The 288,358-nt window shown below is 41.8% G+C and overlaps 5 protein-coding genes and 1 long non-coding RNA gene across 19 annotated transcripts; 3 read left to right on the top strand and 3 right to left on the bottom strand.

Annotated features, from left to right (window-relative positions):
* Window positions 1-78,743: 78,743 nt before the first annotated feature.
* Window positions 78,744-135,643, top strand: LOC125620712 (uncharacterized). Its single transcript, XR_007352295.2, has 4 exons — window positions 78,744-78,910; window positions 98,247-98,402; window positions 125,638-125,753; window positions 135,407-135,643. It is a non-coding gene; the product is annotated as an uncharacterized LOC125620712 (long non-coding RNA).
* Window positions 98,946-187,738, bottom strand: IMPG2 (interphotoreceptor matrix proteoglycan 2). 5 transcript variants are annotated; one of them, XM_048816737.2, is made up of 21 exons: window positions 187,654-187,738; window positions 185,050-185,310; window positions 166,948-167,114; window positions 147,609-147,640; window positions 147,483-147,506; window positions 134,366-134,415; window positions 133,752-133,843; window positions 129,872-130,033; window positions 125,808-125,866; window positions 123,286-123,303; window positions 120,722-120,966; window positions 119,640-119,725; window positions 116,484-116,504; window positions 114,133-114,451; window positions 111,994-113,693; window positions 110,782-111,001; window positions 108,906-109,116; window positions 107,481-107,669; window positions 106,299-106,497; window positions 104,505-104,584; window positions 98,946-101,572 (listed from the first exon to the last, which is right to left on the bottom strand). In XM_048816737.2, the coding sequence occupies exons 1-21, from the start codon at window positions 187,730-187,732 to the stop codon at window positions 101,560-101,562; spliced, it is 4,227 nt and encodes a 1,408-aa protein (XP_048672694.1). In that variant the 5' UTR covers window positions 187,733-187,738; the 3' UTR covers window positions 98,946-101,559. The 5 variants fall into 5 exon arrangements, with proteins under 5 accessions (XP_048672694.1, XP_048672702.1, XP_074974559.1 ...); XM_048816745.2 differs by lacking the exon at window positions 116,484-116,504; XM_075118458.1 differs by lacking the exon at window positions 123,286-123,303.
* Window positions 187,739-193,067: 5,329 nt separating this feature from the next.
* SENP7 (SUMO specific peptidase 7) lies at window positions 193,068-267,908 on the bottom strand. 5 transcript variants are annotated; one of them, XM_075118426.1, is made up of 24 exons: window positions 267,890-267,908; window positions 261,533-261,585; window positions 258,570-258,677; window positions 254,225-254,322; window positions 242,721-242,918; window positions 241,008-241,205; window positions 230,096-230,214; window positions 227,631-227,794; window positions 222,410-222,731; window positions 220,034-220,206; window positions 219,219-219,365; window positions 217,589-217,622; window positions 216,527-216,709; window positions 212,749-213,011; window positions 211,553-211,689; window positions 209,423-209,539; window positions 207,779-207,898; window positions 205,427-205,519; window positions 203,179-203,396; window positions 202,616-202,665; window positions 199,962-200,002; window positions 199,629-199,697; window positions 196,847-196,997; window positions 193,068-195,404 (listed from the first exon to the last, which is right to left on the bottom strand). In XM_075118426.1, the coding sequence occupies exons 2-24, from the start codon at window positions 261,572-261,574 to the stop codon at window positions 195,267-195,269; spliced, it is 3,183 nt and encodes a 1,060-aa protein (XP_074974527.1). In that variant the 5' UTR covers window positions 261,575-261,585; window positions 267,890-267,908; the 3' UTR covers window positions 193,068-195,266. The 5 variants fall into 5 exon arrangements, with proteins under 5 accessions (XP_074974527.1, XP_048672345.2, XP_048672363.2 ...); XM_048816388.2 differs by lacking the exon at window positions 267,890-267,908 and adding an exon at window positions 267,282-267,366; XM_048816406.2 differs by lacking the exon at window positions 267,890-267,908 and adding an exon at window positions 267,282-267,366 and having other exon boundaries at window positions 211,553-211,686.
* On the top strand, window positions 267,660-275,012 carry LOC125620631 (putative protein ARB2BP). 2 transcript variants are annotated; one of them, XM_048816595.2, is made up of 4 exons: window positions 267,660-268,171; window positions 269,041-269,139; window positions 269,754-269,819; window positions 273,753-275,012. In XM_048816595.2, exons 2-4 carry the CDS (start codon window positions 269,134-269,136, stop codon window positions 274,809-274,811), a joined length of 1,131 nt encoding a protein of 376 aa, XP_048672552.2. In that variant the 5' UTR covers window positions 267,660-268,171; window positions 269,041-269,133; the 3' UTR covers window positions 274,812-275,012. The 2 variants fall into 2 exon arrangements, with proteins under 2 accessions (XP_048672552.2, XP_074974544.1); XM_075118443.1 differs by lacking the exon at window positions 267,660-268,171 and having other exon boundaries at window positions 268,838-269,139.
* A 1,359-nt stretch (window positions 275,013-276,371) lies between these two features.
* Window positions 276,372-280,951, bottom strand: TXNL4B (thioredoxin like 4B). 3 transcript variants are annotated; one of them, XM_048816689.2, is made up of 4 exons: window positions 280,851-280,951; window positions 278,934-279,102; window positions 277,163-277,314; window positions 276,372-276,653 (listed from the first exon to the last, which is right to left on the bottom strand). In XM_048816689.2, exons 2-4 carry the CDS (start codon window positions 279,063-279,065, stop codon window positions 276,488-276,490), a joined length of 450 nt encoding a protein of 149 aa, XP_048672646.1. In that variant the 5' UTR covers window positions 279,066-279,102; window positions 280,851-280,951; the 3' UTR covers window positions 276,372-276,487. The 3 variants fall into 3 exon arrangements, with proteins under 3 accessions (XP_048672646.1, XP_048672655.1, XP_048672663.1); XM_048816698.2 differs by lacking the exon at window positions 280,851-280,951 and adding an exon at window positions 280,798-280,817; XM_048816706.2 differs by lacking the exon at window positions 280,851-280,951 and adding an exon at window positions 280,573-280,595.
* Window positions 280,952-281,027: 76 nt separating this feature from the next.
* Window positions 281,028-285,562, top strand: TRMT10C (tRNA methyltransferase 10C, mitochondrial RNase P subunit). 3 transcript variants are annotated; one of them, XM_048816562.2, is made up of 2 exons: window positions 281,028-281,162; window positions 283,338-285,562. In XM_048816562.2, exon 2 carries the CDS (start codon window positions 283,369-283,371, stop codon window positions 284,668-284,670), a length of 1,302 nt encoding a protein of 433 aa, XP_048672519.2. In that variant the 5' UTR covers window positions 281,028-281,162; window positions 283,338-283,368; the 3' UTR covers window positions 284,671-285,562. The 3 variants fall into 3 exon arrangements, with proteins under 3 accessions (XP_048672519.2, XP_048672539.2, XP_048672529.2); XM_048816582.2 differs by lacking the exon at window positions 281,028-281,162 and adding an exon at window positions 281,169-281,520; XM_048816572.2 differs by lacking the exon at window positions 281,028-281,162 and adding an exon at window positions 281,169-281,633.
* Window positions 285,563-288,358: the final 2,796 nt, after the last annotated feature.

Below are 288,358 nucleotides of genomic sequence, written 5' to 3'. Positions count from 1 at the left end.
TTCATGAAAACTCAGTTACACAAACATCAGAGCCCTGCACTGCCAATTCCAACAGCTTCAGCTAGCTCTCACAAGAGTGTGCCAGTGGAATGGTTTATGCATACATTCAGACAAACACTAACCAGACACTGTATGGATTCAAGTTGATGACAAAGATTAATTACACCAACCTGCTTGCTGCTTAGAATCATACCCAGCAAGATATCCACTTAAATTTCACTTGAAAAAAAAAATTAAATGGGCCATCAGTGTATTGTATTATATTAACAGTTGGGGTAGAACCTAAAGCCAACTTGGAAGAGCACAATCATTACTAGCTATGTGGGAAGTAAAATATAATAGGGGCATATGAAGTATTGCCCAAACAATACCAAGCAGCAGAACCATACGGTGTTTCTGGTTTTCCACAAAGCTAGTGACCCTCATACAGAAAATTAAATTATAAAAATGATTTTCATTCTTTAAGTGTCCTATTTGTGGGAAAATTCATAGCTGAGTAAGGAGGGACTTTTTTTAATTACTATTGTTGTACAGCCTCAATGATGTGCTCAGTGTTTTAGACAAGCAAGAAGAAAATAATCTCTGTCCCAAAGACTTTACAATCTAAGTAGACAATATGCAAATGAAGAAAGGAAAATGAGATGGAAAAAATAGTAGTGAGATTGATCTGTGAAGTTTAGTGCAAGTCTTGTTAATTCCACAACCGTATATGCACACAGCGTATACAATTCATGAATTACAGGTCCTAGAATTAATATTTTGGGAGCAAAGCACAATCAGTTCTGATTTTAGAGTACTGTACTGGCTCGTACAGCATGTTGCATCGCTACACTTTCCTGGATGGAACATTCAAGTGTGTGCACCCATAGTAAAGTGCCACCCTCTGTTGGCAGCAGGCTACAATACATTAAGCTATATTGTTAGTACATAGGGCGGTTTAGGTTGGACATTAGAAAAAAAAAATCCTAACTGTCAGGGTGGTTAAGCACTGGAATAAATTGCTTAGGGAGGTTGTGGAATCGCCATGATTAGAGATTTTTAAAAGCAGTTTAGACAAACTCTTGTCAGGGATGGTCTAGATCAGTAGTTCTCAACCAGGGGTACATAGAGGTCTTCCAAGGGGTACATCAAATAATCTAGATATTTGTCTAGTTTTACAACAGGCTGCATAAAATCACTAGTGAAGTCAGTACAAACTACAGTTTCATACAATGATTTTTTTATCCTGCTCTATATACTGTACACTGAAATGTAAGTACAATATTTATATTCCAATTGATTTATTTTACCATAATTATATGGTAAAAATGAGAAAAAAAATTAGTGATAGTGTGCTGTGACACACTGGTATTTTTATGTCTGATTTTGTAAGTAATAAATTTTAAGTGAGGTGAAAGTTGGGGGTATGTAAGAGAAATCAGACTCCTGAAAGGAGTACGGTAGTCTAGAAAGGTTGAGAGCCACTGGTCTAGATAATACTTAATCCTGCCATGAGTGCAGGGCACTGGACTAGAAGACCTCTGGAGGTCTTTCCAGTCCTATGATTCTGTAATTGTCTGTTTTTCTTCCTGTGATGTGTTGATTAATATCAATAATATGGCATCAGTTTTTGTTTTACGATCACTGTAGTTAACTGGACTACTTAATATTATAAGTAGCCTTGAAAACTAGAGTAGTCAAACAATATTAAAGTTCTTAATATGGTTCTACAGATGCACCTTTCTAAGGTACCTTGTGTCTTCTTTTTTTCTATAAAGCACAGGTTAAAATTATGCTGCTAGGCAGACAAGCAATTTTAATTTTAACTTTAAAAAAGATTGAGTGATATCTTATTTTGAAAGGCTGTAGATAACAGTAACACACTTGGAAAGTAACTACAATTTTGGAACAGTTCATAATGCATATGTTGTGGATTTTAGGCAATTATAAACAACTAAATCAATACAGCATAGGTTTGAGCCAATTTGGTTTAACACAACAGAAAATAAATACAGATACTTGATCAAAGTAGCTAAGCTGCCAATGCACAAAAAAGGAGCGTGAAAGACAGCCACTAGAGTGGAGAAAGGGAAAACAGAAGAGACTCAAAAATAGATTAAATACAGAATACAGTTAACTAGGAGAGACAACATTTCACCTTCTATGGAAGATTGATCAAAATGCTAAACATCTGGCTATTGTACGTAAAAATGAAGTCTCTGTCTCCTTTTACACAATAGGGAAATGCCAATTCCACAATTCCAGCATTAGTCTATGTCCTGGCCATTAGCACAGCTATTAATTATGATGAAATCATGCTGCACAATCTCTCTGGTTCCTGTCTCGTCCCATTTAATACTAAGACTTGCCTGGCAGACCATGAAAACTATCTTCACATAAAATTGTTTTCTTGGAAGAGCCACCAACTGTTCAGATAAACTCTCTCAAGCTTACAGATGTTAAGTGATACATAACTGTGTAATTTTATGAACAATAAACCTCCCTTTCCATTATAGAGAGACACACACAGAAACACATCCACCTCCATCCTATTATGCTGTAAATGACAACTCCCTTCCTCTACTGACAGTGTCATGGGTGCACCTCAGATCAGATGAGTTTTGCTTGGCTTCAGACTAAGGGCACACATTCAATATCCCCAAATTTTAAACTAGGCACCAACTGGGAACAATCATATTCTAACTGGTTCCCCGACTCTGCTGCTTCATAGTATAGACAGGGACCTTAATTTTGCTTTAATGACCTTAAAGATTATAAGGAGGCAGACCTGTTGAAAGTCTCTAGGAAAGGATAAAAGAAAAAAACAACAAGGGTGATGTCATGGTAGGTGTCCACTATAGAGAACCTAACCAGGAAGAAGAGGTGGATAAGCCTTTTTTTAAACAACTAACACAATCATCCAAAACACATGACTTGGTAGTGGTGGGGGATTTCAACTACTCAGACATCTGTTGGGAAAATAATGCAGCAGGGAACAGGTTATCCAAAAAGTTCTTGGAATGCACTAGAGACCAATTTTCTATTACAGAAGGTGGGGAAAGCAATTAGGGGAGAGGCAATTCTAGAGTGGATTCTGATAAATAGGGAGTAACTAGCTGAGAATTTAAAGGAAGGAGGCAGTTTGGGGTGAAAGTGATCATGAAAGGACAGAGTTCATGATTCTAAGGAACGGGAAGAGAGAAAAGAGCAGAATAAAATGGACTTCAAGTAGGCAGACTTTAGTGAACTCAGAGATTTGGCAGGTAAGATCCCATGGGAAGCAAGTCTAAGGGAAAAAAGAGTTTAGGAGAGTTGACCATTAAAAAAAAAAATTAAGAGCACAAGAGCAAACTATCCCAATGAGAGAGAGAGAAAGGCCTAACCAGGAGATTGCTTGAAGCTCAAAAGAGAAGTGGAAACAAAGTCAAATTATGAAGGATGAATATTAAAAAACACACCAGGAACATGAAGGGACAAAATTAGGAAGCTCCAGGCAAAAAATTATATTTAACTAGCTAGGTACATAAAACATAACAAGAAAACATTTTACAAATACACGAGAAGCCAGAGGAAGACCAAGAACAGGGAAGACCCACTACTCAATGAGGCAGGAAAGACAATAACCGAAAATGCAGCAATGGCTAAAGTATTAAATGCCTTTTTTGTTTCAGTTTTCACCAAAAAGTTAGCAGTGATTGGACAACTAACACAGAGAACAGCAGCGTAAATGGGATAGGATCTGAGGCTAAGCAGCACGATACGGACCCTGGACTTCAGGAAAGCAGACTTCGACTCCCTCAGGGAACGGATGGCCAGGATCCCCTGGGGGACTAACTTGAAGGGGAAAGGAGTCCAGGAGAGCTGGCTGTATTTCAAGGAATCCCTGTTGAGGTTACAGGGACAAACCATCCCGATGAGTCGAAAGAATAGTAAATATGGCAGGCGACCAGCTTGGCTTAATGGTGAAATCTTAGCGGATCTTAAACATAAAAAAGAAGCTTACAAGAAGTGGAAGGTTGGACATATGACCAGGGAAGAGTATAAAAATATTGCTAGGGCATGTAGGAATGTTATCAGGAGGGCCAAATCGCACCTGGAGCTGCAGCTAGCCAGAGATGTCAAGAGTAACAAGAAGGGTTTCTTCAGGTATGTTGGCAACAAGAAGAAAGCCAAGGAATGTGTGGGCCCCTTACTGAATGAGGGAGGCAAACTAGTGACAGAGGATGTGGAAAAAGCTAATGTACTCAATGCTTTTTTTGCCTCTGTCTTCACTAATAAGGTCAGCTCCCAGACTGCTACGCTGGGCATCACAAAATGGGGAAGAGATGGCCAGCCCTCTGTGGAGATAGAGGTGGTTAGGGACTTTTTAGAAAAGCTGGACGTGCACAAGTCCATGGGGCCGGACGAGTTGCATCCGAGAGTGCTGAAGGAACTGGCGGCTGTGATTGCAGAGCCATTGGCCATTATCTTTGAAAACTCGTGGCGAACCGGGGAAGTCCCGGATGACTGGAAAAAGGCTAATGTAGTGCCAATCTTTAAAAAAGGGAAGAAGGAGGATCCTGGGAACTACAGGCCAGTCAGCCTCACTTCAGTCCCTGGAAAAATCATGGAGCAGGTCCTCAAAGAATCAATCCTGAAGCACTTGCATGAGAGGAAAGTGATCAGGAACAGCCAGCATGGATTCACCAAGGGAAGGTCATGCCTGACTAATCTAATCGCCTTCTATGATGAGATTACTGGTTCTGTGGATGAAGGGAAAGCAGTGGATGTATTGTTTCTTGACTTTAGCAAAGCTTTTGACACGGTTTCCCACAGTATTCTTGTCAGGAAGTTAAGGAAGTATGGGCTGGATGAATGCACTACAAGGTGGGTAGAAAGCTGGCTAGATTGTCGGGCTCAACGGGTAGTGATCAATGGCTCCATGTCTAGTTGGCAGCCGGTATCAAGTGAAGTGCCCCAAGGGTCGGTCCTGGGGCCGGTTTTGTTCAATATCTTCATAAATGATCTGGAGGATGGTGTGGATTGCACTCTCAGCAAATTTGCGGATGATACTAAACTGGGAGGAGTGGTAGATACGCTGGAGGGGAGGGATAGGATACAGAAGGACCTAGACAAATTGGAGGATTGGGCCAAAAGAAATCTGATGAGGTTCAATAAGGATAAGTGCAGGGTCCTGCACTTAGGACGGAAGAACCCAATGCACAGCTACAGACTAGGGACCGAATGGCTAGGCAGCAGTTCTGCGGAAAAGGACCTAGGGGTGACAGTGGACGAGAAGCTGGATATGAGTCAGCAGTGTGCCCTTGTTGCCAAGAAGGCCAATGGCATTTTGGGATGTATAAGTAGGGGCATAGCGAGCAGATCGAGGGACGTGATCGTTCCCCTCTATTCAACATTGGTGAGGCCTCATCTGGAGTACTGTGTCCAGTTTTGGGCCCCACACTTCAAGAAGGATGTGGATAAATTGGAGAGAGTCCAGCGAAGGGCAACAAAAATGATTAGGGGTCTGGAACACATGAGTTATGAGGAGAGGTTGAGGGAGCTGGGATTGTTTAGCCTGCAGAAGAGAAGAATGAGGGGGGATTTGATAGCTGTTTTCAACTACCTGAAAGGGGGTTCCAAAGAGGATGGCTCTAGACTGTTCTCAATGGTATCAGATGACAGAACGAGGAGTAATGGTCTCAAGCTGCAGTGGGGGAGGTTTAGATTGGATATTAGGAAAAACTTTTTCACTATGAGGGTGGTGAAACACTGGAATGCATTACCTAGGGAGGTGGTAGAATCTCCTTCCTTAGAGGTTTTTAAGGTCAGGCTTGACAAAGCCCTGGCTGGGATGATTTAACTGGGAATTGGTCCTGCTTTGAGCAGGGGGTTGGACTAGATGACCTTCTGGGGTCCCTTCCAACCCTTATATTCTATGATTCTATGATTCTAAAATAGGGAAAGAACAAGTTAACATCTAAGTTGCCTAAGTAATTCTTACAAGTTGGCAGGGCCCGATGAAATACATCCTAGAATACTTAAGGAACTGACTGAAGAGATCTCTGAGCCATTTTGAGAACTCTTAGAGGACAGGAGAAATACCCAAAGACTGGAAAAGAGCAAATACCGTAATTATCTATGAAAAGGGAAATAAGGATAACCCATGGAATTATAGGTTAGCCAGCTCAACTTCAGTGCTCAGAAAGATAACAGAGAAAGTAATCAAACAATTTGTAAGCACCTAGAAGAAAGAAAGGTCATAAGTAACAGTCAACGTGGATTTGTCAAGAACAAATCATGTCAAACCAACCTAATATTCTTCTTTGACAGGGTAACAAGCCTTGTGAATAGGAGAGAAAGTGGTAAATGTGGTATCTTGACTTTAATAAGACTTTTGATACAGTCTCACATGATCATCTCATAAGCAAACTAGAGAAATATAGCCAGGAAGAACCTACTATAAGGTAGGTACGTAACTGGTCGGAAAACCATATCCAGAGAGTAGTTATCAGAGGTTCACAATTGAGCTGGAAAGGCATAACAAGTGGGGTTCCACAAGGACAGGTTCTGTTTTATTCAATATCTTCATAAGTGATTTGGATAATGGTATAGAGAGTACACATATAAACTTTGTGGATGATACCAAGTTGGGAGGGATTGCAAGTGGTTTGGAGGACAGGATTAGAATTCAAAGTGGTTGTTCTCTCTAACCACTGGGGACAGGACAAGAAGCAATGGGCTTAAATTGCAGCAAAGGAGATTTAGATTAGACGTGGGGAATAAACTAATTATAAGGGTAATTAAACACTGGAACAAATTATCTAGGGAGGTCGTGGCATCTCTGTCATTGGAGGTTTTTAAAAACAGGTTAGTCAAACACCTGTTAGGGATAGTCTAGATAATTTAGCCCTGCCTCAGTGCAGGGGACCGGAATAGATGATCTTACATTTCTATAAAGGCCTCATCCCACAAGATGCTGAGGGTCCATATCTTTCAGGATTGGGTCCTTAATGTATTAATTTTAAGTACTGCTTAGCAAACACAACATGCAGCAATTGTATATTTTTGTAAATAATTTTTAAGAAATGAGTAATTTTGTAATGTGAAAGTTGAAGCAAACGGAGGAATAATGACAAGGTTCTAAATACTCCATCGAAGAAAGAGGATTTCTCCCTCCATCCTTCTCCAGTAGGGAAGGAAATTAACTTGGGAAATGTTTGGGGTCCTTCATCTTTCCCCTTATAAGACTATGTAATTTAAAATTAATTATAGAAATGAACTAAGGTCCTCAGAGTCAGTAAGTCAGTCATTCAGCATGTTGTGTTCACTAAGAATCACCATGTCCCTAATATATCATGGCAATGCAAAAGCTGAATATCTTGGTGTGAATGGAACCTCCTATATACTATACAACCCCCTATATTCTGCCAATATATGCACAACAAAATCACCCAAAAACTGCCTTGATATTACTGGATATTATTTATTTCAGTTTAAATTTTTTTTAATGGATTTGGTTTCTTCTTAGCAATGAATAAATCATAAAACTGTTCTGTAAAAGAAATTAAGACAACAGGAAAACATCATTGATATTGGACCTAACTTTGTTTTTTAGTGCTGTCTGCTGGTGTTTGAAACAGACATATTCTCCACTTCAAATCACAGTACGTAAATTCAAAAAATTTTCCCTCTTGCAGGGTCATTATTGGTTAGAGTTTAGGTAGTACATTAAAGCTGCTCCAGTAATATTTCCTGGGCCTGGCTTCTATATTTAACCCTCTGGTATTATAACCTGTGTTGTGGGGACTTTTCCCACTCAGTAGTTTTTCCTTCAACCAAATCTAGCCAGAAAGATGATTAGCTGGAACCTAGCGGAGTGGGCAGTCCTCGGTTCACTTACCAATCTCCTGAGAGACTTAAGAACAGACAGAGGTTTTCAGACTGCCTGGGAACCATAAATTGATTGACAGCCCCACCACACTGAGAAAACTCAGGTGCAACACTCCTCATGGCTAGAGGGGGCCCCATTTCACCAACACACCAGCCCACAAGGCCCTCAGTTTAAAAACGAAGAATAATATTCGTAATAAATACACTGCTAAAGTATGAGCCAGGCTACTGCGGAGGCACAGCCATCAATATTTCAAACATATATTCATATTTAATGACAAAAGTTTCCACTGACTATAGTACAAAAGCCCCAAAATATCTACATATAAAAACACCTTAAGAAAACCTTAAGAGAAAAATGTTTCCTACATACTGAGGGAAAAAATACCATACACCATATAATAATCAGGAGCAGGGGGAAAAATAGCTATTTAATTATTTTATTACTTGTGCTGAGATAGATTCCAAGGGCTACAATTACAAGACCATTGAAAGGCTCTGTGCAAACATACAGGAAGACAGTCCCAACCTCAAAGAACTTTTAATCTAAACAGACATATGAAGGACAGGAAAAAGGCAAAACATCAGAGCACAATGGTCAGGATGGAAAAAAGCACACACCTTTCTAGCGCACACTATAGGAGGTCAATGATTATTTCCATTATCTCAAATTCCATATTAGAATAATTTATCCTACTACTTCTCTCCCATCTTCCTGTTTTTCATGTTCCTTTTCAAATAAATTCCCTCTAAAAGGGAATTTACTCAGCATATGCCAGTATTAATCTTCTAATAAATATTTAACTTAGTCATCAATTTCCATCTAACAAAGAGCTTTGTATCTTAAACAATTTGGACTTGAAACTATTCTACTTCAATTTCACTTCCTTGGACCAGTTATGGTAGCCCTCTCTTCCCTCAAGCACCAAAAGATTAGTACCCAAAAGTCACAAAAAGCCCATATAGCTACAGAAGCCCACCTTGTTTTAGTAGTCAGTGAGGTCAGAAAACTTCTCCACATGCTGGAGTCACTCTGCATTTTCAAGCTGTCTTTTGTACCCATGAAGACTAGAAACTTTTTTTTTTTAAGAAAGCTGAGTATCATTTGAGCCTGGGGAGCAGAAACATGAACACAGTGTCCATGCCTTCAACCTGGCCTTGCACTTTTCTGCTCTTCAAACTGTGCTGTATTGTGGGATTGTGAGGTCTGCATCTGCTATTGGGTAAACTGGGAGCAGCGGAGTCTGGATAATTGGTTCAAGAGTATGGAGTGAGGGAAAAGGAAAAGGCAGCCCACTGATTTAGTCGTGAGTGTTAGGACAATTGTTAGACAGATATTAGGACAATTCTCAGCAAGAGACTGGGGAAAGGAAAATCAACCCTGATTTTCATGCTTTCTATTGGGGAGGTAAGGTTGGAGCAGGAAAAGGAGCCTTTCAAAATCTCCTTAACCAATACATGGATTTCATCCACTCTACTGTGGAATCAAACTGAGCCAATGTGTACATAGCCCTCAGGGCCTGTTTCAGTAGTGTCCTAAGCCTGGTTCTCACAGCTTACAAGGCATCATGAGCAAAAGCAGCCCCTGGGCATAAATATAACAGCCCAGGCTGGATGGGAACCAATTACGGAGGAGGGTCATGGAGTGATCACATAGGTGTCATAAAAATCAGAAAGAAAGGAGACTGACCATAAAATGGTGGACCAGACCCTGGGATGGTTGCTGGGACAGACAGTGGGATGGGATGTGGCAGAAGCTGGGACAGGACCTACATGCCAGCACCTCCCTCACCAAAAATGGGAAAGAAAAAAAAAAGCTGCACAAAATCCAAATTCAGTGATAGCAAAGGGAAAGAAAACAGGAGACACAAAGCATAGGAAAAACCAGAAATGAACAACTGTGCAGCTAACATGAGAGAGGGAAACTCAGACTTTTTCTGCTCCACTGTTCCAGCCAACCAGGAGTGAAGAAAGAGACTGTGCAGTGTCAGTTACCAAAATACTTTCCATCCAAACATGAGGAAGTGAGACTCCTGCCCAAATCTGGGACAATGAAAGAGACGGCAGAGACAGCATCACAACTCTCCATGGCAATATCACCCTACCAGCACAAAGCCCAATCCTGTGAGGTCAGCACAACACCTGAGTGAAAGATGAAGGTTGGCCTCCCTTCTCAGAAGGGACTGGAGACTTCAGCACAGCAGGAGCAGAGTGTCTGGGTGCACCACCTCATGGCTTATGAACAAATAAATTCTTTTAGTGCAGAATGAGGTGGTGATACGTATAAAGGTCTGTGTGTAAAGAAGACTGGGTGAAAAGAGAGGAACAAATTCAGAGAAATCCCTACGTCAGTGTAGCTATGAAGATGTATTCCATTTCTCAGAGCTCAAAACATGGTGCCAGGTTACAGTTATACCCTGGGGCTCGGATTGTGTATTTTCCAATTAAATTGGAAGATCAGAAAAAGTGATTCCAGAAGCGATGGGAATTTGCTTCCTGAAGCTTGGGTCATGGGTCAGCTTTCGCTCTTTCCCACTGAGGAAAGGCTTTCAACCTTATTAATAATTTCCTTGACTTGGCCAAGTCTGATATTTTTCTGCCAGCCCTTTGCATCTCACAGAGGACTGGACAGTTCTCCTTATCCCTTGGAAACAGACATGAAAGGAGATCATCTTCCATCTGAAGAAACCTGAATTCTGTCCTTCCTAAGCCCTCAGATGGAGAGACTTGGGGATGGAGGGATTGACCCTGTAAAGTCCAAGCCCACAGGTGCATTTAACAGAACAATCCTTATTCTCTCAAACCTAAAACAAGAGATTGCATATTAGATCAGTGGGGTAAGGGCTGATCTCTGTGGGATAAAACCCTCCTCGTCCCCAGGTATAACAAGTGGGGACTTCTCTCTGGGATTAGTTGCTGACATTTGACCCTCTGGTGGCTGTCCAATCTGTACCAACAGGTCAACTGTAAGCGGGAAACAAGACATACCCCGTTAGAGAGCATAAACACTCAGAGCAAGCAGCCATGGAGTGGCCATGCTGTGCCCTACAAAGGATCTTTTCCTGTGATGTCCAGGTCACAGTAGGGGGACAAATCCTAGCTCTTTGTCTCAAAGGGCACCTTGACTTAATGCACTGAGTTGAAGAGGAGCGAAAGGGGAAGAGAGTCAGGGAAGCAAATCCACATTCAAGGTGGAAGTCAGTGTGTGATCTCAAATGTTTCCAGGCTCAATCCTCCTCTGGGGACCTTTGTCCAACTGCTCTGTGACGACAAAAAAATACAGCTCCCACTCAGTTTGCCAACCATCTCAATTAATCCCCTCATTTGGAGAGACATAGCTGCAAGATGCAGAGAGTCACACGCTGAAGCTGTGAAAATCTTCCCCCTTGCTGAGTATGTGTGGGATGCTGGAACCCATGAGGTGAAAGGTCCTCATCCAGTTGGTAAAGCATTAGAACTTAATTATTGAGAAATAATGTAAGATCTTTCTATATAGGAATCATTCTAATTTGAAAGCACAACCATGAGAGGGCAGAGACAAAGTTGATTTTTCAACCTTATCTTGGCATTCACTGACTCCCGACTTCTTTTTGTTAACTGACAGACAATTCTCCAAATGATGGCATTCGAATGTTTCAAAGTCCCAGGAGGGACTATTTCAAATTCTACACTGACCTCATAGTCCATGGGTAGGAACAGCCACTGGAATCAGGTAAGGAGGAGAAGGAAGGGGTTTCCCAGGTGAGTGCTGACCATTCCATCTTTGGAGTGCTTCAGGGCAAGTGCAGGTGGGAACTGTTTTCTGTCATTTTCTGGGCATCCCAGATATCTAGGCACCATTACATCATCTCCAGAGCACCATGGTGTGTAGATAGGCCAGGACTCCTATCTGCTATTCTTGGGCTGAGGATGCATGAAGGGCATATGCCCTCATAGTGCTGGCATATGTGTAATGGATCCATTACATCACCACAAAGGGCTCCACAGGGCATGTTGTGACCAGGACTGGAGAACCCAGTTTTAAGTGCATAAACATCAAGGCAACTGTGCACATCCAGGAGGTCATTACATTTCCCAGTCCCAACAAGGCAATTTTAAGTTTAATGTCAACCTCCTGGTGTCTTAGGTTGAGTTTGGTAAACCCTCCTGGTAACATTTCCTCTGTTGCTGCTGGGCTAGGGAAGGTTGGCTTGCGAAAGCTATCTCATTCCCCAAGATTTGTTACTTGTCTCTCTCTTTTGACAGCGGCCGAAGAACAGCCAATTAGAAAGAGAAGCTTCTGACATCTGCACAGCGCCTCACATATCTGACGTCAAGAAAAAGGAAGACCAAGGAGGTTCTGTTTAACTCACTGATGGGGGAGAGTCAGAGGGGCACAAAGAGACCCTGTAATATGTGGCAGGAGCAGCATTGGCCACAAAGATGGCAAGTGAGGAGGCACAGTAGGAGAGAGTGGGATAGAAAGGGAGATGCATGTTCTTTACAGCCTAATCAAAAAACAGAGTAGAACAAGTAAATGCCAAAGAATCTGCTCTCTTAATACAGAGGCAGCTCTGGCAAACCATGCCCACCTCCTGTCTAGTGTCCTATACTAGAAAACACATCCCTCCCTGTGCAAGACAATGGACTCCTACTCCCCAGGACAAGGAGAGCTTTGCCAAGCAGGACTCAAACCTCAAATGTGTGTTTAAGGCTTTCAGGATTAAATTATACCCTGTTATTTGTTGCCTTTGATGCATGCTTGTTGAAGTTCATTTTAACTGGCTATGTTTGGTACAGTATGGTGAGGGGGATTCTTGGTTTTAAAACAAGGTTTTTTGAACAGCAATAAGCAAATCAAAGTAAAACCTGGCTCATAAGACAGTCTGCGATTCTCAACTCTACTCATACAGGTAAAGCACCAAATGGAAGAGCCCAAAGCACAAAAACATCACTCCAACTGTACAAGAAAAACATCCAACAACAGTACAATCAGTGAACAGATGAGGTAGCATTCATTTCCAAAAAAGCACGTATCTTCCTAAAATACCAGAAAGTACTTTGCACTCAGGAACAGACAAAAGCACAGTATCTCTCTGGGTCTGGTTCATTCTGATTGACATTAGTTCTTAGTTAAGGTTAACATTAAGTAAGTTATGGGTTGGAGCATAGTGAATTATGGGAGTTTGACCCCTCTTCCCACAAGTCCCTTGTTCTTCAGGAGGTATCCCACAATCCATTGTGGAAATTGTCCAGAATGCAGCAGGTCTGGATCACTAACAGGAATTCTGTTCATCTTCCAGTGACATCTGTGGGAAATCCCTATGTATTGTGGAGAGTGTGGAGTCTTAAATTTATACCCCAGGCCACAGCTTGTAATTTAACATGGAATTTGTCTGTCTGCACCAGATGAGTTTGGCAACCCTGATAAAGACTATTGTAGTGTACAAGACTGATTGGATAACACAACTCTATCACCACGTAAAACTCGGGTTTGCTTAAAAAAAATGATTTGAGAATCTGAACTTATGCAGTTAAAATAAATTTTCCTTGCTGTCCTTCTGCCCTGTGTACAGAGATGCAGCATTCTTATTCAGTGCTTTCCTAGCCATCCAAAGACCAAGCAACTGCAAATTAAAGTATGTGGGAGGATATGAAGAAACCAGCTCCCTAATAAAATGGCTCCCTTTATATTCCATTGCTTTCAAACAAGACTTATACCAGGCTGTTAATGTCCAGAGAAGTCACGCTAGACATAAATGTTAATCTGTTTATAACATGGTAATGCTTGCATAAATAGGTTAATTAAAACATTTAAGTTTCTGTTCTAAGATATTTTAAGAGAATAATAAATTATAGTAACATAAATCTGGTTCTCTGTGGAAATTTGGGGACTACAGCAAGTGAAGTGAAAACACATCTATGAAACACCAGGGTTTTCAATAGAAAAAGATCTGAACAATGACAATAACGTCACAAATAAGTTTGTAATTAAAAATATTGTTTAATTCTGAGCCAAACCTTCCACTTACCCATTGGATTAGAGTTAGAGGCTGGCAGAGGTCTTGGATGAAAAAGAAAATATGGAAGTGGTTTGTTTTTAGCTTTGCTGCTGAGATTGACAAACAATATCAGTTGTGCTGGTTTTAGGTACAAGTCTGAGTACACCAACTAGTTTAATACATTCTATTTAATAGCCATTAGAAGCTGTGTAGCATTAACCAAACAGAGCATTTGTTTTTGTTTAAACCTCAAATTTGAACTGATTTAAATTTTGGTGTGTGTGAAAAAAAGTTGAGGGATGTTCAGGGAATCCCAAAGTGATTTGACTTCAATTGAACTGGCAAAAAATATTATTTTTATATTTGCCAGCCATGAGAAACAGTCACGCTGCTCTGCAAGACAGACGGGAGGCATCTGATACAGATTTAACTTGAGTTTACTTGAACAGCTGATCTTGTATTAACAGTAATGCTGCCACTTTCATTTTAACACATGGGATTGTACCACTTTCTAGTTTAGAATCACTGCTGCCCCAAACCCTTCAGCCTACAATGATACAAAGTGGACAAGCTGCCAAACAGCTGCTTCTTCAATGCCACAGGAATATTCTGAAATGTTGCCAATGGCAGTTTCGAGATAATCCTGGAGCTATGGTAGTAAGGGGCAAAGAAAGTAGTTTCTTTAGAAGGGCTCATTTGAATATCTTTCCACATTTTACATTTCCTTAAATTTGAAGTTTTTTTGTTTAAATCTTTGTTTAATGTATGTGTATGTGTGAGTGGGAGAGAGAGAGAGAAGGCAGATTGCGAGCCCTGGAGACTCAAGTGCTTTATACTCAGGCCAGCATTTCCAGCGAAGGAACAGTCTAGGCCCCAGACCACTGCCCAGCATTAGTCTTCTATTATTTTGACATTTTTATGGGAATAATTCGATAGTCCCATTTAGTGGCTGATGACACGTGGCACACAAGCATAAGGATCATAAGGAAAAGAGAGGAATGGGGCTGTATGCCGACATAAGCACTAGAAGCACATGCTCAGGTACCTGCTCTTGGAGTCACATGGTGATATCAGAATATCAAGTTTTTTAAAAAACAAGAAAAAGTTTAATGGTTGCAAGGAGAAGCTTGAAAATGTGGCCCCCGAATATCATCAATGTTGATGTCTACCTGGGTTGGTAAACTGCCTCCAGGGGAGGGAGAAAGCTGCCCACCCCTGCTGCACCCTCACTACAGCAAACTAACACCCCACTGTCCTAAGGGGCTCCAGCCCCTACCAGGCCTCTGGAAGGGCACCCTACAGTTGCTTGGGTGTGAGTGCTAGCTATTGCCACTAATTAAGGTAACAGGGTAAGGACTTCCTGGTTCTGCCAGGGCAGGAGGTCCCCTCCCCGAGCAGCTTGGGGGTTATGCTGCTTTTCACTTTCAGCATTGAGTTTAGGAAGTTAAGCATTTTCCAGTAAGGTGGGGAGCCCTAGCCTCTGCAGTGTCTGGTTTGCTATGGGAAGTTGTGGGGAGAGGCTCCTCTTTCTCAAGCTGATCTGAGGTAGCAGGGTCATAGCAGCCTGCTATGATGACTAAGGCACCACCATTTCCAGGGGGGCAGCCTGACTTCAGCCCCATTACAAATAATAAGACACAGCAGTTATCTTTGCTGGGGGCTCCCTCACGGTTACCTCCAATGTCTGCAGGGATGCAGCAGACATGTTGCTTAAGGCTGTGTGGTGCTTCAGTCCCATTGACAGCAATGGGAGACCACAGCCATTTTGGACAAGGGCAAGACAGAAGGCAGAAAGTTACTAAAAACTATCAGACAAAATAACTAAACAAAAGCAAAAGCCTCAACACTCACAAGTGGGTGCGACTAGAAAGGACAGCCAAGGAAGAAAGCATCATTTCTCCACAAGAACATCAACAGAAGCAGGCTCCCTCAAGGGGAAGCAGCTGTGTCGCTACAGATGGCCTTTCCACAGCAGAGGGTTCGTACCCTCCCTCAGCTTTTACCCCCAGCCCCAACCTCTCTTCATGCTCTTCTCCCCTCCCTTACTTAAATGAGAGCTCTCCCTGCTTTATAGCAAGGAGCCACTGCTGGAGTCCACACTAGGAAGCCTCCTCTCCCAACTGCAGCCAACTCCCTACCCCTATCACTTCCCCGCATGAAACAGGGGCCAGGGCTTTACAGCAACACTTCAGGACTGCCTCTGCTTGGAGCCCCAAATCAGTCCCTCTTCCCAATGTCCGGAGTCTCCCTCCCTGGTGCCCCTCATTCTCTAGAAGCTTCCTCTTTAGTCCTTAGGTCTCTACCAAATCCCCAAAATGTTGCACCACTTTAGAAACTTTTTTTTTAAAGTGACACACATATCTGACACAGAGGAGCTGTGGCAAAGTGGAGAAACTACTGCTGTATTTCCAGAAACTAAACTTACTGAAATAAAATACATAGCCCTGCATCCTCTGGGCACCACTTCAGCAGCACCTCCTTTGCCAAACAGTGGGTTACATTAGCACCCTGGCAATTCCCAGCTACCAGAATAAACCCTTGTGCATCTTTATTACTGAGCATTCAGCTGAAAAACTGCTTTGGGCTTAACAACAACCCCCCAAATTAGAAACGCATCTTTGAAATAAACTACAGTAATCAGCATTTGCACCCCTTGCTTTGTGAGCTACTCAATACACACACATTAAAGGTGAAAATATGTCATTCCCTTCAAGAACAAGAAAAGAAGAACTAGTAGCAAACCCCAGAGTGTGGACTACTCACCAGCTGGAACAGAGCAAGCTGCACTAAGTACTTACAACATGGCTGCTGTATGATGGAAGCTGCCGGTTGGCTCTACCAGAGTTAAGGGGCCAGCTGCTGAAGGGCATGCTGGGGGAACAAAATTATCTGAAGAAACAGTAGCACCCATACAGTAGACAGAGTTGGTAGCTTTCAAGGGGAAGGTGTTGCTGTTGTTTGTGATAACTCAGTAAGTAACTTTTATTGTTCTATTTGTCCTGAAAGATGCCAAAGTATTTTGGAATCTGCATGTGCCTTATGTAATCGTGGACTGAAGTGAAATTCACTTATTGGGGGAAGCTAGGGGTGGTAATCTACTTTTGTACCTTATCTGGCAAAATAGGGGTATAAGGAAAGTAATTTTTTTCCCCCTCCATGAATACAGGGGATGGGGAAACTGTTAAGGGAAATGGCACAGAGTATTTTAAGTCTATGTAGGAAAAATAAGGAAGATTTTAGCTATGTTGCCAACTCTTGTGGTGTTTTGCTTCTTATGGTTTCTTGATTCATGTATTCAAATTTTTGAATTTTCTCTTATGCTAAATGGCTGCCATTTCCCAGGGTATGGAAGCTAAATGGTTGCTATTTTCTGGGGTCTTTGCCTACCTCTACTAAAGATAACCACAAACTCCCATTATTTTCATTGTGATTGAAGCCAGGTGGTGGTTGAGATGGTGTTTATTGCTTGGTGTCTAAGGGGCTGGACAGGAGCCTGTGGAGTGTGGGGGAAACTGAAGAATGTGGAAAGGAAGTGGTAGAAGGAGGTGAGTGCATGGAGCAAATGGAAGCTATAGGGTACTGGAAAAGGAATAGATTGTGAATATTTTTAGGGAATGGGTTGTAGGAAGAGTATAGAGGGAGAATGTGAGTGTAATAGGAGACTAGGCAAAGTAGTGGGGGATAGCGATAAATAGATGGGGAGCTCTCGGACCCCAGACGATAAAAGTTGTGTCTTTCTGAGTATCTAGTGGGGAAGCCTATGTTTTTGCATGTGCATTTCAGGTTGCATTTTGAGCAATACACTTCAGGGTTTTTCAGCTTCTAACCCTAAAAAGCTAATACACCCAGCTCAAACATGTTTTTATGATATTAAAATGGAAATGCAGTAAATAATTCCTAGGGGACTCACTGAAAATAACTATCTCTATGTAAATAGTACCGGCTATTTATTCAATAGATTGTAACAGCTCCTATTAGAAAGGAAACAAGTCCCTTAAACACATAAAAGTGGACTCTTTAAAAAAAAAATTAAATGTACAACACAAAGATTTTTATTTTATGCCCTGTAATAAGTTAATAGAATGACCACAAGTTCAGTATTTTTACATATTGATTTATTGTTGATGTAAGGAGTTCTAGGATGCTTAAGACTTTTTGAATCAATATTTTGTTTGAAAATTCTCTAAAGGTAGAGACCATTTTAAATCTGGACAGTATCACAGAATTTGGTTTTTATTCTGATTAGTGGGGATAATACATATACTGTGGCAAAGGTAAATGCCACAACACAGTAAATTCTTTCAGTTGTTATGCATTGTATATTTAATGATATTATAGAAATTATTTTGATATCATTTCCTTTGAGGGGAAACATATCATCTTCTTTTCAACTGAATTATTGTTACTAGACAAAAGATCAAAAATCAGAAGGAAACTAAAATATTGCTGTAACCAGTCTTATGGTCCTGTCAAGGTTTTACTTGGCTGCTCGGGAGGGAAGATAGAAATCTTATATTACTCTGTAGTGGTTGTTGTTTGCAATTTATAAACACCACTGACAGCCTGTGAAGATAATCCAATCCTGTTGTTAAGTTAAAGTTGCAAGCTACAGTACAAAGCAAGGGCCTCTTAAGTTAAAGCTATAAATAGTTGTGATGGTGAAGGTTGGCAGGCCCACTGGTGATCCTCCTCAGAACCTCATCGGGAATTATTTTTGTCAGAATACATGCAGACGCAAATCGGGGACCCTCTTCTCTGATGCCAGGTTATTTCAAAGGCCTCGGATCAGTGGGTTCGGTTTTTGTACAGAAAGTTTTGTAATAGCCAGTATAAAATTGAAGCTCTGAATTTCCTGACTTTCCTCACAACCTTATTGTACTGTAATCTTCAAAAAGGAATGTGAAAGTTGCCATGCTGAAGAGATTAATGCTGGAGTTGGGAAGAATTCCAACCAGAATTCTTGAAAACTGTCCATTCTCTTCAAGAAGTTTAAATAAAAGATAACTCTCTTTCTCCCTTAAAAGTTGTGGTTCGAATTTTAAGCATAGTGCTTGTATTTTCTCAACTGTATCTCAGTTAATTCTTAAAACATTTTAATTCTTCTGTGTCTGCTCCTCTTTCACTCTCCCTAGATGTGGTCTATTTTTCAAGCACAGCACCACCATTACATTTGGCTTTATACAAACCAAAATGTGAACTACATGAATAAGTTACCTTCTTCCCATTTGGAAGAGTGGAACTCAGTTTCATAGACTGTCTTCAGGGTAGCATAAAGCTATTTATTTGAGCAGGACTCTGTTTGGTTTGCCTACCAAGCATTTTAATTTTGGACATGGTTACACATAGCAGCAGTAAAGTGCTGCTTTTTCTAAAACTGTTTTTATCATGTTGTCATAGCAAAGAGGCTGTTGCTATCTGAGGAGATCTGTACAGCGTAGCCTTTTTTTAAACCAATCCTGATGGTGATACCTTGAAAAAGTTTTAGTGGAGGCTTCAAAGTTGTCTTCAGTCTGCCATTTCTCATTACAGAATTTAAGAAGTGGCAATGCTAAAAACACATATAAATCTACAGACTGCAAACAGTTTATTCATCATTCATGAGTGGAATGACTTATCGAATGCTACAGCTAGTAAAATCAATATTGTGGTTTTGTGCATAAATGAACTAGCATCAGTTGCAGAGTTGGACATACTGGGTCTGTTACATTTTTGATTCACAGTTTTAAAAAAAGCTATGTGCAATTATGTCCTTTACTTGCAAACACACACACAGCAAATTCATATGCAAACAGATAAATTATATGCACAAATGGCCAGCTTTGCATCTGTCCATTTGGATCTACTACTACCTGCACAGAGCAAACTGAATGCCCAAATGTGTGCACATTGTTCTAAAAACCATGCCAAAATATAATAAGGTAGATTTAAGACTTCTAGGAACACAGCAAGACACCAAATGAACTCTGCTAAAACCTCATTTTTGATCAAGCTAGCAGATTCAGAACAGTTTTTGTGTGGCTGAATGGTAGACAGATGGCACACCTACCTTGCATAAATGGCATAGGCTTTCAGACACAAGATATATCTAAATACAATTCAGGTAATGGAATTTGGTCAATTATTTTTTCATCTTCTGGACAAAGCACCCGAGAGGGCAGTGGGAGACCTGGATTCTTGTCTCTCCTTGCTGTGGCTTCTGGCATGTCACTTAACCTTGCTGTTCCTCCGTTCTTCCATCTGTGTGTAAAATGGGAATATTAATACTATATACTTTGTAAAAGTGATTTCACAGTTTACTGCTAAATAAATGTTACGCTTCTTCCCCGGTTTCATTATGGAAGCTACGGTATTTGACTTCATCTCAGTTTCTGAAACGTTTGTTTCATGAAATGTTTAAAGTTTTACATGGAATAAAGCTTATACCTCCCAAAACAATACATTTTAAGGTGGCCCCAAAAGCTCAGGTGATTGCTTAAATCTGCGCGATTTAGTTTTCATTCAGGGCTGTACTAATAAACAGTAAAATATTGCAGTTGATTTGAAAGATCCTGAAATGTTGGATTCTTCTTTGGGTAGTGAAGTAATTATAGGATTTGGCCAACCTTTCCATATACTGAAGCCATCAAGGATTCCCTTCAAAATGTCTTAGGAAAGATCTGCAGCTCTCATAACATTTTACAACTATTTTTCTATAATCCCGTGGGGCTGAAGTAAAAAACACATGCATAGATAAGTTTGATTTATATTTCGAGATGTTCTATTGTATTACAAGAAGGGATCTAAGAGACAGGCTCAGACGTACTAACCAGAGATGGGAATTCCTGTTACTCAGCTCGTTGCTCTAGGACAGCGGTTCTCAAACTGTGGGTTGGGACCCATTTTAATGGGGTCACTGAGGCTGGTTTAGACTTGCTGGGGCCCAGGGCCGAAGCCCAAGGACTTCAGCCCTGGGCAGCGAGGCTCAGGCTGGGCTTCGGCTTTGGTCCCCCCGCCTGAGGCAGCAGGACTTGGGCAGGTTCAGGCTTCGGTCCCAACTTCCAGGGGTCTTGGTGCAATGAAGTTTGAGAGCCCCTGCTCTAGGATATTTGTTGACTGTAAACATACCATATGTCATGTGAAATCACGTTTACTTTTAAAAAGGAAGATGTGTTGGTGGTCTCAATCCATTTACTGGTGGATAGGTGTCTTTGGTGCTTTCTTGGGGCGTACAGAACTGTATGTCACCTTGTTACCGCTCTGCTTTGGAAAAGAGATTTGTCTGTGTTAAACTGAATGACAGATCCCTGTCATCCCAGTTTGTTAGCTATCCAAACAAACTCTTCAGAACTCTGCCAGCCCTTTGCCTTGCAGTTAACACTCGGTGCCCCCAGTTCCCAACCCCCACCTACAACAGCGTTCCTCTGTGTCCAGCCCATCATTGGATGCTCACAAAAATAACCAAGTCAGCTGTCTCCAAAGAGACACTATACATACCAGCCTACTGTCTCAGTTGAGGATACACACTTTAATATTATATCACTTAGATGAATTTATAGTAAAAACCAAGAATAAGTTTTTATTAACAAAGAACAGACATGTAGTTTGTGACGTTATTGACATAAGTTGGGACCGTATAGATCATTGTTGCAACAAAAGTCCTGTAGTGGCACCAAATCGGGAGTCAAATAGGGTGTCTAAGACAAGGTCATGGTTTGATGGTTATGATTATGCTGTCTATATGTGTTTGTCACTTTTGTAGTTAAAGTTATGAATATTGGTTCTATACGGTCTGTATTTCAAACTTATGCTATGCTTCTCAGTGACACTCCAGACAAGTTGGTGTCAGCTCTGCCTAGCCTGCTGGATGGCCCATTAAGGACCATCAGCTATACAACTGACCCATTGAGAGAAGGCAGACATGCCTTGTGACTCAGCAAGGTATGCAGGGACCTGCCTATGGACAGAACTCTGAGGTTTTTCCAGGCCATGTGATGGACAGCTTGTCTTTGGGACAAAGAAAGAAAGACCACATGGCAAGAGACTATAAAAAGCTGCTGCAGCTCCTCCATCTTGTCTTCAGTCCTGCTTCTTATCTTTGGAGGAACTTTGCTACACTGAAGCTTTGAACGAAGGACTGAATGACCCATCCCAGCTGTGGATGTACTCCAGAGACTTGATTTGAACCTGCAGTTTATTCTATCACTGCTGCAAGCCTGAACCAAGAGCTTTGCCATTACTGTATGTAATTGATTCCATTTAACCAGTTCTAGCTCTCATCTATATCTTTTTCCTTTTATGAATAAACCTTTAGATTTTAGATTCTAAAGGATTGGAAGCAGCATGATTTGTGGGTAAGATCTGATTTGTATATTGACCTGGGTCTGGGGCTTGGTCCTTTTGGGATCGAGAGATCCTTTTTTCTTTTACTGTGGTCTTGGTTTTCATAACCATTTGTCCCCATAACGAGTGGCACAGGTGGGGATACTGGGAAACTGGAGTGTCTAAGGGAATTGCTTGTGTGACTTGTGGTTAGCCAGTGGGGTAAAACCAAAGTCTTCTCTGTTTGGCTGGTTTGGTTTGCCTTGGTGTGCATAGAAATCCCAGCCTTGGGCTGTAAATGCCCTGCTTTAAGCAATTTGTCCTGAATTGGCACTCTCATTTGGGTCCTGCCAGAACCAGCCTCGTTACAAAGTGATACTAAGCAAGGATATTAGAAATAGAATGGTTACAAATTAAAACAAAACAGAAGTAGAACACCTTCCTAAGAGACTAAACTTAACTTTAGCAAGCTACAATCCTTTGGCTAAAGCAATTTTCTCACCCTCAAGCCCTTTTGCAGGGCTTGCTTATTTTCAGTTATTTCATTTTTCATTAATCACTCACCTCCATCAGGAGTGTTCCTCAATGAAATAGATAACTCAGGGATTCTCTTACCCCTTCTTCTTTGAAATGTATTCTTGTAAAGTGTACCTCCAAAGTTCTTCTCTACCAGGTTGTCCGTGCTGTTCTTTCCCATCATTTTGCTAACTTGCTTTTCCTGTTGACTTAAAATGCAAATTGCATTCCCATTGTGCTTTGTCTTCATCGTGCTCAATTTACAGTAGAGACAGGGAGATAACCTGTTTTTCCCTTTGTTTGGTCACAGACTTTAAAGCTTAATATCAGAAAGTATCCACAATTCCTCATACGGTGTTAATACATAACTTTAACAATGGTGTTAATGACTAATGCATTACCAACTTTAATTTGATACCTTACAAGACACTCTTTATAGATAAATACTATGACAGCAATATGTTAGGTGCAATGAGTTTGTTGGGTCTGATAGGAGTTGCTGTTACATGACAGTGAACCCTTTGCCAGTAGGCTCTTAGGGTCACAATGTCCGCAGGACAAAACTACTCACTGCCACAACTGGCATCTTTGTTGGCAATGTCAGCAAAGAGGTCAAAGAATAAGTGGCCATGGAGACTGAACTACTGTCTGATTCTAGAAGAAGTACCTCTGCATCATGGTTAAGGCATGTGTGCAAGGTGGATAAATATCAATTTAAAAATGGGATTTTTTAATTTACATTATATACATGGTGTTTTTAAAAATAAAGCTATGTTAAGGCCTAAACTTTAATCTACTAAAATCATTTAATTAAATTAAAAATTAATGATGATTTTTGTACCAACATGGGATTCTTAAAATATAGACTTTTTCATTTCCAATTAAGTTTGTATCCCAATGGAATTATGGGACTACCTGTGGCAGTTGAACCAGGCAATTCTAAATTTTAGAATCTAGACATGTTACTTATCAGAGATTGTCAGTTCAGTTCAAAATTACCTTGCCCAGGTGATACTCAGAGCCAAGCATTGCCACTTATACGGTCTCAAGACTATCACAAATTAAGCTCCAGATAGAATATGCTCGTAATGATTTTGAAATATCTATAATTTCTCTTTTCACCACCACTATAGGTTCTTATGCCATTTTAACCAAAGGTTCAAATAGTGGTAGCTTACAAGCCAATTCAAAGCTACTTCCTCTTTTTGTCTGAGAAACTGTTGGTTTTCTTGACCACATAATCTGTGTGATTTCTAGGCTGAACTCTTGTTGAAATACTGTGGATTACTATTAGTCAACTTATGCTGTTGGTAAGAACCATTTTTCCTTTTACCAACAGTACTAGGCTTACCGTCAATAGTTTTTACAGCCTCAGTGCTCTCAACTCCTTGCTGACTTAACAATAATTTCTGGACAACAAAGATGAAACTTGTTCGTGAAATTCAAGTATGCATTTCTCTTCTTGGTGAAACTGATGTCAATGAGTCAGAAAGTAGCCCATTCCTCTGGCAAAGATTTGAAATATCAATCAGAACACAAGTTATCCCTTCTCATCACACAGTTGGGGGAAACAGGGTGTTTACTTTGTGACTTCTTTCACCTTTGTCATTGGAAAATTCTAGTTCCTTTGTGCAAAATACCTTGTGCCTTACCAGTTTATACAAAACAACTTAGGACATACATAAACACTTGCTGATTTAGCTCCGGTCAACAATCTACTTCTGAAAATTACTTTTTATGGTGCCCATCTGCAGTGTGGTCCTTTGGACAAGTTTTGTACAATTCCGTGCTCTTTCTGTCATCACTTTTAGCTGTCTACAGAAACATCCATTATGAAGTTAGAACAGTTTTTTATAAAGTCTCTTCATGTTCCTTGGTGGCTCTATGTGGCTACAAGATGTACTATTAAACAAATACAAAGTCTTTTGACTCATTTACTTGGTCCTTCACCAATCATATAAAAAAAATGGTTTTATACAGCTCTGTATCACTAGTAGTTGATTATTCCCTATTTTCAGTGAAAAAGCGAGTATGATTGCTTCATACCTTAAACTTACCTTAAACTCTGTGCAACAGATGTAGTCCATCTGGCCGAGACAGGGCCAAGTATACCTAGACCACCCCTGACAGGTGTTTGTCTAACCTATTCTTAACAACCTCCAATATTGGGGATTTCAAGCTTTATCATGCCTACTGCTGCCCCATACCCCCATCCACTACACCAGTAACTCTATCAATTTTTTTCCACGGCACGCATGCATCCGATGAAGCGAGCTGTAGCTCATGAAAGCTTATGCTCAGATAAATTTGTTAGTCTCTAAGGTGCCACAAGTACTCCTTTTCTTCTATCAAAGAAGGGAATTAGGTTGATTTGGCATGATTTGTTCTTGACAGATCCATGTTGGCTCTTACTTATCACCCTGTTACCTCTTGATGCTCACAAATTGATTGTTTAATAATAGGTTCCAGTATCTTCCTAGGTATTGAAGTTAGGGTGACTGGTTTACAATTTTCCATGTCCTCTTTGTTCCCTTTTTTAAAAATAGGTACTATTTTTGTTCTCTTCTCTGGGACCTCGCTCACCTTCCATGAGTTCTCAAAGTTAATTGCTAATGGTTCTGACATTGCTTCAGCTTGTTCCTTAAGTACCCTCGGGTGAATGCTATTGGATGCATTCAAGTAGGTGCAGCCTAACTTACCTAAATATTCTTTAACCTTGTTCTTTCCCTATTTTGGCTTGCATTCCTTCCCCCTTGTTGTTAACATTTAATTGTGTTAAGCATCTGATCACAATTAACCTGTTTACCAATGACTGAAGCACAATAGGCTGCTCCAAGCTAGGCAGATGTTGTGATTCCAAAAAGAGGCTGGTCTCCAGTTTCTGAGCTATCTGAAAGCTGGTAGTATTGGATCTCTCAGAAAAATCTGTTATCTACCTTCCAGCCCAGCCTTAGAGACTCAGGAGACTTGACTAATTCAGATAAGGTTCAAGAAAGCATCTCTACTCTTGGATGTTTATCCAAAATTGGACTTTTCATTTGACCTTAGAGTGAGACCTTAATACAAGGAAAAAAGAACAACACTGACTCCAGTCTTCATTAGACATATTATGTTTTCCTTAGCTGCTCTCAGAGAGTCATTTGGAGTGTTGCTGGGTGTATCAAGAGTGTATTGTTTTTGACTTCCAGAATACCAAGGTGAAACAAAAGCAGTGGTTATGAGAAAAACATGTCATGAAAATTGTATTTCATTAATTTTTTAATGAAATAGGGTGCCAGGACTGTACACATGAGCCAATATGTTATATTGCTTTGTATGTCACTAGAATTGTAAATGCTTAGATGGTAACAAAAAAACAAATCAGACAGTTTTTAAAAACATTCTTAACGCTTGTCAGAGCCCCAGTAGATTTCAGTCAGAAACTCAAGTGAGTTGAAAGCATGTAATCTTCAAAACAGCTCGCTGCAAATTCAAGCAAACAAGCTAGTGCATCTTGAAACATTTATGTAAAAATCATGCCAGTGCATTAATTAATCTCTTGATTTAACCATTGTTCCACAGTACCTATTGCATTCAACATATGCCTTTTCTAAGGAGGTCAGGCACCGAAATTGGAAACGGCAGAACAGCCTGTGAAGACCACTTAATCCTGCCCACAAGCAGCCTTCTTTGTAGTTGCCAAATACTACTGGAAAATTCTGATATACCCCACTCAAATCAAGTGTTGTCATCTTTATATATGGAATGTATATTTATGGACTAGGAATTGTCTTCTAGGAAGGAGACTAATGGCAGGTAGGTGGGAAGGGAAAGAACTGGCAGGAAAAGGATTCACAGCTGGGAAGTAGAGAACAGGGAACTCTGTAGCACGTAAAGTTTTATTAAGAGACTGTCCAACGTGTGGCTTCCACACAAAGCAGTGGGCTCTTGGTGGTTGTAGTAGTGTAAATAATTTAAACATAATATTTTGAGGGCCTGGTTATGACAGCTTCAGCTGGGGTGTGGAGGTGACACACTCAGGTAGCAGTGCCTAGATGCATTGCCCCTGCATAGGGGAGCGATGGACAGAATGCCTCCTGGGGACACCGTGTGTCGCTCTGGTAACATTGAAAGGTGCATTATGTGTTCTCCCAAATACAGGCCTCAAGGTAAGAGCAGGTGCACAAGAGTGACAGGTTCCAGCCTCTGAAGTATCAGGTCCAGTCCTTCAGTGAAGTAAACAAAAATGGTAGGAAATGTAATCCGCAGACACAGAGCTGTGAGGCAGAAGAATACAAGGAAGGCTGTTGCAGATGGCAGGCACTATTAAGGAATGGAAAGATTGTAGAGGGTTGCAAACAAGGTCTGAGGTAGACAAGAATAAAGCCACGAAGGGTTTTAACAAGGCAATTTGGAATGGGATCTGAAAGGATTGGGGAGCCGGTGCAGTTACCAGAGTTCATGTGGTGTGGTTCAACTCTCTTACCTGTGAGCAGTAAGGTAGCAGATGCATTCTGCACCTCAAAGTCTGGAATGTGGAGGATAAAGAATTGCAGTTACCTAGATGAAAGGAAATTAAGGCATGAATTACAGCAAACATTGAGTCAAGGAAGTGGCATGTACAGGCCCTGTTGCAGAAATGATAATGCAAAAGGTAAATGTGAGGAGGAGAGACTGCATTAATGATACTAGGAATAGAGTGGAGACAAATGGTCAGCACAAGTCGAGAAGGGAGATGGAGAGGATCATGTCTGAGGATGGTCTAATTGCCCAAGGAGGATGGTTGTTCCCTATAGAACTGGTCACATTATTAACAATAGTAATAACTGATTGCCACTGAAACTTGTTGAAGCACTTCTAAGTCGCTCAAGATATTTGATTGTATGCAGTTAGTGGTTTCTCAGTTTGTATGTTTCCAACCAAAAAGGAAATATCGAAGTTATCTAGTGATCTGAGCTGAAAGTTCAAGAAAAAGAGTGTTTTAATTGTCTACTCTGTTTATAATTAAAATTTTTATTTTGCGTGAGTTGTGATTCTGTTGGATTCTATTGTAGCGGCTCTGATGTTCACTGTTGTCTTTTTTTTAATCCTTGTGTTTATACATACCACAGCCCTCTACAAGACTGAATTAGATTTGCTCAAAAGTTTAGCTCTCCCACTAGTGGCTGACACACAGATTTATAACTAATAAATATTGTACTTTAGCTCCAGTAGCAGAAGTCTGGTCATGGAGCTGAAGGATTTTAGTACTATTCTGCTTATGTGAAACTTAACAGACACTATTGGTATGTGCATGTATGGAGGTCACAGATCAATTACGGGATGCCAATCTGATGCCCTCTGACTAAACCCCCAAACGTTCTTTCGGTAAATACTAGACTTAAGTACAAAAATGAACCAAAGCTATTATGAGACGAGTGCACCGAACCCTGGCAAAGGATTGCATGTATTTTGCAAATAGTTGAGGAAAAGACATGAGAAATATTTTGGGTCTACCAAGCATGGAATCCTCACCCTAAATAAATGTTTAACAGAATAATTGTAATATGTCTCATGGATAATTGCACATTGGTCGTGTGGTGAACTCTATAGTACCTAGGTTTGTAATTCTCCACAATGACACATAATTAGTTTATAAGGAAACGAAAGCTGAACTAAATGCCTTGCAGTCAGTTGACAAATTCCCCATGTCTGTATCCCAAAATTGTTTAGCAATCAACAGCTTATATAAAATTGGACTAAAAGACTTTTAGAAAGAAGAAGAGAGGAAAAAATTGGCCATCACAATACTATTTGGAAAACTGTCTTACAGTAAATGTCATTATCATGGACAAAATCAGTAAATGAGCATCCCAGCTGGTATCATACTAAACAAAAGCAGTGCGCTGTGGTGGGATTTTTTCCCCCCTGCTTAGTTGTATTACTTAATATTAAATGTCAGGCAAAACAAAAACAAGTGCAAGCTAGTGAAGGTTTGCAGTTATGGCAATATTTTTGGGGTACAAAATATGTTGGATTTATTTTAACTATCGGGGATATCTTCGTAGATTCTGGAATTTATACAGCTATGTTGCTGTTCCTCCATTTTTCTCCTCCCATTAAATTATGTTCTGTATCAGAGACTTCTGTACCTGGGTATTATGCAAATAGGAACATGGTAATTCCAACTCTTTTTCCTCTGTGGCTGTGAATGACTAAACCAGTAAAGCGTACACAATGGTAAAACTTTACAGCTTTCTTTGAAAGCCATTCTGGTGGTGATGATGATAATAGCAGATAAGATCATTCTTGAAGACTAAACATTCACTGCATATAATGCCTGTATAATATTCTCAACAATTTGTAGAGGCCAAATCCTGCATACGCAAACATTCAAGTCTTTATTTGAAACCTGTGACAGTTTTGAGTATGTATGGAATGCAGTATCAAGTGCAGGTGTAATTTTCTAAATGAATAATACGTCCCTGTTTGGGCTTAAGAGCCTATGCTTGCCTGTGCTGTTAAAAGGTGACCTTATATGGTAATGGAAAAAAGTCAGCAAATGATTAAGTTGAATTACACACAAACGTACATCTGCAAGGGAGTAGACTTATTACAACGGCCTTCAATTACATGGTCAAATATTTCTCAAATAATATTGTCGTCTTGTAACTTTTGTATGCATGGGAGTACAGTCTGCTTTATCAGCCATCATGTTTTGAGCTTGAAGTACAGTTTTTTTTTCTAGAGTGCAGTTGAGGGGATGAGGCAGTTAACTATATGCCTAATTTACGGTAGCTGCAAATACATGCCACAAGCGTTCACCATTACTTTTGTATGCAGTGGTGGTATAGCTGTGTCGGTCCTAGGATATTAGAGAGAGAAGGTGGGTGAGGTAATATCTTTCTGTTGGACCAAATTCTGTTAGTAAGAAAATTGCTAGACACTAAAAATCATCTGTAGGCCTCTAACAACCCCCCACAGATGCTTTTTCCTCTCCTTCCTTTCCTCCCTATGACTGGAGAAGTGTTAACGGGCCACTTCACCTGGAATGGTCCTTTGAAATATGTTAACTACTTATGCTAAACAATCTGTTCAAATCTTGTATTTAGCAGTGATACTTTGAGTTAGTTTCCCAGATCTGAAGAAAAGCTCTGACGCTTGTCTCTTTCACCAACAGAAGTTGGTCCAAGAAAAGGTATTATCTCCTCATTATTTTTGTCATGGTTGCAGAGCTAGCTGCACCTCTGACCCCTTCTCTCTGAGTGCACCCCCTCACGTGTTTGACCTCATGCTTTCACCTTTCTCAGAGTGGAATCTTATGATTCCCCCACTCTTAGCCAGTCCCAGGATACTGTGGATCAACCATGCTTACCCCCAACAGTCCAACTGGGTTCAGGTACCTGCCATTCGTCCTTTTGGGATCTAGCAACCAGAAATTAATATAGTGACCCAGGAGCACCAGAACCTGTGTAGAAGTGGGGATACTGGCGCCGGGACTTTGGGCCTGCCCCCTGCTCCTACTCTTCCCCTCCACCCCCCTGGCCAGGCCGGAAGACTGAGCCAGGCAGTGGTAAGATCCACCCAGGGAGCCCGGGCTGCTGTGGGGAGACCTGAAGCCTCCACCTGTCCTGGGTGGGGGGCCAGGGTGCCCAAGAACAGCCCCCGGCCCATGTCCCCGCCCCCTGGAGGTGCACCACCAAGAGCAGGGGGCGGGTCCAGGGCTCCCCACAAAGGCCTGTGCTCCCTGCGTGGCTCTTACCACAGCCCGGCTCTGGCTTCTGTCCTGGACAGGGGGAAAGAGAGGGGAGGAGGGCGGGGCAGGGTCCCATGGTGAGCAGGGGCTAAGGCCCACCTCAGCCACCCACCGGGAAGAAGCTGGCACTACTACAGGGGCTGTGCTTCACAGCAGAAAAGCTGATTTTTAAAATTGTCTGCACTCTTCTTTAACCTAAAGCCTTCTACAGGGTGAGGGCGCGGGGGTGGGAAGGACTCCTAGCTTCTTCAGACACTCCAGAGGGTGTCTGTAAATGTCAAAACCCTCCTTCCCCTGAATAGTTCCCCAACATCTGCCCACCTCTGCGGGAGAGTGCATTTTAAATCTAATCAAACATGATTACTCTACAACTTCTTATACATACACAGTTCTGCTTATGCTGTTAAACATTATCAGACCACACTCTTAAAATTCACAGCAGGCTTCTGTCAGGTCTAAATATGCCTTTGCTCCCAACAATATCCAAGACAGAATTCCTTACTTACACATTACAATCTTTATGAGAAAACTAATAAAAATAAAGCCCTATTACTTATGCATTGCATGGTGCTCAAAAGGATTACTCAGTCCTATTGAGACTTAAGTGTTCTGGGAAAGGACTCTATCGTCTTTGATTATTTCCCTGCCACAATTCAAATATTTACCCCAGAAGTGGAACTGTTTGATGAAAGAAAGTTGTCAGTAGACGACCCCCTCACACATTCTCTAAAATGTGGCTCTACTTTGCAGTTTGAACAAATGCAGAAACTCAAAGTAGATCTTATTCAAAACTCACATTTCAACTGATTTTTACATAAAAACCAAACAATACAAATTTGGCAAGATTTCAATTCGAAACTGTAAAAGTAGTATAAGGGCCCTACCATCAATCAAACCCTAACCCCGCCCCTTGGCCTCTTAGTCCCGCCCCTTGACCCCTTAGCCCCGCCCACCAGAAGTCCCGCCCCCATGAGTTATTGCTTCCAGGGTCAAGGCTGCCACATGACCGGAAGCAAGGTGTGTCATGTGACACCCACCCCACCCCTTGACCCCACCCCTTGACCTCTGCCCCCCACCGGAAGTCCCGCCCCATGGGGTATTACTTCCAGGGTCAAGGCTGCCACGTGGCCGGAAGCAAGGTATGTCATGTGACCCCCTCTAACAACTCCTCCCACTGCCCTCTACCAATCAGGATGGGTTTCGCCCCTGTAGGACTTCCCCCAAGAGGAGCTTTGACCAATCAGGGCGAGTTCTGGGGCGGGGTGTCCTCTCCGGAAGTGGGTCTTGTGACCCCTCTAACAACTTCTCCCCCCCACCACCCTCTACCAATCAGGATGGGTTTCGCCCCTGTAGGACCACCCAGAGAGGAGCTTTGACCAATCAGGGCGAGTTCTGGGGTGGGGGTGTCCTCTCTGGAAGTGGGTCTTGTGACCCCTCTAACAACTCCTCCCCCCACCCCACTACCAATCAGGAGGGGGTTTGTTCCAATAGGACCAAGAGGAGATTTAACCAATTAGGATGAGTTCCGGGGGCGGGGTGACCCGTCCGGAAATGATTCGTGTGACCCCTCTAACAACTCAGGCCGGCCAAAATAGGGCAGGTTCTGGGATGGGGTGAACCGCCCAGAAGAGGGGCGTATGACCCCTCTGCCAATCAGAGCACAGCACCATCACCCCATAAGGCCCAGCGTCGGGCAGAAGAGGCTCTCTTTTACCAAGAGCGCGTGTTTTAGAAATCGTGGAAACATGGACTCCTTCACCACCCCCGTGAGAACTTCAGACTTTGTTTTAGCCCCGAGGGCCTTCGACAAACCGCGGAGAAAGCGCTACATCAGCGACAGTTCCGAGTAGGACCCTTTGGCCCAGCTGTTGATGGACACACCGGAAATCGACTCCGAAACCCGGCTGCTTGTGAGGCACCGCGATGAGCGTGATGGCCTCTTGTTGTCCACCCCCCCGAGAGGTGGAAGGTGATCATGGCTTGGGGGAGTTACGGGTAGACAAGATGAATGAAAAAGACGTGGCTCAGGTAAATGAATGTTTAAGAAGTGATGGTCGGGGTGGGGGTGTGTAATGGGGGGAGGGGAGGGCTAGGAACCAGGGATTGTGTAAATCAAAAACCAGGCATTGGGGTGCTTACGCTGTTTCTTTTTTGAAAAAAATCTCTCAACAGCTCGATGATGCCTTTCTGAAGGCCTTTGAGAACGTACACATCGGTAGCCCTGTGGGAGTAAATGTATCATGCATCAGCTGTTTTTGCTCATGTCTGAGACCCAGATCTCAAGAGGAAAAGGACAAAATGGAAGAATGAACCAGCACAGACACCCTCATATTAGGAGTCATGGTGTCCATTTTTACAGGCGGTTGTAAAACGTTGTGTTAAACCAGGCGATTAATAAAACTTATTTAAAAGTGTTAATATGAATGTTGTCCCCCATCCACACTTGTGTTAGTAAAAGATGGTACCAGTAACAGTCATGTCTCCACAGGCGGCTCTGTTAAAGAAAATATATTACACCCCCGGGGAAGTTGGGATCTTTGGCGGGGTGAACCCTCTTTTTCAAGTGGCTAAAAAGCATAGTAAAACTTTAAATAGAAGACAAGTAACAGCTTGGCTTTCAGACCAGGATGCTTATACTTTACACAAACCGGCTTGAATATGTTTTAAAAGAAACAAGACCATTGTTTCAGATGTGGATGCGCAATTGCAGGTGGATATGCACCAGTTCTCCAAACAGAACAGCAATTTTAAGTACATCTTGACAGTGGTAGACATTCTATCCAAATATGCCTGGGCTTTAGGCCTAAGAGACAAGACGAGTGGTGAGGTATCCAAGGCCTTTAAAGCTATTTTTAGCGAAGGGCGTGTGCCTCAAAAATTACAAGCCAATCGAGGGAAAGAATTTTTAAACAAACCCTTAAGCAGATTGTTAAAACGGCATGGCATTCACCATTTTGTTACTAATAATGAAGTCAAAGCAGGGGTTGTGGAGCGGTTTAACAGAACTTTAAAAACTAGGATGTGGAGATATTTTACAGCCCATAACACCTTTCGCTACATCGATGTGTTATCTGACTTTATAAAGAGTTACAACCAGAGCTTTCACAGAACTATACATACCAGACCCGCTGATGTTAACCCTTCAAATTCTCTGAAGGTATGGAAAATGGTTTATGGAGATGATTTTAAAATAAAACCGGTTGTTGCCCCTTTTCGAAAAGGCGACCACGTGAGACTATCTAAAACCAAAGGAGCTTTTGAAAAAGGTTATGAACATACATTTACCGATGAGATATTCATAGTGGATGAAGCCTTAACCAGGGGTCAGAGACCTGTATACCGATTAAAAGACTACAAGGGTGAGACAGTTAGTGGATCTTTTTACCCTGAAGAATTACAAAAAGTAAACCCCAAACGAGACAGGATTTACAGGGTTGAAAAAGTTCTAGCGGAGAAAGGAAAAGGGAGAAAAAAGCAACTACTGGTAAAATGGTTGGGGTGGCCGGATAAGTTTAACAGCTGGGTGAAAGCTTCTCAACTCTGTGACATTTCTTTGACGCAAACAACAAACAAACAAAAGTTATTCCTCCCTGCAAAGTCGGAGAAGATGAGCGATGGCGGGTTTTACATTACTTTGCCCAGCAACGCCAGCTCTGCAGTTTTTTCCCAAAACACCAGCTCGAACTTTACAATACGGCTAATTAAGCCCTTGGATCTCCAGGGTGCCTGGGAGGTGGGGTTAGTGGAAATACAATACCCGCACAGCTGGAACAGTATCAACAAAGACACCCCTTTTGAAGTCACCTTTGGAGATATGGCATGGAGTTTCATCCTACGACGAGGTTATTACGCGTCCATACCCGAATTACTGGATCATATGAACAGTATCATAGCTCGTCATCCCGGACCGTCTGAGATGGTCATGAACTACGACCCTGTGGGTAGAAAAATTAGACTTAAATCCGCCGCTTTTACTTTTATGTTTTCTACCAGCGGGGAGCTAGCTAACATTCTGGGCTTGGGCCCCGAACACAGCGTCCAAAATTTCCCTTTCTCAGCAGACATTACAGGGGGTTTTAATTCCTTGTATCTGTACACGGATATCGTAGAACATCAGTTTGTGGGGGACTTTTCTGTTCCCCTGTTACGTTGTGTCCCTGTCCAAGGAAGGAACAATGAGTTTGTCACCATCACCTACGATAAACCTCATTACGTCCCTATCAGTAAACACCACATCGATACTATTACCATTGAAATAAAGACAGATCAGAACAAAAGCGTCTCATTTCGCTTTGGCAAGGTGATCATCAAGCTACACCTGCACCCCCGGAGAGAGCGAGTTTTCTAAAAAAGCAAAACAGTATTATGGCGACCCCAACGTCTACAGAAACTATTACAAAGCCCAGGCGGGATACGCCCTACCCGGATATCATGGGGCCCCCGTAATGTATGGGGCAGGCGTGGGTGGAATATTCCATAGCCTCTTTCGAAAAGCCGTACCGCTTTTGAGGAGGGGGCTAGAGATTATTAAACCCCACGTAAAAACCGCCGCTCAAAACATAGCTAAAGATGTGGTAGGTCACGTCTCCCACGCTGTTCTGGAGAAGGTGGGGAACACAGCTTCACAGGAAGGATCGGGGCTGATGTACATTAAAAGGAGGAAGAAGAGAAAGAGAAATGCGTCATACCCACGACGCGCAGGTCCCCCGAAACCCTTTAAAAGAAGGGCTTTGACCCGCAGGGTCGGCCATAAGCGAAAGTCCAAGAGGAAGCCTGGGCGAAAGAGGAAACACTCGCCGGCTGATACGAGAGATATATTTTAATCAACATGGCTTTCGTTCACTGCGGGTCTGAAGAATGCACCAAATCCGAACTAGACTTGTTCCAAATAGCCCCTACGCAGACCAGCATTGAGAAAAGCATCTACATCGAGGTGCCACCTCCGTCGGCCGTTACGGAGTCTGCCCCCATTGACTTTTTTATAGCAGGGAATGGCATAGATTATATGGATTTAAACAACACACTGCTGTACCTGTGTTGCAAGATTGTAAAAGGAGATGGAACTGAACTCGAAGCGGACACCGAGGTGGGCCTGGTGAATTACCCAGTGGCCTCTATTTTTAGTCAGCTGGATGTCACGCTCGGAGACCGTCTTGTAAGCCAAAGCAACAACTGTTACCCTTACAGAGTCTTTATAGAATCGGTGCTCAATTACAGCAACGACACCCTCGCCACACAATTTTCCGCTGGCCTCTTTTACAAAGACACTGCCGGACAACAGGAAGACAGAGACTTGGATGGCGAGAATCTAGGGTTTGTGAGGCGTGCAAAGCTGACCGCTCAAAGCAGAACAGTAGAGCTTCTGGGTCATCTACACAGCAACCTGTTTTTTCAAGAAAAACTATTGTTGAACGGAGTGGATGTGAAAATTAAACTGACGCGCAGTAAAGATCCTTTCTGTTTAATGGGCAGCGGAACCGAAGGCTTTAAACTGCGCATTCTATCAGCATCCCTTTTTGTGAAGAAAGTACGGGTGGCCCCGAGCGTTCGTCTGGGGCACGCCGAGGCCCTGCTTACCGCTAATGCCAAATACCCCGTGGACCATGTGGGAATGAAAGTGTTTAGCATCCCTGCGGGCAGCAGGGTCAGTAACCAGGAGAACCTGTTCTTGGGACAGTTGCCCAAAATGCTTGTCCTGGGGTTCGTGGATGCTTTTAGCGGAAGTTACGCTAAAAATCCCTTTCATTTTAAGCATTACGATATTAATTTTGTGACCTTGTGTGTGGATGGTGAGCAGATACCGACCAAGCCTCTGCAACCAGACTTCGAGGCAGGACGCTGCGTGAGAGAATACATGAATCCGGTACAGACAGCCGGTAAACACATGAAAGATCATTTTCTGTTAATCGACCCATGAGGAGTTTGCACAGGGTTACACCATGTTTGCCTTTGACCTGTCCCCCGACCAGGAATGCGCCGATCACTATTCCCTGATTAAAACTGGGAACCTGAGAGCAGAAATTCGTTTTGGGAAGGCTTTAACCATTACCGTCAATATGATCGTGTATGGGGTTTTTGACAACGTCATAGAGATAAATCAGAGGAGAAATGTTCTGTTTGACTACATGTGAACATGGACACCGTGCAGCTCTCACGTGTCTTATCAACGGACCCTTACACGAAAAAGAATTTCTTAGACGTGTTTCCCTGCGATTGGCTCCCTGGCGGCAAGCTGTCTCAGAGACCCCTAGGTTTGGTGGTCAACACGCATCCACACAGCCAACCGGGTGAACACTGGCTTGCCGTGTATCTGGTGGAGCGTAACCTTGGAGAGTTTTTTGACTCATACGGGCATCCCCCGAACAGTGTGTTCTTTCCTAAAAGCATTATGAAATTTTTAAACAAAAATGCCACAGACATTGTGTTTCACAACAGACAATTACAAGACCCCAGCTCCGTTGCCTGCGGCTATCACTTCGTGTTTTTCTTACACCATCGTAGCAAGAGTTTATCTTTTGACCGGATTTTAAAATTGTATTCTAATGACTTAGTGCAAAACGACCGGATGGTGATGAATTTTGTAAAAAATAAATTTAAATACTTGGCCATGCCTAGCCTTGCTCAAAGCATGTTTCAACAAGCCCAGACATGCGTATCTTGCAACAATTTTCATAGTCATGTTACCCAATAAAGCACCCCAGGTGAGGGGTTTAAAGACAATCGATGTTTGGCATGGTTTTTTAAAAAAAAAAATAAAACACAATGACCCAATTCAGAAATGTTTTATTTAAAGCAAAACATTACCAGTTTTAAAAAAAATAGAACGTGAAAAAGATCACAAACTGAGCCATTCGGCTCTTTTAGCCAATTTTCGTTTTTTAGATGGCAAAAAAGGGGTCACTGTTTCTTGGTCCACACCGGTGTCGGCAATCGAGGCCTTGAGGCGTTCTAAAAGATCTCTTTTTGATCTGACCACCCCAGTTTCTCGTGCAACTGTCTCGACTCTGCTAACAATTCTGCATCCGTAGGTTTATGACCGGCCGCAAAACATAGATTGGTACCGGTGTAAGTCAGGTCTACTAAACATTGTCTCTTTTTATGAATAATCTGACTACTAAGGATAGAATTTAAAACTCTTCGAGCACCCCCACCCCTATTTTTTACAACTGTCACAACGAGGTGCAACGTCCCATCGAGATGCAATTCTCTATTGCTCTGAAGCAGCTTTGAGGCCTGGTTTAAGAAATCCTCAGCGGACAGCTCATCCCTAGTTATTCTGACTGAAAACAAAGGGTTAGTTAAACGACGGCTCTCTAAACGTAACTGTACGTAATGATCAGGGCCTACCCTACCATTAACGTCATCAAGAACTAGCTATATCCCTCTGTGTATGGCTTCAACAGCCTGTTGAGCTGAATTTATTTGCTCAAGATGGACAAAACGAAACTCCTCACAATACACCGACCCCCCCAAATCTGGGTAATTCACGTTGCCAACTTCTCACTCTCTCTATATACACCTCTGCATTTTCAGGGTTACTTGGGGGTTCCTCTACGGAACCATCAGTGGCAAGAACTTTTTAAAGTTCTGTTAAACCGCTCCACAACCCCTGCTTTGACTTCAGAGTGCTTTGTCCACTCTGGACCCACTTCCAGAGAGGACACCCCCACCCCAGAACTCGCCCTGATTGGTCAAAGCTCCTCTCTGGGCGGTCCTACAGGGGCGAAACCCATCCTGATTGGTAGAGGGTTGGGGGGGGAGGAGTTGTTAGAGGGGTCACAAGACCCACTTCCGGAGAGGACACCCCGCCCCGGAACTCACCCTGATTGGTCAAAGCTCCTCTTGGGGGAAGTCCTACAGGGGCAAAACCCATCCTGATTGGTAGAGGGCAGTGGGAGGAGTTGTTAGAGGGGGTCACATGACATACCTTGCTTCCGGCCACGTGGCAGCCTTGACCCTGGAAGTAATACCCCATGGGGCGGGACTTCCGGTGGGGGGCAGAGGTCAAGGGGTGGGGTCAAGGGGTGGGGTGGGTGTCACATGACACACCTTGCTTCCGGTCATGTGGCAGCCTTGACCCTGGAAGCAATAACTCATGGGGGCGGGACTTCTGGTGGGCGGGGCTAAGGGGTCAAGGGGCGGGGTTAGGGTTTGATTGATGGTAGGGCCTTTATACTACTTGTAAATCTTCCCAGTTCCACTTGAGAGGTTGCACCTGACAGACCTTTTATTTAATTTGGGAGTTAATTTACCAATATCTAACATATGATAACTACTATGTATATGGGTTGGGGGTTCAATGGAAGCTTTCAAGTTTGGAGTAGCCTGTAAGTTATACAGTCTTGAAGCTTTCCAAACAAGTTCTTGGTAGCTGTTGGATTAGAAATGAGCAGACATGAGCAGGCTTAGGCTTTGCAAGAGCAAGATGGATATATATGCAGGTTGCATTTTGTCCAACCTACCAGAATTCATAGGATCAAAAGCTTTTGGTAGATAAGAGTTCTAGGTTTTGTCACATTTCTAATGGGAAGGTGATGCACGATAAAGGGATCAGCTGCTGCTCAGGTTGAGAAAACACAACCTTTTAAATGGGTATTATAAAGTGCTACTAGCATGGGTGTGATTCATGAAGTTGTGTGTGTTTTAAAGCCAAAAATGGTGGAGAAGTTCAAAAGACTATGAATCCCAGAGATTTATTCAACCTGGTGATATTCTAAACAAAAAGAGCCCTCAACCATGCTTGCAGCTGTTTCTATTGCTTTATGTTGATCCAACAGACATTCTAGGCTTCAGAGTGAAAGAGAGTGAAAGTCCTGGAATCTGATTATATAGATGAAAAATATTGAGGCTTGTTATCAATAAACTTGTTGGAATCTTTATTTTACATGTGCACAGATGTACATTGTAGAAAGTAAAATTGTAATAACTGTCTTATGGCTAAAATTTTGGATCTTTGCTTTTTTCAGATGCAGACTTCTAATGACCAATGTTACCAAGTTCAAACAAAAAAGAATAAGTGGTCCCTGACAAGCTATCTGGAAAGGTAACTCTTGCATGTTTGTTATCAATGTTCTTTATGAGCTGATAAGGACTAGACCTTTAAAAAACTACAAAGTGTGTAGGAAATATTCTATTACTAAATGTAAAAAGCAAGTAGTGAGTTTCTGAGTCTCAGACCTCTTCAGGAATGACCTGTTTGTCTGTCTCACACACACTCTCAACACTCTCTGTCTCGCACACACTCTCACACACCCCTTTCTCTTTATAGCAGGAGGGGCACCATTTGCTTCGGCACTTCAAAGGATCCTGTCTCCCTCTAACTCGGAAGGAGAGCTGGGGTCTCAGGCATACTTTCTTTGTAAGTGCTGTTCTGTATAAATGTATTGAAGAACATGAACATTTGAAATTTTGGGAGGCTCTTCATTTTGCTGGTTTAACGTGTTCTTGGAATCACTCTGTTTAAGTGGCTTTGGTCTGACCTTTGTATTTGCACCTACCCTTTGGGATGCACAAGTCCTTGTTTGTGCAAACTGCGTAGATATTAAACCAGGCTGTGTGTATAAATGCTATCAACATATACAATGCTGAGCTTTTTTTTTTTTTTAGATGCCAAAGAAACTTTATGGAAACTTACTGATATAAAAGAATAACTCTTCCAACCATGTTGATAGCTTAGAATTGAACCTTGATGGACCAGTTCACTTTCTAAATACCAAGTTTTTATTGTAGTTCATATATTAGCAGTTTTAAAACTATCTCTCGTAGCAGAGGAAATCTTGATATCCGTGTCATCTTGTGCTCCCAATATGGTTTCAGTAAGATTCTTTAGGAAGCAAGCAGGCAGTCAAACTGAGAGAGGAAATTTATTTTTAATTTCCTGAGACATAATCTTACTCTTCTGGATAACTATACAATTAATTCAACTCCGATATTACTTTTCAATGGAATTAGATAAAGCCTGAAGGCACATAAGCAAGTTACAAGTACATGACACTGGACCTGAATGTACTAAGCTAATACCGTTGTCAGAACAATAGAATACTTCAGATTCTCTTCCCATGTTGGTTCATCATCTTGGCCTGATTTTTGAGGACAACAGCTCCATTACTGATTGAATCCTTATTAAAATTTTCAGATCAAGTACTGGCAAAAATGTTGGAGTGACAGCTCTGAAAACTGAATTCCATTAGCTACAAAATAGAGCAATGTCAATGCAAACGTACTTACGTTGCCCAGCTAATGACTACAGTCTTAACAACTATTTTTTCACTTCTAAAACTACCACCTCTGTTTCCATGACCATACTTTCCTTAGCCACTCTGAAAGAGTTTCAGAACGTGCAATTAGTGTTGGCAGTTTCTTAAGTGGATCACTTTCTGCTTTGGTCCGAATTACGTGGTCTCAGTCCAGGGACTAAACAGCCAGTCTGGTAACCTGGTTGCTATTAATCTGGGTTGGTGGTGCTCCATATTGCAACCCCAAGCCCCTGTACTCTGCAGTTTCTGCTTCTGAAAGTTTATAGAGTAGTGTATTTCCTGACTGATTATGGTCTCAGGAGTAAATGGATACAGTGAAATGGCAACAGAATGAAACAGTCCATTTCTTGTGGTGGTGATCCTGTGCGTGAGGGAAATACAAGTGCCTGACTTGTTAGTCAGAGCTGGCACGTTCTGTGAATCTTTGGAAAACATTCTGCTATTTCTCTCTTCTTTTATCATTAAGTTGTTTTATGAAATGTGAGGGATTTTTGTTAAAATACTTAGCGACGCCCTGGAATTGATTGCATTCCCCTTCCTAATGGCTTTTATTATAAACTAGATCAGTTTACAAGGGTTTTTTTTAAAAGCCAACCTCTAAATACTACAGCCTAGAACCTTAAAAATCAAGCTGTGTTCTTTCTGACTCATGTGCAGTGACTTGTTAACAATTCAGCAACTGAAACTTATTTGACAGGGTTTTAATATTAATCAAATGCTAGAATAAAATCAATCTCCAGTAACTGTATTCTGATTCTGAATCCATCCTGTGCTGACAGATGTCACATAGGAAACGAACAAGGCTTTGCCATGCTGGCCTATCATGCTGTTTGCCAGAATGGCTACCTTATTGTGTTTATGTAACTCTGTTACAAGGGTCAGAGTAGCAGCCGTGTTAGTCTGTATCTTCAAAAAGAAAAGGAGTACTTGTGGCACCTTAGAGACTAACAAATTTATTTGAGCATAAGCTTTCATGAGCTTATGCTCAAATAAATTTGTTAGTCTCTAAGGTGCCACAACTACTCCTTTTCTTTCTGTTACAAGGATAGGTTGTTGGCCTAGCACTCAACCTCCAACCTGGAGAATCAGTAGACTGCTTTTTGTCTGGTCCCTTTCATTTAATCTGTTCAGCTTGGGTGGCCCTACCAGAAGTTTAGTCTCCCACTGACATAACTCACAGGGTCACTGGAGCACACAAGCCTTTCTATCGAATCAAGGAGCAGTCTCCAGGGAAGGAGTAACTGTATTGGCAAAGAGTAATAGGAAATTTTATTTTTTGTCAGCTTAGTAAACATAAGACCTCGGCACACAGGTTTTTGAAGGTAATGTACATAGCTTTGTGGAAACTTGTACATAATGGATTATGTTAGCTGAGTATGGGCATGTAGCCAGTTCAGTCACAATTAGCATTAATTAATAAGTTTTTTGCACATGCAAATTTGTGCAGTTATGTAACTCACTGTCAAGTATGTTTATAAATCTCCTTCTGTGCCTAGTTAAGTGAAGAATACGAGTCTGTTATAGCCCCAGCTATGCAGCCTTGGCTCTAGCTTAGGTTATAGCAAATCACATTAGTAGCTCTGGAGGTTTCCAGTTCATTCCACAACTATGTAGGCCAAGATGGTGGCCATCACAGTTACATGCACTCACTTGCTTTTGTGAACTAGACTTTTGGTTACATGGATTGTTTAAGGTGCCTTTGTAATCCATAAAAATATGGATACCGGTGGCTTGATTTTTTGGACTACAGCTGCACTTAAGGGGCAGTCCTGCTCTTGCATATATACATGCAGTTCCCCTTCATATCCGCCAAAAGCAAAATATCAAAACTGCTAGGGCATCCAGTATCAGAACAGAATTTCGTCCTTGAGCTACTATTCCTGAATCCTCACTTTGTGTTTTTCAGGAAATCCTAATAATTTCTAGAAAGCCAAGTTGCGAGATCACAGACAGATGGGGGTGAAGTAGCAAGAGCAGCTCAGATCTTAAATAATAAAGATGCTTTTTCCATGCAAATGTTATGAGCAGTAAAAAAAGGAAAGGGATCTACAGGAGTTGTAGAATAAATAGTGTTTAACTTTCATTGCTATAAAATGAGACAAACTGTCATGAATAAAATTAACAACAATTGTTTCTTTTAAATCCCTTCAAACTGTCAGTGTGCTAACACATCCCTTAGGTAGGAAAGGAAGTGACCATGTGGGTGGGAAATAAAACCCTCTCTATGCATAAGACTTCCAAAGAAGCAATTCCCCAGGTTCCAGGGTGTGAGGGGGTAAAAATAAGAAGCCAAAAACTAAACCTCTTTGCAAAATCCATGCATCATTAATTTGTTAGCTGCCTTTGCAGTTGAACCTGAAATATCTGAAGGTAGATAAATAGTTGTATCCACTTACCCAGCAATAGGGGGGGAAGTGTCATTCCCTGCCCTCCATGGATTCAAGTTTTGTTCCTATGCCAGCTGAAAACAGTTTGGGTTCAAAACTGACACAGAACAGAACCTTTCTACCAGTCCTAAGAGGGTGTGTGCAAGCAGTACAGTGAATGGCCAATAGCAACTGATCCAATTAAACTTGCATATTTCTCTGCAGGCACTCACTATAGAAGCCAGACATTTTGTTTAAATCCTGCCTTCAATCTAAAAATCGCTAACCTTCTAATATTATTGTCACAGCCCTTGTGGAGCTCCCCTTCTGGACACTCACAAGGCTGTTGTGTTTGGTTCTCGCTATGCTGGAGTTGTGTATTCTTAAGCTTCCCTTACTATGGATAGGCTCCACCACTGGGTGTCTTGGGCACACTTTTTGGGGATAGATTCTGTTTGTCACCACTTCATGGAACTGGGACACCCCACCCTACCCTAGCTCCTTAAGCACATCCCTTCCCAAAGCTCGAACCTTGTGGGGACTCTGGGTTATCATTTACCTCTCCAGGGACATGTGGAAGATGAAGCAATCGGACACCAGCTTTGGAAGTTTCCTAACAAAACATCTCTTTATCTTCAGCAGCACAAGGGATATACAAATTTAGACAGAAACAATAAAACACCTATACACCATTCCCTGCAATCAGCTTCCTCTCCTCACTTGAGTGTTCTTTGGGATCTGTCCAGAGAACTCTAGGGAGTCCAGGATTCCCCTCCCATCTCATTGCTTCTCCTCCTAATCATAGCATAGTGTGTGTGTCCTGCAGCCAGTTTCTTTCTGTCATGGTCATTGTCCTCATACCTCCCCACCCCACAAATGGCCAGTGAGAGACCTTTTCTTTTGTATCTTCAAGCCTCCTTTGCCCCCACTCACCCTATAATCAACCTTGTCAGATAACTAAAGTCCCCCACCAGGTGGTCTCTTGCTTAGTTACCAGCCCACATAAGCAGAACCAGTTTTCTTGGCTTGACCACCTTCTTTAGCGTATGCAGACAGATGTATTCAAATGTCAGTGAGTCTTGATAGAATCTTTACACAACCCAGACATGCAGATCTGTCCTTAACACAAGGGATACAAAGCAAGAACACAGTACAGATAGTCACACTGGGTTAAGCATACAAACAGTTATCATAGAAGATTAGGGTTGGAAGAGACCTCAGGAGGTCGTCTAGTCCAATCCCCTGCTCAAACAGGACCAACACCAACTAAATCATCCCAGCCAGGGCTTTGTCAAGCCAGGCCTTAAAAATCTCTAAGGATGGAGATTCCATCACCTCCCTAGGTAACCGATTCCAGTGCTTCACCACCTTCCTAGTGAAACAGTGTTTCCTAATATCCAACCTAGACCTCCCCCACTTCAACTTGAGACCATAGCTCCTTGTTCTGTCATCTGCCACCACTGAGAACAGCCGAGCTCCAACCTCTTTGGACGCCCCCTTCAGGTAGTTGAAGGCTGCTATCATATCCCCCCTGACTCTTCTTTTCTGCAGACTAAACAAGCCGAGTTTCCTCAGCCTCTCCTCGTAAGTCATGTGCTTCAGCTCCCTGATCATTTTCGTTGCTGGACTCTCTCCAATTTGTCCACATCCTTTCTGTAGTGGGGGGCCCAAAACTGGACACAATGCTCCAGATGTCGCCTCACCAATGCCGAATAGAGGGGAATAATCACTTCTCTCGATCTGCTGGCAATGCTTCTACTAATGCAGCCCAATATATCGTTAGCCTTCTTGCAACAAGGGCACACTGCTGACTCATATCCAGCTTCTCATCCACTGTAATCCCGAGGTCCTTTTCTGCAGAAATGCTGCTTAGCTATATGAGTTCATAATCTCAAACAGAATTCATAAATTGTGACAATTTTGTGGAATCTCTCTGTGCACACTTGTAGAAAAGGAAGAGAAGCTTGGTGGCCTACCTTCAGTCACTTGTCTAATATATATTTTAAATATGCTACTATACCCAGCTTCCCATCTCCAATACAATTTGAATCTCTTCCTGTTTTAGGAGTTTGTAGGTCACCTATAATCTTGAAGGTGCAGGTTTGATAAACAAACACAAATATTTAGAGAAGATGTGATACCAAATCATAGTGGATCCACTTCCACATCCTTGAGCTTCAGGGTAAATTCACTGACCTTTGCACTTTGGGGGCATTTCTGCATGTCGAAAGTAAAATGAGTATGGTTGGTTTAAGACCTAGGCACGTCTAGGTACAGGCCTTGGGCCCTGGCTTTCGGAGTCTCCCATGATGGCATCAGAATCTAGGATTGATTTTTTTTTTAAAGTTTTTACGTGCCATAGCTACAAAGTAAAGATTGAAAACATGATGCAAGCATAACTAATTCAAATTTGTGCATCTGAGTCTGCAGATTGTTTTAGGCTATCACCCTGAGAGGGGTGAATTGTCTCATGTTAGTGGGTTAATGCTGAAATGAGATGCTCAGGAGGGTGTTGCTAACACGGTCCAAAGAGTGAGAGGGAGGCCATCAGCTCAGCAGGTGACTATTTTGTAGGTGGCTCCTGTCACTGCCTCCTCAGGAGCGTTAGGACCTTGATGTGAGAGGGTTATGGAGAGGGCCAAGAAGGGATTCTCATGTGGAGGTATGTCTACGAAGCTGGGTTTCTGAAATCCTTTGAGTATAAAGACACCAATGAATTAAAATATGTCTATTTCCAAGGGTTAATAACTGTACTGCAGGAAGGCAAGTGTGGAATCCACTCTGGTTACAGAATCCAACCTTTTATCCTTGTTTCAGTACGTCAGTACATATACACACAAGATTGCTCGAGACTTTTCCTTCCTAATCTCATGTCTCCCTTAATTTAATTTATGTGACTGAATTAAAAATGGCGTCATTCCTGAAGCTGCTCCTCTAGAACATACATATTGAGGTTACATGGGAGTGGTGGTCTATTGAGTTGCTGTTGACGCTTGTTTGGAATTGTCTTCATAATTCATTTCATTCACTGCCACTTGTTCAAAAACAGAACAAAACTTGTTTACATTTTGTACCAGCATGTATTTTTCTCATGGTATCAAACCTAACATGAGAATACAAAAAATAAAAATAAAAAATTACAATATAGGGCTGGTAAATTCATGAGTAATGATATTATCGATAATCAATGTCTGCATCTTTCAGTAAACTTAGTATAATATCATTAAATCCATATTTGTATTTCTATATAGGCCAATGTTGATATTGTCCCTTTTTTATATATATATAAAAAGGGCACTAAGTAGAATATAGAATTGCATATCACTCAGTCACGTCCCTCAAGTATTGGCCTTTCTTTGCCGTTCCCATGCTCTTATTAACCCGTTCTCACGACTTGCTGCCCATTCGTTGTCATGATGTCTCTGCATTTGTTACATCTTTTCCCCCACCCTCTATCCATCTGTTCTAGTTACACTCTGCTCTGAAGTGTTTATGGTCTTCCCCCTTACTATTTTTGTACAGTGCCTACTGCAGTGGGACCTGGGACCTCATTTGGAACTTTAGGCAATATAAGTATAATTTTATTTAAAGAATACAGAACAATGCAGCTATAAAATTTTATTGTCCATAGGTATGTATATGGCTTAAAGCAGAGGTTCTCAAACTGGGGTCCACGAGCTCCATTCAGGTGGTCCGCGGATAGTTCCCTCTAATGTGCGCGCCTAGGTGGTCACACACGAGAGACTGAAGGGCCACCCACCTGATTAGTGGAGCCATGCAGGCGTGGCTCCACTAATTAGGTGCTTGGACCCTGGTGAAGGCACACATGTAAGGTGAGGTGGTGGCCTTGGGGGGTGGAAATAGGAAGTAGGTGGGAGGGGGCAGTGGGGTAAGAAGAGGGGATGGGGAGAATTTGGGACATGCAGGACCTCAGTGGCCAGAGAAAGAGGTGACTTTCCCAAGCTCCAGGGCTGCGGATGCTGGGGAGAGATGGCCCTCCTTCCCAGCCCCAGCTCGGGGGCTGCTGTGGCAGGGGAGAGAGGGAGAGACTCCCTTCCTTCCCAGCCCCAGCTTAGGGGCTGCTGCAGCGGGGGAGAGAGGGCATATCCATCGCATTAGAAAGATAAGACTACTGATATTAAAATATGAGATGTGTGCTTTTATTTGTAGAACAAAAAAACATTTTTTTTTAAATATAGCATTTTTATCCAATGCACTTTACAATAGTTAGTTAACGGTACAAACAACATTTGGAAAGATCATTAAGTGGTCTGCTGAGACCCTCAGCAATTTTTAAGTGGTCCGCGAAACAAAAAGTTTGAGAACCACTGGCTTAAAGGACATATTCTGAATCTGATTATCAAAGTGGCATTTAATGCATTAAGCAGCTAAGAGTACTTTAAATCCTATTCAGGGAGATTTGGGACTAGCTTAAATTTTTCTTCACAATACTTATTCAGCAGTTTCAATTTTTTTCTTTTCTGTTTTTTTCCTGAAGATTTTCTTTGTTCCAATGGAAGCCCAATATTCCCTTAAATCTTACCACAAAGGCATTAACATCTTCTGTTATCTGCCGTTGTTACCTTGTGTGTTTAATTTTTAGATTCCCAATTGGTTTGTGCACCATAATGCCTTAACCTTATAAGTGACACTTGGGAATCATTACAGAAAGTTATAACATTTTCCTTGTGCACTTCTTGGCCCATTACAGTGTGAACAGAATATGGAAGTACACCAATTTTTTGATGCAGAAATTTCCTATCATCTCATTCCTCTCCTAAACATCTCTGTCCTGAATTATTACATAGGAACAGACCGATTTCTGTCTTCCATACTTTTTCCTTCCTTACCACCATTTGTTTTCCTGAGCTCACCTTCTAGTACTTCAATTCTTTGGTTTAAATGCCTGTGCTGAAACCACATAGTTAACCAGATTTGGCTGAATTAAGGAAAAACCTAAAGATGTTAGGGAGCTTTATGCTGCTTTTTTTGCTTAAGAATAAGTGGCCTATCTAGGTTCCTGTTAGCATCGGTGCCAACTACTGGAGCACCCGCGAGGGGAAAAAAATAGTGGGTGCTCAGCACCCACTGGCAGGCCCCTCCTAGTGTGTAGACCAGGCTTATACCAGCAAAACCCTCTCGCATGGATGCACTTATACTGGTATAAACGTTCTTATGTTGGTACAAGCAACCGGCATAAGCCATATCCGAACAAGCATAGTTCTACTGCTATACCTTCTATATGCTAGCGCTTTTAATGGCATAGCTACATCAGTAAAAATCACGCCCCTTACTGAGATAGCTATGCTAGTAAAACTTTTCAATGTAGATCAGGCTCAGGACAGGAGACAACATGCAGGTCTGGGCTGACAGGGAGCACAAGGAAACCATTAGACAATATTGGTCAGCATGATAGGCGGTGATCTCAGCATGCTAGCTGCCTGCCTTACGGTGTGTAGTATGGGTTTAGGTTTTTTGTTGGCATCATAGCAAAGAACTTCAGAAGGCATTTGGATTTGTTAGCAACCTTGAATACCTGTCACATCAAAAGTGTTTGTTTAGGCGTTGTTAGGTACTGATGCACAGGTGATACCTCTTTTTTAAAAGAAACCTTCCTAGATGTTAGCTTTATTTTCACAGTATTGAAAACTGGCTTGATAACTCCAGCAAGCTTATATAAAAGACATGAGCTGGATCTGAAATTGCTTTTATACATCTAAACTGGATTGGACAAGTCTCTTCTTGGAACAGCAACACTAGCAGATGTTTTGCCTTGTGCAGTTTCCAAAGACAACCACATTGGTTGACACTTGCAAATAACGTAAACAAAACCAATGATGCGGAGACACTGGCCATGTGATAATCTTAAACAAGCATGTTCCTGGCGTCCTTTTTAAAAAACTGCAACACTTGTAGTAATTTTACTGATTTACCATTCGTGATAAGCCACTTTGGTACAACAATGTTTATTTTTCAGACATACTGTCTGACCTAAGTAGAAGTTTTTTCTGGTTAGTCATTTCTACTTTATTTTCCTGAGAAATAAAGGGGTAGAGTTTTATTGTACTGAGCAGCTTACCTCACTCTTACAGAGCTGTGAATTGAATGAAAAACCTTTTTCTTATCATTTATTCTCAGAATGGTGATGGTGCCCCAGAGGCAGAGTTACTAGTGATCTAAATGTTTTTCCTCCTTACTTTGTTTGTTTGTTTTTTTGTTTTAAACCAAGAGCCAAATTCTTTTTACATGTGCTGTGAGTAGATGACCCCACATCTGCCTAATCGGGGTTTCTTGCATCTTTCTCTGAAGCATCTGGTGCTGGTTGCTGTCAAACAAGATAGATGGACCATGGGTCTGAGGGTTTGATCATTCCTGTCTTTCTTTGACTTCAGTGGTAGTGTGTGTGGATCAGAGGGCGGTTTGGCTTCGGTAGCATTGTTCTGGTTTAGAAGAGAAGTTGCTCCAATTGAGAGCAGACAGCATTTTTTAAATAACACCCAGACAAAATTTGATCCAATTTTTCTCTTTTTGTTGGCAACATTATTCTTTAAGATACAGCAGCTCTCTACCAAAGTCACCACCTCAAGAACTTTCACGTGAATTAAATTCCAGATTGTGCCATTCTACATTTACAAAAGTGACTTCATACCTAGAGGGGGGAAAAAAACTAGGCCATTAAATATTGATGCCAGAGATTTCAATCTTATCTCAGTTCTCGGCAGGGCTGCTGGACCAGTTTGTATAGTGGGGGTCCAGAGAGCCACTGAACCAAATTGTAAATCCTGTATATGATGGAAACCGCTTCAAGCCAGAGGGGGCTGCTGCACCCCCAGCGTCCCAAGTTCCAGCACCTATGGTTCTTGGGACAGACGCTTGCAGTTATTTGTATATCAGGGGTCTCCTCACTATGACCATGACCACTTAATTTGGGGCCCAGGACAGAGAATGAGATTTTGCAGGGAACCTGGTATGTACCTCACAAGGCATCAGAATTACCCTGGATTTTGGCATGTTCAGAGTGAGATTAAGAAAATCTCGCTGCAATAGCTTTCTGTGTCTGTGGGGGTGGATGGGTAAGGAAGCAGTGTATCCAAACGGCACATGCAAGGGAGGAATGTAGATCAGCCTTTCTGCTTCTTTGCTTTTAAAGCTTGTCTCCTAAATAGCATTCAGATACCACTGTGATGTGTGCAATATAAATAACCAGACTATTCTTTTTAATAAGTTTAGATAAAATATACAATGTCCTGATTTGCCCTTTCCAAATATATACAAACACTACTATTGCACAAGAGCAACAATCAAACTCACTAAATAGGGACTTGGCAAATTCATGAGTGTCGCAAATTCTAATCATAATAGAAAAGGGTGGCCTAAAATATTTACAGAGGTTTCATGACAGTGGGGGATGTGTGGGAAGACAAAAAAAACTAATTCAAATTAAGGACCTGGCTGCTGCCATATGGCGGACAGTGAATTTCAGTTTTGTACTGTGTACCTGCTGTCTCAATTTTTCCAGGCTAAGAAGGATGGATGGATGGATGAAAAAAAGCTTCTCATGGTGGCCAATATCAGAACACTTTATCCACAACAGTATTGATGCAGGCATTGTGAACTCTTCCTAGTTTGTGTAGCTAGGTGAGGCTTATCATTTTGAGTTGCTAATGATACTTCTGAGATGACCAAGAAACAGTTGCTGTTTGACCTTTGCTAAATCACTTCACCTTTATTCCCATTTGCCTATGTGTAAAATGGAGATCTTAGAGCACTTTCAAAAATGGTAAGTAATAAATATTATGGTAACAAAGGTCTGTTGTCCAGGATATGCCACTGAGAGAAATGTATAAATAGGCAACCTCATGCCCAGTCACTCTGGCTCTCAAGCAGAAATGAGAAGGATTGAAGATTACTTGGTGGTCCTTCTGTGTGTCATTTGGGGTATGCAAGAAAACTCTTACTACCGCCTTCTGTTCACTTTCACATGAATTGGTATTGTTTCATGCATGTGGTTTTTAGTGTTCTGGATGGTATACAGTATATTCCTGCAGTGAAGGCATTTAGTACTTGATATTGAGTATTTATTCCTCCCCTGACTGACCTAGGCCTTGTCTAAACACAAAAGTTGTGCCACTTTAATTATATTGGTATAATTTAAATTGGTACACCCACCAGCCCTACCAAACCCACGTGTGGATGCAATTATACTGTTATAAGGGTACCTTATACCAGGAGTTCGCAACCTTTTTTCTTTCTGAGGCCCCTCCCAACATGCTATGAAAACTCCATGGCCCCATGCTGCCGCAGCTGTTTTTCTGCATATAAAAACAAGGGCCAGCATTAAGGGGTAGCAAGCTGGGCAATTGCCCTGGACCCCACACCTAAGTTGCTCAGGCTTTGGCTTCAGCCCCGCGTGGTAAGGCTCGGGGCCCCTGGCTGAAGTTCTGCGCAGCGGGGCTTTGGCTTTCTGTCCTGGGTACTAGCAAGTCTAACACCAGCCATGCTTGGCAGAACCCCGGAAACCTGTCCGCAGCCCCCTGCCCCAGTTGAGAACCACTGCCTTATACCACTATAGCTTATTTCTGTACAGGAAGGGGAATAAGCTATAACAGTAGAAGGCACCTGTCGGACAGTGACTGGCCCAGCCCCACCTGTGACTGATCAGTTGCCTCTCAGCTGAGGGTATGAGGTGAAGGGTCAGGCGATAGTCTGAAGAGCACTTGATCTGAATAGAGGCCAACAAGAGTTCAGTTTAAACTGGAGAAGTGCAGGATGGCCCCTGCAGGAGTCCCTGGGTTAGGGCAAGGCCCAGGAGAGGCTGAGAGGAGAGAGGCTTCGGGGACTGCAACCCACTTTGATCAGGAGAATAACTTAGTTTTTAATTATTTCATGAGTTTTTGCAGTAAATTGTGCCCTGAAACAGTCTCTGGTGTGGCATTGCTCTCTCCTGGGCCTGTGAGACAACTCAGCAGCTTTGCAGCACCCTCCTGCTGGTATAAATGTGTCCATGCTCGGGATAGTACCAATATATTTATATTAGGGGTGTGGGTTTTTTGTTTTTAAACTAATATAGCTAAGCCAGAACAAAACCTCTGTGTTGGCCAAGTCTTAGGGCTCATAGGGAGAAGAAAGAGTTGAGGGATAAGGAAGAGAGAACCATCTGAGAAAAGGACAATATAGAAGATTCAGCCTGAACCTTCACTGGTTCCTCAAATCAACCCAAAAATGCTGTCCAGTCTGGATAAAACTGCTTCCCTCTCCTACCTTTTGTTATTGCTTTCATCCTCTATAAAAAGAATTTGAAGACCTGCATTCAATTTCCAGTTCTGTTACAGGCTTGCTGTGTAACATTAAGGAAATGGAGACACTGAGGTTAAATGAGTTGCCTGACTTAAATGGGGTGCTCTTGCCAAGTATTGCAAGGCCTTAGCTGAAAGGAGTTATGAAGTGTATATAATCTGTCTTCAGTGCAGTTCAGGTTAACATCGTGTGCACCAATTAGAAACTTTAGGGGTTAGTAATATATAGATTAGTTAAATGCAGTATGTTAAACTGAATTCTACAGCAATTGAGTTTTATCTCCTACTCTTAGATGGTATGCAACCAATGAAATGAGTGTTTACATCTGAAGCTTAGCTAGATGCACAGTGGTGAAATTGAGATGTTCCATAGTGTATAATATGCCAGCCAAATTCCAGACATCTGCCAGGTTGTTACACAAATACATTGCTTTAATTAGCTCTCAAACACCATTATTCATTGCTTAAACATCCAAACTTGTAAAAGTTGGTCAGCCACCGCTGCCCCTGGGTAGTTTGTGTAAAGGTTATGCATCACTTTAATAGGTGCTGAGTTTTTATAAATCTTTCTTAAAATCACCCAAGATCTAGTAATAAACCATGTACTCTTATCTGTGATCCCTTCAAGTCTGTCAGCATTTGAGTCCAATTCAACTTAAGTGTCGTGTCTGGCAATCTTTTGTAAGCTTAATATATGTTCGTAATAAAAAAAATCGGTATGGTTTGTTACATAACTATTCTGTCATAGTGTGCAGTGCTTTTTGTACTGTGCAGTGCTTTTCATCCCAGGATTGCAATGTATAGCATGCGGGTTAGTGCGTGCATACAGTTGCCTTCTGCTGGATTTACTAGCAAACATTCAAGTGGTGCTGCCTTCTAAGGTCAGGTTTCAGAGTAGCAGCCGTGTTAGTCTGTATTCGCAAAAAGAAAAGGAGGACTTGTGGCACCTTAGAGACTAACCAATTTATTTGAGCATAAGCTTTCGTGAGATGAAGTGAGCTGTAGCTCACGAAAGCTCATGCTCAAATAAATTGGTTAGTCTCTAAGGTGCCACAAGTCCTCCTTTTCTTTCTTCTAAGGTCAGAATTTTCAAAAATGCTCAGCACTCGCAGCTGGCACAAGACCTTCAAAACAGCTCAGCCCCTTGGGTGTGGAGAGCACTTGCAAATCTAACCCCACAGTGTTGTATGCTCCACTACCCTACTGGAGAATCTGCCTGTTCAAGTGGCAGAAACCTCTGGCTTGGAAGCTGAAGATCTTGAAGTTTTTCTGCAACGCCAGGGAGGCATGAGTTCAGTGGCCAGCATGAAACTCTGTATTTTTTTTTACCTGGATTAATGTGTTTCCACCTGCTCCTCCTTAAATTTACAAAAGGCCTATAAATCCTCCCTTTAACCTTAGCTAATAAATGAATGATCATCTTAAACATTAAACTCAGATTGGAGAGAACTAACTATGGCAATTAACCAAATGCAACCTTCACTTCATTCCTATTGCTGCCCATACCTTGTTTTGGATGGCAAGCTGTTTCAAACATCTGTCTGAAATGCTTCACTACTGGTGCTGTACAAAACATTTTACTAACTGCACAATATCATATGAGGCAGACAAGTATTATCTCCATATTACAGAGAAGAAAACTGAAGACACGGGAGTTGTAAATTGTTGAGTGCCACATCACAGCTCAGTGGTGGAGAATAGAACTCAGATGTTCCAATTCTAAGTTACCTTAAAAGATTTTCTCTTCCCATAGCTTGGAGACAGAAGAGAGGTTAGTTTCTTTGTTATCCTATTTCTATGTAGTGGGATTTAGCGCTGCAAAGCAGTTATTTCCCTAAATTTGCCCCAGCTTGAAATTTCATCTGGTTAAATGGCTTGACATTAAATATGTTTTTCTCAACTTCATTATCACAAAGGGAAAAATAAGCCTCAGCATGCACAAGACTGCAGTACACTTGCTTTGCTACTGCAGAAGCAACATCTGTTGCCTGATCTATTGGTTATGAATTAATTAGATTTCCCAGTTAACATTTTATGATCCGGCAGGGTTCTACCTCAAGATCAGACCCAGACTTTATTAGAGTTTTCACTGGTGTGCGAGGGACAGAGACGCACTTAGGAAAGGCCTTCTGACCTTGTAATATTTTTATTAGCACAATTAGCAAAATCACAAACATTCCAACCTAGCAAAGTAGAAAGAGATTAAATAGAATGGTCAAAATGTCCAGACAAGTGGTCCACAAGTAGATTGGCATGCCAAAAAGATCCCAATGGCTTAAACTGTGATCAACCTTTTTATAGGGTTAGAGGGCCACCACAAATATTCATAAGGATGTTTGGCTTCTTCTGTCCTAAACTTCCTCCAGTGCTTCTCCTCTTATAGGTTATTAAGCCATTTACCACAAACTTATTAGCGTGTGTGTATGTATATATATTATAAAATCAAGAATGCTATGCTAACCAATTGTACATACATAATTAGATATATTTATATCTTAAAATATCCAAAGCTAGCGTCGACTGGTATTCTGTATGACTAAACAGCTGATAGGTAAACCACTTATTACAATATTCTGTCTTCTCTGATCTAAGGTTACTTGTGTTTACCTAGTAATATTAAGGCTGGCTAGGCCTTATGCTTTAATTTTGCTAAACAGTTGTCTTACAAGCTAGAGGCCTGTAGGCTCACTGTGTTACTACCTTCAGTTATACCTATGCTTCCCTAGCAAATACCTATAGTGACAGGCTACACATCTGACGTAAAGTGACCTAAAACGCTACTGCAAAGCTCTGACTGGGATGGTATGATAAAGACTCAAAGTGCTTTTGCTGGCCTTTCTCAAATCTTGGGAGCTACAATGTGTGACTAGAACTTGCAGTGGGCTAGCTCAATAGGAGCCTACCAACTCTGCTGCAGATATGGGCTGGATTGGATTAACAGCCTGTTTGGCTCTCTGGTGGCAAATGTAAGCGGATTTGGTGGTATGTCGATTTTCCCAGCAAACATGTCATGTGACAATAATAAATCATTAACTCTTTGTTCAATGTTATAAGCGAGTTGAGTAAGGAAAATAGCATCCTTAAGTCATTCTATCTCTTCTGGACTACAGTGACTCTGCCTATAGCTTTCCTTGGCCACCTCCTGCTTTTTCTGCTATAGTTTGAAACAGGCAGTATACATTCTTGTCAAGTATCCGTGTGGCAAATACAGTCACAACTGCCACTCTTCTTGATTACCCTCTTGAAGGATTGATTTTTCTCCTTACTCCTAGAACCATTGCCTCAGCCCTAAGGAGAAGAGCCAGAGTGGCAAGACAGAAGGAGAGTAAGGAAGGGGGAATGCCAATCAATGCATATAGTGGACTACTCAAGAAAAACCTCTATTCATCGTACAGCGGTGGGCACAACCAGAGTTAGGATGTCTAGAGCAGAGTTTGCCAAACTTCTGAAAGCTGAGTACCCTCCGCCTCCCCTTCAGGAAAATTAGAACTGGTTGCAAGCTTACCATGTGTTTTAAAGGCTTACCTATTTTAATTTATCTCCCTTCTGTGCTCTGCCCCTACCTTACCTCTTTGCATTTCTGCAGTGTTTAAGAGGAATGAAAAATGATTGGAAGCATGAAAAATTTCCATATGAAGAATGAGACAAATTAAGCCTGTTTTGAGAGGAGACAAATAAGAAGGGATAGGATAGATGGACACACCATTAATGAAGAGTAAGGAGTGGGCTTGCCTGCCCCTGTATGTGCAAACAAAAGCCCTTTCAATCCAACAAAGGTAGCAATTTTTATACTGTTTGTGTTTTTGCCCACCCCAGCTAACCTGTGGAACTCACTGCTAACATTTAAGGCCAAAAGCTTTATGGAATTCCTAGAAGAACTGAACGCTTGAATGCATGGGAACTTCCAATTAACTGGAAAGAAAAGATCAAAACCCAGCCTCTAACTGGGGTTAGGACGAAATAGTATTGTTCGCTTTAGGGTTTCTTGAATCCTCCTCTCAAAGAGATGGCACTGGCCACTGTCATATGGGATACAGAACTCGATGGATCACTGGTCTGATATGGACAGTGGCAGCACAAACTTTGATAGGAATTGCCATACCTACCCTGGTCTGTGGATAGATAAGTGTTTCTGACTCTTCAACTGTCAAGGCATGATGCACAAATCCACTTTAAAATTCTTTAAAATGCAAAGAGGTATTAATGCTAAGCACGTAGATAATAGCCTAAGTGTGCAGGTGGGGGATTCAGAGTAAAACTGTGGTGTTAGTTGCTGGGCAAGTGCTCCAGTTGATCTATTTCATTCCTTCACTTTAAATTGATGATCACAGTATTTAATCCTTTTACTGACTGTCTGTTAATTTGAGGAGGTTCTACAACATGCCTAGCAGTTGTGAACCTCTGCTGCTCTCTGGTGGTATGAAGCAAAGTAGATTATACAAAGTGAGGATTCTCAGAAGGGAGTACCTTTACTGAATAGGTGCTCAGGACAAAGTTTGGATCTGTGTTTCAAACATGCCAGTATTCAATTGTCTTTCTGAGTATATGATGTTTCTGTTGGAGGGTCAGTGAGATTAGGTGTATTTATAATCTCTCCAGCACACAATATATTTATTCATACTACAAATCAAATATTTTTCTCCCTTTTATAGCAGTGTCAGAATGAGCAATATAACAAACCTAACTAGAGCAAAACTGAATTAGTGTCAGTTTTGGATAAATATTCAGCATGATATATAAATGGATGTACAGAATGTTACAGTCAAATTACAAAGCAGACCGTTTCACACAGGTGTACATGTAATCTAACCAACAAAAGCCTTTGTCCATTAGCCCTAGGCATGCATGTATGTCCATCAATATAGGACATCATATGAAGTGTACAATTCTACAAATTAAAAGCTAGTCCAGCTGTGCTGACCCAATAGAAAATAATCAAGCCACCAGAGCAATGGGGCAAACTAATCCTAGTTTTCCCCAAAGTTCCATTCTCCACAAATGCTATGGGGGATAAGCAGAACTTTGAGGCAAGCAGCAATTCCAGGCTATTTTACCTCAAGATATGGAAGACTATCCAAAATCTTGGGATCCTCACAGAAGACATCAAGCCAGCAGGAGCTTCCCATTTAACTCAAGGGGTTCCTGCTCTAGTTTCTATGGTGCTCTCAACTGTGGTAGTATTTGTCGTCAGATGTTTGGCCGCGTGCCGCACTGGCTCAGCCAGATAGCCCACACAGCAGGCTTCGATTGAACGGCCCAATGACCACAAGACTTGGTTTAGTAGCGAAGGCGCCCAGCCAGGTTTATTGCTGATGAATCATGGTCCTCGCTCCCCAGATCAATGTCTATAGTTACACTAGCACATGTATGCCCCTGACAATAGACGCAGCTCAGTCAGTGGAGGGACTTTCTGCTGCCCCCTAGGCTGGGCGAAGGGTTAAGGTGAGGTATTCCAACATTTATAGACTGAGACAAACAATCTAGGATAAACAGCTTATGTATCACCTTACACATTTCATAATATGTTTGTTACATTTCTTTGTACTTTCACTCAAGGTTTCAGACAAAATATCACTATTTATCACTTGTGTCAAACCATTTTATTGTGTGCTAGGTTGGGGTGTTCTTGTGCTGGCCTGCTGGAATGTGTTTACATATTCAGTGTGTTTTAGCAATGCTAGCAGTACTGATGCTGAGTTCATGTACCGAACAGTGAACTTGCAGGCGAGCATCTGCTTTTGCCAGGGCCTGACTGTGGCTCATAGCATAACTTTTGCTGACTTTGATTCAGGCCTTGCACCAGGCCCATGCTTCAGGCTCTTTTGTTCTACTACAGTATCGCAGAGTGAGAGGTGGTCTCTCAGGTAGTCACAGACTATATAAGACTTATTCTTCTTCTAGTGCTTTCTCATGTTGATTTCATTTTGGGTGTGTGCGCACCCACATGCAGTTGTTGGAGATTTCTGCCTTAGTGGTGTCTGTAGGGCCGGCTGTGGTGCCCTCTGGAATGGTGCTCCAATACGGCAGTGTATCAGGTGCCGCCAGCCCTTAGCTCTCTCAGTTCCTTCTTGCTGCCCGTGACGGTTGGTTGGAGCGCCTTGTTTTGCATCACAAGAGCAGTAGTGGTTTTCCTCATAGACTTTGTTCTGTTGCTTGATGTATATAGTTCATAGCAGTTAGTTATAGTGTTTAGTTAGAGTCCCAGGGCTTCAAGTATATGTATGCTCATCCCCCTGCAGTTTCACTGGTCGTGTCCACAGTGAACGAGAGGGACAGACATGGCTACCCCAGGGAAAAATAAAGAGGCCAAAAGACTAGACTTGTTTGGCTGGAAAGTTTATTCCATGGCCAGCTTACAGTTTAAAGTCTCTAACCGCCAGGCCCTGCTGGGATGTTATAACTTTAACCCGTGGGGCTCCTTAATAAGTTCATGGAGGATCCCTCCCATGGGACCATGCCCAAGAGTTCGCTGCATTGGTGAGTGAAGGCATGGTGGTGTCCCGGGGAGCCCTCCAGATAGCCTGGGATGCAACAGACTCGGCTGTGAGGGTGGTTGCATCAGCAGTAGCCATGAGACGCAGCTCCTGGTTGCAGGCTTCTGGGCCATCCCAGGAGGTGCAGGCCTGATACAGGACCTCCCATTTGAGTGTTCGGGGCTCTTTTCTGAGCTGACTGACTCTAGGCTCCATGGGCTCAAGGATTCCCGAGCCAGCCTCCACTCCCTGGGTTTGCACATCCCTCAGCAGTCGAGGAAGGCATTCTGGCCTTTGCCATCATCACCTCTTCCATCACAGTCTAGGTCCTGGGGGGCTCCCAGGTCTGGTTCCTACAAGAGGAAGGTAAAGGGGCCTAAGAGATGTTACCCCTCCTCTTCCTGCTTGACTGCCCAACCTGACCCTCCTATAGGTCAAGGAGACCAGAAGCAGTCGTTTGGAGGGTGCACTCAAGGATGGCGTACCAATCAAAATATTGGATCCAACCCGCCCTTTCCTCAGCCACTTCCGGTCAGCTTGGTCCCGTGTCACCTCGAACTGCTGGGTGCTCAGTTCAGTTTTGTTGGGCTACACTCTGCATTTTATAGACGACCATCCCTCTTCCCCGTCGCTCTTCAGGGACCCTTCTCACGAGCAACTCCTCGTTCAGGAGGTCAAAAACCGCCTACACATGGGGGCAGTGGAAAAGGTTCCTCGGAACATGGAAGTAAGAGGATTTTACTCCTGCTAATTCCTAATCCCAAAGGCAAAGGGGGGGGTCTCAGACCCATCCTAAACCTGCGTCGCCTCAACAGTTCCCTCCAAAAGTTGAAGTTGCGCGTAGTCTCCCTGGCCTCCATCATCCCCTTCCTGCATCTGGGAGACTGGTACACCGCCCTCGATTTTGAAGAATGCATACTTCCATATTTCCATTTTCCCAGGGCACCGGCACTTCCTCTGCTTCATGTTGGGCCAGTGCCATGTCCAGTTCACGGCAATGCCGTTTGGTTTCTCATCAGCCCTGAGAAGGTTCACAAAGTGTAGCACCAGTGGCTGCTTACCTGCAACATCGGGGAGTCCAAATATACCTGTACCTCAACAACTGGTTGATAAGGGACCATTCCACGGATCAGGTGTGGAGGCATATTGACCTGGAATGTTCCATCTGTCGAGACCTGTGGTTGATGATAATTGAGAAAAAGTTAACCTTAATCCAGTACAATGCATAGAATTCATTGGAGTGATCCTCGACTCAGCTCAGGCCAGGGCCTTCCTTCCCAAGACTCAGTTCCCAGCCATGGCAGACCTCATCACGGGCCCACTTGCTCACCATCGCCCACAGATGCCTGAGGCTGCTGAGCCACATGGCAGCATGTATTTCGTGGTCCAGCACACGCAACTCTGCCTCAAACCCCTTCAGGTGTGGCTGGTGTTGTTCTATGTCCCCAACCATCACAGCATGGACTGGGTGGTCAGGATCCCAGACCGCGTACTGTCATCCCTCCTCTGGTGGCAGGATCCCACATTTGTGGTGGAAGGAGTTCCCTTCGTCGCCCTGGTCTTGTTCGTGACCCTTGTCTCTGATGCCTCTGACCTGGGATGGGGAGCCCACCTGGGTGCTCTTAGCACTCAAGGTTGTTGGTCCAGCAGCATCCACTCCCTGCATATCAATGTCGGGGAACTCAGGGCAATTTGACTAGCCTGCCAAGCCTTTCTACTTCAGATTCAAGACAGGGTGGTTCAGGTCCTGACAGACAACACAGCTACAGTCTTCTGTATCAATAGGCAGAGCGGAGCCAGGTCGTTTGCCCTCTCCCAGGAAGCCCTCTGGCTCTGGGACTTCTGTCTGCAGCACAATATCCATCTCATAGCCGCTCACCTTCCAGGGACCAAGAACGCTTTAGCAGATCACATCAGCAGGGTGTCTCACCACAAATGGTCCCTTCATCCGGAGGTGGTCAGTTCCATCTTCCGCAACTGGAGATCTACCTAGGTGGACCTGTTCACATCCCGGCAGAACAGGAAATGCCATGTCTTCTGCTTGATTGGAGACATGGACAGAGGATCCCTGTCAGATGCCTTTCTGCTCCCGTGGTCGGGAGCTTTGATGTACACCTTCCCTCCGGTGCCGTTGCTACCCAGGGTCCTCACGAAAATCAAACAGAACAGGGCGAGAGTCATCCTCGTAGTGCTGGCGTGGCCGCACCAACACTGGTTCAGCACTCTGCTGGACATTTCTCAGTGGCAACCCCATTCCAGCTACCACTCAGGTCGGACCCATTGTCTCAGTATCACAGCAGTCTTTTGCATCTCAACCTGTCAGTATTACATCTGACGGCCTGGCTGCTGCATGGCTAAACGCGCAGGAGCAGCAGTGTTCGGCTGAGGTTCAGTGCATCCTGTTGAGAATTAGGAAGCCCTCCACCAGAGTGACCTACCTGGACAAGTAGAAATGGTTCACCTGCTGGATTGCGGACAAAGGTGTTCGTCCCAAGTGGACTTTGCTGCAGCTTATTCTGGACTATCTCTTGCATCTTAAGATCCAGGGCTTTTCCCTCTCATCGATCAAGATATATCTAGTGACTATCTCAGTTCGAGGGCAGGTCAGTGTTTGCTCAGGATATAATGGCCAGATTCCTTAAGGGCCTAGAGCGCTTCTACATGCAAGTCAGGGACCGACCCCATCCCACCATGGGATTTGAATCTGGTGCTGTCGCAACTCATGGGTTCTCTCTTCGAGCCTTTTGGCTTCCTGCTCTCTCCTTCTCCTTTCCTCTAAGGTCACGTTCCTGGTTGCAGTGATGTTGGCCATCTGAGTATCCAAGATTTGGATGCTCACCTCGGAGCCGCTGTACATGGTCTTCTACAAGGTCAAGGTCCAACTAAGACTGCATCTGGCTTTTCTTCCCAAGGTAGTCTCTTGGTTTCATTCAAGCCAGGACATTTACGTACCGGTCTTCTTTCTGAAGCCACGTAAGTCGGAGGAGCACAGGCTACGTACTCTGGACGAGACATCAGGCGGGCTCTGGCCTTCTACATTGACAGGACCAAACCATTCTAGAAGTCGATGCAATTATTCGTCGCTGTGGCTGACAGGATGAAAGGTTGTCCTGTATCGACTCCAAGAATTTCTTCTTGGATCACTGCCTGCATTCACTTCTCCTATGACCAAGCAAAGGTGCCATGCCCAGTGATCATCGCCGCACACTCTACCAGGGCACAGGCCTCTTTGGAAGCCTTTCTGTCCCATGTGCCTATCCAGGACATCTGTAAAGCGGCCACCTGGTTGCCTGTCCATACCTTTACGTCCCACTGTGCACTGAGCCAGCAGGCCCGGGACGATGCTGGCTTCGGTAGAGCAGTACTGCAAGCCGCTAAGCTGTGAACTCTGAGCCCATCTCTGTGGATACTGCTTGTGAGTCACCTAAAATGGAATCAACATGAGCAAGCTCTCGAAGAAAAAACGGTTACCTATCTTTTTGTAACTGTTGTTCTTTGAGATGTGTTGCTCATGTCCATTCCATTAGCCACCTTCCTGCCCCTCTGTCAGAGTTGCTGGCAAGAAGGAACCAAGAGGGCGCAGGGCCAGTGGTGCCTGATATACCAATGCATGATATACTGACGCAGGGCCAGGGGGCGCCACAGGCAGCCCTATGGATACCTCTAAGGCAGAAATCTCCAACAACTGTGCATAAAATGGAATGGACATGAGCAACACATCTCAAAGAACAACAGTTACGAAAAGGTAGGTAACCGTTTTTTCAGTCAAAAGCAATAGGCAGCAAGTGCAGATCATAACTCACTCGTGTGATATGCCCCTGTCAAGATGTATTGCATTAAAGCAGGCAGCTGCAGAAAGCTTCAGCAAACTGCAACTCTGCTCTGTGTGTGTGTGTGTGCGCGCGCACACGCTCGTGTGTGACCTGACCCCAAGGAATATTTCTGCACTCCACGTAGAGTAGCTCATATTCCTTTTTCTCAGATGTGTAGCTCAAGTTTTAATGAAATATTTGTAGTAAAACACACAAGATATGCAGAGTTTGGGGGAAGAGAGGAGTGAGTAAGTAAACTTTTGGGGGGGACGTTTTATGGTATGTCTGGTGGCAAAATGTTGCATAGCCTGTCAAAAAGGTTAAGGCAGGCCAGCAGTGAATGTATTGCTAAAAGCTAAGGGAGCACACGAGATCATGCTAGAGGGCATGAGAAAAATTGTCTAAAACAGTGGAGAGATCAAGGAGAATGAGGATTGAGTGAAGACTATGAGATAGATGCAGAAAGATGATGATAGACTAGGGTGATAGCGGGTTGAGTGGAGAGGGCAGAAGGTTTGACCTGCTCACCCAGTGAACTCGCAAGTTAAGAGAAGAAAAGTGGGGTCAAGGATGGCTTTTGAGGATGTGAAGACATGGTTGTGTTGTAATGTGAGGAGAGCGATATTGTGGGTGGGGCTGCAGAGGGCAACGGAGAAAATAAGATCACTGGAGCAGGTGGAAGGATTGAGAATGAGTTTCCTTACCTGTTGTGCATGCCTTCTCCATACAAAAGCATAGATCTTTCAAAAGCATTTGCTCTTAATTCCTTATGTTACCTAGTAAAATAGCTGGAAATACATCAATGTTTAATTGGGCTCCATCTTTAAAGAGAGCGAATGCAGAGATTACCAGACTGGATTAGCTCTGTGGTTCATCTAGTCCAGTGTCCTGTCTCTGATACCAGTACCAGATGCTTCAGAGGAAGATGCAAGAAATCCACAGTGAGCAGAAGTGGGGGGGTAATCTGCCCTTCCTCCAAAGGCTGCATTCTAATCCCTAATAGTTGGGGGTTGGGTTAAAACCTGAAACATGAGGCTTTTATCCTATCCAGTGCTTCCACCCCGCCCCCAATGAATATGAATGAAGACATTCAGAGTTAACTCCAGACCCTCTTTGAATCTTACCAAATTTCTGGCCTTAGTGATAATTGTATGGCATGGAGTTCCACAGTCTAATTACTCATTTATCAATTTTTTAATTTGCTGCCTTTTAAATTTCATCAAATGTCCCGTTTTGTGTTGCAAGATGAGAACAAAAGCGGTTGCTGTACCTTCTCTAAACCATTCATTATTTTATATGCTTTTATCATGTCTTCTCTTAATCATTTCTTTTCTAAAATAAACAATCCCGTTCTTCATGTGAGGTTTTTCCATACCCTAATCATTCTCTGAATCCTCTCTAAGTCTGCAATGTCCTTTTTGAAATGGGGTGACCAATACTGCACGCACTATTCTAGATGAGGGTATATTATTGATTTATATAACATCCTTTATAACTTGCAGTTTAGATACAATAAATGTACAAGTTCTGGTATAGTTATATAGCTGTTCTACAATCCTGAAAACTGGATAGTAAGCTTAAAATATTAACCTAACTTAACTCCATCCACTGTTGCTACTGTGAGGCTATGATATGTTTAAAGTGGGTTATACTTCAAACAGACTAACGATGGTATTTTGGTATCCTGTATTTGTTGCTGTCAGTTTTGCTGACCAATAGGTTTTAAATCGAACTGAAAACCCTCCCTTCTGATTCTCGCATCAATAAGTGCAGGAATCTGGTCTGCAGAATGTTTAGTGAGGTAGCATAGGTGTAACTGAGCTCAGAATCTGGTGTTGCAGTTGGAGCTTTGTTATCAATACCTGTTGCATGAGAGAGGGTGAACTAGATTCTAATCCTATCACTGTGTTGGTTCTGCACTCACATATAATAAAAACTTCTTTGCAACTAAAACAAACTGGTAAGCTTGCAGATACTGTCAGAGAGCAGATCTGTGGATGTAATAGGGTATCATCTTTACAGTGTAGGTTTTTAGACTAGGACTGCACCAAGTCACCTCCTGGGTAGTTTCTGGTAACCAATTATGTTTAATGTCAGAATGAGTTAGAGAGCCTTCTCCCCAAAGACAGACTGACACACACTTTAAGATTAATGAAGGTGGGTTGTAACGCCAACATGGCCAGTTGGCTAGAATCTAGCAAACATGTTTGAGGTTTATATAGTGCCTCTAAACTCTCACATTAAAGAAATATAGTAAACTAAAGTGACAGCCACAACCCCACGAAAGAACTCCCTCCACAGAGGACATCCCTCCCCACATTCAACCCACGTGTGTGTGTGTGTGTGTGTGTGTGTGTGTGTAGAGAAGGAAAAAATAGAACAGCTCCTTCCCCTTACATAAACTGATCATACTTGAAACACACCCTGAAACTCAACACACTGACCTAGGTCTTTAGGTATGGCTGAGCTCTGCAGGACCCAAGGTGATCCTGGGGATAGCTGGGACTCTGTTTGGCTCCTGGTGCTACTTCTAGTATCCTGAGACTGCTCTAATTAGTACCCACATGCAACAGCCCTGGGGGCGATTTGGCATCTGAGCACTGATGGAGAACAGTATACTCCAGCCATGTCCCAACTGACCCTTGAGCTGGGGATTATAAAGAGGGTGTAGGGCTGGCTATGCAGGCTCTATATATCCCTGGAGAATTACCTTAGGCAAGGGGAATCTTCAGCTGGCCACTTAGGCCAGTTAAGACTGCTTTACATTGCTGACGCAGCAAAGACTTGACCAGTTGTCCGATAATCAGCTCTGCTATGTTGGACCAAGGAGGTGAGAGTTAGAGGTGTGGTGAGAAAATGCCACAGTAGAGGCATTCAATTAAAATGCCCTGCCCTAGACTACTCTAGAGACTCATCTCAAGTGCCCATCTAAGCTCAGTTGCTTCTTTAGAACACTGCAAGATGGCCTACCCCATGTACCTATGAGGCAGAGTTACTACCAGTAGAATGACTTCAAGACCATCAGTGGTAGGTGAGCATTTAGCTAAATAAGCCAGTCATGAACTGGTTTAGAAGTGAACGTGTTCACTAGCATTGATGCTTTGCTTGTCTTAGGGTATGTCTACACTACGGAATTAGGTCGAATTTATAGAAGTCGGTTTTTTAGAAATCGGTTTTATATATTCGAGTGTGTGTGTCCCCACAGAAAATGTTCTAAGAGCATTAAGTGCATTAACTCGGCGGAGTGCTTCCACAGTACCGAGGCAAGCATCGACTTCCAGAGTGTTGCACTGTGGGTAGCTATCCCACAGTTCCCGCAGTCTCTGCTGCCCATCGGAATTCTGGGTTGAGATCCCAATGCCTGATGGGGCTAAAACATTGTCGCGGGTGGTTCTAGGTACATATCGTCAGGCCCCTGTTCCCTCCCTCCCTCCGTGAAAGCAAGGGCAGACAATTGTTTCGCGCCTTTTTTCCTGAGTTACCTGTGCAGACGCCATACCACGGCAAGCATGGAGCCCGCTCAGGTAACCGTCACCCTATGTCTCCTGGGTGCTGGCAGATGCGGTACTGCATTGCTACACAGTACAGCAACCCATTGCCTTCTGGCAGCAGACGGTGCAATACGACTGGTAGCCGTCATCGTCATGTCTGAGGTGCTCCTGGCCACGTCAGCCAGGAGCTCCTGGGCAGACATGGGCGCAGGGACTAAATTTGGAGTGACTTGACCAGGTCATTCTCTTTAGTCCTGTAGTCAGTCCTATTGAACCGTCTTATGGTGAGCAGGCAGGCGATACGGATTGCTAGCAGTCGTACTGTACCATCTTCTGCCGGGCAGGCAAGAGATGAGGATGGCTAGCAGTCGTATTGCACCGTCTGCTGCCAGCCAAAGATGTAAAAGATAGATGGAGTGGATCAAAACAAGAAATAGACCAGATTTGTTTTGTACTCATTTGCTTCCCCCCGTCCCCTGTCTAGGGGACTCATTCCTCTAGGTCACACTGCAGTCACTCACAGAGAAGGTGCAACGAGGTAAATCTAGCCATGTATCAATCAGAGGCCAGACTAACCTCCTTGTTCCAATAAGAACAGTAACTTAGGTGCACCATTTCTTATTGGAACCCTCTGTGAAGTCCTGCCTGAAATACTCCTTGATGTAAAGCCACCCCGTTTGTTGATTTTAGCTCCCTGAAGCCAACCCTGTAAGCCACGTCGTCAGTCGCCCCTCCCTCCGTCAGAGCAACAGCAGACAATCGTTCCGCGCCTTTTTTCTGTGCGGACGCCATACCAAGGCAAGCATGGAGGCCGCTCAGCTCACTTTGGCAATTAGGAGCACATTAAACACCACACACATTATCCAGGAGTATATGCAGCACCAGAACCTGGCAGAGCGATACCGGGCGAGGAGGCGACGTCAGCGCGGTCACGTGAGTGATCAGGACATGGACACAGATTTCTCTGAAAGCATGGGCCCTGCCAATGCATGCATCATGGTGCTAATGGGGCAGGTTCATGCTGTGGAACGCCGATTCTGGGCTCAGGAAACAAGCACAGACTTGTGGGACCGCATAGTGTTGCAGGTCTGGGACAATTCCCAGTGGCTGCGAAACTTTCACATGCGTAAGGGCACTTTCATGGAACTTTGTGACTTGCTTTCCCCTGCCCTGAAGCACATGAATACCAAGATGAGAGCAGCCCTCACAGTTGAGAAGCGAGTGGCAATAGCCCTGTGGAAGCTTGCAACGCCAGACAGCTACCGGTCAGTTGAGAATCAATTTGGAGTGGGCAAATCTACTGTTGGGGCTGCTGTGATGCAAGTAGCCCATGCAATCAAAGATCTGCTGATATCAAGGGTAGTGACCCTGGGAAATGTGCAGGTCATAGTGGATGGCTTTGCTGCAATGGGATTCCCTAACTGTGGTGGGGCCATAGACGGAACCCATATCCCTATCTTGGCACCGGAGCACCAAGCCACCGAGTACATAAACCGCAAGGGGTACTTTTCAATAGTGCTGCAAGCTCTGGTGGATCACAAGGGACGTTTCACCAACATCAACGTGGGATGGCCGGGAAAGGTACATGACGCTCGCATCTTCAGGAACTCTGGTCTGTTTCAAAAGCTGCAGGAAGGGACTTTATTCCCAGACCAGAAAATAACTGTTGGGGATGTTGAAATGCCTATATGTATCCTTGGGGACCCAGCCTACCCCTCAATGCCATCTCTCATGAAGCCGTACACAGGCAGCCTGGACAGTAGTCAGGAGCTGTTCAACTACAGGCTGAGCAAGTGCAGAATGGTGGTAGAATGTGCATTTGGACGTTTAAAGGCACGCTGGCGCAGTTTACTGACTCGCTTAGACCTCAGCGAAACCAATATTCCCACTGTTATTACTGCTTGCTGTGTGCTCCACAATATCTGTGAGAGTAAGGGGGAGATATTTATGGCGGGGTGGGAGGTTGAGGCAAATCGCCTGGCTGCTGGTTACGCACAGCCGGACACCAGGGCGGTTAGAAGAGCACAGGAGGGTGCGGTACGCATCAGAGAAGCTTTGAAAACCAGTTTCATGACTGGCCAGGCTACAGTGTGAAAGTTCTGTTTGTTTCTCCTTGATGAAACCCCCCGCCCCTTGGTTCACTCTACTTCCCTGCAAGCTAACTACCCTCCCCTCCTCCCTTTAATCATTGCTTGCAGAGGCAATAAAGTCATTGTTGCTTCACATTCATGCATTCTTTATTCATTCATCACACAAATAGGGGGACGACTACCAAGGTAGCCCAGGAGGGGTGGTGGAGAAGGGAAGGAAAATGCCACACAGCACTTTAAAATTTTACAACTTTAAAATTTATTTATCTTTTTTTTGGGCAATCCTCTGTGGCGGAGTGGCTGGTGGCCCCCCCCCCACCGCGTTCTTGGACGTCTGGGTGTGGAGGCTATGGGACTTGGGGAGGAGGGCGGTTGGTTACACAGGGGCTGTAGTGGCAGTCTGTGCTCCAGCTGCCTTTGCTGCAGCTCAACCACACACTGGAGCATACTGGTTTGGTCCTCCAGCAGCCTCAGCATTGAATCCTGCCTCCTCTCATCACGCTGCTGCCACATTTGAGCTTCAGCCCTGTCTTCAGCCCGCCACTTACTCTCTTCAGCCCGCCACCTCTCCTCCCGGTCATTTTGTGCTTTCCTGCACTCTGACATTATTTGCCTCCACGCATTCGTCTGTGCTCTGTCAGTGTGGGAGGACAGCATGAGCTCGGAGAACATTTCATCGCGAGTGCGTTTTTTTTTCTTTCTAAGCTTCACTAGCCTCTGGGAAGGAGAAGATCCTGTGATCATTGAAACACATGCAGCTGGTGGAGAGAAAAAAAAGGGACAGCGGTATTTTAAAAGACACATTTTATAAAACAGTGGCTACAGTCTTTCAGGGTAAACCTTGCTGTTAACATTACATACATAGCACATGTGCTTTCGTTACAAGGTCGCATTTTGCCTCCCCCCACCACATGGCTAGCCCCTCAACCCTCCCCGTGGCTAACAGCGGGGACCATTTCTGTTCAGCCGCAGGCAAACAGCTCCGCAGGAATGGGCTCCTCTGAATGTCCCCTGAAGAAAAGCACCCTATTTCAACCAGGAGACCATGAATGATATCTCACTCTCCTGAGGATAACACAGAGAGATAAAGAACGGATGTTGTTTGAACGCCAGCAAACATACACTGCAATGCTTTGTTGTACAATGATTCCCGAGTACGTGTTACTGGCCTGGAGTGGTAAAGTGTCCTACCATGAAGGACACAATAAGTCTGCCCTCCCCAGAAACCTTTTGCAAAGGCTTTGGGAGTACATCCAGGAGAGTCGCGAATGCCAGAGCAAATTAATCCTTTCACATGCTTGCTTTTAAACCATGTATAGTATTTTAAAAGGTACACTCACCGGAGGTCCCTTCTCCGCCTGCTGGGTCCAGGAGGCAGCCTTGGGTGGGTTCGGGGGGTACTGGCTCCAGGTCCAGGGTGAGAAACAGTTCCTGGCTGTCAGGAAAACCGGTTTCTCCGCTTGCTTGCTGTGAGTTATCTACAACCTCCTCCTCCTCATCACCTTCTTTGTCCCCAAAACCTGTTTCCGTGTTGCCTCCATCTCCATTGAAGGAGTCAAACAACACGGCTGGGGTAGTGGTGGCTGAACCCCCTAAAATGGCATGCAGCTCATCATAGAAGTGGCATGTTTGGGGCTCTGACCCGGAGCGGCCGTTCGCCCCTCTGGTTTTCTGTTACGCTTGCCTCAGCTCCTTAAGTTTGACGCGGCACTGCTTTGGATCCCTGTTATGGTCTCTGTCCTTCATGCCCTGGGAGATTTTGACAAAGGTTTTGGCATTTTGAAAACTGGAACGGAGTTCTGATAGCACGGATTCCTCTCCCCATACAGCGATCAGATCCCGTACCTCCCGTTCAGTCCATGCTGGAGCTCTTTTGCGATTCTGGGACTCCATCATGGTCACCTCTGCTGATGAGCTCTGCATGGTCACCTGCAGCTTGCCACGCTGGCCAAACAGGAAATGAGATTCAAAAGTTCGCAGTTCTTTTCCTGTCTACCTGGCCAGTGCATCTGAGTTGAGAGTGCTGTCCAGAGCGGTCACAATGGAGCACTCTGGGATAGCTCCCGGAGGCCAATACCGTCAAATTGTGTCCACAGTACCCCAAATTCGAGACGGGAAGGCCGATTTAAGCGCTAATCCACTTGTCAGGGGTGGAGTAAGGAAATTGATTTTAAGAGCCCTTTAAGTCGAAATAAAGGGCTTCATCGTGTGGACGGGTGCAGGTTTACATAGATTTAACACTGCTAAATTCGACCTAAAGTCCTAGTGTAGACCAGGGCTTAAACAATTACCCTTGGATGATGGTTAAAATTCTTAGCTTTGTCCCAAATAATAGAGACAAGATAGGTGAGGTAATATCTTTTATTGGGTCAACTTATATTGGTGGAAGTGACAAGATTCTGTGAAGCTCGAAAACTTGTCCCTTTCACCAGCATAAGTTGATCCAATAAATGACATTACCTCACCTCCCTTGTGTGTCTCATATCCTGGGACCAACAGGGCTACAACAATGTTCCAAATAATTAGGACAAGTCTTTTTGCAAAAACTGTTATCTTGTCCCCATCATTGAGATGGAAGCATTGGAAACTGATTTTAGAGCAAAATGGAAAAAATGAAAATCTCAACCCATAATTGTAATACAATCATAAGGGTGCTGGGGATTTAGGCACACCTTCAGTTAATTTTAACGAACCACACTGCCCTGCCAGCAAAACACTTGAAGTAATAGTAAGTTTTGGGATTTTTTTTAACCTAGCCACATCATTTAAATGAAAAGTTGTGTTTCATATAGTGTTTGTATAGTGCCTAGAATAATGGGGCCATTATCTCATCATTGTTGGGCATTTTTATCCAAATTAATGATCTAGATGACTTCAGTTCCTTGCCCAGAACCTCCACTGTCAAAACTACTATCGTCCATCACTAATCACAAAATGAATATGGAAGTTGGGATACAAAAGTCTCGTTGTCAATCAGAGGCCTTCCCTACATTAGGAATTGTCGGAAAATCTCCAAGTAGTGTTCTAGCATTAGTGCGGCTACACTGGTTCTAAGAACAATGGTTTAAATAGCATGATGGCAACAATGTCAGTGGTCAGTCTAGACTAGGGGTCTACCTTTGCTAGAACCATTGGGAGGCTTCTCCAAAGTGTTCAGTGTAGGCAAGGTCAGATAAAACGCTCTCATTTGTCACCACTTGGTAGTGTAGACTGATTAAGTGCTCCCCACACACACACACACACACACACACACGCACACTGCACTCACACGGGTCTGAATGTGATTGCCCCAAAGCCCAGTAATGCCGCTCCAATAGTTGGTCAGAAGATAGAGTAAGGTTACTCAAAAACAATGTGAGATGCTCTTCCCCTTGCTGCTTGGGACAGGGCAGTGTCTTAGCAGCTGATCCGCCCCTCTCCTAGCCCAGGATGATAGGACTTCTGATCCCAGCATTACATTGCCACATTGGGCTATCCCTGTGGAGCTCATATGTGGAGCTCATATAACCAGCAGCAATATCAGTGGCATTTGAGATGCGTAGCAGGGTCTGTATGTCAGCTTTACTTTTTCTCCTCTACCTTAAAGGCTCTTGTGTTCTACAATTGTCTGGCCATGATTAGGCTACATGTTCATTTGAGCCTCATCAGCACAGATATAGTAATCTAGTTTGATTGCACGCAGCTCCGCAAATAGGATCAGCAGATCCTCATTGCACTTAATAGAAGGAACAGCATATGGACAAACAGCAGGTCTCAGACTAGCGGAAAGTATGTACTACCCATGCCCTAAACTGTTCTTGTTCCTAATGCGTGTGAATTATATCATCAGACCAGGAAGCAGGCAGCTCCTGTTTTCACTTGATCATCTTTCAGCTACAGATCTGTTTTTTACTTGTTCACATTTGTCATTAAAAATCTCCCAGAAGCAGTAAAATTTATATTTTAGGAGGAAAATGATTTTAAAAAAAAGAGACCCCTAAATATTGTTGAAGATCCCAGTTAGCAAAATACATGTTTGGACAATGCACTGCTTAGCAATTTTAAAAGTAAAGTATGTTTCTCCTTCACCTAGCTGCCAAAACCTGGGTTTCGGGTTTTATATTTCTCTGTTGCATAAAGCAGGACAGGGAATGCACTGTCATAAATTGTGCATCTGCAGCTTTCTGCAAGGGGGTCATTGCCACATCAGGAATTTAATCAATTCCATAGGCCAACAGACAACTGGGAGGATATTCTGGTTAATTAACAAAACAAGTACCTTTCTACATGGTAGCAAAGAGGAAATATAAAGCAGTGCAGCTCCTCTCCGGGGCATAATGGAAGAACATCCAGTTTCCCCTCCATAAGCAGCTGAAAACTCACCTGGTGTGTCTCAGTTCTCCACTCCTAGGTCCTCTTACCTGGTATTTTGGTGAAAAAGCAACTTGCAAAAACTCGCAGCAGTTATTCCTTTCAGCAGCCATTGTCACCTGTAGTCTACCATCCCTTCAGAGACTGTAGTAAAGGATTGAGGCAGACACCTGGGGACTTTCCTTTGCCTCTGAAGAGGGTGGGGTCTAGAGACTTTGTTGCACTCTCGCAGACTGGCTGCATAGTCTATACTTTGACAGCAGAGAATACTCTGTTCAGAGTACTATGGCCAGATTCTCCTCCCATGTGTCTTCTGCCTGTGAAATGCCATTAGCTTCCGTGGAGTTACTCCCAATTTACACTCATATGAGATGAAAATCTGGCCCTTAATGTATCCGAGTTGGTAAATTACTGATGGGAGAGAGAGAGAGAGAGAGAGAGAGAGAATAAATTCCAAGTAATTTTGAATTGTTCAGGACATCCAGAGGACCCAAGGATGTAACTTGCTTTGATGATTCTGCTTTATATCTCAGCATGCACTGGACTTAGTGTAAAACTAGGGTGGATTCTCTGGGGCCAGTTGTTTCCCTGATAGCTCCAAAATTCTGATGACCTCAAAAGGTTCCTGAACAGGATAGTATAATAGTAAGCGGGTGCTATGATGTCTTTGGTAAAGGCTGGGACCTTAACTATCCACAGGAATACTTTCTCAAAGCCATTGGGGCATTAAGTGGTGTAAATGAACTAAACAGGCACCGTTTCTCAGGCTCACTCTGGGAAGGCTGGCTTTTTCCTCTGGGAAGTTATAACGCGCATTCAAATCCCTCTTGAAAATTCTTTCCTTGATGAAGTTTTTCCATGATAATCTGGACACCGCAATCCAGACAGTTAATGGGGTGGAGAAACAGAGATACCTACAGCTCCCTGAACTTATACCCTCAGCTTGTGCAAGATGTGTCCAAACCATACTGTCCATATTTAATTAAATTACAGGTTCTTTGAAGGCACTGCATTCCCGTTTGGGAGGCGATTCTGTCACACTTTCAGCACTTAGCAGTGAAAGCAACACTAATAAAACCTTGTGTCCATTAAAAAGGTAGAGTGAACTTCTTTGAGAATCATGGGCATTAGATAATTGAGAAGTGTAACATAGATGCTCAAAGCATAAGTTATAGTAGACACTTCCATATACTGTAGGTTACCTGCCTATGTAAATATGACCAAGGGTTGAGGTCTGTTTCTATGGGCCAAATCCTGGGGTCCTTAAACAGATCCTACTCAGGGTATGTGAACACTGCAATTGAAAACCTATGGCTGGTTTGTGACCGCTGGGACTCTCCAACCTTGTAGAGTCCTACAACCTGGGCTGCTGTCCAAGCCCAAACATCTACACTCCAATTACACAGTCCCTTAGACCAAGCCCTGCAAGCAGATTCAGCTGGCACAGGCTAGCCGCAGGTTTTTAATGGCAGGGTAGACATACCTGCAGACAAAACTGTAGGAGTAGGCCCGGTTCCTGTCTGTATATACACTAAAACTTTCACAGAGATTATGCTTTAAAAACACCGAAACAGGTCTGTGAACACTCATGTTTTATATAAAACTGTTTCAGAAAGGTTGAATGCAGCCTAGAGTGAGCAGACTGGATTCCAACTTCTGAGACTGTGGAATTGCAGCCATTTAAACTACTTCTCACAAATCTGGCCAATTCAAAGATGACAAAAGGGTAATACCTGTACGTTGGTCAGAGAACTTGGACCTACTCAGTTAATAGCTATCCTTACTAAATCTTCCCTTCTGCCCCTTTGGCATAAAGTCGCTCATTTGGCACATCCACTGAATGCTAGATAAGTGCAAACTAAGCTATGTTGCTTCCATTTTATGACTGCTGTTTACGCTGCTGTTCTCCATGCTCAGTCTGTTCCTCAGAATTGGGTCCATAAACTGGCCTAGTTGCACTCATGCATTACAGTAGAGCATATGTTTTAACTTAACTTACTTTATAGATGCACTACGTGACCTGCATTATGATTGGTGCGGCAATTCTGAATTTGCTGACTTCGAGTCTATATATTCATGCAACCATAATGTGACACCTTTATAACTTTCTGTTCTGAATTTCCTTTTGCTCCTTCAGTGAACAGACCTAATCTAACTTTTATCTCTGGTCCCCCACATATGCCTGACTGAAGAGTTATCTACCCTTCTTACAATGGAGGGAAGTGCGGAGCTGTGCTGAACCTAATATTGACTTGAACCCCTAAATCAGGGGTCTCAAACTCAATTTACCTTAGGGTCAGTGCCAGTCCTCAAATCTTTCCAGTGGGCCATAATGTCACTGAAGATGGTGTTCAGAAAAGAAAATGTTTATATTGTATTTTTTATTTTGAATTTCATAGACCTGGTCTACACTGGGGGGCAACGGGGAGAAAGCGATCTAAGTTATACAACTTCAGCTATGTACTTAGATCTACTCACTGTGGTGTCTTCGCTACGGTGAGTTGACCGCTGCCGCTCCCTCATCGACTCTGCCTGCGCCTCTCATGGTAGTGGAGTACAGGAGTCGACGGGAGAGCGCTCGGGGATCGATTTATCGCGTCTAGAATAGATGCGATAAATTGACCCCCGCTGGATCGATCGCTGCCCACCGATCCGGCGGGTAGTGTAGACATACTGTTAGAAATAATAAAACTGTCATTCAACTTTATACAATTCTTTGCCTGCCAGAGAGTTTAGTGTTTGCCAGACACCTGGCAACACTTCAGTTCTGTTAGTTTGTTGATGTTTGGCCTCAGTGTCTGAGCAGTTGAAACCTTCAGGATTGAAGCAAGGTGCGCAACAGATAGTTGTGTTCCATATTTTGACTTGTTTATATTAATTGTGGGGAAAAGTGATGCTGCCTCCATGGCTGACTCTGCCCGGCGACTAGTGATGGTATCTCTAGCCCTCTCCCCCAGCCAATGGGAGCTGCGGGGGGCAGCGCCTGCAGCAGACAGAGCCGGCAGTGTGGCTGCGTGCATCTCTCCTCCGCGGACCACAGTGGGGATGTTCTCGGGCCGCAGATGGCCCGCGGGCGTGTGACTTTGAGACCCCTGCCCTAAATTGTCCAAAGTGGGGATAAGGTGGTAGAAAGGTCACCCTGACCCATAAGTATATTATGTAAAATAGCTGAAAGAAAACACAGGGCAAAGCCAAAGGAATGATGTAAACTGAGCTCTTTCTGAACTAAAAACTGTTTACTAGGGGTTTTCAAGGGTCTTGCTGAGACTACAGAATTGTGAGTATCAGACCAAAAGGCCCCCTAGCTGTGGAATTGACTTTGCTCAGATGAGTAAGAATATGTGTACGGTTCACCAGATGCTTCCTTTGATGGGAGAAGGTGTCTACCCTTTTTGGACACTGCAATGATAGTTATATGGCTAGGCACTTTGCCAAGCATAAGCAGTTGCCAAGTGCCACCTATTTATTTTTATATTTAAAAAAAAAAGTCAACTGCCCATGTTAGAACTCGGGGATTTGCATTTGTGCCATTGGGCCTTCCCTTTTCTCATCCTCAAAGATCACCAGACAAAGGGAAACCAAATGACAAGAATGAGATGTGAAGCTCTTGCTACATCTCCACCACTTGTCATTCCCATTCACTTTCTTCTTCATGCCTTACTTCTTCTCTTTGCCTAACAAGAGCCCAGCTTAACCAGCCAGGAGAGGAAATAAAGAAAACTAATATTACAAACATTTTACACTTTTTTTTTTTTTAGTTTTTTAACCAGGTTTGTATGTTTAATAAATGTTCTCGTGCTAAGGCAAGGAGTTGTTTTAAACAAGCAAACCAAGACCTGGCAACAAATCCCCAAACCAAAAATATTATCCATTTTCTGCTGTGGCAAAAAAACTTCTCCAGTCCTTGTAACAGTGCCTGTGTGACACTCCCTGAGTACCTGACTACAAGCTTTTTACCTGTCCCTCAGGTCAGTTACCAAGTTACACAAGGTGCCTAGTGCCCACTCAGTCTGAGTTGTATCTGCTGATTTGCCAGCTTCCCTCTGCTATGAGTAACGTGTTCCTGATGTTAAACTGGTGACCATCTCTAGGAAAGGAACTTGCCTTCAGTGATAAAAAATATCTGCTTTGGTACCTTTGTGATAACTGGCGAAGACCCATCTGTCAAATATAGGGTGGCAGGGTGGGTGTTGCTTATGTCAATGTCTTGGTGGTCAAAAAAGAGAGAGAAATTCTAAATTTTTCGGAAAGTCAGAAGCATGTGAAAAGGGGGTGGGGGGTTAAAATATTTCCTTGACAGAAGGGATGCTTGTAATATAAGTGGGATGGGTTGTTTGTTTTTTCTTTTTAAAGAAGCTGGGGGTAAAGACAAATCTCCAATTTATTTTCTATGCTGTTTGAAAGTATACTCCTGTCTCTTCCTAGAAGCAGTGATGTCCTGCTGAAAAGTCATCCGCTGATTAACTAGAATTGAGATCAGTTCTTTCTGACACATCTTTCAGTCTCACACTTGCTTTGTCAGATGGCAGTCTGAAGGGAGGCAGCCTATATTTAACGAAGGCTTGTACGCCAAATGGGATAAAGAGGCTCATCTTATGGGAAAGCTTAAACTTTTCCAGCGCTCTTGGGGAAGTGTTCCTGTAAGAAGGGGAAACCTTGCAATAGACTGTTTGCCAATCACAAGGCAGAGACGAGGAGGAGAAATAAGGCTCTTAGATTAATGGATTATTTTGTTTACTCAGCAGTTATATGGGAATGTCACATCATACCATCTGTTCTCCTGTCTACCTTTAAAAGTACATAAAAATTGAAGTGAAGTTTTGCCAATTTTCTCCTGTATTCCATCTAGTCCCACTCATGTGCCTACTCTCCAGTGCTAGCAGATGTGTAAGTGGAGCTTCAGGTTGCAGGTTTAAACCAAAGATCTTTATTCACCCCACTCTCCAGGACACTAGGTGCTGAGAGCACAGTTAAAAAGGTAGAATTACAAGGTTCAATGTCTGGGCAGAAAGGAGAACAGCAAAGGTGAAAAGCAGGAACTGTAGTATTTTTTTAGGTAATGTTACATAAGAGTAAAGATCATGCATGTTCTAGGACTGACAAGATCTTTCATATATTCCCTGCCTCTCCACGTTTTAAGCCTTTTATGACTAAATGTATTTTATTTTATAGGCATTTTAAAGCACTTGTATAAGCATTTCTCAAATGTTAATTGTTTTTCAACAATCATTATTACCCCCATATTATAGATGGAGAAACTGAAGGACACACATGGTAAGTCTGATTTTTTTTTTTTTTTTTTTTTAGGAATGGTGGGTTCCCAGTGATTTCATTTGGAGTCACTGACTAACTTGTCCAAGACAACACAAGGAACCTGTGGCAGAACTGGGAATAGGCCCAGATCTTTTGATCTTAACAGCAAAAATGCCCTGTATTCCCTTTTTGAAATACAAGGATTTACACTGGGTTGCAAAACAAATTGTTGAACACCAAGAACAACTTCAGAATATGCTAAAAATTAGGAATAGTTGTATTTCTCAGTACTTTCACGGGAAACTTTTTAAATTGATTTCCATTTTCCCTCTTGTATTTTTCAGGAGCTAGCAATGCTCAATCAAAAATCAGAATGTTTCAGGAAAGCTGGATTCTTGAGTGAATAGCCACAAATTTTCTCCGTTCTTATTTGTGGAAAGTTCCCATGTTGCCCACCATAACGCCTTAGCCATTATCAGTTGGCCTTGTAGAAGAAATGCATCTTGACAACTGATTTGAAGGAGTACACGGTAGCCTCTTCACAGATTGCCTCAACTAAGGGCATTCTTTGCATGGGAGTGGTACAAAGGTGAATCAGACAACTGAGCAGTGGAGACTGGCATTTCTAATGGACTACAGGGGGCTGGGGTGATGAAGTAAGATGCAGAAGCAGATAAGCGTATTCTCAGGGGAGTGGGGTGTGCTAACTTTAGCCTTGATGGAACTCTGAGTGATGTGGTCAAAGCTACAGGCCAGAAAAATTGTCTTAGTAGAACTTAGTAGAACTTACCTGAGGGGGTAAGATGAGTGTCAGGAGGCCAATGAGGAGCAGCTTGGAGCGGTCAAGATGAGCATTAAGGGCCTCTATGAGTTTTTGGCTAGGAGGATAGGGAAGGCTGGGTCCTGGAAATATTGTGGAATAAGTAAATGCAAGATTTATGCAAGGTCTAGTAAAGAGAGTCCGATGTCACCATGGTTACAAGCCTGAGCGTCTGGGAGGATGGTGTTAGTACTAATGGAGAAGAGGAGAGAAAAGAATAAGAGCTGAATTTTGGCCATATTGAATTTACTCCATGGCAGGACATAAATGAGGAGATGGCAAAGCAAGGCCAGGTTACAGGATTGGATGGAGGGAGACGGAGCAGAAGTACATAAGTAAATTTGTGAGTCAAGGGCATAAAGGTATTTAAAACTATGGAAGTGGACAAAGGTGGTGGGGAGGATGGAGGAGAGGAGGGAGCTCTGTAAGACTCCTACTAAGGCCACGTCTACACTACCCGCCGGATCGGTGGGTAGTGATAGATCTATCGGGGATCGATTTATCGCGTCTAGTGTAGACGCGATAAATCAATCTCCGATCACTCTGCCGTCGACTCCGGAACTCCACCTTGGCTAGAGGTGGAAGTGGAGTCGACAGGGGAGCGGCAGCCGTCGATCCCACACCGCGAAGACGCAAAGTAAGTGATTCTAAGTTGATCTAAGATACGTCGACTTCAGCTACGTCGCATTCAGCTTCAGCTACCTTCAGCTACGAAGTTGCGTATCTTAAATCGATTTCACACACACACACTCCCTCCCAGTGTAGACCAGGCCTAAAAGGGAGAGAGGACGACTTTTGAGCTGCTGAAGGAACTTGCAGTATATGTATGGGCTAATATTCCTTTTTTAGTTGTTTGTGAGCCCTCTGGAGACCCTGACTTCCTTCTGTGTTTAAGAAGTCACCAGAACTCCATCAGAGCAGCTGTGTGTATGTGTGGGTAAGCCGTGCATGTTGTCTACAGTTTGTAAACATGGTTATTTGAATACCTCTGTGCCTGTGGTTCAGTTGCTGTGTAAAGAGCAAAGTTACAATAAAACTGTCTGAGGTTGGAGAGGACAAATTTGTGAAAGCCAAGGGAGGACCAGAAGCTGGTCAGCTGCATCAAAAGTAGCCAAGAAGCTTGAGGATGGAGAACAGGCCCTGGAATTTAGCCAAGAAAAGGTCATTAGACTTTAGTGAGAGCAAGTTGTGTTGAGGAGAGGGTCTAGGGTGGTGGTAGAGGAGAGGAACTCAAGACAGCAGGTGTGCATGTGGCCTCCAATTAACTTCAAAGCAGAAGGGAGACTGGGCTGTATTGGCAGGTGACATCAAGTTCCATTTTTATGAAGGGAAAATGAGAGCATGCTTGCCCCTGTGAGGGAGAGAAACCCTGAGGAGAGTGGTAGTTTGAGAAAGGTAAAGGAGGGGTGGTTGGGGGGAAGGGCAAAGGAGATCAAAAGGTGGGGTGGGGTCACTGGGGCAGGCAAAGTGAGTGCTGTGGAAAAAGAGGTCCCATTGTCCTTCTGTCAAACTTTATTTGAAAAAGTCATTAAGATCCTGTATGAAAAGGAATGGAGAGAATAGGAAGCAGTGAGGGTTATAGGAAAGAGTTAAATGTAGTGGATAATCAGGCGAGGACGGAGGGTGTGGGATTCAGTTTGGATGTAGAAGAAGTGCAGATTGGTTTGGAAGACAGCAAAACTGAGAGGATAGTGCAAACTTGCAGTGAAGGAAGCGTGTGTAGTCACTGACTTTTTTTTTTCTCCTTGGGCACTCCAACAGTGTGAGAGCATAAACAGAGGAAGTGAGTGCTGAGGTGAGGGAGGATTGGAGGTTGGCTGAACCTTGAGGTAGAAGAGGGGCAGAAGTTTTAGAGAGCACAGAGTGAAGAGTCATCAGCTGAGTGGGCAGAAGAGTTGAGGGGTTTGTGGGCCTGCATGGCTGAAGAGCGTTGACTATTAATGAATTGGCAGTCATTGGAGGACTTTGTGGTGGGGTGAGAATGTGGGCAACACTGAAAAAGAAGATAGTGGTCAGAGAGGGGGAGATCTGAAATTGAGGTACCAGAGGGGAGTTCAGCGTAGATGAGGATGAGTGAGTGACCATCATGGTAAGTGGGAAATGTGCAATCTGGAGCTTAATAAGGTCAAACAAAGATACCAGGGAAAGGACAGAAAGTGTGTGAAGGTCACTGACATGGAAGGTGATGTCTCTAAAGAAGAGGATGAGGGATTGTGATGAGGGGAGGGAGTCAGAAGAAGATGGAAAAGGAGGAATCAAACCCATACATTTTCTGTAGTCCTCACTCAATTAGTCCCATTGACTTCACTGGGAAATATATGTGTGTGTTTCCTAATATAATTCCTAATATAAACTGTACAGCTGTAAAGCCACCAAATTTTCTTCCTCTAAACAAAGTTTCCAGCCAATTAAGCAATGTTTGTCTTTAGATAAAGATTTGTTTCTGTGTCTTATTTACCATCCCAATCACTGCCAAACTAGACTCTTGCTTATTTAAGGACTGACTTTTTGGTGCTCTTTATCATATATGAATTGTTCTTTTGCACACATAAGATAATAAGGAAAACTTGAAATATAAAACTTAGTTTGTCTCCAATGTGTTTTTATCGTGATATGTCAGCAAAGCGGATGGAGGAAAGGCTATGACCTCTTTAATTTTATAACTGAGGGAACAGTTACTTAAACTGATGATCCAAAATGATGTTAAAGTTGGCTTGACTTACTTGATCGTCCTCTATCACCATAAACAAAGAATGCTAGACGTATTTTTTTTTAAACAACCTGAATTCCCAACACCTGGTATCCAGCTGCTTTTAGTCTTGGAAATCAGCTTTTGAGTATAACCCAAACATCTTTCCAGTAAGGCTCAGATCCTTGTTAGTGTTAATTATCTTACCGATTTATGTTCAACCGTCTGTTTAAGAACGGATTAACAATTGCAACCAGAAGTAATTAGTAGCAAGTTTTCAGAAATTCTCACTCCAAGCAGTGTGCGAAGAAGGTTTTTTTCTAATGAGTAATTTCTTGGCACAGGATAGAGATGAAGTGGGATGGGAGGGGGGGTGCTGTCTGGAATGCTTTTTCGTGAGCATAACTATTCCAACACAGGGCATGGATGCTCTGAGGTCACACAAAATTGTCAAGCCAAAATAGCTCCCAAGTGTTTTGTAAGACTGCCTTCGTAAATTCAGCAGCTCAGAAACTCAAGCATAGTAATTGCTAGCTAGTGCATACAGTAATGCACTTCACAACTGTGCATGTTTATATGAAACTAGCTCAAGTTACCTGCCGCCACTCTTTCCCTGACTGCAGTGTTGGAGCAATTAATGCCTGATCTTGTAATTCTTATTCATGCAAGTAGTCAATCTATTCCAGTGGGGAAGGGGAGAAGGTGGAATACAGTGGGGGAAAACCTCATGTTGTACGTTGGGGGGGGGGGAGGGGGGACTAAGCATCAGCCTTGCGCAGTCCACCCTATCCCTTTTGATCGGTCACAATGAGTGGTGTGGTAAACTACTACATAAATGTTCATAAGTGCAGGTCAGAGGCCAGCACTGTGGCCTTTTCAACTGCTAGGCCCTCTTTGTGTATGCACCTTGTGGGGGCTCAATAAGCTCTTGGCCCTACAGGGGGTGTCCAGTAGGCTGGCAGAAGGAGTTTAAACACCTGATGTACAAAGTCTTAGTTATCTGTATAAGTTAATTTGTCTTTTCATACTTGGCATTCTCTTTTTTGGGGAGGATTGGGATAGCTATTTATGTCAAATCTGGAAGTTCTTATTCAGCTACTCTGGAGTCACTAGTGAGCAAAACTATTAGTGAGCAAAACTATATATTCTTTTGACTTAAAATTACTTTCATTATCCCGTAACTAAATAACTGAGTGCATTGTCCTCAGAACTGTGTGAGTACTTCCAAGTCTGAGACACAGCATAGCAGACAGATTGCTCCTTCTCCCCTCCCCCTAAAAAGTGAGGAGTGGAGCTGGGAGACTGCTTTCCTTGAAGATTCTAGCAAATGTATTTGCTGTCAGGAATCTTTACCAAAGCCAGATGGTTTTAAGTGACTGTGACAAAATATGACTGCAAACCTGTAAAGTTAAGTGTTCATACCAGAAACCTGATTCTTAGTTTATCTTTGAGGAACAAAGATACCATAATATGTAATGTCCACAACACTTGGGATTACAAACATTGGACACTTGCAGTGAACTGCTTGCGGAAGGCCAGACTCTGCCACCCTTACTCGTGCTGAGGTGTATTTTAGTCCATTATTAGTCCCATAAAAATCAATATAACTGGGGAGTACCTCAGTCCAAAAATAATGTGAATCAGGGTGGCAAAATTTCTTATAGGGAAGCCACAGACTAAGAACTTTTTACAGAAATTATTTTACACACACACACCCCACCTTCAACACCTGAACACTTTGAACAGGAAGCAAGTATGATGACAACAAAAAGTGAAATTAAATAACAGATTATTCACCCAGCTTTTATATACATAACTTTTTATTTGCCTCCTAATTATGAGTATTTTATAAGGGGGTTCTAATGGAAGTCTGAGTGTAACCTTAATTAAAGCTTTCACTAAAGGAAAAGCTATTGTCATGCTTTTATAAAATACAATTTGTTTTTCTGTTTGTTCTATGTTATGAAGTACATAGGGCCAATTTCTCTTAGGGGATATCTACACTCCAGAGGTAACTTGGGTGACTGGAGCCTGGGTGTGAGCAGCCACACAACTCTGGTAGAATTTTGCCATGTGTCCTCACTGGGTATGTCTACAGAGCAGCTGGGAGCGAGCCTCCCTGCCTGGGTGGGTAGATTCACACTAGCTGGGCTCAGGCTAGCGCTCTAAAAATAGCAGTGGGGATGTTGCCGCTTGGGTGACCCCATGGGCTCTTGAGGGGCCAACGGGTCTGAGCTCAGAAGGTTAGCCCAAGTCTCCACCAGAGCCGCAATGTCCACACTGTTATTTTTAGGGTGTTAGCTGGAGCCCAGCCAATGTGAATCTGCCAGTGCAGGCTGGGAGGCGTGCTTCCGGCTGCAGTGTAGACAGAGTTGCACTCCCCCATGTGTTATGGCTTTATGAGACGTATCCCATTGTTCTTTGTGCTGCAGTAAACGGAGCCACTCTGATTCGTTCCCAGTGACTTTTGAGAGAATTTCTGTCCTCCTTGGCACACATGGGAGTTGTGGGAAGACTTTGAACTGCTATCAGCAGTTGAGTTGTTTAGCTGTGCCCTCATTGCACAGTGGGTCACCAACCCAATAGAGGCCTCATTTGGGCTTTAGTCTACAGTTCTAGACAAATCAACTAGTCTGTATTGAAAGTGCCGATGAATTGTACGTGCATTGGAGAGGGGTTAAGAGTACTCGAATAAGAGCCCAGATTAGCTCTGCAGTGAAGACATACTCTTAGTTACACCAGTGCAACCCCATAGTGTAACCATGAAAGGAGAATCTGACCCTTAGTAGCTGGTTTCAGGAGTTCATTATTGCTTCAGCCAGCTCAGCTTTTTTATTTTATTTTATTTTTAATCCTCTCTGATGATTAAGAACTTGTTTTTCCTTTTCACTAGGAATGTGATAAAAGTAGAGCCGTGTAATAAGCAAACCAATGAATGGAGAGGAGCCATTCCTTTCAACAGGAGGCTGGACATGCATTACAAATTGGGAATCTCAAAGTGAAGGAGGGGTCTTGCTGTTTGTAAAGCAAATGCACAGTAGCCTCTCAAGGACGAAGATTGGAGATTAAGACCTTAAAGATGGATAAGTGCCAAGCAAACCTTAAAATGTGTTAATCGTTTCTAACAGACAGACATGATGGCATCTGAACCTTTGTGCTGCTGTCCATTAGGAAACACTTGAGTGGTATTGGTTCTGCATTGTACTTTCTATGGTGCATAACTCCTTTTGAAATGATAGATGAGAAATCACTGAATACTTGCTTTGTAGTTCAAATGCTGTAATATCAGGAGCGTACTGGAATTAGAAACAAGCGGAGGAATTGGTGTTCAGATCTGGATGCATATTAAGTTTAGTCCAAATTTTGGGGTTCAAGGTTGAGGCCAAATCAAAGCAATGGTTAAAAGTCAGTTTTGATCATGCTGAAATTTCACGAGCTGTTCTTTGCTGAAATTAATGGAATTACACCAGGGATGAAAATGACCCAGGGTGTTTAACGACTGTTAACTGCAGGAATGCTGCACCTGATGTATGTTTGGTGCTGGATGACTTTTCAGCAGGAGCTGCAAAAGTCCAGGACATGAACGCAAAGGAACATGAAAGATATCTACTGGGATTACATTAGACACTGTTTGTAGGAAACCAAAGTGGTTAGTCTGGGGAACTAGTGTGGCTGGTCTATGACAACAAGAAATGGGATCCATAACATATTATTTCTGGAAAGTTTTTACTTTAACAAAATCTATCTTGGTGTTATCTAGCATCTCCTTATTCATACCCATGTTAGTGATACTGACCAAGAAGCCAATGGAAGTGCAAATGGACAGTGAGACTTTTTAGACTCTGGATTACATTGTCAAACTTTTATAAGTCTCTCTCCGAAGTGTGGGTGGGTGTGGTGAAACAAGAACACCTACAGCTTGCACCTACACCTACACCAATAGGCTTGCAAAAGACACACATATAATTTTAAAGAGACCAAACAAGTTATCTAGCAAGGGAGTGGTCCGGAATCTCTTCTTACTCAATATGCCAACCTAACCGAGGGGAAGACACAAGTACCCACACCATGGTACATATAAGCTGGAATTCTATAGTCAGGCCAGCTAGATTTGAAGAGAAAATGAAGGGAGAGAACCTAGGATATTTATACATCAGCCACAAATTTTTCTTCAACAGTTTGTTTTTTTTTAAACTAGCGATTAGCGGGCAGCTGTAGCAACTTGTGAGATGAGCTGCACACATTTTTTGGCTGAAACTTTGTTGGGCAAGAAATGCACATTTGGCAATATCAAAATGTTTTGCCTATTCATGTTAGTTTCACCAACCAGTTAGTGTCCAAAAAACCCCAAAACTCTGAAAAGTCTAAACATTTTGTTCAAACATTTAAAAAACATTTTGATTTGAAATGACTTTTCATTTTAAAATTTTCTTCAATTTTATTTTTAACAGAAGTTTAAAAGAGCTCAGACTCTAAATGAGACTTTTCATTTTGGGTTGAATGAAACTTTGATCAAAAACAATTTTTTAAAAAAATTTTGACCTACCAGTAAACCCAGAAAATCAGTTATTCACACAGCTGTACTTAAACTAAAACCTAAAAATATTACATTTTTTTGTAATAAATTAGTTTGTTATGCCCCTGGAAGAGTAAGTTTTAAAATGAACCACTGAAACCAAACTTGAACAGTACTGTTGCATAAAGAAAAGGAGTACTTGTGGCACCTTAGAGACTAACCAATTTATTTGAGCATGAGCTTTCGTGAGCTACAGCTCACTTCATCGGATGCATACCGTGGAAACTGCAGCAGACTTTATATATACACAGAGAATATGAAACAATACCTCCTCCCACCCCACTGTCCTGCTGGTAATAGCTTATCTAAAGTGATCATCAGGTGAAACATTTAACTGATACGTGAAGTGAAATTCGGTGGCATTTGGGCACTTAACCACTCTAGGGTTTCTTGACAACCACAGTCTAAAGGATGACAATTGTGAAATCTTCTAGGTTAGAAGAACTTTAAGGTAAAATCTTGTCATTAATGAAAAGAGACTGAGGCTATATAAAGGTCTTCCTGTAGTTTTCAGTGTTCAGGGGTTACAGCATGGTTAGTACTATGCTAAGTTCAATTTTTCTCATTTCTGACTGAGAGAATTTGGGGGTGGGAGGAGTCAGCAGGATTTCAGCCTCTGGGGCCCATTTGGTCCTTGAACTCTCTGCTGAGAGTACCAGCAAGATTTCCAATTATGATGATTTTGGGTGTTTTTTGTGATGTGAACAGGTGTTCACAGTAAACTGGGCTTGGACCACTGGTTCATTTCGTATAAACTAGTAAATCACCAGATGGCAAAGACTTTCAGTCATGCTGCTCTAGCTGGATTTGAGCCAGTAATCAGGAGGTGAAAGGCACCATATGCTATTGTTAATCCCCTGAAACATTCAGTACCCCTAAAATAATTATTTTTCAAAAAGCCTTTAATGCCACCATCTTTCTATTACTAATACCTATGTTTCTTTATTCATGTAGACAATGTTCAAATCAAGCGAGGCTCTATGAGAACACTGCTTTTCATCTCTGGGGCACCTGTTTAAAACCTGGTCACCACTGCCTAATATTAGAAGTCCTTACCATCTAATGGTGGATTGGCAGCCTATGGAAATGAACTGGTGGCCTCAGGCCAGTTTCCAGTGGATAGGTGTCCACCGCCACAACTGGTACCCTGAGTGGCAATCTCAACACAGAGAAAAATGTTTGGGTAGGCATACCAGTCCAGAAGTGGTGCTTCCAAGACCAATCTATTTTACATAGGCCATAAATAGGACTGAATCATGTTAGTGTGACAGTGTGAGGGAATGTTACATTGAAGCTGCCTGTACTGTATTTGTTCTTGCATGACTCTTAGTACTGAATTCAGTGCTGCTGGCTGAAGTCTTCCATTGATCTGTAGAAATAATTTTTTTAAAGAAACACATCAGTCAACAAAAGACTGTTTTGAAAGAAAAGCAAAATAGATGTATTTGTATCTCCAAAAACATTTTTGTGACTATCCTTCTCATGGAAAGACGCCAGTATTCTAATTAGCAGCATGGTCCTTTAAATTGGTAGGCTCAGAAATCTAAGTTTAAGATTTTCAAATTAGCAGTCAAAGAAAAGAATTTAGAGTAAAAGCAAGAAAAATGTAAGCGATGGAAAAACCTCCCAAGCCTTACTGATGAACAGGAGGCATTTATAATCATGACCATAGGTGGTGATGGTTTTTGTTTTAAATCTCTCTTTTATGAGGAAAAGATTATACGAGCGGTTAACATCTTGTGAAGCTGGCTCAGGCCCTGAAACTGTTGTCTATAGAAAACATTTAAGGAAAGCTATCTTCAGACTTCTAAAATGAAAGAGACATTTAACAGAGCATTCGTTTGTCTTTATCACTGAGTTTGTGTTTTATGGTGCTGTCCGCATAAGGGACACTCTGGGTACATTTCACAGCATTCCAAGCACTGGTTCAGCTCCACTAGTACTGTCAACCTTGGGAGCCCTACAGCATGCAGCACACCGGTGGCAGCCACCACTGTTCTAAGCAGCAGCATCACCGCTTTGCTCCGAGCAGGTGTTCAAAACAGCAGCCCATCTACACTAGGGCACCTAAGCCAAACACTGGTGGAGCTAAACCAAGGTTAACAAAGGTGGGAAATAAGCACAGAGCCCCTTTGAACTCCAGTCTTAGCAGTCACTTACCTATTTAACAGGCACCTTTATCAGGAGTTTGTCATTTATTGCAATGTGGAAGCTAAAACACCTTACAACAGAAGGAACATAAGGCAGATGCTCACCCATGCATTAGAAAATTCTGCATGAGCTAGATAAGGAATTGTAATAGTTCTTCATATTTAGACTTAGATGCATTGCCCCTAACCTAAAGTCCCTGCACAGTTCTTACCAGACAAAACTCCAAGGGAGTTATACCAGAATAAGGACTCAATCTCTTGGGTCATGTTCAGAATTCCAGTGTGTGGAGCCTGGGAAGAGCTTCAGATATGTTTGTATTGGTGATAATTGGATGGGTCAGGGGATTTTTATAATACCTCTAGACCAAATGGCATGAATTCAGCCTACGTTGATAGCGACTGGCGTTTATTTTTGCCTTTTTATGGCCTATGTGAAATAGATTGGTCTTGCTCCACTCTAAACTGGAATATCTACTCCACAGGCTGCCATCATAGTTGGCTCCTTGTTGGTGCTCAGGAGAACCAATGAGTGACTCAGCCTAGAAATTGAGCTATTCTTTCACCCACAGAGAGGGGTCCCTTCAAAAAATAGTTGAACCTAGGGTTGCCACCTACCTGGATTTTACCCAGACAGTCCAGTTTTTGGTGTCTGTGTCCATGTGCCATTTAGAGTTGCCAGGTGCCCAGTTTTCAACTGAAAAGTCTGGTCGAAAAGGGGACCTAGCATCCCCAAATGGCACCTGACCCAAACGTCCAGTCACCATGGATGAGAGGAGGCACCAGGTCGTTATCCTGCACCAATCCCTGCTCAGCCAGGGCTGCCTCCTACCTGCAGGCAGGCTCCTTGAGACAATCCAGTGAGCTACGGGGGCAGGGCCTTGGGGGAAGAAGGGGAGCAGGGGCGGGACCTCAGGTCCAGTTACCAGCAATTAGGAATGTGGCAACCCTAATTGAACTATGTAAGGGAGAGAAACTTGAAGTATCACTGTCCTGTGCTGCATCTGGAGATAAACATCAATAAACTCTAAGACTGTCAGCCTAGAAGAACAGAAGTTAGTTCTGTTTAGTTAGAAATATATTCATTGCTCCCCCTCCCCCAAAAGCCTTCCCCCAGTGCACGTCCATTTGTCTTAGATTGCCATAAAAATCATCAAGAAAGCAATCTTGTATTGTAGAGGTCCTTAACTGTGTTTCTGATACAGTGCAACTTTGAACAAAACTCTCAAGCAAGCTCTCATGACATTTTATGAAAGGAAAAATAGATAAGATGTGATTGGACAGATGACAGAGAGACACCCACACAAAGAGCTGTTTTCTCAGTCTTCGAGTAAAGGAAGCATAGAAACAGCAGTATTTGGAAAGTTTCTCATGACCAAGGATTTGTCAGAGTGACTTGATTTTGTGTTTATATTTCAAGAGGCAGGATTTTACATGTTAATGCAATGCTCTGTATAGTCTTGTTCGTCAGTGGTGCGATTATATATAGAAATGCTTAATTATTAGAGGGGGTTAAGAAGGTAGACACCTAAGATTATTAAAACTGAAGGAATTTATGCTCTTTCTTTATTTTTTGATAGCAGTGAGCCCAAGTGGTGAAAAAACAGATTTTCCGAAGTTTTGAATTTTGAAACCAATCTGAACCTGATCTCCTCCTTTTCTCTTTCCCACACATCCCCAAGATCTGACTCTACTCTGGTTCAGCTCTTTACAGAGATGTTTGGTTTTAACTTCTATTTTCCTCCATGCATAATTCATTGTAACAGAATAGATGTTTTTAAAGCACAGGTTTGCTAATCTAGATCTGAAACTGCTCTTCCTCAGAACCAGATTGGCACATTCTAGAGAGCAGCTCCAGTCATGCAATTTAGATATGGATCTGAACTTCCCCCAGAGTTCAGAGGCATTTTGGGTCTGGTATTTCTGTTTTAGGAATACATTTCCTTTTTGCCCTTCACACAGCAAGGACTGGGAAAGTAGGGTTGAATTTAGGTCAGCAAACTAATCTAGGCTCCATCTGTTCTGAAATGGGCAACTCAATTTCTGAGAACAGTGACTTCCTGCCAATCTAACGCAATACTAAGTTTCTGGTTGCTATCACTGACCAAAACTCCAGCCAAGTTTCTGGCTGTTGTCAGTTTCCCTCTCTAACAAAGTTCCCCCACCTCCATATAGAGATTTTTATCAAAGTGGGACAGATCCTAGCAGACAAGTTAGCCCCGTCCTCTCTCTCCTTGTATGACTGCCAGCAGAGAGGGATGAGCCTTTTTTAAATTGAATTGTTCTACATTAGGAGCTTTAAAGTTAAACCCCTCTTAATGTGGTTTCCCTAATAAGAAGGAAGAAAGTTCAAAGTGGTGGGGTTATGAGATAAGAACTGATGCTATGTGTCTCCTAAGTGACCCTAGTAAGGTGGGAAAGTCTAAGAACTGAAGCAATCCTTTAGAAAAGTAAAAGTAAGCATTGCTTGCACACTAACTGTATTTCTTTAGAAGGAGTTACATATTTTCCATGGAGGCAACAGTACGGTCTAGTATTGAAAATTGGACAGGTAAGCAGGACTCCTGAATTCTATCCCTGCCTGTGTCGCTTACTTGCTGTGTGACTTTGGACAAGTCTTCTGTGCCTTTGTTTACCCATCTGCACCATGGGTAGTCTACATGCATACCTGACCAGTGTAGTGAGGCTTAGTTAATTGGTTAATTTATCATTTATCAGAAGCTCTGAAAACTCAATGTGAAAGAGGATGTGTAAATGCAAATTATTTTATTATGGGAATTTTCTTTGACTTAGCATTCATCTGGCTGGTGAATCTTGCCCATATGCTCAGGGTCTAGCTGATCGCCATATTTGGGGTCGGGAAGGAATTTTCCTCCAGGGCAGATTGGAAGAGGCCCTGGAGGTTTTTCGCCTTCTTCTGTAGCATGGGGCACGGGTCACTTGCTGGAGGAGTCTCTGCTCCTTGAAGTCTTTAAACCACGATTTGAGGACTTCAGTAGCTCAGACATAGGTGAGAGATTTTTCGCAGGAGTGGTGGGTGAAATTCTGTGGCCTGCGTTGTGCAGGAGGTCAGACTAGATGATCATAATGGTCCCTTCTGACCTAAATATCTATGAATTACAGTGTTAAATATTGCTTTAGTTTTTCACATTGAGTGTCATTGAACTCTAGCTTTTCGCGTTATTAAATTATCCATGTTGGGAGTTCAGTCAGCCCAGAGAGGGATTTTGCTGCCCATTCCTGGACCATGTCATCCAGCACAGCTGAGCAGTTTGTGTTTCATGGCAAAAGCTGCATGGAACATTGCTTTCCTCGATTAGGGAACTTTTTGTGTAATTCAGTGCTGTTCCTAGAGTGGGCTATGTAATTACAAATTGGTCCCTAGTATTTCAAGACCCAGTCAGACTGATTGCTTAATAATACAGGAAATAAGATAAAGGACGTTAGTTGACCACATGTTGGTTGTAGCCTCAGTGGAGACATCTGGAACAATTTAGTAGGTCATCAGATTCTTGTATCCAGTTCTCGGCCTGAGGCATTGGACTTAAGTGGTCAGACACCTCTAAGCAGGTCCTCCTCAGATGCCAAGAATGGCCCATTAAACATTGCGTTCAGGAGGAGGAGCTGCAGGAATATTTGCAGTGGGCATAGACATAAGTTATTCCTGTGAGGTTTTGAGGATTAATTGGGAGTGGTTAATGGTCAACATGTGAAATAAATTGAGAACCCTTGACATAGGCTATTCATCAATTTACTGAGCAACAAGTGCTAACTGGAGAAGCTGCAAAACCCAGGCAGGATTCAGGTCTAGCACGTTCCTTATCACTAATATCAAAGGAATCAGAATTTGACCTAACCACCTTCTTAATATTCACCTGAACTAGACCCTCAAGTCATGCCTTCCCTTTTGCAATATGCAGGTGTGCAATGTGGTCGCTAAGGGCCTGCCTTGAGAGGTACTTTGAATTGAGCAGGGTATTGGGCTTAAATACACATAGAACTAGCAGACTTGTAAAGAATTGTCTGGAGTGCTCCCTTTCTCATCCTGTGAGGCAGAGTAAAGGGGAATGACTAACCAGTGAATACTGTGCACTTCATAAATCTTGTCTTCCTTCATTTAAGTTTACTCTTCCCCTTTCCAAGCTAAATAATCCCTCTTTAGAAAGTGGATTATTCTGCCTTCAAACTGTGGACTGATTCTCTACTCTGACAGCCATATCAGCAGCTACTGTTTCTGTTCTTTGGAAGCATGCAAAGATGTTACGCAGTTCACCCTTCAAAGTCAGTAGGATCCTGAGGAAGATCTGGGAGTAGGCCTGAACACTTAGACTCCTCCTGGTGGAACTGAAATTATCTGTTGAGTCTGCTCTCATTTAGTTGTGTGTATCGAATATTAAACCTAGTGTCTGTCCATTAACTACCTCTATCCATGATGTAAGGACATGAGGCCAGACTCTCCAAAGACCAAATTCTGCCCTTGGATGTACAGATGAGGTTCGCTGATGTCATTGCGAACATGATGAGCATGTTATGGGGGCAGAAAATGTGGATGGTAAGCAGGAGATTGTACTTCCCAGCAATATTCATAAGGTGAAGAGAAAATCATAGGAACCCTGTAGGAACACCATAATCCACTGTTCTGCAGCAGGTGCTTATGGCAAATTACTTAAAGGAACACATGGAAGATGAAGCCAAAAACAAGTAATCTGCAGCTAAGTTTTACTGGGAGTTTTATGGAACCTTAACCAACCCCCAAACAGGCCTTTGGTTTTTAAAGCTGCTGTAGAGAGACAGAGGGCTGAATTTTTTTTTAAACTATAGAAAACATTCCCGTTAATAATAAACCTCTTATATTTATATCCATCTTCCCTTCTGACAGGAATAGAAGGGAATAATGGAGCTGCTCACTTATTGAACAAACTATTAGAAATGTAAAAAATACATCACAGCAAATGGTTACCTGCCAGTCACACTAGGGAACTCATCCATTAGCCCTTTATAGGGCTCAAGCCCCCTCCTTCTCTGTGAGAGGCCATTAATCATCTGCAATATGCTTTTCTGTAATCCTCTTTAAGCAAAGTCGAGTGAGTTTCCTTGTAGCTGTTTCTCTAAGACTGCACTGAGAGATGTATGTCCCTTTTACTGGATGGGATGTATGATCATTCCTGGATGACTCCCTCTTCCCTTATCCTCTTTCACCAATCCTTGTCCTCACTTTTCTACTTGATCTTTTCATCACTGTTTAAAATGTTGGACCTGATTCTAAATCCATTTAATACTCCTGCTGCTGCTGCCTCAGTTCAGAACTGACAAGCTTGCCAGAGGGACGGTGTTTCCCCTTCTGTGCTTGGTGTGACTAGTTGCTGATGATTAAAGATCGAATTTAAAGTCAGTTCATTTAATTGAAGCAGAGGTGACCCTGTTTTAAATATCAACTGTCTATTGTGTCCTGCAGGCATCAAAAGCATAACCTGCTGGTGAAAGATTCACCTATCCTAATTACTAGCACTGTGTGGATCATTGCCGTTATTCCAGAGATGGGCTGGCCCTAGACCATACAGAAAGCGTACTAGCCTGTGTGGTTAACAGCCTGAGCTCCAAAGGGACTTCGCAAAACTGGGTGACCGGACAACAAAATGGCAGATGAAATTCAGTGTTGATAAATGCAAAGTAATGCACATTGGAAAACATAATCCCAACTATACATATAACATGATGGGGTTCTAAATTAGCTGTTACCACTCGGGAAAGAGATCTTGGAGTAACTATGGATACTTCTCTGAAAACATCCACTCTACGTGCAGCAGCAGTCAAAAAAGCTAACAATGTTGAGAATCATTAAGAAAGGGATAGATAATAAGACATACAGAGGCGATCTGACATTTTCTAAATCCATGGTACGCCCATATCGTGCAATTGTTGTTGCCCTATCTCAAAAAAGATATATTGGAATTAGAAAAGTTTCAGAAAAGGGCAACAAAAATTATTAGGGGTATGGAACAGCTTCTGTATGAGGAGATATTAATAAGACTGAGAAAAGAGGCCACTAAAGGGGGGTATGATAGAGGTCTACAAAATCATAACTGGTGTGGAGAAAGTAAATAGGGAAGTTTATTTACTCTTTTTCATAATACAAGAAGGTAGGGGTCACCAAATGAAATTTATAGGCAGCAGGTTTAAAACAAACACAAGGAAGTAGTTCTTCACACAACACACAGTCAGTCTTTGAAACTCGGCCAGAGGATGTTGTGAAGGCCAAGATTATAACAGGTTTAAAAAAATAACTAGATAAATTCAGGCAGGATAGGGCCATCAATGGCTATTAGCCAGGATGGACAGAGATGGTGTCCCTAGCCTCTGTTTGCCAGAAGCTGGGAATGGGCGACAGGAAGTGGATCACTTGATGATGACCTGTTCTGTTCATTCCCTCTGGGGCACCTGGCATTGGCCACTGTCAGAAGACAGGATACTGGGCTAGGTGGACGTTTGGTCTGACCCAGTGTGGCCATTCTTATGCACTGTTGTGGTTGGGCATGGTTTGGGTTCCGCAAAAGGCAGCTGTTTTTTTTTTTAGAATATTCATTTTCCCCTTGACCTTAGCAGAAGGTGAGGTCTCTCTGCCTTAGAGGCTGAGAGCATGTTGGGGGAGGTATCTCTTAACTAGGAAGGGCAGGTGGTTGAAGAAGAATCCTGGAGTGAGTGTGGGAGGTCAATTTTTGACTGAGGGTGGGAAGCAGGGGAATCTGGTTTGGATTCTTTGGGGTTGAGGAGAATGAACTAGTGCAGAGGACATACATACTTTGTGGCTTGGCTGAGAAGTGCTTTTTCAGGTGGCCACCTTTGGTGGCCATCATAGCAATGTAGCTATGTTAGGGTTGCCAAGAGTGTAAAAAAATGGAGGCTTGTGCTGGAGCTGTGAAAGCTGAGGTGGGTGTCAGTTATGAGAGATTGAGGTCCTTGACTCCTGTGGCTATGGGCAATGGAAAACAGGTAGGAAAACCAATGTCAAATGGAAACCTAGTGAAAGATGTCACCTTGGCTTGTATCTAATATCTCAGGAGGATTGTATTCACTGAGAGCAACAGTCTTTGGTTCATGTTTAATGCAAGGTATCTGGATAAAAAACTTCATCGTCCATCCATTCATGATCTGATAAAACCTCTGACTTCGCTTGTATAAATAAGACCCAGATAAATACCACAGCAGGACAGGTTTTCCTGCAGATTGCCCTGTGAATCCAGTGCAGGATGAGACATAGGAGCATTGTCCACAGTCTGTTATGCCAGTGTTTTTTCACAATGGAGTTGGTCAAACGTCAGGAAATTGGAATATCTCAGTCTGTCGTTGTCTCAAATCACAACACAAAGATGAAATACCAATTTTTTTGCTGAAAGAAAAATCTAGAAAAAATTCAATTTGGATACATGGAAATTTTGTTTTGGCTCAGTCTAAAATTAAACTGTGTCTACTTGAGCTACCACAGTGCCTCATGGGAGCTTATGAACGTGGTGATGACTGGCTCTCTTGTTGCATGTTTGCTGGGTTTTTGATTGGATGAGTGGACAAAGTTCCTCCGTACTGTGGCAAGGGGGCACAGAACCTGTGTAGATGGTGAGCCACTTCAGTCTACTTATGACTTCTTGGTTATAATGATCATGGCATTGGCAGGGGAGTTGCTTACTGAAGCTGCATTTTGGCCCATACCAGACAACAAATTTATAAAAAGAAAAGGAGTACTTGTGGCACCTTAGAGACTAAGAAATTTATTTGAGCATAAGCTTTCGTGAGCTTATGCTCAAATAAATTGGTTAGTCTCTAAGGTGCCACAAGTACTCCTTTTCTTTTTGCGAATACAGACTAACACGGCTGCTACTCTGAAACCTGTCATTATGCAAGAAATTTATAGTTGACCTGAAAAGGAATACAAGTTGAAGTACAATCTTGAGCTTACGCGTGTTGTCCTTTCTGTTCATCCTTTGGTATTTTTTTCTAGTTGCTTTTTTTACAATTAATTTAGCAATTGATTTATAAACTGATTACTACAGCCCACGCTTTACCTACGTTTCCTAAAGTTGGGAGATGAAACATTGTTTTTCATCAGCCTCCGCTAGGATGCTTGAGGACTCTGGTCAAGAGGGTGGTTTGTTTAGATTCTTTGTGTTCTGATCTTAGTATAAATAGAAGGAGTCAGGAAGTTCTACTCTGACCAGCATGTTGACAGCACTGAATTGGGCCCCTACTGACTTGAAAACATGGGATGCATCATTGCCAAATAAGGAGAATCTTAGAATCAAAAGACTGGGATGAAGAAGCCCTTCCTTCTGAAGTTTGCCACAGAGAGCTTTTAGACATTCTCTACAGTCCCAAGATGTAGATGAATGAGTTTTCTGCAGTCCGATTTGTTAGGCAAAGATTCTGCCATCAGTGAGTGGGCCAAAGTATATAGTTTGATGCAATTCCTGCAATCCCAGGTCTATCTCTGAAATTTTAAGTGTGGGGGCAGGGAGAGACGGGCCCATTTGAGTGTGCATCCACGACCGATTGTAGAGATTCTATGAACGCTGTCACCCTGAGATGTAATAGTGGGGATCGGCTGAGGCCTTTGGTGACCCCAAACTAAGGTCTCGGTCAGCTTAATCCACACCCTTCGGTTTGTTGTGTTTGTAGCTATGTTACATGATTCTTTGGGTATATCTACAGTGCTAACGCAAGTAGCAGTAAAGCTGTGGCTGCATGAGCTAGTTGTGCCTACCTAGGACCCTGGGTCCATACTCGAGCTAGCTTTGATCCATTGAGCTCAGGTGTGTTTACATGGCTGCAGTCACACCTCATGATTGCAGCATAGACATACAATTTGTCTTAAAATTTCTATTAGTCTGATGTTTGCAGGAGACGTTGACATTTTGTAAGGCAGCATTATACGATTTAGCACACACTGATCTTTCATAGACTGCCTGATTCTGATTTGACTTTTGCTAGTGTATGTCCACAAAAGTGTCTGGAATTACCAGTATAAACAGCTACTCTTGATTTACACCATTGTGAGACCGAATGAGCCAGCTGCTTTTTTGGTTATTAAAATTGTCATTCAGACTGGAAAAAATAAGCTAGTTGTGTGTGACAATATTCATATTGTCACAATATTTTATATATGTGATCCATAATATACCAGTTAGGTTTCTAAAACTTTACTTAGGCCAGGGATTTGAGGCTTTAGTATGTAAACTACATATTTTGCTCCTAAATTTCTATATTCTTGCAAATTTAAACTCAGTTGCATACTCCTCTGAGTGTTTACCATTATGAGAAGGTTTTTATTTATTTTTCTGTTTACTGGATTTCAGAGTCACAGCCTCCTAACCCTTTCTTTTGTGACTGCTAATTAAATGGTTGCGTTAAAAAAGGAACAAACCACTTGTGTTATGTGAACTTCCTGCTGATGGCAGAAGCCCTGGAGACTTCGGCCTAGATAAGCTGGATGGAAATTTTCCAGTGCAACAGTTTGGTCAGCAAACAGGTTTTCAAAGCTGAATTGTCTGTGAAAATGGGTCTGGTTTTGATGTGATTTAATTAAATCTCAAAGCATTCAGATGGAAACCTGGCTGCTAGGGCCTAGGGCTTCCTGGGTCTGTAGTAGTCTTGCCAAGCTCAGGTTTTCAGGCTCTCTGCTCTACAGAAATGTAGAATCTCCAGTTTGAGCCAGGGCTCTTAGGGATACAGGCTCCCTGGTGCTGAGCCAGTAAACAGAAGGGCTGTCAGCTGGGATCAGGGATGTCCTGGGATGTGCTTCTAGGGTGCATGGCTTGGGGGCAGGCTCCTCATACATACTACCCTGGCTAGGAGACTCCAGGGCTTCCAGGCTCCTGAACCAATTAGCCATTCGTATTGCCTGACTGCTAAACAAGGGAACCCAGAAGTCCCTAGACACAGTGCATGGAAGAGCTGCCCCAGAGTTGCAGACCTTAAGAGCTCCAGCAGCTGCTGACTGAAATAGACATTCCTGTTACTGTCATTGCTGCTATTGAATACTACTGAATAGCTATATGAAATCTACAAGAATGTCAATTGCAGACAGCCCCAGCTTGTCCTGGGGAGCATATTTTCTTGCAGAAACACCATGTGTTGGTATTACTGAAAAAAACCTTTTGGGGAGTTTCAAAAAAATGTTTCATTCTGACTAATTTTTAAATTTCCCATAAATTGGAAATCACAAGTCCGTCAGCTCTACTTGTGTGTTTTTCTCTCTCCCCCACTACTCCCTATTAAGGTGCTTACGGCCCACAGCTGCAGGAGCAACAGGGACACTGGCAGCTTTCTTCTGGTGGATTGCTTTGAAGTTCTTGGTCTCTACCCTCTCCTCTTGTTTGGACATAGCAGCAGGAGGCTGAAGAGCAGGCTCTGGCTTCCCTGTGGACTGAAATCTGTGAGTTTTTATTTAATAATACCTCAGTACTATAGTGGCTGACTGTTTAAATGATAGGATAGACAAAAGCTAGTCAAACTGTTCATTATGCCTTTTTACAGGCTAACAAAGGCATGAACTCATCCTGACCTATTTTAATGACTCACTTGTCAAACTGAATGAATAATTATCAGACTATTTGTTTGTCTATGGTCACCTAAGAAACACTTTTGCTCTGATTTCTCACAAACCAGAAATCCCCAAAAGTTTTTGTTTAAAACAGAAGAATAGCAAAGAAGTTGTGTGCTACCCAGTATAAATCTTCAGGCTAATATGGTGCCACAAATCATTGAGAACTTTACTTGGCATTTTTATTAACAAATGAGTTTAACAGTTCTACCAGACTTATTAAAAACCTGTTCCAAGTAGTGCAAATGTTCACTTACAACTTTATAAAATAAATGCCTTTGCCATTCCATTATGTTTTCATAGTCTCCACATCAATTTTAAAAACTGGTCAAGATTTTAAGGGGGGGTGGGGGGGAGGAGGAGAATACAGACACCTTCTTGAAACAAAAACATTTATTGCAGTGAAAATAAGACATTATATACAAAAAGAAAAACATTCCCTGTATGTACAATGAAATACCACATGTTCAGTGTGAGCAGGACCTCTTCTAGGCTACTGCTTATGGATGGGACCACTAGACTAGGGTTTAGCTTTAACTAGAGATGGGCCCAAGATGCATTTTCTAATCTCAACCCTCACCGATGCAATTTTGTTTCAGATCATTAAAGGGAAGGGATTAACAACCTTGAAATTTAGATCCAGCTTTAGGTTCAAATTTCAACCCCCCAATCCTAAATTTCAGTACTGTTCAGATCCAGGATTCAGGCATGTCGCTCATTTAACCTGAACATGCATCTGGATTGTGAAGTAAGTTGTCAGTACAGCACACCACAAGGCATGAAGCGTCAAGGTTGAGGGGAGTGGTTTGTTCCCTGGGCACCATATTGAAAATGCACCTTTTTATATCACAGTAAGTTTTAGCGTCTCATTCTTAGTTATAACCCAACCGCAAAGAAACATAACTGCAGGAGTGCTATGCAAAGGTATCTTAAAGTTTAATTTTGCATCCACGCTGATTCTGCTATTCTTCTCAACTAGACTAGATTACGGGGGCCCAAAACAGAAGGGGAGGATTGGTGTAACAGAGCAATATCCCAGCTATGCCCCCTTTCCCTGCTCCAGCAGGGAGGGAAAGTGGTGCAACTTTACAGTGCCTGAGGGCCACCAAAGTCATCTTTAAAGACAGATTGTGCAGCATCCAGTGATCATACTACTCCACAAGATCTGGCTCATTGACTATGGCATTACGAAGCACCCACCAACTGTTCATGGGCTGTTAAAAGTTGATTTCCAGCTTGACACTTAAGCCATGAGTCCTTACCCCTGGCATTGAAATTGAGGATAACCCAACAATCTGGTGAAGTGTTCTCCCACAGCAGCTGTGGAGCGCTAAAAACGTTTGGAAGAAGTGTTTTTCTTCACAGGAGTCTCACCCAGCTGTCTAAGTTAGGAAGGTAAGTAGCTCTCACCATGACTAAACTGTAATATGCATTGGAAAAGTGGCGAGGAGGGGTCTGTTGGCACTTGTGGGCCTCTGGACTACCACCTTGATTAAAAAAACTAACTTCATTGTTCAGTGGGTATTAAATCAGGTGGGAAGATGTTACTGTTTAGTATTAAATACTAAAGATGTGAACATCCCTGAGCTTGGAGTTCAAACCTGGATCCAGATCCAAATTTCATGCTGGTACCTTCTTTAATAAGCTATACAAAACCCATAGGAATTTTTGAGGGTTCAAAATACAGGTCCAAATTTTTATTGGAAGCACATCTTTATATAATATCTGCCCTGAAAAACAATTTTTTTTAAGTAACTAAACTACTTTCCAGATTTAAAGACTTAACATTAGGTTTCCCCTAAGCCAGAAGTGAGGTCACTGACATCTGAGGAGGCAAAACTATAACATATATTGACTAGTAAATACTACACTATCTGACTCAGAGCTAGTGGTTGACTAATGTATTATTCAAATATGTCAGCTGAATTTTATCTGGTATTCAGTTGGCTTTAGTTTGAATGATGGATGCATACAATTCTAAGACGAGAAATTCAGTGCCAAAGGAATAAAAAACAAGAATGGTGTCATAAGTAGTCTCGTAGCACAATTAAGCCATTATGAAAATAACCAATCATAGGGAACAAAATAACTAAACTATAGAAGCAAAAATAAAAATTCTCTACATTTAAAATAATTTAGGATGATAGAGTTAGTAATGTAATATTGTAGAAATGTTCTGTAAAGGCAGGGAGGGGGTCTAGCCCTTGTTTGCCCCAGTCTGGAACTGGGAGAGAAGCAGAACACATACGCATTCTAGTATTTCTTTTGGTGGCAACCACTAAGTAGTGCACCATCTCCCCAAGCTGACATGTGGCAGTTGAAAGCCAACAACATTGAATTCTTTTGTTTTAAAAGCAATTAAAGTGTCACAAGAGCTGCAAGCTGAACCTTATTAAGTACATGACTATTTATTTTTGTTGGTGAGCAACAAACAAGGGTAAATCAGCCAGCCGTACAAAACATAAATTCCCTAGCAAGATAAAATACATTTTGTCTGGGATTATTATTGGGCCATATCAAAATAATGCTAGTATCACTTGAGCAGAACCAGTATCCTCCTATAAACCTCTCACCTGCAACCCAAATATTTCCCCCCACTAATACTTTACTTTTGAAACAGGAAACACCAAAGTAACATGAAAAACTTGTATTTCATTTTAATTTTTTCTTTGCACACCAAGCAAAAAATCTTCGAGATGAGAAAATACATGCACAAACTTTCACTGTCCAGTTCAGGAAATGCTTTTTCCCCAATTAAAATGAGTAAAAAAGTGAATTTTCATGACCTCTGGTTACCGTCATAACTGTACTCAGAAAAGCCACATAAACATTCTTATAGTTAATCATTCATTTAGAAAACATCTGCATCCAACCAGCAATGTTTAATATCCATACAACATAAAGACTATATGTAACTTTGCAGTTTTGTGTGTGCCCTGTTACTAGGGCAACAAGGTCATCTTCCACTTCTACTGGCTTCAATTTTTTTTTAAAGCAGCTTCCTGAAATGAAAAAAAACAGACAAATAGTGATTACGTTTTTCTCTATACTTTGTTTCAAAGCTCAAAATAGGGCAACCCTTCTTACTTTCCAGCTGTGGAAAATTTAAAAGATGTTCATTTTAAATACAGGCCATAGTTATTACAAATTAAAGGAATTTCAGCGTTTGAAATGCCTGACTTGTTGGTCCCACAACATTTTGCTTCTGGAGCTGACAGATTTTTACTTTTAATCTATTCCCCTGAAATATTTTACTCCCAATATTCTTGAATTACAGCTGTTTTAAACATTCAGATAGCTAAAATAGCACTAATGTAACTGGTAGAAATTCATTATCTATCAACTGCTTGCATCAGTTCTCAATCATTGTAAGCCCTCTTATTTGTTTAACTATACTGATTAGAAATCTATTGTACCTTTATGAAGATTAAAAACTCCTGCAGTAATAAGTTGAATTGCAAGTTTTAGGGTAGTAGTAGATTATCAGTGTAGTACTTGCTTTCCTGGAATTTCCATAGTTGTAGCAGCTTTTGTGGGTCTGTTATCTACTAGTTTTTGTTGTGGACCAGAAAGTACTATTTAGAACACATTTATAGAAACCCTAAAATATGATTATTAAAATAAATTTAGCGTGAGTTACAGATAGGAATCAGTAGGTCGCTCTATACTAGAAGCGGCTGAAAGTAATCTAATAGAATTTTGAGTAGCAGGCCTTGAGTCCTCGAAGCTGTGGAGACTGAGTTCATAGGTTAACATGACAGGTTTATAATTTTATGGCACCCATGATTCCAGATAATACTCTCTACCAGTGACTACAAGTGTTGAGGAGTAACAGCCGTGTTAGTCTGTATTCGCAAAAAGAAAAGGAGTACTTGTGGCACCTTAGAGACTAACCAATTTATTTGAGCATGAGCTTTCGTGAGCTACAGCTCACTTCATCGGATGCATACCGTGGAAACTGCAGAAGACATTATATACACAGAGACCATGAAACAATACCTCCTCCCACCCCACTCTCCTGCTGGTAATAGCTTATCAAAACTTCCCCAAGGTACAAAATATTCCACCCTTTGTCCTTGGATTGGCCGCTACTACCACCACCAAACTAATACTGGTTACTGGGGAAGAACTGTTTGGACACGTCTTTCCCCCCAAAATACTTCCCAAAACCTTGCACCCCACTTCCTGGACAAGGTTTGGTAAAAAGCCTCACCAATTTGCCTAGGTGACTACAGACCCAGACCCTTGGATCTTAAGAACAATGAACAATCCTCCCAACACTTGCACCCCCCCTTTCCTGGGAAATGTTGGATAAAAAGCCTCACCAATTTGCATAGGTGACCACAGACCCAAACCCTTGGATCTGAGAACAATGAAAAAGCATTCAGTTTTCTTACAAGAAGACTTTTAATAAAAATAGAAGTAAATAGAAATAAAGAAATCCCCCCTGTAAAATCAGGATAGTAGATACCTTACAGGGTAATTAGATTCAAAACATAGAGAACCCCTCTAGGCAAAACCTTAAGTTACAAAAAAGATACACAGACAGAAATAGTTATTCTATTCAGCACAGTTCTTTTCTCAGCCATTTAAAGAAATCATAATCTAACACATACCTAGCTAGATTACTTACTAAAAGTTCTAAGACTCCATTCCTGGTCTATCCCCAGCAAAGACAGCAGGAGAGTGGGGTGGGAGGGGGTATTGTTTCATGGTCTCTGTGTATATAATGTCTTCTGCAGTTTCCACGGTATGCATCCGATGAAGTGAGCTGTAGCTCATGAAAGCTCATGCTCAAATAAATTGGTTAGTCTCTAAGATGCCACAAGTACTCCTTTTCTTTTTACAAGTGTTGAGTTCTTCAGATTCAACACTGTAATGAACTAGAGGAGGACAAACTGGTAACATTTGCTTGTCTGACAGTTTTCCAACTCCAGTTTTGAAGAGAAACTACTGAATATTAAACAGAGATACTGGAAAGGCTCTGTTTGCCTGTGTTTTATGAAACAGACTATTATTTCATGTCAAATGTCTCTCTGGTACCCATGTGCTGCTGTTGCCTGATCAACTTTTTTCAGAAATGACTAATGTTTTTGGATGTGCAACTTGACACCTCGGAGAGACTTAAATCTTGGAAGCTGCGCTCCCAAAATCACTAGCCAGTCCTGAAAATTTAGGCTTTTGTGCAGATACAGGCAAGAGGCCTGGCTTCACCATTCCCTTTCCATGAAGGATCTCTGCCTCTAACAGTTGTTTTTCTGGGAGCCTCATTCTTTGAGTCATCTCAGGAAATTGCAATGGTCAGAGTAAACAGCTGAACTAGAGGGAAATTCTTCCTCTGATCCATATATGCAGATTAAATGTACATTTGCAACAAACCAGTTCAATGGGCATTATGCACAATATGTTCTGCAGTGTGGTTCGATAACTAGTATTTTACACTGGGACAGCAAGTATATTATTGATTTAATCATTTCTTCTTAGGAATAAAAACAAACTTTTAAAGCTGTTTGTGTTTGTCAAGGACTATTCCCCCATTAGTACATTGTTTTACTCACCTTAGATATAAGCAAAAAGAAAAGGAGGACTTGTGGCACCTTAGAGACTAACAAATTTATTCTCACGAAAGCTTATGCTCAAATAAATTTGTTAGTCTCTAAGGTGCCACAAGTCCTCCTTTTCTTTTTGCGAATGCAGACTAACACGGCTGCTACTCTTAAACCTTAGATATAAGGTCTCACATACCCATGGCTACTTGCAGGGGGGAAGAGGCCAATGTTTATCCGTTTTGAGTATATTGTTAGTTCACGGGCCAAGTAATAAAGCAAGCTCTATTTACAGTAATACAATTAATAGATTGCTGGTTACTGAAAGGTATTTAGGTGAAACATTATGAACTGCCAGAATGTTATTCAGAGAACACATTTCACTTACATTTGATGTTGTTTAACGAACTCTGCAAACTGCCGATCTTTGGCATAAAGCTCTATAATCCGTATTCTGTCCTGGATTTCCTGTAGTACAAGACACACAATATTATTACAAGAACCAAAATAAAGTGCACAGCTCTAAATACTAAAAAATAGCACTGAAAAGTTGGACCAGTTTTACTTCGCATTACAGCTGACTAGTGTACTTTCCTAGTCAAGGAACAAACACTGGAATTGGGCACATTTTATAAATGATTGAGCATGTATAGCTTTCATCATAAATAATTTGCAGAACGCTTTAAAAGGGGATTCTAGTCATTCTTTTCTCATTAAAATTGGAGCAACTCTTCAAAATTAGTGTACGTCTGCTAATATAGATAGAAGCTATTAATACAATTTAGTAAAAGTCAAGAGATTATTAATAGAGAAAATGACACAGCAAAATCTGTTACCCTCAAAAGAGGATACCGTTGTGTGTGTACACAAACAGAATGTCCAATAATGTGGGTCTGACTCATCTTTATCAGTAACTATGTAGACTTCAGTGTAATTATTCATAATTCACAGCAGTGAAAGTGAGAGAATATTATGCCCTACATTGATAGAGACTATAGGAATGACAGCTGTAGTTTATACAATACTTATGACTGACCTACAAACCACTTATACTACTGAAAAATACAGCTTTAAAAAAACCCCTCACCGCTGTGGGTCACTGAAAGTATATTCCATTCAGTATGTTCTTTTAGACATGACAAAAACAGCTCTTTCTATGGTGTGTATATATATGCTTAAATTGGTCAACACTATTGGTAATCCAAGATGATGTTAAAAATGGCTGTAGCTTTATAATTTTAGACTTCTGAAAGTTCCATACAGATTTAAAAACGGGGGGAAATTAAAGTAAAATTAATTTTACTCAAACAAACATAGAAAAGTAAGTATTTCAGCTCAAGGCCTCAACAATAAAATCAGCCTCCATCCTGGGACCTGCTCTCTCCCACATTTAATTATAACTATTACTGTTACAACTATTTAATTTAATTACAACTATTTAATTATAACTATTACTGTTTTGAGATCTACAGATGAATACTGTACAGAGGGACATTAGTAGCATTTCCATCATAGACCCCATTTCCCCATCTGTACAATACCAATAATGTAACTTGCTCAAGGCTTCAGGGCCAGATTGCTGGCACAACTGAGACTAGAACCCTCATCTGCAGACTCCCAGAGCAGCATCCTAGCTGCTAGCTCCACTTTGTCTGTCTACATATAAATGTGGAAATGGGCCAACACTCCCAAACTTTGCAGAAGATTCTATTAAGAACTGAACACTTAAAAGCATGTGCGCATCCTTGGAAGAGAGATTCTAGCTATTTGACAGCTCTGAAAGAAGGCACTGCTTCCTCCAGGGATGGAGCAGGCAGCCAAGACAAGTGGCTTTTTGAGAGGACACCAACTTAAAAAAAATTGTCAAGTTGGGTGCCTCTGCTAGGACAGGAATAGCTTTAACTGAAGCTCCATAAGAATATCAAACTATTTAAAAGTGCAGCTGTTCAACCATGGGGAAACTCTTTACAGGCCAGAATCTAGCTCTACCTGTGTGTACACAAAGGAGGCAAGAAGCCATCTCCCTCTCAAACATCTGCACAGGGTGCAGCCACAAGTCTAGTACTTGTATTCTGAGCACAAGGGCTGGGGGGAGTTACCAGCAGTTTTAAAATACCTCACAAGGCTCGGTCATAATTCCACCACCTGGCACTGCGGGAAGCAAAGCTACAAAGTCACCCACCTCCTTTGTGAGCTCACTATGCTCATAAATGTGCCTTATCTCTTCACTGCTGTAGTCTGTGGACGTCTCTGCACTGGTAGAGCTGTATGAGGTGAGCTGTGGGTATCTCCGATAGTAGTGGCTGTACCCAGTGGTATCACTCTCATACATAGGGTTGTACTTCACTGCATTCTCAATGGAGGAGAGGCTATCACCCTGCCTGTGAGAGAGAAAAACAAAATACAGAGGTCAAGTATTGAGGTCTTTCAGAGTGCTCTTCAAAACATAGATCAATAGATCTTCAGGGTATTCTAGGCAACAGCTGTGGAGTTCAACTCATGTCCCTCTGGATTAGTGAGGCCATGGGAGAAGTGGGCTTGCTGTCTGTGTAGACTGCCACTGACTCCTTTTGGGGGTAGGCCGCTAGCATCCTTAACAAAGCTATTGTAAGGCCTCTGCTCAAAAAAACATTGTTTTGACAAATTTGTCAGCTAATGACCTGCATCCAATTTCCCTTTGTGAAGGGAGCTTCAGAAGTCTGTGGTGAGGTAACTTGGAAGTCCAATGATTTCTTTGACCTCAGTCAATCTAGTTTCAGGCCTGAAAGTCAAAGGAGGACTTTGACTTACGCAGGAGGTGATGATGGTTTATCTCATCCTAGGAATGGATGAAGATCAGCTTTTCATGCTGTCTTTGATGTTGTTGACACATCTGCAGTCCCTATCAGGAGCAGATGGGGTGGATGGCCCTGCGTGGTTACATTTTCTTCTCTACAAGAAATCCCACAAAGTGGTTTTTGGACAGTTGCTCACAGGATCTTTGGGTTTGCTCATACAAGTTCAGGGCAAACCCATCCCTCTTGTGCAGATGAAGCAGTTAGAAGGGTAAGTGAGGCATAGAGGCTTTGGGTTCTGCAATAAACTGATGACATCAGCTCCATATCTTCTGCCTTATCTTACCTCATTGGTGCTTTGGACACACTTACCCAGTGTTTGTATGCAAATTGGGCTTGGAGGAAAGCTAGCAGGCTGAAGTTAAATCCTCACTTGTAGCAATGTTGGCAGGTTAGAAAATCTGGGGGAGATTATACCTGCAACCCTTGAGTGCATCCACCTTTTGTTACTCAGGTTTGTAATTTGGGGTTCGTGTTAGACCTGTAGCTTCTGGTCAATAGTGCTCTAGAACTTTAAATGCTCTACATACCCTAATGAGTCCTCAGTGTCACTTTTTGAGTACTGGTCTCGAAGGGTCCTGGCCAGGAAGAAAATTACAGCAGATGCCACAAGAAGGAAGCCAGCCACTGAAGCAATTGCGATACCCACAACCAATGGCTCTGAGACATACTCTTCACAGTGCTCTCCTCTGTACCACCAGTTCTCACCTACACGACATCTGTAATCCCCCACACCAGCAAAAAAACAAGGAAACAAGAAAGTTAACTACTGATACTAAGAGATCAATGGAAAAAATCAGACACTTTACTACTATAGCCTTCTTCAATATTTCCTAAGCATTAAACTTCCAGTTGCTGACATGCCAATTAAGGTTGTTTAAGAATTTTACGGGAGCGCCATTTAGCAATTATAGTGGGATATCTTTTGTAGGGAATTTTAAATGTTAATTATTAGTTGACAAAAGTGTGGTATGTGTGTATATTACAGATGATCTCATTAAATCTATAACACACATTATGGTTAAAAGATAGTTTTTTAAAATGTGTATTTAATTTCTCTGATGTTGGTTGTAACTCTTATGTAAGTAAAGTATGGATCCTAATTGCTGAGACCTTAATACTTATTGCAAGTGATTTTTTTTCTAGTCAAATAATAATTAGTATGTTAATTTCCTTTTTATTGCATCAGCTCTTCCTACCCAACCCCCTGCTTTGAAATTCGTGTTTATTTTTTTTTAAATATTGTCATGGTTTCCTAGAAGAAAATTACATATTTTTAATATGTAGCAAGAACACTGGAATTTGGTTGAGGAGCAAAAATTATGATGGGCCTAGTTCTCCTCATACAGTTTGAATAAATCAGAGTAATTCCACTAAAGTACTTAGACTTACACCAGAATCAGCCCTCAAAAGCCTCTGGTACCAAAAATGTACTAAATATCTAGCCTTCATCGTCCTATTGTTCATTTTTCTAGTCACTCTCAATTGCCTGGATAATGGTGTAGGTTATCATACCAGCATAGACTGCCTGTCAGAGGAGGCCAGTGTCTTTCAAAAACTGAAAATAAATGCTTGAACCACAAACGGCTCTGTTTGTTCTGGTCTTTGATAACTTGTACAGGGTGTTTCCCCCCATTTTGATATTTGTTCATATTGGTTTCTCCTCTATTGGGAGTACCATTTTTAACTCAGGTATATTGGATTTGCCTTACAAATTTGAATTTTATAAAACAATCAACAAAGTGACGTTTTATGATGATTTGTAGCATTTTACCACATGAAAATATCAAACAGTGGATTGAGTGTTAATCATTAGGGTCCTCTGTCATTACACTCAACATTATGCCTTGTTGTGTTTTGTTGTTTTGGCTTTTTGGGGGGACAGGGATATAGAATAGGGAAACAAGGTTGGTACTTCCTGTTTCTGGAAGCCACTAAGACAAAGGATAACATACCTACATATGGCCCCTTGTCCTGGGATTATGTCGCACTTCCCATCATTTTGGCAAAAGTCTGGTTGTAGGTCACAGATGCTATTACAGGGCAATCCTTCAATGCTTAGATAGCCAGGATAACAAACACACTCTGCCTCACCACTCCAGCGATTTACTAAGCATTCGGAGAACTCATTGCAAGCCTGGAACTTGCAAGGATCAGCTTGATCTCCTGAGGACAGAGAATGTAGACAACAGATTGGATAGTTTTTAGCTACCTGGTCTGCTCTGTGTCAATGAGCATTGTAACCTACCACACTGAAATCAACCAAGGAGATAATTCAAGACTCCTGGTCATTCTTAGTACAAATATAGCATTGATCTGAAAGAGCTTTGCCAAAGAGCATATGTAGTGTTAACCTCTTTGTACCCCACTTTCCCATCTATAATATAGGGATAAGTGACTTGCCCAAGGCTAGACAGTGAGTCAGTGGAAGAGCTGAGCATACAACTTAGGTCTCCTGCCCCCCATTTTAGTTCCCTAGCCACTGGACTATGCTGCCTCTTTCATGCTTTCCATCATTGGCACTTTTGCCATTTCTGAAAGTTACTCTCTGCTTAAAATACAGCTGAACTCCAGCACTATCCATTATAGAAGAGCTGTATTACAGCCCTGAGGAGAGCGTACTGAGGTTTGTATGTATCCTTGCAGTACGCACAGTGTACTAGAAGAGCCTGCACTTTCTTTGATGCCTCATCTATCACCACATCCCACTGAAATCTGACCCATACAATGAAACTAATTGTTAAGGACAATTTAAAAATCAATATTGAAGATTTTCTAACCAAATTAGATCTCTCCCCCTCTCTGTTGGGAGACCAGCTACTTCAACGCAGTAGTCACCATTTGCCAATACATATCACAGTTATTTCCTGTTTTTAGTATAGGGGAAAATATTTCTCTGTTACTAATCTATGCTAACTATTGGCAAATGCTGACTCTTTAATTGCAAGCATTGTAAGGTATCTCCTGGAGATCTTGTTTTTGCACAAATATCTCTGGAAATAGAGGAAGAGAAATATAGAAAACAGATTTTTTTCCCCCCTTAACCAGAGGAATTGATTAACAGAGGGTCTTTTTCACTGTTACTGAGATCAGACCCAGAATTCCAGAGTAAAGATTCACCCTCTTTTGGGAATTAGATTAAAGACTCAAGAATGGCCAGAAGATAGAAGTCCAACTTGGAGTCAGTCTACAGTGTAAGTTATGTAATATTAGAAAGTGACCTGAGGAGTCATGATCATTAATGTTTGTTATAGTGAACCAGGAGCAGCTGCCAGGACATTAACCCCGTCTACACAGTGTGTTGATGCCATGACTCAATGTTGTGTTCCAACAGGAAGCAATTTCCCAGTATATATACACCCTTGAATGAGTTATTTCTGGGGGGAAGGATCTTTCTGCCTACGAAGAGCTGCATGGAAGAGTCCAGCCAAATGGGGGAGCCAGGAACACCAGCATGCTAGAGGGAGGGAGGGGAGACTGGGAAAAACAGGGACCAAATTCTATCTTCTAACTTTCCCTCTGCCTGCAACCACAGTGAAGTTGGTGGAGTCGCATAGGATGTAAGTCAGCACCAAACATGGCCCCAAATTTCTCTAGGAGGCCGTAAAGTTTTGGTGGATGTTGGTCCCATTTTACCTTAATCTGTCCTGCTAAACAGATTGGTTTTCAAAGTTTTAAAAACTCTGCTGACACCAAGACTGAGAAGAGTGATGGTGCTCTTCTCTAAGGCTCTGAGACACTGAGAAAGTCTGCTCAGGTTTTGAGCCCCAAGCATATTTGACTCGGCAGACGCTACTCACTGCATTGGCAGCACTCCCACACTGTCATTACCTGATTCCACGTCCAAGGAGTACTTGTCAATGGCCAGGTTCATGGTCTGGTAAGCAGTGTTGCAGAAGTCTTCCAGAATTACGTAGACCGCATTCGTGACATTACGAGGCACAGGTTTTTCAAACTTCATGCGGCTGTTCACCACAATACTGCCATTCCTGAAGTTCAGGATTTCGAGATTCTGGAAACCTGTTAGATTGGACTGGAGGTAGGGAACCAGCTGCAATGTAGGAAACACAATATCTGTACTGCTGTATAAATGCGATAGAAGATCTATTTCTGAATCTAGTTCCAGGCCAATTGTAATGCTATTACATCACACACAGAGACTAGATATTTTGTCCCAATCACATTCAAAAAAAGGTATCAAAACTGTACCCAGCTGAGGCCCTACTGGCAGCTTATCAGGAGCCTGAGAGATTCACAGAATTTCCATAATTTAGAGCAAATCACTGCAGGCTCCCTGTTCTATAATAGAAATGCATCCCACTGGATGCAGTGCTCCATCTGGATCCAAGCAAGCTCATACTGCATAACAGGACTTAACGCGTTGGGTATCACCCTTCATACATTTGGCTACTCCAGCCAAACTATTGATTTTCAGCTTAAAAACTGATAATTACTCCTGTGGCATTCTGCCACCCATTGGCTATTTAAGAGATCAGTAGATCCACAGGCAGTTTAACTCACTGAGCTACAGATTTAATAAAATAGTTGCTTTAAATAAAAAGCATCTTAAAACAGGTGAGAGCATCCAGTAACATATCACTCTGCACTCCCAATTATTTTACTTTTCACCCATTGATAGAGCAAATGAAGACACTGTTTGGAAATGTGTGAACACAAAGGGCCAGTGGAGCCAATTAAAATACATGATTTACAGCAGCCAAGCGTCTGTCTCAGTGTTACTAAGTATTTAAGAGACTTATTTTTGCCTTGGTAAATCTGTCCCACACAAGTGAAACGTCAAAATTTGAGACACAAATATTCAAATAAAAGCGTTACATTTTCCAGCCAAATTCTCCCACTATCATAAATATGAGTTACTCACAACTTGTGGGATGTACTAGGCTGCTGTAATTTTGTTGCAAACAATTTCTCTCTCTCTCTCTGTCTCTTCCCCCCTTTTGCTCACATGCATGGTAAGAAAAGGTTTTAACTGAGGGCTTATAGTAGCTGCTAGTAACATATTCATTATAAAGTGAATCTTACCAGTTCTAAGAATCGTTGCTCCAGTGCCTTATATTCTGGGGAATTTTTATTGAATAGGTCCTCTGAAAACATCATGTTGGTAACACGGAGGCTAAAGAATACCACTAAAGCTCGTGAGGACGTGGTAGTATTGCGATTTGCATGCGTGGGCCAAGCTATGCTGGCCATCTCTGTGGAGTGAACATTGGTAGATACCTCCATGCGACTATCAGTCATACTTCTTTCTTCCAGGTTCATCTCATGAGGATACAACATTGTGCCCACATGATCCAGCACTCTTGTAGTCATGTCCTCCCCCAGTTTTATTGAGCTAACTGTATATTGTGTAGTAGGGAAACTGGACAGGGAACCAATAGGATTCTTTGTTATAGTCACTGTTGCAAAAGAACCCACTGCCATATTTAAGCTACTAGGGGAACTAGTTTCATGGTCTGTACTAGACTGTCCAGTGAAATCCTCTGAACCAGTCGGCAGCTCCAGTAAATAAGGAGCTATCGTTGAAACTTCAACCTTACTCGGTGCTTCAGATTGCATGTCTTGTTCTGCAGGTTTCTCAGATGCCCTTTCAGTGTTGTGAGTAGGCCAAATATTTATTGGTTTCACAGCAAGCGATCCAGAAGCTTCTTGAGTTGTCAAGTGCAAATCTGGAATTTGCTGCTCCTCCATGAAAATGTCAGTGACTATATTTTCCATCATAGGAGTTGCTGTCAGGACTGTTTCTGGCTTGAGGAGCCCAGTCCATGAGGAATCCATGTCTTGGTGTCCTATTGTAACAGCTACACCTGATTGGACTATTGTGGATAGTTCTTCTGGCTTTGTCCCTTCCTTGTTTTGGTTTCCTACTGCTTCATAAATGATTTGATGATCCTCACTAGACTCTTCAGCTTGTTTAACATTGAATGTCTCTGTAGATGTAAGGAGATGACCTTCTATAGAGATATCTTTTTCATGTGGTGAGATGGAGGTCTGTTCATCTGCCATATCTAAAGAAGAATAGTCCACTGAGGGCTCATATGCAAAGGATGAAGAATAATCAGACATGCCTGATGCCTCTAATGTTTGCATGGACAGTTCCACATTCAAGGTTTCTTGTGTCCATAACATAGGCACCTGCTGAGTTGCAGTTTCTGAAAGTCCAGGTACATTTGATTCAGAGTCATCAGTGAAATCCCCTCTTGCATTGGTCATGCCTCCATCCTCAGGATTACCATTTAATTTCTCTATAGAATCAATTATATAATCCAGGATCTGTCCCTCAGGAGTATCCTGTGCTCTGATTAACAGAGAATCATTTTTATCTTTCAGCCAGCTTTCAGGAAGACTGTAGAAAACTGGCTCTAATGTTGCTATGCCCCATGGCCATGCCTCTTGACCTGAAGCATCAAATGCTGATCCAGATCCATCCTCATAAATAATTTCTCCTCCTGGATACAGATCGGGTTGCAGAGGGTTCACCTCTAGATAAACTTCTCCGTCCTCCAGGCTGTCACGGGATATAGAGTCTATGTCAATGGGCATGGCTTCTCTTGCCTTCTCTGCAGAGATCACTCCCTCATTATTAGGCTCTGTTTCTGATGTAGAGGCCATTGTTGGTATAGAAGTCGGAGGAACCACAGAAATGACTGTGGATGGCATTTCTTTTGGTGCAAGATGAGGGTATAGACTGGAAGGCAGAAGAAAGCCTTCCGACACTCCAGCATCTTCAAACACAAAGTCAACAATTTTCATTTAGTTGTGTTGTGACTTATGTAATTTTAGCTTGCCAGACTCTATTTCTCTTATATCCCCAAGGATCAGTAACTCTGTTTTTCCCCATTAAATACCTTGATCTGCTTACATGCCAAAGTTAGAAGTATCTATTGCAGATTTATCTACTGCTGTATCCAGCTAAAACTACTTGGCAGTGTTTCTGTGAAATGGAACAACAGGGATCATGCATATACCATTAATCTCTTTAGGGACAAATAGGCCTTATTAGTTGCTATAAACATTTAAACTTAGAAGTTGGTTCTTTTTAGTCACACCTGACTGAATACATAGGAGTTTCTAGGAAGTTGTTTTGGAGGGCTCTGGCTCCTGAGCACAAGGTAACATTGTTACCTAGACTTAAACTTTAGTAAATGAAGTGAAGTAACTTACCATCTTTGAAAGAAGCAGGGATAGACAGCCATTCCTGAGAGTCCACAGGAGAGCCATTTTCTAATATTGATGGGGTGACAGAAGGAAGAGTCAGGCTCCCTTCCTCTAGACTCATCCCACCAGGAGAAGAAGTGAGGACAGCCTTTGGTGTTGAATTCATGTTGTTCTCAAAGTCCAGGTTTTCTGATCTTAACCACATTTCATTGCTATTGGACTGTTCACTATCAAAGGTGAAACCTGATTTGGTGAAATCAAGTGGCAAGATATTGCTTGCAGTTGTTGCTTCTGCAGAGGGCCACTCAGCTAAAAGGGCATTATCCTGAAAGACAAATCCATAATAACCTATTATTGTGTGACTTGTGTCTGCATATGGACTGCACACAATATGCTAAGTAGTACAGTAATTGTTAACTAGTAGCAGCTTCTGCCTGGTGGGCTTCTGTTTCTCTGATTAGAGGATAACATGCACTATCAAGAGGTTCCAAACTGTAAGGATGACCTACATTTTAAGTCAGCCCACGTTCATTCCAAAGGATAGGATCATATACAGATTCTTTAGAGGAGAACAGCAGCATTCCTTTAAAAATGATATTCAATAGCAGTGGGATACTATGGATTAGAATGTGCACCACTTATGCCCATCTGTTTTCCTTTTACCAACTGAAAGAATTTACTGATGTGTTATAAATAAGGTTACAATTTTGTCACAGTAATTTTTAGTAAAAGTCAGGGACAGGTCATGGGCAATAAACAAAAATTCACGGAAGCCCAGGACCTCTCCCTGACTTTTACTAAAAATTACTGTGACAAAATGGGCCAGACAGGGGATGAGAGCCCAAGCCCTGCTGCGTGAGGGGTGCCGGGCTCCCTGCCACTTGTGGCAGATGGGACCTATAGGAGCCCCGTGGCAGATGGGAGCTCCAATCCCGCCGCCCCGAGGCTGAAGTGGAAAATGTCACAGAAGTCTCTGAATTAATAAATTCCATGACATAATCTAATCCTTAGTTATAAACCAGTAATATTCAATTAAATTTTTTCACAGGTCAGATAAAGCAACTTCCGTATCTTGGTAAGCTAAAAGGCTCTCTCTAGGGTCACAGGGCTCTCCAGGTGTTTGCTCTCTAGGGAGCCTGCCAAGGATTGCAGTCGTTCAAAAGTGGTGTGCCGGATTGTATTTATTAATCTCATAATAACAGGCTAAGCATGCCAGTAGACAATATTCCAGTGAAAACTTGCAAAGAAATAATTATACAAATACATTGCAATGCTATTAAAACAGTATGCTATTCATATTAATTCTATTAAAACTATTAATTTAAAACTGGAAATTAAACTCTCAAGATATTCAGTGAATGGACATCTTATTTCCCTCCCTTATAGCCTGATATTTTGATAGCTGCTCTGTGGGGTTTTATTTTTTTTTGTTTTTTTTCCTGAAAAACTACTGTGCAGGACGCAATCAAGTTAACTGATGAAAGCACATCAATTACTGATTGCTTTACGTTACGTAGACACCTGCTTAAAAGTGTACCCCTGTAAATCAAAATGTAGCACCAAAATCTAGCTTCAGTGTGTTTAAATAGAAATTAAAAGTTTATAAATTAAATACACGGCGTGATAATAGAGGGAAAATAAATGGAGGTGTATCTGCCCAGCCCCCATCAGTTCTGCCCTCTAGCTCTTCCATCTGCCCAGCACCCTAATCCCCCCATTAAGTTCTTGCCTCTAGCCCTCCCCCCCCCCCAATTATCTGTGGCCTTCCCAGCCTCATCTCTGCTCTTACTGGGATTCTTCACCAACCCTCACATCCCAGGCTGGGGGGAGGCTGCAGCAGGGTACCCCTCCCCCTTCTGAGGTGTGAGGGGAAGGCTCCACTGGTTCTTCACCTCCTTCCCTCCCCTTTCTCACATTGGGTATTACAGGGAGGGAACAGGGAGTGGAGCCTCCCTGAGCAGCAAGGCTCTTTCTGCTCCCTCCTTCCCCTGCCCCTCTTGTGCGCTGGGAAGGCTCCCCTCCTACTCCCCCCACCCTTCCTACAAGAATAGGCTTGGCTCCTGAGAGGTGGGGAAGGAAGCTCGGCTGCTGCTTCCCAGCAGCCACGAAGGATCAGCTGACGCTCAGTGGCGGGTGGGCGGGCGGGCCCCATGGGTTGGATGTGGGCCACGGGCCACCAATTAAAGAACAATGTTATAAGCTACCCATCAGCTGCCTCAAGCACCCCTGACTCTAGTACAGAAACCCATCCGTCCCCTTGGAGTTCATAGGCATATCTGGGTAACACCACAAACTTTTTTAAAAAGCCTGTTAAACCAATGGAATCTATAATAAGAGGAAGAATGCTTAGAACTTACATAGTCCTTTTCATCTGCAAGCTGAGTGAAATGCAGAAAGTAAACAAAGAACATACACGATGAAAAACAAATTTGATTTCAAAGCTTCTCTCTTTCTTTCCTACATTATACTAGTGTGTGGGCATCATAACCATCATAGTGCTTAGCACTTTTCATCCTCAAAAGTTAATCTATCCACACAGTACCTCCTGAGAGATAGGGTAGGTATTGTCTCCATTTTGCACATAGAGAAACCAATGCAGAGAGATTAACTTCACCAAGACCATAGAGGGGGTCAGCATGTCATAACTATGACTAGAACTGAGGAGCCTGGCTTCCAGTCCTTGGCACAGAAAAATAAACCAAGTGGGCAATGGGCACACCAGTGCTCATTCCCCTAGCATGAATACTCATCAAAGACTCATTTAAGCTCAAATTGTCAAATTCAAATTGCATCTTTGGTTGTAAAACTTGCAGTCTGCAAAGTGTGAGCCTCTATCCTGCAATGTGATTCACTAGTGCAGGCCCTTGGACTGCACCAAGGAGAGGGGTCCATGCTTGCAAATTACACTGCAGGACACGTTAGTTACAGAATTCGTCCAATAAGGAAATAGAAACAATACCCTATGATTTATGTAATGAACCTATAGGAGTGTGAATTGTGAACACTCACAGTGGACTCTTCACAGTCTACACCAAAGAATTATTCTGAAGTAATTTGCAAATGATGAATAAATCTGAGAATTTAATTACCTGTGTTTGAACAATTTGTGAACAAGGCAAAAAATATGTGAATTTCACAGAATAAGCTCTTTTCTTGTGAATTATTTGCAGTGCTCTTTTATGACTAGCCGTTATTCCACTCCTGATATCTTTGTAGGCGGTTTTCATTTTAGCAATTACAAGCGACCAATGAATTGAAATTAATATATATGAGTTATGTGCTTCAGGAGCAAAAATCACCAATGCGTGTAAAACTATCAGGGTTTGTTTTGTTTTTTTGCAAGATTAGCGAAATAAGTATTAAAAAGAACAAACATAAGAACTGGTGTCAATAACTTTTCAATGCAAAATTTTTAAATGTTAGCACACCAGTGCCAGGAATTGCACTTCATCATTTATTTAATGTGGAGAGGTGTTCCTATGACAACTAATGCATTTCAAAGATTCTTGTTATGGTGCAATGTTTTATTAACAAGTTTAATATTAGAGTGGCAAGTTCTGTTTTTGCCAATATCGTTTGAATGGCTTACTAATATGACAGATCATTGCAAAAAGAAAAAAATCCCAATTTCCCATTTCTCTCTGCCAGAAAGACATTACCTTCAATAATCCAGCCTGTTACAACAACAACAAAGTCTGGTTTAAATCCTATCTGCAGGATTTGAGAGAGATACAGCGACGAGGATTTGTAAAATTTAAAGAGGTGGATCTAGAGTTAATTGATATCTGCTACTGATCAGTTTGTGAAGTCAGGATAGTCCCACACAAATATGATGAATTAAAATACAGTCCTTAAAATTTTAACCATTTCTTCAGAAGGGCTAATACAAAATATAGCAGGACTCATTTTCTCACTGGCACTTAATTTCTCCCATATTGCTTTAGCTGTGAAGAACAGATATTGCAACTGAGCCATTAAAAAAATTCAGCCTTGTTTTCTGTTTGTAATCTGTCCATAAGCAGTTTGATTTGTTATTCAAATGGTTTCCTAAATAATTTCTTTATTGTTGATTGCACATAGCAGCTCGCTGCAAGTATTCAACATCTAAAATTGAAGCTCTTGACTGGAAATGTAGGTCACATGCTATTGTTTCTATTCCTTGAAAGGATAAACAAAGCTATTGGAATCAGGTTTCTGGGTGCAAATACTTGCTTTTACAAGTTCATAATTGACTTCCAGAAAATATTCTCAAAAATCCAGTTAAAGTGAATTGCCACAAACTTTCCTATCAATAAATTCATTTGCTAGAATATCTGCAGAAAGTGAACATAGAAGGGATGTAAGCATAGCTAAAGTTATTTCTTTTATTAATGTAGTATGGAACATTTTTAAGCTACTCACTCATCTCTAGTAAATATACAATATAGAAAACCAGTCTCTATATAAATTAGTCAATATATTCATGCTGTTCACCATAATCAATCTGTTATGGCAATTCCCATGTAAATGTCTAGGTTGCATAGGGATATTTTTGAAGTTTTTATTCAGCCAAAGATTCCCACTAACAGGGATACTACACATGTTAATATACTGTATATTAATATAATGTACATCATAAGATACACTCATATGAAGCCAATGGGAGTTCTACTTGAGTGAGGACTTCAGGGACTTGGCCTGAAATTTAAGTGTGTCCAGGCTCACAAAACTATCTGCATAATGGGCCAGATAAAAACCTAGATTGTATCACCACCAAATTCAGGGATGTTCAGAAGCTGGGTCTGAATTTTGTAGCTTAATTTCAGCTTCTCTCAGTATGTATATAGTCAGATGTTGCCTTAAACGCCTTCAACTTTGGAGCAAGCTTGGATGTATAAAAATGAAACTATTGGCCAATATTTGTCTAGATTTCCTTTGCTGTTACTGAGATGTAGGTTTGTTTTTATAAAGAACTGAGCACTGCACTTCTCAGTGATAGCAGTACAGCTGCAAAGGAGGAACAGGAGTTCTATTTTAATCTAATCTCTTCCATGGGCAAAATTTCCCCTCACATCTACCTCTTTTGTTCCAAGAAAAGGCCCAAATGATTCTCTTCAGTTGTGAGGGCCATCATTTCCCTATGAAGCCACACAATCAAAACATTACAAGAAACCAAAAGGGAATCCTAAAATGAAGAAGTGGTTAGACAGGCTATAACAAGAACACAGTACTGGCTTGTACGGAAAAGAACAGATCAGGTTCTATTGCAGGAGGCGTGTCACTCTCCTAAGACCAAATATTTCCCAAAAGGAAGACTTGCAAAACAGAGCTCTCTCATCAGACTGTATAGCTCCATATTGTGTGTATTTCTGAGCATTCATTCTATATTTCAAACATGGCAGGGAACTGTGTTTTTGGATTCTGACCATACTTCCACCGTGTAGAGTTAAACTATTTGGTTGTGTTTGTAAGTAGGCAGCTGGAGGACAAATTAGTCTCACTAGAATGAGAATGCAGTGCAGAAATGTACTTACGTCATCAACTTCTGGAGACTCAAGAACAACTGGATTTTCAGTAATCCTGGATGTGTCTTCAGGTGCAGGGGAGAGCACTTCTTTCACTGTGAAAATAAAAAATGAGTTGTAAAATCACAGTTCATATGGAATGTTTATTGTAGTTTATATGATGCCAACTGTGTTTTATTGTCTCTTTTTTCCCCAAATGCTGTCACAGCTGCGGGTGCCTGAAAATAATTAAAAGCAGAGGATAAGAAAACATTCAGAATTTGAAGGTGTACACTGTCCAATTTATCATCCCAATTTGCCCTTAGAGAATTACTGTGAAAAGTTGCACTAGCACTGGAAGGAAGTTGTTTGTAGAAGCAACAGGGTACTCTGGACTAAAACCCTCACTCATTTTTCCTCTTTCCATCTCATATTTGCTTCCAGGATCTTCTCAAAGTGCTCACCAGAATGATTGAGCGTCTGGAATGCCTTTTATCAGTCACACTTGAAGCAAAGATAGAGGAAGGATAACGACCGGAGATAGATAATTTCCACTGGCAACAGGGAGGACATCGAGAAGACAGCACTTACCAGGCGCTGGTCTGTGCTGCCAGGGTCCAACTCAGCACTACTAGGCTGAAATTCATCCTAGTACAGAGGGCCCTATGCATCATTTGAGCCCCATTTAAGTGGCACATTGGGCCTTCTGCACTGAGCTGAATTTCACTCTTACAGAATGTCATCAGCATCATCCTGCTGTAAGAGGATATACAATAATATACAAAGTATATATTTTGGGTGGAATTTGTATTTCATTTTAGTTACTGACATATGATTGAACCCATCAATACATACCTTAAAAATTATACATCGCAATGTTAAATTAATTTAAGAGAGGCTAATCTGGTGGGTTAGGGATAGGATGCTACCACTGCTGATCTGCTTTGATTTTGATAAAATCAGGAGAAAAGGAGGAGCCCTGAGGACCATACCACTGCATATAACTTCCTCCTTTTGAGAGAGGAGCTCCTAATCCCCCACACCACATCCTTCATCTTTTTTAAACATAAATTCTGATTAACAGACCACAGCATTTCTTAAGTAATACACACCATTAATGAGCTGGAGAGAGTCAGGGTCCAAGGTCAAAGAGACATTTTCAAGGAAAGAGTTCTTTTGAAGGATTTCAGCAATATAAGTTCTGAAGTCACTGATTGTGTAAACAACAGTTGGGTTATCCTCAAGTTCTACGAGGGAGTTGTCCTCCACTTTGTTGGACTGAAGGTTAATAAGGTCCCAGGTGGCATTGCTGATGGCTTCCCCAACAAACGTGACAGCGTAGTGAACCTCCACACCACTGTGGTTTTATAAAGAAAAAAGAAAATATAGATCAGAGCTAAACAGTTGGCCAGCTATATCATGCATTCTGGTTGTTTGAGGAGCCAGGTCTCACACTTAGAAAAGATACAACAGTTTAAAGGGGGTCTTTAGTAAAAATATATTTAATTGTTTTTATGTTTGTCTATCTCTGTAAAATGTATCACAGATGGAGCAAAATCTTCAGAGAGTGCACCACCCAAATTCAAAATCTCATATTTCCAACATCATGACAAGCCCAAATATTTGGCTTTATATCATAGTCATTAATAGGGCCAACCAATATCCAGAAGTGGAAATACCATGCGTGAAGAGACCAGGTTTTTACAAGACCTTGTCAACCCCATGAATGGCTTTGAGACATGGAATCAGCCTGGGAAAATGTAAACAAGCACAAAATATAAAAATTTGAGTGTCCTTGATCATCCCCAGTGGACAAGTTTTGCAATTTAAACCTGTTTTAAATGGTGCTCTTGATAGATCTAAAGATGTGTTTATATTATATGCCCAGAAGAGTGCCTATTTATAAGAATGTAGTTGCTCTCATTTATTTTTATTAAGAAGTTTTTGTTTTGTAAATTTGTACAGCTGAATTATTTGTACCAGTCCTACCCTATTTTCTGAATTTTCTTCTCATGAGCACACTTGGATTTACCTCCCCACAAGACAGTGCAGTAATCAGAGTTACCATACACAGAGCGTAAGCACTAGGGAGCTTTAGTTAGTGTTTCACACTTTGACTGTACAAAGTGCATAATCAGAAAGTGAGGTGGTCTATGAAGCACCAGGAAACCCTGCTCCAAAGATAGGTTTTCCTCCTGCCGTAGAGCTGGAATGCATCCCTAATCAATGGCTGGGCTTAGTGAGGCCTACAGAGCTAAGTTCAGTTCAGATGTAAGCAGCAAATGCGGCTGCACTAAAACCACAACTCTGCTGGAGTTTTGCTGTTGCCACCTTGGCTGAATTTCACCCACTGTAGGCACATTCTGGGCATAAGTATCACTCTGGGGAATGGAAACAGAGCACAACAATGAAAAGACAGGGCAAAAATCAGAACCCAATATGCTGGACAACAATAATATCTGGATTTAATAAAGCCATGCTGTCAGTTGCAGCTATTAAATGCAATTAATAACTACGGTCATCCACCTGAAACGGGCCCCAACATCTGTTCCTTGGAGCAGAGTGTCTCTGAATAGATTCTTGTGCATCCTTTCTTGCAGAAGTGCATGGGAGTAAGGGGATGGCTTTAATACTCTGCTGTTTCGACAGAGTTTTTTCTTTTCAATCCCTTCTTCTAAAATCAAATACTGCTTCTCTATAAGATTGTTTATGGAAACCAGCTTTTATGTTAAGATGTGTATTAGAGGGAATTTATATTTGACCTTTAATGGATTAGGAGCCCACAGTTCATTGACTTTTTGTCAGGTAAGTTCCCAAAAAGGTATCAAAGAGAGCGTTATTTGAAGTCTGTATTAATTGGCAATTACTTCAAAATTCTTCAAATAAATAAGGGCTTCAAAGAGCGCTCTCTCTTTGATTGCATTTTAGGAAATCTCTAACAAAAGGTCAATAAACTGTGGGCTCCTAATCCATCAAAGGTCAAGTATTAATTCCCTCTAAAATGTGTGTGTGTGTGTATATACACACAGACACACACACACACAGCACCTCAACAGATTTTGAGGTACTTAATACGGGCTTCAAAGAGCGCTCTTTGATACCTTGACACACAAACACACACTAAATACACAGAAACATTCCCCAAACAGCCCCAGTCTGATCTCTCCTTCCAGCTGAAGAAGGTTGATTACAACTTCCACTGAGGTTCACATCCACATTGGCCTTCAAACACTTAAATGGGGTTTGCTTGAGATGTACCATTGTCTTAATTTATTTGGCTTTATACGGTCATAAAAAAGAGATACCTATCAATGGCTCTAGGTGCCCTACCACAAATTGCAATGCAAAACCAGTAAACAGCAGTTAAGCAATTTTATTTGCTTTAAACTAGAGATTCCTACAAAAAAATTTTAACTCACTAACTGATTCATGTTTAGGCAGAGTTTGCTATGTAACTCTTTCTGATTACTAGTTAAATAAGAAAATTGGATTAGACTATCTGTAGCCTAAAACAGGTCAGCTACTTGTAGTTTTAAGTAAATCTACAGCAAGGGATAATATTTTTACTGGATGTATCCTTAATTCATAACCACACTGTCATAATAACTGGTAGTCTCATGCAATTAGCAAGCCTGTCTAAATTTACACGACGACAATTTACATATGTTGCCTTTACCTGTCATCGTCAGGAGAGCTAAAATTTAAAAAAAGAAATAAATATGTTAAATGAGAAACAGTTTTGTCATTCCATTTAAGTCTTCTAGTTCAGCGGTTCTCAAACTGTGGGTCGTGACCCCGTTTTAATGGGGTCACCAAGGCTAGAGTTAGACATGCCTATGTCTGGGGCTGAAGCCCAAGCCTCACCGCCCAGGGCCAAAGCCAAAGCGCAAGGGCTTCAGCCCTGGGTGGGGGGGGCTCAGGTTACAGGCCCTCAGCCTGGGGCTGAAGCCCCTGGGTTTTGGTTTTGGCCCCCACACCTGGGGCAGCGGTGCCCGGGCAGCCGTAGGTTTCGGTCCCCCCTCTTGGGGTCGTGTAGTAATTTTTGTTGTCAGAAGGGGGTCGCGGTGCAAGGAAGTTTCAGAACCTATGTTCTAGTTTATTCCTTATAGTGACAGCTCTGACATGCTATAGAACAGGCAAATTTGAAAATAAATCAAATTAAATAGCTTACAAGTAAAAAATGTTATTCTGCTATACAAGGGACCAAATTCTGGTTTCACTCAACTCAATGGGAGATTCACTACTGGCTTCAATGGGACTAAAAGTTGTTCTAAGTCAGTGCAGTTGTGCTAGCATATATCAGGGGGGGAAACAGGCACAATAATGTTACTTACGGCTAGTTTACAAACATATTTACTTATCAGAAAGTAGTAGGATATCCTTGCCAGAACAAGCAGCCTTTTCGGAGTGCTACACGTCGCCGTGAAAGGCAAACTGTGTCTACGGTGTGGCATTAGCTACATGCAGCAGTGAAAGTCTGGCAGCTCCCCGAGCCTTTCCCTGCTGCCTCCCCAGTGCCAGAGTCTTTTGCTATGATGGGGAAAGGCTCCAGCAGCAGGGAGGCAGTGTAGACAGGGGAAGCGCTGCTTGGGCATGTAAAGAGACAGCTGTGTAGGCAAGGCGTATACTCTAGGCTTCTGGCATGTTTTTACTCTACATGCCTAAGCAGTGCACACACGGCTGCTTATACCCGTGCTAGGGGTGTGTGCAGTGTACGTACTCTGCACGCTGCTGGGACTGATAGGAGGTATTGGAATGGCATTAATGGAGATGGAAGCCATTTCTCTACAGAACTGGTGTTACATACGCTGAGACCGTGCAGGCTTTTCTACGCTGCCACACCTGTGTGTTTTGATTCTGACTTCTGCTAAAAGTGGGAACTGAAAGGGCTGTTTCCATGCTCCTGCAAAGCTTAAGTTTCCCTTGCAGAGACTGCGAACAAGGATAAATATTAGGGAGAATATGATGTGGCCATTTATGAACTATGAACCATTTTATGAGACCACCACTTCATTTTGCGCACCTAAAGATCAACTAATAGTTGCCAATTATTAACAAACCACTACACACTGGGCTAGATTGGAATTTGTCACTACACAAACGGGCAAATCCTACCAAAAACAGGCCCACAGATAACCTTTTAAATGTTTTATTATTTCATTCTGTATCAGCTTTTCTGTGGCACTCATAACCACAGCATTTGAACACCATCACAAACCCCCTCCCGCTAAGGTAAAGAAGTGTTATCCTTGTACACACGGGGAACTGAGGCACAGAGAGGGTGCGTGACTTGGCTCAAGATAATCACAACAAGTCTGTGCAGAGCTGAGAACTGAATCCAGATTTCCTGATTCCCAGTCTGGTGCTCCAACCACAAAAGTATCCTTTGTCCCTTGCCATTTTTGCTTCCGGTGAGTATTGTAGCAGCTGGGTTTATTGGCAGGAATATTCAGAGAAATACTGACTTATAAATCAACTAGTGCAAAATGTTAAGGCAGATAAATTTCAGATTCATACTCCTGTGTATTCACATCAGAAACCTAATCCTAAAAGTTATACTCAAGCCAATCAGGAAACAGAAACATGTCATGTGACCTGTGCATCCAATCAAACCAGCTCAAATCTCAATTTCAAGTACTTGCTACAAATCTCTTGGAAACAATATTTACAAAACAAATGGACTCGAATCATTCTGAAAAACAAATAAATTGGAGAAACTCAGTCTTTTCACAGAATATTCATGAACAGAAAGACATGCAAAATACGTCAAATAAACAATTTGTTACAAATTATTCATCTATGTCTCTTTGTGACTTAGAAGTGAAATGTTATATATTTCATCATTAACCTTCTGAGCCATCCAGTCTTCCCTAACAGACTGGATAAAAAGTTAAGTACACTCAAAGTTTTCCCAAGAGTGTTTGGATTCCTCTGCATTTAATACTAACCTGTATCAAATTATGAACATTTGAGAATCTTGGAGAATTATCAAATGGCAAAAGACATGTTTATTGTATTTAAATCCTAGGACAAAGAAACAGGGGCAGACATCATGAGAGAGGCTTTGACTGACTTCATGGGCAGAAGAAAGAAACAGCTGATCAAATTTGTCCTCTGCAGCAGTGATCAATAAAAGTTGTGTAGGTCAGTTATGAGAACACTGATGTTAGGTTTGTATGCCTTTATAAATCTATTTACCTGAATTCCAGCACATGGATATTATTGTATCCAGGTAATCCTTCAAATGCATTTTTTACCTATTTGAAAAAAAAGCCAGAGAGATAAATGTGTTTTATGAAATATTTGCAGCGTTGTATAAAATGATGAGTTATCTATTTATAATAGAAAAGGGCATAGGATATCATCGAACTTTTTATCTGTATATAAAATGAGCTGAGATGGCATCTCTTTCTTGTTACAAAAACAGAAGGAAATTGTGAGTATACCCAGCACCTATAGGAAATCTACAGACATATGACTGTACACAGAGAGAAGGGAACTACAAATCTGAATGATCACAATAGAGCTCTCTGGCATCTTAATTCTGTAGTGGCCTTTCAACAGATATGCATGAGGTTAAAACACAATCAGATTTTATATGAGCCCATTTAACTGACGGTCTCCACAGCTCCTGACAGCAATGCACCCATACACTACTATCCTGCTTAGCCAACTCAAATCTTTCCCCCCAACCAAAGGTTATGATTGCCTCTAAAATTCTTCGGATTAAATGTAGGACAGATTAAGACAAAAGTCTTAGGATCTAGGACACATTATAGCAGATCCCAAGACACAGCAATGAGTCAGCGAACCAGGTGCTAGTGCAGAACACAACCAATTGCTACTGGGCTAGCTAGGCTGCTTTAACTGGGTGGAATTATCTAGGGTTCGGGAGGGGAAGAAAGATAACAATTCACCGGGTGAGGGTGAAGCTAGGAGGGGAAACATGCGGGTGGTAAAGTGCTGGTGTGTCCAGGCCTAATTAAAGAGGGGACTGTGCTGCAATAGTGGGCCACAAATAGGAGAAACCACCAGTAATTGGGTTCATGTTGGAACAGAAAATCCCTGTGATCTGTCATCACAAGATTTTTTACTCTCCAGATTCCACCCCCCAGACCTGTTTTTAAACAGTCTCTGGTGAGCCTTAAACTATCCCAAGTGCTGCTGATTTTCAAAGGCTTGTGTGTCCAAGCACAGAGAGAAATAGGCAGGGGATCAAAGGAACGGAACATCCAGATGCCAGGTGGCCCCTATTCCATCTGACATTTCTTCCACATACACTAGGGCACTACTATTTGGCCACACAGCTAGGAAAATTAAGACGTCTGACCTAAACTGGCCATACGTGACAGTTGTGGTGACACCCTTTGGCTTAAGGATAGAGTCCATCTATTTCCCACCTAACTCAGAATCTGGCATAGAGTTAGCCCCAGTATAATGGATTCAACAGACTTTGCCAAGAAGAGCTCCAACTAATAAGACTGAAAAGGGAATAAAGCTAGAGAAAAGAATGCCATTATTGTTGGTTATTTTATAGCACACAAAGTTGTGCTGGGTGTCTTACCTAATACAAAAGAAAGACAAGGTCCCTGCTCCAAAGGGCTTATGGTCAAAATGTGGACATGTCAATGAGTATGGGTGAGAAACAGGGAGATGGGGCGAGGAAGGTCCAGAGTTACAGTGATATGATCACACAGACGCTCAGTTTTGGTGCACACACATATATCGATGGCCCAATAATGATTTTTTATTTTTTTTAAAAAAACAGCTCTAGGACAGCAAATATTATGGACCCACGAGTTGTGGGAATTGCAGAAGGGGTGCATTTTCAGAAGGATTTAAGACCCTGATTCAGCAGCCCTTCCTTATTCAGCAAAACACTTTTGAGCTTAATTTCCATTTACTTCAATGGGATTTAAACATGTGCTTGAGTACTTTGATGAAGAGGAATAGATTTAGACGGGTTCTTAAATGCTCTGCTGAGCGAGGGCCTAAGTGAGCAGTGAGTATGGGCTTGGTGGCTCAGGTTACAAATGGTGTATTACATGTAAGGGGTGTCCACCCATTCAGGAAATGTTGCTGCTCCCAGGCAGTACTGAGTAGTGCTCTGTTGTTTTGTGACCATCATTCACTCTCTTTAAAAGAATTCACTGCCGTGAAGGTAGTTGCTTTTACCGTCATCTGAAGGTTCACTCCACTTCTTAAGATTATTGAAATTAAGCTGGGAAGTCTTTCTGCTTTAGCAGTTGGGACTCAATATTCTCACGTATTCTGGATCTTAAAACTGACCAAAAATTTAGAGAGCTATGGGGTGAATTTAGGTAGGCCATTCAGTAACAAGGAAGCATTAAAATTTTAAACAGCCTTTCCAAGCCCTGAAGTTTTATTAAGATCAGATGGAATTCCATCACGAGACAATGAGAATCTTGACACTTCTTGAAGCCCTGTCTCACAACCCTATTGGTGAGTCACTGAAATATTCAGAAAGAATAGGGCCAAACTTAGTCCTGGATAAGCAGCTGTGTAAACTGGCAGAGTGATGCAACAGAACAAAAGGCAGTTGCTATCAGCCAAGCCTTTTCCACCAAGCAATAATGTTTTTATAATAATAAAGCAAAATGCATTAGTAAAAGCAGAAAAGGAAACCGAGAACTTCCCAACTCAGGCTTCAACTGAGTCCCTCTGCCCCACTGTATGGAGCCCATCCTTCACAAAAGCACCTTCCCATCTCTACCTGCAAAAAAGCCAAATTATAGTCCTGTATGAAGAGATGGAGAAGCTCAACTAGATTAATCCCTAGTCAACAAGAACCAGGCTGTGCCCCTGTACACTGTCCATAGGACACAACTCCACGACTGCAGGAGCTGTTGGGCTGGCACTCTCTCAGGCATTTCATAAAGCATAATTTTGGGGAGTTCTAGTATAAAGGGAAAATCCCATAGTGCTGTGCTGACAACATATGGTGAGTGTATGCCCCAGCATTCTCACTGAGTTAGAGTCTGGGTCTCAGAGCAGCAGCACTGGTTTACCATTCAAAGCAGAGCAGGCTGTCGTAGATCAGGACAGCAAGGATATTTGAGGCATCACATTTTTAATGACTGGAGAGTGAGGTGATAGGCATTTCCCAGCATGCCTCAGGCAGCAAAATACCTAGCTAGCTCAGGAGAACCACGTAAGGAAAAGCTGTCCCTAACACGGCTGCCACATAGAATCATAGAATATCAGGGTTGGAAGGGACCTCAGGAGGTCATCTAGTCCAACCCCCTGCTCAAAGCAGGACCAATCCCCAATTAAATCATCCCAGCCAGGGCTTTGTCAAGCCTGACCTTAAAAACTTCTAAGGAAGGAGATTCTACCACCTCCCTAGGTAATGCATTCCACTGTTTCACCACCCTCCTAGTGAAGAAGTTTTTCCTAATATCCAACCTAAACCTCCCGCACTGCAACTTGAGACCATTACTCCTTGTCCTGTCCTCTTCTACCACTGAGAATAGTCTAGAACCATCCTCTCTGGAACCACCTCTCAGGTAGTTGAAAGCAGCTATCAAATCCCCTCTCTCTTCTCTTCTGCAGACTAAACAATCCCAGTTCCCTCAGCCTCTCCTCATAAGTCATGTGTTCCAGACCCCTAATCATTTTTGTTGCCCTTCACTGGACTCTCTCCAATTTATCCACATTCTTCTTGTAGTGCGGGGCCCAAAACTGGACACAGTACTCCAGATGAGGCCTCACCAATGTCGAATAGAGGGGAACGATCACGTCCCTCGATCTGCTCGCTATGCCCCTTCTTATACATCCCAAAATGCCATTGGCCTTCTTGGCAACAAGGGCACACTGCTGACTCATATCCAGCTTCTCGTCCACTGTCACCCCTAGGTCCTTTTCCGCAGAACTGCTGCCTAGCCATTCGGTCCCTAGTCTGTAGCTGTGCATTGGGTTCTTCCGTCCTAAGTGCAGGACCCTGCACTTATCCTTATTGAACCTCATCAGATTTCTTTTGGCCCAATCCTCCAATTTGTCTAGGTCCCTCTGTATCCTATCCCTGCCCTCCAGCGTATCAACCACTCCTCCCAGTTTAGTATCATCCGCAAATTTGCTGAGAGTGCAATCCACACCATCCTCCAGATCATTTATGAAGATATTGAACAAAACCGGCCCCAGGACCGACCCCTGGGGCACTCCACTTGACACCGGCTGCCAACTAGACATTCTATCATTGCTACCGGGAGCTTGTGGGAAAAAGATCAGAGAAGGTAAATTACCTGGGAAATAAATTGTTCTGAGAGTAGCTGATGCTGCATGGTGGATGGGTCACTCAATTCCTCAGTGTATTTCTCTCCCAAAATAAGGATTCTGAACTCAACCATCTGGTCAGGAACAGGTTTCATCAGCTTCCCATCCTCCTTCTTGATCTCATTGTTGATCTGGAAAAAAGAAAACAATGGGATTTAGTGACCTGTATGATTTGCTCTTGGTTATTTTTTATATGAAGCTCAATCCTTGGGCCATTCTACACTTTGTGGGTTTTATCCATGCAGAGGGCAGGACACACACAAGTTTCCTATTTGTTTATGGCGTCATTTTGCGGGCAAGTATCCCCCCTTTTCCCTCAGTGAAATAGGATTGGATTCAGCTTCTGTAACCAAAGGATCTCATGAGATATGCATGGTATTGAGTGATCTGCAGATACCCAATTGTATCCCCTTTGATCTGGAGAGCTGCACTGTAATTTTTGAAGCAACCCTGGTGCCAATGGCTGATGCCTCAGAAGGCTGTGCTGCCGGGGAATTTGCGGGCATTACTGCTGATTCAGGAAGCAAGCAATATCCAATCAAACTTCACCTAAAATATGCAGGGTTAGCAGGGCAGTGTGCCGTGAAGAACAGTTGCTTCTTAGCTCTGCTTCACTGTGACCCTACCTATCAGCCCCAGCCCGAAATTTTTTGTTATTGTAAGGTCAGGCTTCCCACAGGGCCCCAGGGGGAACATGCCACAGAATCAGTCCTTCCTCCCTTCATGCGCCCCAGCCAAGGTCAACTTAGACTGTAAGGCCAGAAGGGACCATCATGATCACCTAGACTGACCTGCCCACTGTAGGCTACAAGACTTCACCCACCCACTCCTGTAACAAACCCCTAACCTCTGGCTCAGTTATTGAAGTCCTCAAATCATGGTTTAAGATATCAAGTTACAGAGAATGCACAGGTTATTCTAATTTAAACCTGCAAGTGACCCATGTCCCAGGCTGCAGAAGATGAAACTCCCCTCTCACCCCCCAGGGTCTTTGCCAATTTGACTCAGGGAAAATTCCTTACCAGCCCCAAATATGAGGATCAGTTAGACCTGGGCATGTGGACAAGACCCAGCCAGCCAGACACCTGGGAAAGAATTCTCTATAGTAACTCAGAGCCCTCCCCAGCAGGTGTCCCATTACCAGCCGTTGGGGATCTTTGCTGCTAGCGGTCGCAGATCAGTGACATACCATTGTAGGCAGTCTCATCATACCATCCCCTCCATAAGCTTATTAAGCTCAGTCTTGAAGCCAGTTAGGTTTTTTGCCCCTAGTGCTCCCCTTGAAAGGCTGTTCCAGAACTTCACTCCTCAGATAGTTAGAAACCTTCCTCTAATTTCAAGCCTAAACTTGCTGATGACCAGTTGCTATCCATTTGTTCTTGTGTCCACGTTGGTGCTTAACTTAAATAACTCCTCTCCCTCCCTGGTAGTTATCCCTCTGATGTATTTATAGAGAGCAGGCATATCTCCCCTCAGCCTTCATTTGGTTAGGCTAAACCAGTCAAGCTCTTTGAGTCTCCTCTCCTACAGAAGGTTTTCCATTCCTCTGATCATCCTCATAGCCCTTCTCTGCACCTGTTACAGCTTCAATTCATCTTTCTTACACCCAGGAGAACAGAACTGCACCCAAATGAGGTCTCACCAATGTCGTGAATAATGGTACTAACACTTCCCTGTCTCTACTGGAAATACCTCGCCTGATGCATTCTAAGATTGCATTAGCCTGCTGTGGCTCCCCTCTGCTGACAGAAACAGAATGGAGAATATTGCCCTATACTAAGTGTTAATGACGGGGGGGCGGAACCCAGTTGATTTGGAGGCGTTTTTGTTTTTTATTTACAAACCTCTAGGATTACTTTTTTTACGTTTGTATAACTTGAAGATCTTTTTCCTGTTATTTAATTTTTCCCGCAAGGCAGATTAAAATAATAAAAAAAAACAAAACAAAAGAGAGATTTTGTTTAAACTAAAGAGCAGCCTTTGCTGTATCTGACATGAGGGACGGAAACCTTCCCCATCACACCTCCTTCTCCAAAAGATTAACTGCCATCAGCAAGTGCCTTCTATACTGTTTAGAGCTTGTAATGATTTTTAAATGTAATTCTCTCCCTCCAAACCCCCCATTCACAGGCTGCTGATGGTTAAAGGAAAAAAAAAAAGAGAGAGATCTTGTAAACTGTCTTGGGGCTTGGGGCTCCTTAGTGCTCTACAGTGTCCTCCCCCCGTCTCAATTTTGCAGATATCAGTGTTTACACCTTTAGGAGAGGATTTCCATTCCCCTGAGGCTCAGAGTTCTGAAGTCTGATCTTGGACTTCTCCTGGTAAGAAGGGTTCTTGTGTCACTGGGTAACCATCAGTGGTCAGGCTCATTGGTAATAAACCTAAAACTAGCTGGCATCCGACGGCAAATTTACATGTAGTGGACAGCTATTACTACCTGATTGTTTGTGTTTCTGTGCGGTGTGAACCGCTGGCCAGTCACCCAAAAATAAAGGTAAAGGCAGCGTGTAAATATATAAGATGAGAAATGCTGGCTTTTGTTCTTGTAATTTACAATACAGTTTGGGTGCACTGAGTAGTGTTACTTTATAAAAAGAGAAAGCACTGTAGCAGCAGTAATCTAATTTTACATTGCCCTCTGAATTACTGAGTAGTCCCCATCTCTGCTCAGCTACACTTCTAACACAATCCATGCAATTCTTTTATAAAAAGAACAATGGTGTAGGTGGGACCAAACCAGAGGCACTGTCAGTCAGTGATTTAGAACCAGAGCCATGATAAACTCAGGAACCACGTTACAAGGGGTCACGTAAACTTCATATTCAGTGTTTGTTCTTGGTAGTTCAGAGAGTTTCATATTCGAACAGACCTGAAAACTCCAAGAGAAGCTATAGAGTTTGGCTTGGTTTGGATCACAATCATGCTAAACTACTGAGCTTTGCATGATTTTAGCCCAGTACCATAAATTAGCCCAGTTTCAGGAACCTTTCAGTTAATCTAATGAGAGTTTGAAGCTTATAACAAAACCCAAAACAGGCAATTTCACCTCACAGATTTGCACAATTTTCTTCTCTAGTCATGCAAGCCAACAATCTCAGAAGTAGGTGCCTAAAGTTTGGCCCTAATCCATTTTTAGGCACCTAATTAACCAGTGGTCTGTTTTCCAGAAGATCTGAGGCAACCACAGCTCCCAATGACTTCATGGGGAGTTGTAGGTGTTCAGCATCTCTGAAAGCCAGTTCACTTTTACATTGGGTGCTTAAAAAGGAATTTGGGTATCTAACTTTAGGTATTCAAGTTTGGAGAGTTTTGCCTTAGATAGATACCAAGGTGACAGATGCTTATAAATACTACCATCTCAATGAAATCCTTCTATTAGATAGGATTTTCAAAAGTACCAGAATGACTCTGGAGCACAAGGTCACGTGGTCTTCCAATAGGAATTGTGCTCCTAAGTCACACAGGTACTTTTGAAAACCTCACCCAGTGTCCAGTCCTGCAGTACTAGCCAAACACACATTGACTTCTGGGTGGAGTCCATGTTTAGCAATGTGTGGAAGCTTCACTATGAACCCTGTGTGACTGGGAGAATCTCTTTCTGCAGTGAACTAACTTTACGTAATTCATCCCATTGGTTCAGACATTACCTCATCAAGGCATTGCTTTATCAAGTCTCGCCAGTAAATTTCTTAAATCCTGCCGACCCTCAGTAATTACTATCTTTTGTTCGAAACTATTAGAAATCCTGTGGCAGGATCAGAAAAAAAAGGTGAAAGAGACAGGCTGGATTAAGAAGCAATGCAAACCCAAGTAATAGCAGTTACGAAGGGCAAATGAAGAACTACTTACGCTAGCATCTGAATCTTCATTCTTGTTGAAGGTATAATCTGATGGACTCTCAATGGAGACCTCATGAGGGGGTGGGACATTGGCAGCTGCATCTGAGAACAAGAAGAAACTTTTTAAAAAAAATATAATACAAACACCTGTGCACACTTCCTGCTAGACAGTTCAACATACTAAAATATGTTTGCAATTATTCCTGCTCCCACCATCCTGAGAAGAACAAAGCAGATGAATCATTTGATAGGGTATAGAAAAAAATAAATCAAAGATATTATTCAGGACTACACAAAAATCTGATCTGCCTAACAAGGATGTGATACTTTTGAAAGTGTAAAATCACAGATATTAAAAAGCATCCCAAGCCAATTTTAAAATTAGGATCTTTCAAGGTGCATGCAATTGCACGTTAGGCATTGACAGCATCATTATTTGTATTACAGTAGCATCTACAGGACCCTATCAGGATCAGCAGTGACCTCAAGGTTAAAGGATCCATGTCTAATTACCAATCCCAAGCCATCAAGCTCCCCAAGGTGAATGTTGCAATACATTTAAAACATCAGTTTATACAAGCACCTAGATGGATAGAGATAAATATAAGCAGATGAGAACAAGACCTCTTAATGTGGTAGCATCAGCAGCTGGAGAAGGTGTTGGAATTCCAGAGCTGAAAAACAAAAACAGAAACTGGAATAAAAATATGAAATTAAGGGTAAGAATGTGAGAGGGTTTTTTTTTTTAAAAAAATCTAGTTAAGGTTCTATCACCCAGTTTTACCGGAGTATCTATTACCAAATCAAAAGGCACATTTTCAGAATAAATTCTCCAAGCATTACTTTGCTGACAACCTCATAAAAAGCAGATTTTACATTTTAACGATCAGCAGCAATTTGGTAATGAGTCACTTGCATCTGCACAACAGTTATCACACATCTTAGAAAGCTTAGCAACACAAAGCTTGCTTTATATTATGGGCCAGTCCTCCTTGCCTTACTCAGTCTCCTTGGGTATGTTTACTCAGCTGGGAGGGGTGAGTCCCAGCACTCCAGCTAGCATGCTGAAGACAGCAGTGAAAATATTGTGGCATAGGTGGTAGCTTAGACTAGCCACCCAAACTGGGGGTCAGGAAGGCTTGGAATTAGGCAGCTAGTCTGAGCTGCCACCCACATGGCTATTTTTAACGTGCTAGCTCAAGCAGAGCTAGTTCAAGTCTGTCTACCTGCACTGGGAATCACACCTCCCAACTGCACTGCAGATGTACCCATTGACTTTAACGCTGAATTTAGCCAGAGATGAGTGAATAAATATATCAGAAATCAAATTCTGGCCTCAGTTGCACCCGCGCAACCTCACTACAGTCAGTTTTGGTTGCAGGAGTCAAACTGTGCTCATACAGTGATGATGTTGAGTTGCAGCCTCAGCAATGACCAGAATACAACTGTTCTAACTTTCAAAAGAGCAGAACACCCAAAGTTCCCATTGATTTGAAATGGAGCTATGGGTCCTTAGGAGTCCTGAAAATCAAGTCTTATGTTATTCAGACTTTGAACCTGATCCTGCAAGATGCAAAGTGCCTCCGGAGAGAAGCTAAATTCCCTTACTTCCAGCTGACCTGATTTACAAAATTAATTGCATCTAGCCTTTTAATGTCTTTGCAGGAGAAACAAATGAGAACAGCACACAGAGACAACGTGAAGACACCAGCGACAGCCTGTGAGGATCTGCAGATTTAAAAAAATGCCTCTCACAAGGAAGCTAACATAGTGAGACTCAGGAAAAGGTGTCAGTCTTCTCTTTTCTACCACAGCTGAGGAAATAAATAGATAATTGAAATAACGTTGCACGTTTACTGTATGTTGAGTGCTGTAAAGTACAAAAATGAAGATGTATTCCATGCCCACAGATCTTAAAATCTAAGGTCTCAGCTTGCAAGGTGAAGAATGCACCATAGATGTCAGGGGGATTTGAGGGTACTCAAAAATTTTCTGGTATAGACGTTAGAGCCCAAAGAGAGGCCAAAACCCAAGAGGTGCTGAGCACTAGCCACTCCCACTAAAGTCAATGGGAACAAGTACAAGTACAAGGCACTCAGCACCTCTCCAGTTTTGCTCCATTTCATACATCCGTTCTACCTAAGACTGGCAAAAGAGCAAACTTTAGGTAATCCATTGCAGTAAGGGACCTGGGAGGGGCGGGGGGGGGGGGGGGGGATGAGGGTTTGGTTTATTTAATGAACAGATAACTTATACAAATCAGCCAAAAACAAAGGAATTCTGCTGGAAAGACCATTTAAAACACACTGAAGGTTATAACAAAGATCAGAACTGGATTAAAGTCATGGAACGAAAAGGAAGTTGCTCATACGTCTTCCGTCCCAGTGGTTTGCGGTCAAAATTATGTAAAATTCAGCAGCTTCAGCTGAGTTTCATATTCAAATTACTTGGGGGGTTCAAACCCAAAACTTTGGCCAAACATGAAAAACAAAACCACCCCAAACAAAATGAGATGAAAATTTCTCAATGTGAAAGGGAACCAGCAAGTTTTGCTTGGCTCTGGTTGTAAGCCTGAGCGATTTTGGGTCCAACCCTGCAAGCTGCTGAATCTGTACTGAAACTAATGAGAGTTTAGGGTATGCTTAGCATCTCACAGGACCAGCCCCTTAGTGAATACGACAATACTTGATTTGCAGCAAGGTACTTTTTTGGATAAATTCAGCAAATCTTTAAGATTGGGCTTTAAGCTCTGAAGAGACCTAATTCAGTGATCAGTTTAGGAAAATGAGTGTTTATTCGATTGAAATATTTCTTTCAATTGAAGGGAAAAATCTTATTTCATCGGTTGTAATATCTCTACCATAAAATGAACATTGCAGCATGAAGAGTTCATCCTGATATGCTTCTAAGACATAAGATGGTACCGGAGACATTTTTTCTTTATTGTCTTGCTGTTCACAATTTTCAATCAAGAAAATTCCCTTCAACAAGAACATGCTAAAGTTCAAAATTGTGAATTTTAATGCATTTTAATGTTTATTTTGAGAACATCCTTTTTCCCCCCCATATTGCTTTTAATCCCAAAGATTCTATGACTTACTTGGGGCTTTATCCCGCAGTCTTTACTCCAAAATTCCCCCTGAAGTCAGTGGGTGTTTTTCCCAAATAAAACAAAAAATTGGACCTTAGATCACCCCTCAAAGAATGGCAGAACTCTACACTAAGTCATTATTCCATATAGGCCCTTATTCAGCAAGGTTCTTAAGAACATGAGTAGTCCCAGTGAAGTCATTAAGATTCCTCACATCCTTTAAGTTTATGTTAAATATGTATATTGAAGTATTTTGCTAACTTGAGGTCATAATGGACAATTGTAAAACCTGTGGTTTTTCTCTGTGCCAACCCTCTTCATTGTTCATCCATCTTTCAAACATTTGACAAGAAAAACATTGAGTTCCGATAAGGTTTTTTTAAAAATCAGAACTATAATATACTCTCTAAATTTAGGGGAATCAGAACAATAGCGGGGCTCAAGTACTTGAAAAAGAATTGGTCTTCTTTGCAGCAGCCTGCCTGGAACACCATTTCCCATTTGTTCTATTTAATACCATTTCCGTGGCTGGGCCATCTGCTGCCACTGAACTGGGAATCGTCCTGTGACTTTGGAGACAATGCTGAAAATCCTCCTACACACACACACACACAAAATGGAGTCTGACTAAATGCTTCAAATTATGCAGCTATACCCTAAGTTGAACTTTAGCAAGATCAAACATGTCTTTGTTCCAACACCGCTGACCTTTGAGTCCTGAGAAGCCCCTGGGTCCACTCACACTAATAATGGAGGAACTAGAAAGTGAAAAATCCTTGGCTTTCTTCCTTTAATTTTTAATGTGTCTAATCCTTTTCCTGGAGAAGATAACCTTAAAAACATAAAACTGATGTGAACAGGTTGCTAATGTTAAAAAACACAAGCAGCTGGGCTTCACCTCTGCAGCAGGAGACTGGAATTACCTAAAGATACATGCGCACGCACACAAAAACACACACGCAATGATGTAAAATGAGTATGTTGAGTTTGCTGTTTATCCCAAGGACTTATCTCGCTAAAGCTTCCCAGTATCCTTAGGCCAGCTCTGTACAGTTGTTGTGACAGTGTTAGCCCAGAAAACATTAAGTTTGGGGAGTGGCAAAAGAATGGTTTCTCATGCCTGTTCAGTAACATCCAGGCTGTCTTTGGATGGCACTTCTTAAAAAATTCCTGCTTAGAAAAGCAGAAAATATTGATTAAACAAGACTTCAAAATATTTTCCTGAGCAGTAAGCCAATGCGTCTCAGAAAAACCCTCAAAAGTGCAGGTTACAGACATGAGATACAGCTGTTTATATTTGCTTCCAAGTCCTGGTATCTGTCACCTGTTTTCAGCAGCAGGACCATCCCCACTAGCTACAAATATAGTAGACGTTATCACTGAAATGATCATCAATCATGTTACAGAAATATCGTGAAATGTTTAAAAGGATCAAATCAATGCACAGCCCAGAGCTGTGGACACCAGCCCACAAAGTGATCTAACAAAGAGATGAAGTTTGTTGAAAGTAGTATAGTCTGGTGATGAGAGCAGTAAGTACAGTGATTTGTGTATCTGTTGATTTTGACTGGTCTTTACAAAAGGAAGAGTTGGACAGATGCCCAGACTAGAGAACATTTCCTGGTAGTGTAGAAGAGGTGTTACTAAAAATACCCTGCCGGTAACAAAGGCAATGATTAAAGACCAAATGCTCTTCTTCTTAACGTGGACAATGGTCCAGGTCTACATAATCTATGGATTTTAAAGGACTTCAGGTCAGATAATTTGCGACTTCTTTTTGGTACATTTAGAATCTCAAGAAAATAAGTGGCAAGATTCCTGACATCTGGAAAGATGCACCTTGTTAGCATACCAAAACTATTCAAACAAAGGCTATAAGATAAGTGATGATTAGAGCTGAAAGAATAATATATAACGTAAGTTAGTCAACAAATTTTGCTTCTTTTTCTGTTCATGCAATGTCAATGAACAATTTGTGATTTTCTTAATTGTAATTAATAAATTTGAATCAATTTTGTTTATTTAGTTGCTTCCTATTCTAAATCTGAAGTCAGAGCTATCTTGTTTCCTGATCAAATACTTCCAATCTATTCAGGTTCTGACTCCCAATGACTTCAAAGGGCATTAGATCAAGTCCACAATCAGGTTTCTTTCTAAGGTACCTGTCACTATAGCATCTAAATGTCATATTTCTGATGCAATGTTCACAGAAAGCAAATTTGAAATTAACTTTCCCAAAGTATTGGATGGAATGTGCAAACCAAAAATTCACTTCCCACAAGTGTTCAAGATAGTGAAACTCATACACAAAAATTCATAGAAAGCAAAGACAAAAGATGTACATTTCCCACTGAAGCACAATCATGCCAGCATAGATTTAAAATAATACTCTGCTCATCTATAATGCTTTCCACTCAAGATGCTCTAAGCCAGCAGTTCTCAAACTGTGGGTCGGGATCCCAAAGTGGGTCGCCACCCCATTTTAATGGGGTCGCCAGGGCTGGCTTAGACTTGTACTCTTGAGGGCATTCTGCACCCAAAAAAATAAAAATTCTGCTCACAAAATTTTAAAATTCTGAAAATTTTATTTGTCAAATAAATTTGGAGGCTCCAGTATGGCATTGGGGAGCACAGGCCACTGGCTGCACAGAGATGGTAGATCACTGTGCAGCTTTCCCCCAGGACACGGACTCAGCAGTGAGGCTATACCCAATCCTGACACAGCGCAAGGACCAGGCTTGCCCCAGAACACCCCAGATTCCTGCCCCTCAGTGCCAGGTGCACGAGGTGTGGGCAGGCAGGTTCAGCAAGGCAGGATCCAAGTGTGGAGGACTTAGTGTGGGGGAGATCCAGGTGTGGGTTGAGAGGGTTCTGTGTGGGGCAATCTGGGTGTGAGTGGCTCAGTGGGGGATCTGGATACATAGGGGCTTGTTGTGGGGTTTTGGGTGCAATGGTAATGGGACTCTGCAGGGGAGTCCAGGTGAAGGTGGCTGGGGCTCAGCGGAGGGAGAGGGTCTGTGTGTGTGGGGATAGAACTTGGCAGGGGAGTCTGGGTGTGTGTGTGGAGGGGCTCGGTGGGGAGTCCAGATGCTGGGGGAGTAGGGCGTGGATCCAGGTGCAGCTGGTTGGGGCTAGGTGGGGTGGTCCAGGTGCAGGGGAAGTTGAGCTTATCAGGTGGGGTTTCTGAGTACGGGGGAGGGGGTCGAGGCTCAGCAGGAGGGTCTGGGTTTGAGGGAGTCTGGATGCACGGGGGTTGGGCAGATACGGGAGCAGCTCCCTCCCCCTGCAGCTGAGGAGTGATGGGTGCAGGAAGTGGGTGGGGAACAGAGTTTGCAGAGCTTCCTGCAACTGAGGGAGAAATCTGGGGGTGGGTCTGACCCAGCTCCAAATGCCGTGCAGGGGAAGAGGAAGTCCTGTCCTCCCCAGCCCAGCCAGGACTAGCAGCTGTGCCTAGTGCAGGGTCGGAGCCACCAGCTGGGTCTTCCCCAGTCCCACCCTCTGCTCCACAGGGATTTACCTCTCTGCCAGCTGCCCTGGGCACCCGAAACATACTGCTGGTGAGGGTCGCATGGCTGCTCTTGTGACTTCCCTTTGGTTCCCCATCAGAAAGTCATTTTTCTGCGGGGAAGCAATGAAATCTGTGGGAGACAAACTCTGTGCATGTGCAGTGGCACAGAATTCCCCCAAGAGTAGACTTGCTGGGGCCCGAGGCTGAAGCCCAAGCCCCACTGCCTGGGACCAAAGCCCAAGGGCTTCAGCCCTGGGCGGTAGGGCTCAGGTTACAGGCCCCCTGCCTGGGGCTGAAGACCTTGGGCTTCAGCTTTGCCACCCCACCCGTGGCAGCGGGGATCAGGCAGGCTCAGGCTTCAGGGCCCCCCTTGTAGGATCATGTAGTAATTTTTGTTGTCAGAAGTGGGTCACAGTGCAATGAAGTTTGAGAAGCCCTGCTCTAAGCCCTTTACGAATTAAGCCTCACATGAACCTCCTTTTACATAAAGGAAACAGGAGCACAAAAAGGAAAAGTGACTTGCATATCGTGACAAGGCAAGTCAGTGGCAGAGCGAGGAAAGAAGACTATTTTATTACTTTAATCCCCCTGATTTACTGGAAGATCATTTTTAGCTAATTTGCTGGAGTTTTTGAAGACTTTTTTCCTCAAGGGAGACCAAAAAAACGCAGATAATGCTACAGTATAAACTCTACTTTTATTTTTCCCTGGCCAACATTTCCAAAATTCCAATTGCCTAAAATTAGGCTTCTAAATGCTTACACAGGGACCTCAATAAAAGTGGCCTGTTCTTCCTCTCAGCAGCAGCTTGTTCCAGCTCTCGCTGCCACCTCCTCTCAACTCCAAGGAGCGTGGGGGCAGATGGAGCCAGCTGCTGCTGAGAGAAAAAAGCAGTTGGCAGGGAGTGGAAGAGGGAACGACACGGTCAGAGGGGGAAGTCCCTGGTTTGCAGGCACAGGGAAGCAACCATGGGGGAGAAAACAGGAAGAATGTTGGAAGCAGCCATGATGATGGCAGGAGATGGGGAGGATGGCCGTAGCTCTCATTTATAAAATGGTCGCTGGCAGAAATTTTCTAATGACATCTAGGTACAGAGCCTGCTATTTTCAACTTGAGAAGTTCCCCCAATTGTAACTCTGACCTTTGTCCCCTTGGTTAGGAATCAGGTTGGTGCAAGCCATGGTTTATAATGGAGCAGCACATCTACACAAGGTGCATGCGCTCATGCAGCTCCACCAGTGCAGAAAAGGCCTTTCTCTGTTAAAATATAGCCAATTAAATCTCATTAAACACTAACTGAACAACTCTTTCCAAGACTGGACAACCGATAAAATGAGGACCAAACAGCCTCTGTAATGTCAAGAGCAACTTCTACAGCAACAACAACCTAGTTTATGCTAAATTTTTGAATTCAAGTGCCCATGCATGCATCCAGACATGCATATGGACAAGCAGAGAGATTTGATTATTATAATAAGAAATAAATGGTATTGTTACACACACAATTTTCACTCACAACTGGCTGAAAACACAAGTCAGGGTCCAACTATATCTCAGGTTTGACCCTACTGAAATCAATGAAGTAACACTAGGGATAGATTTTGCCCAGTTAACTAAAGTGGTTTTCCACATCAGAGGCCTACAACACTGGTTTTAGGAACAATAAGAAAAGGAGTACTTGTGGCACCTTAGAGACTAACCAATTTATTTGAGCATGAGCATCTGATGAAGTGAGCTGTAGCTCACGAAAGCTCATGCTCAAATAAATTGGTTAGTCTCTAAGGTGCCACAAGTACTCCTTTTCTTTTTGCGAATACAGACTAACATGGCTGTTCCTCTGAAACCTTTAGGAACAATGTTAACCAACCACATTGCATGTGCAAATCTGTGTTTCCTGACTGATTTGCCAGTACTCAATACTTATTTCTGGACTCCTAGCTTAAAATGTTAATTTAATAAAAATGGGTACTTGAGAAACTCCTGGCTGCAGTGGAGATATTTCCAGATGCTTCTGATGAAGACATTCAGAATGTACATAATACATATATTGACTCAATGTTTTAGTGACTATCAAATATATATTGCCCTTCACGGTAAATACAGATGCAAATTCTCCTTTATCCTTTTTCAATCATTGGATCAATACATGTTGAAGTTCACCCAAACATGAAATCACTGGGACAAATTCTACCCTTAGTTATATTCATGCAACCCTGTGACTTCAGTGAGAAGAATTTAGGCATTTGTTGGGCCACTGTGAACTTGAGAAAAGAATACTCGACAAAAATGTAATTTCTCTTGTCCTACCTGCACAAGTGAAGACCTGGACCAGCGTGGCTGAGCATTCAGCAAAATATACAAATATAACATGTATGTTTGGAGAGGCAGGAAGGAGCACACAAAAGAAAGAAGGATGAGCAATGCTGCACTATGGTGCCTTGGCAGAAATAATTGGTTTCAGACCATCTAGTTCTGTTAACTACTTGATCCTAGGCAGCAATAGTAAGGTCCAAAGGCACAGCCCTAGGGGCACCCACAAGCTGAACTGGGACGAAAGAAAGCCCTTTTAAGCAAGCAGTTCTCATGAAGAGTGTACCCCAAGATAGGTTCTTTATCTTTTCTTTATGATACATCAGTCATGCCACAGATTTTCCCCTGCCTTCTGAGAGGATCTGAAGCGGTCTTCTGTGTATTTATAGGTCCCAAACCAGCAAAGCACTTAAACATGAATAGACCCACTGAAGTCATAAGATGTACATACTTAAGTGCTTTGCTGGATCAAGGCCTCCAGTTAACAGCAAAGCAACACTTTAGATCTATCATATGATGGTGCATCTGTGATACCATTGATGTCTTTTAGGTCATTTTAAAAATAAATTAGTAGTTAAGATTTTTCTCTGGATTTTTTTTTGCTTGTTTAATTTAAGAATAATTATGTGTCCCATGTCCCCAGCTCTCTAATATGAAAGAAAATGATCCCAATAGTAATAGTCTCCACTCAGGGTCTGGTTGGGAAGCGTGGCCTAGCGGGTCACAGCCACAACCCCTGCTCCCCCCCCACCAAGCTCTGACCCGGGGCCCTTTTAGCTACCAGTAACCTGGCCACCAAGACCACTTAAGGTTGTCCTCCCTGGGCCTCTTCCTCTCTTCCCCCCCGCAGGGTCACCTCAGTCCAAGGCCTTCACCTGATGGGAAAATCCAAATCCCAGGGAAGTAAGAGGGAGTCACCACTGTCCAGGGCCACAGAATACTTCCCTCTCTGCTTGTCTCTGCAGAGGGTCCCCCCTTCCTCATCTTCCTTCTCTGTACCTTGGAGTCTTTAAACTGTGATTTGAGGACTTGAGTAACTCAGCCAGAGATTAGGGGTCTATTACAGGAGTGGGTGGGTGAGGTTCTGTGACCTGCTATGTGCAGGAGGTCAGACTAGATGATCATGATGGTCCCTTCTGGCCTTAAAGTCTATGAGGCTATGAGATCCTGGAGTAAAATAGAGCCAAGCACGCTGAACTGTTTACTAAAATACAGGATACTTGTTACACCACAGACCTTCAACCTAGACTACCCAGGTTGATAAAGGAAGTGCACAGCCTATTCCTGTTCCAAAGATGATGTACATGGGGGGGACACAGTCATACAGGTTACGGAGGATGTCAGCCTGTCTGCTTCCCTTCTCCCCCCAGCCAAGAACAAAGTCCTGTAAAAAGTCAATAGAGATAATACCACCACTTATTTTTCCCAAAGCTTCACACAAAACGAGGTGCTTCTTATGTCATAATATATACAAGTGTATCTTTGGCAGGAAGCTGCATCCAAAAGTCAGCACAGACAATTTAAATCTGAAATTTCATGGTATTGTTACGGTAAGAGTCCTGACCCTAAAAGGTCCTCTGTATGTGTGGGGTGGGGAGGGGCAGGCGGGGGTTGCAAGTTATTGCAGGGGAGGTTGCGGTGCTGTTACCCTTACCTCTGCCTTGCCGCTGGTGGCGGCACTGCCTTCGGAGCTGGGCAGCTGGAGAGCGGCGGCTGCTGGCCGGGAGCCCAGCGCTGAAGGCAGAGCCGCCGCCAGCAGCAGCAGCGCAGAAGTAGGGATGGCATGGCATGGTGTGGCCACCCTTACTTCTGCACCGCTGCCTGCAAAGCTGGGCCCTCAGTCAGCAGCCGCCACTCTCTGGCTGCCCAGCTCTGAAGGCAGCAGCACAGAAGTAAGGGCGGCCTGGTATGGTATTGCCACCCTTACTTCTGCGCTGCTGCTGGTGGGGAGCTGCCTTCAGAGCTGGGTGCCTGGCCAAGAGCCACCGCTCTCCAGCCGCCCAGCTCTGAAGGCAGTGCAGAAGTAAGGGTGGCAACACTGTGACCCCTCCTAAAATAACCTTGTGACATCCCCCCGCAACTCTCTTTTGGCTCAGCACTCCCAATTTGAGAAACGCTGGTCTCCCCTGTGAAATCTGAAAGCAACAAAAGACCAGATTTCACAGTCCATGACACATTTTTCATGGCCGTGAATTTGGTAGGACCCTAGTTATGCACCAAAGTCCTCATGTGCATAAAGGACTTGAGCATAGAACAACAGTTCCCCTCAGCAGGCAAGATTGAGTCTGCCTGCTGACTCCTTCCGAAGGCTGGAGAGGGTTGGGGCATCTGCTCTTCCTAAAGGACCACTCAGGATGCCCAAGATAACCACTTAGCTCCTTATGTGCAAAAGTCAAGAGGAGAGCCAGCCAGCTTGTGCCTTCAGTAGGAGACATCAGTGGAGGCATCCCATTTGTCTCCGCAGTGGGAGGTGATCAGCTCTTCTTGTTAGATGCTTATGGGAGCTGGATACCATGCTATCCTGCCTCTTCATCGGACTGTCCACATCCAATGTCAGTGAGTGTCCAGGCTAAATCATGGCCCACTTCAGAGGTCAACAGCAAAAGCCATTTTTTGTCTTGTGACCAACTGAAAGCCAACCAACATTGGTTGAAAATATCTACATGATTAATACAATACAATAAAATAAACATATGGAGAATGTGAAGAGAAATTGTGTGTTTGAGATGGGATTGAACCACAAACCCCATTCCTAATTCAGGGGTATTTAGAATTGGTCTTCTGGTTCTGGCCCTTACAAAAGTAAGGCCACATCAAAGTTCTGATCCAAAGTTCAATGAAGGCTTCAGGTGCCACATTCTGGACTTGGTTCTCTAATGCTTAATAAAGATTTTGTGTATTTTGAATATACTGAAGTACATGGTAGTGAATCTCTTTCTGCTGACACCTGGTCCACAGCAAATCTGTCTAAGACAAATTCCAAATGCAAATTCAAATGTATATGTTCCCCTTTACGTTATCACCTAGTAGTTAGTTGACTTAATTCTTACATCATATTTTTGTTCCGCCAGACTACGTTTCAATACATTGCCTCATCTCCAAATGCAAAATAAACTATCAATTTGAGGGAGGTGTGGGATATTATAGAATTAAAATGTTAAAAAAAAGTTAAATGACAAAAGCAAAAGTGCAAAAGGAGAACACTCCATTGATTCCAATAAGAGACATGAGAAAGCCAACTCTAATTTTCTGCTGTGAACAGCCTCAGAGTAATTTACACTGGGTTGACTACAACATGTTTAGTACACCTACTTTAAATGAGAGACAGTAAATCCATCTGATGCATTCAATTGTATTAGCTAGCCAGCTGGTTATCAGTCTCCTTTACAATGCCTATGTCAAAGAATACTACTTAAGGCAGCTGTTAATGTAAAGTTCACATTAAACAAAACACTGTGCACCCCTTTCTGTCCTCAGAAACATGCAGTGTGAGGCAGAAGTCATCACTGTGCATGGATCCATGCATCCCAGGCCAGCATTTAACCCTATTTCATTAGTAGTTATTTCTAGTCCTGTCACATTTCTCTGCATTTAGTACAGTTTTGTAAAGCAATTATTATGAAGAGATATTTAATTTCTTTTAAATCAAACCTTCCCATGCAGATTTTATTTTTCTCCTAAAACTTCCAACCTTCAGATTGAGACAAATCCCGTTACCTGATTCTGAACTCTTTCACCCAAGTGTAAATCAGAAGCAACTCCATTAATGTAAGAGCTACACTGGGATAAAACTGATGTCAGTGAGAGAAGAATCAGGCCCACAAAGTTTAAGATGCCTAGAATGAATTAAATTGGCCAGAATATTTGTTTTACATAAATGAAATCCTCAATGGCATGGGGGAAGCAGGATGGCAAACAAATTCTGAACAGATTTACAGCTCCTGAAACATCACTGAAGTCAGTCGGCTTTTGTAGGGTGTATGTCATAGCAGCCAAGTGTGGGGCGGGGGATAGGGAGAGCTTTTCTTTGAATGTAGAGACTTTTGTTTTTAGTTTAAGTCCTGCCATTTTCTTCACCTCTGTGTTATTACGTTTTTATATGTGATACTGTGGTTATATGCTGTCGTTATGAGAACAATTACCTTTGTTTTTTAAAAAGTCTTTTCAGTGACTCATTTCCCCAGCAGGTGCACTATTTATATTTACCATAAAAATTTCATTAGCATTACACAGCATTTTAAGTGAGAGATCTCCCTATTAAAATCAACAGGAGCCATGCAGCTAATTTCCCTGTGATAACATGTTTAGAGTACACCTCTTATGGCATTTTAAACATATATAAAAATATTAACAACCAGAACATTAATGGGTCCAATTTTCAAGGGTGCCCAGAGCCATCTCTAGAGTTTCAAGTCTCCAGGCATGAAGGGCTCACCAAGTACAAACTTGCTGGGTCACAGCCCAGAGTACTCCGCTACAAACACAGGCCACAGTGACATGGCTCTTTCCCCAGTTCAGATCCTGCACTAATCTCTTCACCTCTCCGGTAAAGATTGTATATTTGCCTGGCTGGACACAACTAAGTACAGTATTGTGCTCAGTGAGGCAAAAATACAGGTGCTTTACTAGGCAGGCTGAGACGCTCTGAACATGCCAACCATGCTGGGACACTCTGCCTGTTGCTTGCACAAGCGATCTCCACACTACTTAAGTCCTGAGTCCTCTGCACCAGGGTGAATTTCACCATTTATCACTTAAGACTAAAAACAAAATCTGCAATGTGTAATAAAGCAGGGTCTGGCCACAAGCTTTAAAAAGTAAAAATGACTTACCCACAGGACCAATCACTGCAGGCGCTGGCGAGAAACCAGAACGAGAGAAAGATTTACAAAATGTCACGACTCAGCTTTATAGCTGTTACCTTACAGTATAAAGTATAGGGCAGTGTAAATACTCACCCATCCATTTCTTCTTTCATATAGGACAGTTTCTGAAAAGATAAGAATATTCCAAGTAAGTTGAGGGGAGAATTAAAATGGAATTTAATTAATATACAAAATTTTTCTCCCAGAAATATTTTAACATTGATAACATAGGCAGAAAGTAGTATATTTATTATTAAAGCAACTGATGAAAATAAACTGGCCAAAATTTTCGAGAGTGAATAGTGATTTTGGATGCTCAACTTGAATCACCTTGAAGGGCATTGATTTTCAGATAGATGCTCAGGGTTTTCTGAAAATCAGGACCTTTTAAGGGGTCTCAAGGACCCCAAATTACTAGGCACTTTTGACTGGTATCTTTTCAACAATCTTTGAGATTTATTATGTACATACATACATATACGCACACACACAGAGAATATGACAAAAGTGAATCCAAAAAACACACATTAGATTCAATCTCCACTATCCTACAGAGTCCATGCTAGAGATCAGATGCGGGTTCTAATTAACCTTTTCCTTTTCACTCTCACATCTCAGGAAATAAGTGTTAACTCTGCTGAGTTTGTGAATTCAAAAATGCATGTGTCTTTTAAACACAACTAAAGGTTAAATTCACTTGGTACTGATTAGATTGAAATTCTTAGCTGGTTCATATGAGTGACCGATGGGGCGGGGGGGGGGAAGGAATCTTCTACTTATATCATATTGGAAGCAAGGGAGTATCTGCACCCCACAAGCAGCTCCCCTGAGTATTCTTCAGATTTTTGAGTGGAAAACAACATGGCATTAGCAACATTCACTTCTATGATATAGTCACAGGAGTCTCCTCGCTCAACTCTGCAGGTTTGTAGAAATGGAGAGCAAACCATGCTGCTAGCATGGAGGGACCCTCACATAGCAGCGTGGTAGGACAAGCTGTCCATGTAGAAGTCCACACAAGCACCACCAGACAGCAGTTTTGGAGCAATGCCGTATCCCAGTGGACCGTCTTGCTATGGTATTTAGCTGGGCAGATAATAATGTAATTATCTACATGAGAGCATCACCTAGAAATGTGGAGATTCCTCTTTCATTATCAGTGTAAATATGAACAATTACACTTTTCAGTTAAAAAACTATGATATTCTTTACTGTGCAGTATTAGGATAGCATGAAACCTGTCTTAAGCAACCATCCAAGAGACCAACAAAAATAGGTAGCCTAGTACAAGCCGATCTAACTTAAGGTTAAAAAAAAAAACGTACTAGAAACCTTAGGGACTTTTTAAGATGGTTCCTTAAGAGAAAGGGCTGGCCTAGAGGAGGTGGTACTCAGTGCAGGTTACACTGTACAATGTACTAGGATGTGCAAGGGTTTTCTAGTTTGATAATAGGTAGGTTGTGAGTACTTGGAGATTTTATATGATAAAAAATAGTTCATTTTATTATTAAAATGTATTACCAAACATGGCCAACTACCGCCATGGCCATTTTACTTAGTGTGGGGCCCTTTGTCAATTTGTCTTTTAGGAGGGGGACTGTGTCTTATTTTGTGTTTAGAAATGTCTAGCACATTGTATTTGGTTTCAGCCATGCTCACATCAATAATGATGATGTTCTATTGATTCTAATGGAATATTAATGAATGGCAGCATCACAGCAGGGGCAATGGAAGTGTTAAAATATGATGTACAATAAAGTACATTTATTACAAATAAAAATGATATAGCATCCAAACAAAATACTGTGCACCTTCCACGCAAAGGACTGAGGTTTCCCAGCAATGGACTTAATATGGCTTCACCAATGCTACAGCATGACTATCCAGAACAGATCCAATCCCAACTCTAAGCAATCCAGTCCTAGCTCTATCCCCAATAAGCAGAGCTTAACATGGTGCCGAGTAACATGTTGCATACCAGAAATACCATTTTCTAGGTGTTAGCTTTACATTTGTAGGATCTTTTTACTAAATTACTTATTTAAAAAAATAGTAGGGCAGACCAAATCTTTTCTGGTCTTTGTCAGTTTGTTTCACAGCCTGAGCCATTTTTTGTATTTAAATTATGTTTATGGCATCTTTTAAAGTATCTTTGCCACCTTCTGCTATGTAAACATGAACATTAGTAGTATTTTAAAGGTACAGAGAACATTTTAAAGATGCAAAACTTGCCATTCTGCTGGTGGTGCAGCACATTAGGAACCTTGTGCAAAGAAAATTGCGTTTTTACTAATGTCACTATGTATTGATCCAGTACATTTCATGTGTTTAAAAATAGCCAGGTTTTGAAAAAGAAGAACTATAGTTCGGCCACAAAGAAGTGACATCTCTAGAAACAGCTAAGTTAGAGAAGGGTTAGCTAGCTGTTTAAAAAGTCAAGCTGCACTAGGCCATTGCAGCTATTTTGCTCTCCTCCTCCACTTCTTCCTAGGGTTCAGAAGCCCTCGAGTGGGACCATTCCTTTAATTCTTTGAGTGCCAAGGGAGAAGCAGGGTCACAGCTCCCACCTTCACTTCCTGTGCCTTTGGTAGCACCCTGGAATGGCAGGTGTACAGTCAGGAAGTAGTACACAGAAGAAGCACAGCAGCTGCTAGCAAGGACAGCTTATACTCTGCACACATGCCTCCCCATCACACCTACATAACTAATGCTAACTTCCCATTCCTACAGGGACCATTTGCGCACACTGTGATGTGGGGAGATGGTCTCAGATCAGATAAGAAGACTCTGAACATTAATATTTCATAAATTCACAGAACAAATCATTTTCAGTAGCCTATTAATAATCCCTCTCCCCATTCTCTGATTTAATCGGTTATTATAACGTGACACATGAATGCTGTATTGCAAAAATGTATTTTACCAAAATGCTTCTCTCTTTAGATCACTTGAACAGCTGGCCTGGTCAAGGCCAGCAGGCTTAAAATAACACCTACCAGCTGTATTTTGATTTGATGGCACATGCACTATATGCTGTCACTCTGGATAGGGAAGATTATGCACACACACACACACACACTTTCTAATACAGGACTGTGAGCAGGTGGCTTTCCCAAACTGCTCTAAAACATATTGCATAGAGTCAAAAACTCAACCCTTTCCTGTGATATGGCTTTATGAACAAAAAATTTAGGAATAAGATAATGAAGTTTAGTGCAAGCCCAAAACTTAGCTGCTTAGAGCAGTGTTTTTCAACCGCGGTCTACAGTCTAAGGGGTCCACGAAAGATTGTCATTACCATAGAACAGTTTTTTTCAACCTGTGGTCTGCAGACCTCTGAGGGTCCACAGCTTAGGTCTAAGATTTCCAAAGGGGTCCACACTTCCACTTGAAAATTTTTAGGGGTCTGCAAATGAAAAGGTTGAAAACCACTGGCGTAGAGAGACTGCCCAGCCCCATCCTATATCGTTGCTCCTTTTCTCTAGAAAGCCACTCACACTCCCCTTATATCCAGGTGGGAAAACAAGCCCCCTGTCTCAGTGAGTCAGCAGAACCCACTTAACTCTTTCCCAGCAGGATCAACACATGCTAACAAGGCGAAGCGTTTCAGAAAACCACTGCCAGCATGGTCAACACCCAACCCAATTATGCAGCTAACATGCTGTTTAAGTCACTACGTATGTTTTCTAAATTTAGAACAGTAAATAACTGCAGCATACCAGACACCACTGTGTAGTAACTACTGGCAAATGATGACTTTTTAATAGTAATCTCTCAGTAGTTTTCCTGGGCTAGCCATTTCAAAAATCTTTGCTTCCTTACAAAATATAATCATCACTCACGGTTCATAAATGTCAAAATCTAAAATTAGAAGCATACACTGCCATAGCCTATCTTCATGTTTACATTTTAAAATGCAATTTAAAACCATCAACCTCTCATTCAATTTTGTAGCAAACTTGTGGAGCCTAATACTGCATGATTGGCTTTAAACTGGAGTCTCAATATGGAGCAGCTAGATTATCCCTTGATCCACCCTTGGTTAGGAGACCCACAGTAATACATATGAGACTATCATCGTGTCATTACAAAGACATCTGCATATCCACATTTTTTATTATGGAATACAGGCATTAAATAATTATTTAGGATTAGATCTTGCAGTCCTTATTCGGGCAAACCCTCCATTAGCTTTAGTGGGAGGTTTGCCTGAGTTAGGATTGTAGATTGATGGCCTTAAATTAGGCTGCAATATGCTCTGGATGGTTACTGTAAAAATAATAGATTAACCCAGTCAATGAATGAGTATATTCACTATACATAAATTTCAAAATAAGTGAGTTCTACTCATGGAGTTTATTACTACATTTCTAGCACATCTACCAAAAAAAAAAAAAAAAAAGATCCTATATATTGCCTGAGTGGAGATCATTGATTCTGTGCGACATTAAGGAGATAGATAAAATCTGAGATTTGATTGTAAATCCTAAGAAGAAATGACCCTCTAAATGATACATGGCCCATCCTTCAGCTCCTAAAGACCCATGAAAAGTTCAAGTGCATTACTTTACAGAATCACTTTGGAGGTCCACACATTATGTCCAGAAAGTAAAGCGTCACAAAGGGCCTAGAAAAGTTGGTTGTTTAACAGAGATTATTGTCGACTTAAGGGCAAGCAGAACACTTAGGATGTAGAGAATACTTTGGGGAGGGGTAGTCTTTTAAAACAGAGATTGACAAAGAAGAGTGATCTCTTCATACAGGTTTTACAGTATATAACAGGGGTGGGCAAACTATGGCTTGTGGGTCGGATCCGGCTCACCAGCCATTTTCAGCCAGCCCTCGACCTCCCACTGAGGAGCGGGGTCTGGGGCTTGCCCCGCTCCAGCGCTCCAGCCGGGGAGTAGGGTCGGGGGCCGCCCCACATGGCTCCTGGAAGCAGTGGCATGCCCCGCCCCGGCTCCTGCGCGCTCCAATGGCCCCCTCCGGTGGTGTTGCCTGTGGACGGGTCAGCACGCAGAAGGGACATGCTGCTGCTTCCAGGAGCCATTTGAGGTAAGTGCCACCGGGAGCCTACAACCCTGAGCCTCTCCCCATGCCTCATTTACCACAGCCCTGATCCCCCTTCTGCTCCCCAAATCCATCAATCCCAGCCCAGAGCACCGTCCTGCACCCCAAACCCTCATCCCCAGCCCCACCCCAGAGCCCACACCCCCAGCTGGAGCCTGCACCCCTTCATGCACCCCAACCCCCTGCCCCAGCCCTGATCCCTCTCCCGCCCTCTGAACCCCTTGGTCCCAGCCTGGAGCACGCTTCTAGACCCCAAACTCCTCATCCCCAGCCTCATCCCAGAGCCCGCACCCCCAGCTGGAGCTGTCACTCCCCCCCCCAACACACACCTCACTCCCCCACCCCAGCCTGGAGCCCCCTCTCACACCCTGAACTCCTCATTTTTGGCCCCACCCCAGAAACTGCACCCACAACCAGAGCCCTCAACCCCTGCTGCACCTCAATCCCAATTTTGTGAGCATTCATGGCCAGCCATACAATTTCTATTCCCAGATGTGGCCCTCGGGCCAAAAAGTTTGCCCACCCTGGTGTATAAGATAATGAGCATCTTACAATTCTAAGGACTAGTTCTGCAGCATTTACCTGATTTGACTTCAAGAGTTTTGCCTTAATGAAGACTGCAGTACTGGGCTCCCAGTCAATTGAAAAGGCATGCCCATTATCAGAAGAAAACCTAATAAAGCCCAATTTTAATGAGGAACAAGCACAGAGTTGGGAGTAGAGCTAGTTGGGAATTTTCTGTCAGAATGATTTGTTGATAAAAACGCATTTTTCCACAAAATTGAAATCCACTCCTTTCCCTCCCTGCCCCCAGGGAAAATTTCAATTTTACCCCAAAATTTTGATTTTCTGTCAGGAAAAAATTTAAAAAAATATTTTGCTTTGGGTCAGTTCAGCCCAAATCAGAGTATTTCATTTTGTTGAACTAACCTAAGCATATCGAGTCAGTTCAATATTCAACTGCATTTCCTATTGTACACATTGCCTCATGGCAGTTTTAATTCTGGCTCCCATTCTCTCCTGTGGACTGGGCTCCCGGTAGGACTACATCTCCCATTGTGTGATGCAGACTCCCTTCTGACCAAGCTACCTATTTCAGAATGTCAATGGTTTCTTTCAGCTGAATACATTGAAACAAAATATTGCAACATTTCTGAATCAAATTTTTTAGACTATTTAGCTCTGCAAAGAACAAATATCTCCAATTTTCAGCTCTATTTGGGATGAAAACAAATATTGAAATATCAGACTCTCCTGCAGGACAAAAATTCCAAATTTCACTCGGCTTTAGGGGTTCCGGGGCTCTAATTTTGGCCTTTCTATTGGCTGGCTGTGTAGCCTTTGGCAAGTCACTTCACCTCTCTGCCTAGATGTCTCCATTTCCAAAATGGAGATAACACCATATATCTACCTACTTCACTGGGATGTTGTGAGGATTAAGTAGTTAATGTCCATACAGCCCTTTGAATACCTAAAGCGTTACCCAAGTAGTGCAGTACTACACAAGTAGAAATAGTAACATCAGGGTAACAGAGGGTGACTTTCACCCAGTGGGATTATTTTTGGCAAATGTAATTTATATTTTCTAGGTTAACCTGATGAAAAGATGCTCACATCATGTTATTACACCATTCCTTTTGAAGCATGGACTGGATTTTAGCTCCCTTGCTCCAACACCTTCCTCTCTTACCAACTGCAATTAATCTTATACAATGTAATATAATGCAAGTAAAAGAAACCCATAGTTTAAGATGAACACAAAGATTACAGCAATAATAAAGTATAAATCACATACACAGAAGCACAAAAGACATTGACCACATGGACCAAGTTCCACCAATTTCTGCAGCAAATCAGTTATGTGGGATAGACCTGCCTGATCCTAACAGATGATCCCTATGCAATGCTACAGAGAGGAGCAGTGGAAAAAACATGCTCCCTGCCAATAAACACTGAGGGGCTTGAGGAATTCCTTCCTGATCCCACATTAATCTAATTCTGTCCAGATAAGACTGACTGAATGTGTTTAGTCTAGTCAACCCACATATCCAGTTTAGTATGGGGGTACTGGGTGGTATCGGGGGTCTGTGATATACAGAAGGTCAGACTAGATGATCTGGAGGGTCCCTTCTGGCCTTAAACCCTATGATTCAACATTTTTTATAATTTAGAAGCTATAGTTAACACAACTGCTATATATTTATTTTAATGTATATTATCAGTACTAAGGACTTTAGAGAATCTATACCTCTAATTTCAAAGGGTTTGAATGCACATACCTCACTTGGATATATTACTTATCCACTCAGAGAATAACCAAAAATACAGAAGATGACATAGAAGCTACATTTGATCTGAAATCTGATATAATTTAATTTGTACATAAATTAGTTAATTATAGTGTGTCAGTCAGATGTTTGTTTTGCCTAAGGCTGTGGTGAGTGGGTGTGCTGGCAATGAGATCTGACACTGTCCTGAACCTGTCCTGCGGTAGAAATGCCCTGGCTTGGGTAGAGTCGAGTCCCGCTCTGATAAACTCAATTCTTTGGACCAGGATTAACGCTGATTTTTGCTCGTTTATCAACAGGCCCAGAGCATGGCATGTGACTTGTAGCACATTGATACTGCGCTGGACTTGGGTCCTGGAGCCGTCTTTGATGAGCCAGTCATCGAGGTATGGGTAAATTTGGATACCGTGATGTCTGAGGTAAGCCGCCACTACCGACATGCACTTGGTAAACACCCTCGGGGCTGTTACCAGGCCAAAAGGGAGCACTGGAAATTGGTAGTGGGTGGTCCCCACCATGAAGCGCAGGAAACGTCCATGTCCGTGGATATCGATACCTTCAATTTTAATTGAAGAAAAAGTAAAAGAATCACCTCTGTAAAATCAGGATGGTAAATACCTTACAGGGTAATCAGATTCATAACACAGAGAATCCCTCTAGGCAAAACCTTAAGTTACAAAAAGACACAAAAACAGGAATCTACATTCCATTCAACACAACTTATTTTATCAGCCATTTAAACAAAACAGAATCTAACACATATCTAGCTAGATTACTTACTGACTTTTTACAGGAGTTCTGACCTGCATTCCTGCTCTGGTCCCGGCAAAAGCAACACACAGACAGAGAGAACCCTTTGTTTCCCCCTCCTCCAGCTTTGAAAGTTATCTTGTCTCCTCATTGGTCATTTTGGTCAGGTGCCAGCGAGGTTATCTTTAGCTTCTTAACCCTTTACAGGTGAAAGGGTTTTTCCTCTGACCAGGAGGGATTTAAAGATGTTTACCCCTCCCTTTATCTTTATGACACGCCTACAATAGAATGGACATGAGCAAGCACTTGAAGAAAAACCCATGGTGCTATATGCTGTACAAACAGAATAAAAACACAGTTCCTGCCCCAAGGAGCTTGCAATCTAAGAATAAGACAAGAGACAGACAGAGATACTGAGCTGAACCAGACAGCAAGAGGAAACATTCAGCATAATAGGGAGTGGTATCAGCACACTATCAGTCTTACCACTGTCAATGTTGTTGTTGGCAACCTGACAAAGGAGAGTTGTAAAGATAGATTTGCAGGAAAGTAGCTTTTCAGATGTTTATGGGGTGCTCCTTCTAACCAGGAAGGGCAGCCTGGGAGAAAGCACAAAGGTGCTTGTTTTAAAATTTTAACAAGTGGGCAATGGAGGCTGACATCACTGGCCAATTGGAGGCATGAGTTGACATTTTGAGAGTCAATGAGAGATGATAGCTAGGGTGGAGATAGGCTGTAAAGGGCCTTGAAAATGAAGACAGCTTAAATGAAGAAGCTTATATTTCATGCATTAGCAAAGGGGGAGCCAGTGAAGGGATGCAGCAAGAGGGATGACATGGTCAAAGCGATCGGCTAGGGAAATGATCTTTGCAGCAGCACTGTGAATGGATAGAAGCAGGGCAAGATGGCATTTGTCAAGGCCAGAGAGAAGGAATTTGCAGTAACCAAGATGTGAGATGATAGAGCCAGGAAAGGCCATATCTTAGAGATGTTATGCACAAAGAATCGCCAAGATTTAGACAGTCTGGATGCTGGAACCTAGAAAGAGGTCCGAGTTGAAGATGACGCCCAGGACCTGAGTGACAGGTAGGATGGTGGTAGTGTCCACAAGTATTCTAGAGAAGAGGTGGGTGGGGGCAAGGCTTGGGAGACGGATTAGGAACACTGTTTTAGCCATGTTGAGCTTGAGCTCATGGCTAGACATCCACAAGGAGATGTTAGAGATATAGGCCAAGATTGTAGTTTGGGCAGAAGGAGACAGATATGGAGTACGAAGGTAGATCTGTGAGTCATCAGCATAGAGATGGTAGTTGAATTTGTGCTTGCAGATGAGATTGCCCAGAGACAAGGGGTAGAGGCAGAAGAGAAGGGGACCAAGGACAGAGCCCTGTGGAACCCCCACAGAAAGTTGCAGGGCAGATGAGGAGGATCCTCTAGAGGACACACTGAAGGAGCAATTAGAGAAGTGGGAGGGAAACGTGGAGAGGACAGAGTCATGGAAGCTAACAGAGGACAAGATTTCAAGAAAAAGAGTATGGTTAACTGTGTCAAATGCAGCTGACCGGTCAAGGAGAACGAGGATGGAGTATGCATCCCAGCCCAAGCTCAGAAGAGGTCATTAGATACCTTAGCAAGAGCTGTTTCAGTGGAGTGCCAGGGATGGAAGCCAGATTGGAAAGGGTCTAAGAATGGAAATGGAGAAGAGGAATTTCAGGCAGCAATCCCAGATTGCATGTTCAATGACCTTAAAGACAAAAGGGAGGAGGGATGGGGGTGGTAGTTGGAAAGGCAAGTGAGGTCAAGGGTGGGTTTTTTAAGATGGGAAAGATTAAAGCATGCTTATATTGTGATGGGAAAGAGCCAGAGGAGAGACGTTTAATAAGGGAGGGGATACGAATGAGTAAAGGAGTAAGGGAGACCAGAATAGGGGATGGGAGAGGGTAACTGGAGCAAGCAGAGGAGTTAGTGAAGGAGCGCAGACAAGAATCTGTGACAGCGGAGAAGGGGAGAGTTGTAGGAGGGGAATGGAAGGTCACTTTTTTGTTTTGTTTTTTTTAAATAAAGAAATCACCAAGATCCTGTGCAGAGAGAGATATGGAGGCAGGAGAAGGGGAGGGTTTGAGGAGTGAGTGAAAGGTGGCTGGGATTGCCGGCAAGAGATTCAATTGAGTTGGAGTTGAGTTGTTTATCTAGGAAGATGGCAGCACTGAAGGAGAGAGAATAGTACTTCCCTGACTCTCGCCAGGGTTGTGAAAATAAATTCATTAATGTTTGGGAGAGGGTCAGAAAAGAAAAGCTGTTAGATATCACCTTCATGGGATACTAAATCCTACGTTTGAACACTCAGTTCAGAATTTAGGCAACATAAATGTACATTTAACATGTCTAAGTGTCTATTTTAGCATGCTAATGGGGACTCGGGCACCCTATTAAAGCATCCTATGGCATGTTGCTTACTTCACCAACTGCCTCCTCAGTTTCCCTCATTGTCAGGGTAGTTTAACCCTCTGACCAAACCAACAAAGCTGTCACTTCTGGGGGTAAGGGAAGCCAAAAACCAACAAAATGAACAGCCCTTTCAACAAGTTTAAGCCTTCACCTTGTGGTCCAGGGGCTCACAGAAGGAGTCCTTTACCAGATAAACAACTCTTCCCAGTCTGGGATTCCTTGTTTTCCTTACTGCCTCTTGGGTCTGTTCACATGTCTCCCTCAAACTTATACAGTCCTGCCTCCTTTCCTGGCATGCCTTCCTACAGTTACCTGACTCCCTGAAACTACAAATCCCAGAATGCCATCTTCCAGGAACGAAATCTGTAGGAAGATTGTGCCAGGCCTGTTGCCTGTTTTACGAGGCTAGCACACCATGTTACACACATCTACATTTGAAAACTGTGCCCACAAATAAATATTAAGATGGAGCTATTGCAATGCCAGTTACATTTGCATTATATTCTGAACTCAAAGTGGGACTTAAACCTCTGTTTTACATAAAAAACAGAGTTTATCTATCCAAAATGTTCATCACAATCTCTGGATAAAGCTTGAATTTTTAAGAATATGCTTATAAAAGTTGCAGATGAGACCAAGTTGAGTGGGATTGCAAGCACTTTGGAGGGCAGGATTGGAATTTAAAATGACCTTGATAAACTGGAGAATTGATCTGAAATCAACAAGATGAAATTCAGTAAGTTAGATGCTTTCAAGTTGTCATGGCCTGATGGAAACTGCCCTCAGATACTTAAGGAACTAACTAAAGCAATCTCAGAACCATTAGTGATTATCTTTGAGAACTCATGGAAGACAGGTGCGGTACCAGAGAACTGGAGAAGAGCAGTCATAGTACCTATCTTTAAAAAGGGGAACAAAGGGGGCGGGGGAATTATAGACCAGTCAGCCTAACTTCGATTCCTGGAAAGACACTGGAAAAAAATTTAAACAATCAACCTGTAAGCACCTAAAGGAGAAACAGGTGATAAGTAATAGCTAGCATGGATTTGTCAAAAACAACCTAATTTCCTTCTTTGACAAGGTTGTAGGCCCTGTAGATCGAGAGGAAGCAGCAGACATGTTATATCTTGATTTTAGAAAGGATTTTGACAATCCCCAATGACAGTCTCATAAGTAAACTAGGAAAATGTAAACTACATGAAACTACTATGGGTGCACAACTGGTTGAAAAAATGTACTCAAAGAGTAGTTATTAATGGTTTGCTATCAGACTGGAAGGACATGTCTAGTGGGGTCCCATAGGGATCTTTCTTGGTTTCAATACTGTTCAGTATTTTCATTAACAACTTGGATAATGGAGTGAAAAATATGCTTGAATTTTCTGAGGAGTTTTAAAAAAAATCCATTGGTTAGTTTCAGTTTAAATTTAAACTGGCCACAACTAAATTCACATTCTGAGTCCCATGATATTTTGGCCCCCTCTAGCCCCAAAACTACAAACTGAAGGAAGACCGTAACTTGTTTTGTTTGTAAAAGAATACAAAAATGGTCAGCACTGACTGTTCATCATATCTGAATCGTATGTGCTGGGAGAGCAGGAGGTTTACAACAACCAGGATCTTCTATGAAGTAGCTGTTAGCTTTTGACAGAGACCAGGAACTGCATGAATCTTCCCAAACCTGCATCACTTGACAAAACTGTGACGTGAAGGGACAACAGAGGGGGCCGTTTTGGTCTGTTTGTGATGGAGGTGGATGGGTGGAATTTGGGGAAGGGGATGCTGGAAGGCTGGTGTCCTTACTGGGGCATAGTTAAGGTTGTGGTGCATTTTTTTGTGGTGGATGGTGGTTGTGCTAGTTGTGAGATGTTCATCTCTGGGGGGGGGGGGGGGGGTAATAGAGGGTGTATACTGTGGTAGGTTTAATTTTTCATTGCCTTCCTTTTTTAGGTTTTGGGTCAGGTACATTCCACAGAGATCACCGATACACAGCACAGTGTTTTTGTGTACTGATATTATATACACTTGCAGTGGGCCTGATCAAAAGCCCAGTGGAGGGTTCTAAACAAGAGATGCCGACAGCCCAGATGACAGTCCCAAAAATTAGGACTCTCTCAGTCAAGATTTAACATTAACAAGTCTTAAGTACTAACAGAACTTAATACTTAGCCCTGCCTCAGTGCAGGGGACTGGCCTAGATGACCTGGCAAGGTCCCTTCCAGTCCTACATTTCTATGATTCCATGGCTGCTGATTAGTAACAAATGTTCTGAAATGTACATAATGCAATTTTCCTGGCCCTTACAAGTCTGTGGGGCCGCCACACACACATGCCATGACAGCCCATGCCATACTATTTTAAAATTCCTGTCAGCTACCTATATTGTGGCAACTAACAGAGTGTACTATTTATTTATTTGTAATTGGATATTAAAATTGTCCACATTCCTAAATTGTTGTGCTTCATCATGAGTGTGAGTAGAGGCTCCACACAGACACAAGGTACAGTTAAGTGCCAGGCTCCGCACTGCATGGAAATCCAACTCACGCCTCCTGTCCCTCCAGGTTTCTTATTCTGAGAAGATCAGGGCCGGGCATAGACAGTTAATGATCATGTCTGAGAAGTCAAGGGCTTAAGAGAGTCTCAATCTGCTAATGAGGCATACCCTATCCAGCTACTCTACCCCATCCCATCTCCTGGTCTCCCTTGCAAATCTCATCTTACAAATACCCTTTTTGGCCTGCTTCCTGCCACTGGGCAGCAGTAACCTGGCAGCTGCACAGAAGTGCTCTCATTAATGCAGGATCAGTCTCCTCTGTGCCCTGCTCATCAATCTGCTCTATCCTAGGTTTATACATGCAACACTCCACATCTGTGCCTTGCGGGATCAAGCCTATTGTGTGTAATCGCAGGTCTGGCTTGGGGGTGGGACGATGAGTGAATTACAGATGAGAGGGGCAGGAGAAAGACAGATTGGTTAACTGCCCAAAGTGTACAGGCAACAAAATCTGGACCGCACTATCCAAATGCCACTTCCAATTTCAGATAAGTGAACATCGTCTGGATGTTACAGCAACATAACCGCAACAAGTCTGGTGCCCATTTTGTTACTCCTGCATTTCTCCACAGCAGTCACACATCTACGCCTTTCCACACTTGCCATGACACAATGTTGGACCAATGGAAAAAAAAATGAAGAAGGTTACTTACTGGTCGCTGGAGTTCTTTGAGATGCAAAGAACTCCATGTTCTCAATGGTATCAGATGACAGAACGAGGAGTAATGGTCTCAAGCTGCAGTGGGGGAGGTTTAGATTGGATATTAGGAAAAACTTTTTCACTAAGAGGGTGGTGAAACACTGGAATGCGTTACCTAGGGAGGTGGTAGAATCTCCTTCCTTAGAGGTTTTTAAGGTCAGGCTTGACAAAGCCCTGGCTGGGATGATTTAACTGGGAATTGGTCCTGCTTCGAGCAGGGGGTTGGACTGGATGGCCTTCTGGGGTCCCTTCCAACCCTTATATTCTATGATTCTATGATTCTATGCGCTCTGCATATTCACACTCCCAATACACTTCCCTTCCTTTTACAGAATAGTAAATGACAAACACACTAGACCCTGCATTAGCGGTGGAAGGATCTGAGGTGGCAACCAACACCATGCTCTTTTATAGACACACCCTCAGCACAAGCTCAAACACTAAGGAAGGGGAAGAAGGGGTATGTGAATGCTTTAACAGGCACTGCTACCAGAAGGTTTCACTGTCCAAGCTACACCAGTTGGTATATCCCACGAGTGGGAATATGCAGAGGACACGCGAAGAACTGAAGGTCATAAAATGTTTTAGATACATTATTTAAAACAAATGATTTCTTCTTCTGGAAGGCCAATTTTTTTTTAATCTAGCCACCATATATGGATAATCTGTATTCTTATGACCAGAGCCAGTCATGTTATTTATGATATGATCACGGATGTAATATACCACTATTCATTCAATGTCTGAGTCTGGAATATGCAATCCTAAAGTGCCACCAAATATTAGACTTAGGTGATGGTTTGAAAAACTGATACTATACTGGAGTCATGACACTAGAATTTTTGCACAGATTTCTAGTGTTTATTCCATAGTTTTTACATGGCCTTGTCTTGTTGTTGTCAAAGCATTGTAAAGTAAAACTGTGGATATAATTGACTCTACGTCTGTTTTGAATCTCATCTGGAAACATTTTTTTCCCTTGCCTGTATTTTATTACATTTCTCTCCCTCTGTTCTTTTAACTCTGTAACTATATACTTAACACTTCTGCAAAACATCTTAGGATACAATTTGTACGAAAAACCCCATGACACAATATTGTATAAGGTTAGGGTTATTGTATATGCTAGAGATGGGGGAGTCGCAAAATGTATGGATTTCAGTTCAGAAAAGCATCACAAAAGCCTATTCATATTGCTTATCTGAACCCTCCACATCTCTTAAATATGTGAACTTTGGTTGGATATCTGACCAGTGTTGCAGAATTTCCAGTTCCAGTCCTAGCTGGAACCTGGAAAAACCGAGGTCCATGAACCTGAAAAATAGTAGGATAACAGATCAAAGGAAATTTCAGAGCCTGGGCTAAGTGGTCAAAATACAAACTGATAGACCGCAGAATTACCAACAGAGTGTATGCTGCTTTGCTGTTTACTACAGTGCAAGACAGAAGAGATTCTTTCTGTTAATCAACTGAGTATGTGGACCATTCACACGCTTCATCCTGCGAGCTGCTGAGCTCCTGTGAGATGCTGACCACCATCAGAAGAAGTCAAGGGTGGGTATTAAGGTGCTCAGCATCTTGCATGAACAAGCTGTGACAGTCTGTACCCCTGTGTTCATCCCTTTCACAGGATTATGATAACTTTTGTACCAAGTATGCCTGGTGAGATGATATTTCAAAACTCATGACAGACTGATCATTATTGTCCTCGTAAAATGTGTGTGGTAACATTGTATGTAAAGTCATAAGATTTCTCTGTATGGTATTAGGAGGACATATTCCAAGTCTGGGAAGCAGCCATAAACCAGTTCCCCAGAGACAAAAGGCTAGCTGATGCCTCAGCCAGGTGTCAACGAAATCAAATGGACCATCGCCTGGTTAAATGTCAGCAAGAAAGAAGGTGTGACCAAAAAAATCTACATTTTGACAAAGAAACAACTTGTGGTTCCCACCCACACAGATTGTCTGTCACCTGAAGCCCAGCTGGAGAGACTTCTCAAAGAAGAGAAAGAACTATAAGAAGGGAGAGCAAAAGCTCCAAATTATTCCTCCCTTTCTCTTTGCCCACGGCATCCACAACAGCTAAAGAACAAAGGAAGTGGCATTGGACTGGGAGAAGGATCCTGACTGAAAGAAGTTCAGCCAGTAAGACTGCTGAAGCATGTGGTGAGAGAGACCTTTGCTTTGAATTCACTCTAGGTTGTTAAGTTAGACATTAGTTCCATTTTACTTTTGTTTTTCTTGTAACCAATTCTGACTTTCATGCCTCATTACTTGTAGTCAATTAAAATCTATCCTTTTGTAGTTAATAAACTTGTTTTATTGTTTTATCTAAACCAGAGTATTTGGATTGAAGTGTTTGGGAAACTCCATTTGGGATAACAGGATTTGTGCATATCATTTTCTTAATAAAATGATGGACTTTTTATGAGGTTATATTGTCCAGGAGAGAGCTGGGCAGTACAAGACACACATTTCTGGGGGAAAGTCTTGGACTGGGAGTTTGCTGGTGTCGCTCTGTAGTGTAATTCAAGAGTGACTGGCTACAGCACTCATACAGTGGAACTGGGAGTAATCTACATGCTGGACGCTGTGTGAGAGCAGATCAGGAGTGGCTGTTCTCACAACAAGGCAGTGTAAAAGGCACCCCAGGTTAGAGAACTCGAGGGATACAGCTGTTTATCAGTCCAGATTGTATCCTGGCTTTGTCACACAAGCCCTATGAACATAAAAGATGAAAGACAAAGGGGAGCAAATAATGGACAAGCGCAGCAAAAGAAAGCAGATTTCCACAAATATCCTAAGGGTTTCATACACAACCTCCAACATCATCTCAGCTGGAGAAAAGGACAAGAGAAACAGGACACAACCCAGAGCTGTAGAAAGTCATCTAGGAGTCACGTAGACTTAGTTGGCCAATAACTCATGAAAGCCACACTATCCATTCAGGGATGAAGCAGCAACAATTAGGAGGGAAAATGTTCTTGAAAGTAAAGAGAATTATAAGGCGTATGTCTATGCAGACTGAAGTCCTCAGAGCCACCTTAAAACACATGCATTCTCTGAAAACTGATTGAAAATGGTAGGGTAGGGTTCCATGTTTATTTTATCACAATGATTTCTAGATCAAATGCTCAGGGGGAGCCATTTGGATGTACTGGGAAGGTAGGAGGCAGTGGGGAGCCATGTGGAAATTTCAGGGTGGAGCAAAGTAGTCCAAGAGCTTAGAAGTAAGTGGTAGATGGCAGCAATGGAAACAGAAACACTATGTGAGTGAGTGCATGTATGAGAGAGAGAGAGAGGGAGAGAATCACCCTTGTGTAGGAGAATGGACAACAAACAATTCAACCTAAATTAATTGCTGGACTTAAAGCAATTCATTCTTTAATGATTTCATATGTAATATTAAATACTCTATCCAAAACATTGAAGCAACAGTGGGGACTAAGATGCATCAGAATGTGCCTGCCTTTATATGTAAAGACTAGAAGACAACAACCTTCAACTCTATAAAAAGAAAAGGAGTACTTGTGGCACCTTAGAGACTAACCAATTTATTGGAGCATAAGCTTTTGTGAGCTCACGAAAGCTTATGCTCAAATAAATTGGTTTGTCTCTAAGGTGCCACAAGTACTCCTTTTCTTTTTGCGAATACAGACTAACACGGCTGCTACTCTGAAACCTTCAACTCTATACCACCCATACCACTATAATACTTCAGGTAGTTCAACAATACACTCAAAATGTAAATAAAAAACTAACTTCCTTAAAATTTTCCATTAGAACTTCATTCATTATCTAGCTGCAAACTTTTCCAAGGATAACTGCAACACTACCAAATTTCTTACATGTTTATGAAGGTTAACAACAGGACTCTGCCAGCATCCATCTACAAAAACCAACACAAGAGCACAGACAGAGGCACCATTAGCTGTAGTGCTGTTCAGGTTTATATCCCCTGTGGGTCAGTCACTAGCAAGTGACCATGACAAATACTTGAGCCGGTCTCATATTCTGACCAGCAGCGGAACACATACACACTAACCAACATGTTACGCATCTTATAGGCTTGTGTTCCTAAGAGTCCTCAAAGCCTACCCAAGCGTTAACTTACTCATTAGCACACACAAATCTCCAATCTTCAAAAGCAATGGAGATTTTTGGCTTTAAAAAGATCATAGAATCCACCATACATCTTAGAACGGCCTTTATCCTTAATGAACAACTGCTCTGTATGAAAGAAAAATGGCCTCTTATATTCCACCATCAACTCCCTTCAAAGAAGAAATATATGCCTGGACTGCAAAAACCATTTTAAGCAAACACTGTTATAGAGCCAGACATTGTACACATACAAACTTGCACTGGTTTAGTTAAACCCGTGCAAACCCTTGGGATGACATGCCGATTTGGTTTAAGAGTGGCTTGTTTCAGGTTAGTTTAAAGCAGTGCCAAACTGATTTAAGATAAAATTAAGCCTGGTTTAAACCAAAATAATCAGTGTTCACACAGGGGTTTGCACCAGTTTGGCTACAGTGGTTTATAGTCCCACCCTTAGTTAAATCTGTGCAAACTCTCCATGTAGACAAGGCCACAGACTCTCTAGGCAGGATATCGAGTCTAATGTCTACAAACACACACATTTGCAAATCATGTGCATGTGCATGTCTGAGTAGCAAATACGTGGTGACCGGAATGTCAGTATTGTCATTGTGCTGTTCAGCTTAGTAAGAGCAAGAATGCAACTGAGGCTCCTGCTCTGAAGTCCCAGGTGCCTACCACTTGAGATGAAAGAAAACCTCTATTAGCTGTAGACAGCCGATGACAGGGGCAGGCAAACTACGGCCCGCGGGCCTGAGGGCTTTGGATCCAGCCTGCAGGATTGCCACCCCCATGGCTCCGCGAACCCTGCGCCGCTCCCAGAAGTGGCCAGCACCATGTCCCTGCAGCCCCTGGGGAGGCAGGGGGCAGAGGGCTCCACTCACTGCCCTCGCCTGCAGGCACCCGTGGCCAATGGGAGCTGCGGGGGGCCGCAGGGACGTGGTGCCGGAATGGCGTGGGGCTAGGGCAGGCAGGGATCCTGCCTTAGCCCCGCTGTGCGTTGCTGCCACCCCAGAGCCGCTCAAGGTAAGCGGTGCTGGGCTAGAGCCCACACCCCAAATCCCTCCTGCACCCCAACCCCTTGCCCTGAGCCCCTTCCTGCACACAGCACCCCCTCCCACACCCCAACCCCCTGCCCCAGCCCTACATTCATGGCCCTACATACAATTTCCCCACCCAGATGTGGCCCTCAGGCCTATGATAATCAGCTGAACAAGTCTGATTCCATCCAGTAGAAGGCAATGGTCCCACATATGCACTAGCCAGGTCATTGCAGTGAATGGCACTGAGGTACTCATTAAAGCAAAATCCTCTGCATCATAATGTTTTGCTCTCCCTCAAATGAGCACAGTGCCTTATTTTCATAACACAGTACCTCTAAATTAATAATCCAGGCACCACAAAACTCAGACATGTACTTTTTTTTCATTGTCATTTGAAGTCGCACATTGGAGCATAACAATGCATGCTGGTTTCCTGAAAAAGATTTGGTAACCAGACCCCATCCTACTGCACTTACCTTCTTAATCAGGCTCTGGTGCTCTTCGGACTGACTGAAGTTTGTGCCCATTTCAAATATGCTCATAGTTCCTTCCTCACACAAACTCATCCAGTACTGATATTCTTCACGTGCTGGAAGTCTATCCCAGAATGTCTTGAAGACCTCCCAGACTGCTTCCTGGCACACTAGAAAAGCAGAAATACACAATATAAATACAAGGTGAAGGGTCTCTGTGGGTGTGGATAGCTATAGTTCTATTTTCTGAGTACTACACACTTTAATATGTATGAATTCTGCCTGCCTGTATGTGAGTGAGCAGGGTTTTGAGGGGGATTCAGAATGGAAGATCTTATGTATTAAAAGACACACATTGTTGCATCCCTAATAGAGACTTTATATTTGTTCTTACTTTGCTTGCTGTTCTCCTTAATCTAAAATAAAAGTCACATTGACATGCTGTGTTCTGGAAAATATAAACATCTCCAGTATTGCCAACTCCAAGTATTCAAAAATTAAGAGTAAGACCGTAGAAACCATGAAATTGGCTTAAAAAATAATTGATTTGCCTTCTGGTTTTTGAAACACTAAGGTTCACATTTGCAAGCTTTCACTGCAACCAAGAGAGCTAGAGACTTAAATTAAAGCTGAGGTTTGCATGTATTCACATGACTTCAGAGGCAGGCGCTTTAAGAAAAACACCAAGTTTCTCAAGAATAGGCAACACTGCATCTCTCACGCTTCAGGGCCTCTTTAGTAAAGTGAAGTGAAGCAAATTGTCATATTCCCAAAACAGGCAGTCACTCCCATGATATATTTTCCATTCCAAAGTTCCAGAAAGAATGATACCTTTTCAGGAAAGCTGGTGGACATTTTCCATTGAAAACAAGCCCTATCAAAAATGAATATTTGCACATTTTGTAAAAAAAATAATTCAGTGCAAATTATTGATGAAAAAGTTAGCTTGGTTAATTATTTTGCATTTTTGCCTTTCAGTTTTTGCATCACCAATTTTGATTGACAGTTTAGTGTCATGGCAGAATTCCCCCCCTCACACCCCCAAAATTGAGATTTCAATAACAATTGAAGGTTTCAAAATGGAAAAAACTTTCAATAGAAAAAATTCTGCAGAAAATTAAAATTTGGTCCATTTCTAACAGAATCATAGAATATCAGGGTTGGAAGGGACCTCAGGAGGTCATCTAGTCCAACCCCCTGCTCAAAGCAGGACCAATCCCCAATTAAATCATCCCAGCCAGGGCTTTGTCAAGCCTGACCTTAAAAACTTCTAAGGAAGGAGATTCTACCACCTCCCTAGGTAACACATTCCAGTGTTTCACCACCCTCCTAGTGAAAAAGTTTTTCCTAATATCCAATCTAAACCTCCCCCACTGCAACTTGAGACCATTACTCCTTGTCCTGTCCTCTTCTACCACTGAGAATAGTCTAGAACCATCCTCTTTGGAACCACCTCTCAGGTAGCTGAAAGCAGCTATCAAATCCCCCCTCATTCTTCTCTTCTGCAGACTAAACAATCCCAGTTCCCTCAGCCTCTCCTCATAACTCGTGTGTTCCAGACCCCTAATCATTTTTGTTGCCCTTCGCTGGACTCTCTCCAATTTATCCACATCCTTCTTGAAGTGCGGGGCCCAAAACTGGACACAGTACTCACCAATGTCGAACAGAGGGGAACGATCACGTCCCTCGATCTGCTCGCTATGCCCCTACTTATACATCCCAAAATGCCATTGGCCTTCTTGGCAACAAGGGCACACTGTTGACTCATATCCAGCTTCTCGTCCACTGTCACCCCTAGGTCCTTTTCCGCAGAACTGCTGCCTAGCCATTTGGTCCCTAGTCTGTAGCGGTGCACTGGGTTCTTCCGTCCTAAGTGCAGGACCCTGCACTTATCCTTATTGAACCTCATCAGATTTCTTTTGGCCCAATCCTCCAATTTGTCTAGTTCCCTCTGTATCCTATCCCTGCCCTCCAGCGTATCTACCATTCCTCCTAGTTTAGTATCATCTGCAAATTTGCTGAGAGTGCAATCCACACCATCCTCCAGATCATTTATGAAGATATTGAACAAAACCGGCCCCAGGACCGACCCTTGGGGCACTCCACTTGATACCGGCTGCCAACTAGACATGGAGCCATTGATCACTACCCATTGAGCCCGACAGTCTAGCCAACTTTCTATCCACCTTATAGTGCATTCATCCAGCCCATACTTCTTTAACTTGCTGACAAGAATACTGTGGGAGACCGTGTCAAAAGCTTTGCTAAAGTCAAGAAACAATACATCCACTGCTTTCCCTTCATCCACAGAACCAGTAATCTCATCATAGAAGGCGATTAGATTAGTCAGGCATGACCTTCCCTTGGTGAATCCATGCTGACTGTTCCTGATCACTTTCCTTTCGTGTAAGTGCTTCAGGATTGATTCCTTGAGGACCTGCTCCATGATTTTTCCGGGGACTGAGGTGAGGCTGACTGGCCTGTAGTTCCCAGGATCCTCCTTCTTCCCTTTTTTAAAGATTGGCACTACATTAGCCTTTTTCCAGTCATCCGGGACTTCCCCTGTTCGCCACGAGTTTTCAAAAATAATGGCCAATGGCTCTGCAATCACAGCCGCCAATTCCTTTAGCGCTCTCGGATGCAACGCGTCCAGCCCCATGCTTTTCTAAATAGTCCCTAACCACTTCTTTCTCCACAGAGGGCTGGCCACCTACTCCCCATGCTGTGATGCCCAGCGCAGCAGTCTGGGAGCTGACCTTGTTCGTGAAGACAGAGGCAAAAAAAGCATTGAGTACATTAGCTTTTTCCACATCCTCTGTCACAAGGTTGCCTCCCTCATTCAGTAAGGGGCCCACACTTTCCTTGGCTTTCTTCTTGGTGCCAACATACCTGAAGAAACCCTTCCTGTTACTCTTAACATCTCTTGCTAGCTGCAGCTCCAGGTGCAGCAGGCATAGTGTTAGTGGGTGGCACTTTGTTGCTGGAGGCAGTGCGTACTGGACAAGAGAGAGAAGGAAGGATGAGCCAGTGGTTTGGGCACTAATTTGGGACTCAGGGGACCCAGACTCATTTTCCTGATCTCCAGTGTCTTCCTGTGCGACTTGAGCAACTTACTTAGTCTCTCTAGTCCTCAGTTCCCCATCTGTGAAATGGACATGACGGCACTTCCCTACTTCACAGGTGTATTGTGAGTATCATACATAGAGGTTGTGAGGAACTCACATACTATGGTAATGTAAGTCATTTAAGTACTAGTTCAACAGAGGTTCAGGTCACTTGAAGTTGTGAAAGACTCATGTCTCTTGTCATTGTGAAGTTGTGAAAGACTCACGTCAATTGTGTGACTGACTTAAAATAAATATCAGAAGTTATCATTGTGTTAATGGCTACTGAAAAGCAGGGCTAGAATCATGAGATGAAAATGTGATGTGCTTAAAAAAGTAAAGAGCTATTTTAACATTACTGTATGTATGTACTTCCAAAGGGCTGACTCTGAGCTGTAAGCTGAGAAGGTTTGTGACCGCAAGGGTAAAGTCTCTTCCAGTACTGTACGTGCTCTAATCTCTCTCTGTTTTCCAGTAAGAGCAGTTGGTCACATAATGCTCATGCAAGGACCTCTCTTTGACCCAGGATAAATGGAGGAGAGAGATTTATGGGATTTTCCTCCACTAGCTATATACAGTAGTTTGGCAGAGAAATGCTTCGCTTTCAGGGAAAGTCTGACATACTCAGCCAGGACCTATAGGGAACTGACCTTGAATCTTTCTTAAGTCATTTTCTTCAAGCAGCTTTAAAAAAACCTCTCTGTGCTGCCAAGCTCCAAAACTTGATGACGATTACCTCCGGGTGTCAGATGCTCTTTGGGTTAAACACATTGCACTTGTTTAACTAAGAATTTATAAGGTATGTCGTCTTTCAGAGATATTGCTGGTAAATTTTTATATGTATGTTATGTCTTCTAGTGAAGACTGCCTCATATCTGTTGTCATGCCTATGCAAAAATCAGTCAATTTTTGCTTAGGTTGAAGGGCAAATTGAGAGAAGTGGCACTTAATTTTAACTATTCATAAGTAAAAATGGCAAATGTACATATATATTTTGAAAATTGTATATATTTGATTTTGCATGTCACTTGTCTTCTTAGATAGCAAACTCTTTGGTGGGCAGAGACCACCATAGGGCCAGGATCCTGACTGGGACCTCTGGGCACTATCACAGTTCAAACCATCACCACTAACCTCTGCAATGTTTCCTCCCACTCTCCTCTAGATGTGAGGGTTTAGGAAAGGCCTGAGATCAGCCTCAAATCCAGAACACTATTTTAATACCACAGGATAGAAGTAACTCTACTTGATTTCACTGGGAGTTATTCGTATCTTATGGAGGTGCATAGGGCCCTCCTAGGTATCCAGTGCAGTGTAGTACCTAGCCTACTCCGATTCCAAATAACTGGGATGAGTTTTCAAACAGGCTGTAATTGTGACATGAAACAGATGCAAGTTGAAGTGCAACAACACATCTCTTGCAAATCTTTGCAGAGACTCTGTCTGACCCCACAAGGTTTTCAAACAGCAACAGACCAAGTACTGGCTGCCCAGATGCAAGTAATAACTAGCAGTAATAATCCCAGGCAGTTTTTTTTTAACAGTCTTAAATATGTCTAATCTCATTTTTAAAATTAATTTGATCAACAGCATTTCCCCTGATTACAAGCTGCTGCAGCATGCACATTTGCTCCCAATCAGCTCCTGTTAGATTAGGGATTTGTTGTGTGTCCTTTCAATTAGAATTAGTCACTCCCCCACCAACCCTGAATCCCAATCTCACAGGTGCTGTGCCATCTGTGGGTTCTGATGCCATTAACCAAATTTAGCCAGAAAATATGGTCACATTTTTTTGTGGAGGAGGGAAAGGGATGGGGAGTCAAATTCTCCCCTCATTTATACCAAGTCACCTCCAATGAAATCAATGATATATGGGGGTAACTGGGCGGGGGAGGAGGGGAGAGGGAATTTGGCCTGTTGTTGAAAAAACACTATTGCATATCTTGATTTGTTATACATTAACTAATACTTATCTAACAAAGCAGAGAAGACCCTCACTTTGCTGACACTACTGACACTATTTAGAATCTGTAGGTCTGTTGACAAGAAATTATTTCTGGCTCCTAAATAGTCTGATGAGAATTCACTCATGTGACCCTGTGGATTTGGGGAGGGATAAAAATCTTGGACAAATTTATACTGCGATTTCCATTGGTGTTCATTCCAACACTACAGCTGTATGTGCTGACCGCCAACCTAAACAAACTAGTCATTCTGCCACGCATGTTCCCACTGAGTAGTAATTTATTCTGCGAATTACCCTATTTACTTAAATGGGTCAAATTGCAAAGTAAGGGGCTACTTTCTAATTCCTGATAACTGGACCCCTGAGGCGCCGCCCCGTCTCACCCCTCCCCAAAGGCCATGCCCCTTGCCCCTCCCCCCAAGACTCCCCAAAAAGTACAGAAGCATTTTTATGTATAAGTATCCCTCCTGTCTGCCTTTCCCTCGCCCTAAGTATTCTGTACACTGCACAACTTAATGAAAAAAATTAAAATATAATAAAACCTAAAAAACTACCCTTTTCAAATTCAAAGGAGATAAAAGCAAATGAGGTAGGAGACCAAAAATGGAAAATAGGAGTTTAGGAAAAGATAAAGACATGGCCAACAGTCTTCATAATTAAAAACCCACCTTTAAAGCAAAAGACTTGAGCCCTGTCTACACTGGCAAGTTGCCGCACAGTAAAGCAGCTTCCTGCGGTGTAACTCCCGAGGTGCACACGCTGCCACGCCACTTAGTGCGCAGAAACTGTGCAGCTGCAGTGCTATAAAAAAACCACCCCGACGAGAGGCGTACGGCTTTCTACGCTGGGGCTACAGCGCTGCAGTGCCAATGTAGACACCCAGGTAGATTACAGCGCTGTGACTGGCCTCCGGGAGGTGTCCCACAATGCCTGTTCTCACCTCTCTGGTCATCGGTTGGAACACTATTGCCCTGCCCTCAGGTGACCAACTGTCAGCCCCACCCCGTAAATTCCTTGCAAATTTTGAAAGCCCCTTTCCTGTTTGCTCGGTGACGCGTGCAGTGGTCTCAGCGCATCTTTCCAGGTGGCCAAGCCTGCTGCACACACCGGGCGATCCCCCACTTGGAGCAATGCTAAGCTGCTGGACCTCATCAGCACTTGGGGAGAGGAGGCTGTCCAGTCCCAGCTGCGCTCCAGCCATAGGAATTACGATACCTAAGGACAGATTTCACAATTCATGACAGAAAGGGGCTATGACCGGGACACACTGCAGCGCAGTATCAAAGTGAAGGAGCTGTGTAAGGCCTACCACAGGGCACGGAAGGCAAACTGCTGCTCCGGTGCTGCACCCACAAGCTGCCGGTTCTACAAAGAGCTGGATGCAATACTCAGCGGTGACCCCACCTCCACTGCGAAGACCCCTGTGGATAATTCGGGGGCTCACATGCCAGTCGAGAGTGGACTGAGACAGGAGGAGGAAATCTTGGACGAGAATGTGGAGGGGGACCCAGAGGCAGAGGATGACTCGGTCAGAGATGCATGCAGACAGGAGCTCTTCTCTACCCCAGAGAAGCCTAGCCAGTCACGGCTGCCGGATGTCGGCGAAGCGCAAACAGGAGAGGAGGCCCCTGGTAAGTGGATTTGATTTTGGAAATCGCTGAAGCAAGTTGTTGGGGGCAGGAGGGTTGCAGAAAGCAGACTTGTCTCGCACCGCATGCCTAGTCTGAGTGGCAAAACAGGCTATTGATTGACTCCCTCACTTCACAGGAATCTCCCACAGAGATCTCCAGGAAACTCTCGTGGAGATACTGGGCAATCCGCAGATTCCTCGGCAGAGCTGCTTTGTTTCTTGCCCCATTAACAGTAACTTTCCCACATCACTGTGCCATCACGAGGCGGGGGCGGGGGGTGGGACGGGACACACCATTGCTGCACACAGGCGAGCCGCATAAGGTCCAGGGCAGAAGCCGTAGTCTTGGAGAAGACCCTCCCTTGATTCCCTGCTCACACTCAACAGCAAGATATCTTCCATAATGATCACATCCTGTGGAAAGTGTGGGGACAGGATTGATTACAGTGCTGGCTCTCCCCAAGAGCCACGTGCCCAGTGTACAGCAGGGTCCGGGAAGAGCTATTTACCCTGCCCCTGCAGCTACTCACCATTTTGGGGGTCTTGTGCGAGTACTGGCTGTGTTTTAAAGCACTGAATCTGTGTTGTTTGTGTTGCAAACAATACTGCTTCTGTAAAATGTTGCATTTAAACTTCACAGAGATGACCTTGGGAGCCCAACCTCCCTCTTTGTTATCAGAGGTTGAATGGCTGTGCAGAATGAGAAAGCAGCCAAGAACTAAGGTGGACTTTATGTGTGAGGTTATGATGCACTCCACCACCGAGAAACAGGAATTGAAGGAGTGGCGGGATAGCGAGAAGAGGGACCAAAAGGAGAACGCAGCATGCCACAATGAAGCCACGGAGTGGCTCTTAAACATTATGGAGCACCAAGCAGACATGCTCCAGGCGATACTAACTCTTCAAACTGAGCAGCTCCGTGCCCACCGTCCCTTGCGGCCGCTGTCACAAAACTCTTCCCCATGCTCCCCCCAGACACCAACACCACACGGATATCAACATTCTGGCTCCAGTCTATACCTGCGGCATTCCACTCCTCCCCTCTCACAGTGCAGCTCTGCACTACCCACTGCACTCCACACCCGTCCCTCTGCAGTTTGGCCCTGCTGAAGTACAGTACCCGCTGCACTGTACTCCAAAGGAAAAGGTTGGGTATGATCCCTGGACATATGCAAATCTTTAGCCGTTCCGGGACCCCACCTCCTCCTGGGACCTTCCCTTCCTCCATCTCCCTCACCGCTGATGCTATTTTTTTTTATTTGACTCTCTCCTCCGGTTGTTGTCTTTTAATAAAAATTGTGTTGGTTTGAAAGCAATCTTTATTCTATGAATTGAAAGCAAAAAGAGCAAAGCAACATACAATTCTGTTAAACCAACATACTGCATCGTCTGCACCAGTCACCTCCTAGCATTACAAGCACTGCACTGCCGAGCATAGCAACAAATATTTGTGGCTTTCAGCTTCAAATTGCTGCCTCAAAGCATCCCTGATCGTTATGGCCCCGCGCTGTGCCCCTCTAATAGCCCTGGTCTCTGGCTGTTCAAACTCAGCCTCCACTGCTGAGCCTTTTGACATAGCCTTACCAAAGGTTTTGTCTCACTTATTGCTCTTTACCGAGGGCCACATTCTGCCCTCACATGTGCAAGCCCAACTCCAGATGGCTTCAGTGGGAGTTGCCCATGCATACTGTAGGGAAGAAATAGGCACAAAGCAAACAAGGGCAGTGATCAAGCAATTGAATTAATTCAGGCCTTCAACAGGGAGATGTTAACTGCCACTCAAACACCACTGATTAAACTGTAAACTGAACGGAGGAACACAATGAAAGAAGGTAACAGCAGTCAGTGTTTCTTAATCTTTTTGATACCAGGGACCAGCTTGCTGCCTTCCTAAACTGTGTCAGGGAGATCTCAGGGACATGCGCTACTCCACGGTCCAGTCATTGAGAAATACTGCTCTAGGTTAAAAGATTCCAAGCAGAAATTCGCTTACTCAGAGGACCATAATGAATGGAAGCTTTCCTCATTAAGTGTTTAAACTGACACTTAATGAGGAAGCCTTCCCTTCTTGTTCACTTGGGGCCAAACAGAGACAAGATCTGAGGTGGGGTGAACCCAAATGGTTAGAAAAGGTATCAATCTAGTACCCATTAGCAGAGCATTCTGTTTTCATTTTTTTAAGTTTACAAAAGGGTTCCCTCCCCCTCCCACCCGCTCTGGACACTGCTTACTCTGTACAAATCTTGAACCAAATCCTAAGAGGTGCCAAGCATCTGCAAATTCCCAGTGAAATCAATGGAAGCTGCATACGCTGAGCGTCTCTCCGAATTTAATCCTTTATGAAAAGCAGCCACCACTCATGCATTGCAATCACTCTGCAAAATGCAGCATCACAACCATTTGATATTGTCCTCTTCCTGTATGTTGCATCTAATACTATGAATGAGAATCCGAGTATCTGAGTACCTCAAACATTAATGTATTTATCCTCACAACACCACTGTGAGGTAGGGAAGTGCTATCATCCCCATTTTACAGAAGGGGAATTGAGGCTCACAGAGATTCAGTGACTTACCCCAGGTCCCACCAGAAGTCTGTGGCAGGGCCAGGTACTGAACATACTGCAAATCCCAGTCCTGTGCCTTAACCTCAAGCTTCCTCCTTTCCATCCACATTCTCAAGACTTTCTGGGACAATATTATGCCATCATTCATATCAAAGTTCATTGTTGAAATCAAAGCCATTTAGAGATTTGAATGCAAAAAGCAGCTCAGATGGCTGAACTTCTTAGTTGTTGCCAACACCAGTTGCCAAGCCACCTTTTAAAATGTGAAGTAAAATAAAGAAAGAGAAGTCTGCTCATACACCAAGGCCGTGAATGAAAAGCTTAGTCAGGAATGAAGTTCTACAAACGAGTTGTGAATCCCTGAAAAACCAGGTGTCATAAATATAAAGGGAAGGGTAAACACCTTTAAATCCCTCCTGGCCAGAGGAAAAACCCTTTCACCTGTAAAGGGTTAAGAAGCTAGGATAACCTTGCTGGCACCTGACCAAAATGACCAATGAGGAGACAAGATACTTTCAAAGCTGGAGAGGGGGGGAGAAACAAAGGCTCTCTCTGTCTGTGTGTTGCCTTTGGCAAGACCAGAGCAGGAATGCAGGTCAGAACTCCTGTAAAAAGTCAGTAAGTAATCTAGCTAGATATGCATTAAATTCTGTTTTGTTTAAATGGCTGAGAAAACAAGCTGTGCTGAATGGAATGGATATTCCTGTTTTTGTGTCTTTTTGTAACTTAAGGTTTTGCCTAGAGGGATTTTCTATGTTTTGAATCTGATTACCCTGTAAGGTATTTACCATCCTGATTTTACAGAGGTGATTCTTTTACTTTTTCTTCAATTAAAATTCTTCTTTTAAGAACCTGCTTTTTCATTGTTCTTAAGATCCAAGGGTTTGGGTCTGTGTTCACCTATGCAAATTGGTGAGGATTTTTATCAAGCCTTCCACAGGAAAGGGGGTGTAGGGTTTGGGAGGATTTTGGGGGGAAAGACGTTTCCAAGCGGGTTATATATTTGTTAGATGCTTGGTGGTGGCAGCAATAAAGTCCAGGGGCAAAAGGTAAAATAGTTTGTACCTTGGGGAAGTTTTAACTTAAGCTGGTAAAAATAGGCTTAGGGGTTTTTTCATGCAGGTCCCCACATCTGTACCCTAGAGTTCAGAGTGGGGAAGGAACCTTGACACCAGGGTATCAACAGAAATGCTGACACCACTTCAGATGTAGTGACACTGCCAGAAAGCATTCGAGTACAAATGCTACCCCTCAGCACAAATGGAAATAGCTCACCCATCTGGCTAGTTCCTGCAGTCTTCATTAGTCCTTGCCCTGGAAAAACATTCACTAGACTTGTGTGGGACAAGTCACAGTAGCTAGCTCCATGCCTGGTGGTGTTTGCAGGATCAGCTCCGGGAGGAGACAGGATTTCTGATCCACCCCCCTTAATCCCTAGCAGATGATACTGATTAAAACCATCACTAAATCAAGACCAGTCTTTCAAGGCAGTTAAAAAAAGAGGCTAGAAGTTGTATGTGGGTGGAAAGGGAAGCTTCTACGGGAAATGGCTTCCATCCATACCTGGTGATGGTAATTCAGAACTCTTGAAAGAGAGAGAAAATATTAAAATAATAATACTTTGCCCTTCTATAGCTCCCTTCATCCAAAGAACTCAAAGCACTTTACAAACCTTAATGACTAAAGCCTTATACAGCACTTCTGCTAAGGAAGTATTACTCTCCCTATTTTACAGATAGGGAAACTGAGGCAATGAGCGGCTGTGTGACTCTAGTAAATCACACAGCAAATCAGTGGCAGAGCCAGGAATGGCAATCAGATAGCCTGTCCTAGCCTCTCTCTCAAAATGGAGGTCTTACATTTATATAGCATCTTTTATCCACAAGGAGTGCTTCAAAAATCATTTAATGCACCACTGAACTACAGCCCAGCTAGAAGGGGAACAACCAGTTCACTGTACTGAGGGAAAAAGCAGGAATTTTTGCTCAGGACACTGGTGCAAACTCGCACGCCAATGAATAAAAGTTCCAGGGGCTCTTAATGTCCACAAAGAGCCAACAGGGCCTTGGTTTTAAAGGCTGCATCAGAAAACCACGTGAAACTCAACAGATCTAGTGTGGAAGGAGGAAGCTGAAACTGCCAGGATTCTAACCTAGGGTGAAGGAGTCCAGATGTTTCAAACCTGATGCTTACACCAGTGTGCGTACGTAAATACTTAGCATTTTTACGATACATTTCACCTGTAGAACTCAAAGCCCCTAACAAAGGCAGTTAAATGTTACTATCTCCATTTCACAGGGAAAACCGAGGCATAGAGGTGACACAGTACGTCAATGGTAGAACCAGAAACCCTGGCTTTCAGCCACTGCCCTATTCATTGAGACATATCGCATGTCAATACATCAGGCTGCATTGCTGCCTATCAGTAGTCACAAGAAAAAATAAATTTACAACTAACAAAGATCAAGCTACTTCCTAATCTTCCTCCCCTCAATTTCTCTGATGGAAAATATTTCTCCTGAGAAGTTTTACATCCAGTTCAAGAGGGCATGGACACAGCCAAATCTTTTGGAGGGGGAAAAAAGTCTTTGTTTAAAATTCCCTTCCCGGCAGGCTGCACTGTTCTTTTGAAAATAACCATTTAAGACTTCCATGTGACCCTCTGTCTGAAATCCTGTGTTGAAACTTTGCCCGTAACATGCCCCTCGCCCATCCGTATGGGACGCACTAATTCCCAAGGAACTTTGTCTTTGGCTCTGCTTTTAGCATTTATCTTTCAGAAGAGAAAGAGTCACTTAGCCTATTACATCTCACTTGATATGCAGGGATTTGTGAGGTTAACAGGAGGAACAACATATGACAGTATTGAACACCTAGTTGGGGGTGGGGTAGCTTGCTGGTCATTTGTGTAAGTGGGCAGTGCTGGAGTTTTATCCCCATTTAATCCCATTAGTGCCTCTTAAGAGTCGAATTGTGTACGGTTGGCTAGGAATTCTGAATCAGGCAGGATAGTCTATTCTGAAGCAGCAGGATGCCAATATCTTCTCTTTTTGCTTCTGTGGAACTGCATGGCTCCTGCTGTGATGATGTGAGACCAGGGCGGCTCCAGGCACCAGCTTTCCAAGCAGGTGCTTGGGGAGGCATTTAGAAGGGGGCGGCAATCCGAGTCCCGCAGCGGCAATTCGGCGGCAGCTCTGCCGCTCTTCCCGCCATGGCGGCTTTCGGTGGCAGCTGCTTGGGGCAGCAAAATTGGTAGAGCAGCCCCTGTGTGAGACTGAGGGTCATAGTAATAAAAAGAATGACTGACACTTCTAAGGTACGTCTCATCCAAAGGTTTCATTAACACTTGCCAAAAAGATTATAATATGTATATATGCATACGCACACAGATCCCTTCCTCTGCTGTTGAAATGTGTACGGGGTTGGACATGGCAACCTTTAAACAGCACACAGCAACAATTAAAAGATAGAATTCACAATAGCAGCAGCACTAAGTCTTTAAAAAGCACACACCCCACCTCCATACAGCATTTCAGTGCAAAGAGAAAAATCTCTCTGGAGAAAAAGGAGCTTTTTAGCTGCACTTGCTAATACCTAAGATCTCAGATGAAGGAGAGGCTGAACCAGTGCTTCCATCACAAACCCCAGAATATGTTCTCTTAAATCAGCCATGAAAATTTGCTTGGCTGGAAACAATGCAGAAAAGGGCTAAGCAGGGAATGAATGATGCACTGATGTACTAAATTTGCCCCTTTGTTTAATTAAAATGCCTTTTATCATCTTTGGCCACTCAGTAAGGTTCATTAGTTTTGTATTTAAAGCTACTTCTGTTCACCTTTACTTAAGGTTTGAGTAACAAGTTGAAACTTTAGCCTCTCTGTTAGGGTATTTCAATCAAACAGACTCTTAGTTTTATTTTTGTAGTTCAATACTAATAATTATTACTGAAATCATTTAATCATTAAAATCCTTTTATTTTAATAAGAGATAGTCCTGAATCAAAACTTGACCATCCCGAACTTTGAGGGGGGAAGGTTTTTCAAAATCCAAACCATGATCCAAATTTATAGCACCAATCCCAAATAACTTTGGATCTGAACCTACTCAAACTTGGGAAGAAGAGGGTCATAATCTCGATCCACATCTAAATGTTGATGGTTCTGTCCTACCTCTGGAATAACCAAAGCCACTGGCCATAAATATGGATAAAATCCCTAGGATTCATTCCTCTAAGGAACACTTTTCTTTCTCAAGTACAGCATTGAAAATCACCTCCAACTCCTTCATTAACAACTGTTATGCCCAATATATTGACTAATTCCTTCTTCTGCGATCAGTACTTTTAGATAATGTATCTTAAGCACAGGCTGGCCAACACAGACCTGATAGGAAGACCGTATACCACTCTGGCCATCTGAAAGTTCACATTAAGAGAAGTGCTTTTGTCCTAAGGAATAAACTCTGAAATGTATATGAGCATACAGAACCAGATTGTGTATGGCCCTCCGTGGGAGAAGAATGCACAAGGAACTTTGGAGCCTGCATAGGAAAGGCAGCCACCACCACAGTGCTTAAGCTCAGACATCCCAAAGAGAGAGAAAGAATTTGGTACTGGTGAATGGTGCCAGGCTGACAGTGCTGGCAACCAGAATCTTATATTTACCCACTGTGCAGGTACAGCACAGGGCATAGCAGTGAAAGCTTCCCCGTGCTGCCTTAACCCTAATTCCATTTACACCACCAGTTCAATTGGCTGATCCAATGCTTGGCCTCTCTACTGAGACTGGCAAACAACGCTGCCCATTTGTGCTGGTTGTGGTGAGTTTTGTGAGGAAGTGGAGAGAGACCATGCAACATCCAACAGATGGCAACAATTTTCAGTTAACACTACACCTGGGCTATATCTCATTACCAATCCCCTGACCTATAAGCACTAACATTATTTTCATTATGTTTCATGGTACATTCATGATTTGAACTTTACACTCTTAGGCTTCCACCAAGTCAGTCTTGTCAATGTGCATCCCAGTGCTGCCCAGTGGACACTGATCTTCTGTTCCTTTAAACATTAATTTGATTGCAAACTACTGCCAGATCACATGAACCTTCCAGCAGCAAAGAAATTAATCTTAAAAGAGCACGAGTTAATAATCCCACCCATATACTCATATAGGGCCTGATTCTGTGATATGTCAAGTGCCTTTAACTCCCATGTCAGCACCTGTTGCATTTTGATTTCACAAACACCCCTTTATCCATGTCTAGAAGCTCAGCAGTTGGCAGGATCAAACCCAAACTGTGTATCCATATCAACTCTCCAAGTATTCATAAGTATCTACTAGACCTTGAACTTAACTCTTCTGTTACATGTTCAGATATCACAGTGATAAACATGATAGAAATCTCTAGATAGACTTGCTTCCATCTGGAAATACTCTTTTTTTAAAAAGGCTCTTTATGACTATCACTACAAAGAGCACAGAGGGGTATAAAGCACTAAGGGGTGTAGAGGCAGTAAGAACCCTAGATTGGTCAGGCGGTGCGGCTAATGAAAGTAAAAAAATGCTAACTGCTAAATGCTGCTAAATGCTAATGCTAAATGCTATTGCAAGTAGTGGGTTGTTTTGAGATTTAGGTGTGAGATTAGAGTGACTACAGCACTGGACTGAGACACAGAAGACCTGGCATGTATTTCTGGCTCTGTCACTAACCTGCTTTGATGACCTTGAACAAGTCACTTCCTCCCTGAACCTAGCTTGCTTCTCCCACGCTGTGCATCCTTCCCTTTTAGACTGTCAGCTCCTCAGACACTCTTACTATGGAGAAGTACAGCACAGTACAATGATGCCTGTAATCTTAGATGGACCGCTTGGTATTACTAGACTGCTAATAATAATGGATTTGAAAATGCAGACATAATTAAGTTTAGAGAATACTGATTTTCTATATGCCCCATTCAGTTTCACTGTGAATTTTTCATGTTTCATGCTATATTTTTAGCACCTTGTGTTGTTCTCTATGTGAACTACAGGAGGTCTAACACCAGGTGTCACATCATGCATTTGATCTGTAAGTAGAATTTTCCCATAAAAAGTAACGGGGAAGTTCTATTTAAAAATCTCCATGGAGTGATCTAGTCACAAGAAATGATCACTCAGCTTGTAGCCTATAACAAAAACACCTAAGAGGCAGTCTCTACTTCAAGCATAGGCAACCTCAGCAGCCCTCACAAATTTACAGAAGCCAGTAAAACTGGAAGCCTTAAGACTGCATTAGGCAAACAAATAAGGAATCCTGGTTGGAAGATGCCTTTATAAAATTAAAAGAAATAGCTAAATATATTCCTAAGTATGTTCCCTTCTAAAGTAGATACAGATAGAATGAGTACGACCTGGAAAACAGTCACATCAGCACTAATTCTTTGAGTATGGTTTAAAAAAAAAATTGATGTTAAAGTGACAATTGACTTCTTCCTCCATTGTAGCAGTATTGACTTTTATGGTGGTCCATGTGCAACTAAAGAATTACCTTTATTGGAATACCCCTTTAGATAAAAAAAAATATAGGAGGAAAGAATACCTTGATGACTATGGTCACGCCCAATACTCAGGGGACTGATATGTTGAGAAAGAAGGCACTTTACAGGACTGACAAAATAACAATGGTTAAAACATAAAGATATGAATCAGAGGGGTAGCCATGTTAGTCTGTATCCACAAAAACAACGAGGAGTCTGGTGGCACCTTAAAGACTAAGATTTATTTGGGCATAAGCTTTCGTGGGTAAAAAAACAAAACCCCACTTCTTCAGATCCATGCATCTGAAGAAGTGGGTTTTTTTATCCACGAAAGCTTATGTACAAATTGATCTGTTAGTCTTTAAGGTGTCACCGAACTCCACGTTGTTTTTACAGATATGAATATTTTTCAGAAAACCAGTAAAATGCTTCTAGAGGGATGTAAATGGAAAGTTCATGAAGTTTGGCACACTGCTACATGATCTTTAAAATTCCTCTTTCACACTAGGTTACAGTTTAATATTAAAATAAGGCTCTGGCTCTACAGAGCATAAATGATTTCATTGTGTTCTCTGAATTTACTCTTTCAACATACCTTCCAATAGAAAGGCCTGTTGACTAGTGAAATCAACAGGAGCTTTAACATTGACTTGAAGGAAGCAGGAGCATGCCTGTTGTGCACAATGGGCCTGATCCAAACCCATTTGAAGTCAGAGGAGATACTCTCATACTCTCTTGATGGGCTTTAGATCAGGATCCAGGTCTCTTTAAAAATCAGGGTCCTGTCTTTAGTTGACTTGTGAGCCTTGTGTTGGGCTCAGATGAGCTTAGCTATAAAAGAAAACAGGAAGTATTCCATGGCTATGACCTCTGACGTGGTCTCTGTGAATTGATAACAAATTAGTAAATTTCCCAATTGTATACAAAGCAACTGGAGAGAGAGTGCTGTGCAGAAACAGAGAAAGTCAATGGATCAGATGGCAGCAATGCAAGAGGAGAGGGAGCTAAGAATGAAGAGAGATAGCTTCTCAGAGAGCTTCCACATACCTCTCGACGAACCCTTCTGAAAGGGGGACAACTGTCATTTTAGACCCAGTTTTAAATAACACGCACCTGACATGATCCAGCCTAATTTGCTTATGTTGGCAATGTTGTATCATGAATCTGAATGGATAGAGTATTTCATTTATGCTGTCAAAGTCATCTCATCATTGTTCGGTGCTTCCAGTGCTGGTTTTTTCGTGCTGGAAGTTTGGCACACATTTAGGCCTCAGGAATTTTATTGAGAGTTTACATTACAGACTAGCACCACTCGTGACTCTATGTGAAAGGGATTCTGATTCCAATAGAAACACTACAGGAAGTCCCTCATCTGGCTACTACTTCAAAAATTGAGAGGGGGTGGGGATGTGAGCCTGTTGAGCATAGAAAAAAGAATGGTCCAGTGGTTAGAGAACTAGCCTGGGATTTGGGAGACCCAGGATCCAACGCCTCTTCTGCCACAGACTGTGTATGACTTAGGCAAGTCACTTAGACATTTCTGGAAATTCTGTCCTAAGGCCTTGTCTACAGTGAAGTGCTGCAGCTGCACCACTGTAGCATTTTAAGTCAAGACACTATTTACACAGACAGGAGGGATTCTCCCGTCAGCTTGAGTTTTCCACTTCCTGAGAAGCAGGAGCTAGGTCGCTGGGGGAGTTTGCTGGGGGTTAGCTCGGTTTAACTGTGTCACTCAAGGGAATGGATTTTTCACACCCTGAGTGATATATAGCTATACTAACCTCATTTCCCAGAGTGTAGACCAGGCCTACGTAACTTAGGAGCCTAACTTTCCCTACCTACATGGGTAAGTTATACCAGTTATACTGTTATAACTTCTCATATAGACCCTATCCAGAAAAAAGTGTCTGTTTTCTTCCAATTAAGTTTAAACCCCTTTCAAAGCAACATTAATTCACTTGGAAAAGCCCCTCCTATTCTGGAATAAGAATGTTCATATAGGAAGTCATACTGGTATAGTTGTATTGGTTATTATGGAGGAGCTTTGATTGCGGGGACTGAGATATCTCCAACACAAATGTGGCTAGCCGGGGTTGTTAGCTCATACATAATAATTATGAATTATCAAGGAACAAAAGCAAAATTTCTCAGGTAATGTACTTAACCTAAGGCCTCTTTGTATGATAAGTATTATTTATAACAAATACAACTTTTTATAAATGAATTTTTAAAATCAATTATCTATTAAGCATGCAATGGTTGCATCCTTACTTACCTAACACTGCTACAGAGCAGTGTGTCAGCTTCCCTGCACTCACTTACCTCGGAGTTTGAAGTATTTCAGATGGTTGGCAATGGCCTGCTCACCAGTCTCATCTGGACAAATTTTAACTCCACTAGGAAACAGGATGGACCTCTTCCTTCGAAACAACACATGCCTGTTGAGTTGTTCCTTTCCCATGAATTCAGTACGGTGTCTTGACTCAGGAGACAGCGAAGGGTTTACTAATTGCCCGCCATTGGGTTGAGTTGTTGGTGTAGCATCCTTACCCTCAATTTCCTCTGCAGCTGAGTAAGTTTCTGCTGTAAAATTAAACCATATGCAAGACTCAGCTGACAGACTTACACCATTCTATATATCACAACACCACTGCCCTGGATTTCTGGGCAGTACAGTTATAGTTGATATCCTGCAGTCCTTAACTTGGGCAAACCTCTAGTTGACTTCCGTGGGAGTTTTGACTAACAATCATAAAATTTGGCGAACAGGGATTTGTTTTTTCATTAGTCATTTTAAATGGGCCCAATTCTCCCCTCAGATGTACTGGTGCAAGAGGGCAGGGTAGCAGAGAAGGAGCTGCATTTATCATAGGAAAGATGTTTGTGACTTCCCTGGCTCCTCTGAATTTACCATGTTATCAAGGAAACGTATGCCTTCCAGCTGAATTTTCATTTGTCTGGTTCATCGAGCAATTAAGTTTCACATGCTCACTTGGCAAAAGTTTAAATCAAGATAAGCCCAGGGTTTTACCTCCTGAGTGGTCTCAACAGAAAAACTGCTTACGAATTTGTATTTAAATGTGAATTTAGTGCTGGCATGGTGGAAAGTGCTGTATTGACCACCATGGAGACTCAAGTGCTCCATTTACATGCAACACAGGCAACAGCATAGGCCATAGCAGCAAAAGCCTCCCCCACATTGCTGCTTCAACATACTTCACTCCTCACCAGGTGTGGCGAGTTCTGCCTTTATGGCCCATTCAGTCCTTGGCCTCTCTCATGTTGCCAATAAAGGTCTAAATCGAGTTTCAAATGGGTAGGTGTCCTCAACAAAGCTACCACTAGAGCTGGCAACTTTTTACGCCCAGTGGTTTTCTGACGCACTACAAGTCATCTACCCCAAGTATTCTGTCCTGACGATGGCTGGCTGGCCCTGTCTTTATTTTAAATAATTTTAACTTCTTTGCAGCATCTTGATAATGAACTATCAGCACTATCACCTTGATCCTGCAAACACCAATGCACATGTTTAACCTTATATATACACATATACCAGTTGGCCCATTGAAGTCAGGGGAACTACCCCTCTGAGAAAACTGACGTGTGCTTAAGGGCTTGCTGACTGAGAGTCTAAATAAGGAAAGAGAACAATTAAGCTAAGGGGTGGAAATGAGCTCTCTATTGCACGCTCCCTTTCTACACAAATCTTGTTTGATCTTCATATCTCTGGATTGAATTGTGAAGCCTGTCAACAATCAGCGATTATATCTCCTTCCCCCATGTAATTCATCACATGGCACAGTAACGAAAGAAAAAGGAGTACTTGTGGCACCTTAGAGACTAACAGATTTATTTGAGCGTAAGCTTTCGTGAGCTACAGCTCACTTCATCGGATGGATTGAGCCGATGAAGTGAGCTGTAGCTCACGAAAGCTTATGCTCAAATAAATTTATTAGTCTCTAAGGTGCCACAAGTACTCTTTTTCCTTTTGCGAATACAGACTAACATGGCTGCTACTCTGAAAGAAAAAGATTATCCTAAAGGCTTTAACTTGTTTTACCTTTATCTTTAATTAGCCCCCAAACACAAAAAGCCCACAACTTCACAGGGGGTGTGGGGGTGGAAAAGACCTGTCTAGTGGTAACCATAGTCAGCAAAGTTCTCTATTATTTCATCAGATGACCCAAAACTATCCAATTCTACACGTCCAGGGGAATATTGTTAGCAGACAAAGTGAGGTAGAGGAAGAATAATAAGGTATCAGAAACATTCACTACAGGAACAGTGATGATAGATTGATATTGTACTTTCAATCGAAAGTGCTGTTAAAACCATAGCCCTGACTTTGCACCATTAAAATTAACAGGAACTTTGCTTTTTATTTCAATGAATGTAGATGTAAGCCCCATATGCTCTACATACCCACCACCAAAATTCAGCCTCCTCTGGGGTGGAAAGCCACAGCCAGATTGTGCATAACCATCAGAAAGAAAAGAAAATGTTGGCTAGGTTCACTGTGGTAAACCCTTATTCTTTTAAGCTACAACAACATCTTAAACACCTATGCAAAGCTGCAGGATCTCTGATATTAAGACCTTTCTTTGTAAGTTATTAAGAAAAAGCAACAAATAAAAAACACTTTCATTGGTATTTCATGCAAGTGAAAACCTGGAAAAGGTCACATATCAAAATTTAACAGCCTATAGCTACATCTACTCAGTTACCACAATGTAAATCTAGAGTAACTCCATGGAAGACAATGAAATTACTTCCAATTTACACTGGTATTACAGAGCAGAACCTGGTCACGTAGTTCTCCATATTATCATACTTTAGATAAACTAAAGAGCTGTTTTCATGTTCATATAGTGCTATCATTAAACCATTGAAAACAGGACATGAGAATGAAGATAAGAGTTGTGTTACCTGTAAATACTTGAAGATCCCCTTCAATCAACACAAAAATCAAGACACCCAGATGGATTTTCCAAGGAAAGTTCAGCATATTTATTTTGGCTAAAAAACAAATATAAGGGGGAAAAGAAATCCCTTTTTAACAGTCAGTTGCCTTCCCTTCTTGAAAATTTACTGACGTCACATGTAATTGTCTTTGACAAAAGGATTATTATTATTAAACCACAACAAAAGCCAGCCAAAATGCTTCAGAGATTATTTTCTTCGCAAAGGAAGTATTCCACTTCGTTTCAGAAATAACAAAAGGTGCTGAAAGCAAGCTCCTTGGAGTTAGCAGATGGATTGAGGAGACAATTTTTTAGTTTTAATCTGGCCAGCTAAGCTCTTTACCGGATCTTGTCATGTCGTTAACAAGGACAGTACCTTTCACACTTAATTAAGCATGTTTTTCATTGGCTCTTCAACTTCCTTCTATTTTACACACACTAGCCAAACAACATCAATCCATGTTAAGATCTGGTCCACAGTGGAAGGTCTTTGTCATTAACATCTTTGCTCCTCCTCCACTTGTATTAGTTACATATATTTGTGAAGCTTTAAAATAATGTGCTGATTGACTTAGATCCTCACCCCCCACATAGGTAGCAATGAGTCTCTAGTCACATCTTTCTTCAGGTGACAGAGCTAGCAAAGTATTGCTACATCAGATTATAGCAATGCACAGACCTTACTCTGTAATACCCCTGTCCTTAGCATGGCAGAATGGCAGCTCGCTCCCAGATTCTCTCATCTCTTTTTAAACATTAACTAACCTATGAATATTATAAACAAGTCATCTGTATAGACATCAAGTCTAAACAGCTGTTTGGTTAACAAGTGAGCAACTTTAAATGTAATAAGGAAATAGAGGAGAGCAAATTGGGATGCTGCCGTAGCATGGTACAATGAGAGAGACCCAGCAACAGAAGCCGTCTCAGATTGCTTTCCAGGAGAAATTTGTCATGGAGTGGCAAGGTTCACTGTGAGGACTTACAAAATGGGCAAGACATCACCACCAATCCAAGTATCCTGATCACAATATCAATTGCTCCTAACACAGAAGCTCCCAAACTGTGGTCTGTGAGAGCTGGCTGGTCCCACTGTGCTGGTTCTCCTTGTTTACAGCTTCTACACTGCATGAAAGCCGCTAAAAAGATATTACATAGGTTCCAAATGTTATTTTTTTAATATAAGGAAATTTCTGTGATCATCACAAGGATGTCATACAATCCTGAATGGAACATCATCTGCATAATCGCAAATTGGGAGTTGCCCATAAAACAATCTCATTGTTACAACATCATCCACATTATGAACAAATTTAAGAAACCCTGTCCTAAGAACACATTATACAGGCAGAAAGGGACCAAGAACAGCATGTGGGGAGGGGAACAGATGGCTCCTACTAGGAATATGTGGCCAACACACACCAAATGACACCAGAAAACGAAAAAGTAGGTTGGTTAGCCCTTCAATCCTTATTTTTATCAGGGCAGATTGATTTTTGACCCAAATCAATGTTAGGATATTGTAGTAAGTTCTTACAGGTCAAATAAGTCACTTTTGCTTTTGTCTGCTCCTTGGGCTAAGTAACAGAAGTCATGATATTACAAAGCAGTGAGATTTTCCTCACATCTTTCTTTAAAAGTGCACTGATTTGAAATTTTCAAACTAGAAACGAAAATGTTGTTCCCATTATCCACCACTGTGCAGTTGGTCCTAGACTATCAATGCTACAAATGCTAATGCAGACAACGGCTCAGCTACTACCGCCACTATGACCACTCAACAAAACCTAGTCTGAGCACATTTTTATGACACAGTGGTAAAAATGCGTGAGCCCTGTCTACGTCTTAGAGCTTGCACAAAGGTACAAAGTTTTCTTGCATAGATACAACGGCAGAGGGGCAAATTCTGAGTGGTGTTGAGGAGCACCAGGTACTCAGCCCCATTCAGAATTTGGATAGTATGAAGCTTGACTGCCTTTCAACACAGCCTGCCTTAGCATTTCTGATGGCCATTTAAGATTTTCTGAGAAAGACAAAGGCCTTTCAAACATTTAAATGTGGTTGTAGTAACAGTAGCTGTTAAAGTTCCTCCCCCACTCTGAACTCTCGGGTACAGATGTGGGGACCTGCAGGAAAACCTCCTAAGCTTACTTTTACCAGCTTAGGTTAAAACTTCCCCAAGGTACAAATTAATTTTATCCTTTGTCCTTGGAATATCCACTGCCACCACCAAACTCTAACTGGGTTTACTGGGAAACGTAGTTTGGACACGTCTTTCCCCCCAAAATCCTCCCAACCCTTGCACCCCACTTCCTAGGAAAGGTTTGGTAAAAATCCTCACCGATTTGCATAGGTGACCACAGACCCAAACCCTTGGATCTGAGAACAATGAAAAAGCATTCAGTTTTCTTACAAGAAGACCTTTAATAGAAATAGAAGTAAATAAGAGTAAAGGAATCACCTCTGTAAAATCAGCATGGTAGATACCTTACAGGGTAATTAGATTCAAAACATAGAGAATCCCTCTAGGCAAAACCTTAAGTTACAAAAAAGACACACAGACAGAAATAGTTATTCTATTCAGCACAGTTCTTTTCTCAGCCATTTAAAGAAATCATAATCTAACGCATACCTAGCTAGATTACTTACTAAAGTTCTAAGACTCCATTCCTGTTCTATCGCCGGCAAAAGCAGCGTACCGACAGACACAGACCCTTTGTTTCTCTCCCTCCTCCCAGCTTTTGAAAGTATCTTGTCTCCTCATTGGTCATTTTGGTCAGGTGCCAGCGAGGTTATCTTTAGCTTCTTAACCCTTTACAGGTGAGAGGATTTTTCCTCTGGCCAGGAGGGATTTTAAAGGGGTTTACCCTTCCCTTTATATTTATGACACTAGCTCATGCCAGTAACTTTACATTTGAAGGGTCAGATCTTCATCCGGCATAAGTCAATGTAGCAATACTGACTTCAATATTGCAATGCTACCAGCTGAGGATCTGCCCCTAAAAGGTTATGATAGCAAAATGCATTACTTAGAATGTACCATTTATTGTTTTAACATTTAAATATCTTAAAACACACAAAGCAACTGAGTTGCCGAAAAAACCTCCTCTGTGATAATAAAACTTGCAGACGCTTGAGTCAAATGAATGCATGCCTCCAATATCTAAAACCTCTCAAGCAGCATTTCGTATTTTAAAACGAGCAACTTTAGAACTCCAACAGCTAATAGCTGAAACACACATGCCAAATTTCAGCCCAAAAGGAATTAGAGGCGAAGATTCAAATGGCATTTCCAATTTTAAAAAAATCTTTCTTTTCATTAAATTTTAACTTTCTGATGTGTATCAGAACTCTGTATGAAGCATTATACACGCGAATGTATCACCTTGACCTTAGCTCTAACACGATTTTTATTTTCCTTTTAACTATCTTTGTGTCACTGCTAAGAAGCAAGTATATTACTTGTGTTACAATTTTTCTGGAGGGCAACAGAAACCTGTTGAATGCATAATTTTATTGTGCAAACACAGTGTTAAAATAATTTCTTTATTGGTATTTGTTGTGCATACAGAAAACAAACAAATATATTTTCCAAATTAAACAGACCATAGAAACATAGAAAAGTTTCAACCACAATTTCTTATGAGCGTAACAGGGAAGATAATTTATCAGAAAACAATGCAAAATAAAGATATGTCCAAGGCAACGTCACCGATTAACAGTTCTAAGAAAGACGTAGGTGTCTGTAGAATCCTCCTGTCTTTTCCCCTCTTCCATGGTTCAAATATCAAGCTTCTAAATTGTCTCTTGTGATTGGATTGCTAGGAGCGCGATTACACTTTAAGCAACATCTTAATCATACGACAATCTCCTCAGCAACATATTATTGTGCATTATTTGAGTAAGCAGCAGCAACTTGGAAATGAAATAGTCAACTAAATTAATCTAACACTTCTAAATTTAATCTGCTCACAAGCTCTCCAGTGTAGTAGTCTTAGTCTTCCTCCTCTTTGGAGCTGTTGATCTAGAGTACACATTTTACCTTGCTCAGCAATTTGAGTGAAATCATGACGACAGGATGCCTGCAGTTATCCTTTCACAATATTTTCAGCATCAGCATGATTGTATAGTTGCTTTAAGAACATCCCCGTGAGGCCTTTCTTCTGACTCTAGGTTGCTGAGCTTAAATCTGGAAACAGGAGGATTTGGATCCCTGGTTACCTAATGAAGCATCCTCCGCCTCTGCCATTATCAAGGTAGGAGTGCTGTGTCTGATTTCCCCCCATCTTTTTCACTTGTGGGGTGTAGCATGTGTCTACTAAAATGAATTAATTTCAGGTTCAAGACTCAGAAGTTTAGTCTCAGATAAGATAGGTGAATTACAAGAGGTCTATGCCTTCCATTCCAATGGACAAATCCAGCAGCCCACAAACACTTTTTAAAATATACACTTGATGTATGACTACCACAATCCTTTGATGCCTGCTGATGACTTGTTATTTACACATTTTAATCAAGGATTTACTTCCTACAGCCTTTCATATCTTCATCTTTGTTTCTGCTGGGTTGCTCTTGCAGTGAGTTTCTCGAATTGACCTTTCTGTGTCTTGGTACCAAAGCATTCTCTGTAGGGACCAATCTTCTGAAACCTGCTTTCACTGCTGGCCTGGCACTGCCAAAGTCTGGCAACCTTCATTTTAAATAGACCAATATTTTGTAAACTATAGGTTTTTAAATAGAGTAAAGCACCCTGATGCCAAAGTTATGCTTGCAGAGTATAAATCTTTGCTATGAACTGTAGCTTTTGAACTAGTGTTAAACTCTATGCCCTCAATCCCCTAGTCCACTATACTGTGCTTGACCTAGAGAGGTCGGGAACATGTGGGCAAAGTTGTTTGTACTGGTTTGGCCCCTGATGCAAGTCAGAGCAGTCTCAGGGTGGCCTTATGTTGCCTTCAATGGCCCCCAAAGTGCCACTGCAGAAAGCAGGGATCTCCAGAGCTCAATGCTTTCCGGCCACACCCCCTCTCACTCACAGCACATCCATCACGCAGGGAAGACTGAAAGGGGAAGGCAATATGGTTGGTTGAGCCAGGCAGAAAATAGCCTTGTTGGCGGTCAACAATCTGGTTCAAAAAGAATTGAATGCTTTTCACTCAAGGAGTTGTGAACTATTAAAATGTCTTTTTAAGGGCTGAATAGCAACAACTAGAATAGCCGTGTTCAAAATTAATTAGATAAGTTACAGTATTCAAAAAACAAAAACAAACAACCCCACTTGGGTTAACAACAGATATAGTAGGTAAGTGACAAGTTGATAAAATACTCCGATTTATATTTAACTCATTGGTTATAAAGAACTAGAACAATCAAGTCCAACAACTTCTAAAGATTTTTAATATCAAACACTGGCATTCTCAAAACACATTTCCATCATCAATTTGTAAGAAAGGTCTCAATGTCATAAAAGTAATTTTAAAAGATTGCCCCTTCTTTTATTGTTTAAAATGTACAAACAAGCCCATCTAAAAGAGTTGTAAAAAAAAATTTATAATACAACCTTAACAGGCTCACGAGAAAAAATACCCATCAACTGAAAAAGCTTAGTGTGACCATACACATTTATTTACTTATTTCTTTTATCCATGTCTACAATAAATACAAAAACTTACGTCTATAATAATTCTGATGGTGTGGTTAAGGTAAGGAAAGCAACACATGTTCATGGAGGCTGAGACTGATGCTCTTAACCCATGCAAATATGAAATGAAGTTGCTATAGTTTAAGCCTGAAAAGGTCAACTGAAAAATGAAAAAGGAAATGATGTTAAGCCCAGAAATGCATGACGACTGCCCCCAGTAAGCTGGCCGGAGAGAGGCAGAAGGTAATGGCACTCAGCAAAGAAACTTGGTTTAAAAATATTTTTCCTCGCCCCGTAAAATCATCCAGCACTTCCTGGTTTGAGACAGAATGCATTTCTGTGCTGAGTGCGCTCCTACAGTGAAGGCCAGATCCTCCCAATTACATAAATTAAGTCAATGGAGTTGCACTGGTTTACACCAGCGGAGGATCTGGCCCAGAGCCTCAGTTCTAGGGGCATGCAACACATTTCTGGCCTTCCCTCCATTTTCATTTTAGTTCTGCAATCCGCTTTCAGCTTTGAAGGCTCCAACTTTTTCTGGTTGTCAGCAGCAATGCTGCTCTAAAACATCGGCCCAGGGGAGGGAGTGCTGTTGATTAACTGAAATACAATTATTTCAAAGGCAGCTCTGAAACATGCACTGACTTACCACAGAGAACAGAAGAAAGCTCCTTTTCAACACAGCCACCTAACTCCCATTAGTGACCTTGGGAGAAATACACATATATTGAAAGGTCATTAAACCTTTCTGTGACTAACATCTCTGAAAAACTGGCTAAATATATATACACTCATTTGTTCTAGCTTATCAAATAAAGGCCCAGTCCAAACACAAACATCCGAGTATCTTTACTCAATAGGACTAACTTCCATCAGTAAAGTTATGTACAGACCTAATTGTTTGCAGGAATGGACACTGAATATGTATGCAGTCTCTTAAGACATATTACATATATGCATATAATGGGCTTTTTTTGAGTGAAGGCGTGTGCATATATTTCACATTAGAGCCCCTAAAACGAACATACTGGGTCAAACCTTGCTTGTCTTATACACATACAAGTCATCCTATCAGAGTGAATAGGACAACCCACAAGAGTAAGATGAGTAGGATTTAATTTACTGTCTTTGCAACAAGCATGTATTTATATTTTAAAATCAAGACCATTTTCTAAAAATTTGGTTAAGGAAAAAAGGATCTAAAAATATAGAAAAAAGTCCACTTTTCACCTTGCAAGGCTCCAAGCTTCACCCTGGAGCAAATGTTTTCAGCTCCTTCAAAAATAAGTTTTATGATGGAAACACTTAAACAGCAATTTCTACTCTCAGCAGGCTGATCTCCTGTTGGGTGCAAGTTACTCCTGATTCAGTTTATTACAAAATATACCACAAAAGGCATCTCTAAAGAGATTCAGTACTATATTCTCAAACTAAAAAATACATAGTATTCATACTATACACGAGAATTGCAAAATGGGGAAAGTTACAACATGAGGTCTGAGATCATATTATCAGTTGCCAAGTTAAACAAGGAGGCATCACATATGACACCTATACGCTTACTCAGCTCCCAGAGTTACATGAATGTAACAAATGGTGAGGAACACACTCCTTAGAATTAAAATATTTTCACATCTTTGCGGCACATACCTGTATGTTGCTTCCAGATTCCAAGTGAAAATTCAGTTAGCCAACAAATATTAGCTTTAAATTACATATTTACACTTTATCTATACCCTACCCACACCCTCATCCCTCCCTGCATCCTCTAAACATACAATTCAAATATAAAGCCTCAGAATAAATTTACAACAAACCAACAATAATACTATGTAGCATTTTTTCTTTCTCATAAGGGAAAGTCTAAATGCTCCTAAGCAGCTTTCCAGCAATTTTATTCAGTAAATGTTTGTGCCAGGTTTGGCTGAACAGATTCATTAGCTGCTGCTGCCGCTTTGCTGTTGCAAGTGCAGTTGCAAGATCAGGTCTCGAATTTCTTCCCGTTTGCTCCTCACCACCCGACGAGGGAACCACCGCTCCAAGTGCATTGGCAGCTCAAAGTTAACAACAGGATCCTGGTGGCAAAAAAAAGGTCGCTTTTAAAAAATATCTTTGCACTTGCAGTTTTTTCACTAGACTTCCATGCACACTATTGCTGACACTGGACAGCACTATCAGAGTTTACACTCCATACAGTGTTAAAGATTGGAAATGTACAATAAGGCATAAGCTACACAACATAGCAGTTTGCCTCAGGAAACTGGATAAGACCCTTTTAAAGGGTCAGTTTTGAGAGATACATTCTGACATCTCCTGTGCCCAGCACTCGCATAGGCAGAGAAAGGGAGGAAGTCCCATCTGAAAGGACAGCATCTGTAGAACCATGGCCCTTTGGGAATGTATCTTAATTCATGGTGAGGGAGGAAACAACATTCTGCAATTAGCAAGGAGAGGGAAGAGCGCAGGATAGGAGGGAAAAAAGAGTGACACTGAGGGGCAAGAGAGCGCACACCTGTGCACATTATGCCCGCTAGCGAATTAGTCTCACATGGCACTGAAAATTGTATGTTGCAGGATGAAGTTTTCTAACAGCACAACAGTCCCACCTGTCTCCCCTGCCAGATTGTCTGCTGATGAAGAAATGACAAGCGTGAAGAATGCCTCTACAGGGTTCATCAGGACACCAGAGGGGGAGATTGCAGGTTAAGCCAGGACCTCTTGCCCTGTGGCTGGGACAGAATGCTTGCTCTGGCACTGGGACCTCTATACCACATTATGCTGGTGAAGGAGGAGAATAGGGGCAGAGAATGTGCTTGCCCTAACTAAACCAGATGCTTGGATGCCACAAATCAGCTTCCACAAGCCCATCCTGTGGGCAGATATGACGAGATTTTTTTTAAACCAACTTACTTATTACTTATTTAAACGATCACACATTTAATCATTCAGAGGAAGAAAAATGTGAAATCTAAACATTAAAGTTATAATGAAGAGAAAAAGGTAACAATCAGAGTACAGAAAAGCACTGCACCAGGTGGCTAGAAAGTGAGCTGTTCAAAAAGATCAGCGCTGAACTCTGGCTCACACCTACATAGGAGCGTATCATGCTCTTCTGCACAGAGAAATTTGCTCATGGGCTGAGGACCCAAACAGAACTCTCCATGCAGAGAACTTTGGTTCAGGGATGTAGGAAAGGGGCAGTACAAACATGCAGGGGTTCCCTCTTCCCCCGCCCCACATGCTCTGCACAGACTTCAAATACACCAGCAGGGTTGGGAGTCTGAGGGTAGAAGCCACCCTGGATCAAGCGGCCAGAAAACTACACACAAGTTGCCTATACTCCAGCTGCAAAAGAAAACAGAGGGGCAGCCCTGCCTCCAGGTCAAGGGTAGATCTTCTCTCCCCTTCTTCAAGTGAAACAATATATTATGCCTCACCATTATGCGTTCAGAGAGATTTGAGGATTTCACCCAGAAGAAGGTTATAGGCAGACATTTGTAATATTTCTATATTGTACCTGGAAGAAGGTTTCCACATACTGCAGTAAATATACCCCACAATCACTGCTGTTATCCTGTTTCGGGACTCTGGGACAGAAATCCAGCATCGTTGATTTGCTGAATTCCCGGTGTGTTTTTCGTTTAGCTTCCCACTCTATTTCCAGGTACCTGAAATAAAACAGAGTAAGTTAAATACGCAAGATGGGCCTGCTAAACGCTGACCTTTTTTGGGTATTACTCAGTACTGTCCTAGAACAGGCAAACACCACAATTTTCTAATCAACTTGCTTCTACAACCCCTCACAAAAACTCACTTGAACAGTTACAGATAATTCCATGGTTCAGTTTTGGGGCCGTACCAAATAATTTATATCATGCATGAGATAGCCAAGGTAGAGTTTAAATGGGAAGGTAATTCTGACCAGCCATCTGTGCAGGGTTTCCTTAAGCCATCAGAAAGACACAATGGTACTTCTTAAACACTTGAAGGAGCTATAGTTATCCTGCATGATTATTATGCAGAGTGTAAAATTTGTGAATTAGGTTCATGTTGTCAAACATTTCACACACACAAAAATTAATAAAAAGCATGTTGTTCACGTTAAGCAAACCATAAATATAACATCAGAATTTAAATTAGGAACAAACTGAACTACTTGCAGTTAGATTACAGCAATTTCAATTTGACAGTATACCCTATCTATGGTAAAGATTAAATGACAGCCTTTAGGAACCATTTTTGTAACATGATGCTGGCAACAGCTACACATTGAACCAAATGTTCAAAAGTGCCCATTAATCCCTATGTAAAAGGATAAATGGACACAAATCAGATATTAGGAATGGCAATATACAAAAACCTGTAGAAGAACACTTCAACCTCCCTGGACACACAATAGCAGATTTAAAGGTAGCCATCCTACAGCAAAAAAACTTCAGGACCAGACTTCAAAAAGAAACTGCTGAGCTTCAGTTCATTTGCAAATTTGACACCATCAGCTCAGGATTAAACAAAGACTGTGAATGGCTAGGCAACTACAAAAGCAGTTTCTCCTCCCTCGGTGTTCACACCTCAACTGCTAGAAGAGGGCCTCATCTTCCCTGATTGAACTAACCTCGTTATCCCTAGCCTGATTCTTGCTTGCATATTTATACCTGCTTCTGGAAATTTCCACTACATGCATCTGAAGAAGTGGGTATTCACCCAGAAAAGCTTATGCTCCAGTACGACTGTTAGTCTATAAGGTGCTACAGGACTCGTTGCCGCTTTTACAGATCCAGACTAACACGGCTACCCCTCTGATACTTGACATTAATTTTGGATTCCTTGAGACATGCTGGGTCTGATTTTCAACCACCCATAGCTTTTGCTGGACTTCAGCTAGAGCTGCAAGCATTCAGTGCTTCTGAGGCCTCTCAGAAACGAGCACCCAAAACCCACACCACTCCTGAAAAGGTAGACAGGCCACTGAAAAGTGGAAGGTACACACCCAATTGAATGTAAGAGCTTCAGAGTTCAAATGAAGCCCACTCCCTAGTTAATACAAAGATCTGTGCGCTCATATTTTCATCCAGTTGAGAGCTAATTTACCATTGGCATGATTGCCCTCTCCTATGAGAAAACCCACAGAAAAGGCAGGGCCTAAAACTACCCCAAAATAATGCCTAAAGCAGATTTTAGAAAACATCCAATCTTGATTTATAAAGGGTCAGTGATGGAGAATCCACCACAACCCTTCGTAAATTGTTGCAACAGTTAATTACTGTTTTTAACCACCCAACAATTTACCAAGGGTCCTGGTGGAGTCTCCATACCTGACCATTTTTATTAGGTCTGCTGCATTTTACTCTTTTCATTAAACACAATAAAGAACAAGAACAACATCCCAGTTCGGCCCCAAATACTTTATATTGTCAGTAGGGCACCGATTCAAAAAAGATTTTGTGTATGCTATGTTAAAGTCATTTGCTCTGTGCAACACCACTCAAAGAATGATGTTGTAACGCTTGGTGTTGAAAGGGTGACACCAAGGATTCGTCATCGAGTTCTCTTCCATCCATATACTTACAGTAGTGCTTTTGTTCTCATTTAGCTCAAGTTACTACTCCAACTCATGATAACAACTTGAGAATATGATCATTTAAAAATTATATACGTTTATATTTCCCCTAAGTACTTTTCTGTAAGGGCACTGAGTTTGCACACAACATTTCAGGGCAGTTCTTACTCTTGCCTTCTAAGACAGCTACTAATATTTTAATCTGACTAAATCAGTAATACCAAATATTTAGCCACCCTCAACCAGGCATCATATTTCATCTGTGTGCAAAAATGCAGTAACTGCATTCTACTGAAATGTTGTAATTGTACACTCACAAAACTGAAGGATACTCTTTGAAAAATTGGCCATTTTAAAAGAACACTTTCAGGTTTAAAAGAATTACACAACAACATTCCTGACCTGCATTATCACAACACCTTAGATAATCGAAATGAAGATTTTTTTTTTTTTCAAAAAGTCTAGCACACCTGTCACTTTTTTTCTTTTTTTGCACTATATTTAGTTTGGATATTGAAGCAGGCCTGTAATCGTGTCAATCCTGTAGGAAGATGTTTACAACTGAACAACAGAAGTTTGCGTTGCAGGCTGCTGTTTTGTTTTTAAATAAATCATGGAAACTTTTCTACTGCTCTTAGGTTTTGTACAATTTTTTGAAAGAATGTAAATCAGATATTTTGGGTCTAAAATCTGCTTTGACAATGTCCCTGTCTAACACAAGAATAAAACTGTTACTTACTCTCTCAAGATCTGAACTGTGTTCTGCAGAGAACCTGCTTTCAAAGAATCCAAGATGAGTATACAAGGCCTGTTGACAGCAAAAACAAAAATCAGCTTAATCTTTCATTAGGCATATTAGTTGAGTGGCAAAAAGAGGTTTTTATTTTGTGACTTAATTTCAGTGGTAATATGAGTAGAAAGGTCAAGGAATCAGTGGGGAAACCTGAACAATGCACTCCTTAAAGGTAACCCTTATTATGTGTAAAGTTGAATCAAGTGCTCAATGTTGCTGCCAAATTGTTGAATATGGACACTTATGTGTTGTTACATTATTATGAAAGCATAAACCTACCTTTTACAAACCTTCTTTAATTTGGAATTATTTAAAGAGCTCTGAAAAACATAAAATAAATTTTACAAGTTGTAACCAGAAAAAGCACAAAATGACTCCATATTTTTATGAGGTGACACCTGATAAGTTAATATGTAACAAAGTGATCAAGAAACTGAAATACCTATGATATATTCAAAACAATCAAATATTAATGTATTTCATTGAGAGGTAAACAAAAAAGGGACTTCAACATGAACTCTGAAATGATAAAATTCTAACAGAGGACTCATTAAATAATATTTCTTGTTTTTAAAAATTCCTTTAAAAAAAGTTTTTGCTGCTCCCCGTTTGATGTTTATTGCGATCATTTCATAAAGGGAGAAAATTGACTAGCTAAGTAGCATAGCGGGGAATCAATGAAACCCCAAAAAATGCTGTCAAATGCACAAAGTAAACACTGAAAAAATAGGGAAACTTTATAGAAACTTGTTTTCCACTAACTTTTCTGCTAATCTTAGGTACTATAATAGGGAAATCTTATTAAAATAAGTGAGATTTTCAAGGTAACTACATCCCTTTTAAATATTCTCTATTCTAACTGCCACCAACAAGAAATGGAGGTTACTTACCTGTAACTGGAGGTTCTTCGAGATACGTGGTCCCTATCTGTATTCTACATACGGTTACACATGCGCACCATGGGCCTGACTCTGGACATTTTTAGTAAGCAGTGTCCTTCGATCTGCACCTATGTAGTGGAACTCATGTTCTGAATCGAGGGCACAAAGGGCAGTGTGGAACGAAGCATCTCCAGCTCCTTTTCTTACCATGAATCTAGAGGTGATCTGCAACAGTGGGGATGAAGGGCAGTAGTGGAATACAAATACACATCTCAAAGAACCTTCAGCTACAGGTAAGTACCTCTGCAGATGGCAAATTCATTCGTCCCGAGTTCAGGGAGGGGCAGAGAGGCAGATGCTGCACTTGATGGTGATATGAGGCAGAGCTGGTGGCTGTGGGTAGGAGACACAGTTCTTGAACCCAGAAACTCTTGGCATAGCCCCTCTTTGGAGGAAGAAGCTCACCGGGGTGGGAAGTAACTAAACTAACTATAAAAACACTAAAATATTACGCCATTAAACAATTTACAAATCGTATTCATAGGTTTACAGAACAGGAAGGTTGAAGCAAACATGGGATTCTGACTCAAGCCATGTAGCAGTAAGAAGGAACTGGAGAGGCACCAGTCCTCGCTGCCCTTTACACCCTTGATTCAAAGCACAAGGAATTCCACTGGATGTGTGCAGACCAACGGACACTGCTTACTAAAATTTTCCGGACTCAGATTCATGGTGCACATGTACACCCCGTGTGTGGAATACACACACGGACCATCACTCGAAGAAGCACTAAGGACGAGATGGAGAGTTTACTCTCAAAGAGGGAGTGAATGGCCCAGAAGAAGCTGCAGAAAGGAACTGTGACTCAGATGCACCTCTCTGGGTCAATTTCTCCTGAGCTCCTGTTTCAGGTTTGGGGGAATATACTGCATCAGCTCATTACTAGCCATACATCATATTCCTGTCCCTTGCATCCAACCAGCTTTATTAGCTGGTGCCTGGGGGAGGTGCACAGACATGACTCCTACTTCCTTCCCCTTTCTCATCCACTTACTTTCAAAGAGGGAGTACCAGATGCTCAGCCTCTGCTTTCCATCTTGTGCCCAGAATCTGACCAAGTCCTATGCAGTCACATGGGGCGGATGGGAGGAGTTCACACCCTTTCAATTCTTTCTGCAGCTGCATTAGACTGAGCCACAATCTAGCCCATACCCTTTCTTAAAATCAACAAACATCTGCCTGCCTGCATTTTTTTCCCCTTAGAGTTTGCTCTCCCTGCCAGTCCCAGAGGTGAGAGTTCTGTAGAATCCAACCATCCTAAAGACACTTGAGCTTCTTTATGAATCAGATCTTCCATTACGCCTCTCTCAGGCTTTAAAAGAACAAGCAGAGCCCATCAGCTCAAGATTGGGCTCAGAAGATGCAGAATCAAGAAGCTATAGGGAAACATGTTTCAGATACTATGAAAGCAATAACCCAGCCTAAAAACAATACTGGTTTGGATGCAGATAGTAAACTTTGCAAAACAGTCATGCAAATTTACCAGCCCAGATATAACACATACTCCTCTGCTCTTCACTAGACATTATAATGATTTATTTCCTTATCATTTTGTTCAATATTCAAAAAAACTTGCTCTAAAGAGTAAAATTTTACAAGGTTGAGCTGTTAAAAACATTAATGGAAATTATTACCCTGCTCCCCACATGTAATTCACTTCTCCTGGAAGTCAACCTACTTCGCTAATGAAGAGCCTGATGGCAAATATCAAGTAGGATCGGAGGGGTCAAGTCAATTTTACAAAAATGTAATTTTATTTTAAAGCAGTGACATTCAAGTAGTCTAGTTATGCCAAGCAAAAATAAAACCCAAGCATGTCCTTGTCCAATACATCCAAATATACACTACTACTTGTTATTGTTTACCTAAAAGGACATTAGCAGATATTTTTGTCCTAAATTTTATTTTTAAATGTAATTTTTAATCTGACAGTGTCAGATTGCCACTAAAGACTTCACTGTTTCTCCCTTGTCAGTACAGAAAAGTACTTACTTCATAATGATTTGACTCCAAATTTGGAGATGAAGCATGATGATCTTTACCTAGTGTGAGACAGTAAATTTAAAATAAGAACAATTATTTTCTATTTTTTGGCTGAAATATTTGCATTTCTTGATCAATGGCTCTATCCGCATTGTAAAGAAGATGGCATGAACATAAGCTAGCTTTAGTTCCCTTTGGTACAAGCATGTCTGAATGGCTGAATATTGCTGAAGAACCTCACTAGGGTCCTGATCCAACTCGCACTGAAATCAATGAGATTTTTTTCATTGACTTTGATGCGAGTTCGGCCAGGATCCTAGTATGGAAACCTCACTTAGGACTAAATCATGCGCTGTATCTGCACATGCCACTTCCATTCATGTCTAAGAAAGTTGCACACAGGCATCAAGAACATAATACAGCCCCTAATATATCAGGGAATTTTACTACATATGGTAACCTAAAAAATCCACTAAATCAGTCTTGCAAAGAATTAAGTTTTCTTTGATAAGTGCCTCATTAAAGCATGAAGCTAACAGTTTTTCATCATTTTCTTTTTAAAAAATCACTACCGTCTGAGTGCAGATTGCTCTTTACATCCAGGTCTTCTTTATTCTTCCAGTTATCACTGAAGACCAGCACTGTGTTGGTTCTACCTGTTTCTCTCTTCTTTTCTGACTGAAGTGGAGATTGCTGAGTCTGGGACTGCAGTGACCCCTGATTTGGACAGTCCTCATATACCGCTTCTTCTAACCAAGGAAAGCAAATAACTGCAATGTACCAGTGAGATCTACCATGGGGATGAGAGGAAAAATAAAAAAAATAAAATGTCAGCAATTCAGTATTCAAGAGTCCTTTAAATGCTGTGGAAAGCCTTTGGTACTAGTGAGCTAATGGAACTAATGCATTGTTGCTCCACTGTATGTCTATCAGTTCTGACCTTTACGATGTTCATTTAGAAGAACACAATGATACACATATACTCCTACTCATTTCACTTCTGCAGCAGGACACTGTTGTAAAGATAATTCTCACTTTCCTGGTTCTCAAGTACTTCTCCTATCTGATTCTCAACACACACTCCCTGCAAACAAACAAAACAAAAACCTCAGGATACCCTAATCGAATGATCAGTGCCAGGTATGAGAACATGGATATAGTCCACAATATATTCCGCCAACCTGAACACATTTACATGACCTTACTCTACAGCTGCTCTTTTGTATACACAACTTCCACTGACATCACTTATCAACTTCAACGGGACTTCCACGTGTGGGGCAGTGTAGAATCAGGCCCATATATTGGTACTGGTACTGCAGTACTATGGCTTGTTCTACAGGGAGCTGCTTACAGGAAAGTACCCAAGTTCAGAGGGTATATGATGACAACTAAAAAAAAACACCCTAAAAATACAACCAAGCCTTTCTGGAATAAAGACCCACAAAGAAAAGGTTACTGGAGGCAAGGAAATAGCTTTCTTCAAACCAGACGCATATGAAATGCTAACATTTGGAGGAACTTTATTTTAAACTAATTATATTTTCCGCACAACGAACAGGATTGCTCTTTATTTTACTTTTAAACTCAGAGTCTATGTAATTATTTTCTTGCTGACCAACGAGAGAGTATCCGCACTCAGAAAAGCTTAACAGTCCTGGGAGTGTTTGTACTAATCAACCAAAGCATTTCTAACCCTGGTACATAATGAGAGCACACCCTAAAACTATTTAGATTACTCCCCCACTTCAATTCTGACATTTTAGCCAATCTCCTAAATTGCTAGAGTTAGAGACTAATCTGTTACACCACTGGAAATGCGGGCTCTTCATCTAGGTTAGGGGTGGGAAAACTACGGCCTGTGGGCCGGAGCCGTTTTAAGCTGGCCCACGAGCTCCAGCTGGGGAGTGGGATCTGGGACTTGCCCTGCTCTGGCGCTCCAGCTGGGATGCCGGGTCGGGGGCCGCACCACGCGGCTCAGCCCCGTTCCAGTGCTCTAGCTGGAACCCAGGGTCAGGGGCCACTCCACACGGCTCCTGGAAGCCGCAGCATGGCCTCCTCCAGCTCCTACACGCTCCAATGGCTCCCTCTGGCACTCCAGCTGCAGGGGCGGTGCCTGTGGATGTGACAGTGTGCAAAGCCGCCTGGCCGCGCCCCTTGCGTAGGAGCAGGAGAAGGGACATGCTGCTGCTTCCGGGAGCCGCTTCAGGGAAACGCTGCTCAGAGCCTGCACCCCTGAGCCTCTCCCTACACCCTAACCCTCTGCCCCAGCCCTAGCTCCGATTCCCCCTCCAGCTCTCCAAACCCCTCATTCCAGCCCGGAGCACCCTCCCGCACCCCAAACCTCTCATCCCCAGCTCCACCCCAGAGCCCACACCTCCAGCCGGAAACTGCATCCCTTCCAGCCCTGATCCCCCCCAACCTCTGAACCCCTCGGTCCCAGCCCAGAGCACCCTCCTACACCCCAAACCCCTCATCCCCAGCCCCACCTCAGAGCCCGCATCCCCTCCCACACTCCAACCCCAATTTTGTGGGCATTCACGTTCCACCATAAAATTTCTATTCCCCGATGTGGCCCTCAGGCCAAAAAGTTTGACCACCCCTGATCTAGATAGACAGCATGGTGTTTAGTGCTTTAAAATCTATCAGGAATCCCTAGCTTTCCAGTGGCATTTATTTCGATTGCTGGTGGATCATAAAATATTGGACCCTGGAAATTTCTCTGCTCCCTTTGAGAGTAAATTTAAAATGTTTGAAATTTTAAGATTCAGAAAATGGCCCCACAAAAAACTGTTTCAAAAGTATGTGTGTCATACTTACTCCTCATTAACAGGCACAAAGATATAATCTTTATTAAAGATGTTTATATGTCGAGTCCATGTTCTTACTCTTTTATGTCTTCTTTGTGCCACTCTGTGAATACAAAAACAACAATTATCATTGGTTTGTTTCTTTGGGTTTTTCTGCTGAAGAACTTCAGTGTTGCCAACGTTCATTAACTTACTGCAAGTCTTGCAATATGTGGTGTTCCTCTTAAAGTCGCAGGTACCAGAGTCATGCAATTATGTGAGACTCTCAGCTGACATTGAAAAAAGGTTCCCAGACTTCCCAGTTGCAGAGAAAATTTTGTACCATGTGACTCCCCACCCTCACTGTATGCTCAAGGCCAAAAACCAGAATGTAAGTAAAATGAACTCTGAATATCTTTTTAAGTGTCATGATTTTGGGGACCAAACTCATGATTTCTGAATGCTTAGGGCTGGCAATACAGCTGTGTTAACTTAAAATCAAAGCAAATATTTGGGAATAATTTCTTCTTCTGTGTCCGAAAAGAAGGGCTCTGCCAATTTAAACATCTTTAAAGGGAATGTATTTTAAATGTACTTAACATTCATGTGCTCACAAAAGTGTCAGGCTGGAAATTAGCTCCCTGATAAACTCTACTGCTTCCCACCCTAAACAAGTCCTTTTTTAAAAAATCTCAAGAGCACTTCGAGAGGGGAGATGCAGAGGCTGGCAAAACACCTCATCAAGAATCTATGAGAAGTCACTTACAGAACAGGTGGACTGATCTGTATACTGAGTAATTTTCTGAGTCTTTTCAGTTAAACTTATTTGAGCTAGCTTATCCATAGATTTTAAGGCCAGAAAGGACCATTATGATCTTCTAATCTGACATCCTGCATAACACAGGCAATAGACCCATATCCACTAACTCCTGCACCAAGCAACTGGCCATGGAAGATGGTGATATTAAGCTTCTGTAACAATTTCTAACCAAGGGTCTTCAATGATTTACAAACAAACATTCATGAACTAAACCTCACAACACCCCTTTTGAAGACCAGTATTATTGACTAATCCTATCTTACAGAGACAAAAATCTAAGGAACCGAATTTAAGGGCTTTGCACAAGATCACACATTGTGAAAGAGCTAGGAATAGAATGCAGATCTCTCCTGGTTCTGTGTTTGAACTACTAGACCATATTTCCTCTCCAATTTACAGTGAAAAAATATAGTTCCATTTTTAAGGGAGACTGTAAAAAAATCTTCAGGAAATCAAAACTTAGTTTTCACGTTTTCTAATTTAGCATAGGATGATGTGAAAACTACTGAGTGATTTGTAAAGTGCTACACATTAGTCAACTTTGAGTGAAATACACCCTGTTCCAGAAGCCATCTGTATTATTACAACCTGAACTGTGGCAGTGTCTGGGCAAAGGTACGGACAAAGTGCTGAGGAAGAGGATGGAACAACTCTGCACCCCCTGCATGTTTCTGTGCTGGCTCTGCATAGACCGACATAAAGAGAAGGTTTGGGGGCAGGTTAGGGGCGGGGCTATAGGATCCACTACTGTGCAGCTCAAAACGAGCACAGGAAACATGCAGTGGGAAGGGGTCCTATTAAAATCCATAGGCAGGAACAGTACCTGTGAAGAGACTACACTGCAGCCTTCCAGTCAGCCTAGGATCTGGGGAGGAAGGAAGTTACACCTACACACAAAATAGTCAAGTTGCTGTGTGTTAGGAGAGATTAATTTCATCCTCAACGAACAAGGTACAGCAAATTTCAGAGACCTTGACTTCTCAGGAAAGAATCTGACTCCATATCAGAGAACTGCCCTTACACAATATGAAATCTTCTCTCGCAAAAAAACATGTGATTACCACGTGAACTTAATAAATAAAGGGAGCAGCTATATGTGCTATGCTTAAAAAGAACAATAAAAAAAAAACGGAGGTCCTTCTTGCAAAATTGCATGAATCTTCAACAGAGAGGTAATCAAACTAAGTGAAGACATATTAAATTCTAGACCCAGAAAAAGAATCTGGAGGAAAGCGAAAGCATTGTTTGTATTTACAATCAAATGTCCATCACAGACAAACTTTAACAAAATCCACCATTACCATTCTATGACTGCAAACCTAAACTGTGACTTGAGGCATATCTGGAAGATCTGAGAACACTCAGAATACTACATGCCAAAGGACACTTTACTGAAGATTATGCGTGATCCATGGAGAACATTCATTACTGGAGAACAATGTATATTACTAATTTGTTTCTTCCCCCTTCTAATTAAAACCATGACTGTCAGTACTTGTCTGTTAATGTAACAAATCCTTTACTTGTAAACAGTGAAATTATGGCATCTGGAAGTGAACTTACGACAGTTTGGGATCTTCTTCAGAGTTTTTTCCTGTCCTGGTCAGGCACTTATAGAAGAAGCTGCTAAAAATATGCGAACGCTCAGCAAGCTGCTTTGGTGCTTTCTCCAACAAGAGATATCTACCGAAAAAACAACAATTGCAGCTTTTTACTCTTTATGTGGAAATTACCTTCCCCCCTCGACAACATAATCTTCACAAAAATATTAAAATACATCAGGGTTATCTTACATTTTGTAATCAGTTATCTTTATAGCTGCTAGCCATTTCAAAATTTTCTATCTAACTTATTTTAATTGTGTATGGATGGTTATCACTTTAGTATCTAAGTGCCAAACACAGTTATTAAGAGCACAGCCCCACTGAATCCACCCTCTGTCTGAGATCTGTACACCAGAATCAATCCTTTCATATTTAAATAATTAAGTTTCTACTAAAATGAGCTTGAAAACATGAACCAACTGTCAAACAAGCCTGCAAAGACTATGAAACAACAGGTTACAGGTGTGTATTGTCATTACAATTGTATTATTTAATTTCATAGTTAATTCATTAAGTAAAACCCTTCAATTTTTAAAATTGCAGAATCCAGGTACCCTGCTGCAGAATTTATTTTTAGTTTATCAGAGAATACTATTCTTCAGCAAAGCCCTGTGTATCAAAAGATTCACATGGTGCTATGCTTTGCTTCCCCACGGGTTAGAAATTTTTGATTGCAATGCTCTCGCTTACAGTTACTGCGGCAAAACTTTCGTAAAACAAACAAAGGTGAGCCTTGAACATGCTCTGCAGATGACCAGGATTCTGCTCAGGTTTGAGTCAGCACTTCAGGATACTCCAGAAAAAATGGCAGAAGGCAATGTGGGCTTTGTAAAGCATTGCTCCATTTCAGATAGCTCCTGAAAGGTGGCAGGATGCATAAAAGCCCACACTCCCACTAAAATTCCTGGAAGCTGGAACCTCCGGCTGGGGGGTGCGGACTCTGGGGTGGGGCTGGGGATGAAGTGTATGGGGTGCAGGAGGGTGCTCCGGGCTGGGGCCGAAGGTTTGGAGGGTGAGAGAGAGATCAGGGCTGGGGTGAGGCGCAGTTCCCAGCCAATGAGAGCTGCAGAGCTGACGCTTGGGGCGGCTGCAGCATGTGGAGACCCCTGGCTGCCCGTATGTCTAGGAGCCGAAGGGGGGGATATGCCGCTGCTTCCAAGAGTCAAGAGGAGCCAAGGCTGGCAGGGAGCCTGCCTTAGCCCTGCTGCGCCGCTGACTGGACTTTTAATGGCCTGGTCAGCAGTGCGGACCGGAGTTGCCAGGTCCCCTTTTCGACCAGACTTTCTGGTAGCAAATCATGCACCCGACAACCCTACTTCACTCACAATGAAAGTGCATTCATTTCTTGAGTGGAAACACTGCAGCTATTCTGCTCTATCTAGAGTATACAACAGTATCTTTTGGGAGAAGTGAAGAATAAAATCCAGCCAACTTTAACTGCAGGGGAATATAGATAGGCTAAAAATAACAGCCAAAATTGGAACTAGGCCAAGTCTTTGCTCTATTGTAATCACCACAGACTGTTTAGAGATCACCATTTTAGGTTCCTGTCAAAAATAAATTAACATCAAAATGATTCTTATTCGTCCCTTTTATTACTTACTTAAGATAGAAGTCAATGATGACATCATTGAGGAATTCTCCATACTCTAGACACTCTAGATCCTCTCTTGTGACACCCAGTCCTCCTTTTGTGGGTGGGGCAGGATAAACAATCAAACTAGAAAGCAAAAGTGATGTTATAACAAGATGAGCTATAGTTTAACAAGTCACTTACAAAAAATTCCTAATGCCCATGAAATTATGCTTCAGAAGGTGGTGAAACAATACTACGGAGATTCATAGATGTACATTATCTAAGCAAAAATCTTTATGGACTGTGTTTTATGCTAGTTCAAGCAGATGTATTGACGGGCTACTAAGATATAAATGATTCTACTTGTCTAGTTATCCTTGCTCCCATCTCTTCACACAGCTACTATGAAGTTCCCACTTCATGAAAACCTGACAAACCTCCACCTTTTCTTCATTGTTTGAGCCTGACACATTAACCATTGCTATGAATTCCAATATATGCATCCAAGATCTTTGTGATCAACTCAAAGTGTGCAGCATTTGGCAGAAAATTATCAAGAACTTAAACTAATACATGTTTTGAAAGGGAATGATGAAATAATAGGAAATTAGAATGACCACATTCATGGAAGAATGAGAGCACTTTTGCTCAACCTATGTACTTTCACAGTGACTCTAATTAAACACTTGGAATTATATTGGTACTCTATTCCTAACACTATCATACATGTGCAAAATTGAGTATTTGCATTACTACAGTAATATTGCACATAATGTAACACTGCAAAACCTGAGTCAATAATACACAGAAATGACTGAAACTGACCGTTTCAAAAAAATCAGGGGAAAAGAAGTATCGGTATTCTGGTTTTGTATGTAACTAAAGCCATCTATAAAATCTTGTCCCTTATGTAAAAAGCATATGGCAGGCGTGTCTCAGATTTCAGCAGCTTTCTATAAAAGCTGTTAAAACAGTGGCTTTCTAAACTCGCCATTAACCCAGATGTACAGTGTATGATCAAAAAGAACAGGAGCACTTGTGGCACCTTAGAGACTAACAAATTTATTAGGGCATAAGCTTTCGTGGGCTACAGCTCACTTCATCGGATGCATAGAATGGAACATATAGTAAGAAGATATATATGAAGATATATATACACATACAGAGAAGGTGAAGTTGCCATACAAACTGTAAGAGGCTAATTAATTAAGATGAGCTATCATCAGCAGGAGAAAAAAACTTTTGTAGTGATAATCAAGATGGCCCATTTGGACAGCTGACAAGAAGGTGTGAGGAAATAGATTCAATGTGTGTAATGACCCAGCCACTCCCAGTCTCTATTCAAACCCAAGTTAATGATATCTAGTTTGCATATTAATTCAAGCTCAGCAGTTTCTCATTGGTCAGTAACTCAGCACAGTTCTGAACTTGAAACATTTCGCCATTACTCTCTCAAATAATAATAATAAGAGGATCTACATGTCTTCCACCTACGGACATGGTACACTGATAATCTAAGGACGTTATTTTTAAATAAATATTTGTTAAATATTTGATAATATTTGACTGTGTTAAGTGGGGAAAGATACAAGACAGATTCTCAGGTGATTTAAATCAGCACTGACGTCATTTACATCATTATTTACACGAGCTGAAGGTTCAGCTCTGCAGTTAACATTTACAATGTAAAAACTCGTTTCCAGGCCAATACTCATGCTACTTGATTTGAACGGTGTACTGAGTATTTCCACTTTTAATCTCTCATACAAAAACAAAACAGTGTAAAATTTTCAGCTAAAATGAAGTGTGTGTAGGAATACTGGCCCACGTTAGATGTTGGTGAACTATGGTTTTAAATTGAGTTGGGATATTAGCATGAGTCACAGGCTGAAAGCCTGTGAAGAAAAAGGATGAAATTGTGAAAAAGAAGAGATGTTGTATTAAGACTTACAGTTTGAAATATCTTATTTAAAGTTTGGACTAAATAAATCAAAATAAAATACTGTTAATTGGGTACCACATGCACCTTTCACCCAAAAATCTCAAAAGTGATTTACAAATATTAATTAAGTCATTAATTTATTCCAGCTATTTACTTATGTAATTTGCAATCATGGGCTTTTTTCTTAACTACTCATATAAATAAAGCATACATACTTCTTAACTGGTCCAGTTTCCCTTATTTCTTTCCACTCATCATCTGACTTAGATGACATAGAAATGGAATAACAACCACCATTTTGCTTCTGCAACAGAGCATAACTTGGCTTGGTGACATTTGCTTTTGGTTCCTGCTGGTGAAAAGAAAAAAAAAAACCTAAACAAAAAAATCATCTTTATACACAAGTGAAAACACAGCAAAGGCTAGAAGTAAAACAAACCTAAGTACATCTTGCTATCTACAATAAATCTTCATTTATTATTCAATTCATTCATTATTCATTAAATCTTCATATTTTGTCCCCTTTCTCCTCCTGCCAAAACCTACCTGCTGGCTAGCAAAAACAGAACTTAACATTTACATGCAACATTAAGCAGTTCAGTGGTAAATGCACCTGTGAATCCAAGCACATATATAAACAACGACAGGTAACACCTACACAGCATTTTTCTCTTCAAAATGGTTTACAAACATTAGTCAGCCATGTGAATTGGGCAGTATTATCCTCACCTTTTTGAAAAGGAAATAGAAGCAGAAAAGATAAGGCTGGAATGTCAGAGGCGCCGAGTACCCCATTGGTTTCAATGGGAGCTGCAGTTATTGGGCACATCAAGCCTTTAGTGACTTGGCAAAGACTACAGAGCTATCACAAAAGCAGGGAGCAAAACAGATGAATTCTTGGCTTCTAGTTTTGTACTCAGACCAACCCACCTTTCCTATACCAATACTGTTACTGAATAGAACAAATGTGTCTGATTTTTGACATTTGGGGAATTGGTCAGTTTCATACTTTCAGCTTCCAATTTTCCCCTCAAAGGGACGCATATCAGGACCAGACTGTGCAATACATCCAGTGCCCTACGATGGCTTGCACACCTAGAAGCAGAAGGCGGGAATGGGATCCTTGTGCTTCTCTGAATGCAAGAACCATGGTTCTGGCTGGCTCTTGCACAGGTTTTGTACAATGGCAGAGGGCCCCTTGAACCCTCCTCCTGTGCACCCTAACAGGGGACAATCCAGCATTTAATGAAGAATGTAACTATTGCCTCATTATGCCACTAACAAACGTTATCGATTCTTAACTATGGATACAGATACTTTTATTTTCTGTGAGTAATTGAAAATGGCTTGATTTCTCTACTGGCAGTAAGTGACTTGACTCCAATGAATCATTTGAGAGTCATTTATTAACCTGAGGTAGGGGGTTCACAAGAACTGGAGTGCTGCTCTTCTGCATCTGCTGCTGAAATGAAGCCTGGCAATAATTCATAAAGGAGCTTTCCTCAGGTGACAAGTCCTTAAACAAAGGTAATGCCTGCTTCCAAGACAAGTAGTCAGAGAGATCTGGGGACCTGTTTTTCTTCCTCACTTCCGCAATCACCTCATTCAGCTTAATCTGTTCTCTTTCCGTGAGTGGTTGGAAGAGTTCGAGGAAAACAAATTCGCTAGATTTGGCTGTCAGAAGAAAAAAGGCAGAGCATTAACTGAGACTGACGAGACATGGCAGAACTTCAGCAACAGTTGCATAGACTATAATTGTCAGATCACAGCAATGATTTGTTGAAAGAAGTTACAATTTACATTTCAAAAGTTTTAAATTAAATTTAACAGGCACAAAACAGACAAGCATAAAAAACCTAATAGTGCCTCCTTAAGGTTTACTATTAAACAATAATGCCTCAAAATAATTTGGGCTGATATTCACAACTGCCTACTGGATTAGGCTCATATTTACCACTAATTTCAATGCATCTGAATTCCCTGAGGATTTAGCCTTAATTTCTAGAGCTGGTCATCACGAATGCATAACTCATTTACAACCTGTACTCAATGGGGACTACATCCTGAAAGAAATCTTTCCTGAATCCCCTCTTCTGGCCTTCAAACAACCCCCAACCCTCCTCATCAGAAACAAGCTACCCACAAACCAGGACACACCAACTCAAAGCAGCACCAGACCTTGCCAGAACAAATGCAAAACCTGCAGACATATCTCCACTGTTATGATGATCAACTCTCCACATAACACATCCTTCAAGATCCATGAGTCCTACCCATGCCTATCACAACATGTGGTTTATACCTCATCCAGTGCACTAAATGCCCCAACAACACTTATGTGGGTGAAACCAGACAATCACTATGCTCTCAAATGAACTCACACAGCAAAAGGATGAGACAAGAACACCATTTCACCTACAGGTGAACACTTTTCACAAGTGTATTTTCACAGGAGTATTTTCCACTGAATGCATCCGATGAAGTGAGCTGTAGCTCATGAAAGCTTACGCTCAAATAAATTGGTTAGTCTCTAAGGTGCCACAAGTACTCCTTTTCTTTTTGCGAATACAGACTAACATGGCTGCTACTCTGAAACTTTTCACAAAGCAATCACTCTCTATCTGACCTCTCAGTCCTCATTCTCAAAGGAAAGCTGCACAACACCTTCAAAAGATGAGCCTGGGAGCTTAAATTCGTAACTTTACTGGACACTAAAAATCATGAACTGAAGGGAGAAACTAGATTTATGGCTTATTACAACTATCTATCCCACTAACAACCTTCCCCCCCATGGTGCTTCCCTCCCCCCTCCTTCCTTCCCCCATGACTGGAGGAATGTTATCGGGCCACTTCACCTTGAATGGCCCCTTGAAATATGTGTTAATGACTTATGCTAAATAATCTGTTCCACCTTCTATTAGCTGTGACATTATGTTTCCGAGAAGAGCTCTGTGTAGCTCGAAAGCTTGTCTCTCACCAAGACACTGGTCCAGTAAAAGACATTACCTCACCCAACTTGTCTCTGTAAGAGTATGTCTACACTGCAATTAAAAATCCGTGGCTGGCCTGTGCCAACTGACTCGGGCTCGGGGGACTTGGACCGCAGAGCTGTTTAACTGCAGTGTAGGCTTCTGGGCTTGGGCTGGAGCCTAAACTCTGGGACCCTCCCACCTTGCAAGGTCCCAGAGCCCTCTGGGTACCTCTACACATAAAACACTACAGCGACACAGTGGCACCGCTGCAGCTGCGCCGCTTTAGCACTTCAGTGAACTCCTCACGTCAGCACAGGTAATCCACCTCCCTAAGGGAGGGTAGTTAGGTCGACGGGAGAATTCTACTGCTGTCTATGGCAGTGATTAGGTCAGTTTAAAAAATGCATCACTCAGGAGTATGGATTTTTCACACCCCCAGGCAACATAGTTAAACCAACCGAAGTCCCTAAAGTAGACTAGGCCTCACTCAATCGCTCACTTTACAAAACTCCTATTCCATGCGTAAAAGCTAATGCTTACCCTAAATTCTCTCTTTAAATAGAAAGAAGCACATTTATGGGTTAGAAGTACTACTGAATCTCAAGGAATACTGACACTACAGTTTTTAATAATGGTCATGCGGTTGCTCATTTATGAGTCAAAATATTGTGGGCTCAGACCAGCCGTGAGAGATTCTCTCTGTCACTTCAATTATTGATTTTCATCCTGTTTCCTATTTTCTCTCTTTTAGCAACAGTAATGTGGTTCATCATCTCCAAGTCAGAGTTGGTACATCAGACAAATTATTACCTCATTCCTGCCTAATTTATAAGGTCTCTGAATGTATGAAGGAGAATTATATCCCCACATTATTTCTTACATGGCATTACAGATGTGTTCAGTGCTTTACAAAACAAAGACAATCTCTGCCCAAAAGACTGTATAAAAAAGTTAAATAATCTATCTGCATTTGACCTCATGGGATTTTTCTATTTTAATCCAACCAAGACTGCACCACAGTGTTACAGCATCATTTTTGAAGATTCAATACATCTCCTGCTGTCTTCCAAGATATTCTTCTTGCACATTCACCATCAGAAGATAGAATCCCTGGAGAACACCATACGTGCTCTTAAAGAGATACTTATTATAGTCAGCCTGATTTTGAAAGCCATCTGTGATAGAGCAGAGAAACCTCCCACCAGCAGAAAATGGGTTAAAGAGAGTGTATAGGTCCAGCTAGCCCCCACATACCTACAGCCAATGACAGGCCTAGAGGGGGAAGGAGAGAGAGAACCTGGCTCATTTCAGGGTTGACCAGCAAAGAGAGACATGGGGTAGCTCTGCCTCTTCATGAGGGGAGCTTCAATACAAGCCTGACAGCCACTGGGGGAGAAGCACTGTGTCCCTGACCAAGAGATACTGTTGAGGAGACTAGGGAGCATCTAGCAGTGAGTGAATGGTTATGATTTGAATGTAAAAGACACTGTGGGACTGAGTGGGGGCCTTACATATGCCCCCACTCAGAGGGATCTGATGCCACAAAAGGTCCACAAGGCGGTGTTACTCCAGGTGAGCCACCAGAAATTGTTTGGATTATAGGGGCCTTGCCCCAAACTGAAGAGACATAAGTAGGAAGTAGCTCAAGGCAGCAGACTTGGACTCTGCCAGGAGGACCCTGTTGATGTTGCTTCACACATGGCCCAGGACCCCCTACCATACTCCCTTACAGGCTGAGACACAGAGGCAAGTGGAGGCCAGAAGTTTTCCAGTCTAAGGTGACACCTCTACCACCTGGTCAGAGAATAAAGGGGCCAAAAGTCAGGTTGCTAACCAGTTGGCTGCCTCGCCTTCTGAGCACACTATCACACCAGCCATTTGCAGAATAGAATGTTGCACAGTTCAAAGGGGCACATTTATTTCTGTACTTTTCACACAATTTCCCATCAACTTCACTGAGCTTTAGACTGCCATTAATTTGTTGAATTTTTGCATTACATTAGGTTAACTTTAATTCCCCTTTTAAGGAAAGCCAACTAAACAGATGAATTTTGAGAAAGCAAAACTGACCACTTTTTACCTTTAAATAATTAATGGTCTCCTGTTTCTCAAATTTAAAATCTGAAATAGCCACCTGATTGCATGCTTATATATAGCAATCACATTTTTTTCATAACGTCTTAAAGGGGCCAGTGAATAGCCCTATCATATACTCACATGGCTTGCTTAAAACAGACTTTTCTAATTGGGTTTCGATCTTTTCTACATAGTCTGCAGACAGCCAAAGGAAAATGAAAGTGCTAGTCCTTGAAGAGTGACAATCTTCGTTATTCCTCCACAGGCCAAACTTTCTTAGGTGCATGGTATCCACTGACAACTCTATGTTCTTATTAGGAGCCACTGTAGGAAACCGGGTTTAAAATAAGCAGACCTTACCACCGAGATACACAAACAAATATATTGCATATTAAGACACACAAAATAAAAGTCAAATGCCATTGTATTCAACTTGTGCAGCATGAGTAGTACATGAAGACAACTACTCTTCTAAGACTTGCACTCTAAACAGAAAGTTACAAAATTGTAATACGAAAGCACAACTGCACAAAAATGGGGTTGTTTATAGAAGTTCTAACTCATTTTCCCTAAGAATAATTGTAGTTATATTAATTCTCTAGCTATTAAGTTTAAATTTAATTGTGTCAGAAACCTACTCCCCTTCTTTCAGTCAATTCATCTGTCATCAATTAAGAATGGCAGAGTAACACTTCCCAATGAGTAGTGGTTATACGCTCATTAAGTTATAATACTCTGAACAGTTGACTTAACATTAAAATATTGGTTTATACTTCCTTATCTTTAGTTGATTAAGGAATTTCCTTCAACTCTAACATGTAACATTTCACTTGGACTGCAAAAATTTATGCGTATGCTTAACTTCAAGTACATGTCCAGTCCCTTTTACTTCAATGAAACTACTTGCTTTTAAAATTAAGCACATGCTGCTTAAGTCTTTGCAAGATCAAGGCCCAAGATATAACAGTGATGGACTCATTATAAACATCACAGATGCTACTGAAATAGTTAAAAGTTACTAAGCTATTAATTACTGTAACATAAGAACTCCCTCACTTTGGTCTAAATGCCATATTGAAAACAATTAAAAAGGGAAAGTGCTTGCAGAACAGTAAGTTATACAAAATGTTTTCATAGAAAACGTGTTCGTGTTTTGCGCATGGTTTTGTTAATAGGTGGACATGATGCAATATAGTATCTTACCTTGAAATGGGATCTTAATATACCTTGTAGTAAACTTAAAGGAAAAATTAAAACAGTAAAAATTAGTTTATTTTTCAACATTATTGCTCAAAACAATTAAATAGCACACATTTATTTTCTGTACATTCCTCTTTCTGCTCAGCTGAATAAGCTGAGAGAAAAAATATTGGATTTAAGAACATAGGCCAAAATTTTTTTGACCAGGGTGCCTGTTAGGCTCCTAAATCCATACTAAGGCATCTAAATAACTCCGATCTGATTTTCAGAGATGCTTCAGCATCTCAAATCTCCCTGGAGTCAACGGTAGCTAGCGAGAGGGCCAGCTCCCCTAAAAGCCTGGTCACTTTTAAGTAGGTCCGTAAATATGAATACAGGAGCCTAATGAAACAACCATTTTGGCAGTTGTCTTATACAAATAATTTAAGAACTTTTGTATTAGCAATCACATGGTGGTACAGTTCTGCATCTTACATACATCTTAGGGCAGGAAGTCAAATTTACTGACAGAATATGTGGAAACTATACATAAAAAAATCTAGTTGAAGAAATACTCCTCCTGTGGTCATTTTAAATTAAGATTATCCTCTATACTTAGTCTTCACTTTTCCCTCTCCTTACCAATCTAAAGGCTAAGAATTAAACTGTTAAGATAAAAATTTTAAATTCTGGCTATTGATACTGATTCTATGGAAGTCACAAATTATGGTTCAAATGATTTTGGCAAGTCTTTATTTCATTAGACTTTAATGATACATTTTATTACTGTATGCGAATCTGTTTCACAGGGAACACTAGCAATGGGAACAGATGAAATTATTACAAAGAAATACCCTGAAGCATGAAGCTATAAACCAGAACTGAAAAGTGTGTCCAAACAAAAACTGATTTTTTTTAATTGCACTATGTACACTGAGTCCGGTCTGGGAGTTGCGCAAATCCCAACACTTCGTAACATACCTGGGCTATGGTTTAATCTGTTTCTTGGTTTATACTTTTCATAACATGATATGTATGCTGCCCCCTCTGTCCATATTAAGATTTTGGTGCTGTTTTAATGCTCTTTGTTTTAAAACTATGATATAGAGCGCATATCTTTAAATGAGAAGTTTGGAGCACACTGTCCATCTGGAATACAAACATTAAGGGTTACTTTGTTGTAAGATCTGCAGTATTCCAGTAAAACATCAATGCTCTTGGTTTCAAGAGATGGTACGTCTGACCAGGCCAGTTTTTGCTTTCCCGTTGTGATTTTAAAAAATTGTCCCAGTTTGATTTATGATTGAGAATGTAAGTACCCTGCCTACTCATATAAATCTTGCTTTCTGAAAACTTCAGAGCATGGATTTCTTGGAAAACATCAACAGCCTTGCAGCTCACTGAATGGAACATATCAGTACAACAGATAGGAGGTGATGACTTACATGGACACCTCTTGATCAAAACAACTGGTAGGAAGGGGGCAGGTTTAATTTCAGAGTTATCCGTCTTCTTTCAGGACTTTTCATCCTTTGAAGTCTATCCATAATATGTGGAACTTGGCTTTAGAAATAAAACTATTTGTAAATGTGGAACTATTTGGCTTTACAAATAAAAATAAAAGTCCCATCACAGTAATAATAAGTCAACTTACCAAAACACAACCTGTTGACGTTCCTTTTATGTTTCCTATATACAGCGTAGTAATCTTAATATCCAGTGCTGGCTCCATCTGTTTATTGGATGTGTTACAGGAAGGTAAGTCTGTGGAAGAGTTATCTTCAAGTGGTTCAGTTGAAACCTATATAATTAGAAATATTTTAATACAGTGCTTGGAGTGAGCGTTTTAGCCCTAACCTCAAGGTAATTTCCCCCTAGGAGTTATTTTTCAAACAGGTTTTCCATATTACAAGATGCATACGTTATTATTACTAAGGAACTAGTTCTGGAGTTTATCCCCTCAAGGGGTTAGAGGCAACTCTCTCTTCCTAGTTTGTGTCACTTCGCCAAAATATAACAGTGCTCTTTCAGCTCCATCTCTTTGCAAACTGATCCAACACAAAAGCAGACCCATACAGTATAGCAGCAGCAAATATCCCTTTTCCCACATCAAACCCACACAATCCAACTTAAAACCAACATTCAAGGCATGTTGCAATACTTAATCTATAGGAAAAGACAAGCAATGTGTCTTCTAACTCGATACAAAACTACATGCAGGGATGCTCCACAGTTAGACTGAGTACAGCAACACAAAACCCAGTAGTATATGATTGGTCAGTGAGTTACTGAACTTCCTTTTATCATGAGTTTTAGATTCAAATCCCATTTTTTAGGCCAAAGGGAAACGAGCAGGTTTAGCATATGTTATTGTAGCTGTGTCAGTCCCTGGACATTAGAGAAACAAGGTGGGTGCGTAATATTTTTTGGATCATCTTGTGTTGCTGAGAGAGAAGCTTTTGAGCTTACACAGAGCTGCTCTTCATCTTCAGTTACATCTTGCAATAGCTCTTCTGCCAAAGGTAACTCAGGCTCTTGCTCTGTTTCTTTGTTGTCAGTTGTGTCATCATGCACAGGCTGCAGATCCATCTTTTCTGGGTCTTTTGGTTCAGAAGATCCTTCATCGTCGCTGGAAAGAACAACTAAAGAGGAAAATCCATTTTTATAAGACTCAGATTTAAGAATAAATTGTAACTCCTATCAAATCACAGATTTTTGGTAAGAAAAAAAAAAAAGCCTGTCTGCAATTGACACTGGGGGTTTAATTAAACCCCCATTAAACAGGAAGTTACGCTGACTTGGTAGACCTGGGGTTGAACTATGCACTACCATGTAAGCAATCCGCGTGACATACATTCATACATACACTTATGTTTGTGTGTGTATGTCTCTCTCATTGGCTTGGAAGGGGCAGCGAAGACTGCAAAGAAACTTCTATAATGCAGACTGACCTCCATTGCTCTGCACAACCCCTACTGGCTAATTTAAGAGTGGTATTTACAGGCTCCTAAGAGTTCCACCCAGTCTTCAGCTAAAAATATGTTAATGTACAGCTGCAGGGATACGAGGGAGGGCAGGAGAATGAAACACCAAAAAGGACACTGAATAAAATAAGCTTAGATTTAATGCAACACTATGGTTCTGACTTAAATGATCACAAAATCAAGGAGATTCAAAATTAAGGTTGACACTGTATCCTTTACTCACTCCAATATGATTTTTATACACACGCACACGCTTACTTTCAACAAGATTACTGGTCTAGTAGATGGGGCGAAGCTGTAGATGCGATATATCTTGATTTTAGTAAGGTTTCTGACATAGTCCCACGTGACATTCTCATAAGCAAACTAGCAAAATGCAGTCTAGATGAAAAGTACTATAAGGTGGGTGCATAACTGGCTGAAAAACCACACTCAGAGAGTAGTTATCAATGGTTCGCTGTCAAACTGGGAGGATTTATTTAGTGGGGCCTCACAAGGGTCTGTTCTGCATCTGGTACTATTCAATATTTTCATTAATGATTTGGCTAATGGAGTGGAGAGTACGCTTATAAAGTTTGTGGATAATACCAAGCTGGGAAGCATTGCAAGCTCTCTGGAGGAAAGAATTATTATTCAAAATGACCTTGACAAATTGGAGAATTGGTGTGAAATTAACAAGATGAAATTAAATAAAGACAAGTGCAAAATACTACTGTTAGGAAGGAAAAATCAAATGAGGAATAACTGGTAAGGCAGTAGTACTGTTGAAAAGGATCTGAGTATAGGGAATCACAAACTTAGTATGAGCCAACAATGTGATGTAGTTTAGAAAAAGGCTAATACAATTCTGAGGTGTATTAACAGAAATGTCAAAGCTAAGATACAGGAAGTAACTGTCTAGCTCTACATAGCGCTCGTTATGACATAGCTGAAGTACTGTGTCCAATGCTGGGCACCACACTTCAGGAAAGATGTGGATAAACTGGAGAGAGTCCAGAGGAGAGCTACAAAAATGATAAGAGCTTTAGAAAACCTGACCTACGAGGAAGGTTAAAAAACTGGGCATGCTTAATCTTGAGAAAGGAAGACTGATGGGGGACCTGATTACAATCTTCAAATATGTTAATGGCTGTAGTAAAAAGGAAGGTGATCAGTTGTTCTCCATGTCCACTGAAGGTAGGACAAGAAGCAATGGGCGTAATCTGCATTAAGTGAGATTTAGGTAAAATAAAAATATTACGAAGCTAAGATATTAAGGTTAATATATTAAGAAAATCTTTGAAACTATAAGGGTAGTTAAACATTGGAAGAAGCACTGAGAAAAACCCAACATTGGAGGTTTTTATTAACAGGTTAGACAAACACCTCTCAGGGATGGTCCAGATATATTTGGTCTTGCCTCTGTGCAGGAAGCTAGATTAGGTGACCTCTCGAGGTCCCTGCCAGTCTTTTACATTTATATTATTTTATATTTGTATAGAACCTTTTACCAAAAGATCTCAAGCAATTTTCAGGCATTCACGAATTAAGCCACAACACACCTCCTTAAGGTAGCTAAATATTTCTCTCATTTTAAAGCTCAGAAACAAGCAGAGTAACTTGCCCAATGTCACACGAGTCAGTTGTAGAATAAGGAACAGAACCCAGAAATTCCGTCTCCCTAATGCTGTTCCATAACTACAAGACCATCCATTGCAATAATACACATCATGCACTGTTCTGAGATTTGTGCAATGCTTTAGTGATACTGTGATCTCTGATCCATATATTCTACTTCAAGTATTTACATTAGTAAGTCATGCCTGCCTCTTCTAAGTTTCTAAAAAGATCAATAAATATAACTAACAGATATAGTACATACTTGGCTCAGCTGAAACAAATGTCTGATTGCCCTTGCAGATTCTGTTGCGCAACTTGCTCAGATACTCTGACATGTCCACCTTTGGTTTACCAGAAGTGCCAACTAGTGGGGAAATCCTCACATCCTCACTGGTGGTAGAATACTGCTTCTGTAATGAACTCCTGGGAGGACGCTCTGAGCAGTGTTCCTTTGCACAGCTGAAAGCTGGTTCCAAATGGTCATGGATGGATGTTTCTTTACATTCTGCCTCTACAACCAGGGAAACATTTTCCTGAATCAGGCCAGATCTGTGGCCCTGGGTTGAAATTATCCTTCCTTCTTTCTAGAAAACAAAAATCAAAGATTTAATCTTTTCTGGGGTCCAAAACATACATTTGTTTCCTGACCTTGCTGAGATGACTGAGCTCTGTGACCACTGACTTACACACCCAGCAAGGTAAAAGAGGCGTAACATTTCAGACAGAGCTAAGCGTAGGACTCAGACTGGGGTTAATTCCTCTTCCCCCATCTTAGGACCATGCAGAACGTTTACGTAATATATCGTAAGCAGAGAACAGCCTTTCTGACCACGATTATTTTCAAACTGATCAAGAAACCAGTGTCTAACCTTTTGGCAGCTGCCCCAGGGGCTGCCACAGATGGGAGTTAGAAGTGCTCGTTGCCTATCAAAAGCAGAGTTGGGGGTATCGAACAACTCTCAGATTCAGCCCATTGGGAGTTCAGGGCTTGATCCAAAGCCCACTGACATCAATGACAGTCTATTCGCTGACTGCAAGGGGCTTTGGAGTAAGTGCTTACAGAGCACCTATCATTGGAGCATGCATGTGCTTGAACACAGATTACTTGTATTGGACTCTGCTCTTACCTTCTGCAAGTTCAGTTTCTCAAACTTGAATTCCTTTACCCCTTTTTTCCCTTGCTTAACAACTGATCAGAATAAACTATTTATCATCTCCAGGACTCCAATAACCGACTTGCAGTTCATAATTTTAATATATTTAAAGGTTATGGTTTATTCTCTTCTATCAATGAAGGAAGCTATGTTACTGAATTTATGCTTTAATTAGCTTAGTGCTTTGCAGTGTAACAATAATTAATGGTTCCAAAGCACACTTTAAGCCATGGTATAGCATTTTAGATTACAATAAAAAGGGTTAAAACTGAAGTGAGGGGGAAAAAAAAAAGTAATTTTGGAAATGAAAAAAACAGTGAAAGAAGAAAATTAGCACACCAATACATTCTGCTACTTAGGCACCAATGCTGGAGTACACAAGTAACTCTACATACCTGAGTAGTCACACAAATTCAAATTGGACAATAAGGAGGTGATATTTAAAGTACATCAGAAACATAAAAAATCCTAAGAGTATTGGCCCATTATGAGACAAAAATGGGGGAATTAATAATAATGCACAAAAGGCAAAAGTGTTCAATATATCTGCTCTGTATTTGGGGAAAAACAAATGCTGTAATCATATAACACTCTTTCCACTCCACTAATATCGAGTTAAATATCAGCTACTAAAAGTAAGACATTTTTAAAATCAAAACCAGGTCTGAATAACTTGCATCTAAGAGTTTTGAAAGAGCTGGCTGAAGAGCTCACTGGACCATTAATGCTGATTTTCAATTAGTCTTGAACACGGGGGCAGTCCTAATGGACTGGAAAAAAAACTAAGGTTGAGCCAATGTTTAAAAAAAGTAAACAGGACCACTCAGATAATTACAGTCCTGTCATTCTGGCATCGATCCCAGGCAAGGTTATGGAGTGGCTGATATGGGACTCAATTAATAAAGAATTCAGGGTAATATAATTAATACCAATCACCATCGGTTTACAGAAAATAGATCCTGTCAAACTAACCTGATAGCTTTTCTGATGAGATTACATTTGATTGATAAAGATAGTAATATTGACATAATATAGTTAGACTTTTGTAAGGCATTTGACTTGGTAACACATGATGGATTAAAAAACTAGAATGATATAAAATCAGCTTGGCACTATGATGGGGTGCTCACCCCACACCAGCCCTGAAGGGGTTCAGGTGGCCCAGAAAGGGCTAATTAACCTACACAGTTGCATCTCTTGGGAGGTTCAGGGATTTATAAAGAGCAATTGCTGATGGAAGCCCAGCTGGGGGAGAAGCTGGGAAACAATTATAAAGACAGGAAGTTTGTAGTAGCAGGAAGGCTGCAGGGAGAAAGTCTGTAGTCATTCTCTAGGAGCACAGAGGTAAGAAGGAGGAAACCAGGGTAGAGAATAAGTAGAGCCTTGTGCGGATAGAAAATATATACCCACAGATGCGGACATCCAAGGATACAAATTGCTATCCGCAGAGCTGTAGGAATTGCATGGTGAAAGCAGCAGCATGTTGAGCTGTCTCTCCCAGGAGATAGCACCCCATGCTGGCAGCTCCTCTGGCTTGGCTGTTCTGCCCCCAGCCCTGCCCAGCGGAGGGTGGGGTGGGGGATGGAGAAAACAACCAGGCTCACTGGCAGCTGTCCCTGGTGCTGCTAGTGTGTGCAAGCAGCTCACACGCCTCCGGGCAGGAGACACAGAACGTTGTGTGAAAGGGATTCATATCTGAAAGCATGTGAACCACTTGCATACACTAGCGCAACCAGGGACAGCTGTTGATGAGCCTGGTGCCTGACCCAGTGGGCAGGGTTGGGGGTGGTACACCCATGCTCAATCAGTGGATATTGATTTATACCCAGGGATATAAATTTTGTATCCGCACAGGGCTCTAAGTCCTGGGATCCTAGCCCCGGAAGCAGGGTCAGTCCCAGAGAAGTTGTGGTGAAAAATAGCTTGAGAAGTCCAGGTAGGAAGAAGCCCAGTGAAAGCAGCAGCAAGGATGGGGACTGTGTAGACCTTGACTGCTGTTCATAGGGTTCCAGGACTGGAACGCAGTGTAGAGGGAGGGCCTGGGTTCCTCTACCAGCCACAGGAAAGTGGCAGAGGACTGTTGGAGGTACCATCCACACAGCTGGTCTGGTGGAACTTTAATACCCTGGAAAGGGGCATTATATAGTGACTAGCTGGAGTGGTGGGTCGTGAAGAGACAGCATTGTGAATTACGAGAAGAGGAATGAGTACACCGATGGAGTGACCATCAGCAGGGGGTGCCTAAAGGGAAGAAAACCGGTATACCACGCCTGGTCACAAGGAGGCACTCTTGTGGTGAGTAAACCCCATTACAGGCACACATTAGATGGACTAATATCTGGCGAACTGATAGGTCTCAAAATGAGACTGTAAACAAGCAATCATCACTGAGCACATGTATGTCTAATGTGGTCCCACAGGGATTAGTTCTTGGCCCTACCCTACAACGTTTTTTATCAGTGAGGTGGAAGAAAACAAAAATTCATCACTGATAAAAATTGCAGACAACACAAAAATTGGGGGAGTGGCAAATAATGAACAGGACAGGTCACTGACAGAGTGATCTGAATCGCTTGGTAAGCTGGGTGCAAGCAAACAATATGCATTTTAATAAGTCTAAGTGTCAATTATACATGGTGGGAACAAAGAATATAGGCCGTACAAACAGGATGAGTGACTATCCTGGAAAGTAGTGAGTAAGATTTGAGTGTGGTGGATAATCAACTGAACATGAGCTCCCAGCAGTCTGATGCTATGGCGAAAAGGGCTAATAAAATCCTCGTATGCATAAACAGGGGAATCTCAAGTAGGAGCACAGACATTATTTTACCTATATGCCTCCAGCTTTCATCCAGACCACATTGCACGATCCATTGTCTACAGCCAAAACCTAAGATACAACTGCATTTGCTCCAATCCCTCAGACAGAGACAAACACCTACAGGATCTCAATCAAGCGTTCTTACAACTACAATACCCACCTGCTGAAGTGAAGAAACAGATTGACAGAGACAGAAGGGTATCCAGAAGTCACCTACTACAAGACAGGCCCAACAAAGAAAGTAACAGAACGCCACTAGCCGTCACCTACAGCCCCCAACTAAAACCTCTCTAACGCATCATCAAGGATCTGCAACCTATCCTGAAGGACAATCCCTCACTCTCACAGACCTTGGGAGACAGGCCAGTCCTCGCTTACAGACAGCCCCCCAACCTGAAGCAAATACTCACCAGCAACTACAAACCACACAACAAAAACACTAACCCAGGAACCAAACCCTACAACAAAACTTGGTGCCAACAATGTCCGCATATCTATTCAAGGGACATCCTCATAGGACCTAACCACATCAGCCACACTATCAGGCTGATAGTTCACCTGCACATCTACCAATGTGATATATGCCATCATGTGCCAGCAATGCCCCTCTGCCATGTACATTGGCCAAACTGGACAGTCTCTACGCAAAAGAATAAATGGACATAAACCTGACATCAGGAATTATAACATTCAAAACCCAGTCGGAGAACACTTCAATCTCCCTGGTCACTCAATAACAGACTTAAAAGTGGCAATTCTTCAACAAAAAAAACTTCAAAAACAAACTCCAATGAGAAACTGCAGAACTGGAATTAATTTGCAAACTGGAAACCATCAAATTAGGCCTGAATAGAGACTGGGAGTGGATGGGTCACTACAGAAACTAAATCAATTTGTTCATCTCTAAGGTGCCACAAGTACTCCTCATTGTTATTATAAAAACTAATTTCCCCTTGCTAAATACTCTCACCTTCGTGTCAACTGTTTGAAATGGGCCACCTTGTTTACACTGACCTCATTAACACAATTAACACGACAAAAGTGACTTCCACTCCTTCTTGTCAACTGTTGAGAAATGCCTGCTTCCAACTTAAATTGAATTGGCTCGTTAGCACTGATCCCCGAATTGGTAAGACAACTCCTATCTTTTCATATGCTGTGTATTTATACCTCCCTACTGTATGTTCCACTCCATGCATCTGATGAAGTGGGTTTTAGCCCAGAAAACCTATGCCCAGATAAATTTATTAGTCTCCAAAGTACCACAAGGACTCCTTGCTGTTTTCACATATGTAGAGTTACTCAGGTAAATGTTGAGAAGTCAAGGTCTTTGTGTGTTGCTATAAGGGAATGGAAGAAAAGATATCAAGATTTGATACAGCACTACTTAGCCAACAGGTGGTACATAATGTCTTTTAAAGACAATTTACTAGCTGCTGGTATAATCTTTGGATTTAGTTGCTGCTATTAAAGCGAAAAAACACTAACACAACAAAATTGTTACTTACATATGACGATGGTACTTTTCCACGGGAACATGCATTACACTGATCAGGAAAATGGCCACTAAATCTTCTTTTCCTCTTCTCAGAATTCAGACAACTTGCTTCCCTCAAACCAAGAGAGTTCAAGATTTTGCTTTCTTTATCTTGTTGATCACTTTCCTTGTTTTCTATACCAAATATTTTAATAAAAAACAACAACAAAAAAGAGTAACTTAATAGGGCACAATACCATAACATTTCTATTAAAATTGCTGGTAGTCATCCTTAAACATCTTCACCGTTTTCAAATTGTGGTCACAGTGGCAAAAAATAAAAAAAGTGTATCAATTACCATATTTGCATCCACACAAGATTTTTCTCTCTCTTTCTTGCATGTGTTTACTAGATAATTCCATCCCCTCTCTGCCGTGAAAATGGCGATACGTAGTGAAAAATTATTTTAAATTCATAAGCAATCTGAAATCTGAACAAATCTGCAATCTACAGGAGCAAGAAAAGGATGTAACTGAACTCATAACCCACCTCAGAGTAGGAATGTTAACCTCAGTACCTAAGCCAATTCTAGCTTTAGTAATTAACATTCTGCCCTCCTAAATCCCTCCTGCAGTTTCAGCTGGATACAGTATTCTGCCCCCATGTAAATATTGCTATGAAATGTTAAAAAACTTGTGTAATCCACACACCTCCTGGGTGTGGTGCTCTATCCCCTCTAGTGACACCCAGACCACTTATAGATTAATGAGTCTGCTACAACCTTAGCTAAAGTCCATGTGGCTTTTAGCTCATGCAGTACAGGCTCATGCTTTTAGCTTCAGAGATCCAAAGTTCCATCCCGCCTGCCAACAACTGAAGTCTGTCGTTGCACGTTACATCACCCACTTGCCTGTCTTGCAGTACTGAATGAAATCATTGTGTAGCATTTGTACATCAGTTAAGTTCATGTAACATTTTAACAACCTTTGAAACAAAAGGCTTTGTATAAAGGTGTGATATTATTGTTAGGGTTGTCAATTAATCGCAGTTAACGTATGCGATTAACACAAAACAAATTAACTAGATTAAAAAAATAGTTGCCATTAATCGCAGTTTTAATCGTACTGTTAAACAACAGAATACCAATTTACATTATAAATATTTGAGGTTTTTCTACATTTTAAAACATATTGATTTCAGTTGCAAAGTTACAGAATATGAAGTGTACTGTGCTCACTTTATATTATTTTTGATTACAAATATTTGCACTGTAAAAAAGATAAAATAAATATTTATTTTCAATTCAACTCATATAAGTCCACTTAGTCCTACTTCTTGTTCAGCCAATCACTAAGACAAACAAGTTTATTTACATTTACAGGAGATAATGCTGCCTGCTTCTTATTTACAATGTCACCTGAAAGTGAGAACAGGCTTTCACATGGCACTGTTGTAACCAGCATTGCAATGTATTTACATGTCAGATATGCTAACCATTCATATGCCCCTTCATGCTTCGACCTGTAGGGTCTAAATTTTTACATTCTTTTGGTTTTGAGTGCAGTTATGTAACAAAAAATTCTACATTTGTAAATTGCACTTTCACGATAAGGAGATTGCACTTCAGTACTTGTATGAGGTGAACTGAAAAATACTATTTCTTTTATCTTTTTTATGGTGCAAATATTTGTAATAAAAATAATAATATAAAGTGAGCACTGTACACTTTGTATTCTCTGTTGTAACTGAAATCAATATATCTGACAATGTAGAAAATCATCCAAAATATTTATAATAAACTTAAATTGGTATTCTATCATTAACAGTGCAATTAAAACGGTAATTAATCATGACTTTTTAAAATCTCACAATTAATTACAATTATTTTTTTTTTTGACAGGTTTCAGAGTAGCAGCCATGTTAGTATGTATCTGCAAAAAGAAAAGGAGTACTTGTGGCACCTTAGAGACTAACCAATTTATTTGAGCATAAGCTTTTGTGAGCTACAGCTCACTTCATCGGATGCATTCAGTGGAAAATACAGTGGGGAGATTTATATACACAGAGAACATGAAACAATGGGTGTTACCATACACACTGTAACGAGAGTGATCAGGTATGGTGAGCTATTACCAGCAGGAGAGTGGGGGTGGAAAAAAACCTTTTGTAGTGATAATCAAATTATTTTTTTAATCGTTTGACAGCCCTACTTCTTATAACTGAAGGTAGAGCCTTAGGCTTCTCTCTTGTTTTCCTTCTGTTTGTGTATTTAAGCTATTGCCTTAACATTATTTAAAATTTAGCTTTAGATATTTGATAGCGTATGGATATTTTACCCCACACACTTTTGACAAAATGTACATACTGTTCACAAACCAAAACCTTTGTATTACCCTTTTTTTGTACACTCTCCTTGTAAATATAAGGCAAATATCTAGTTCTTCAACTGTAATATCCAAATATTTAAATGCAAAACAGAACTGTTCATCACTAACCTTTCTTCTGCTGGTCATATCTTCTTACAGTAAACAGAGCATTATTGCTTTCTGCTTCTTTAGACGGTTCAGACAACTTCAGAAGACTGTTATCTGTCTTCTTCTGATGCCATTCATTCCTGTAAAAACAACAGCTATGAATTCTCCTTAATCCTGCAAGAGTACTGACTAACCCTCTCTATGGATATCAGAGTAGGATCAGATTACAGAATCCTGCTTCACCAGTAAGCGTTGTGAAGCATAGCAAAATACAATGCAGACAAATTTAGTTTCCTCCATGGAAGTACACTACTAGACGTACTGACATTAGCAGTGTTGATCACCAGTGAAAAGGATGCTTCTAAGAAGGTGCACAACATGAGAATCTGATTCACTGGTAAAGGTTAGTCATTTAAATATTGTTCTGCCACTGCTGCCTGTGAAGCACTGTTGAGACAATGATCAGAAGCACTGACTGCAAAGAGGAAAGCCATAGTCACTTACATATCTCTTTCCCTTTGTCATTAACATCGGGCATAGGGGGCAATATAGCACATTTCATATTATTTGAGACTTTAAATGGGCACAAGATTCCAAAGTATGAGTTGTTCCCCGGAGAAAAGGTTTCAAACAGAGAATTCCAGCTAAAAGGGTCCTGAAAAGGATGTGCTTTGCACATAGAGGGCTGAGGGAAGATAGGGACGATTACTGGAAACTGATGAAAGGAAAACTACGGGTCTTAGTCTGTGCTTATTTCTCAAGCTGTTGGTTTTATTTTAAAAATGGAAGCAACAATAGCAGAACCAAGACTTTTACTATCCTCTACAACTCTTTTTTCCTGTACAAAATGTACTGATAACAAATTGATGTCACACTTCAGTTTTGAGGGTCTGATCTTGTGAGCTGCTGATGGCCCTCAACTCCTACTGAAGTTAAAGGGAGTTGACAAAACTTAGTACTGTACCAGACAAGGAGACACCACCTAGCAGGATTGGGACCTGCCAGATGTGGGTGCTTAAATGTATTTCCGACACCAGCAAAAAGAATGGTCACTTTGGACAATAAGCCATATTAATCTATTTTATATATTCCATACCAGTTGTCTGCCTCAACCTGAATTTTCTGGGAAAATTTCAGACAAAATAGTTTAGCCATTTCAGAAAATGAAGTGAGGGGAAAATATGTTCATTTGTCCATGTTAAAAAATTCTGGAGACCTTTTCTTTAAAAAGCACTCCCTTGCTTTAGAGTGGTGGCTTGAAATTTGGCACAAGAGTTGCCTTTGGGTCAGGTAAGTGCCCTTTTGTGAAAATCCACCCAAGCTGTAAGACCACGAAAAATTATAGTTTGCACATGCTCAGTAGAGACTTCTTAAATTCTAATATCTAAATACCTCAAATTCCCACTGCACTGAGCATGCTGGATCCGGTTCAGGGCTGAGCAGGACTGTCCCCGCAATTGCAGTTCTGGACTGCTGCAAGCTGCACCAGGTCAGGGTCCAGGTACCTGAACTGAGAACAGGGAGAACCTCTGGCTACGTCTACACTGCACACCACTGGCGGCAGCATGTAGGGTATGCGTAGCTATATGCCAGGCTGTGTTCACGGCAATGTGTAGCTAGAAGTATCAGTGAAAGGCTCTGGCAAAGGGGAAGCAACAGGGAAAGAGATCTGGCAGGGGAGCTGCCAGTTACTTTTTCTGCTGCCTCCTAGCTACTGGAGTTTTTCCTCTGTGGCAAGAAAAGGGTCAAGCAGCAAAGAGCCGCTGGAGCGTTTCCTCACTGCCTCCCCTCTGCCGGAGCCTTTCCCTACATCGGGACTTTACACTGCTAAAAACAGCATTGGAGATGGAGGAGGCATTGTTTGGGTGTGCAGAGAGCTGTGTAGGATATATACTCACTGGATTCAGGCATGTCTTTACTTTAATTGCCTAAGCAGTGCCTCACTGTCAACACTTCTATTTATACCTGGGCCAGGGGGCAAGCAGTGTATGTACTCTACATGCTGCTGTAAGAAGTGAGCAGTGTAGATGTACCCTCCCTGCTCTCAATGACCTTCCTTCTGGAAGACAGCATTGAGGAGGAAGCTCTGATTCAAATGCAGATAGCATACTATGTGGACACAGTAGGTATAGGGCAACACATTGGATGAGGAGCTGCGGGGTAGGGGAAAATTGGGATTTGCTCAAGAGATTGGGACAAGAAGTCAGAGGAGATATAAACTGGATGAGAGCCCAGAGAAGGTGACTGGGCCTAGGAGCCAGTGGGAATAGGAAACATCGGGGTTGCAGAGGTCATGACTAGAGGAAGGGGGAGAGAAACATGGGATGAGGAGCCATGAAGTGGAGAGAACTGGGATGGGGAATCCAGATAAGCAAGACGTACTTGCTGGGCAAGGAGACTGGATCTGGTAAAGTGAGGAGAATGGGCCTGTGTCAAGGTGCAAAGGTGAGGAACAGACAGGACTGGAACAGGGACAGGTTGGAGGAGAGGGGGCAAAAGAGGTCACTTGTGTGGAATGGGTAGACGAATCTGTGCCCACTGAAGAACACTGGCTCTCAAAGCCTAGAATGGAGCCCAAGATTCCTGAACTTCCCCAGTCCTCTGCTGACAGCAAATATCTGTGATACCCACAGGCAAAGTATATGTCTCATCCCCTCTAGTGCTGTGCTACAAAGAGGATAACTTACTACTGCTATCAGTTGCTCCATCACCTCAACTGGCAGAGGTCTGCATGGTGGATCTAAAGGTTCTACCCCTGCTGATGAACCATACAGGTGTCAATATGATGTCATGATAGAACTTTTTTAAAAGCCAATGAAATTATGCCCAAGTGCTATGTTAAAAGGACACTGATGTTACAATGTCAAACTCTCAAAAGTTAGGGCTAATCTACGCTAGAAGTGCTACAGCGGCACAGCTGAACCGATGCAGCTGCGTCTCTGTAGCGTGCCTGGTTAAGACGCTTTATGTTGACAGGAAAGAGCTTTCCCATCAGCATAATAAAACCACCTGCCTGAGAGGCGATAGCTATGTCGGTGGGAGAAGCTCTCCCACCGATATACCACTGTCCACACTGGCACGTAGATTGGTGTAGCATATGTTGCTCAGGCAGGTGGTTTATTTGCACCCGAGCGACAAAAATTATACCAACATACCTTAAGGCTTGTTTACACCACAGGTTAATACCAGAGTTAAGGCTGCCTGTGCAATCTTAATTCGCTCCCTTGTGCACATGCATTATGATAGCCTTTCATTACATGATCACCATGTTTTTTCCACAGGATTCCTGCCTCCTTTAGTGCACAGGATGGACCTGCTCTGGCAATGAATCAGGGTGGTGTAGTTAAGACAATTGTAATCTGGAGGATCATTGTTTTATTTGCTGTAGATGTTGGAAGGTGTGGAGTGAATGATGCAGTGCATTGCCAGAAAAGAGAGGAGGGTCTCATGGTTAAGGCAGTTGAATGCTGCCCTAGGGAACTGGATTCTATCCTTGGCTCTGCCACAGTTTCTCTATGTAATTCTAGTCAAGTCACTTAAACAGGTGGTCATAAGTTGCACATTCCTCATTTTCTGGGTGCCTGACTAGAGATCTTGGGGTCTGATCTGCAGAACTGCTGAGCACTCACAGCTGCAACTGAAGTAAATGGGAGCTGTGCTTTGAACATATAAATTACTTTATAATGCTAAATACGCTAAAAACTTCTGATCCTAGTTGTCTCAAATACGGCACACAGAGAGTTAGTGGATACTTTTAACCTTAATCTTGCTCTCTCTCTTCTTCATATCTGTAAAATGGGGATACCACTCCCTCATCTCACAGGTGTGTTGTGAAGATAAACTAATGTTTGTAAAGCACTTTCATACTGTATCAATGACTACCATAAAAAATCCCATGGAGAAAATAATTCTGTCTTCAGAGTAGAATTGGAATAGCATGCAGTAAGTAAGGCATGCAAGGGCTACACATTGAACTATCAGGATAAAACAAAATATTGAATAGCTGCTTATTGAATAAGTACTGTACGCTGAATGAAGCAGGGGGCCTGTGGAGGGGGAAAAAAAAAAAAAAGAGTATATGATCATATAATTGAAGACTATCATAACGCACACACACCAAGGAGCCAAATTAAGGTTGCACAGGCAACTTTAGTTCTGGCATTTCCTAGCTTTTGAGTGCTTGACTTTCTCATCTTAAATAATGTTATTTTAATGTGTGTGTGTGTGTGTGTGTGTGTATCAATCATACAGAGTTTCCCATTTTAAGAGACCCCACAAAAGTCATCAGGAGTTTCTGGCATTTAGTTTAGTACCACTAATCAATCTTCCCCAGACATTTGACACATACCCTAAAATCAAACATTTCTTCAGGAATGTTTCAGCAAATATATATCCAAACACAAACATTTCCCCTTATCATAAATACATATAAACTCAGCTCATCTTATTTTCACCCTCTAGTACAGAGAGTGAATATTACTTTAAAAGGTGACCTGCACGGACATATGAATAATCAAACAGCTGTGAAAATGTGCTGAATCCTTTAAATAGCCAGGAGGGCTGGTCCAACACACACACACAACTTACTTTCCTCAGGTCTCTATACAGCTATGATCTGCACAGGATCACCATGGTGATGGGTCACCTCTGGAGATGGTCTCAAGGTGTAAGGTAATTCAAAGGGGAGGACTCATGGGTTTGTTTTTGAACACACTGCAAAGCTGTCTCAAGGAATATTTTTTTACATATTCTTATACCCTGTGGAAAATAAATGAGATTCCTAATATAGTGTTAGAATTACAAATAAAACACAGTTACTTTCAAGGCAAATTGGTGGGCATTTATGGGGCTGGAGTTTCTCACTTCTTTTTCCTGTTTATTAATTGTAAAATCTGATTAGCTATTAGTTAGTAATAATTTTCCAAGTATGAAATGCACTTACAAATGAGATTTTCACATTGCTGGATGGGGATTAATACATGGAAAACAAACAAATTAGCAATTACCTTATCTATCTTTTATGGGAGTTCCAGAGACTTCATAATATGTTTGCAAATTTCCCAACCCTTCTGTCCCTCTTCCCAAATTATTTTGTGTAACAAATGCTACAATGAGGGAACAGGTAATTGTTCAGCTCCGGGCTATCAGATGATCTGGGAATATTGCAAGTGGTTCATAAAAGGAACTCTGTGATTTGATGAATTCTGGGTGCCTCTGCAGCATCCATCAGGTCTCCAAGGGAATGTTTACACTGCACTCAGAGATGTGATTGAAGCCCATATAGACACATTCAACCTAGCTTTGATCTAGCTAGCTTGAGTACTAATACCAGTCATTGACTTCAGTGCAGGCTAGCTGCTCCAGTAAGTACTCAGGGTCCTGGGTAGGCTTGTACAGCCCTCGCTGAAGCATGATACTTCCATGCTATTTGTGCTCGCACTGACTAAATTAAAGATAGCTTGGGTATGTATTCAGGAACTTCAGTCACAACTCTGACTGCAGTGTAGACATACTCTGAAGCAATTAAAAGGGCTCTACATCTAGCACTATTTACTAATGTTTTCATCTTCTAAGTCTAAATTTACTACGTTTAAAATCCCAACCAGTTTTGTTTGGTGGCTGAAATGAGAATAAGACAAGACAGACGGCTGTGATCAGACTATGATCAAGTATCTCCTTGTCACAGTGGATAGATTCAGCGGATGGCCAGAAGCCTTTCCATGTCACAATTGCACTGCCAAGACAGTGGCTCTCAAGTTTGTTAAAAAAATTATTCCTCGTTTTAGACTTCCCCAGTGGATGGAATCTAGCAGGAGTCTTAAAACTCCCAGAGATGTCTCCCCATCACCCCCCAATCACTACTCTACCCATAGGGGTGTCACCCCATCTACTCTCATTGCTGCCCCGAAGTGTGTCAGTCCTCCCATTTTCCATTCATTGCTGCTGGCTTGGGGTGCTCCCCCCTGCTGACCCTAAGGGATGTCTCCTTGCCCATATGTTTTTGTGGAGTGCTGGGTATGTCTATGTAATACTATTATAGATTAGTTATTAATTCAGGTATAGTAGAACAGGAGGTTTGAGTTATTTCCCTTTAATTCTTATCTGTATCTTCTTGTTAAGGTTACCTGCACATTAACAAACATCTTATTTGGTTATTGTAAATATTCTGTGAATAGATTTCCCATTCTTCATTCCAGAGTTTCAAATCTGTTTTTAGAATGAATGATGAGGTGTGTGTGTGTGTGTCAACACCTGAAGTAATGCTACTTACAACATTGACAGAGGTCTGATAAAAAGGTACCTCATAAAAATTCTGAGATGCATGTTACTGCAAAAGCATCTTACTGATATGAAAGATTCAAGATGACAACCTTAAACAGACAGGAAGACCATCCATTCTGGCGGGAAGATAGACCAAGTCAGAAAAATCAAATTAAAAATACAGTATCATGAATGCAAACAGACATGCAGGAAAGAATGAGGGGCATTCTGTATTCAAATTTACACCGAAATTTTCCTTGTTAAATTCACACATGGTCACAACACATCAAAAATAGGAAACAGAACTCTGAATAAGGCTTTACACACACACACACACACACACATGCATTCTGATTACGTAATAAGCACTCTGGGTTTGCTCATCACCATGTGATACTTCTCCACATGGGGATGGGCCACTGCAGCCATGTGGTGGGCCTCGGCATAGGGGTTGTTTTGAGGAGCTCAGTCTAACTCTCTCCTCCCCCTTCACAGAGAGACTGTCCACTCATAGGGTTCCCAGAGCAGAGTGAACTGCTGCAGCTGTGTCTCAAAAATGGGTTGCAAGAATATTTTATAGTTGATAGTATTATGAAACTAACATAAGGGTTGCTCCCAGCTCCCCCTATAATACACACACACGTTCAGCTACCTATGTAGTATCTTGTATATACAATTGACAAGAAGTTGCAGTTTAAATTACATGTCGGAACTGGAGGGAAAAGCAGCACTAATGTGAGCACCAGAACCACTAAACTACAAGGCTACTTTATACACTAGGCTTAATCCTCCATTGCCTTGCACCTTAAAGCATTCAACCTGGACAGGTATCAAGACAAAATAAGTTATTTATACAGTATCAGTGTGGGAAAAGCTGTGTATTCAGAGGCAAGAAGTGATTTAATACAAGTACCTTGGTTTCTGCTTTTTTTCCCTGAGTGCTACAAGCAATTTTCTAATACCAATCATTTCAAAAGTACTGATGAATTTTTCATAAATGGGGTCTGATCCTGCATCACCTACTCACATGAGAAATCCCATGAACTTCTCATGGGGTGCAGGATCAGGCTCTATCACCACTTGCAATGGACATCTCTGGCCTTTCTACCCACAGTGGATTAAAATTTTTCCTGCCACTAAAAAATTATGCTTCCCTACTGCAGACATTGGGGGGCAGATTTTCAGAAGATGGTATAAATTTCTGCACCCACAATTCTAAGTCACTTGGACAAGTATATACAAATCAGTTATTTACATGTTTGAGTTAAATAGCAGGCATAATTAACTGACTGCCCTGTAGAGGCGCAAGAATGGAAAAGCCCAGCTAAGGCCTCCAACATTATCATTATATAAATATTATAAATTAAAATACATATTTATTGGCCCTTTATATCCACAGTACAAAACTGGATACTTTTTCTACACCAAAGGTGTGATTCTCATATATATTGAGGCCCTTATTCACTGCTCTGGTTATGTCAAGGGACCTTAATGGGGATGTACATGTATTGGAATCCACTATACAGGCTTTATTACTCTGCCAGAGCTGTGTAAAGGGGCCTCTGTGTTAGTGAAAATCAGGTCCCAAAGGTATCCTGGACAAAACTACCAGGCAGTGTTTGAAGAGATTGTCTAGAACCGTCACTTCCCTAACACGGCTGCTACTCTGAAACCTGTCATTTCACTAGTAAGATGTTTCAGCATTACTACTTTTACACCACACATTTTAGACAGACTTCTCAGGTTTGTAAGCAGTCTTATCAGCATTTACTCACCACCATTAAAAGTAACATTTGATTCCTGAAAATTGGTTTCTCCTATTAACATACCTTATTAAACAGGTCCAACATTTTTACTTCATGCCTGGGGTCAGAGAAGATTATTACAAAACAAATATGAGAAATGAATCCCTCAAGCAACAAAGAAACCCTGCTACAAAGCAAGCTGAGAGAACCAATTTCTGAAACACTTCGTTTCAGTGAATGTAACTGGAGAAGATATTGAAAAAACATGTTAACACTTGGCTTGAATAAACTAATTTTTAACATAGAGCCACCTCCATTCCAATCTAAAAACTTCAGCAGAGGTAGCCTAAAGATCTTTCATCTCAGTTTAAACACACTTCACCTGTCACTCTGCATTGCCTTCACAAAGCATGCACTTGCTCATGCTTATTGAGACAGATATGGCAAATTCCTGCAATACCCTAGGCAAACCTTACTGAATTAAGTTTAAGTACCTTAAGAGTTCATTCTATTAAAAATGAAAATTTGATGAATTATTGTGGGATTGTATGTAATGTCTCTAGGGAGGAGACACGGTTAAGTAAATTCTGGGAAGTGTTAGGAGAGCTTCAGAGGGCAATTTGAAACAAAATGACTATTTAAATTAAGTGGGTTTCCCAGGAAATCTCTAGGGAGAGGTGTATGCCAATGTAACTCCATTAGTTATGAAAGTACCTACCTAAACTTATGAAGGAGAAACACATTGTCTACAAATTACTTATTTCCAGATCAAAGACCCTGTCTCTATAAAGGATGGACAAATCTTTTCATGGGTGTGCTTGTTCTGATCTAACAGCTATTATGAACTTATGAACACAGAAAATCCCCTTGGTGGATTCTTAAAAACTGTACACCTGCCAGAGCCCTTGGTAAAGTTGGGGTGATCTCTGGTATTCTTATTAGCATGCGTATAGGTTCTTTTATTATTTTAATATGTTTTCTCTGTAATCATTCACCTTAAGAATAAACATGTATGTTTAGGAAAAGCTGTATGGTAACGTATATGTATGGGCAACTACACTGTTTATAATCTTTGAAGAGAAGGCAAAGCAGCCCCTGCTTAGTCAGACTGATTTGCTGGGGAATTCACAGTGTAGACAGGGAACTGTGCAGACTGGAAAACACTTGGTCAGGAGGTAGAGAGACATGTCTTTGCCCAAGAGATTTGACAGTTGGGGAGCTGGAACCTTGCTGGACCACGATGGGGGAAATATAGGTGCAGTTGCCCTGCCTACACTGTGAACTGTAAAACTTATCAGAATGGGTTACACAGTGCAAAGATGCAATTAGCAGTTTCAAAACTAAAATATCTGTACTGCCTTTTCTAATATACTGCTTAAAGTGAAACCTATACAGCAGCTGCCCCTTAGATATTTATCAGTGGGTAGAGCGAGTCCATGCTCACTATTCCAGATGTATAACTTACCTATCGTCTCTCAGTTATAAATACAATGAACTATCTACCCAATTTCACATATAGTCTGCTCTCTATGAATACACGTAACTGTCATTCCAAAATTATATCCAGTTACAGCAGAATATAAATCCCACCATTTCCATTCAGTGTCACACTCCCTACAGATGCTGTTGTAAAACATGCATGAGCTGATTTATACGGCCAAGTATGTCACCTTCAACTATGTGGTTAATATCCAACACACCCAGAGTTTTCTTAAGTCTCATTCTGGGGTAAGTAGCAGCAGAGTGGATTCAGAGCCTAATACTAGCTTGTCAAGCCTCATCTGAGTCAGCACTTCACATTGTTTCTTGGAATGATCCTGGCTATAAAGAGACAGTGAAGACTGAAAAAAAGAAGTGCCTTGATCAAGGAATAATGGGATACATCTGCCTAATACACCTACCCTGTAAGCTCAAATCAAGTGTTTGTACTGCATGCTAACTTGCAAAACGCTCATGTCTGCATCAGGATTTTAAGGATGGGGAGGAGAGTCATTAGTCTAACTGCAGTGGCACTGGTGGCTTGACTTGAGCTAGCCACCCAAGTACATACTCAGGGGGTCACGTAAGAATGTATGCTGGTGGCTAGCCTGAGCTGCCGTCGCCACGCTGCTATTTTCAGACGCTAACTTTTGTGGAGCTAGTGCATCTATGTCTATCTAATCGCACCTCCCAGCAGCTATGTAGTCATCACCTTTATTTCATTATTTCCTCCTCCTCTTTTATTTTCCTTTGTTCTTGATGCTGTTTTTCTTTTAAGCAGAGAGACGAGCATAGGAGGAGGAGAGATGGAATAGTTCACTTTGCAAATTCAGAATGAAACTTACATTCTGTAATCCTAGTCAGCTTCATTTCTACAGCTAATTCCACACACAAAGCATTTCTGTTGTACTGACGTCTATGTAAACATGGAAATAGGAAAAACAGAGAGCTAAACCAATGAGAGAGGCAGTCCTTGCTGCACACTGATGATGGGGTTGAGACCAGTTATGGATTTAGGAAGAGGAACAGGACTACCATATACAAGTGCTTTGAGCATATGTCAAAGAAAACCTAGAACCAAGCTAGCAAATATCACAGCAACAGGCAAGTGACATAATTATTAGTTTTGGACATAATTTCAAACCAACATAGTCATATTAGAACCTTGTAATCATATCTACACATAAAACATTGATCTAGTCCAAATCTAAGTTCTTTTAGCAACAAAAGGTGACCAAGTAATGTCAGATGTAGCAAGAATGAGAATAATGTAATGTTAAAATGATGGGTTGTTGAAAATACTGTATGTTAGTTTGCACTCAGGAAATTCAACTATTGCTTCAAGTCAGATTCTCGTAAACACAGTTTAACAGAAGTTATCTTTTTCATGACAAGTTACGTTGTTTCAGACAGCATACGGCTAGCAAAAGCAATAATGAAGGACATACCTTTTAGATATAAAAGGGCTTTGGTGAGGTGGACTTAATATGTGACATGTCTGCAAGTTGGCAACAGATGATGAGCGTGGTTGACCTGATAGCAACTTGTCGGGATCGGATAAATTAGCATCTGTTATAAGCTGTCTCTTTATGTATTTTCTTCCAATTTTCATCCTCAGGACATTCTTCAAAATAACTTTGGGTTGCCTGCCATACATATAATAATAAATGATAAATGCTGCACTGAAATCTAGATAAAGAAACTTTTGGTTGAATTCATGTAACTTAGTGGCTTGGTAACACCAAATATCATTACTACTAACAAAGTACCATTTTGTTCATGGTCCTTGACAGACATAAGACAAGATCTCTCCACCAAGAAGCTTACAATCTATGTCAGGCAGCTAACACATAGAGCAATGACCACAGACCATGGGTTGGAAGTTGGGTAGTCAAGAGGAGACAAGGGGGAAACCGACGTAACTTTAGCTCAGCTACAGTATGTTAGATATTGTTGCATTTAGACTGCCTTTGACATCTCAGCTGAGGATTTATCATTCTCTGTTCACATAAAGTTTATCTCAGAATAACTTTTCCATGCAAAATCTCAACACTGATAGAATTACAGAGTGATCTTAAAAATTCTCCTAGGAACAGGAAGTCTCCAATAAAGCAAATCTTATTGTCAATCAGTCTGATTCACTCATGGCTCTAGCCATCAGCTGGTGAACAGTATATATGTAAAGCATGTAACGAACTCTGTAATTAATTCTGGTCCTTTGTCACAAATCCCAGGTGTCACTCTGACATATATCAGATGAGATTGTGAGGCTGAGAAGAATATCTGCATGTGTCAGAAGAGATGAGCACCAAAATTAGGTCAATCAAAAACCATCAAGAGATGACAAAATGCATTTTATCAGCGGTTCAAATGTCAAATACTTTGATTATCTTGTACATGTGTGATCACAGTCAATTTGCAGTTTTGCCTGGCTAATGGCTCTCTTCCCTCAAACTCTGGTGCTTATGCTCTGCAGTTCCCATCGTGATTTCTTTCAGATGATGATGATGTACAGCCACAGCCTTTTCTGAATTTGGATGAATGATGTGGTCTCCTAGCTATGGCCTGGAAACACCTCCCTCTGTCTTCTCTCTCTGTGAACTGATCCACCTGGGTCACTTTCCAGCATAGCATGTTGTGGTGTCTGATGTCTTTCTTTCCACTCCTGTTCTGCTGAGAGGTACAAAGTCCTTTTCAAGGGAGCCTTGGTGTTTGCAGAGCTGGCGCACAGGTGGTCTGTGATGAGAAGTATGACTTGGAAGAGAGTCAAAATCAGATCCAGAAGAACAATCAGAAGAGGAAAGAACTGTAGATTTCTTCTTCTAGGGGGACAGTTAGATGTTAATGTGTTTTCTTTTCACCGGAGTGATGAAAAACACCCATCTCAGAGAGTCCAATAAACTGGACCAGAATTAATCAAGTTCTAGACACCAACTCATCAGAAATTCCACAAAACTGTGGTTGGTACAGGCATACTCAAATTATATGATCCAAAGCGACACTCACAAGAGTAAGGCTTGGGATCAAGACAACAGGTAACATCTACAGTGTAATAAGGAATACTTTTCCGTAAAAAACAATTGCAAGCAAATTATTATGATTTTTAGTTAAATGAAGCAAAGGTCCAGACGTTAAGACTTAATCAGTATTGAACAACATACCTTTTGGATATAAAAAGGCTTTGGAGAGGAGGATTTAATATTTGCAATATCTCTAGGCTGGCAACGGATGATGAGGGTGGTCGATCTGATTGCAACTTGTCAACATCAGATAAATTAGCATCAGTAATAAGATGGCTCTGTGTGTATTTTCTTCCTATTTCTGTCCTCAGGACATTCGTCAACATAACTTTGGGTTGCCTGCCATACAGACAATAAGACATAATAAATATAGTGCTGAAGTCTAGAGAAGGTACATGAATTCAACAAAGTTTCTTTAAGGACTTTGTAATCCCGGCAATAACAGTTTTCATCTCGGCTAGAGGTATATTTGCTCAGCTGATGACTTGTAAAATTACTCTTTGCTCAGATGGAGAGTCAAGACTGATTCTCTTGCGTGACAGCATCCCTTTCAGGAATTTGCATTCTGGCATCAGTGACTAGCCGAACACACATGGATGTACAGGATAAATTTTTAATGCAGCAAAATCTCCACACATCCTGTACCACCTCTATTAAAGTTCACAGAACTGGTGCTACAAGAACCTCAAACTGCACTTAAACTGTAGATATGAGCATCTTCAAGACAGACGGTACCAAAGGGCGAAAACAGGGGGTCATACTGTGGCAACACTTTAAGGACAATAAAGCATTTAGCAGCTCATGCACAGATTCAAAATGAGGTTTTGCAAGAAAATTATGCTATTACCATAGCCAAATATTTTGTCAGATTATCACCTTGATTTTTATGTCCCAACATTAAAAGTTTCTGGCCACCTATGTTTGAGAAATTGTATGTAATTATAAATTACAAGGTCAGTTCAAGTTACTATTAAAGTTGCTTACATGAGTTGTGCTACATGACAAAGTTTCTTGACACCATAAACGACTGTTTATGGAGCAGCTAGTCCTGGAACCCACAAGAGGAGAGGCAATTCTTGATTTAGTCCTAAGTGGAGCACAGGATCTGAATATGGGTAAATACAGCTGAACCACTTGGTAATAGCAACCATAATATAATTAATTTTAAACATCCTGGGAGGGGGAGGGAGTGCACCACAGCAGCCCACCTCAACAGCATTTAATTTCAGAAAGGGGAACTACACAAAAATGAGGAAGCTAATTAAACAGAAATTAAAAGGTACAGACACAAAAGTGAAATGCCTGCAAGCTGCATGGAAACTTTTAAAAAACACCATAATGAAGCTCAAATTAAATGTATACCCCCAAAGCAAAAAACATACTGTAGTAAGAGGACCAAAAAAGTGCCACCATGGCTAAACAAATTAAAAGAAGCCATTAGAGGCAAAAAAAAGCATCCTTTAAAAACTGGAAGTTAAATCCTATTGAGGAAAATAGAAAGGAGCATAAACTCTGGCAAAATCAAGTGTAAAAGTATAATTAGGCGGCCAAAAAAGAATTTGAAGAGCAACTAGCCAAAGACTTAAGAAGTAACAGCAAAAATTTTTTAAAGTACATCAGAAGCAGGAAGCCTGCTAAACAATCACTGGGGCCACTGGACGATCAAGGTGCTAAAGGAGTGCTCAAGAAAGATAAGGCCATTGTGGAGAAACTAAATGAATTCTTTGTATCAGTCTTCACTGCAGAGGACGTGAGAGAGATTCCCACACCTGAGCCATTCTTTTTAGGTTACAAATCTGAGCAAATGTCCCAGACTGAGGTGCCAGAGGTTTTGGAACAAATTGATAAATTAAACAGTAACAAGTCTCCAGAACCAGTTGATATTCACCCAGGAGTTCTGAAGGAACTCAAATATGAAATTGCAGAACTACTAACTGAGGTATGTAACCTATCACTTAAATCAACCTCTATGCCAGATGACTGGCGGATAGCTAATGTAACACCAATTTTTTAAAAAAAGACTCCACGCGCAATTACAGGCAAGTAAGCCTAAGTTCAGTATCAGGCAAATTGGTTGAAACTATAGTAAAGAACAGAATTTCCAGACACATAGATGAACATGGTATTTTGGGGAAGAGTCAACACTGCTTTTGCAAAGGGAAATCATGCCTCACTAATCTACTGGAATCTTTGAGGGGGTCAACAAACACATGGACAAGGGAGATCCAATGAAAACTGCCTACTTGGACTTTCAGAAAGCCTTGGACAACGTCCCTAACCAAAGGCTCTTAAAGCAAAGTAAGCAGTCATGGGGTAAGAGGGAAGGTCATGGATCAGTAACTGTTTAAATGATAGGAAGAAAAGGATAGGAAAGGGTAGGAATAAATGGCCAGTTTCCACAATGAAGAGAGGTAAATAGTGATATCCCCCTGGGTCTGTACTGGGACCAGTACTGTTCAACATAGTCATAAATGATTTGGAAAAAGGGGTAAACAGTGAGGTGGCAAAATTTGCAGATGATACAAAACTACTCAAGATAGTTAAGTACAAAGCAGATGGTGAAGACTTACAAAGGGATCTCACAAAACTGGGTGACTGGGCAACAAAATGGCAGATGAAAATCAATGTTGATAAATGCAAAGTAATGCACATTGGAAAACAATCTCAACTATACATACAAAATGATGGGGGTCTAAATTATCTATTATGACTCAAGAAAGAGATCTTGGAGTCATTGTGGATAGTTCTCTGAAAACATCCACTCAGTGTGCAGCAGCAGTCAAAAAAAGTTTACAGAATGCTATGAAAGGGATAGATGAGACAGACAATATCATAATGCCTCTATATAAATCCATGGTACACTCACATCTGGAATATTGTGTGCAGAGACGGTCACCCTATCTCAAAAAAGATATATTGGAATTGGAAAAGGTACTGAGAAGGGCAACAAAAATTATTAGGGGTATGGAACAGCTTCTGTATGGAGAGATTAAAAAGACTGGGATTTTTCAGTTTGGAAAGAGGTGATACCGGGGGAAATGGTTGAGGTCTAAAAATCTTGACTGGTGTGGAGAAAGTGAATAAGGAAGTGTTGTTTACTCCTTCACATGACGCAAGAAATAGGAATCACCCAGTTAAATTAATACGCAGCAGGTTAAAGAAAAAAAAAAGGAAGTACTTCTTCACACAACGCACAGTCAACCTGTGGAACTCCTTGTCAAGGGATGTTGTGAAGGCCAAAACTATAACAGGGATCAAAAAAGAACAAGGTAAGTTCACAGAGGATAGGCTATTAGCCAGGGTGGTCAGGGATGCAATGCCATGCTCTGAATGTCCCTAGCCTCTGTTTGCCAGAAGCTGGGAAAGGGTGACAGGGGATGGATCACTTGATGATGACCTGTTCTGTTCATTCCCTCTGGAGCACCTGGCATCAGCCACTGTCGGAAGACAGGCTAGTGAGCTAGATGGACCTATGGTCTGACCCAGTATGGCAGTTCTTATGTGCTGCATTTGCTCTGCTAGATGAGACTAAAGTCTCTTTTGCACTGAATTGGTTCTGCAGCAAGGAATGCAAGACAGCAACTTCACGTAAGACGCTTTAGTGATATATTTGCTATATGATTTGTCATGAATAGATGGAATTATCCTTTTTTTTAAATGGATAACAATTAAGCTGGGTTGTACAAAGAGGTTGATCTTGAGAACATGGTGAAATACACATCCTGATTTTAATAGCAGAAATTGCTTCCCATGGAGATTTGTATATATAAAGTGAGAAAGATGAAGACTAAAGAATTATACATACTATGGGAGGAACTGCTTTTATATAAATAGAAACATCTTTGTGCAAGTGAGAGGTATGTGGCAGGCAGATAACCAACACTGCATTCGTTAACTTTAGCAGCAAACAAGCATCCACACTAATCTTGCAGACCGGGAGCAAGGAATCATTTCCCAAGTAAGCTTGTCAGTAACTGATTACAGGAGTTAAGTCTTTGTGATAAAGCAGTCACTACTTCAGCCAATCCTGACATATTTATCAATGAAATGCTTACAATGCCAGGCTAACAGGAAAACATAACACACCTTTTTCAAGAGACTCAGGTATTTCTACAAAAATTTTTCCAAAAGGAGAACTAGGCGGACAAGAATCAAAAGCTTGAACAATAAAAGCGCCCATTTTATGTACTCCAGAGCAAGTGCTGATAAATGGATGCCAGTGAAGTCTGGTTCCAGGTCCTGATACCTGCCTCTGAAAGAGTTGTATCCCTTCTGTAAAAAAACTATTTTAAAAAGCCTCATATATGCTTTAAGGAAAAATTAAGTTAATTGATCTGGTACACAAATAGTAAAGTGAACTTTACAGCACAGACAGTAATAATAAATTGTGCTATTTCATTACAGGATCTGAAAGTGGTTTATGACAATTAACAACGAAAGAGGGGTAAGTGGTTTGAAAATGGGATTAGGAATCAAGAACTCCCTCTGTAGCCTTGGGCAAGATGCTTGACCATATTCAGTCTTATTTTACTCATAAGTAAAATAGGAATACAATGTATTTGCTTTATTGGGGTACTGTGAAGATTACTTAGTGGTTGTGGTGCATTCTAAGTATTAAACTACAGCACTCTTACTAAATTAGTATTTTCCCCATTTTATAGATGAATAAACTGAGGCATAGGGAGGTTAAGTGAATTAAAGAAGATCACACGTTTGCTGGGAAGAAAAGCTAGGAATCTTTGTTCCATCCTGCTGCTCACACCTCTACACCAGAGTCCCTCCTGAATAACAGCAGAACCCAACAAGATACACACCTGCTTAATGATGAGTCCCTCTGTACAATTACATTTTGAGACCTAACAATTATCCAGTTGTTAATCCATTTAATGTGTGCCATGTTGATTTTTATTGTTCTAGTTCTTAATCAAAATGTCATGTGATACCAAGTCCAATGCCCTACATAAGTCTAATTATATTAGATGAGTCAATCTTGTAAACTCACCAAAAAAAGATATCAAGTTAGTTTGACAGGATCAATTTGCCATAAATCCATGGTAATTGGTATTTATAATTACCCTCCTGAATTCTTTATTAATCAGGTCCAATATCAGCATTCCATTATTTTGCCTTGGATCGATGTCAGGCTGACAAGCTTATAATTACCCAGGTCATCCCGCTTACCCTTTTTAAACATTGGCACAATATTAGCTTTCTTCTAGTCTTCTGGAATTTCACTAGTGTTCCAAGACTTACTGAAAAATCAACATTAACAGCCTCAAAAGCTCCTTGGTCAGTTTTTAAAAAATTTGGATGCAAGTTATCTGGATTTGCTGATTTTAAAATGTTTAACTTTAGTAGCTACTCTTTAACAGCCTCCTGAGTTACTACTGGAATGTAAAGCATTTCATTATCGTAAGACAGGACTACATTTTCTGGCTTTTTTCCCCCAAATACAATACAGAAATATTTATTGAACACTTCTGCCTTTTCTGCATAATTCTTGACAATTCTGCCATTTCCATTTAAGCATGGACCTATACCATTGTTAAGATTCCTTTTGTTCCTAATATACTTCAAAAACTACTTACTATCCTTAACTCTGCTAGCCATAGCTTTCTCCTTGTGTCCTGTTACTTCCCTTATCAAATTTCTACATTTCTAGCTTCTAATTTATATTCATTGCTATCAACTTTCCCTTTCTTCCATTTGTTTTATGTAAAATCTGCTTTCTCTTCCCGTCATGGGTTGTACCTAAAGGGCTCCCCCATGGGGTGAGGGTGGGTATCTCTCTCATCCCAGACATCCCTCTCTGGCTGTAGATGTCACTGTAGCACCGGTTTGGCATGAAGGATGCAGTCTCCCAGCTGTAAATCTTGACGAGACAGCTCCCCACCTTCTGGGTATAACCGCACTCCAAAAAAAAAGGAAAAGGCAAACAAAATAATCCTGCAACCTACAGAACAGTCTGGGCTTACCCTGCTGTTCCTCGCAAAGAAAAAAAGCAAATAGTCTATATGAAAGAGGCTGGGTTGCTATCTTCTTGGGTATCTGAGCAGCCCAGGCTGAGCTTCCTGGGCTCAAACGAGAACAAGGGAAAGGGAAAGGGAAAGAAAATAAAAAGTTAAGTCTGTCTCTTTATCCCTCCACAGGATCCAAGCAGCAGAGGATTTTTAGCAGCTTTCTGGGTAAGCAGCCTCTGTTCTATGGGGCTAGGGACCTCTGTTCTTTTGCTCCACTTCCTTCTGAGTGCCATACTTGGCTGGGCTTGGTCCTCCCTTTTAAGGAGCCATTTCTCTCCATGTGCAACAGGCCAGGTGCGCCAGGTCAGGGGTAACTGAGCCCATAGGCGCTCTTTACCCCCCTCTTCCCCGACCAGGGTGGGAAACTGTCCCAAACTTTTCCTTTAAGACAGGTTGTTTTTTTGGTGGTTGTTTTTTGTTTTTTATAGCCTTCTTTCTCAATTAGGCATTTTGGGCATATTAAACAGTTCCCAATTGACATGTACAACTTTCTATCTAAATTCCTTCTTCAGCTGATTTGGCCCATAATTGTTATCAGCTTTATGAAACTGGCCCTTTAAAGAACTAAATATATACTACTACCTTAGACTTTATTCTGTTTGCACACAACAAATGTAATTAAGTCATAAAACACTTGCATCACTAAGCAACCACCAGTTCTACGATCAATGTCTGTCTGTCAGGATGAAGTCTAATACAGAATTCCCATGCGTTGAAGCAACTTGTTGAGTTAGGAAACTGTCCTCTATAATTTTTAAAAAGTCCAAGAACATGTTAGTATTGCCGGCATAATGGAGGTCTGATGTGTCACTCAGGAAATAGATAAAACCATTTTTGACAGAGTGCTATTCCGCCTCCCCTTTTGCCCACTTCTTTCCTAAATTCCATTTATTTAACATTTCAACTACAAGAATCTTCCCAACAGGTTTATATACCACCAACTAGGTCAAGATTATACTCTTAAATACGCAATTCCTCTCATTTATTACCCAGCCTCCTAGCACTGGTGAATATGTAATTAAAGAATTTCTTATTGTATCCCTTGATTAATTTTGTTCTCAACATCTCAATTTTCTGTACAAACTCTGCCTTAAAAGAAATTCTGGAAAAGCATAAATTAACTTCTGAACATTTGATGCCTCACTATATTACTAATCCACTCTTACATTAGGGTGTCTTTTTGGGAAAGTATTTAACTCTACGACTATACACCTCTACTTCAAATATCAAGTGAAAGTAATTTGTGTAATGGATTCCAAATGTATCTATTTTCTTTAAGTTTCCCAAAGTCACAATGGCCAGTTCAAGGTCTCCTGCAACATCTCAATAATGTTATCTGGCATCACAGAGAGAAGCAAGTAATCCCCACTGGAATACCAAGTCACAACACAAGGATTACAATAACTCCAGTTTTTAAGTTGGCTGGGGTGGAATAGAAAAGCTTCATTGCCTGCCAGTTGCTCCCTTGGATCTAATGTTAAAGAAGGATGCATTCTGGGGCATCAAAGCCAGAGCAGATATTTATGCCTTTGGAGAAGCAGGAAGGTTAAATCAGAATTTCTGTTAAGCATACCTCTTACCTCCAACAGTTTGCAGCATTCAATACTGTAACTCCTCACTTAAAGTCGTCCCAGTTAATGCTGTTTTGTTGCTGATCAATTAGATAACATGCTCGTTTAAAGTTGCGCAATGCTCCTTTATAACGTTATTTGGCAGCCGCCTGATTTGTCCACTGCTTGCAGGAAGAGCAGCCCATTGGACCTAGTGGGTGGGGGCTTGCTGGGCAGTTCAGCTGTCCCTCTCCCCACTGCCATGTGCTGCTCCTGCCCTCTGCCCTGGAGCTGCTCCCCAGAGCCTCCTGCTTGCTGTGCAAGGGGGGGAGGGAAGGGGGTGCTAATGTCAGGGTGTCCCTCTCCTTCGGCTCCTGACCCCCATCTTCACAGAGCAGGCTGGAATGGAGGGAGGGGCAAAGGGGGACAAGGTTGAGGATGGAGGGAGCTTGCTGGCAGCAGCTGCTGTCTCAACTTGCTGATCTACTTAAAAAGGCAATGTACTTAGAGTAGGGTCACTTAAAGGGCAATGTGCATCTCTCTCTCTCACACAAGGTGTGTGTCTCTGTCTCTCTCTGCCATGCTGTCTCCCCTCCCTCCATTCATGCTGCCTTGTAGAGCGTGAGGCTACATTAACAACGTGTTAACCCTTGAAGGCTCAGCCCAGTGCCAGTTCAACATTTAGCAGTAAGGCACTCCCTGGGAAATATCCTACCCTCTGACTCCACCACCTCAACCAAGCTTCACAATCATCATTGCTGTGTACAGTATTAAATGGTTTATAAGTTTTAAACACTGTGTGGGAGGGGAGGGAGGGAGAGTGTATATATATGAGATGTCTTTTGTCTCGCGAAAAAAATTTCACTGGAACCTAACCTCCCCCATTTACATTAATTCTCATGGGGAAATTGGATTAGCTTAACATCGTTTCGCTTAAGTAGCATTTTTCAGGAACATAACTACAACATTAAGTGAGGAGTTACTGTACATAAATGCAGGGCTAACTGATCACCAAAGAAACCTTTGTGGTCACTTACACATTGAGTACAAGGTGCAGAATCATCTGACATACTTTACATTAAGCATTTCCTTAAACTGTAGCTTCTTCAAAAGTTTGCTCTTCTAGAATCTTTTCCTTCCAAGAAACCACTTCATAAATGAGTTTATTCTAAATACCAACCATGAGATAGAGAATTATCCTAATTCTGCAATTCACAAACTAGAAACAACTGTAATTATCTAATTGTTTAAATTATGTAGATTTAACTGCACCATGAAATCAAAATACTTAGATTCAGTCCTCGTGACAGAAATTAAGAACTCTTAACATTTAGCTTTGTCAAATACTCTTATTGCTTCCGCATGTGATTTCTCAAACATGTTCTTTAACATACATAACTATCCAGTTGCTACAGACTAGATGTTTTCTATACAATTCACGACTAACCTCTGAGGCAAGCCAAAAGATACCAATGACAAAAAAGGTTATCAGTACAAAGATTCTGTAAATCACACCACCTCACACATTCACTCACTTAAGAGGTCTGAGAACATGCTTGTATCTAACTTCTCAGTATGTACTGCTAATCATGTTGGTTGGCTTTGTTTTCCTGTGACAGCTGACAAAACCAACTTATTTATGATCTTTCAGAGATCCCATAGTGATGTATATATTTGAAAGGTGATCTGGAAACTGATTTGGGAAAAAAAAAAACCCAGAAGGGCAGCAAGCGCTGAAATAATAATTTGTACTTAAAGAATAACAGTCTTCTTCTAAGGATCTCAAATAATTTAACTGGCACAGATTCACAGATGATAAAGCCAGAAAGAACCAGTTGATCATCTAGTCTAACCTCCTGCATAACACAGGCCATAGATCTTACTTACTTAGGCCATGTATAAACTTACCTGGGATCTACGCTGATGCAATCAGTGCAGTAGGGGTTGATTTAGCCGGTCTAGTGAAGACCTGCTAAATCGACTGCAGAGCGCTCTTCAGTTGACTCCGGTAGTCCACCGGAATGAGAAGAGTAAGGTAAGTTGATGGGAGAGTCTCCCCCATTGACACAGCACAGTGGTGACACTGCAGTACGTCAACCTAAGCTACACTAACTCCAGCTACAACTTACCCCCATAGTGTAGACAAGGCCTCAATTACCTGTTAGATTTGTATTCCTAGTTTGATGCTGCCAGCCAACCAACCTTGTGAGAAATCTTACAACAAAGTAAAGCTTGTAATTAGGGCTGTTAAGCAATTAAAAAAATGAATTGCAATTAATCGCGCTGTTAAACAATAAGAGAATACCATTTATTTAAATATTTTTGGATGTTTTCTACATTTTCAAATAAATTGATTTAATTACACCACAAAATACCATGTGTACAGTGCTCACTTTATATTTGTTTATTACAAATATTTGCACCGTAAAAAACAAAAGAAATAGCATTTTTCAATTCACGTAATACAAGTACTGTAGTGCAATCTCTTTATCATGAAAGCTGAATTTATAAAAAATAACAGCATTCAAAAAACAAACAACATAAAACTTTAGAGCCTACAAGTCCACTCAATCCTACTTCGGCCAATCGCTCAGACAAACAAGTTTGGTTAAAATATGCAGGAGATAATGCTGCCCACTTCTTGTTCACGTCCCCTGAAAGCGAGAACACGCGTTCGCATGGCACTGTTGTAGCTGCCGTCGCAAGATATTTACGTGCCAGACGCGTTAAAGATTCATATGTCCCTTTATGCTTTAACCACCATTCCAGAGGACATGTGTCCATGCTGATGACGGGGTCTGGTCAATAACGATCCAAAGCAGAGTGGACCGACATGTTCATTATCATCATCATGAGTCAGATGCCACCAGCAGAAGGCTGATTTTCTTTTTTAGTGGTTCAGGTTCTGTAGTTTCCGCATCTGAGTGTTGCTCTTTTAAGACTTCTGAAAGCGTGCTCCACACCTCAGCCCTCTCAGATTTTGGACAGCAGTTCAGATTCTTAAACCTTGGGTCGAGTACTGCAGCTATCTTTAGAAATCTCACATTAGTACCTTGCATTTTGTCAAATCTGCTGTGAAAGAGTTCTTAAAACAAACATGTGCTGGGTCATCATCTGAGACTGCTATAACATGAAATATACGGCAGAATGCGGTTAAAACAGAACAGGAGACATACAATTCTCCCCCAAGGAGTTCAGTCACAAATATAATTAATGCATTTTTTTTTAAACGAGCATCATCAGCATGGAAGCATGTCCTCTGGAATAGCGGCCGAAGCATGAAGGAGCATATAAATGCTTAGCATATCTGGCATGTAAGTATCTTGCAACGCTGGCTACAACAGTGCCATGTGAATGCCTGTTCTTACTTTCAGGTGACATTGTAAATAAGAAGCAGGCAGCAATATCTCCCGTAAATGTAAACAAACTTGTTTGTCCTAGAGACTGGCTGAACAAGAAGTAGGATTTAGTGCAATTGTAGGCTCTAAAGTTTTACACTGTTTTGTTTTTGAGTGCAGTTATGGAACAAAAAAAAAAAATCTACATTTATAAGTTACACCTTCACAATAAAGAGATTGCACTACAGTACTTGTATGAGGTGAACTGAAAAATACTATTTCTTTTATCATTTTTACATGGCTAATATTTGTAATAAAAAATATAAAGTGAGCACTGTACAATTTGTATTCTGTGTTGTAATTGAAATCAATATACTTGAAAATTTAGAAAAACATCAAAAAATATTTAATAAATTTCAGTTGGTATTCTATTGTTTAACAGTGCGATTAATTGAGATTCATTTTTTTAATCGCGATTCATTTTTTTGAGTTAATTGCGTGAGTTAACTACAATTAATTGACAGCCTTACTTGTAATACTATACGATTACTATATAAACACATTCTAGCCATTAATCTCAATTTGGGCTTTCTAAACAGCTATGAAAGTAGCATTTGTATGGCCCTAATAATTGTGTGGAAAATAAGGATACCTGTCTTCAAGAAAGGTTTATAACACTCAGAATAGGTAAAACACTATACTGTAAAATGAGCTAGTTTTGATGTGAGACATCTTACCCAATTGTTGATCCTTCGTCAATGAAGCTGGGTCTGTCAAAGTCCCTTTGTTTTTTCCACTTTGGATAAGGCTCTTGATTTCTTGTCCTTAATTTCCACTGGGAATTTAAAAAAAAGGTCTAATAATGAAGACATTTTAAAAATTAAATGACGGTTAATGTATGGGGAAGAGGTAAGGATAGATGGAAGAGTGAGGAGAAGGACAGAGCTTGAAACAACATAACTGCTTACATAGTATAAAAGACCAGCAGCAAAGAAAACTAGACATTCAGTTCAAAGAATATAAAGTATTGAAATCAGTATGATTTCCAGCATTTTTATGAATACCACCAACTAAGTCTCAAATCTGCCCTTTCCCTAAGAAATGTGACTGTTTGTGCAGGACAACCAGATTGTGAACTTTTACTTAAGAAAAGACCACATGTGCTTTTGTAGTGGGTTTGTTCAATATTTATCATGATCCAGTAAGGCACCTGCCTAGGTTAATTCCCTTAAGAAGTGACTTAATTTGATATATGTCAGTGATACTCAGACTGTGGCCTTCAAGCCGCAAGTGGCTCTTTAATGTGTCTCCTGCTGCTCTTTGCAGCACATGATATTAAAACACTGTGTGATTTAATTATTAACCAATCTAAGTTATTAACCAATCAGGATGCTTTTTACTATGCAATTAACCAATGAAGTTATCAACTTTCACCAAGTTATTAACTTATTTGCTCTGAGAATACTATATACAAAAACTAAAAATTTCCCTGTCATTCAAACTACTGTGGCTCTTTTCGGTAATGCTGATCACTAAATTGGCTCCTGAACCACTGAAGTCTGAGTATCACTGATCTCCACTTTAGTATTCATGCTTCTATGCAAGACAGGGATCTGAATGCTCTGTAATGTCAAAAATGAAAACTGTTACACTGCCTCCATGATGGGTGGCATGGCAGAGCCCTGTTTCACAACACAGCAGTGAAACACAATTGTTACTGATGTCCTAAATCATCAGTTCCTTTTTGACCAGTAATTAGTAATGAGAAACCATAGAAACACAATCGGTTCTCCAAAGCCAGAGACAGTCTTTATGTCCTTCCTGTCCCCTCCGTTTTTGGGAGAACTGAAGATATAAAGGAGCATATATCAGCTTTCAGAGAGAGACTGAAACATAAAAATTGATGCCAATGGATCAACACGGTAGAAAGCACACAAGCAAACTGGGCCTTGCTCACTTCTGCAGTAGAAGGCTTGGATGAGGAGACCAAGGGAAATCTGAAGATTTATCTCTCTCTCTCTCTCTCTAATGAATCAACTAAGTTTGGGTTGTGCCCCAAAGAAAGTATCCACCCCCACTCCAAAATCTTGAGGGCTTGCCTTATGCATAGTGGTGTGGATCGTGGTGGACTGTCCCAAAACTGTGAAAGGCTGCTGGCAAAAAATTGTTCTGCATGCCCACCCAAAAACAGAAAGGCTGGCTCTGCCAACCAGAGCAGGTAACTCTGTCACTACCACCATCAGGGAGTAATGGGACATTATTTGTCGCCAGTGTAGTACAGATCTATCTAATGGAATTCCACTGAAAGCTTCAAGGACGATATCTCTTCACGCAATAAGGAAGAAAACTAGTAGGCAACACTATGAAGTACATCTCCAAGATGGATATTGGCTTCTACATGCAGATGAAACATAAACCTGTTTAATCACGAGAGCTGAGTTTAAAAAATAAAAATAAGAAACAAGCAAAAAAAAACCCTGAGAGATCAGAAGGGGCCAAACACAAATAAAGGACTTAAAATATAGGGCCCTCAGTAAATAAGTAGCAGGTAAGAAATGAGGCAGGTGGAAACAGATGCTGTAACAGCAAGAAGCCAAACTTAAATTATTTTAAAGGACACTCAGTCCAAGCAATTTATTTACTTAAAGTGTAGGGAACTGATCTGCCAATCTCCTTAGCAGGAAGAGAGTTGATGCTGGCTACCACAGCTGACATGCTTCTGACTGAAGTCAGAATGTAACTTAAGGTTCAACTCAGTTGATGACTAACAATGCAAAATATGGTAGTCACACAGCCTCCCAGATACACTCTCAAAAATCCCCTCTCAAGAACAATTAAATCCCAAAACAATATTTCTGAGTTGACAATCATGTGCTTTAGCATGATCCAGTGGATGGGAGCACTGGACCGAAGGTCAAGAGACTTGAGTTCTATTCCCAGCTCCCGCACTGTGACCTGACATATGACCTTGGCCAAGCCATTTTAGAAATGGGTCTCAGTTTCTATCTGTAGAAGGGGGTTGATATTTATTCAGCTTTGTAAAACACTTTGAAGTAATCTTCTGCATTGCGCTCCCTTAAGGTTAAACAGTGTTATTATTAAAGGGCACAAACACCCAAGTGACTGCAAGGCCCCAGATGTATAGGCTGAAAGGAGCATGGGGAAGATGCAGAAAGCTAAGAGCTGTCCAGATTAGAAGCTGAGGTGTTTCTTAAATGTGGAGCTATATGGACATCATGGAGGAGATAATCCAACACCCAAATTGCAATGAGAGAGCAAGTCCTGCTACAACTACTTCCCACAATAACTGTGAGGGTATTGGGAAGTGCAGCCATGAGAGAGGGAGATAACTGGAGAGAACCACATGCCTTACACTTAGCTTCTGAGCAGTGCTGAAACTCCCCAGAGAAAAGTACTCAATGGTGTTATGCACAGGGTAACAAGGATGTCAAAACCTAGGAGCAACTAAATGCAGAGGTTATGCCTACAGCAACAGAGCTGAAGATAATGGGGATCCAGAAACCGTAAATACATACAAGAACAAGAAGCTGACAGATCAGTGATGTTTAAAAATTAGTCCATAAGTGTATATATACTGCAACTTCAGACTCAGTAGCACTCAAAATTACATGGTAAGTACAGAGCTCAAGGAGCCAAGGACGCTCATAAGAATGTACCACAGAGTGACAAGGCAGTTTACGAGTGGAAAACCTGTTGCTTCCGAGCACTCTGATCCCCGTTATACACAGGAACACAGATCAAAGAGGGAGGAGAAGCTCTTCGAGATTTATTTTTAACTGCTACATAGATAAACATGTAAACAATTAGAAGAAGGTTAGGTTTATTATTCCCCACTTTATACATTCAGCAAGCGGGCTAAAAAACATCCTTCCAGAGCTGGTTCGCAGACCAGCTCCCTCTTCATAGACAAATCCTTCCTGAACATACTCTTCTGACATGAAGCTTATAAAAAACTAAGCAGCTGATTCTACAAGATTGTAGGTCACTTGAAGAGAATCTGTATTTTTCACCAAACCAAAAAAACAAAAACAAATTTAGAATACTTCGTTAGGAAATAGACAATCACCACCTGACTACCTAAACTGTATGTTCCCCTGTGCCTTCCCCTCCATCTGTGTTGTCTTTAAGAGTGTAAAGGGCAGGTTTTTTACAAGCACCTAAGGGATTCAGGAGCAGTGAATTTCAATGGGACTTGTGCTCAAAAGTCCTTTATGTTCTTCTGAAAGCTTCATCCTAAGCTCTTTGGGGCAGAGCCTGTGCCATCATTTCTGTTTGCACAGCAGCTAGCATACTGTGGGCATGATCAGAAACAAAGTTTCAGTGCTGAGTTGAAATACTACTTAATAGCACCACAACACACTCATGACATGGAGCATCTTTATATCTCATTTAATTAATTTTGAAAGTAAATTACTTGGTATTATGTGTTTCTACAAATGACTGAGAAGATTAAGACAGTCTTTAATAAGGTATCTTTTCAGCAAAAGAGGACTATCTAGGCATGCATGAGTCTTAACATCAAATTACAATGTTGCCAACTCTCACAATTTTATCTCAAGGCTCCCAATATTTCATGTTTTTCTTTAAGTCCCATCTCAGGGAGTCCAGAATCTCAGTTTTCTATTTTTTATTTTTTTTTAAAGTAAGTTTCTAACCCAAATGGTTGCAGAGAAAAGCTTCACAACATGACATCAGTTTAACCTGAAAACTCAGAAACCAGAAGATAAAATTAACCCCAAATGCATATTTTTTTAAAAATTCATTATCTTTAAGATAATCTCACAGGGGAAGGAGGGGTTTCAGGCAAGGCTCATGATTTTTGAACATGTGAGGCTGGCAATATTGCAATCAGGTCCTCATACTGCAACAGTATGTATGGGCATAGACCTGAGCCCCTGTCAAGTCAATGACAGCCCCACCCACACTCCTGCAGTTGTGACCTCGTTTCGATAGATGGAAGAGAGCACTCAATTTCAGAACAAACAAGAAATGTATAATGTGTTCCTGACATTTCATTTTGAAAAATTTCAAATAAAACAGATTTAAGTAACTTCTATTTACCTCTTGTAAAGGGCAGTCCCATTGGTGGGAGTCTGTGAGCCTTGACAAAGGAGACTGAACATGGACATCCTCTGACTTTGTGTTTGGTTTCTTCTTTGGTATGCGAAACTGGAAGTAGAGAATGTTGCTTTTACATTCATTATCTGTTAAAATTAAATGATTCAGCTCTCCCCTAGCGCTGTGAACTCATGTATTCTCACCCTTCTCACCCCTCAGGCCAAGTTAAGAACATGGAAAAAGAGAAATACCGACTGTAACTTCAATTTGAAGGTTGTATTTATGATTCCCTATTCCTGGTTTGTCTTTCCTATCACATTGGGCACTGGAAAATTAATTTTAAATCTCAAACTGGGGAGTGGAGGTGGAAACAAAAAAAATCCTAAATTAAGTTCATTAACTACTCCATGCATGTGCCTTAAGGATAAAAATAGATCCACCCTCCACTTGTAACTTCCTCCGTACTTTTCTGATTCACTTGCATCGAATTCTAATCTTAGCATGCTAGTTTCACAGAAAGATAAAGAGAAAACAGAAAGAATAGAACTTTCAAATAAATCAACCTACATTTTCTCAAAAGAAAAAGTTTTAAAAATCCCCTCTCAAGAACAATTAAACCCCAAAACAATATTTCTGAGTTGACAACCAACATCTACATATCAAAAAGGATGCATGGAACACATGCTAGCATGTGTTACCATTCCCAGCCTTAACATAATGAAAACATTGTGTCAATTTCCTTATCTTATGTTTTAAAAAGATCACTTAGGAAATAACACAGGTCTCAATAGACATCAGAAGTTCAAAACAAAAACTGATCAATTAAATCCTTATGGGCATGTTTTGACAGAAACGAGTATCCTTTTCAATCAGATTATTTTAACCCATCTTTTGTTTGTTTTTAACGGGAAAAGACATGAAATTGTGGGTCATTAACGAGAAGACATTACAATCACACTGTCTTGCTATGTATAACAATAAGTAGCAACATATTGCCCATATCTTATTATATCATTAAGATTTCCCTTTGATACTTGGGAAAACTCTTGATTAAACTGAATTTTAATCCGTTCCCATTTCTTCTTGGTCATGTGTATTTGGTTTTGGGACTGATTTCAGCAATTTTTGTGCTTCTCCTGGTGTAAAGAAAGTGTGACATTTGACCCACTTGATATATATTCCGGACTGCTGGGAAAAATCAATGCAAATCCAAGCTTTTTCCTATGGAGCTGTTTGCAGACTTCTGTAAATTCAGTCCTTTGCTCTGTATATCTATAGAATAGTCTTAATACGAGGAGGCTCAGTTACTTTCCACTCCTATTTCTTTCTACTTTCTGGCTGTGCAGAGAATCAAAACCTGATCTCTGAACTTGTGTAGCTGTATTTTGACTAGTCAAATGTCTGTTGTGCACTGTCACGCTCCATCAGACTCTGCTTTTGATAACCAAAGGATCTCTCAATAAAGAATATGTTTTCAAAGGTAATACCATCAAATTAAAGATGGCAAACTTAATCCACCTGCAGTAATCCAGTCATTTATGCTCTATGTACTTTCCTTGTTAACCAGTATTAACCGGGGGGGGGGGAACTATTCTGACTTTTTTGTGCTGAAGTATTATGTGATGTTCATCATTTGAAAATATTTTTTGAGGAAGAGTCCACACTGGTACACATGCTTTAATAACAGTTGAAAATTCTTTATGTCTGGGTATTAGTGATCTAAAGAGAGATTCAGATTTAAAAATTCAGAGTGATGTTTGACTGCAGGTTTCTATAAAATTGCCCCATAATTTGGTAATCATCTTATTTAAAATTTTAACATCTGTTTGGTGTGATCAAACTTGGGAGCAGCTGGAAAGCGAAAGATGACAAAAAACACTGCAACAGAGAGAAAGGACTTTTTTTAATGACTAACTTCAAAGGAAGGAAAGAAGAAAAGGAAAGAAAGTGGGGACAGGGATAAAAAAGGGCACAGGATATTAAGATGAACCTCTACCTCACTCTCCCACCCTGCAAGTCTCATAGTAGGACACTTTTCCAATCCTCACACTCATTTAAAAAAAAAAAGTGAGCTCCAAATATTCACAATTACACTTATGACAAGATGAACGTGAAAAAGGCAAATGCGAAATCAAAGTTTAAAATCATCACATATTTTATTTAGCAGGAATAGAATTCTAAGTCCCATTTCAGCCTCCCACTGACCTAAGCTTATTGGGTCTGGGTATGTGCATATATACGTTAGAGAAGACTCATTTTAGCTTTGTCTAACTAGCCTTATTTCCTTAAAATCTGCCACTTATGGTAGCAAGAGTGGGAAAGCTAATGTGAACAAGAGGTAGCAGCAGCTAAATTTTTAACCACTGTACTACCTAGCCCTGCTCCGACCAGAGCCAGACAAGGTGGTTAAAAAGCTGACTGCTACAGGTTCTTTGCCTTCAGCAGCATATCCAGTGTTGCTGCCACCCGTTGAATTGTGCTAGTGGTAGTAACGTGGAAATTTAAGGAGGAATAAAGGCTAACAGGCAGTTTCTGGTGCACCTTTGTGGACCATTCTTCGAAATACGCAGCTGTTCTTTTGCATAACGGTTATAGAACCGAGCCCTAAAAAGAAGCCATAAGTAGTCTAAAGACTGTATACAAAACAGTGTACTGATTAAATACAAAATAAAAATTACTTTCATCTGTACTTAATTATTTTGCCTATGGAGTAACTTCTATATTAGCCTTGAACTTAACACTTGGCTATACATCACCTAACCCTACCCAAATATGCCTCCATTAAGCAAAATATATTTATGCATATGAACATGATCCTATGACTAGACTAAATTGGCTCCCTGGGGATGGCAACCCAATAAAGTGAAGCTTGCAGGATTCACGAGTATATTTGCAGTTTCTGGGAATTTTTGCAAGTACATAATGCCAGGCCTGCAGTATTTTCTTATAAACAATACAAAACTTACTTTTAGATTACTTGATGCAGCAGTTTTTCCACTTCCTTCCATAACTGTCACTACTGTAAACAGATACAAAATCAATTTAGTAATTTGTACTTTACTTGTTCAGAGTTTAAAAACATTAACCAATTAATTTTCTCAACACCCTTGAGACAGGTGGAGGTAAAAGCATTCCTACGACTTAAAATAACCTATTTGCCTTTAATGAGTTTAAAGCTTTCCCTGCCCACTAGGTGGAGGGAAAGTCAATGATAATAGCTTCTCCAGAACCTGAGATTTCATTAAATACAAGTTTCTAGTCTTCAGAGTTGCTAATGTAAATTTATTCAGTGCAGTTTTCCTAAGTGCTCACCACTGCTGCAGCTTAGAACCTTCTCAAGTTCCAAGTCTTTTATTTTCATGGTTGCTATTCTGCAGCTCTGAAACTGACCAAAATCAGGTGTATCATTCTGCTGTTGCCTGCAATTGCTTTGAGCAACAGGAGAAACAGGCACTGCACTTAATCATTGCAGACATCTATATGCTGAAAGAAACTCTGGGACCGCTAACAGAGAGAAAGCTCTTTCTCCTTTCTAGACACCTACTAACCAAGGCCGATACGAGAGACAGAGCACCACTCAGGCAGGGTCCAAGGACCATGCCCAAGCAGGAATTCTAGCAGCTCGTTGGGAACTGGAGTTCTCACCAGCATTTGGGCCCAGACAGCAAGGCATTCCCTGTTTTATACCCTCCAGCCAGAGGAGGAGATTTCATAAGCCTTTGAGTCCTGATTATCCCCTTTTTACAGATTGTGAAAATGAGGAACAGAAAGCTACCTACCCAAGACTATGAGGGAGCTGAGTGACAGAACTACACCAACATTCCACACAAAGATGGACTACAGGCCGTCAGGAACACTATCCCCGATAATGTCACGGCTAACCTGGTGGCTGAACTTTGTGACTTTGTCCTTACCCATAACTATTTCACATTTGGGGACAATGTATACCTTCAGATCAGCGGCACTGCTATGGGTACCCGCATGGCCCCACAGTATGCCAACATTTTTATGGCTGATTTAGAACAACGCTTCCTCAGCTCTCGTCCCCTAAAGCCCCTACTCTACTTGCGCTATATTGATGACATCTTCATCATCTGAACCCATGGAAAAGAAGCCATTGAGGAATTCCACCATGATTTCAACAATTTCCATCCCACCACCAACCTCAGCCTGGTCCAGTCCACACAAGAGATCCACTTCCTGGACACTACAGTGCTAATAAACAATGGCCACATAAACACCACCCTATACCGGAAACCCACTGACCGCTATTCCTACCTGCATGCCTCCAGCTTTCACCCTGACCACACCACACGATCCATCGTCTACAGCCAAGCTCTGCGATACAACCGCATTTGCTCCAACCCCTCAGACAGAGACAAACACCTACAAGATCTCTGTCAAGCTTTCTTACAACTACAATACCCACCTGCAGAAGTAAAGAAACAGATTGATAGAGCCAGAAGAGTTCCCAGAAGTTACCTACTACAGGACAGGCCTAACAAAGAAAATAACAGAACGCCACTAGCGGTCACCTTCAGCCCCCAACTAAAACCCCTCCAACGCATTATTAAGGATCTACAACCTATCCTAAAGGATGACCCAACACTCTCACAAGTCTTGGGAGACAGGCCAGTCCTTGCCTACAGACAGCCCCGCAACCTGAAGCAAATACTCACCAACAACCACATACCACACAACAGAACCACTAACCCAGGAACTTATCCTTGCAACAAAGCCCGTTGCCAATTGTGCCCACATATCTATTCAGGGGACACCATCACAGGGCCTAATAACATCAGCCACACTATCAGAGGCTCGTTCACCTGCACATCCACCAATGTGATATATGCCATCATGTGCCAGCAATGCCCCTCTGCCATGTACACTGGTCAAACTGGACAGTCTCTACGTAAAAGAATAAATGGACACAAATCAGATGTCAAGAATTATAACATTCATAAACCAGTCGGAGAACACTTCAATCTCTCTGGTCACGCAATCACAGACATGAAGGTCGCTATCTTAAAACAAAAAAACTTCAAATCCAGACTCCAGCGAGAAACTGCTGAATTGGAATTCATTTGCAAATTGGATACTATTAATTTAGGCTTAAATAGAGACTGGGAGTGGCTAAGTCATTATGCAAGGTAGCCTGTTTCCTCTTGTTTTTTCCTACCCCCCCCCCCAGATATTCTGGTTTAACTTGGATTTAAACTTGGAGAGTGGTCAGTTTAGATGAGCTATTACCAGCAGGAGAGTGAGTTTGTGTGTGTATGGGGGTGGGGGGGAAGTGAGAAAACCTGGATCTATGCAGGAAATAGCCCGACTTGATTATGTAAAGAGTTGTCACTTTGGATGGGCTAGCACCAGCAGGAGAGTGAATTTGTGTGGGGGGGTGGAGGGTGAGAAAACCTGGATTTGTGCTGGAAATGGCCCACCTGCTGATCACTTTAGATAAGCTATTACCAGCAGGACAGTGGGGTGGGAGGAGGTATTGTTTCATATTCTCTGTGTGTATATAAAGTCTGCTGCAGTTTCCACGGTACACATCTGATGAAGTGAGCTGTGGCTCACGAAAGCTCATGCTCAAATAAATTGGTTAGTCTCTAAGGTGCCACAAGTACTCCTTTTCTTTTTAGAACTAAGATTGTAACTCAAGAGTTTCTGGCAGAAAGAACTTCTACAAATCTCTTTCCTCACAGGGAAGAATATAGCGTCAGACCTCACTGAACTTAGTGGGACATTATTCTTTTATACATATTCTGCACATCTCCTATATGACATCTTAATGACACATATCCAGCATGAAGCCTCCCACCTAAAAGATTTTCCTGATCTAACTGACTTTTTTTTATGTGAAAGTTTGTCTGGCAAATGGCAGTTCTAATTGATGGGGAAACTACTCTGCTCACTAGAACTGTAGTCTGAATTCCTCTCTATGAGGAGTGAGTTTATTTAAGCCCCAGTTCTACTTAATAAATTAATTGTACCCTAAGTCAATTGAGACCTTTCATATTCCATCTTTCCATCTTTTAGAAGAGTATTACAACCTAAGAATCTTCTAATTGATTGTTGTTATTGTTGCTCATGTTTTCCTTGCAAGGACAGTGTGGCCTAGTAGACTAAAAATAAGACTAGTAGCTTCAAAACTCTAATGCCCACTCTGATATCTACGTCTGGCCTTGGGAAAAGTCACTTAACCTGTATACCTCAGTTGTTCCACATACAAAATGGGAGGGACTGCACAGATTAGTGCATCTAATACCCTTAGGGGGATGGAAAGTACTAGAAAGGCAATATGTGAAACAGACTTTTATGTTTTTAAATGGTATTGAGTTCCTCACTTATAAAAGTATTTTTGCTTGTTTTATTGAGCTGGTGCACAAATTGAAGAATTAGACCATGAACATGTTGGCAAAACCCATGCCTAAAGCCCCAGAACAGCAAGATACTTAGATACATGCCGAACTTTAAGAACACGAATACTCCCATTGACTACAATGGGCCTACACATGCTTAAAGTTAAGCACATGCTTATGTACCTTGCTGAAATGAGAACTAATAGGAGCAGCACAGCTTTGTAGTTAAGGCACTGCACTGAAACTCCAATTCTCACACAGACTCACCACAAGACTTTGTCTACACACAAACTTACACTGAGCCACCCGCACCCAGACTGCCCCACACAAAACCCTCTCAACCCACACCTGGATCCACCCACACTAAGCCTCTCCACACTTGGATCCTGCCTTGCTGAGCCTGCCTGCCCACACCTGGGGCACCTGGCATGGAGGAGAAGGGCACTGGAGTGTTTCTGGGGCAGACCCAGTCCTTGCACTGTGTCAGGGTTGTGTGCAGCCTCACTGTTGAGTCCGTGTCCGGGGGGAGGGCGCTCTCCCACCTCTGTGCAGCCAGTGGCCTGTGCTCCCTAATGCCACATTGCAGCCTCCACATTTATTTGACAAATAAAATTTGTGGTATTTTGCAGAATTTTAAAATACTGTGCGCAGAATTTTTAATTTTTTGGTGCAGAATGCCCTCAAGAGTACTTGTGAAATGCTTGGTTTCAGCGACTTTCCCAGCATCACATTAGAACTCTTAGGCAGAGCCAGGGATAGAATCCAGTTTCCCAGGGGAGCATTCAACTGTCTTAACCATTAAATCACTGTGACCCAGGGACCTCCTGGTGCTAAATGTCTAAGGGCACAGGGGTACATAAAGGTCTAGAATCTTCATACTAGTTTGTCAATGTGCATCATGTAAGGTCTCTACTGACAGCCTGTGTCACACTGGTTGTCATAATCCTCGCAAAACGTATGTATGGATAACAAGTAAGGAGTTATGTATATATACTGAAAATTATGTTCTTGAGAATTGTGACTTGTGACCAGGTAACAAACAAGTTTCTTTCAGGTAAATGATGTTTATCTGACTGGCTATATGTAAATTGAGTATTGTATGGTTCACAAAGGATGCCTATTTACACTCTGAGCCCAGTGCTAAGAAAGGAACCATAAAATCTTCAAGAGAGGATTTACAGGCAGAAATAAACCTAGGCAATTTCATTCTCCAGTCCTCAAGTTTATAGTCCCAGCGAAAGTCTCTTTGTCCAGCCAAGCTCAGTTCCCTTCCCTATCCGATCTGTCTCTCTCCTTCCCACCTGGCCTTGGTTTATCCCCCTCCCCTCACCCATGCTCTCCCACCCCACTGGCTACCAGTCTCCCTCCTCAGGCTTTTGATCCAGTCTCATTGCTACCCCTGCCCCAGTCTCTTTGCCCAGCCACTCCCAAGTTCTTCCCTCATACCCTGGCTCGTCAGATCTGTCTGACCTTCCTTTCCCCGCTACCCCCCACTGGCTCCCCAATCCCATCTGTGAAATGGGAATAATAAAACTTCCTTCTCTCACAGGGGTGTCACAAGGATGAACGTACACATTTGCGAGGCACTCAGACAGGAGGGATGGTAGCTCAGCATCACAGAAAGGCTCAGCAGTTGCCAGCTCTCACCACACATTGAGCTCTTCCTCCCGGATTCAAGAGATTCCATGAGAATCCGAGATCTAGCTCTTACACCAGCATAGCAATGTCCCTTAGAGGTGTGATTTGGTTTTTTAACGAGCACACCTCTATCAGCATCACGCCCCACCCAGGACAGATGCGGTTATCCCGGTATAAAAGCACCTTACACCAGGCCGGCTCATCCCCCTAGCACCTTTATAGCGTGTCACTGCGGCCACACTGGGCGGGTTGTGCCCCGTGCCCGACAGCGCGAGGGTAGTTGATGCATCGCAGCTGGGGCGTGCAGACACGGCTGTCGCTTTGCTGCTGAGAAGCAAGCGCCTAACCCACCCAGCCCGTTCCCCCAGGGGCACAGGAAAGCCCGTGTCCGGCGGGGCGCCTCCAGCCCAGCCCCAGAGACCCCGCCTCCCACGGTGCGCTTTAAACCCCGCCATAGGCAAGACAAACGGGGGTGCTTGCGGGGGGGGCTCACAGGGCTCTTACCCGCTGCCGCCCCGCCGCCCCCCAGGGACCGCGTCTCTGCCCAAAGCCGGGGGAGCGGCCCTGGAAGGGCGCCAGGGCCCCTGGGGCGCAGGGGGCCGCTGCAGGGCGCAGGGGGCGAATGACCGGGCCTGTGCTGCGCCTGCAGAGCCCCTGCCCTGGCCTGGCCCCGCGCCCCCCACCGGGGTCCGGGGTCCCCCCAGCCGCAGCTCACCCGGGCGGGCCGCGCCGCCACCCAGCTCCGCTCGCCGCCGCCGCCGCAGCTGCCCCCGGGTCCCCTCCGCTCCCCGCCGCCGGCGCCTGCGCACCTTCCCCGGCTACTTCCGGGCCGGGGCGCCAGGCACCGCCCCCACCCAGCGGCCCAGGCGTCGCCGCTGCTGTCCTTTCCCGTGTCGGTGCGCGCAGGGTCCTCGCAGAGACCCGCTGCCCTCGGTTGTGGGACCCCGCAACATCGCCCCACAAACCCCCATCCTACTGCCCCAACCCCCAAACAGTGCCCCCAACTCCCCTCCAGCCCCAGCGGATTCTGCTCTCTCACTGCCCCACAGCCCCCCAACCCCTCCTCCCACCTCCCCACCAACCTCTTGTGCCCCGCCCGGACCCCCTCCACAATCCCTCAGCCCCACCGGATACCGTCTCCTCCCAGCTCCCCACAACCCTGTAGGCTCCCCCACCATACCATAGCTCCATCAGATTCCACCTCCTCCCATCACCCTATCGCCCCACCAAATACTGCCCTCTCTCGGCCCCCGGGGCCCCCACCAGATCCTGCTCTTTGCCCCAAGTCCTCTCACACCACCCAGGAGCGCCACTGAATACCACCTCCTGACACTGCTTCTGTACCCCATCGTTTCCCCCCGGCAAGCTTGGCTTTACTCCTGTCACACTGGTCTTTCTTTCAGTGTCACACCAGTGCCCGCACACTCTGTTCCTGTGTCCTTCAATTAACTACCCTATTTCCCTCAGCATCTAATCCTCTTTTCATTTTAATCCCCAATATTACCAAAGCACCAAAGAAACAGAAATCTTGTTTTGACTGGATTTCCAAAAAAAACCCTGAAACAAACACCTCACTTAACCTGAGGAAAGAGAGAAAATTAAAGGGTAACAGTTGGGCCTGCCACTTTCATACACGTTTCCCTATAAAAGCAAATAATTCTCATTTAATTTTACTGATATGTGGGCTGAGGAGGCATGTGGTATCAAGAAAAAGTCCTCCAGTATAGGGAATTGAAGCAACAGGGGGAATTGATCAAGAAAACACACACCTAAGTATATAACCGTTATCAAAATTTCTCACAGTCTCGCTGAGACTGAATCCCTGATCCTGGTCAAGTTCAAGAGAGGTTGTAATGAGGTTGAGATCAGATCTTAATTGTACTTGAATTCATAAAGTCTTATTTATCTGATCCTCCAGTAGGATGGGTAAGTGCAGATGCCTGCTTCTGAGTGGAGCCCTATTATAGTCACTGGGGCTGTTTGGAGACACAGGTGTTCCCTCTTATGGATCAGTGTGCAAGTTTGGGACCTAATACATTGTATTTCTGGTGATAGCTTTCAGCAATTGCTCCTGCTGTGAACTTTGTAAGTGTTAGTACAGATGAGATAGAAATGTTTTCAGTACTGTTTCAGAAAGAAAAGTCACAAGCACCTTTGATGTGGTATTGAAAATAGTTTTTTCCTCTCTTCAGTAGTACTTAAACCATTTTTGTATCAGGTCAGGGGAAGTATTTGCTGAAAACCAGTGTTGGCAACTCAGCTCAGTATTGTAAAAAGGGCTTTAATCTTGACACTGTCAAGGAGTAGTCAAAGTCTGAGAATGATACTTTAGATCATAACTTGCAGACTTTTGAACCACAGATGTATGATCTGACACAATAGTTTCTGACACCTTTTACAGCCCCCAGAGGAGGTACATAACAAATTAGTGAAGTTGAAAGCTTGAAATAACATAGGTTTCTTTTCTTTAAAAGAGTGAAGTTTTCTCCAACCTCTGATTCAAGATTTTGCTTTTTTGATAACGAAATTTACAAGAAGAAGCGGTGAGATAAGTGGGTCTTGTTGAGATGGAGGTAAACTTGGATTTTAAACCTCATGAAATACAGTATTTTTTTTTTTTTGCAGTAGTGCTCCAAACATGCTAGGTGCTGTACAAACACAAGACGACAAAATCTCAGCCCAGCAGGCCTTACAATTGAGACTTATGTTATGTACAGCAGGGGGAGAGTTAATTTTTCATTTGAATATATATTTTGATATGAATTTAGAATTTGTAAAAGGTACCAGATTGACAGCTCTGAATACTGCATTCCTAGTTATTTATATCTATGGAACAATGCAACACAGACTGGAGTGCTTCACCATTTTAAAGTTTAATTCTAGCACCCAGGGGTTAATATAGTGAGACTGTACTAATAGCCATCTGAAGTCACTGCTTTTTTAAATCTGGAAATGATACTGCTGCAATAAAATCCCTCTTCCCAACTAATAGGGTTATAATTTATAATTTGCTTTTAATCAAAAAGTCTTAGATATAAACAATTGTAAATTGCTTCAAAACTTCAGAGTTGTCACCTGCCTGTACTTATTTTTTGGGTAGAGGGCTTGTGGAGATGTGTAGCCACAACAACAAAGAGTAATTTGCTACGTTTACATTAATATGTCACTGTTTCATCCATAAAAATAGAATCCCAAGACAGAGCTGAATGAAATCACCAGAAGCCCTTCCCAGTGCCCTAAAGTAAACATGGATGTAAGTATATGTTCTAAGTTACATTTAGAGGATTTAAATTGGTATCGTATATTCTCTTTTTTTGTGGAAATTTAAAGAATAATAATGTAGCCTGGAATAGGCGAGGTGAGGTGCTGTGTACCACTAGGCTATGATCTTGGGGATATTTTGGTTGGATGGCAGTCTGCTTGTGAATAGCTTCTTCCTTTTTCCAGACTGTCATCACCTTACTCTGTGTAAAAACAATGAGGAGTCCTTGTGGCACCTTACAAACTAACAAATTTATTAGGGCATAAGCTTTCGTGGGCTAGAACCCACTTCATCAGATGCATGGAGTGGAAAATACAGTAGCAGGTATAAATACACAGCACATGAAAAGATGGAAGTTGCCTTACCAAGTGGGAGGTCACTCTAACGAGACAATTCAATTAACAGTCGGATACCAAGGGAGGAAAAATCACTTTTGTAGTGGTAATGAGAGTGGCCCATTTCAAACAGTTGACAAGAAGGTGTGAGTAACAGTAGGGGGAAATTAGTATGGGGGAAATTAGGTTTTGTAATGACCCAACCACTCCCAGTCTTTCTTCAGGCCTAATTTGATGGGGTCCAGTTTGCAAATTAATTCCAGTTCTGCAGTTTCACGTTGCAGTCTGTTTTTGAAGTTTTTTTGTTGAAGAATTGCAATTTTTAGGTCTGTTATTGAGTGACCAGGGAAATTGAAGTGTTCTCCTACTGTTTTTTGAATGTTATCATTCCTGATGTCAGATTTGTGTCCATTTATTGTTTTGCATAGAGACTGTCCGGTTTGGCCAATGTACATGGCAGAGGGGCATTGCTGGCACATGATCACATATATCACATTGGTAGATGTGCAAGTGACCGAGCCGCTGATGGTGTGGCTGATGTGGTTAGGTCCTCTGGTGGTGTCCCTTGAATAGATATGTGAACAGAGTTGGCACCGGGTTTTGTTGCAGGGTTTGGTTCCTGGGTTGGTGTTTTTGTTGTGTGGTATGTAGTTGCTGGTGAGTATTTGCTTCAGGTTGGGGGGGGGATGTTTGTAAGCGAGGTCTGGCCTGTCTCCCAAGGTCTGTGAGAGTGAGGGATTGTCCTTCAGGATAGGTTGTAGATGCTTGATGATGTGCTGGAGAGGTTTTAGTTGGGGGCTGTAGGTGACGGCTAGTGGCGTTCTGTTACTTTCTTTGTTGGGCCTGTCTTATAGTAGGTGACTTCTGAATACCCTTCTGGCTCTGTCAATCTGTTTCTTCACTTCACCAGGTGAGTGTTGTAGTTTTAAGAATGCTTGATCGAGATCCTGTAGATGTTTGTCTCTGTCTGAGGGATTGGAGCATATGCAGTTGTATCTTAGAGCTTGGTTGTAGACAATGGATCGTGCAATGTGGTCTGGATGAAAGCTGGAGGCATGTAGGTAAGTATAGCGGTCAGCAGGTTTCTGTTATAGGGTGTTGTTTATGTGACCATCACTTATTAGCCCTGTAGTGTCTAGGAAGTGGATCTCTTGTGAGGACTGGTCCGGGCTGAGGTTGATGGTGGGATTGAAATTGTAGAAATCATGGTGGAATTCCTCAAGGGCCTCCTTCCCATGGGTCCAGATGATGAAGATGTCATCAATGTAGGGCAAGTAGAGTAGGGGCGTAAGGGGACGAGAGCTGAGGAAGCGTTGTTTTAAGTCAGCCATAAAAATGTTGGCATATTGTGGGGCCATGCGGGTACCCATAGCAGTCCCGCTGACTTGAAAGGTATAAATTGTCCCCAAATCTGAAATAGTTGTGGGTGAGGACAAAAATTTGTTAGTCTAAGGTGCCACAAGGCCTCCTCATTGTTTCTGCTGATACGGGCTAACACAGCTACCACTCTGAAACCTGTTACTCTGTGTAGTCTCTTACTCTGACATTTGCATTCAACCACCTCCCATTGTGTTGCTTTGAGGAAGAGACATCCATATATGCAGCTCTTCTTATATGAAAGATTCTCTCCCACATATGAATTGTCCTCACTTCAGTGCTACATCCAACATACTGTGGTTCTTGTGTACTTCCCTTCCTGAAATACACATTAATTCTCTTCTCTCCACTGACCTCCCCACAGATTGGGAGAATCATAGGTGACCATCTGTAGCTAATACTTCATTTGTTTAATAAACCAGTTAGTTTTAAATGCAAAACATGTTTTGATAAACTTATTTTTCTCCCCCTTATGTATTCAGCATATTAGGATAGTTTTATTTAATACAAAAAAATTAAAATGCTATTTTTGTGCATTTGTAATTGAATTCCAAGTTTCCTCCAACTGCAGGTTGACACAAATCAAAAGTAAAAAATTAATTATAATCAAGCAAATAAATATAATTTACCATTTTAAAATATAATAAAAATGGAGAAGTTAAGACTCTTAATAAATGTATGTTAAGCTATATAACTGCTTAAATAAATGTGTACAGATATAGTGAATCTATTTGACTAGCAATAAGGAGTACCAAATGTTGTGTAAAGGCTATAATTATGTGCAAATCAATATGTTTTACTGGTCACCAATCAATGAGAATCAACCTTTCTTCAGGAAAATAATTAAAAAATACAAATGCAAACAAAATTAAACAAAATTAAAATCAATTATTTAAATTAAGGTATTTTGTTTGCTGATTTAAATCATAGTTAAAATTTGTGATTTATAGAATCATTGAAATGAAGTGCTGGAAGAGACCTCAAGAGGTCATCTAGTCCATCCCTCCATGTTGACGCAGGACCAAGTATACTGAGACCAGTGATACTCAGACTTCAGTGGTTCAAAAGCCAAATTAACGGTCAACATTATCCAAAAGAGCCACAGTAGTGTGAATTCATTGTTTTATTTTATTGATATATTTTATATATACATATATATATATATATACACATACACACACACACAAACTCACTCACTCTCAGAAAAATGACTTACCAAGTATTATTATTTTATCAACTACAATTGGTAAATAACATAGTAAAAGCATCCTGATTGGTTAATAATTAAATCATATAGTGTTTTAATATCATGTGCTGCAAAGAGCGGCAGGAGATACATTAAAGAGCCACTTGCAGCTGGCGATCCTCAGTCTGAGTACCACTGATCTAGAGCATCTTGACAGGCGTTTGTCTAACCTGTTCTTAAAAACCTCTCACTTTGATTTAAATCAATCCACCGTGCACAGTTTTATTCAAGTACTGTGGCTTAATTCAAACCATTTATCAAATTTCAAATTAGTGTACAGAGAGACAGACAACACTAAAAGAAATTATCAGTGATCATGGGAGCTCTCTGCCAGCTGCTCTCCCTGCCGCTAGCACCGAACTCCTGTCAAATCAGTACTGCAGCTACATGAAGGGCTAGCTTGCACTCTCCCACCTACGCTAAAGGGTTGGGGAGAGGAAACGGACAGAAAAATGGGAAACAATATCGAGCTTAAAAACATTAAGCTGTACACAAAGCCTAAAAGTATACCAAACTCTTGCTGCTGCAGTTTTGATCAGTTACAATAGAAGGCAATCATAAAAGTACACAGTCTAAAACAGAGGTTTCTCATTTTTTTTTAACCTTAAAAGATTAATCAAATGAATCTTAAAAGACAGATTTTCTTGTGGACCTTCTCCCCTCCCGTTCATGATTGTGTGGATTACTTTGTCTCCCGCTCTTGATCCTATAATCTCCTTTTGGCAACTATAGCAATTGTTTGCGGCAAAATAGAGTTAAGAAAGTACTTACTGTGTTTTTAGCCTCTTTTAATGTGATTTAGCAATTAGAAGGCAGGGAGTAGTCAGTTTGCTGAAGACTAGCAAGTGTTCTGTGTTCCTTGTGTAGTCCATATGCCACAATTTCAGAATCAGTGGCCTGAGAAATGATGTTTAAACAAATAAACCAAGTCCACAGTTGTAAGGGCATCATCTGTTTTATTTGTAGCAGTTGCAAATGGAGCAGGAGTTAAGCTTCAGGAAACTAGTAGAGAGTTCAGAGTGTCCAGAGCAACTGAAATACGACTTCAACAAAAATGGTGAACTGAAGCATCTAGATACCAATGAGCCCTTTGTCTTTAATTATTACAAAAATGCACTTGAGAGGAACCATAAACGCTATCAAGTTCTGGGGCATCTCATTACACAGTATGTTTATGAGCTCCTGGAAAGAGTCTGCAAGCTTCAGAAAGTCCACATCCCAACAGATGCTACAGAAGATGAACCCAGAAGTTTCTTTTTCATCAACGAGAAAGCATTAACTAGTTCCTCAAGCCTAATTGTGCTCCTACAAGACCATGGAGTCTTTCGTGCTGGTCAATGGGGGCTAAAGACCATAATCCATGAGGGCCTGGATCATGGAACTCAAATACCATTCATTAAAACGGCCCTTCAGTGCTATGGAGGAGTGATTGTTTTAAATCCCAATGACAATTTCATTGATCTGAAGATGGAAGATGAGTGGTTAAGTTTATCTACCAAGGAAGAATCTTCCACTGTAAATTCCTCCTGGTGGATCCCAAAGAGGTGCAGCAGCAGCCCCGAAGAGCACACCATTTACATTTGGGATAATTTTATTTCAAAGAGCGCAGCCAAGAATGTGGCCTTTATTGCCCATGGCTACGGAGGCTTGGTTTTCATCAATCTGCTCATGCAGAGAACATGGGAAGTGATGAATAAAGTGTATTCTGTGGCCCTTATTGACTCCATGCACCACACGTTACACCAGGCAAAAAATAATCCACAAGTGCAAGAATGGATACAGAAACATTGCCGTGAATGGGTAACAAACAGTAAACCTCTAGACAGACCCACAGGTTCCCTTGTGAAAGTGGACTGTCCTACAGTCTCTGCTGGGACTGAAAAATACAGGTTAGCACCATCCTCCACCTTACAGGCCATTTTCAAGTACCTGAAGAGCACACTGAAAGCTAGGAAGACAGTAGCTTTATCTCGTTCTCCTATTGTAACAAGGAGCAGCAAAAATAAGAAGAGAGGCAATACATAAAAAGAATGCTGAAGTATTTTTCAGGAATCTTCTCCCTCTTTAAAACCACTCCGTGGAAGCTTGAAACTGAAGCTACCATGTTAGCTTCCTTGCATTGCAGAGTGATTTATGGCCATAAAGGTGGTATTGGGTTTCTGATTTTTATTGTTGTTGAAAAACTAATTGGCAGAACAAATAAAGTTATCACCAAACATTAGAAAAGTTTGGTCTTTTCTTTTTGGAAGCTAATTCTTGCAATTTCAAAAAAACAATTCATGTGAGCTTTAAACTTGAGCTCTTCTGTTATTCCTGCACTTTAAAATGGTACATAGTAACAGTGTGAAGGTGTGCCAGAGTTTACCTATGTTGATTCTGGAAGCTTATGTTGTGAAGTTTGTGCATATCTGAGCTAAGTAGATTTTGTCAGCAAAAAATCCGTAAATTTCACTGTAAAGGGCAATTTGGCATATGAAATTAATGCTAAAGACCCTACAAATCTAACATTAGCCTATCCACTCACTTGGCAGTGCCCAGCTGTTCCTTAAATATTCTCCAATATTTTTTCCAGTCTTCTACTGCTTCCCTTTGGACACTAGTCTGTCATCTAAAGATTCTTCACTGAACCATACACTACCACCTTCCGCCAGTCAGAGAAATGAGATAGTCTAAACATATATACAGTGGACCAAATTTATCCTCAGTGTTACTCCAGTGAAACCAGTGAGATTAATCTAGTAATTAATTTGGCCTCATTTAACTCCTTTTCAGACTGAATGATTGCTGTGGAAATATTGCAGTGTAGTAACCTGGACGAATTAAAAATAAAATACAAACTTGGCATAAAAAAGCAACCTGTAATTAAAAAATGACCATATATGAAAAATTATATTACTATTTCTCCCCTTTCCTTGGCTGTCTCATTTCAAATTGGGGTTGGTATTTCTTAAAGAGAAAGAGCTCTCTGCACCTCCATAGTCAGATTGTGCAAACTGATTGTATGTCAGCATGTTGGAAAGTAAAATAACCCCCAGTTATTTGTATAGTAAATGTAAATAAAATGGCTATTCTTGGCTCCCATTCGCATCAGTGGGAGTTAAGGATGCTCAAGTCCTTGCAAGATTGAGCCTTAAAAGATGACAGAACGTTAGTGTTTAGTTGTGGCCTCAGTTTCCATTTTGGCCAGGATCTTTTGAGGATATGATTGTGCCTGAAGAATGAGTAAAAGTTTCCCTCTATCCTTTTGCTCAATGGTAGACTTAACCATGCTCTGCTGCTGCTTCTAGGAATTCCCACTCCGCTGCTAGCAATAAGGGACAGAATTATTTACTTACATAGGAAGGCAGTAATTGGTGAAATATGCAAAATGGAAGGGTTATTTTAGAACAAAAATGAAAAACCGGTCAATTGTTTGCATACTGTTCCTATTGAGAACAGTATTAAGTGATCACAAAGCAGTACATGCTCATGCTTTAATGTGATTTGTTCACTCACCAATACCACATTCGAGATAATTTCACTCTCAAAGCACCATATCATAGCCATTAGATAGTGTGCATCTCAGAGAATAATTTGTGTGACTCATACAAGTAAACATGTACCTTTATTTATAAGAAAGTGACAGAATGTCTGTCTTCAAAGGGTGACCAATATGGTCTTCAAGATGAATTCACAAGTTTTGCTCATCTCAAATCAATATTTTAAATTCCTTGATAGAGAAGGTCATATTTGGGAACATTTTTTGGATCAATAGGACTCCGTACAATGAGCTTTCCACGCATTGCTCCACGGTAAATCACTTCAATCAAATCTATGAAATCTTGCTTTGTTTTAAAGCTTCCCACAAATTTAGTGTGATCTGGAGACCTATGTAGCAGATAAAGACAGTAGAAATGTAAATGCCTGTTAAAGAGTCTGAAACAAACTTTTTAAAGACAAGAAAACTTATTCAACAGAACGGAGGATTTTGATTTAGTCACTCTTATGGCTTGAACCACTCTGGTATGGTATACATGAAGTAAAAAGACAAGGCAATATAGGAATTATTGTGACCAGACCTCAAAAACCTAAAAAGATGCTGTGGTATGACCAAGAATTTAACATGGAGAGCAGAGTGAAGTGTGACATTATACTGCACATCATCTGTGAAATGTATCAGAGTTTTTTTCACACAGTACTAAACGAGAGGGTATTTCAAAATGAAAGGCGTAGTTCAGCATCTCTGCCCATTCATTACTTGGCCTGCTCTCTTTCAATATTCATGCAACTACTGACAAAGGAAAGTACAGTTTTCTCAAGTCACCTCATAAGATAACAAAGGCAGAGACTGTGCTAATTATGGTAAACAGAAGAGAACCTCATGCAAACTGACATACCCATAATCCACTTTCATGTGCTGTCCATTGAAGAAAAAGACAGTAGATGGAATATAACTGATGTCAAAATACTGGGTGTACACTGGCACCTTGTTCACATCCACCAAGTAAATGGCTGCCATTTTACTTAAGTCATGAGATGTCTTTGCAAGCTTTAGAAATTAAGAAAGACATGATAAAAACAGATTCTAACATGAGCAGGCAAACATGCCAAGTTTAAAAGCACAGCTGTAATTGCTAACCTTGTTTTTTTAAATAAGGGAGAGTCAGAATTAGTGAAAGACTGATCTTTATCTTTAAAAATATTTTTTTTAATTAATTCATGATCGGGTTGCTGCTTTGAGCACATGCTTTTTTCCAATATCATGTTTTGGTCACTGTAAAGAATCAGTTGTGCAAGCATAAGGAAGCAAAGACCTCTGTCATGGCAATTCATTCTCGGAGAAATGTTTGTCTTATGAGAAGACATCATGGATATTTGAACATTACTGAATTTTAAATATAAATATTAGTCCATCTTGTTTCAAACATAAGTAGCATGGACTAGTGTTCATATCATGAGACCTGGAAACAAATGCCTGATTTGTAAGACCACTTCTACCACTTGCTGTATGGCCACAGGCAAGTCATTTAACTTCCCTTTGTGTGCATTTACACTGGGGGAAAAAATCAATCCGGTAATTTTCCATGAGTGCATCTCCACCATTGGCAGCAATGGTGGAAGCTGTATTGTAGAAAGGGTACAGCTGTTTTTATTACTGTGTAGTCTAACTGCTTAGGTGAAAGAATCCGGATGAAATCCTGGCTCCACTGAAGTCAATGGCAAAACTCCCACTGACTTCAGAAGGGCAAGGATATCACTCCATGTCTTTATTCTCTCTGTGAGGTGCCTTGCACCCCTAATTGTACTATATGCAAATGCTATAAAGTAAAGTTTATATAGCACTTTTCAGTTTCAAAGTGCTTTGCAAACAATGATTAAGGCAATGATTTAGTCACGGGTATTTTTAGTAAGTCATGGACAGGTCACAGGCAATAAACAAAAATTCACAGCCTGTGTGTTACCTGTCCATGACTTATACTAAAAATACCTGTGTTTAAATGGGGGAGGGGCGCACTGTGTGGTGGGGGGACAGGGAGAGGGGGTTTGCTGCTGCTGGAGAGGGTGCCTGGGGCCAGCGGCTCCAGCTGCCAGGGGCCAGACTGCAGCTACTCCAGCTGGCTGTCCGGGGACTGCTGCCCGCGATCGTGGACACTCCGGCGAGCTGGCTGGGGACCTCTGCCCAGGACTGCAGCTGCTCTGGCCGGCTGGGAACCACTGCCCAGGGCCGGGGACTGCAGCTGCTCCAGCTGGCCAGCCAAGGACTGCTACCCAGGGCCGTGGCTGCTCCAGGTGGCTGGGAACTGCTGCCTGGGGGTGGAACAGTGGCTGCTGTTGCTGTCCTGCGGCCACTCCAGTAGCTGTCCCCGGGGTCAACTACACTGGCCCCTGCAGAAGTCACGGAGGTTGTGGAAAGTCATGGAATCCATGACCTCTGTGACAGACATGGAGCCCTAACTATGATTAATTTTCACCACACTCTTAGGAAGGGAGTGAAGTATTCTCTAATTACTCCACTTTACATTTCATTCCCAGTGCACTAATAACTTAATTGTAATTTGGCTCCTTCTATATTATTTGATAGTATCATGTCATTTCATTCTATTGCACCAAATGTGTATGTAATGATTGGCATAGCATCAATAAAAGGTTTTTAAAAATTGCTCTTACAGTATCATCCAATTGAAGACAAACAGGATCATCATCTTTCCCAAATCGAAGAACCAAAACTTTCTCCGCTACACTTTTTATTGCCTGATCCACTTCCTTTTTATTGGTCAGTTTGGGCAGCAGGAAACTCATCTTGATTGAAAATGGCTCCAGACATCAAACACTGTATCTAATTATTAAAAGAGACACTGTCAAAATTGGTAAACCTGCCTCCCTACCACACACAAAAAAGTAGTTGATTAGACAATGACAATGGGCTTTAAGTGTTTGCTTAAAGCAGTCTAATCTATTAGGATTTCTTTTTTTAAGGGGAAAGAGAGAAAATACTGCTCCAAACACTAAAAATTAAATATTACTACACAGTGCAGCTTTCTTCAAATGAAAGACCAGCTTACTTACATACCTGTCTATTATATCATGGGCTTCAGAGAGAGTTGCACACAGATTTAAAGAAAATCAGTTTTAAAAACAACGTTTAAAAAAGGCTGTGTGAATTATTTAAATATGGGACTATTGGCAAAGAAGGTGATATATGGGATATAAAGATGTGAGAGGAGAAAAAGGATAGTGTTGTGAGCAGCTGGAGAAAAAGCAGGTCCCTAAAGACAAGGGGGAGCTATCAATTTACATTTTGTACAAACACTAGGTTGTCTGGCTACTGCAGTTCTATCTAGTTAGTTCAGTTATATCAAAAGGTCTGGAAGGATATAACAGAAGACCTGTTGAAGAATATACATTGTTGGCAGTAAATATAAGATACGATGCACTCACAAAACGAAATCTTCTATGCCACAGCATGTCCACTTAGGGTGACCAGATGTCCCGATATTAGGGGCTATGTCTTATACAGACAACTATTACCACCTCCACCCCCAAAAAAGCATCCCAATTTTTCACCCTTGCTATCTGGTCACCCTATGTGCACTTTACATGCATAGCCTAAATCAGTGGTTCCCAATCTTTATGGGAGGCTGTCAACTTTCACCAGATTGAGACCCCTCAGCTGTACCAGCAACCAAATAAAATATGTTTGAGATGTAAGAGAGACCTATTAGATCACTCAGTACATCTCCCTGCCAAAGAAGGACTGCCTCCTTCAGCACATTTTCTCGCACTTTGTCTAGTCTAAAATAATTTATGCAAAGGAGTTGCAATCACTTCCTTTGGGAGACTGTGCTACACCACAGTACAGTTCACTCTCAGGAAGTTATTTCCCCAGATAATCAGCTTGAAGTTTCTTTTTCTTTATTTATCCCATTATTATATCCTCATATACCACACTACGTAATTCCTCTACATCACAGATGTTTACACCGGTCAATATTTCTTTACTGTTATTACATCTTCTTCAACCTCCTCCCTAGTCTTCATCTGTCGAAGCTCTAATATTTTGCTCCTTTAAACTCTTCCTCCTGTCAGGCTTTCCACATAATTTCTGCTACCCTGCTCTGAACTCCTTCCAAGTTGCCAATGTTGTTGTGGTACCGAGCAACAGATGGACTGATATCCCAGCGGCACACACCGCAGAGAAAAGGATTGTGTCCACTGTCCTGTGGAGCATGAAGCCTTTTGAGGCGAGGAGCCTGGGGCTCCTGGGAGCCATAGAAAGCGGATCTGATACTGACACACCCTTCCCCACCTTGGGACATGAGGCCCCTTCATCTGCAGCCTCCCTCAATCACACTGATTTCTTCTGGCCGCTCTATGCCATTGCAAACTGCTGCCCCTCCCCCGCTACCACTGGGCTCCCCCGTCTCGCCCCAGTATGAGCCCTGGAACCTGCCCCGGCCTCCAGCTGCCCCCTGCCCTGCCGCAGAACCCCGGAGGCAGGAAGCGCAGTAGGACCCTGGGGGAAGGTAGGAACCTAGAGTTCCAGCTGCAGAACCCCGAGGACCAGGACGGGGAGACACCGCGCACCTGAAGAAAAATGGAGACATCGGACCCAACGATCGCACCGCCAGGCCCGTCTATCGGACAGAACCACTCAGCGCGCAAGCGCAGATCCTACCCTATGATTGGCTACAAACCAAAGCCAATCAGAGCAGCTGGAAAGCAGGCCAACCCAGCGGCGTGGCTGCTGGAGCTTTTTTCCCTTCCGAGTGAGGGGGAGGTAGGTCCCACACCCGAGAACCCTCCGGCTGGAAGTGGAAGCGCGGCGCGTCGGAGGGTTCTCGAGGTGGGACTGGATAGGTCGGAGCGAGAGGCACGTGGGGACTGGTGCTCTTGCAGGTGCGTGTCCGGGGGCGGGCACAGGGCGCCGAGTTTCCAGCACAGCTGGAGCCGCCCCGGGGAGAGGGGGGCCCTGGCTCCCCAGGGTCCCGCAGCGGGAGGCCCCGTTCCATTGGGGTCCGCTGGCGCCGCCGGGGTGGAAGCCCCGGGCCATGGTAGTGCGGAGAGGGCAGACACCGACCAGGCCTCTCGTCTGCTGCGGGGCGGCCTGTAAGGCCGCTGCTCCTGATACCGGGCCCGGTGTCACGCGTGGGGCGGGGGAAGCCCCTGTGTGGATCACTGAGCCCCGTGTGCGTGCACGCCACCCACCCGTCTGTGCAGTAGGGATAATAATGTTCGCTAAAGACTGAACGATAATGTATGAAAAGTGCTTTGAAATGTCAAATGTATTTGTAATGGCTAAGCATTATGGGTTAATTTTAAGATCGTTTCAAAAGCATCCCCTCCTGCAGCTTTCAGTAGAAGGGACAAGTAAGTTCTTTAACTCAAATGATCACCTGCTTACAGCATGAGTTTCTGTATCTCTGTTATGGAAGACATAGCAGAATTATTTGTTCAACTAAGACAGTTTAGCTCTGAGAGACCTAGCACTAAAACTGTGTTTAAAAGAGGGGTGTGTTTCCTGTGTTTTATAAATACCAAATAACGTGTTTTTCTGTGTTCCATACCCAGGTTCTTCTAAAGGGATTTTTAGAGCTTTCAGCAAAAATGAACCAGTAGCAAATACACTCAGTCTTGGACAAGTCTAGCAGTAACGTGGCTTTATTGGAAAACTTGGGTCAAATCCTTATTTGATTTAAATCAGCACAGATCCATTTACTTCATTGGAGCTATGCCACATTAGATTACCTGAGGCTGGGCCCCATATGTTTTTCCTTTATGCACATTCTCTCATGTGCATTTTTGATTTTAGTACCTTAATGTCATATTTGAAGTATATAATTTGTTAAAGTCTCAGTGGTTTTTTTGTCCTGTTCCACAGAATGAATCCTTTTTATTTTACTATCCTGTAAATTGTACTGTTTCTTGTTTCAATGTTGATAATTCATATTAACAATTTTATTGCAGTTGTCCATCTCTTTCATTATATTAGTCAACTTTCACTGCAGTCATAGCATCTCAAAACAATGGCATATTTACAGAATATTTTGTTTTAATAATCTGTTTCCTGTTTATACTTTAGTTTCTTTAATTTAAAAAAAAAAGATTTAACTTGTCCTTTTTCAAATAAGGACACTTTTTTTAAGTTTCAGGTGGTATAGTAAATTAAGATTATAGCATACAAAGTTTTTTTTAATGTGTAACTTATTTTTGCCTTTAATTTGTTTCATATTTTTAAATTGAACTCTGTAATTTGTTCATTGGCTCTACTTAGGGTTGGCCATGGAGAGAAAAGGATATGAAAAAACAGCTTAGTTAGTTCTGTTTTAGGCCCAGTTCTGCAAACACTTAATCTTGTTTGCTTAACTTTGTGTGATGAGTCCTGTTGAAATTAATGGGACTACTCATATGAGTAAAGCTATATATGTGCTTTAGTGTTTACAGGATTGGTACTTTAGGCTTAGATTTATTCACATGCATAACTTTACATATTGTGAGTAGTCCCATTAGCTTCAGTGGCAGCATAAAGTTAAACCCATAAGCCTGCAGGAGTTTGCCACGGGCACTTCCCTACTTTACTGTTACATTTCAAAGAGATAAGCATTAGGGATGTGAAAATTTTCTGGAAAAACTACTCAAAAAGAAATCCTCACCCACATTGTCACACCACAAGTAGAATGAATTGTGCTTCTGTGGTCTGCACCTATGAAAGCATTCATGGCATCTGTGTGCAGTGGCATGCTTCCATCACAAAGCTTCCTATCTACAAATGACATACAAGAGTGATTGAAGTGGGAGGGTTGAAACATATTTAAGTATTGTTTGACTTGACCTGGAATTATACACAGCTGATTTAAGCAACAGTGCTAACTGCTGTTTCCTCTAGTAGCAACATCAACTTTATTTTCTTTTAGAGACAGTAAAAAAGTAAAAGTCTAATTAGAATATTGATATCAAGTGCTAAGAAGTAACTTCCTGTTCATCTGAGGAGTTAAAGTTAGAAGTAGATTGAGTTTTTCTCACATCTGTGACTACTAATTTTGTTTTTCTTTTGTCTTGTTACCATTTTTGCAGATAACTGCTTGGATACAACACTCTCCTAAATATGAAGTTTTTTAATATGCTTCTCAGAAGCATTGTGAGACGTTCGGTTTTTCCGTTTGCTATGCAGAATGGGTCAAAAAAAGATTTGTTTTTAACAACTCCCCAGAGGTCATTTCCATGTAGAACACTGATTTTGTCTCCTGCCCTGAAGAAGCAGATTTCATCCAGCCCCACTGAGAAGCTAGATTTGGATGGGTGGAAAAATGTCATGAGATCTGGAATGCAAGAGGAAGTCGGTGAGGCATCTGAGAGTGAGGAAGATTCTACTTTAGCTGCCACAAGGGAACTTGTGGAGATGTGGAGGCTAGCTGGCAAAACTGTTCCAGAAAATATCAGTGAAGAAGAGATAAAGACCCTTATGGAATGTTCCACTAAGTCATCCAAAAAGAAGTATTTAAGATACTTAGCTGTCAAAGAAAAAGTGAAGAAAGCTAATAAAGTAAAGCAGGAAAAGCAAAAGGAAGCAAAGAGGGAAAGGCTGGAAAAGGCTAAAAAAAATGATACTGGTGAGCTGAAGAATACTTTCTTATTACAGTTTTGGTCCAAGTCTATGGATAAGATGTATAACTGGAGGACTGCTCAGGCTATGATCTTTGGCCAGCCTCTAGTATTTGACATGGCTTACGAAAATTACATGTCACGTAGAGAAATGGAGAACACAGTGAATCAGCTAATGGAGACCGAAGGTTGGAATCGAAGAGCTGTGGATCCTTTTCACTTACATTTCTGTAATGTCAAAGTAGATGGCTCATATCATAAAGAATTTGTCAAGCGCTATGGAGAGGCATGGGACAATTTACTTGTGACTGTGACAGAACAGTCTCACACAGATGTCTTTCCAAGCGACAAGCTCATCTACTTAACTGCTGACTCTCCCAATGTAATGAAGAAGTTTGAGCATGATAAAATTTATATAGTTGGATCAATGGTTGACAGGAATATACAGACTGGAATCTCTCTTGCACATGCAAAACGCTTGAAATTAACAACTGAACGTCTTCCACTGGAGAGGTACTTGAAGTGGGAAACTGGTGCCAAAAATCTCACATTGGACCAAATGATTCGTATTTTATTAACTTTAAAAGATACTGGAGATTGGCTGGAGGCGCTGAAATTCGTTCCAAAAAGAAAATATGAAGCTTTTGTAGATACATCCTTCTATTCAAAGCATAAAACTGATACAGGGAGAAGAACAAAGGTGTTTGAATTTAGCAATAGTCAGGAAAAAGTAAAGAAGCCCTTTGTAGAGAATTCCTTCAGGAAGCAAACACAGAAAAAATGGTGGATAGCTGAAGAATCTTAAGGGCAAACTATACTGTTAATAGGCTTAAATTTCCATTGACTTCTGTGGGAATTTGATGAAAAAAACTGAAGGGTAAAAGAGTAACTAGAACTGCTGTCTGATATGGCTTTTTTATAACCTTTGTATTGCAGTTATTTAAACAGAAGCTTAACAGGCTTGTTCCCTCCCCATCCCCCCCCCCAAAAAAAAATCCATGAGGAAAAGCTGTGATGATCAAATCTACAAATTGCACCATAAGAAAGAATGTAATTAAATTGAATAAAACTGTGGTGGATATAACTTCATTTAAACCCTTACTTGTTTAACACCAAATGCTGTAATGTGGTTGATTAGTTCATGGACTGAAATATGGTAAATATAGACACTGTAAGAGGCTAGCTGGATACTATTAATCTAGTGGATGTACTACAAATGCCTTAGTAAATATTTGCAGACCTTAGCCTTTCTATTCGTTTACAACACTAATAATGTCTTGAATACTGATCTTAGAATGTAGCTGATTTGCCCAGTGGCTCTTACCCCAGTGAATAAGTTGTGGTTTTGTTTTCTGAGGGTGTTTTTTGTTTTGTTTGTTTTTTTGGGGGGGCGGGGGGCGAGTAGGGAGTTTGCTCCATGGTGTTTTAGAAAGATCTCATGATGATGATGCATCATTTATTCATTCAAAGTATTTTAGTATCTGATGTGATGCCTTGTGAATGTAAACATAAAACAATCTGACCTGCGGTTCTAAAATTCGCTCACCTTGTGGAAGAAAGCGAGGTGGACCTGTGAATGACTTCTTTTTAAAAAATATATGCATTTTTGTCCCTTTTTATCATGTAGGGTTTTCCATTCCTCTACAGCTTTTGAAAATAATAAACACGGGTACTAGTAATACCCCTAGGGGCAGAGAGTCTCTTTTCATGTGGCAGTTCTGTACTGAAAATACACAACACTTCTCAGTTATGCATGAAGTTTAAATCACTGATTTAGGTGAAAATGACTGTTCAAGTTGCAGATTAGGGTTTTTTCCTACCTTTGAAAAAGCCTTTACATGTCACAGTTCCAATTACCCTCTGCCCAAGAGCAGTGAAAATGGGACAATTTCCCTGTCTTACCTACAAAAATTTTAAACAGAAATGTTATGACTTTAAGGGGGGCCCGATTAGACTTTTTACACAGGAACAAGCTGAAAAGTAAATGTCAAGCCTGTTTACCTTCATATTTCAAACAGGATATCTTCCTAGATGTGACTGAAAAAAATATTGCTGATCAAAAGACTCTAACAGTTCATTGGTTCCTGCATCTTTAAAAATACAAATGAGAATCTGTCTTCCTTATGAGAAGCTACTGGGGGTGGAATCTATGAAGGGTAATAAGTGTTGCAATACTGAGCATCATGGTGCCCATCTTAGCCATCTAGAAAATCACAAGAATAATGCTGTAATCCCCAAAGCTAAATTGAGTATCTAGGCCTTATACAATGAAGCGGGAGAGAGAGAGAGAGGCCTAAAAGTGCACTCGGCAACAGGCTAAGGGAGGTGTTACCTAATCTAGCCAGGTTTCAGAGAAACAGCCGTAGCTCACGAAAGCTCATGCTCAAATAAATTGGTTAGTCTCTAAGGTGCCACAAGTACTCCTTTTCTTTTTGCTAATCTAGCCAGTGGGAGATGCAGACTAGATGTATGCTAAGCCCCACCCCTCTCTGAGAGAGGTGTCTATGTCACTTTAGCAATTCACAAACAAATCCTGCAGGTATCTGGTAGAGGCACCTAAACTGCTTCTTGAGGGAATGAGTTAGGCACATGACTTGCCCCACATAAAAGGGCTGGCGGAGGTCTACCCAGTAGGTAAATCACTCACCTGGGATGTGAGAAACCTAGCTTCATTTCCCCACCTCTGCCAGCAGGAGAGAAAGTATTTGTACAGGAGGGTACTCTTAATAACTGAGCAATGGGATATTCAGATGTGGGGTGCCCTCAATCTCTCCTATTGAACCTATTGCACTCTGAATAAATAAAGAGTGATTAGAGCAGGGGGATGCCCTAGGGTTTCCAACATGGGTACCTTCATCACTGGACTACACAGTTATTCTCTTTTTCTCCCTGGCCCAAGAACTAAGTATTTATCCACAGCAGAACAGTCATTGGGCCAGAGAGCAGTGGGAGAACATCACTGGACCAGAGAGCAATGGGAAACCCTTTTTTAAATCCTTTCAAATTTACACCCCCACCCTTTCCAGAAGAGCCATGTGTAAACTTGAAAGCTTGTCTCTTTCACCAACAAGAAGTGGGTCCAATAAAAGATACCTCACCTACCTTGTCTCCTTAATATCCTGTGATCAACACAGCTACAATACTGCAAACATCAACTTAAATGCACTTGTAGCTAAAAGTGTATTTTTACAAATAATGTAAGATTATTTGATTCATCTTTTACAATAACTTTATTTTGTTTTCAGTGAGTTTACTGTGTGCAGGAGAGCACTTGATGTACAATCAACCTCACCTTTACTATTATCTATTCCCTTGCTTTTATACAGTAACAGGAAAGAAAACCACTTTTAAAAAATAGATTAAAACCATAAAAATTGGTGGAGTGATTAGGCTAAGTGTAGAACCACAAACTAGTTTTTAAAGCTCTTAAAACTGACTAGATTTGAAAGTGATAGTCCTTTTAGTTTAGCTCTACATTTAAAAATGAAAACAGGAATAGAATATATACAAGCAGAAATGCTTCACCTGGCCCTACGACATCATCATCAGGGATTAAATCTGGGACCTCAGGATTGTGGACCTTCTGCCTAAGCTAAAAGATTCAGTTGTCAGCCAGCTCATGAAACTGTATATGTGGGTCAGCCATCAGCAGTGGGGTCTGGACGGAGTGGGGACAGGGAAGCTTGTCCCAAGCGTCACAGATTCATAGAGAGGCAAGGTGGATGAGCATTGGCCTGCTAAACCCATGGTTGTGAGTTCAATCCTTGAGGGGGCCATTTAGGGATCTGGGGCAAAAATTGGGGATTGGCTCTGCTTTGAGCAGGGGGTTGGACTAGATGACCTCCTGAGGCCCCGTCCAACCCTGAGATTCTATGAGGTAATATGAAGATTGTCTCTGTAATATCCTGGGATCAATGTAGCTACAACACCCAACAATAGGCCCACCTTGATTATCATACACATTGTAAGGAGAGCGATCACTTTAGATAAGCTATTACCAGCAGGAGAATGGGGTGGGAGGAGAGAAAACCTTTTGTAGTGATAAACACCCATTTTTTCATGGTCTGTGTATATAAAAACATCTTCTGTATTTTCCACAGTATGCATCCGATGAAGTGAGCTGTAGCTCACACCGAAAGCTTATGCTCAAATAAATTGGTTAGTCGCTAAGGTGCCACAAGTCCTCCTTTTCTTTTTGCGAATACAGACTAACACGGCTGTTACTCTGAAACCAACAGTAGTTCAGTTCTTCCTGTTTGCAATCCCTTGTAACAGCATGCTCCCGGCCGTGTCATTGGTAGCAGAGACTGAACCTGGGACTTCTGTTTTCAAAGCTGTGAGCTGTTCCTGTCTGTCTGAGCAAAAGGACTCTCCTCTCTCAGGGCTCAGAGGTTCACCATCAGATGGTGGGCCTGATCTCAAACCCATGGTCTGTCCACTGACGTCACTGGGCTTTGGGTCAGCTCACTCTGGAGCAGTGGCGGCCAGGCCCG

Source organism: Caretta caretta, chromosome 1 (genome assembly GCF_965140235.1).
Source record: "Caretta caretta isolate rCarCar2 chromosome 1, rCarCar1.hap1, whole genome shotgun sequence".
NCBI classification, from domain to species: domain Eukaryota; kingdom Metazoa; phylum Chordata; order Testudines; family Cheloniidae; genus Caretta; species Caretta caretta.
Note: the sequence above shows the minus strand (reverse complement) of the source record. Positions and strands in the feature narration are given on the sequence as shown.

What these genes read in the sequence shown, in the direction of transcription:
- IMPG2 (XM_048816737.2), bottom strand. Translation starts at nt 187,732, where the DNA reads ATGCTGAACTTTCCTTGGAAAATCCATCTGGGTGTCTTGATTTTTGTG. An exon ending in GGATCTTCAAGTATTTACAG is followed by an intron (nt 185,311 to 187,653) that starts GTAACACAACTC and finishes TTAATTTTACAG; the next exon opens with CAGAAACTTACTCAGCTGCA. An exon ending in GAAATACTTCAAACTCCGAG is followed by an intron (nt 167,115 to 185,049) that starts GTAAGTGAGTGC and finishes CTGCTTTTCTAG; the next exon opens with TGTGCCAGGAAGCAGTCTGG.
- SENP7 (XM_075118426.1), bottom strand. Translation starts at nt 261,574, where the DNA reads ATGGAAGGAAGTGGAAAAACTGCTGCATCAAGTAATCTAAAA. An exon ending in TATTAAGATCCCATTTCAAG is followed by an intron (nt 216,710 to 217,588) that starts GTAAGATACTAT and finishes GGTTTCCTACAG; the next exon opens with TGGCTCCTAATAAGAACATA. An exon ending in GAAGAAGATCCCAAACTGTC is followed by an intron (nt 205,520 to 207,778) that starts GTAAGTTCACTT and finishes TTGTATTCACAG; the next exon opens with AGTGGCACAAAGAAGACATA.
- LOC125620631 (XM_048816595.2), top strand. An exon ending in GCCCTAAAGTAAACATGGAT is followed by an intron (nt 269,820 to 273,752) that starts GTAAGTATATGT and finishes TTTTATTTGTAG; the next exon opens with CAGTTGCAAATGGAGCAGGA.
- TXNL4B (XM_048816689.2), bottom strand. Translation starts at nt 279,065, where the DNA reads ATGAGTTTCCTGCTGCCCAAACTGACCAATAAAAAGGAAGTGGATCAG. An exon ending in GTCTTCAATTGGATGATACT is followed by an intron (nt 277,315 to 278,933) that starts GTAAGAGCAATT and finishes TAATTTCTAAAG; the next exon opens with CTTGCAAAGACATCTCATGA. An exon ending in CACATGAAAGTGGATTATGG is followed by an intron (nt 276,654 to 277,162) that starts GTATGTCAGTTT and finishes TCTGCTACATAG; the next exon opens with GTCTCCAGATCACACTAAAT.
- TRMT10C (XM_048816562.2), top strand. Translation starts at nt 283,369, where the DNA reads ATGAAGTTTTTTAATATGCTTCTCAGAAGCATTGTGAGACGTTCGGTT.